Source organism: Ochlerotatus camptorhynchus, unplaced genomic scaffold, assembly GCF_037179485.1.
Source record: "Ochlerotatus camptorhynchus isolate MF236.1 unplaced genomic scaffold, CSIRO-AGI_Acam_v1.1 ptg000094l, whole genome shotgun sequence".
NCBI classification, from domain to species: Eukaryota; Metazoa; Arthropoda; class Insecta; order Diptera; family Culicidae; genus Ochlerotatus; species Ochlerotatus camptorhynchus.
In genome coordinates this window covers 2,122,746-2,366,538 of record NW_027040584.1, presented here as the reverse complement: position 1 = coordinate 2,366,538, position 243,793 = coordinate 2,122,746, and the positions used below count along the sequence as shown (strand labels likewise).

The window sequence follows — 243,793 nt, the reverse complement described above, 5'->3', positions numbered from 1 at the left end:
AAGATCCGGCAAGCGAAAAACTCCACACAAAACGCGTCGGCCATATCCTCCATCGCTGATTCCGGGAGGGGGTTAGGGTTAGGATCTTTCTTCTACTTCTAAGCTTGAGCAACTTGATTTCCAATCAATCCAATAATGGTTGCATGCATGCGTGCTGCTTCAGTTCAGTTTTGCGATTAAAATTAGTCGTTGTGTGTTTTCGTTTCATCAAATTCAAATATTTACAACTGGAACTACTGGTCAAACGGTTCGACGAAAAGGCCTTAAAACATTGTCCTTAATGCGAGAAACAACTTAACGCGGTTTTTCCTTATAATAAAATATTGCTTTTTAGGGTTAGATTAGTGTAATATGTGTTGTTTTCCCGGGGAGGTAAATATAAATAATGGATTTCCTGCTTCTAAAGGGGTAGTAAGGTAGTAAACAACAGTAAATAACAACTTGTATGAATAGGTATAACAAAACTTAACGATGCTTTGCTTGATGCGTGTTCTTCCTAGAGACGGCCATTTTGGAATGTTTAACTTTTAAATGTGAGCAAATTGGAAGTTCTTAAGATAAGTGTGTGCGTGTTGCGATTTTATTACTTGCGTAGTAGTTCTTCCAACTAAAACCGAAGATTGTTTTGTTTCTATCACAACTATTATAACTGTAGTCTTACGAAAACTAGTATTGCAAGTGTGTCTGTGTGGTTCATTCACTCCCAGGTTACATCCAGCAGCGGCAGCTTCCACAAGCAAAGGTGCTAAGCGATTTAATCTGAAAGAAAGCATGATGGCGATCGGCTGACTTTAGACAGGTTGAAATGAACATTTCAAAAGGTCCTATCTGCTTTGATCGATTCTCGAAAGAAAAAATCCACGAAGAGAGCCAATCAATGCAGATTGGACCTTCCGAAATGTTCATCCAGAAGTGTTGTAGTTTACCTTTCTTTATCCAGCGCACTCATACACACCCAATCACACAGGCTATCAAACTATAGGCTAATTCTCAGTGTTTCGAGGCGGCAGCCTTTCAACAGTTGTGACACTTGACCAGGCCCACCTCGTCGCAGTTCATGCACTTGAGGGCGATAAACTCGGCGGTGAAGTGGTTGCGGTGGATGGATTTCTTCGAGCCGCCGCAGGAAGGGCACGGCAGTAGCCGGTAGCCACCGCAGGTTTTGCACGTGAAGGACGATTCCAGGCACTGTAAATGAGAAAGAATGGAATTAGTTTGGGATGAAGGCTTTCGGTGATCAATCATGAAGATAGGATACTTTGTAGGGTTTCAGCATCTTCCGCAGCTCGCCGGTCTCGTTCAATCGCTCGATCCAATCGGCGTCCTGGAAATAAGGCGTTTTGTTTAGAAAAAAAATTGTAAATGAAATTCACGCATTTCACAGGAAGATTTTACTCAGTGTAGCAATCTCAATGACCTCCTTCCAATGTAAATAATAAAAAAAATCTATAATTGAATTCAATATTTTCGTTCAATCAAACCAACAAATCCACCGTCCGTTAACCATCGAGGACACTGGAAAAGCCTCGTTCAAATGGTCCCCGGATTGAACAGCCGCAATTACTTCAATTACAAATGCAATAGAAGTAAAACCAAAGCGCTATTGTTTGGGTCGTTTTTGCTCTGCTCTTAATTTCATTAATTACACGAACCGACGGCGGCGGCAAATGGCAATCATCTCGTATGCGTGTAATTTCAAAATAATTCCTCCGCGGCTTCGCTGACTTCGAACGGTTTGTAATAATTACCGACCGCGACCAAATCCGATTAAACTAAACAGAGACAAAAAATGAATGCAAAAAAAGCGATCACACGTCGCTTTAATTGACAGCTGGCGAGAGTGCTGCCACCTACCGTCTGGTAGATCGTTGAATTTAGCTAGAAATCTACATTACTTCACATCTGTAAGATCAGCTGTAACCACCCATTGCCACCGAAGAGGTGATCTCCTGGGATGGTAATTTGGAATGTAAATCGCTTTTTGCGTGTCTTTGCCCGCTCGAACCCGTCATGAATAAAACATTAGTGTTTACAAATTGAATCGTTTGAAACAAACATTTCACCTCTTTTTTTGCCGCTCATCAAGTTGGCAAGCAAGCACCTTCCGGCTACTACCATTGCCCGAACTAAGTAAGCGTAGTAGGCTTCCTCCGATCTAAGCAGGCTTACGAAAAGTGAAAATACCTTGTTGTTTTTTTTCTCAAAATGACAGCTAATGCTCGATTTGCGGTGGAAATTTGTTCGCTTATTGTGCATGCCGACGACTAGTCACGGGCGCTGGCTGGGTGACATTCGGGCCGGAAAGTTAATGACCAAAAGCAAATTGTCCAATTCGGGGAAAAGAGACAATATTGGTATTCCGTGCGCAGAAGTCGCGGGGCAATTTGTTTCGTAATAATTGCATACCTGCGGCAGGTTGGTTATGTTTGCTGTTGCTGTTGTTTTGGTCGTTTGGATGGAACGGCTAAAATTGGCCGGCACTCCAAACGTTTGTGCGAAGAATGAGCGAGATTGTTTGGGGTATTTTTGTCAGTTACTTGCAACCAAATGTGACCAATCACCGTAAATAACTTTACGAATCACTTTACCAGATTGACGCAGTGCAGCGCTCTAGCCAGTGCTTCACCACCGTATTTTAATAGCTCACTTGGTTGTTGATCTACACCAGTTGCTATGTTGTTCTACAGCCGACCGATCGCCTCCTCAACTTCTTGAAGATCAGGGGCCGGTAGCCCGTCGTCTTCTGCACGTGCTCCAAGGTCTGTTCCCGTGCCACCTTCGTTTTCTGTTGCATTACCGTTGAGGTGCTCGTCATAGTAATGTTTCCACCTCTCAATTTTATGGAGTGACCATTTTACGGATGTTGTTGATCTTCCGGACGACGGTCCCATGGCTATCTAGGTACATGTGTCACGACCACAAATTCATTCTTATATCACAGTTCCTAATGTATTTGGAAAAAACTGACCCATGGTCATTTGGGTCCATGTTTATGTCATGACCCCAAATTTTTCCTTATATCGCAGTTCCGTATGCTTTCGAAAAAACCGTAGAACTCTAGAATCAGTTTCGATGTTCTAGTTCTTGCGGAGGACGGTCCGATGGACTTCTAGGTACATGTTTATGTCACGACCGCAAATTAATTTATATATGACAGCTCCAAGTGTTTTCGAAAAAACCGTGGAACTCTAGGATCAGTTCTTTACATTGGCCACTTTTACTAATTTTTCGGATCTTCCGGAGGACGGTCCGATGACCATCTGGGTCCATATTTATGTCACGATCTCAAATTAATTCTATCATCTTAGTTATTAGTGTTTTTCAAAAACTGCGGAGTTCTAGGATCAATTCCATGGATTGATCACTTTTACGGATGTTCCGGATCTTCCGGAGAACGGTCTTATGGACATCCAGGTTCATGTTTATGTCACAACAACAAGTTCTTTCTATCATCACAGTTCCTAATGTTTAAAAAAACGCGGAGCTCTAGGGAAAATATCGGGGATTTACTACTTTTACGGATGTTCCGGATCTTCCGCTGTCCACTGTCAATGTCCATGACCCAAATTCATTCTTATATCACAGATCGTAATGTTAAAAAAATGCGGAGCTCTAGAATCAGTTTCATGGATTGTACACTTTTACGGATGTTACGGATCTTCCGGAGGACGGTCCCATTGCCATCCAGGTACATGTTTATGTCACGACCCCCATGTTTATGTCACGACCCCAATTTCTTCCGGTTTCAGAAAAAGTGTCAAATACTCTACAAAATGGGTATTTTCGGAAAGGGGACGACGCAAAGATGCCAACAATTTGAATATGACGCCAATTTGGAATTCAAGATGGCGGCTGGGCGGGTTTTAGAAAAAGTGTATGACACCCTACAATATGGGTATTTTCAGAACCGATACGACGCGTCATATTCGTCAATACCAATCAATATGGGTATTCTTGGAATTGGGGTGACGTCTAGAGGCCGAAAATCGATATCCGACACTATTTTGAAATCGAAGACGGTGGCTTCCGGTTGAAGAAAAATAAGGAAAAACTGTCAAATACCCATCAATATGGATATTTTTGGAATCGTAGTGATGTCAAGAGACCGGAAATTGATATCCGACGCCATTTTGAAATCCAAAATGACGGCTTCCGGTTTCATAAAAAGTAGGAAATACAGTCACCCATCAATATGGGTATTTTTGACGTAGGACTACGTCTGTGATTTCTATATGGGGGTAAACTTTGTGAAAACCGACAATGGAACATGTAACAAAATTATGAAAGATTTTGAACGTGAATAACTCAGCTGCCCCTGGGCCAATTTAAGTAATTTTATCACCAATCGATCAGAAATATTTCTACGCATAAGACTTTATCATTTTTCAAAATGTCACTATTGATAATTGAACGAATGTGCAACTGTTGCTATGATAGCTAAAATTATCACCGATTGCCTGCGAAAAGCGATTTCCCAAACACAGATTTCAAAGTTAAATTACAACCGGTCTCACCAAACGGTGTTTATTCAATCAACGCGTGGTGAGTGGTGGTGTTCTCCAGTACAGAACGAAAGGCTCCCCACAAGCAGCTAGCTATCAACCGCTGATCGGATTCAGTTCCAATCACCGTGTGTGGCGTTGAACATTGTTCTCCATTGTTCACAACGAAAGACTGCCTGCAAGCAACGAGCTGCAGCCTACATGAGCATCCATAGAATGAGGAAAAACCCGCACCGATATTGTTCAGAATCAGTAGCTCTTCGTGAGTCGCTGTGGGCCATCTATGCCTAGCGCGTCACCCTAATTCCAAACAACATACAGCTCACCAGCCTCATCTGTGTTTAACACCCTCATAGCTCAGCATTACTCAACCACCTTGTGATGGACCACCATAAATTTGTAAAAGAGTATTTTTTTGACATTTGTCAAGGTCATCAATCGGTCAGTTCCCATATCAAGATAGAGCTGGAATTAAGGCGTAACAGCTTTTGTACACAATGACTTATTTCGATGATGTCTTGAAAGTCAAGGCTCGCCCACACAAATCAACATCACCATAAGGTAGGGTAAGACTTCCCCTACCCGACGGTAATGTTGGTTTGCGTGGACGTGCCTTGAATTCCTAAAAATCATTGAGAGAAGTCATTGTTTACAAAAGCCTGTTACGGCAAATTCCAGCTCTTTCTAGATATGTTTCCATCTAACATAACATGTTCTTGAAAGCAACATTGGGGGGGGTGAAAATTAAAACACCAAAGTCGGTCGCGGCTTGAAAGTGGTCTGTTTTTGATCCAGAGATGATGGATTTTGATTTTTCATACGTCAATCGATAGGATTTTTTTCTACAAATCTGTTAAAATTAGGACTTTATCATTTTTCAAAATGCCACTATTGAAAATTGCATGAATGTGCAACTGTTGCTATGACAGTTAAAATTATCACGAGAATTATCACCAATTGTCTGCGAAAAGCAATTTCCCTAACACAGATTTCAAAGTTAAATTTCATCCGGTCTCACCATACGGTGTTTATTCAATCACCGCGTGGTGAGTGTTGGTGTTCTCCAGTACACAACGAAAGGCTGCCTGCAAGTAGCGAGCTGCAGCCCACATGAGCATCCACAGAAGGAGGAAGAAGCCGCACTGCTATTGATTGGAATCAGTAGCTCTTCGTGAGTCGCTGTGGACCATCTATGTCAAGCGTGTCATACTAAAGAGAACAAACAGAGATAACCCCGCTCAAATTCCTATTGCTACTCAAAAAGCAAGCTTCTGCTGCAGTTAGCAAATAAGATTTATTATATAAGAACTCGTAGTCCTACGTTCCCATTGCGTACAACCCCATAGGGCTGTCCGTTGTAGTTTTTAATCGGGTGACATCTGGTTTCTGGAAATCGATGCATGACGCCATATTGAAATCCAAAATGACGGCTTCCGGCTTTAGTGTCAAAAACCCTACAATATGGGTATTTTGGAAACGAGGACGACGCGTAGTTGCCGAAACTCAATATCCGACGCCATTTTAAATCCAATTTGGTGGCCATCGAGCTTAGAAAAAAATCACATACCCCACAATATGGGTATTTTCGGAACGAGGACGACGCGTAGTTGCCACAAATTGATGTCCGACGCCATGTTGAAATCATATATTGGACAATGCACAACTGACCGTTTGAATTACCATACACTGAGAAAGCCATAACAAATTAAGGTAGAAATTTTAATCTATTTCGTCCACACATAATTTACGATAACACCAACCGGTGGAAACTAACGATTTGAAATTAACTCACTACTTGACTAGCCGATTGGTCCCAAGCAAATCGATTAACGTATCCCATTCTAGTCTAAATTCTAGTACTACACTATGTTTGTTTTGGTTCGTTATGAAATTTTGACAGATAAAATGAGGGGTTCGTGGATTTTCCTATGTTTTGAGGGGTACATCGATTAGCTTGGGACCGAAGAGAGTACCAGAGCTGAGCCAAAAAGTTGAGCACGTTTCTTCGGGACTTTCTGGTCTTAGAGTTACCTCTATGATAACACCGTGCGCGAGACTCTTAATTGACTATCTATCCTGTAAGATCTGTAATGTCGTTTTCGTTTTTGCGGTGTAGCTACCACCGGTGCAACACTTTTGCACCGAAATCGTTCGTTTTTGGTTTTTGTGCTACACCGATGCAACACTTTTTCTGCACCACTCACGATGGTGTAGCACTCGAAAAATTCACGGTGTAGCTATATGTTTATCGCAGAACACAAATACATCCAAAAAACATGGATATCAAAACTCTCGTTTTCGTCGTGACGCAGCGATTACAGCTGATTACAGTTTTCAATTTTGCAGAAAAAAAAGAGGTTGGAATGGAAGAACTATTTCAATTGTTTGAATCCTCTTCATCGGATTCAGAGGATGAATATTTTATGATGTTTAATATTCTTAACAAAAGAAGAAAAACATTGCATCGAATGAAAGAATTTCAGGTGGGCGTAGTGGATCGTTATTTAGACGAAGAGGTAGGCATATTTTGCTTTTGAGAATAATCAGAATGATGGGTTAAAGGAAAATATACTTATGGTTTGTTGAGCTTGACGGTTTTATCCGTCTCCGACGCCAACCAAATTGAAAAAAAAAAACAGTCGTAAGTTCTGTGTTGGTGGCAACTGAAAGATGAACGGCGACAAGATCAGCATCGCCGAGCTGTGCAAAATCTCGACCACTGATACGGTGAGGTCACCGTCGGATGCCCGGTCCCCTATCTGACCTTGGTCCGCTCCCAGCTACCGGACAGTGTTTGTGTTACTAAAGGTGCCTTCACCGGTTAAACTTCGGCGGCTCTGCTTAAGGATCTGATCATGGAGTGTAAGTCGGATGAACTGATCACCGACAAAGTTGTGCAAGGTCTGGTCGAAGGCCTGAATATGATCGCTTGCATTGTTAAGACGCTGCAGGATCTGAAGTTGGTCAAACCGAAACCGTTTGCTTCCACCTACTGCTATTGTTGGGTTGGGTGGTAATCAGCTTAAAGCTAAAACAAATTTGTTTATTTAGGATAGGTTTTGCAACTAATTTCAGGTTTTTTACTCACAATTCAGTCTCCGTACTATTTATCTCATATATTTTACAACAGAGTTCTTTGTTAGTTTTAATTCCTAGCCTGTAAGTTCAACTAGTAAGTAATATATTTTAGTAATAGCAAAATACTGTTATAGTGCTGATTGTTGAAAAGTGATAAGCTATTGTTATTTTTCATCCCAGTTTCTCCCGTCATTCCGTTTGACGGTTCGCGCTTCCCAGATCAACCGCTGGGTGTAGTGAGTCGAGCGTTAGGTACCGTTTGCGGTATTCATTACGAGGGGCTGTTGCGGCGAACATTCTCTCCCCCGTGTCACCATAACTTCCGGTTGGGCGTCACCAGAACTTGTCACGTCCAGCACAGCCAATTTCGTAGCAGGTCTCTTTAATGTCCTTCCTGATGTCTGCACTTCCGCTCGACGAGTCACTCCATCCTTTCCCGGAATCGTTCGAATTACTCGTCCTCGTAACCACCGATTCCTAACGTTCTCGTCAGCCACGAGCACAAGATCTCCTTCCTTGATCGGTTGTACGTCCCGAAACCACTTTGTCCGTCGAATGATGGTTGGTAGGTATTCTATCATCCACCGACGCCAAAAGTTGTCCAAAGTGTGCTTCACCATGTTCCAACTATTCCTCAACGGCATTCCTGCATCCGTCGGGAACTTCTCCGGTTCTCGCACACCATTTGAGCTCAGGAGCAAAAAATGATTGGGAGTCAATGATTCATGGTCGGCAGTTTCTAGAGGAACGAATGTAAGTGGTCTGGAATTGACCATACTTTCGGCTTCTGCCAATACCGTAGCGAAAGACTCGTCATCCAGCTTGCGCACTACCGGAACCGATCCTAATGCTGATTTAACGGCGTGAACCATTCTTTCCCAACAGCCCCCCATGTGAGGGCACCACATACAGCGTTTCCTGGCTAATCGTATCTCCACTCGCAGCCGAGGCACATAAAACTTCTGACGCAGCTCGTTGACTATGGTTTCGTCATTTGCGTGACCATATTTCCGGTGATAGTAATCCAATAACAACGCCGTAATGCGATGGTTTCTAGGTAGGATGATGGGAAACTTCGTATCGTAAGATAGAACCTGTGCTTCTGCAGCCCGACTGCCTACTCGTAACACTCCGTACTCGTCAGCGAATGGACACAGCTTCACAAAATGGCTTGATGTTCCTAATTGCATTCCAAGTGTATAACTTCCTTCTCGATTCTTCTTAGAGATCGTTACTTCGTCCGGAAATGCCTCAGATTGCGCACTTGACCACAACGTTCTTTCTGCCTTCTGCAAATCCACACTGCTAATCCCAACAGTATCTGTTGATCTACTTTTGGCTAGATGCAGACTATCAACTAAATGGTGAACATATGCTGTAGAACTTCGAAAATCTATTAGGATCTATCACCGGTTGTCTGACCAGATGACTGCACACGAACGCCTCCCGCAATTCCTTGTCACTTTAATCTGTGCCTTCTTCTGGAACCTTCATCCATTCTGTTTCAACGTTGTATAGGATGTCAGGTCCCTGAAACCAGCGACTGTCAACATTGCAAGCGGGACCTTTTCCCCACTTGGTAGCCTCGTCAGCCACATTCACCTTAGTTGAAATCCACTGCCATTCGTCAACGCTCGACAGGTCCAGTATTTCGTTGACCCGGAAGGCAACGAACTGGCGATATCGTCGAACATCCGATTTGATCCACGAACAGACGGTTGACGAGTCCAAAAGCAAGTTTTCCGTATATTCAACGAATGATTCTGCTCAATAGTCCTCCGGAAGCGAGCTCCCAGTAAAGCTGCCATCAATTCCAGACGTGGTATCGAAAGTCCTCGAAGTGGTGCCACTTTCGTCTTCGACGACTTTAAAGCGACTCTGATCTGACCGTTGTCTATTATACGGAAGTATCCAACCGCTGCAAAGGCCTGTTCGCTAGCGTCCACAAACACGTGAAGTTCAAGAGATTTGAAGCTGTCTGGATTGTAGTTCGGAAAATAGCAACGAGGAATACGCAGTCCTTCAATCTTCTTGAGTACCGCTATCCAATCTATCCAGCGCGTGACGATCTCCATTGGAATCCTGTCGTCCCAATTTGTGTCCGTCCGCCATACCTCTTGAATTAGGATTTTTCCGTGGATTACAAATGATGCACAACTGGCCGTTTGAATTACCATACACTGAGAAAGCCATAACAAATTAAGGAAGAAATTTGAATCTATTTCGTCCACACATAATTTACGATAACACCGTGCGCGAGACTTTTCATTGAATATCTTTCCTGTAAGATCTGTAAGATATCGATTTTTGGCTTCGATGCGTCTTCTCCGTTGCGAAATTACCCGATGGCCGCTATCTTGGATTCCAAAATGGCATCGAATATCGATTTTCGGCATCTACGCGTCGTCTCCGTTGCGAAATTACCCGATGGCCACCATCTTGGATTCCAAAATGGCGCCGGATATCGATAGTCAGAATCTACGCGTCGTTCCCGTTGCAAAATTACCGGATGGCTTCCATATTTGATGCCAAAATGGCGTTGGATATCGATTTTCGGCATCTACGCGTTTTCTCCGTTGCGAAATTACCCGATGGCCGCCATTTTGAATTCCAAAATGGCGTCGGATATCGATTTTCGGCATCTACGCGTCGTTCACGTTGCGAAATTACCGGATGGCCGCCATATTTGATGGCAAAATTGCGTCGGATATTGATTTTCGGCATCTACGCGTCGTCCCCGTTGCGAAATTACTTGATTGCCGCCATCTTGAATTCCAAAATAGCGTCGGAGATTGATTTTCGGCATCTACGCGTCGTCCCCGTTGTGAAATTACCGGATGGCTTCCATATTTGATGCCAAAATGGCACCAGATCTTGATTTTCGGCATCTACGCGTCGTCTCCGTTGCGAAATTATCCGATGGCCGCCATCTGGAATTCCAAAATGGCGTCGGATATCGACTTTCGGCATCTACGCCTCTTCTCCGTTGCGAAATTACCCGATGGCCGCCATTTTAAATTCCAAAATAGCGTCGGATATTGATTTTCGGCATCTACGCGTCGTCCTCGTTGCAAAATTATTATCCATATTTGATGCCAAAATGGCAACGGATATTCATTTTCGGAATCTATGCGTCGTCTCCGTTGCGAAATTATCCAATGTCCGCCATCTGGGATTCCAAAATGGCGTCGGATATCGATTTTCGGCATCTACGCGTTTTCTCCGTAGCGAAATTACCCGATGGCCGCTATCTTGGATTCCAAAATGGCGTCGGATATTGATTTTCGGCATCTACGCGTCGTCCCCGTTGTGAAATTACCCGATGGCCGCCATATTTGATGCCAAAATGGCGCCGGATGTTGATTTTCGGCATCTACGCGTCGTCTCCGTTGCGAAATTATCCGATGGCCACCATCTTGGATTCCAAAATGGCGTCGGATATCGATTTTCGGCATCTACGCGTCTTCTCCGTTGCGAAATTACCCGATGGCCGCCATATTTGATGCCAAAATGGCGCCGGATGTTGATTTTCGGCATCTACGCGTCGTCTCCGTTGCGAAATTATCCGATGGCCGCCATCTGGGATTCCAAAATGGCGTCGGATATCGATTTTCGGCATCTACGCGTCTTCTCCGTTGCGAAATTACCCGATGGCCGCCATATTTGATGCCAAAAATGGCGTCGGATATTGATTTTCGGCATCTACGCGTCGTCCTCGTTGCAAAATTACTTGATGGCTGCCATCTTGGATTCCAAAATAGCGTCGGATATCGATTTTCGGCATCTACGCGTCGTCTCCGTTGCGAAATTATCCGATGGCCGCCATCTGGGATTCCAAAATGGCGTCGGATATCGATTTTCGGCATCTACGCGTCGTCCCCGTTGCGAAATTACCCGATGGCCGCCATATTTGATACCAAAATGCCGTCGGACATCGATTTTCGGCATCAAAGCGTCGCCCCTGTTCCGAAAATATCCATAGTGTAGGGTATTCGACACTTTTCTAATCCCAATGGGCACCATCTTGGATTCCAGAACATCCCTATTCTAAACATGAACTGTTCGGAGTCTATCCGGATAGGAAAATACTAGATATTATCCGTTTTAAAATTATCCGGGTAAGGATAGGGATAATATCCAAAGATAGATTGGATAACGGATAATGGATATATAGAGTTAATTTTGAAGCCCGGTCATTTGGTGTGGAACTGCTTCATTCCGAAACTCATATGAAAAATCAGTGAGTAACCAGATCAAAATATACCACGACAGCACTGAATACATTAATTGACACAGGACAGGTTTGGGTTCACGATAAAAGATCATCAAATGAAATGGAAGTTTCCTGCAAATCAATGCAAAAGTTATGTGAAATACTCTAAAGATCAATATTTACATAATTTATTGGGGAAAGTTTGGATTGATTTGGCTAAAATTGTGCTTCAAGCGCAGGGTGCCCGTTTTACCCCGTCTTCCCTTAGATCTAATTCAGTTTACTGGACAGTTTTAAAGAACAGAGGAAACAATCTGCATAAAGCTAGAATCGATCACATATCGATATAGGGAGGATTGACTGTATCTGAAATGAGCGTAATTTTGGGCACTGGAAAATTCAAGTGACATAAAGTGTTATGACCATTGCACAGTGGTCCAGAATGCAGATTTAGGCGGAATTATATGTTTTGAGCCTGAAATTGAAACTTTAGACTAAAAGTCTTTTCAATAAAGTTGTTCCTTATAGTTAGGCCCTCATTTTTAGACAATGAATTCTAGGGTGGTTCTTATTATCATTAAAATCATAAATCTTACTTTTTTGTTTGAATAAATTAAGGTATACATTTTTCGGCAAAGTTATAGCTGAGCTAATTTCAAGCAACTTTGTAGAAAACAACTTTTTTGTATCTCTTAAATTGGCCGATTTAGAGCTATTTTCTTGAATTGAGTAAGGGTGGCTCTAAAAGAACAGTTGTTTTGCTTTAGTTTTCTTATTTCGAATTTGGTGTGCCATTTAACCGAACCCACAATTTTCAGGCATACTACTTTTTTTGGAGGTCTGCCAAATCTCACATCTCAAGAATTCAACCAAGTCATCAGCGATGACTTGCCTGACCTCGCGGCCTTAGTTCAATTTCCCTTTGTTGATTCCCTGTCCCATTCTTACGAGTTGGTTAATTACACACCTTACAACATACGAAAACCCCATGCCACAGACCACCTGCGGATGCAAGATTGACTTCTCAACCGCGATGGATGTTGAGTGACTAATGTGCCCCAACAAGACACATGCAATCACGTCACCTCCTCCCGCCCGCCTCGAGATCTATCGGATGGGACCGGCACGATTAGTGAGCCGTTGCCGCATAAACGATGTATGTACACACAGAAGACATTAAACAACTGGTCGTCCTTCAAGAATTCTCGAGCCTAGCATTCTTACCCGCTTGGAAAGGGAATGTCACACATGTCACCTCGCCTCGGGCTATCCCCAATATCTCAACCAATCAATCGAAGATTCATCAAATCGTCGTTAGAGGGCAACGACTTGTTCCGACTCGACTCACCCCGTCACGACTCTGGTCATCATCGCAGCCGCCGGCCGGGTTCGTGTCTCTCACAGTCTCAAGGTGTGATACAATGCAACCGTTAATTGCATCAGAGCCTTAAGAAAAGTTTCTTCTCGCGAATAGGTGGACGGAGAAGCGGGAAGGGAGACCTACCAGCAGCAGCCGCAAGCCATTCAACCGAAAGACCTGAAGGCAATAATTTGATCTACCACAGCGGCGTACGGGCTCGCAACTAGAGCGTAGATAACGGATTGCGCGTCGCCACTGACTGCCGCCGTAGTAAAGCCCCTTATTCTTCTACTTCTTTTTTTGTTGGCGCATGCCTTTACAGGTGATTGTTGTTCCGATCTGCACGGTCGCTGAAATAACTGGACACGGACAGGGTTGCAGCGACGGCCAATTCGTCATAGATGCGCTCACGTTCGTCGAATGCGACAACAGAGCTGTTGGACAAGAAAGCGGTCTGTCAATTTTTTTTGTCGAGCCAAGTTGACAATGGAGTGTCCGGACGAGACTTTGAAAATGATTTATTTGGTTGGGTAAGAAGTTTTTGGACGTCAACCATCTTTTGTCTCTGTCAAATACTTGACGTCAATTTCAAACTCAATTGGCGAAGCTTGTATGTAATTTGTAATCAGCAAGACCGACTGATTCGACTTGATTTCCAAAGATGAAAAACGCTCCCATTTGGGAGTGGAAAACCAGTCCGCTGATAAATTTCCTTTCCCAGTTGGAAACAGTTGTATCGCAGTTAGATAAAAAGCAACGCAAGCCACCTTAGTGACAATTGAGATAATTCCGCTCGTTAAAAGATTTGCTTTAATGATTGTATATGTACTCAAGTGCGTAAACTGGTTGTGATTGGCAGCGGCACATGGCGAGCCTACCACACTTCAGATCGTATTATTTATGTTTTATTGGAGGTGAAATGAGCTATGCTACCGATTCAAGTCGTTGATCCTCGAACCAGTTATCGAAAGTGATAAGCAAAAGGGTATTATTGCACCGGTTTATAGAGCTAATTTCTCGCGTCACTTTTCAAATCGACCAATCGCACATTGATCGATTCCTTTCATCGGCTATCTTTCTCTGTCGTAAATAACTCGGCTACAAAAACGTTTCCCGTCGTCTTTGTCGAATCGACGTCTTTGTGTGTCGACAATATCCGGAAATCCGCCGGGATCCAAAGAGGAAAGCGATGAAAAGAATCTATCAATGTAGATTGGACCTATTGAAAAGTGACGCGATATTTCCTTTCGATAGTTTTTGTTTTGTTTTTTTTTTTTTTTTTTTATTACATTGAACTCAAGATCATTGAATCGAAAGTCGTATTTCACTGTGAGTCTGACAAGGTGTCTAATGTGGCAGCTACTGTAATAAATTATCATTATCATATTATATTTTATTTACGTAATCAAACTGGTCTTGAGTGGGCCGTTATAAATCCAAGTCTATCCGGCAGATTTTTAACGGGGAAAATGTAGGGGAAAGTGGGTATTATAGTGATGCAACATTTGAAATTTGCGCTCCCCAGCACTCACACAGGTTTATATCGGGTTCTGAGTGGAAGTCGCTCTGCTCCCACAGCTTGAGGAATGAAAGTTCTTAAAACAACTTGAAAATATGAGAAGCTTCATGGAACCAGAAATTCTCCAGAAATTCAAAACGGTTCCATTAGCTTCCAAAAAACAGAAGGAACTTTTAAGAAGTTCCCCGAATTTCAGGAATATGCAGAGAACTTAACGTAAGTCAAAACAAATTCAGAGATGTGGGGAGAATTGGAGAAAACCTGTTCCAAGTACCTCCGAAGAGCTAGATCTAGAGATCTTTCGTGAAGCGTAGCCGCTGGATAGTCCAGAAGTTTAAAATCTATAAGCGTGAGATTTCTGGAAATTCAGGACGAAAATACGTGTACATCTCAATGGTAATTTCAAGGAAGTATAGAGAGTTTCAAGGAACTTATGTTAAGGGTGTCCCACATCAAATTGCATCACGGAAAAAAACGCTGTAGAAAATTACCCATTGGGTATTTTCTATTGAAAATTTGGTTAGAAGTAGTTTAGAGTGTATTGTTTACACTGTATTTTTATCGCTGTCAGTTTTTTGGAAAGTTGGAAAAAATGGCGTCACTCGAAAAGCAACGTCGCGAACTGATTTTGCGCAAGCACCTGGAAAATCCTCAACTCTCTCATCGGGACATCGGAAAACAACTCGGAATCGGGCAGTCAACGGTGAGTCGTGTGATTAAACGTTACTACGAAACTCTGAGCATCGAATGCAAGGAGAAATGCGGTCAGAATGGATGTTCTATTAGTGATCAGGATCACAAGCGTGTCGTGAAAGCGTTTAAGCGGAATCCCAATGCTTCGGTCAGGGATGTGGCCAAAAAGTTGAATCTGTCCAAGTCTTTCGTTCAGAGAGGCAAGGACCGGTAGGGACTGCATACGTACAAAGTGCAGAAGGCTCCAAATCGTGACGAACGGCAAAATACGGTGGGAAAGTCACGGGAACGGAAACTGTACACCCAGATGCTGACGAAGCATGGATGATGAGACTTACATCAAGGCGGACTTCCGGCAGCTTCCGGGGCTACTGTTTTTCACCACCCAGCACAAGTTTGATGTTCCAGAGGAAGTAAGGAAGCAGAAACTTTCAAAGTTTGTCAAGAAATACATGATTTGGCGCCGTTTGTGACTACCGGGACTGTAAACGGGGAGATCTACCTCAAGGAGTGTCTAAACAAGCGTCTGCTTCCTCTGTTGAAGTACCCGAGGACCCTACGATCTTCTGGCCGGATCTAGCTTCGTGCCACTATTCAAATGTTGTCCTGGAGTGGTACGACGCCAACGGGGTCACTTTCGTACCCAAGGACATGAAGGTCCATCGAAAAATACTGGACTATTATGAAGCAGGCACTACGGAAGCATTCCAAGGAGGTCAAATTAGAGGAAGACATGAAGAAAAAGTGGGTTTCCGTACAAAAGAAACTGCAGCCAGATGTTGTACAGAACCTAATGAGTGGAGTTAAGCGTAAGGTGCGAGCGTGTACGTGTACCTGCGACTCGCGCTTCCGTTAAAAGCTCGGGATGGTGATAATGGTCCCACAGCCATCAAGACGCGGCTAGACTGGTCTGTCTATGGAGGACAGTGTACATTCAGAATACAGCTATCACCCCTGTGAGTCTGAGGGAGAAGAGGCTTTCGACGAAACCTTGAAGAAGTACTTTTCCTTTTAGGAGGCCGGAATGAAACCATTAAGTGCGGTACTCTCTGAAGAGGACAAACGATTTGCACGAATATTGGAAACTACTACCAAAGTCAGCGAGCGGTTTGAGTCGGGACTGCTGTGGAAATATGATAACTTCGAATTCCCAGACAGTTGCTCGATGGCAGTCAAACGACTCCAGTGCCTTGCAAGCAGAATGGCTAAGGATCCGGCGACAGATTGACGTGTATCAGCAGAAGGGATACACTCACAGAACGACAGTGGAGGAATTAACAGAAGCGGATCCTCGTCGTAGCCACCCCGAACAAGCCAGGAAAAGTCCATTTGCGAAGACGACTCCACTGTGCTTCGTAGTTGTTCGATTTCAGCAATATGCAGTGGCTGTAAGTGCATATGTGAAAGAGATATTCCATTAAGTCCGTACGAAAGGTGCGGATCGCTCTGCACAAAGTTTCGTGTTTCGTGAGAACCCTTCGGAAGAACCTTAAGCATTCCGCATGGACGTTGCTACATTTGGTGCGACGTGTTCTCCAGCCATCTCACAGTACGTCAAGAATGCCAACGCAAGATCGTTCGAGAAGGAATTGCCACGAGCTGTTGAGGGAATAGTTTTCAACCACTACGTTGTTCGAGCATGTTACGTTCATCGGGAGATACACGTTCCTGAATGTATTGTGGACATCGACGTCCACTGGTTAATCAACAACTGTCGTAATGTTCAACGTAACACTGAGATTCGGACGAAAAAAGAACTGCACATGGCCGAAAATTCTATTTTCCGGCTAGTTCAGTGGCAATCTTTTTCTGACGAGATTATCACACTGTCTACGAATTGTCTGCCCCTTCAGAGCAACAACGGCCGCTAGAAAATGCCAGTAATATCTACGAGGCCACCCCAATTATGAATATGGAGTTCTTCGCATGAACGGCAGAATCGCGGCAGCGAAATGTGTATCCCATCATCCTTCCGAGAAAGCATTGACTGGCAGCGCTTCTGGTGGATCACTACCATCGTCAACTCAAACATGGCAACAATGAGACCACAGTTAATGAGATTCGTCAACGTTTTCATGTTCCGAAGCTTCGTTCTTTCGTGAATTTCGTTACAGCCCGGTGCAATCTTTGCAAGATTCGGAAAGCTCGACCGAGCTCCGCAAGCCTCTAGATTATCATCATCAATTCGTTCATTTAGCTACGTAGTCAAGTAAAAAGGTGGATTGCGCTCTTCCTTGTATAACCGTCTACCTGGAAGTTGCGAGTAACCACCTACGAAGCGTGCGTTCGTCGATGCGTGTGCCGTAGAGAATTTCCCGTTGAAATTCGTAGCGATAACGGCACCAACTTTCAAGGTACAGAGCGGTTACCACGTGAGCAAATCAACAGCAATCTACGTTCTCTAGTTCAACAACATCTTGGCGATTCATTCTCCGGATGAACGGAGCCTGGGAGCGAATAGTAAGATCCGTAAAGACAGCAATGACCGCAGCCTAGACTCCGTAGAACAGGAAGCTATTACTCCCAACCGCTTCCTTCCAGGGAGCTCGTCCGGCGTTAAATAGCCAGTTGTGCAATACGAGGATGGCAGCACACTCTTGAAGCGATCGTGGGCGATGATCCGGCAACGACGGCTGGATTCATTTTGGGAGTACCTGCCAACGCTGACGAAAAGAACGAAATGGTTTGACGCGGTGAAGAACATTGAAGCGGGAGATTTAGTAATCATCGTAGATGAAACGGGTGGACACGCAGCCGCGTTCTGGAAGCTTCATCCGCGGCACATTATCATTACTTTTCCTCTTTTTCATCTCTCTCGTTCTTTCTTATAACCTCTGGTTGAATCCATCGAAACAGTATTGAAATGACTTGGTTTTGTTTATTTTTACAAGCTGATTTTGAACTAAACGGTTTACAAGTTTATTGCAGATTGTATAGTTTTTTTTGCTATCTATATCCATAGCTGCACTAACACTGAAAGCTTGAACTGCATTATCAATATCACTGCTCGTTCTTTCATATAAACAGAAATGATTCAGTTTCTATGTTTAGTCACTCAATATTCAACTTAAGTCTGTCAAGTATTCGACTTTTAGACTCCCTTCTCCTAATTCGACCTTTTCTCCATTCGACCTTTTTTTTCATTCGACCTTTTTTCCATTCGACATATGTCTATTCGACCTTTTGTCCATTCGACATTTTGTATCATCGACCTTTTGTCCTTTCAACAATTTGTCATTCGACGTTTTGTCATTCCACTTTTTGTCTTTCGACCTTTTGTCATACAATCGACGAATCTACACGCTAGTTGAAAACTACCGAAAAATGGGTAGAGTCTACTCAGTTCGGTCAAAACTCAACCGTCAGAATTCATAAGAACGGTAGCATTGGTGCGATGAGTGAGAGCGTGTTAGTGAACAAATCGCTGTCAAACTCATTTTGACAGATCTAATAATAATAATAAACAACTTTACACGGCAATGCACCCGCTAGTGTGCGTGCGTCAAACGTCAATAATCGCACCTCAAAGCCCTATGCAGCGTATTTTGCCATTAATCCGGACAAATTTCCCCAACGTCCGAATCCCGCCCTACTCACCCCCACATGCTGCCCGTCGACGAACACCTGCGGCACCTGGATCGCTTCGCTCTGCATCCGGTCCTTGATCTCCTGCTGGTAGTCGCTGCTCATGAACACGTCCCGCTCCTCAAACTTGACCAACAGCGTCCGCAGGATCTGCTTCACGTTGGCACACTTGGTGTACGTCTCCCGGACGATGCCCATGCTGGTCGTGTAGACCACCACCTTGCCGGCGTCCTTTTCCTTGTAGCTCTGCAAGTGGAGAAAGAGAGAGAGAGATAGATAATTTATGGTTAGTCGTGTGGTTGAAAGGCAGCTTTCTGAGATAACCGCCCATAGAGCGGTAATTACGGTTACACATTGTAACCCAGATTCGGTTTGAACGACGGCGACGACGTCGAGGTCTGACGTGACGTGACCGAAGCGAACGTGTGGATGCACTTTTTTTTTGTTCATTTCGGTGGTTATAATTGTGCATTTATGCATGTAAATTTGACTGATTATGGCACCTGTAAACCCGCGCACGCTGGAGGAGAGTGACGAAATATGTAAAGCAGCTCGCAGTTAAGGCCGACAGATGAGAATTACCTACTAAAATATGTGTGAACAAGCGTGCCGGCTAGCGGTGGTTGGAGGTATTGTTGTCATGTACTACGTTACTCGACTTGTAACGGTTCCACGGGATTGCTTAATTTCTTTTCTTCGCATTCGGGGTTTGTTTTATACGTGATGGTAATGACAATTAACCCTTCGCTCGACGTACATAGGTATTTTGCATTTTGCGTAATTCGTTGTCAGAATTTTGATCGCGTGAATTTCAAATTCATGTCGACAAGAAACGCGAGCCAAACATTTTCATTACGCAAAACAGAGCAAAAAGACACTTTCTCTGTTGCAAAATCCAGATCTCCGGGCAAAAACTGGAGTGAAATTTCGCCCCCAGAAACGCCTGCTTGGTTGCCATTTTTCTTTACCTTGCACTGCCAATTGCACCACGACGACGCGGACGACACCAGGAAATACGGTTGAAGAAAGTGAAGTTGGATTCCCGCTGCCGCCAGCACCCGCACCCTCGAGGCACTAGGTGCCGTGTTGACTGCAATTACACCGAGCTGGACGAGACCGAACGATAGTTGTTCGCTGAAAACAAACAAAAAATTGTGCCTACCAAAGGCGGGAAACTAGTAGCGTCGTCGTTCCACATGCACATGCACTACGAAACAAGAGTGATGCTTAGATAGTTTTTTTTTCCCTTGGTGGAACTACAAAGTACCCACTGTTCGACGTAGAAGCACACTTTCGTTCGGTTTCGAACAGTGTGTGAAGGAGCATCATTTTTTCTCTGGGTTTAGAATTGGATGATTGTGCTCAGCCCAGCTCAACCGTCAAATATGGGTTTGTTTTGAAAAAAAAAACGAGCAGCAACAAACAAGTGAATGGACGAAAGTCAATGAGGAGTCACATTTCATGGCATGGATGGGTTTTAACTCTCAAACGAATCATTATGCAAATCTGTGCTTTCGCTGATGGCTTAAAACAAGGTGATTTTACTTTCGTTTTTGACGTGTTTTTTTTTCGGATCATTAACGCTAAAGCTAGGTATCTGTCTATCTTTCAGTCTCTAAGCTAGGTGGCAAAATTTGAAATACAAACTGACGACACAAGAAAAGGAATATTTCAAATAAATCAAAGCTGTAAATCAAAAAAGTGGATATGCCCTTATAAACGGGTACCATACACAAACGATACCATACATGGTGTGACCATACCACATAGAGTTGGGATGATAGCCCTAATTGGTGGTTAGGTGCTTCTTATGGTTATAATTGATGCGGGTGAGCAACGATGCTGTCAATACTCAAAACAGCGTCAATCTATAAGTCACGGTCCAACGGGCTTGTAATCGTACCGTGGATCACCGGGAATCTGACCGTTTTTAATTTGAACCCCACTAATCTGGACGCCGTGCAAACTAAAAATGGCTCAAACATCATTCAGCATATGGAATAGAGGAAAGCGAAATGGAACATTGCGAAACGGATCGCAGAATCAAAACAAAACAGCGAATAAGGCTACCAGAAACATGCATTTCTGATGCTGATAGGGTTACTAGAAGTGAAAAAAATGAGCTCGATTCATATAAAGCGGCGTTCAGATTAGCGGGGGTCCACGGTACTTAATTAGATGGGGCTAGTTTGAAGGCTATACATATACCCAAGGAATCGATTGGAGATGATCCCTGTTGTGCAGATCTCAGGAACAGGATTATTAACTCAAATAGCTCCAATACATTTTAAAAATATCAGGGGAATAAAATGTCACCCATTTCAAACACTGCAGACTTCAAAAATTGGACAACTTAGCCCAACTCTCCCCAAATAGGTACATGATAGAAGTTAAGCATTTGAAAAGTTATTTTGCACCAGGGAAAAACTCCAACAAACCACCCATCTATTGTAATCGAATGTCACCAATTTCATACTGTGCAATGCTTAAAAAAATAGTCTATTTTGCCCGATTCTCCCCAAAATACATGATAGAACCTAAAAAAATAGTTGAAAACTTATTTGGGAAATAGCACCCATCTGTACCCGAATGTCACCCATTATACCTCAAAACCAGCGTTGCCAGATTGATCAAATGTTTAGAAAAACCGGTATTTATCGACATTTACAATTTTAATTAATTTAATATTGATGTCGATTTTGAAGGTGGAAATTCAAAATTTTGGCTAAGAATGGAAAACTTACTTTCCAGGAGATGTCCGAACAAATTTTTGCGAATTCTTTGTATTAGCTTCTGAAAAAAACATAGAGGGGAACTTCCAAGACAAATATTGAGAAACTTCTGGTAAAAAATTAACTATTCATTCGAAAAAAAAAAATCTCATAACACATGCAGAGGAAGACAGAATAGCTTCGGAAATCGGAAGCAAATTCCATGATTAGCCATTTCCAGGGGATGTCAGAAGAAGCTCGTAGAAACCTTCCTATCCAGCTTTCCATGCTCGGTAATGACGACCTGTTTGTATGAATAAATGTATCCTTCACTGTGTTTTTTGACACTATCTGGAGGTTCGGATTTTGACCCCTCCCTTTCCCTCTCCCAGGAACAGAAGAAAATGGAACAACATACGCCCTCCAGCTAGTGTCAAAAAGCACAGTGAAGGATATATTTATTCATAGAAACAGGCCGCCATTACCGAGCATGGAAAGCTGGATAGAAGTCGGAACAAAACCAACGGAGAATGACTTATAGAAAAACTTCCATAATTCGATAGATATATCCGGTACAAGTTTAATTCTAGATGGAGCTAGAATTGGGGCGTAACAGCTTTTGTAAACAATGACTTCTCTCGATGATTTCTCGGAAGTCATGGCTGGCCCTGGCAAATCGACATCGCCATCGAGTAGAGGAAGACTTTTCCTACCCGATGGAGATGTTGGTTTGTGTAGGTGTGCCTTGAATTTCGAGAAATCAACATGAGAAGTCATTGTTTACAAAGGCTGTTACGCCCTAATTCTAGCTCTATCTAGAATTGGACTTCGGATGACAGAGGGCTTACGGAACAGCCGTAAGAAACTTCAAGGAGATAGGGATATTAGCACAATATTCCCTGAAGTCTCTTACATACTCTAATGATCCAGCAGTTTCCCTGATATTCATAAAATATCCCTCAATACCTCGCAAGGTCCCTGAAGTTTTCGAAACATTCCTGAAATGCACTCCCATAATTTATCGGAACTCCTTGAAAGTTCTTGAAATTTTCCCGAAGATAATGGGACTGTTTATAAGTTCTCTAATTATTCTCGGAGTACTCGGAGCTTCAATGAAACTACGGGAAAATATTCAATCTACTTAGAAGGTCACTGGACTTTCTTGAAGATTTCGGAATTTCCCTAGCAGCACACTTACCGCAAAACGGTTCAGGCAACTTTTATATGACTTAATTGAGTCACGATCAAGTTGCTGCAACTTTCTACCACAGCTTTGTGCTGCTTGGGTGCTTAAGTTCTCTTACAATAATCTTGAAATTGATGGAACATCAGCATTGAAGTTCTGTCATCTTCCCGATATTTTTATTATTTTATAAAAGTTCTCGAAACTGTAGTTGAAAAGAACGGAGCTTCCTTAAATCGTTTTCTCAATTTTCTAATAACTCATGTAACTTAGTTTACATTTTCAAAATTGGCATAAACCTCGTAGAACTTTGCTGAAGTTTTCGAAAATTCCCTTTGCTTCTCGAAACTTCTTTAAAGTTTCAATAATATCCTGGAAATGAATTGATTTTGCACTGATGTTTTCCGAGTTTCCCTAAATTTCTATCAATTCTCCTGAAACAAATGAAACTGTCCTGAAAACCATAAAATTTCGCTGAATTTCATTGGACTTGTGATCAGCGTTGCCAGGTCATTTTCTGAAAAATCTGGACCAGTCTAAATATAAAATCTGGATAAATCTGGAATGCTCCAAAAATCCTGTTTTTAACATAATGCTACTGAAATCAAAGTGATGTGTCAATGTGTCTACCATAATGTTTATGCAAGCCATGTTTAAAAAAATATATAAAGCCAACTTGCTAGCATTGCTAAAATCATCCAAAAGTTAAGAAAAGTATCAGACTTCCAATTTCATTCTTGACATCACAACACTCGGTGGACCAGTAGGCAATTTTATTTTAAACTAAAATTCTCCTGGTTGAAGTGAGAATGAAAGCTTAACATCGTGGTACTCACACACAGTTTACCTAAACTACGAGTAACTCCACATGACCATTACAAATAACTTTATGCCAAAGAATAATATTATTACATAACTAAAATGAAAGTCTGAAAGCGTCATTTTTGAAGTCTAAGGATCTTGAAAGGATTCTTAATTCTGGAATTTATATTTTTCCTGGGATTATGATTTTTTTTGTTAGTCTGAATTTACTTGATTTACAGACTTACTTCATTTCAATTTTAATCATCCTTGAGTTTCATCATACTTTTATTCTGAATTCTTGAATCTTGATAATATCCAAACTTATAACATTCTAAGAGTGCTTAGCATTATCTTTTATAAATCGCTCTATGATTCCACAATTCCCTCAAACTGGTAATAATTTCCAAGAATTGGCATAAGTTTGTCTCACTTTTTCTCTATGAACTTCTCTTAGAATATTCTTAATAATTTCCTTGGTACGCTCTTCAGAATGACCGTCACATTCTTCTCAGACTTATCCTTTGAACTGCTTTGTTAGGAAGATCAGAATTGTTTTGAAATCACTTGATTATTTCCTAAGTACTCAAGTACTTTGCCAAAAAGGCCTTCAAAGTCTCCCATAAATTTCCAGATTTCTTAAAATTTGATAAAAATTAATCTCCATAGAAACACTGGACACAATTCCTTGAAATTTTCAAAAGACAATTTATACCGTCTTCACTTCAATCAAAGGTTGCACAGACTGCATACTTACACTTCACTGTAAACTATTTTCAGAATTACCTTAAAATTATGAAATCTACGACAATTCAGAATTCTAAAGTATTACAGACTGCTAAGGTAGCTCAATATTCACAGATACTTTAAAATTCTATTAATATTAATCTAATTAATTATCCTCAAAAGTATCACGAACATAGTTCAAAGTCCTGGTGATTGTCTAGATTCAAAAGCCTTTCCAAAGCTCAATTTATTGTTATCAATTCTGAACAGTTTTCGATTTCTCATAATTCTAAAATTAGGAAACCTCCTCCAAGATTTAAAAAAAAATATAGCCAAAATCTAAACAAAAACTCAAAATAAAATAAAACTGGCTCGACATTTTTAAAAATTTTAAGATTTTTGACAGTTAACAATGTTGTAAACATGTTGTAACAATTCCATGTATGATGTTGCAATACTGTCCAACGTTGATGGTTATTAAAGTAGTAAGTTTGACTATTTACTTTTTTGATTAGAGGGTTAGTTGCAATGATATTTATAAAGCAACACATTTTAAAAATCTGGGAAAATCTGGAACATATTTAAAAAATCTGGAAATAAACGTGACCTGTCTGTATATCTGGCAAGACGACTGAAAATCTGTAAAATCCAGATAAATCTGGAATACTGGCAACGCTGCTTGTGATGTTTCCAAACTAAGTCTGATGTTTACTAAAGTTCACTTGTGTTTTCTGAACTTTTCTGAAATTTCCAGATTCTTGAAATAGAAATTAACAGAAATTAAAGGGTGTCCCACATCAAATTGCATCACGGAAAAAAAACGCTGTAGAAAATTACCCATTGGGTCAGTTTTTCGAATGTTGGAAAGCCGAAAAGCAACGTTGCGAATTGATTTTGCGCAAGCACCTGGAAAATCCTCAACGCTCTCATCGGGACATCGGAAAAACAGCTCGGAATCGTGCAGTCAACGATGAGTCGTGTGATTAAACGTTACTACGAAACTCTGAGTATCGAACGGAAGGAGAAATGCGGTCAGAATGGATGTTCTATTAGTGACCAGGATCACAAGCGTGTCGTGAAAGCGGTTAAACGGAATCCCAATGCTTCGGTCAGGGATGTGGCCAAAAAGTTGAATCGGTCCAAGTCTTTTGTTCAGAGAGCCAAGGACCGGGAGGGATTGCATACGTACAAAGTGCAGAAGGCTCCAAATCGTGACGAACGGCAAAATACGGTGGAAAAGTCACGGGCCCGGAAACTGTAACCCAGATGCTGACGAAGCCTCATTGTCATGAGACTTACATCTAGGCGGACTTCCGGCAGCTTCCAGGGCTACTGTTCTTCACCTCCCAGCACAAGTTTGCTGTTCCGGAGAAAGTAAGGAAGCAGAAACTTTCAAAGTTTGCCAAGAAATACATGATTTGGCAAGCGATCTGCCCATGTGGCAAACGGAGTGCGGCGTTCGTAACTACCGGGACTGTAAACGGAGAGATGTACCTTCAAGGAGTGTCTACAGAAGCGTCTACTTCCTCTGTTGAAGTAACACGAGGCCCTTAGGATGTTCTGGCTGGATCTAGCTTCGTGCCACTATTCAAATGTTGTCCTGAAGTGATACAAAGCCAACGAGGTCACTTTCGTACCCAAGGACATGAAGGTCCATCGAAAAATACTGGGCTATTATGAAGCAGGCACTACGGAAGCATCCCAAGGAGGTCAAATCTGAGGAAGACATGAAGAAAAAGAGGGTTTCCGTACAGAAGAAGCTGCAGCCAAATGTTGTACAGAACCTAATGAGTGGAGTTAAGTGTAAGGTGCGAGCGTACGGTTATGGTATTGAAGTTGAATGAAATAAATATACCTAAAGCTTACTAATAGGTTAAATTTTTTGTCTGAAAGTTTGAAAAGGATCTGTCAACTACACAAAACGAAAATCAATTATTTTATTCATGTGTTTCACTTATAAAGTTTTTGCCAAAACATCAGCCTTATACATTCCATAAGACAAATCACATCGGTCCTATAAGAATGCATAAAAGGTATGTGTGGCCGCTTTTACATTTCATTTGACACATGATCTTCATTAGCTTTTTACAAGGCGTCTGCTTATTAGTTGACCTATACATTTTATGAATAATCAGCAATAGAAATTTGCCAAAAGATATAAGAAGATTTCTATCCATATACGTAATTTTCCACAGTGTTTTTTTCCGTGATGCTATTTGATGTGGGACACCCTTTACACACCACACCTATACACACAGCATGTAAAATTTAGGGAACTAAACAATGTGAATTCGAGCACTACCGAGTCCTGATTAGTTCAGTAAATCTACACAAGCCGACCTTGAGACTAAGTATAGTCGAAGACTACAAATCAAGAAGACTGGCAACTCTGCCAAAATTCAGGAGTCAGTAACGGTAACGCCTCTTCTGAGCAAAAGTGGAACCTGTGAATGATGGTGTGTGTTAATTCACGAGTGCATTCACACACATAGGTAGAAATAACTGTCAATTATTGGTTTTGTTATGATTGTCGTAAAAAGTGAAAAGTTTCTTTCTTTGACAACGAGTAAAATTCCAGCCGAAATTAAACCGATGCGTAACTAAATTTGTTTTTAAAATTAAAACTATGGCAATGATGCCATTCATAATGATGGTGGGACCTTCCTCGATCATTAATTTGCTATCTCAGAATTATCTTCTACTTTTCCTTAGCCCTTTAGTTATGCATTTATGGGCATTCGTATGGTGCATTAGTAAAATGCATGCCCGTTCCGCATGGCTTTGGCACCTGGCCACAGTGGAGGAAGTTAAGTTGTTACGCTCGGCAACTTGGCACAGTACTCGCTGACCATTTGAATGTCACTGGCCAATCCGACACTGTTATCATTCTCTGGAAGGGGTTGGTCGATTCCAAGAATTGTTAAAGCATACAGAGGATCACTATTCGGTGGTTTTATGTTCTGACAACATCTAAAATTGGAAATATATTATTTATCAACAGGTACCGTTTGGGATCCTTCAACCTTTCATTTTAATTTTCTCCAACATTAGATCCTGCTACGCCTCCCGTTGGATCGTGATGTAGGTACCGGATCTTTCTTCTTTTTGAATCCTTGAATTTTCAGCAGCTTCCGAATGATGGTAGTTCACTCAATGGTGGTGGAAGCTGCCAATGCCTTGTAATTGATTGCTTCCAACAGGAAAAATAAACAATATTTCGATTCACGTTAAAGTTATTTTCACTAGGTATCAATCCTAGTTTTTCGGTTTGGAGTTGGAAACCACCGGCTTGCTGGATACAAATTGCGTAGAGCAGAACAAACACAACAATGAGTACCGTGTTATGATTATTCGTTTCGGTGACATTAGGTCACATACACAGCCACCGTTTACGAGCAGTCTCACTAACACTTGTGCTTCTAAGTTCCACCTTTGATTGACAGAGGCGCTGTTATCAGTGACGTTTCACATGTGTATGGGAGAAGGGAACAGTTGCCAGTCTTCTTGATTTGTAGTCTTCGGTATAGTTCTCCAGGTCGAGCAAGCCATCAAAAGAGGTCGTTGGATGACCCACCCTCACTAGTAGGCCGTTGCTTAGTCCACCGAGGTGTTTGTCTGGTAACCCTTTAGGTACCCCACCCTAAACAGTAACAATTGTGCAACACTATGTATTCAGTTTAGCACGATCATGACTATCACTGCACACATTATTCAACTGCACTAATAGTTGCTGACAAGCAGGTTTTACTGAAACTCATACAAGTTATCTAAGCCAGAGACGTTGAATAGAGACACGCAAAGACTGAAGCAAGAATAACCAAACGAACCGTCAAACGCTGAACCAAACGAGCAAAGTAAATAAACATTACTGTTTGCTCAATTCACCAGAAAGGAGTATTGTTCTCAATGATGAAAAAAGTGTATAATTATTTTCACGAAATATTTGATATCTGTTATGCATTTATTTATAGTTGATTCAATTAAATACAAAATTTATTAGTGATTAAAAACTATTTCGAATCGGAACGTTTCATTTAGTTTTATGTTAATAAAAATGATTGAAACAGTAAAATATGACAAAATTTATACTGTCATGAAGCGACTGGCATACTTATTTGATCGAGCTTCCTACGGTGCATGGATTCTCAGCCTAAAGGTAACGAAACGCTTTATTCAGTTTCGGTCTAACGTTCAAATTTTCTTAACAGCATTGCGGCACAGTATGAAAGTCATTTGAAGCCACTCGAAGAAACATGGTTGCCAGTGACATTGCCAAAAGATCCCTCAAAAACCGTACTGCTGTTTTGGCGAAATTTTCTTTGCGCGTCTCTATCAACGTCTCTGATCTAAGCAACTCTTATTAGAGCATTCTAGTTCAGCATTTGCGCGACTTGGGTTACACATGCACAACTGTTGAATTCTTCATGAAATTCTGCGAATTTTGAGATGTCACACGAATTGGTTCTATGATAATTATAAATTGGTCACCTTTCCAAAGTTCCCGGAACCTGTTCCGAGTCTACCGGACTAATGTTGTCCCGGATCTGTCGACATAGCCTCTGAGTAATTCTTCATGAAATTCTGCAAATTTTGAGGAGCCACATGGCTTAGTTGTATAGCAGTGATAAATTTACATAGTTGAAGATGCTAATTTCAAATAACAGGCTGTAGTGGTAATTTTTATACGATAGATGGAGTAGATGAAAGCATAGAGTTGATAGTTCCGTTAGAGTACGGCAGTGTGAAGATTGTATATAGATATTAGAATAGCGAACTAGGACAACTTTTTTTAAGGAAGGTACAAATCGTTTTTTTTGCCAGTGGTGGCGGGGGGGGGGGGACACACCCCTCACCATCCCTCTCCAAAGGGGGAGTTTGGTAAAGAGAGATGAAAAAAACGATTTGTACCTTCCTTAAAGAAAAGTTGTCCTAGTTCGCTATTCTAATATCTATATACAATCTTCACACTGCCGTACTCTAACGGAACTATCAACTCTATGCTTTCATCTACTCTATCTATCGTATAAAAATTACCACTACAGTCTGTTATTTGAAATTAGCATCTTCAACTATGTAAATCGTTGACTTCACGTAGAAGTTATACTAAAAACATATAGTCAAAGTAGTGATACATTGTTCACATTTACGGTGCCTTCAGAACCAGTTCCGGGACCAGCAGATGGCCAATGTTGCTTTAGATAGTTGAAATATTCTCTGGTGGATTCTCTACGAAGTTTTGTTAATTTTGATGTTTTACACGACTTGGTCCTATGAAAATTATAAATTGTTCCCTTTTATAGGGTTTCCGGATCCTATTCCGAGACCACCAGATGACCAATGTTGCCCCGGGCATCTGATGACTATTTTATGAAATTATGCAAATTATGGTATTGCCATAATTGATTTTATGAAAATTATACAATATCCACCTTTTCGGGGTTCTCGGACCCTATTCTGATACCACCTGATGGTCAATGTTGCGCCGGACATGTTGACATAGCCTCTGAATAATTCTTCATGAAGTTCTGCAAATTCTGAGGGTCTCCATGCCTTGGTTCAATGAAAATGATAAACTGATCACATCGACGGTGCTTTCCGAACCTGTTCCGGGACAACCGCGTGGCAAATCAAGACCAACAATTGAAATGGCCTTAACTCCATTTTGTAAACAAACCTTGTAAGGCCATTTTCTCGCGAACCGAAACCTTCATTCGCAAACCTAAACCACAATCGGGTAGAGGAGAATTTCCCCTACCTGTTCATTATGTTGGTTTGCCTTTGCGGACCTCGGTTCGCGAGAAAATGGCCTTACAAGGTTTGTTTACAAAATAGAGTTAAGGCCATTTCAATTGTTGGTCTTGAAATGTCAAATTTGACAGTACACATAGCCTTTGATAAAATCTCCATTAAATTCGGCAAATTTTGAACTTTGGTCCGAATTGATTCTTTGAAAATTATAAACTGGTCACATTTTCGGTGCCTCCGGAACCTGTTCGGAGTTCACCGGATCCTTTTCCGTGGTCACCGGATAGCCTATGTTTCCCTGGACAGAACACATGGGTATTGAGTGGTGTGCATTCTGATTGCAAGTTATAACATATTCAGCCTTTCGAAATGCAATGATTGGAGGATGGTAAGATTGCACCCATTGCTTGGTCCTCCTTCACGGGTGGCACGTAGCCGTTCGCCTTCCTCCTGCAGTGAGGTCTCATATTCGGACACGTTACTTTGATCGGTAGCCACCAGCTGACTAGTATTTGATCTCTGCGATTAAGGAACTTTGCTGCTGCGAACCGAAGTACGCCCATGCAAACCAACAACACCATCGGGTAGGGTGAGTTCTCCCCTTCCCGATAGTGGTTTGGTTTGCGTGGTTGTTCTTCGGTTTGCGAGAAAAGGGCCTAACAAGTTGTTTATAAAAGTTGATAGAACCTTTTCTAAAGTTACGCGAGCATTGCATCATGTGTTCATTTTAAGTAAACACGGCACCGCTCAAAAGTCAAATTTTTTCGTGAGTTCATTCTGTGCATTGGTCAATAATTGACGGATTTTTTTTAACTTTTGGTTAAAATTTGACAGATGGAAAGTTATCGATTAACCCTGCTATCCGAGCGTGGGTATTTCTGACGGACAAGAAGTTAAATTTTGACAATCATCCGACAAATCCGAACCTAGAAAATAACTTTCGAAATGTCACTTTTTACCACGAGTTAAATTTAACTCCACAAATGGTTCACAGCCTAAATGCTGGTACCCCGGGCTGTGGTTGTATTTGCTCCAAATAATTCTCCCACCAAATGTACTTTTTGCATTAAGCAAACAACAGCGAAGGAGTCGTCATGGTGATCCGTCATTTTCAGCGTTTTGTTATGGTTGAGGATATGGTTGCCAGTAAGCATATTTTTTCGAATAAAATTTTGAAAACCCGGTAGACACGAAGAAATACCCCAACAAACAAATGTAGCTGCAGACTAGCTTGAACAGGCAAAAATTAGCTGTATAAGCCAATTTTTGGCTGTATAAGCTAATCTGCAGCTAAAAATGTTAGTTGGGACCCATAAACTAATGAGAGTACTCAATTCAGTTTCTTTACCATAAACATATTGGCAAATCAAAGTTGGCACTCGTAGAGAATAGAAGAACTATGAGAGTGATGATGGTTTCAAAATTTTACACGGTGAGGTATACGAATGCAATCGTAAAATGCTTTTATTTTGCAAATGGAGCATTTTATTTAAATATGGTTAATGCTACGTTAGTAGAAAACTTAAGGACTACTCAATAGACATATGATATAGAAAAAAAAAAATTTCTAGAATTTTAGGTGCATACATAGATTTCAGTTTTTCTACCACTGTAAATAGCAGCAACCAGATTAAAATAAGATGCTCCATTTGCAAAATAAAAGTATTTCAAGGTTGCACTCGTATACCTCCCCGTGGAAAATTTTGAAACCATCATCACTTTCATAGTTTTTCTATTCTCCACGACTGCCAACTTTGATTTGCCAATTACGAGGCGCAAAAACAGACACAAGGTGGCAGAGTGACTTACCCAGGCTTAGCCTTAATAAAAACCTTTTCTCTCGAGGTTCTAGAACAGTGGTTTTCAAACTTTTTTGTTCCATGCCCCCCTTTTAAAAAAAATCTTCCTCCAACAAAAAAGTAAGATAGTTAAATACAAGATAATTTCTCGATGAACATTTCGAAAGCTCTTTGATCGATTCTCTTCATCGACTTTCTCTTTAGATAGCCACTTCTATGCAAACAGATTTCGCGCTATTTTTACCACATAGTTTGATAAAGAAGGATCTACTCTAGCGTCTCAAAAACGTCCAATATAACAGGGAACTGAAATTGGAAGCTTACGCATTTTCTAGGGTTTATATGTTTGACAAAACACTCCGAAATGTACCGGAATTATGAAATCATTAGAAGTTATCAGGGTTACTTCCACTCACTTGCTATAAAAAAACATTTTTCAGAATTATTAAATCATTAGATGTTATAATGATAATAACTACTTATAAGTTACAAGAAGAGGTCGTGAAGTATGTGTTTGATACAAAAAATCTGTCAATATTGCTTTCAGTGCGCCACAATCAGCAATTTTACGATTCGTGAACGCTCACTCTGAGTGAACGCTCACGAATCATAAGATCGTTGATTGTGACGCTCTGAAAGTGAAATTGACAAGTTTTATGAGTCAAACACATACTTTACACCCTTTTCTAGTTACGTACAAGTACGATATATTATCTAACGATCTCAGAATTCTGAAAAACAATTTTTTATAGCAAGTGAGTGGAAGCAACCCTGGATGTTATAATGATATTTTGCACTTATAAGTTACAAGAACAGGTTGTGAAATATGCGTTTTGACAAGTAAAACCTGCCAACTTCGCTTTCAGGGTGACAAAATCAGCGATTTTATGATTTATGCACGTTCACTCTGAGTTTTGGTTCCGGATATTAACAGATAAGTAAAGGCACGTCATTTTCTGGGTCAAGGGCGCTGCAGACCTTTACTACGTCATGGAGCGTAAAAGCCAGGAAGAAGTAGATATGATATGACGTATATACATCTTAAGAACCTCAAATATCAAAGCGTCAGAAATGAAAAACCGATGACCTCCAAGAACTCATCTCCAATTTCGACAACTCTAGTGTTTATGTTTACATTCAGTGATTGAGCATCATATTGCAGTTTCAGTTTCGAGCGATCAATCGATCGGTCACCCGCCGTATGCTGCAATTTGCCTCGCCAATGGACCACCCAGCTTGCATCGAACCGGACCGGGGATGAGCAGATGTTTTAATTTGTCCAAGTGGTTTTTGTTGTTGGGACTGCCGGTGTGCCGAACGTGTGAAATCTATGTTAGTGGATCGAATGAATGTTTATGTTTGTTTGAACATGAAACCAAAACAGCGGAGTCCAAATTTGCGGTGAGGAAATTTTCCCCCGCAAAAGTGCGAATTGAGCAGCTGCTCGGCGATTTTTGGTCGGGTTGTTTGAGTGAGATCGAGCAATCGTGGATGCAGTGCGTATAGGTTTGGTAAATATGTCACAGACAGCTATACATAAGTGAGTATTATGCTTACTTTAAGACCATTGTTTCAGTCTTCCTTATTACCATAGGCCATTGCTCGAATTTTTCTTCGTACACGGCATCTTTTGCACAAGCCCTGTTCCCACTTGTTTGGCTGCCACATTCCATTTTCGCTTGAAATCCTTCAGGTCAATTGCAGCTCCACCCTTTTTCTTCAGTATGTGATTCACAATTGACCAGTATTCCTCAATTGGCCTTAGTTCCCGAGTATTGTACCATTTCGACATTTCGCTGCACCACTGTTTGGTGGAATTTGAATAGTAGCAGCTTGCCAAGTCCGCCCAGTATCCAGTATTTTACGATCGATTATGGCCTCCATAATTGGCTGAGTTTCTGGTAGGGAACATAAGATTTGAAGTTTGGGTTGTGTCGTTTGACGTGTAAACGATCAAATTTGAACATTTATACGTCAAAACGACACAACCCAAATGTCAAATCATATGTTCCCTACCAAAAACTCAACCAGATTGTGGCGGTCATGAGCACTCGTAAAATGCTGGATAGGCAGTCCACCTCATGCTGCTCCAGAAAAGGCAATAGTCTCTTCCGTAGGCTCTGCTCCCGGTAAATTTGCTGGTTCATGCTCCCAGAAGTAACGAACATTCGCTTTCCTGCCCTGAACTGCAGATTGCTTGCCAGACAAAGAATTTTTTGGGGAATTTTGGCTTCTTTTTAATTTTACATTCATCCGTATAAAATTCCTTTCCAGGAATTCGGATCGAAAACTGCCAGGAGCGGATAGACCGGGATTTTCGATTCGAGCGTGCAGGATAGAATCGCAACGTGCTTGCTCCGGTGAAGTCATGATGTAAACAAATGAACTTATATTGACAAAAAATGTCTACTTTGATTCTGTACACTCTTAGCTTGATGCAGTGAAAGTTTGAAAAATTTTAATCATAAATGCTTGCGTGTTCAGCCAGTGGGCAGTGTGATTGAACACTATTTTTAGCTTGTTTTTTTTTTTCAACGTTGAGTTCCCATTGCATTACTACCCATGACATCATCCGAAAGAGAGAGAGAGAGAGAGAGAGAGAGAGAGAGAGGAGAGAGAGGGGAGAGAGAGAGAAGAGAGAGAGAGAGAGAGAGAGAGAGAGAGAGAGAGAGAGAGAGCGAGAGAGAGGAGAGAGAGAGAGAGAGAGAGAGAGAGAGAGAGGGGGGGAGGGGGGGGGGGAGGGAGGAGAGAGAGGAGAGATAGAGAGAGAGAGAGGAGAGAGAGAGAGAGGAGAGAGAGAGAGAGAGAGAGAGAGAGAGAGAGAGAGAGAGAGAGAGAGAGAGAGAGAGAGAGAGAGAGAGAGAGAGAAGAAAAAACAATTCAGTGTCAACATTTCAAAGGGGCGTAATTGTATTAGTAAACATGACTTTAGCCGTCGATTACTCGTGAATTAAAACTTACTCATGAAGATTAATGACACCAACAGTAGATGAATGTTTACTTTGCCAGCTAGCATTGTTATTTTCAAGGGATCGACTTTTATTTGCGAGAAATCGATAGCTAAAGCCATTGTTTACAAAAGCAATTACGCCCCTTTGAAATGTGGGCACTGAATTTAACAGTAGTAGCAACGATAAACGATTACATAGACCTTTTTGACGTTGAATCGTCTTTCTCTTATCTAGCACATATGGATGAACGACCGGTTTGTTTTCCCACTAATCTGTTTCCCTCTTGCTCGCACTCGTTCGATTTAAATGGTGCAGTAGTGTGCGCCGATTAAACATCAAAAAGCTCTATACTCGGTCTATTTCAAATTGTCTCATGATTGATGAACGGTCCTTTTATTTGACATTGACGTTGGATGTCAAAATGACGTCGCATATTCACCTCGTGATGTCTAATATTTATTCTAAAGAGCCTGAATTTATAAAGAGACGACATCTTATCCATTTGACAGGTCTTCTGCTCCAGTGGAATGACTTTTCCTATGACTTTGACAGACAATCGATTGTTCCAATTTTGACATGTTGCCTCTTATAAATTTAGGCTCTTTAATTTATTCGATTAATGGATTAATTGATGAACGATCCGGATTCCTTTTGCAAACAAACATGTCTATCGCTGATTTCTCGCGAATAAAAAAACAATCTCGTGAACTAACTGTCCCAAATGATAGAGGAACCATTCATCTACCTGTTTGTGTTGTTGGTTTTTGAGATTGAGTTTTAATTCGCGAGAAATCGGGGAATTAAGTGTTTACTTACAAAATCAATTACACCCTAATCTCGAAGTTCTCCGGAATTATCAAATATTTTTAATCGGTTGAATCATGCCAAGTCAAGCTGAACAAAGCATTTGGTCCTAAGTAACATTGATCGACACTTTCATCGTCTTTCTCTTTTGTTAAAAACTTGACTACAGAACCATTTCGTGTCACGTTTGTCGTATTATAAGCTAGATTAAAGCTTCATTCATCGACCTGTGTGCTGAAAATAGCTGAGAATGTCTTAACATGGCCGTGAGGGTCCAAAGAGAAAGCCAACGAAGAGAATCTGTCAATGTTACTTAGGAAATAATGCATTGCAGCTTGAAGTAAGCATTAACTTCTCCAGAGGATCATCATCCATCGTTTCAAAGAAACTCTCATTGATAGAAAATTTATAGTACAGCGAATTGTTTTTGTGTTGATAAAAAAGCACAAAACGTCAACTCTATCGAGGGGGCTGCCCGCGAAAAAAGCACACACCAGACATAGAGGTGCGTGAATGAAAGGAACCGACCACAGGGACCGCGGAAAAATGTATTTTCTCCGACTGTTTGATCTTAGCATTCTTCTTTGGTAGGATCGGAGTTATCTCTGAATAATTTCTTTTTACCTTGCAATTAATGCTGAGTTGACACGTTGGAGATTACCATTTCAAGATTCCCCGTTAAATGTTATGCCAGTTGATAAATTGTTCAAAAATCTAGACGAACATGTGAAATGGGCCAATAAGTCACTTTAAACGTCGATTTCTTACTTCTTCTACCAGATGCTGCTGTTGGTTTGCCTGAATGATTGATTGACGATTAAAGTCATGGTTTACAGTAGGCTCATTGGCTCTTTTCCGAGGGGAGCGACACATCTAAATCTCAATTCTAGATGCTCAACAAATATCACACTAGCGAATCAATCTTAGAAAAAATAAATCCTTCATTTCTCGCATCTTCTTGCATCGCGCATCATCTTTTTGAGGATATCTTCTGAATCGCCATTAATCTTCTTTCTATCTACTTAGCGTGCGCGCAGCTAACCAAAGCATAACAAAAATTTAACTATGTACATCGTAGATAGAGTCGCCCCTTGCCCTTTTCACATGTTCATTAGTAATCTTCAATGTTTCTGTAAATTACATGGATAGCGTTAAAAGCAACACACTTAAGGGTCACACACAAATAGATTCGTTTGTCTACCGTTGACATAAACTTGACAGTTAGACAATAGATTTAGCTGTCACTTTGCCGCAACGCGATAGATTCGGATCTAATGTTGGTGGCCCTTTAAGGCTCAAACTCAATGTGGGCGGAAGTGGTACGGAAACGGAAAGTTTGGCAGCTGTCAAAAAGTGCATAACCGAACTCGTTTTGATTCTAACTAATTTTCAATCCGATAAGTGGGCGAGTAATTAGATCGGGCATTTCCGTTGCCGCTTTTGCTGTCATTGCGTTTTGTCTGTTTTGTGATCCATCTTTGACGTTAAATCAAGGAACGTAAACAAACATGTTAAGCTGGGTTTAGACTAGGCAAGTCAAATGATCAACTCAGTTGAATTCAATTGGCTTGAAAAGTTGAGCCTGGTTCAACTTTTTTTTTCAATTCAAGTGAGTTGATCAAGTCAGTTGAATGGCATGGTTTACACGTTCAATTCGCGTTCAAGTCAGTAGAATTCAACTGACTTGATCAATTGACTTGCCCTGTCTAAACCCAGCTTTATGTAAAATTAAGTTTTTCGAAACCGAAATAAACGAACTAGTCGAAAAGTGCATTTTATTGGATTGAGTTTCTCGGTTCATTCAACTGGTTGTTATGTCTTAAAAGCCGCTTGTATGTGCCGATCTCAGGCCTCCGAAATTTACCTCATTTTTTCGTAGTGTGATATTCAGGGTCAAAACAAAGAATTGAATCTTTTCATTCTTCCTTCATTGATGGACAATCAGCAACCAAAGTCATACAGTGACAACCATATGACTTATATAAAATGTAAATCGAAACTTTTCCCAAGAAACACTTTAAAGTGGAACCTACACGATTGCTTTTATTGACAATATTCGTATTGTCAATACATTCTATATTGACGTCAATATATCGATATTGACAATGTATTCACACCATCAATATTATTGTCAATAATTCCCCTTCGCTTCAAAATATTGATACGTGTGGGGTTTGCTTAAGGCCACACTCTCCATCCTCAAGTGCTGCCAGATAACAACAAAACATCTCGTTGTTGTTGTTGTTGCAGGTCTTTCCTCTCATCTTTCCCGAGCCCCATCATCATGGCGGCGGCCGGAATCGAAATTCCTCGATCCGGATCGAATAAATAGGTTAAATATTTACCATAGAAACGAAGGCGAGTCGCGGCCAACTTCAGCGGATCAAAAACAAAAGATGACGGCAACCGGCCGCCCCCCGGCCTTGAGAAAAAAAAAACAAATCAACTACAATTTGAAGGAATCAGAAAATGTGTGTGTGAGTGGGTGAGTGAGTGAGAGAGAGAGAGAGAGAGGGAGAGTAAAAAGTATGCTAATTACATCTCTCGTGCATCGCGCATTCGGCCGATCGGTCGGTCCGCGAGTAATGAAGTGAAATTAACAGCTTCGCCTTCGTCTTCGCGCGCAAAGAGCCGATCGGTCAGACCGAGATGAAAAGATGGGATAATTGCAATGATCGATGCTGATTGGGCAGTTGATTGATTAATGACGGTCATTTCTCATCATTTCTTTATCACCGAGCGAGCGGCGCGGTAGCATTTTGAAAATTTGCACGAACAGTGCGATTATCATCAGCAGTGATAAGCTAAAGTGAGTAACTGGGTTTTGATGGATGTGAGGTGATACATCACCCCTCGTTTGATAGTGGCGGTTATTACCCAATTTTCGTATGAGCTGTAAGCGCAGGTTTGGAATTTGCATATTTACAGTGGATTCCCGATAGTGCGGAACTGCTTGATTGGTGAACAAACCCATGGTTGCTTCCAATCGGATTATATCGTGCACAATTGTTCGGATTCACGGGAATTTACTGTACAGAAGTTCAAATCGGGTATTTCCTAACGCTTTTATTCGTTTGCAATGATGCACTTTTTCTCGACTCTTTTGGTTCATTTGCTGTTATGGGTATTTCGCAAACTGTGTCTCGCAATATGGCGGGTATTTTTCACGGCAAATGGAAAATTACCAAACGCATCACCCCTCGCATCTCCCGGCACCGCCGTCGTCGTCCGTCATAACGTTGACGAAACGTTATGTTGTTTGGATGTGAAGATTCAGAAAATAAGACGTGCGATTTTGCTGTAGAGCTCTGGATTTTTGCAAAGGTAGTATGCGATTTCCGAAGATACTTGTTGTTGATGTTGTTAAACTACAAGCGGAATTTTTCAGGCCTGCACGAGAAATTCAGGGATACGTGCAGAGGGTCTAGCAAAATTCAGAGCAGCTCCGGAATATGATTCACGGCTTTACGAGTACATTCAAACGATTTTAAGAAAATTCAAAGATTTGATATGATAAATCTGCATAAATGGAATAGAGCATGTCCAAAAAGATTTGGGGGCATGTTCAGATTCAGTGATGAGAATTGTCATTGTCATTGAAAGTTTTCACGCTATATTGACAAAATTATTTTTGACATTGTCACTGAAAGAATTTTCTCTCACATTCAGTTTCACATTATTGCTATCCAGGCAGTTACGGACGTAGATACTTTGACGGCTCCATGGCATTATTTTGCTCAAATCATTTAATTTCGTTACAAATTTAGGTAATGACAAAAACTGCACATGTTCATCACTGATTGACATGATTTCCCGTGAAGATCATTTTTAGCTCACGTGAGTGACGAATGCTGCTTTTTTCAATATCACCGTGTGTGGTCAAGAAATCATAACAAGACATAACGCTTGCGATGGCTACCGAGAAAAATCTCTTTGCAATATATGTAGCCCGCGCGCACCGGGTAAAGTGGACATGTAGCCATGGAACGAGCGGGAAGGAGACAACATCTATGTACAGCAATGAACAACCCGGAAGTAACCTGAATGGAAAGATAAGTAAGCACATAAGGGACAAGTTAATAGGAACTATCTAACTGTCTCTCAGGACTTCCATGCGGGGTTGTTTCCACTGATTTCGGTATAAAAAATGTGTTGCATTTTTATGAAACATTAGATGTTATAATGGGATGTAGGACAAAAGGTCGAAGTAACAAAAGGTCGAAGGGACAAAAGGTCGAAGGGACAGAAGGTCGAATGGAGAAAAGGTAGAATTGAACTAGAACAAAAGGTCGAATTGTCCATTGAATAGTCCAGTGAGTAGAAGAAACCCTGCTTCCAGCTAATATGTGGAACTTGCTTGGAGACTTGAGGATTTTCCGGGTAGAATTTGTATATAAACTCATGAAGATTAATTGTTGACAAATTCTAGTAGAATGTGTAGACAAATTCTGATAAATTTTTTAGACAAATTCTAATAGAATTTTTAAGACAAATTCTTATAGAATGTGTAGAAAAATTCTGGAAGAATTCGTAGGCAAATTTTAGTAGAATTTTCACAGAATTCTTGTAGATTTTGTAATCAAATTCTTGTAGATTTGATGAGAAATTTGTAAGCAAATCGTTATGAAATTTGTAAACAAATCCATTATGTAAGCATTTGTAAGCAAATCCATACACCTTCTACAATGTGTAGATAAATTCTAATCGAATTTGTAGAAGAATTTGAAGAAGAATTCATGTAATTTATAGACTAATTCTTACAGAATTTCTCAGAAAGTTTTTGTAGAATTTTTCAGCAAATTCTAGTAGAAGTTGTCAGAAAATTTAAGAAGATTTTATCAGTAAATTCTAGAAGAAATTGTCAACAAATTTTTGAACAATTTGTCAGCCATTTCTGTACAATTTGTAAGCAAAATTCTTGTAGAATTTTCCAACAAATTCTTGTAGAAATTGTGTGAAAATTCTTGTACAATGTGTCAAACAATTCTTGCCGACTTTTTTTAACAAATTATTGTAGAATTTGTTAGCAAATTTCAACCAATTATTATAGAATTTGTGAACAAATTCTTAAAGAATTTGCCAGAAAACCGTTGTAGAATTTGCCAGCAATTTTAAAAAAAATAAAGCATTTTCTTATATAATTTGTCAGCAAATTATTGTAGAATTTGTCATCAAATTTTTGTAGAATTTGTTATCAAATTCTTGTAGAATTTGTTCGAAAAATCTTGTAGAATTTGACAGGAAAAGCTTGTTGGATTTGTAAGAGAAGTATTGCAGAATTTGTATAGAAATTCTTGTTGAACTTGTCAGGTAATACCTTTTGAATTTGTAAGCAATTTATTTAAATTCTTGTAGAATATGACAGCAAATTCATGAACAAAATATAATCAAATTATTGTAGAATATGTAAGCAAATTCTCATAGAATTTGTCAGCAAATTCTTGAAGAATTTGTTACCAAGATTCTTGTAGAGTTTATAAATAAATTCGTGAAGAAATTGTCAGAAAACTATTATAAAATTTGTCAGCCATTGGTTGTAGAATTCGTCAGCAAATTGTTGTAGAATTTTTCAGCAAATTGTTGTGGAATTAGTTAGATTTTCTTTGAAGAATTTGTTAGCAAATTCTTGCAGCATTTGTTCGGAAAATCTTGTGGAATTTCAAAAGAAATTCTTGTTGAATATGTAGGGAAATTATTGTAGAACTAGTATGGAAATTCTTGTAAAATTGTTCAGCAAATAATACTAGAATCTTCAAGCAAATTCTTTTAGAATAGGTCAGAAATTTGATGTAGAATAGTTCTGAAAATTCTGGTACAATTTTTTAGGAAGATATCGTAGGACAGGAAATTCTTGATAAATTTGTCAGCAAATTCATCTTGGGGTTGTAAACAAATTCTTTTGAATTTTTAAGTAAATTATTGACGAATTTATATGCAAACCAATTCTGGTAGAATAAGTCAGCAAATTCTTTTAGAATGTGTACACAAATTCTTGTAGAATTTGTAAATCAATTTGTATAGAATTTGTAGATAATTTTTTGTAGAATTTGTAGATACTTTTTTTGTAGAATTTGTAGATAAGTTCTTGAAGAACTTGTTGATAAAATCTAGAATACGGAGTTAAATTATAACTGAATTTGTAAGCAACTTATTGTAGAGTTTATAAGCTAATTCACGTAGAATTTGTAAGCCAATTTTTGAAGAATTAGTAAGCAAATTGTTGTAGGTTTTGTCAGCAGATTGTTATCAAATTATTCAGATAATTGTTGAAGAATTGGTCAGCAAATTGATGTACAATTGCTCGTAGAATTTGCCAGATTTTTTTTGTAAAATTTGTTATCAAATTCTTGTACGGAAAATCTTGTAGAATTTGAAAGGTAATTCTGGTTGTATTTGTAAACAAATTATTGTAGAATTCGGAAGAAAACTCTTGTTGAATTTGTCAAATTCTTGCACGGAAAATCTTGTAGAATTAGAAAGGAAATTTTTGTTGTATTTGTAAACAAATTATAGTAGAATTCGGAAGAAAACTCTTGTTGAATTTGTCAGCAAATTATTCTAAAATTTGTAAGCGAATTTTTGTAGAATATGACAGTAAATTCTTGAAGAAAATATAATCAAATTCTTGTAGAATTTGTAAGCCAACTCTAGTAGAATTTATGAGCAAATTCGTATAGATTCTTATTCTTAAAGAAATTTTCAGCAAATTCTTAACGATTTTTTTTTAATAAGATTCTTGTAGAATTTGTAAACAAACTCGTGAAAAAAATGTCAGAAAATAACTATAGAGCTTGTCAGATATTGGTTGTAGAATTTTTCAGCAAATTGTTGTAGAATTTTTCAGAAAATTGTAGTAGAATTTGCCAGAAAATTGTTGCAGAATTTGTCAGCAAATTGTTGTGGAATGAGTCAGCAAATTTTTGAAGAATTTGTTAGCAAATTCTTGTAGCATTTGTTCGGAAAATTTTGTGGAATTTCTAAAGAAATTCTTGTTGAATATGTAGGGAAATTATTGTTGAACTTCTATGGAAATTCTTGTAAAATTTTTCAGCAAATAATTCAAGAATCGTCAAGCAAATTGTTTTAGAATACGTCAGAAATTTTTGGTTGAATCGTTCTGAAAACTCTGTTAGATTTTATATATATCCGGAGTGATTTGAGATTTGGGCGTAATTGCTTTTGTAAACAAACACGTCAATTACTGATTTCTCTTGAATAAAAGCTCAATCTCACAAACAAACTATACCAAATGATAGAGGAATCATTCCTCTACCTCATAGTGTTGTTACTTTTCGAGATTGAGCTTTTATTTGCGAGAAATCGGTGATTGACGTGTTTGTTTACAAATGCAATTACGCCCAAATCTCAAATCACTCCGGATATTATTTAGATATCGTAGAATATAACAGGAAATTCTTGATAAATTTGTCAGCAAATTCATCTTGGGGTTGTAAGCAATTTCTTTTGAATTTGTAAGTAAATTATGGAAGAATTTATGTGCACACCAATTCTTGTAGAATAAGCCAGCAAATTCTTCTATAATGTGTAGATGAATTTGAAGAAAAATTCATGTAGAATTTGTAGACAAATTCATGCAGAATTTGTCTGAATTTTTTATAGAATTTGCCACCAAATTTTTGAAAAATTTGTCAGCCATTTCTGTAGAATTTGTTAACAAGATTCTTGTAGAATTTGTAAACAAATTCTTGTAGAATTTGTAAGCGAATTCTTGTAGAAATCATATGAAAATTTTTGCACAATTTGTCAGACAATTCTTGTAGACTTCTTTTTAACAAGTTCTTGTACAATTTGTAAACAAATTTTTAAAGATTTTGTCAACCAATTATTATAGAATTTGTCAACAAATCGTTATAGAATTCGCCAGCAAAATGTTCTAGAATTTGTCAGAAAACTGTTGTAGAATTAGTAAGCATTTTTTTTTATTTTACAGCATATTCTTGTAGAATTTGTCAGCAAATTATTGTTGAATGTATTAGCAAATTTTTGTATAATTTGTTATCAAATTTTTGTAGAATTTGATATCAAATTCTTGTAGAATTTGTTCAAAAAATCTTGTAGAATTTGACAGGAATTATTTGTTGAATTTGTAAGAAAAATATTGCAGAGCTTGTAAAGAAATTCTTGCTGCACTTGCCAGCTAATACCTTTTGAACTTTTAAGCAAATCATTTAAGAATTGAATTGTTGGATATGACAGAAAATTCTTGAAGAAAATATTATCCAAATTCTATTTACTTTATATCTATTTATTCTATTCTATTTTTTCTATTTTTTTCTATGTTCGATAAATCCTAGAATATGGAGTTAAATTATAACAGAATTTGCAATCAAATTCACGTAAAATTTCTAAGCCAATCTTTGAAGAATCTGTAAAAAAAAACTTCTTGTAGCATTTTAAAACAAATTGTTTAAAAATTTGTCAGCAAATTCTTGTAAAATGTTTTATTAAATACTAGTAGCATTTGTTAAGAAAATCTTGTAAAGTTTGAAAGGACCTTTTTGTTTAGTTTATTAAGCAATTATTTAAGAATTGGTTTGCATGTTCTTGCAGATTTTTTCTGCAAATTCTTGTAGAATTTATAAGTAAATTTTGGTAGAATTTGTAAGGAGATGATTGCAGAATTTGTCAGAAAATTCTTCCAGAATTTGTCACATTTTTTTGTAGACTTTGTAAACAAACTAGTGTACAATTTGTCAAAAAATTATTATAGAATTTGCCACTAAATTCTCGGTAAATTTTCCAGAAAATCGGTGTAAATTTGTTAAAAAATTGTTGCAAAATTTGTCAGAAAATTATTGTAGAATTGGTCAGCAAAATCTCAATATCAGCAATCAGCAATAAGCCAATTTATGCAGAATTTGTCAGCAATTTCTTGTAGAATTTGCCAGCAATTATTTGTAGAATTTGTTTTCAAATTCTTGTAACATTTTTTATGAAAATCTTGTGAAATTTGAAAGAAAATTCTTGTTGAATTTTTAAGAAAATTGTTTAAGAATTTATAAGAAAATTCTTGTTGAACTTTTCAGCAAATTCTTCTTGAATTTTTAAGCATATTCGTTTAGAATTTGAAAGCAAATTCTTGTAGAATTTGTAAGCAAATTCTTGTAGAATTTGAAAGCAAATTCTTGTAGAATATGTGGATAAATTGTTTTGTTAAATTTGTAGAACAATTCATGTAAAAATTTTAGACAAATTCATGTCGAATTTGTCTACAAATTCATGTAGAATTTGTCAGCAAATTCATGTAGAATTTGTCAGCAAACTTTGTTAAAATTTATCAGATAATTGTTATAAAATTTTTCAGCAATTTCTGGTAGAATTTGTTAAAAAAAAATCGTGTAGAAAATGTCAGAAAGTTCCTGTAGAATTTGTCTGAAATTCGTTGTAGAATTTTACATCAGATTTTTATCGAATTATTCAGATAATTGTTGAAGAATTTTTCTGCAAATTTATGTCGAATTTGTCAGCAAATTCTTGCAGAATTTTTGAGATTTTTTTTTTTTAAATTTGTTATCAAATTCTTGTAGCATTTGCACGGAAAATCTTGTAAAATTTGAAAAGAAATTCTTGTTGTATTTGTAAGCAAACAATTGTAGAACTCGGGACAAAACTCTTGTAGAATTTTTAAGCAAATTCTTGTAGAATTTGTCAGAAAATTCTTATAGGATTGGTCGGAAAATTCTTGTAGAAAGATGTATTTGTGAGGAAAGCCTTCTTGAATTTGTAAGCAAATTCTTTTAGAATTTGTAAGCAAATACTTGAAGAATTTGTTATCAAATTTCTTGTAGAATATGTAAGCAAATTCTTGACGGATTTGTGTGCAAACAAATTCTTGTAGAATTTGTCAGAAAATTCTTTTAGAATGCATAGAAAAATTCTTGAAGAAATTTTATCTAAATTCTTATAGAATTTGTAGATAAATTCTTGTCGAATTTGTAGAAAAATTCTTGAAGAGTTTGAAGATAAATTCTAGAATATGTATACAAATTATAATTTGTAAGTAAATTCTTGTAGAATTTGTAATGAACTTCTTGTAGAATTTTTAATCCATTTTTTGTATTATTTGAAGGCAAAATTTGTCAGCAAATTCTTGTAGAATTTGTCAGCAAATTCATGAAGAATTTTTCTTTAAATTCTTGAAGAATTTGTCATCAAATTATTGAAGAATTTTTCGGCAAATTCTTGTAGAATTTGTCAGCAACTTCTCGTAGAATTCGTTATCAAATTCTTGCAGCATTTTTCGGAAAATTATTGAAGAATTTGTAAAGATGTTCTTATAGAAGTTTTTGGCAAATTATTCTAAACCTTGTCAGGAAGTTCTTGTAGAATGTGTCTTAAAATTCTTGTAGAATTTTAAATGAAATTCTCGTGGAATTTGTAAGCAAATTCTTGTAGAACTGGTAGGTAAATTATTGCAGAATTTGTTAGCATATTCTTGACGAACTTGTTAGGAAATTATTGTAGAACTTGTGAACAAATTCTTGAAGAATTTGTATTCAAACAAATTCTTGTACGATAGGGGAAATGGATTAAATAACGGCCTAAATGCTCCTCATTTGGGCCCATACATAAATTCAGCAATCGACTAAATTTTCAATAGCGACCAAAAATATCCATTAGTACCGTCCCAATGACGCGATCTGCTAAATAAAATTGATAAATAGCAGATTTTTAGCGATGGGCCATTTCCCCTATGTCAGCAAATTATTCTAGAAAGTGTAGGCAAATTTTTGTAGAATTTCTAGATAAATTATTAAAGAATTTGTAGATACATTCTTGTAGATTTTGAAGAATTTGTAGCTAAATTTTTGAAGAATTTGTAGCTAAATTCTTGTAAAATACATAGGTAAATTTTAGCAAAAGTTGTAAGCAAATTCTTGTATATAAGTAACTCCCACAGAAAGTTCATAAATCCTTTAGGCCAATTTCTGAAGACAAACTAAAAACGTTCCGAGACCTTCAAGACCATGATGCAAAGCAGTAACGCATATCTACAACGTTTTCAGGGTTAGGCGCCAAGCAATCGTGGAACACTAATAGGTTAATAAAGGAGACTTTTCGAAAAACTTGCACCAATGCAAACCCAAGATTTGTTCGAAGCAATCCACGATCTTTCCACTAAGCTTGCCTTACAAGTTCTCAGTCCGTTGAACTTATCCCACATGGCACCAGGTAGTTTACTTGACTTGTCCTAGACGACGTCTACAGGCTCTGAAGCGTATAGGTCAGTTTCTATGCAAGGTTTGAACCCATAAGGCCATCAGAAGTGACTCCCTAAGCTACATTACAGCCTGAATCTCAAAAAGTCGGAAGGCAAAAGGTCAAATTGAACTTAGAGGGACATAAGGTCGAATGAAAAAAAGCCGAAATGGACAAAAGTCAAGATGGACACAAGTTCCAATAAACCAACATTGACAAAATATTGTTCAGAAAATTTTCGCTCAGAGTTTAAAAGAACTTATAAAAAATATTTGCTAAGAGCTGCTCATGATGAAAGAAAGAACATATTCTAGAGAAAGGCAATTATTTGTCTCTTTACTTGCCGTGACACGCATAGTAAATATTTGTTATCTTAATTTTTCAAAGAACTGCTCAAGATATCTGCCAGTTGGCCCCAGTTTATCCATTTCGACATTTTGTACATTTCGAATATTTGTCCATGCGACCTTTTGTTAATTTCATCCTTGTGTAAATTCAACCTTTGGTCATCTAAGTTCAATTCTCCTTTTGTCCCTTCGCTATTTATTTTAATTTTTCGACCTTTTCTCCGTCCAACCCAGCGTTCGGAAAATCATTCTTAAATTTCATTCATTGAGTCTCCTTGCCGAATAAACTCCCGTGCAAATGCGGCAAACAAAATTCACGCTTGAGATTCTCATGCATATTCACGCACTCACACTCACAACGTCGAAAAATCATTTCAGCTTTGAACTCAGAAAAACCACTCAAACGTCAATTGATAGCATGTTTAAGCATGTTATGTTATTTTTGCAACTCCTGATACACAAACAATAGTAATAACAATAAATAGCGCCGACGTATAATGAAATGAAATTTTGAACCTGAAAACTCATCGGTGATTTTTGTGACGTTGAATTTGCGAAGGCAAAACTCATGCATGAGCTTCCGAACACTGATCTGACCTATCGGCCCCCTAAATACAATTCGACCTTTTGTCCCTTCGACCTTTTGTCCCTTCGACCTTTTGTCCCTTCGACCTTTTGTCCTTCAATCTTATGTCCGTCAACCTATCGACATGTCGATAACACTATAGGATGCTGCACGCTGACGTCCTGATGAACACCATGAACCCGAGTTCATCAGTTTGACATCTAGTGGTGGTTTGCTTACCTTTGCCAGTTAGTCATTTGAAGCGGATTTTTTTTTTTATTCCTTCGGTTTGTTTTTTCCGTCGCTCTTGTTTTCCGTGCTGAGCACCAATGCTACCGACGTACCAGGAAGGCAGCTCCCACACCTGGACCCTACCTATCGACCCATCAACTCATGAACCGGGGACCAACGGCTTTACTTCCCATCCGAAGGAAGGCGTGATCAGAGATGTTATGCCTCAGAACATCCCGGCGGCGCCGACTGGGATTGAACCCAAGCCTGCTGGGGTGAGAGGTAATCACGCTTACCACTACACCACCGGCGCCGTTATAAAAGCGGATTTTAAAATACAGAAAACGAAAAGATGTGTTTCCCAACCAATATTCTTTTAAAAAATCTTTCGCCCTAAAAAAAAATTAAAGAAAAATCAAAAGTCCATGCAAACCACCGCCAGATGTCAAAAAAGGTGAAGTAAATTCGACGATGCGGTTCCCTGTTCTGAATGTAAACTCGGCGATTGTTATCAAATAAAATACAACCAATGGTGGAGTGAAGCAATCCTACTTCCTTACCACTCGTGCCCAGATAAATAACGCTTTTCGCACTAAGCGATGTTCGGTAATCAAAGTCTTGCTGGTACGGATTGTATGTAAACAAACCGCTCTGAACCATCTCGAATCTTTAATATCAAAAAGCAAAAATCGCGAAATTGCCTTTCGCCATTTTCCATTGCAAATAAAACCTTTGATTACCAAAAATTCACACCCGTGACCGACACGTGCACTACCCCTCCACCTCATCTGACCCATATTTAACCTTTATTCAATAATTCCACGCTACCACGCTTTCCAATGGGCGAAACTTTTCCCCCCTTTAAATATCCAAATTAAAACGAGATAAATAAACAGTGGCTACGGCAGGCATCAACGTGCAACCGAAAAAGTCAAAAACCTTCTGCACCACATGCATGCATGGACACACACTCACACATGTACATTAGTCGAAAAAGCGCCACGCGCGAGCACGCGTCCGTGGAAAGTGACCACACCGACCTTCCGAACAACGACCACACCGCAGTCGTCGTCAGTGCGGTAGCTTTCTCCAGCCCGTCAAAGTTTGGGTTTTTGGCTAAAGAAAAGAAACGAAATCCAAACTCTTTGTACTTTTTCCTGATTGGAATTCATCAGCCGGCTAGATTTGGTGGGATGAATCTTCGCCATCATCATCCGAGCAGCACTGAGCAAGTTGGAGGCAGATCTGCGCGCACGGTCGTCACGGGCTTCGTGTCGGTCGGTCATGATTATAAAAACATAATTTAGACCTACGTCGGAAAGTGAAATGTTTGCTAAAATTATCATGCTTTTCATTTTCCGTTCATGGTTTTGTTTTTTGTAGCATATCTATCAGTTTTCGTTTTATGAAGGCTTTGTTTGTTACCTTGAACTTGCTCGATGGTCGAGGGGTCGTTAAATTTGTATGAAACTACAATGCTGCCCGCGTGAGATGGAAATGAAGCTTGATTGTGAGGCATTGATTGTGGAGCCATTCAGCTCCGTAGAGTTTTACCAAAGCCATGCATGAGCCGAATGAATGAATTAATTAGAAAAGGTAATATGCCTCAAAATGCCTGTGGATATTGAAGGAAGTTCCAATTAGTATAACGTCGAACATCATCCGAGCCAGTGCTGATAAAAATCATTTCTCCTTCACTCAAATTAGCTGAAAATCGAGACAACCTTGAAAGATAAACCAACTACCTGTATGAATTTGAATTTTCACATGACAACATTCTCTTGATCGAGGCAACCGTTGAATTTCGAACTCAACATTTGTTTTTGTTCATTCGTGGAAAGATGTTCATTATCGCCTGTGTTGTTGTCATTATTAATTTTCGTTCTCATCATGGTGGGAATGATTTTGAGCAGGGATGGCGATTTGAAGATGTCTTTATTTTTAAGAGATTTGAAATTCTGTGAAGACATTTTGAAGATATTTCACGATTTGTGAAGATGTTTAAAGACATGCTGCAACTGATGAAGACTCCCCAAATAACAATTTTGGTTTTATCATAATCTTGAAGACCATGATTTGATCTTGAAGAATGCTTTAAAGCCGTGATAAAACTTGCAATGTTACTGGGGTTCCGACGATTTTTTTTTTAGTTTTAAACAGACATTCTCTACGTCCATGTAGGGGAAATTGTTGGTCTAAATGCCCCTAATTTGGGCCCATACATAAATTCAGCAATCGACTAAATTTTCAATAGCGATCAAAAATATCCATAAGTACCGTCCCAATGACGCGTTCATCTAGATAAAATTGATAAATAGCTGATTTTTAGCGATGGGCCCAATCTTAGATCCATAGGCCAAAATTAGAGCCATTTCCCCTATCCGGTTCCAATTCGATCAGAGGTGCTGTTTGTTGAAAAAGGTCAAAGACGCCATTTTGAAAGTTTTACAAGATCCAAAATGGTAGAAATTTATCAAAAATGTGAATCATCACCAAATCGGAGAAGGTCGAGTTGCCGAAGTTCCATAAAAAAATCACGGAAATTCAGAAAACGACGGAAAGTTTCGAGATCTTTAGAGCAATTTTATTAATTTTAGGGCAACTCCAGGAACATTACCAGAAGTGTAGCGAGAACATCAGGGTAGTTCTAGAACATTGAAAAGCAGTCAAAGAATCGTAGCAACTTTAATGAAGTTCTAAGGAATGACAGGAGAAGGAGACTTTCTTGAACGGACTGCTATACAGTAAGGTTCTGTGAGCACTTTAGGGAAACTTCGAGAACTTCAAGGCGATTCCATCTGCTTCAGGGAAACTGCAGGAACTTTTGAAAAGTTTTTGAAACTTTAAGGTTATTCAGAGAAATTCAAGGAAGGCAAGAAAACTTCAGTTAAATCCAGAGAACTCCAAGAATCTGAGGTTAACTAGGTCTAGAGATCTGAAGGGCAGTCACAATAATTTCAGAATCGTTAAAAGATCTGTGAAGGATAGTGTCGATACATCCATGGCAGCACCATTTCGAAACACTTAAAACATTTTTAAACCATAACAGATGTCCAGAAGAAAATTTCAGGGAAGTTTCTAGATTTTTAGGACACTTCAATTAATTTCAGGACAGTACCAAGAACTGCAGGAAACTTGTGAGAACTTTAGGGTAGCTTCAAGAACAGTAGAGAAGATCAGTGATTCTCCGAGCAGTTTAATTAACTTCAATAAAATTGAAGGAACTTTCCAGAAGCTCCAAGAAACTCTGGGAGTTTACGAAAGCTTTAGCAATGTTCTGAGATCTTCAGGACAGTCCAGAGAATTACAAAGAAGTTAAATGATTCTTGCGCAGTTTCAGGGATGTTCCTAGTATTTTGAGGAAGATCAGAGAACATCCGAGCAATTCCATTAATTCCAGATTAAACCAAGATTGTTGCTAAAATTCAGAAGACTTCCAGATCAAATGTACTTTCAGGACATGATCGGAAGACTTCTATTCCAAAGCATGTTCAAAAAGCTTCTCGATATATTTAATCCGGAATATATTCAAACTAGACTGATGCCGCAGGGCTTCAAAGGACTTTATGTTCTTGCGTAGTATAGAGTTTTACTTAAAATCCAACCAAATGCCAGGTTGGGTTTAAAGTAAATTTTAATGCCTTCAAGGCTAGTATATGAGGGTTCCTTAGTCTAATCCAGAATACTTCTCAGACATATCCAGATAGATTCCTGCGGTCAAGTCCACAAGACTGCTTATATTACTTTACTGAACTGTTCATAGGGCGTTTTCAGATGTAGTTCTAGGTTCAAAGTTCAGAGAGATTTTTAAGTTGTTTATAAGACAAATGGTCGAAGGACATCAGTTCGAAGGTCGAAGGAAGGTTCCAGCAAGGTCGAAGGAAGGTTGAAGAAAGTCGAAAGAAAGTCGAAGGAAGGTCAAAGGAAGGTCGAAGTCCAGATAGATTCCTGCGGTCAAGTCCAAAATACTTCAAATACTGCTTATATGACTTCACTGTACTGTTCCTACGGCGTGTTTAGATGTAATTCTAGGTTCAAAGTTCAAAGAGCTTTTTAAGAAGGTTATTAGACAATTGTTCGAAGGACATAAGGTCGAAGGAAGGTCAAAAGAAGGTCGAAGGAAGGTCGAAGGAAGGTCGAAGGAAGGTCGAAGGAAGGTCGAAGGAAGGTCGAAGGATGGTCGAAGTCCAGATAGATATTTGCGATCAAGTCCAAAAGACTTCACTGTACTGTTCTTAGGGCGTGTTCATATGTAGATCTAGGTTCAAAGTTCAGATATCTTTTTAATGAGCTTATAAGACAAATGGTCGAATGACATCAGTTCGAAGGTCGAAGGAAGGTCAAATGAAGGTCGAAGAAAGGTCGAAGGAAAGTCGAAGGAAGGTCGAATGAAGGTCGAAGGTACGTCGAAGGAACGTCGAAGGAAGGTCGAAGGGAGGTCGAATTGACAAAAGGTTTAAATGGACAAAAGGTCGAATTGGTCAAAAGGTTGAAATGGGCAAAAGGTCTAAATGGACAAAAAATATTATTTATGGGTATGTTCAGCAGACATCATCGGCTTTCTGAGCAGAGACAGATGATTCCCATGTCAAATGAAATTCCAGAATTGGTAGGTAAATGGCATTATAGTGTGCTCAGAAGAGTTCTTGACCTTGGTCAGTCAGACTCTATTTAGAGCGCTTTCTGCACAAATCCTGACGACTTCAAGATCATTCTCAGCAGACATCCAAGGCTTCCTGAGTAGATACAGAAGATTTCCAAGTCAACCACTAAGGTCGAAAGTAAAAAGGTTGAAAGACAAAAGGTCGAAAGACAAAAGGTCGAAAGACAAAAGGTCGGAAGACAAAATGTCGAAAGACAAAATGTCGAAAGACAAAAGGTCGAAAGACAAAAGGTCGGAAGACAAAAGGTCGAAAGACAAAAGGTCGAAAGACAAAAGGTCGAAAGACAAAAGGTCGAAAGACAAAAGGTCGAAAGACAAAAGGTCGAAAGACAAAAGGTCGAAAGACAAAAGGTCGAAAGACAAAAGGTCGAAAGACAAAAGGTCGAAATACAAAAGGTCGAAAAACAAAAGGTCGAAAGACAAAAGGTCGAAAGACAAAAGGTCGAAAGACAAAAGGTCGAAAGACAAAAGGTCGAAAAACAAAAGGTCGAAAGACAAAAGGTCGAAAGACAAAAGGTCGAAAGACAAAAGGTCGAAAGACAAAAGGTCGAAAGACAAAAGGTCGAAAGACAAAAGGTCGAAAGACAAAAGATCGAAAGACAAAAGGTCGAAAGACAAAAGGTTCAAAGACAAAAGGTCGGAAGACAAAATGTCGAAAGACAAAAGGTCGATGGAAAATAGTTGAAAGGGACAAAATGCGAAAATGACAAAATATCGAAAGGGCTTGAAGAATTTCTTTCCAAATTCTTGTAGAATTTCATTCCATATTTTTGTAGAATTTTAGTGCAAATCTGGTAGAGTCTTTCGAAATTCGAATTGATTGAATTCGATTGAAATTCTTGTAGAGTTTCTTTTGAAATTCATGTAGAATTTCATTCGAAATTCCCTTAGATTTTCATTCAAAATTCTTGTAGAATTTCATTCGTTCGTCAAGTTTTATACGAGATTCTTGAAGAATTGCATTAGAAATTATGGAAAAAAAAATCATGAGGAATTCTAAAAGAATGCTGTTCGAATTCCGCGCAGAATTTAGTTCGAAATTGTCGTAGAGTTTCATTCGAAATTCTAGAAGAGTTTCATAAACTCTTGAAGAATTTCATTGAAAATGATAGTAGAATTTCATTCGTAATACTTGTAGAATTTCATTCGAAATTCTTGTAGCATTTCGTTAGAAATTCTTGTAGCATTTCATTTGAAATTCTCATAAAATTACAGTCGAATTTATTGTAAAATTTCATTCGAAAATATTGTAAAGTTTCATTCAAAATGCTTATAGAGTTTCAAAAAAATTCTTGTAGTATTGTAGTATTTCATTCGGAATTTTTGTTTAGTTTCATTCCAAATTGTTGTTGAATTCCATTCGGAATTCTGGTCAAATCCCATTCGAAATTCTTGTTAAAAAAATTTCGAAGCTATTGAAGAATTGTATTCAAAATTTTTGTAGGAATTCATTTGAAATTCTTAAAGAAATTGACTAGAAGTTCTTGTAGAATTGCATAACAAATTCAAGTAGAACTTCTTTCGAAATTATTGAAGAATTTCATTCGAAATTCTAGTCGAACTTCATTCGAAATTGTAGGAGAATTTCATAAATTCTTGAAGAATTTCATTCGAAGTTATAAAAGAATTTCGTGTAGAATTTCATTCGAATTTCTTGTAGAATTTAATTCAAAATACTTGTAGAAGTTCACTCGGAACTCTTGTAGTATTTCATTTGATATTCTTATAAGATTACAGTCAAAATTCCATGTGGAATTCGAATTGAATTCCATTCGAAATTCTTGTGGAATTTTATTGAAATTATTGAAGAATTTATAGGAGTAGGAATTCATTCGAAATTCTTAAAGTAATTGATTAGAAATTGTAGTAGAACTTCTTTCAATATTCGTGAAGAATTTCATTCGAAATTCTTGTCGAACTTCATCCCATATTTGTTTTTGATAGAATTTTATTCGAAATTTTTGAAAAATTCATTCGAAATTCTTGTAGATTTTCATCCGAAATTCTTATAGAATTTCATTTGAAATTCTTGTAAAATTTCATTCGAAATTATTACAGGACTTCAATCGAAATTCTTGTAGAATTTCATTCGAATTCTTAGTATTTCATTCGGAATTCTTGTGGTATTTCGTTCATAATTGTTGTTGAATTCCATTCAGAATTCTGGTCGAATTCGATTCGAAATTCTTGTAAAAAATTTGAAACTATTGAAGAATTTTATTCCAAATTTTTGTAGGAATTCCTTCGAAATTCTTAAAGAAAATGATTAGAAATTCTTGTAGAATTTCATTAAAAATTCTAGTAGAACTTCTTTAGAAATTCTTGAAGAATTTCATTCGAAATTCTAGTCGAACATCATTCGAAATTGTTGGAGAATTTCATAAATTCTTGAAGAATTTCATTCGAAATTATGAAATAATTTCGTGGTGAATTTCATTTGAATTTCTTGCAGAATTTGATTCAAAACACTTGTAGAAGATCACTCGGAATTCTTATAGCATTTCATTTGGAATTATAATAAGATTATAGTCGAAATTCTTGTAAAATTTCATTCGAAAATATTGTTGCATTTCATTCTAAATGCTTGTATATCATTCGAAATTCTTGTAGAATTTTATTCGAAATTCTTATAGAATTTCATTTGAAATTCTTGAAGAATTTTATTTGAAATTTTTATAGCCTTTCATTTGAAATTCTTGTAGAATTTCATTCGAAATAATTGTAGAATTTCATTCTAAATGCTTGTAGAATTTCATTCGAAATTCTTGTAGATTTTTTTTTAAATCCTTTTAAAATTTCATTCGAATTCTTAGAATTTTATCTGGAATTCTTGTAGAATTTAATCCAAAATTCTTGTCAAATTCCATTCGGATTTCTGATCGAATTCCATTCGAAATTCTTGTAGAATGTTTTCGACATTATTGAAGAATTTTATGCAAAATTTTGTAGGAATTCATTCTAAACTCTTAAAGAAATTGATTAGAAATTCTTGTAGCATTTCAGTAGAAATTCTAGTAGAACTTCTTTCATTCAAAATTCTAGTCGAATTTCATCCGAAATTGTTTTAAGTGGAATTTCATTCGGAATGGTTGAAAAATTTGTTCGAAATTCTTGTTAAATTTATTTGAAATTCTTGTAGAACTTCATTCGAAATTATTGTAGAATTTCATAAAAAATCTTGTAGGACTTCAATCGAAATTCTTGTAGAATTTCATTTGAATTCTTAATATTTCATGCGTAATTCTTGCAGTATTTCGTTCATAATTGTTGTTGAATTCTATTCGGAATTCTGGTCGAATTCCATTCGAAATTCTTGTAAAAAGTTTGAAACTATTGAAGAATTTTATTCCAAATTTTTGTAGGAATTCTTTCGAAATTCTTAAAGAAATTGATTAGAAATTCTGGTAGAATTTCATTAAAAATTCTAGTAGAACTTCTTAAGAAACTCTTGACGAATTTTATTCGAAATTCTAGTCGAACTTCATTCGAAATTGTAGAAGAATTTCATAAATTCTTGAAGAATTTCATTCGAAATTATAAAAGAATTTTGTGTAGAATTTCATTCGAATTCCTTGTACAATTTAATTAAAAATACTTGTAGAAGTTCATTTGGAACTCTTGTAGCATTTCATTTGATACTCTTATAAGATTACAGTTGAAATTATTGTAAAATTTCATTAGAAAATATTGTAGAATTTCATTCTAAATGCGTGTAGAATTTCATTCGAAATTCTTGTAGGTTTTTTTTTTTTAAATTCTTGTATTATTTCATTCGAAATTATTGTAGAATTTCATTCGAATTCTTAGAATTTCATTCGAATTCTTAGAATTTCATTCGAATTTTCAGAATTTCACCTGGAATTCTCGTAGAATTTAATCTAAAAATGCGGAATTCGGATCTTATTCCATTCGAAATTCTTGCAGATTTTTTTTAAAATTATTGAAGAATTTATAGGAGCAGGAATTCATTCGAAATTCTTAAAGTAATTGATTAGAAATTCTTGTAGAATTTCAGTAGAAATTCTAGTAGAACTTCTTTCAATATTCTTGAAGAATTTCATTCGAAATTCTAGTCGAACTTCATCCGAAATTTGTTTTTGGTAGAATTTCATTCTTCTTCTTCTTCCTCGCATTTCAAGCTTATTGCGTATCGCATATTAGCTTATTGCGTGCTCTCAACTTAGTGTTCTGGTTGCACATTCACAGTTATTAATTTAGAGCTTTCGATGCCTGTATCATTTTTGCATTAGTATAATTGTGTGGCAAATACAATCATACTCTATGCCCAGGGAAGTCGAGAAATTTTCCAACCCGAAAAATTCCGGGAATCGAACCCAACCACCTCCAGTATGGTCTTGCTTTGTAGCTTTGCCTTTACCGACTGAGCTAAGAGAATTTCGTGTAGAATTTCATTAGAAATTTCTTGTAAATTTTTGTTTTTCAAAATACATGTAAAAGTTCATTCGGAATTCTTGTAACATTTCATTTGAATTTCTCATAGAATTACAGTCGAAACTCTTGTAAAATTTCATGAGAAAATATTGTAAAATTTCATTATAAATGCTCGTAGAATCTCATTGAAAATTCTTGTAGAATTTTTCCGAAATTAGTGAAGAATTTTATGCAAATTTTTTGAAGGAATTCATTCGAAATTCTCGAAGAATTTTATTCGACATTCTTGTAAAAATTAATATAAATTTCTAGTAGGATTTCAATCGAAATTCTTGCCGAATTTAATTCAATTTATTTGTAGAAATTCAACTGAAATTTTTGTAGAATTTCATTTGAAATTCTTGTAGAATTTCATTTAAAATTCTTGTAGAGTTTTATTCAAAATTCTTGTAGAATATGATTAGAAATATTAGTAGAATTCCATCTAAAATTATTGTAAAATTTTAAATTGAATTTCCTGCAGAATTTCATTTCAATTTCTTATAGAGTTTCAGTCGAGATTTTTCAAGAATTTAATTAGAAAGTCTGACAAAATTTCACCTGAAATTCTTGTAATATGTCATTAAATTTTTTTGGAAAATTCAATAAGAAATTCTTGTACAATTTTATTTGAAATTCTAGAAGTATTTTATAAATTCTTCAAGAATTTCATTCGAACTTACAGTAGAATTTAATACGGAATAATTGAAGAATTTCATTCGAAATACTAATAGGATTTCATTTCAATTCTTGTAGAATTTCGTTCTGGTAGGTTTTCATTCGAAATTCTAGTATAATTTCATTCCAAATTCTAGTTGAGGTTCATTCGAAATGATCGTAGAATATCATTCGAAATTCTAGTAAAATTTCATTTGATATTTTTAAAAATTTCATTTGAAGTTCATGCAGTATTTATTTCGAAATTCGTGAAGAATTTATTTTGAAATTCATGTAGAATTTAATTCCACATTCCTGCAGAATTTAATTCGAAATTCCTGAAGCATTTAATTAGAAATTCCATTCGAATTTATTTTGAAATTCAAGTGGACTTTAATTTGAAACTCCTGTAGAATTTCATTTGAAATACTAGTAGAATTTCTTTCGAAATTATTGTCAAATTTCATTTGGAATTCTTGCTAAATTTCGTTTGAAATTCTTGTACAATTGGATTCAAACTTCTTGTAGAATTTCATTCAAAATTCCTGTAGAATTTCATTCAAAATTTCTGTTGATTTTTAATCAAAATTCCTGTAGATTATAATTTGAAACTCCTGTAGAATTTTATTCGAAATTTCTGTAGAACTTTATTCCTATTTCTTGTAGAATTTCTTTCGAAGTTCTTGTTGAATTTTATTCGAAATTCTTGTAGTATTTCAATCTAAATTATTGTACAGTTTCATTCGAAATTCTTGTACAATTGGAGTCAAACTTCTTGTAGAATTTCATTCGAAATTCCAGAAGAATTTATTTCGAAATCTTTGTTTAATTTTATGTAAAATTCTTGACGACTTTCATTCGAAATTCTTGTCGAATTTCAACCTTTTGTCCTTGCGATCTTTTGTCTTTCGACCTTTTTTCATAGCTTCGCCAGGTCCAAAATCCGAAACGTCTTTCATAAATCATCGTAGCGTTTTGATCCTACGTTTTTTTTTTATTTGTCGGCTCCGATTTTGATGAAAATTTGCACAGTTGTTCTTTTTTAGTAAAGATGCCAATTTGTGTTATCAGTTCTTCAAATTTAATCACGACTACTTTTCTAACAGGGCCTGTGTAAAATAGTACTAATGAGTTAAAAAATTTATATTGCTGAAACGCTTTGTTCGATTAATTTGGTGTCTTGAGCAAAGTTGTAGATATTATTTTGGCAATAATGTAAAAAATATACACTGTAAAAAAAAATCGTTTGTTTCAATGAAAAAAAATATATTTCTTATTAAAAAAAAATTAATTTCTCAAAAACTACATTTTTGAAAATTTTTGTTTTAAGCCTCATTGAAGCTCATAATATTTGCTACAAACTGGCAAAGTTTGGTGATGGTAAACTTTTTTAATAAGAAATATAATTTTTTTCATTGATACAAACGAAATTTTTATTTTTTACACAATTGCCAAAATAATATGTACAACTTTGCTCTAGACCTAAAATCAATCAAACAAAGCGTTTCGGCAATATATATTTTTAAACTCATTAGTACTATTTTTACACAGGCCCTTTTCAAAAAGTAGTCGTAAAAACTAAAAAACTGAGAGCACAAAATGGCGCCTTTACTAAAAAGGAACAACTGTGCAAAGTTTCAGCGTAATTGGAAGTGATCGGTCAGGATCGATTTGCGAACCTTCGTGGAATGCCTCGTTTTACTCCAGTATCCGAACAACTTAGTATTTTTAAAGTTTATGGAAATTTTGATAGCTGATAGCAGACAAGTTTAGCCGTACTCTACTTTTTTATAAAAGGGATCTAAATTATGTGTGCATTCCTTAAATGGGCTGCACATGCAAAAAGCAGTGAGTAACCAGCTTTATGACCTGGTTATTGAATAAAAAATGTCCTTTCATTTAGGTGTCCTCAACATATTATTTATTTCTCTATTGATTTGTCTACTTACCTGTTTCTGTATATTTGTCACATGTTTTCATAAATAAGTCTGAAGTCAGTCTGTATTCTTTTTTACTGATTTGTTGTATATTTTCTTTTTCAAAGTTTACCTGTTACTTTTTGTTCTAACCCTAAAATTCAGTTTTCATTTTTTTTGCCGACCTCTGACCTTCTGAAGAGTCATTACCTTGTCACATTATAACACACAACTGTCTCCAAAGCCGACAAAGGCCTCCCGACACACTACAAGAGCGTAATTCAACCTGTCAAAGTCAATTCCCTTACAAAGACGTACCGATGGTGCAATCAGACCTGACAGGCCAAAGAAACAGGGAGTAATTATGCATGATTCCAGCCAGTGGTTTTTCCCGCCACCACCGACCCTAAACGGATCAGTCTTGTACCGCAATCGTATCTGTGCAGCATGGCCTAAGCTAGCTTAATGCGAAAAACGGAAAAATCTGGCGCAAGACCAAACAGCCAAACAGAGAAAACACGCAAATTACATCACATTTCTGTGTTTCTTTCTTTTTCGTCTTAAAGCGACTCTAGCGGCTTTTCCGCTTGGTTATGTGCGCACACACGAGTTGCGTTTGTTGTGGGCTTGCATCAGACGTGGTTGCGAAATCTGATAAGATCGGAGATTCGTTCTGAGCTCGACGTTCGAACAGATAAATGTTGATGAATGTTCCGAAGAAAATCCACAATGGACTTTCTCCGCCTTAATTGAGAACTTAAACTTGGTGGCACCAACTGCACACGTCTGGGAAAATCGCTAGCATAACACTCGAAACAGGAGATGTGGCTCAATTGATGGGCGATCGGTTTCAGCTGGCTGTGGCGAAATCGATCTCTGATTTGCTGCTGGAGAGATTTAGCTCATTGTGGATGGCATACACACAAACCATCGAATTTGGCGAATTTCTTTAAGTGCTCTGGTTACCTCATTTAGGAGATTGAATCTCCATTTTGATGATCACTCCATCATCCAATCAAGAACACGCTGTTGCAAAACCAATTGGATGTAAGAGTCCGACTTTTGCATTGATTCCAATCAAAACCACAACTTTCATCTTTCATCTCAAACAAAACGCTTCCTGCTCCTAGGAAAGCCATGTGAAACGCTGCACGTTCATTTCCTGCAAATTCCCTTACGACATTGTTGCAAAACGCGTCATGAATCGTTTAATCACCCGACGCTGCTGTCACTGTCTATTTTTCTTCTCTGGCAAATCCACACTACCTAGTAGGAAAAGTTCAGCTCGGAGTGGAAATCCAGAAAAACTGGCCTCCTTTCAAAAGCGGAACCTTGAAACTGTCGCTCGCCGAGCAGCTCTCCGAACTGGAAGCACTACCCCCCCCCCCCCCCCCACCCTCGATGAAGCTGTTGTGCGGGAGCTTGCCGGGCGGTCGTCGTTGCCGGTTTGAAAATGACTTTCTACTGCTCCGTAATGGAGTGATTGGCTGGTGTGTAGATACATGCATGTAGCGTTGGAGTTAGCATTCGAGATGATGATGGTGATTGCTAGGGTCTCTACGAGTGGGGTAAAAAAACAGAACTAGTTTTGAGATGAGGCTACCGTCGCTATACTAGCCATTTCCCAGCAGCCGAGATGAGATTGCAGATAATTGTCTAAAGATGTTTTGCACTGCACTGCATTTCATGTTTCTAATGTGGTTTTGTACTTTCTGTGAAGCAGATTTTCCAACTAGGGGGAAAATGAAATCTTTGAACGGAGACTATCTTAATTGACAACTTGTGTGGTTGAATGTCATCGTTGATTACACGGGACAACAAGTTTTCGCCATTGTGTTTACAGAAAATAAACAACAAAGTGGAAATCTAAAGCCGAAAGGATGAAATAGAGTCTGCAGTATTCTATTTTTCCTTTGGCTTACTTGGCTCACTATATTGCATAAGAAACACTTGTTCCTGATCCCGTCATAGAAAAGGTTTGCCTTCCGATTGAGGAAATGGTCCGAAGCCGAAACATACGCAACTCGACTAAAAGTGCGTTTGATTGAAATTATTTTCCCGTTTATTTCAACTTATGCTTTTATTATCCGACAGGTTATTTCTCAATCACAGATTTCAGTAGTTAGCAGTGAAACAACCGGACGATACTTAAATTTATGCTTTTAGATTTTAAGTAAAAATACATTCTAAGCTCCACCCCATTCACAAAAACGGCGGGCGAGCGACGGCTACAGAAAGTTGAATGCTTCACTCTACAAATCACACGTTATGAGGGTGCAGTTTGGTTTACGCCGGGATCCGGAATCGTTTTGGGGTTTCGTAAACAGCAAGAAGAAAAGTTCATCAGTTCCGTCTAATGTGATCTATGATGGCAAAGAGTCCAATAGTGAAGAAGAAGCATGCAATTTCTTCGCGATGCATTTCGCATCCATCTTCGAACCAGTATCATCGTCCGACGTAGAGGCCAACCTAGAATTAGGCGATCTTGGATCGATCTTTTTAATCTGGATTTTTGATTTTTAGTATCGATTTTTTATATATTAAAAAAATCGTTAAAATCGATCTTTCTGTTCGATCTTTTCGATCTTCAAGGAAACAAATGAATGTCAAATCGAATTCTGTTCTCGCCAAACCATTTGGACAATTTAATGAACATAACCTAAAAATCTGCATCACCATAGTCGCTCCTAATGTTATATACAATAGGTGACAACAAATACGAGTAGTTCCATGTTACCAAGCTAATATTCCATGCAGAGCTGGTTAATATCACAATGTGACAATGAGAAAACAGGTCCTCTAACTATAACAAGACGAAACTACCTATCATTAACTTTCTTGTCATTTTCTAATGATCAAGCACTCATGAGAATAATTCTTATGCGGTTTTGGACATCAATATTTACAACTAATTTAGATGAATTTAAGCAACCAACCGTATGTAATCGGTAGAGTTAAAATATTATTAAGATTCCCTCGGTACAAGTAACATTAATAGCAATAAATGAGCTAGTAATTACGATGATCATAACACTGTCACGTTCTGTCATGACAAAAAAAAAATCGATGAGATTGTGAATAAAATCTTTATCATCGTTTCTCATTCGATGATAGTGACAGAAGTATCTCTGTAAATATCGCGTGTGATCTTTCATTAAAAATGACATCTGCCAGCCCAAACTCCATGATATGGGGTTATGATGACTGTCATCACATTTTTACATTTTTTACAATTGAAAGAATTTGTGGCATTGATTATAGCACATTGTTGATTCCTTGATTCCACATGATTTTTTTTTATCCTACCGTCTCTATTTTCCTAAATAAGTCCTTCTGATAAACCAGCAAATCTCTTGAACAACTTTTGCTTCTTATTGTTATTCTTTTTCTCCACATTTCAAGCTTATTGCGCGCTCTCAACTCAATGTTCTAGATCCACTTCCACAGTTATTAATTGGAAGTTTTCAATGCCTGTACCATTTTTGCAATTGTGTGGTAAGTACAAGTCGATAAATTTCCAACCCAAAAAATTCCTAGATCGGACCGGGAATCGAACCCAGCCACCTCAAACATGGTCTTGCTTTGTAGCTGCGCCCGAGGCTGCACCTTTACCGACTGAGCTACCTAACGAAGATCCAAAAAAAAAGATCGATCCTGCAAAGATCGATTATTTGGTATCGACTTAATCGATTCTAGTGCCGTAAATAAAATCGATCTGTCGAGATCAATCTTTTCCTGAAAATCGCCCTAACAACACTGTTTCAGTCACAGAGTCCGGTCGCTTCTCTTATCAATGTTCATCCTGTATTCGAGAGGAGCATCATCTGATTACAAAATAACCGTCCGATTGCAGCAGGCCAGTGACAAGGCCAATACCAACAGCAGCGTTTGACAGTATGCAGCATGTCCCGGGCTCAAATCATTTATTTTGCTGTGCTGGGCCCGCTGTCACGGTATAACATGTGGCCTACACGCCTGTCACTGGGCTGGATTGCAGCTATCATTCGAAAAAGCAATTTCGTTGTTTCGATTTGAATGGTCTGAGGTTTCATTCGAAGCGAGGATGATGGTTTGGTACAGTTTAGAATTGTGATTAAGATGTGTCACCCCCCTCGGTATTGGCGTCGAAATCGTCCATTTTCAATCTAGCTTTGTTTGTTTTTCAAAATGTCGTATCCGACATTTTTCAATAAATTTTAGCACGAAAACGTCACTTCAAATCAAAATGACGTCTGAGACTACTTTGTACGGAAAAGTATAGGGAAAAAATGCACGGTAAAATAAATGTAGAATTGTTTGATCAAAAATAAAAAAAGGTATGAAAACTTAAATTTAAAAAAAAATGTCCGTGTTCAATATTTCAGATTAAAAAAAAAAACTTTTTAAAAAACTGAAAACTTTTGAAATGTTGAAAACTTTAGACACTTAAAAATTTACAAAAATCGGATCCAATTTTCAAACTTATGTGCAATATTTTTCAAATATTTGGGCAGAAAACGACTTACCGGATTCGCTTTTGGGGCCCCTGGACCTATCCTCGTAGTCCCCTGAAGTTTCTTGAATTTTTCCTAAGTGTCACCTACGCTTTTTTTTTTTCGTTTTGCAAATGACAGATCCAGGGCCAGACAAAGTCATTTTCAAGTGAAATATGAAGCTGTCAATCTACACTTTCAACTGAAAATCAATGTCTTCCCTTCGAGCAGATCACCTTTCAACATCAACAATCCCATTTCGGTCTTATTTCATGCTGTTTGTATATACATCATTTGCGTTAATTTCGTTATTCGCCATCAAATCAACTAACCCTCCTGCTAAAGGTCCATTTAGACTATCTGATTTGTTGGTCTGATTCGAGCGGACTGCTCGATAATTTTGTCGGATTCAATGTTCGGATGCGTTCACACTTTTCCGACATGATGATTAAATTTGACGTTTGTTTTGTCGAACGAAAAAGGTTTGTGTTTAATTTTCATTCGACTCATTCAGCAAAATAGCGACAAGTGAGGAGAAAATATTGATTTTTTTCTAAAATTTACCGGATTTGAACTCCTCAAGAACGTTTGATTTGTGTTTTATTTTCCAGTGTAATTGGCCGAAAGATGCCGTAATGGCTTTGTTCGTGGTAAGGTCAATAAATATATGAATAAGCATGCCAGACAGCCTACTAAGATTTGTTTAGAGCTTCAGAGATGTTCGGAGATGTACTAAGAAATTTGTTGAGCTTCAGGGTAATTCTTAGATCTTGAGAGCAGAACTACAAAACTTCAGTAAATTTTACAGAAATTTAAAGAAATTCGCAGAACTTCAGACAAGTCCAAAAATTTACAGTACATGTAAAGATTTTCCCAGAAGTTTGGATATCTACTAAACAATTATTGAATATCATAAAAGTTCGTAGATATTCAAAACAAAGCTACAGAACTTTGAAAAAAATTACAGAACTTTTGCAAAAAAAATACAAGAATGGGCATAGATTTTCAGGTAAATTTAAAGGCCTCTAAGAAAGGGTGCAGATTTTCTGATACGTTTTTAAAATCTCAGAAATTTTAATGGATCTTCAGTGAAATTTACAGAAGTTCAGGGAAGTTCGGCGATTTTTAATAAAATATTTATACGATTTCAGGGAAACTTGTAAATCTTGAGAGGAATATTTAAAACTTCAACGAACCTCATATGTTTTTAGATAAATTTTGAGAACTTTAGGTAATTTTGAAGATCTTCAGAGAAATTTTCAGAACTTCAAAGTAGCCCGAGAGCCTACAGAGGAATTTACAAAACTTCAGAGAAGTTTTCAGATCTACTGAGAAATTTAATAAGCCTCAAGGTAATTCGTAGAACTTGAGAATAGAACTACGGAGCTTCAGACAACATCACTTTAAAGGTATTTGCAGAACTTCAAAAGAGTAGATATTAAATGAAATCTGCAGACCTGCAAGGAATTTTGCAGATCTTCAGAGACATTCAGTCGTTCACAGTTTCAGAAAAATTTGAGATGTTGAGAAAAATTCATAAAATTTCAGAAAAATACTTCAATTCCGAAAACAAATCTAAGTCATGCACAAAAGTCTCCAATTTAGAGAACTCAATGGAAGTTGGAAATAGATAGATCTACAGAACTTAAGAGAAGTCCGTAGATATTAAGAGAAGTCTGTAGAGCTTCAGGAAGTTCGTATATTTTTAGAAAAAATTGCATAACTTCAGCAACACTCACAAAACTTCGGCAAAGTGCGCCAATCTTTAGAAGTATTTACACAACTTCAGAGAAATTCGTAAATCTTCAGAGAAATTTTTAAAACTTCAGCGAAGTTCAAATATGTTTAGATAATTTCAGATAAATCTGCAGAACTTTATGGAAGTCCAAGAATCCACAAATAAATTTACAGAACTTAAGAGAAATTCGAAGATCTACTGAGAAATTTATTGGACTTCAGGGCAGTTCGTAGATCTTCAGAGCAGAAATACAGTACTTCAAAAAAATTTATAGAAACTTCAGAAAAGTTCAGAGGGTAGAAAATAAATCTGCTGAAAAATCTACTGAAAAATCTACCGATTTTTAAATAAATTTTTAGAATTTGATTGAGGTTCTTGGATTTTAAGAGAAATTTACAGAACTTCAGGGAAGTTCGCTGATCTTTAACGATATTTGCGCAACTTCTTAAAAATTAGTAGGTCTTCAGGGAACTTCCTTAATCTTCCGGGAAGCTCAAAAATTCCTAGATATTTTTTTTTCTTTAGGAAATTGTGTAGCTGTTCAGCGATATTTACAGATATAAATTGAATCATGAAAATCAAAAGATAAAATTACAGAACGTTCGAGAAGTTCGTAGATTATTATAAATTTAGTGAACATCAGAGATAATTAAGGATCTTAAATCTGCATAGATTCAGGAACTTTGTAAATTTTTAGAGTCAAATTGCAGAACAGAACTTCAAACAAATCTGCAGAACTACTTCAGGAAAGTTTGTTGATCTTCAAAGATATTTTACCAGAGAACAGAAACAAAATGTCAGGGACCTCCGAAGCTTTTCAGAGAAATATTCAGAATTGAGTACTTAACCGGAATGTTCAGAACTCAAGGAATCATATAGATCTATTGAGAACTTAAAGAGATTAACCAGCCTCTGGCTAAAAGTATCGCTAATAAAGATAACCTAACCTAACCTATCGAGAACTTTTCCCACTAGCTTCTGGAAAGTTGGTATCGACATACCGGCGAAGTTTTGAAATCCTTTTTCGCCTTCATATCACTGTTCTTGAAAAACAAGATGAGCCAGATCCCTGCCGGTGTTCTTCCAGAGCAACCATTTCCTACTCCACAAAGTTCACCTTCTCTTTCTCATTTTATTTAAAATAATAAAAGCAAATACGCCTGCCGAAGCTAGAGCAATTTTCCGATAATTAATTATGGAAGCAGTGTGAACACCAGCAAACAGGGGAGTTTGACAAAGTGTGTCGAAAGTAAAATCGAGCAAGTTTCTCATTATGGTGGCGGTCAAAATCAGACCAAGAAATCACATAGTCTAAACGGACCTTAAGCAGTTCGCGTTCTGATTCGAGCAGTTTGTTTTGACGTTTGGCACTTCACTCAGGTCGGTTCATTTCAGAAATCTAAGAGGAAGGAAGACAGGAGGGAACTTTTATGAACCAATTTTCTGTCAAACACGATTGGTCGGGCGAACCTACAGAAACGCGAGAATTTTTACAACAGGAAATCTATTCTGTTGTATTTTGACAGTCGACTGCGTCGCCCATAGTGAAATAGTTTATGCACGGCCTAGAGTCGGTGTATAATGAGTCACGCCAAGAGAAAAACAGTTGCACTCGCATCACGGTTTTCGAAAGATTCCTTTTCTTTTCACTTGGCAACAGAGGACTTCTGCATCAACTTCAAATGACTTCTAGCGAGGAAAAAAAAAGTAACGGCTGTAGTACATCATTAAATTTGTGATTTTGTCAATTTACCTTAACGAAAAATAGTAGAAATTCTCATAACTGACCATTACAAAACGTATCGCATGACAAATGTAATGCTCACTGCGTGTTTATGCTCATTTCTTCGATCATATTTTATATTTAATTGCAATACCTTTCGTGGACCTTTCATAGCATCGTAATGTTTGTTTACTTTGCACGATAGGTAGCCGGTTTGACAGTTCAATAGGTAGACTTGGCTTCACTCTTGGCGTAACTCATTATACACTGACTCTAGCACGGCCGTTTTCGCGAGCGAAGAAGAATACGTTCACAGACAAAAAGAAGCCAGTTGTCTCCTCTTGCTCTTAGATCAAAATGTAAACAATAATATAAAATGTTTTGTGCAGCTGTTGAGAGTAATATTTCGTCCCTCTACTAAAATTTGTGTATACCCGTTCAAACTGGATGCATCATTCGGTAAGTAATGGAATCTTTAATATGACTATATACTTTCCAGCTAACTTTTACCTAAACAACAGCATTCAACGCAAACAAAAACGATTGAAACATGACACGCGGAAGTTGGTTAAGGTGAGTTTAATTGACGCTTTCTAATTATTCTGTTAATTTTAGGATACATAAAGGACGGTTGGGTGATCAACTCTGCAAGACTGCAATAATGATCCGCAATCGACGGTAGTAAGATTTCGGTGCAAAATATTTCAAATGGAAGAAATTAATCACTTCATTCGAGCAGTTAAAATGACGTTTACTACCACTCGAGCTTTGAAATAAAACATTATTTTGAGATTTTTTCTTCTAGAACCACGAGAAGAGTAGCCAACATTTGTGCATTTTATAAAAAATAGAAATTAGTTGGTCCAGTTTTGTGAAATCGCTGGTGCTTTTGTAAACAATCACTCAAACCGCCGATTTCTCGCTAATAAAAGCTCACATATGCAAAGTAACGACACCTTCAGATCAATGTTTCCACTACATCGTTAATTTACAGGAGTGAGCTTTTATTTGCGAGAAATCGGAGGTTAAAGTAATTTCATTTTTCGCCCTAATGATTGGCACTGATTAGTTAATATTCCTAATAAAGATTATATAATTAAGTATGCTTATAGTTTCAAGACTCAATATGTAGTATTTACAGCTACTCTTGACTGTTATTCAATTAAAAGAAGGAAAGGGTGGAAGTAAAATTCCATGTGTTCGTTGTAAAATGCGCTTACTTTTGTAAATATAGTCTAAATTTAAGGTAATTTAATAAATAAGAAAACTTTTAGTAGATAAAACTGCTTTTGCTGAAAGTCCAAATTTATTTCAAAGAAGGATCAGTTCGACTAATTGTTAAATATAACTAAATAATTTGAGCAATTTCCTGTCTCGTTCTAACTCAAAATGTGTATTCTAAAGAAACAATAGATACTGATAAATGAATCACTGTAAAGTTGTAACATTACATCTAAGATTGTTTTTACTCTGTTAATATGCAGTTAAAAATAGGCGACAACAAACAATAATTCTACAATGGAAATTCACTCGTTATTATCGTCTTTCCTATCACACATCGTTGGCAGAATTTGGTCAAATAACTCCTTGTTGAGTTTAAATAGAAACAAATTTTGTCGAGTGTCCTCTCCAAGTGTTGATCGTGCGTTAGTAAGAACCAATGCCAATGCGCCGAAAGCGCGTTTAACTGATACTTGATTGGATGGTGTGGATAGTACGACGGAAGCTACCGCAGTGAGCTCAGGGTGTGTTCCTTTACGTTCCATCCAAAATCTCCACACATCGAAATTGATGCTTCGCCTTTGCTCAACTTCCACTGCCTTTAATTGCTGCATAAAACCAGACTCTTCGCCAGCAAATGGTTTATCGTGCATTTCGTTGTTGTCGGTGCCGGGTTTGAATAGTTACAAAAACTTGAGTAACGCTATAATGTGATATGAAGGGCTCGGTGGCTTTGGAATAACCGGTTTTGCTTACTGAGCAGAACATTATGAGTCTAATCTCAAGCCCATCCACATTCCAGATTCGTCAATCGTTTTATTTGTTAACATGACTACATGGTAATAACAGCAACTCGATGATTAAAAAGGACCTCGTCTGCCTAGTGGCAAACGTTTTTGCTTACTGAGCAGAAGACCGTGAGTTCAATCCCAAGCTCCTTCGCGTTATATGATTGTTAGGACATCAATTCAGCTTATCGTCTACCAAAACGAACCCTGCTGCAAACCCAACCCTATTACCCAAAATCCCAGTGATTCCTCGTGGAAGTGCAGAGGTGTTATCGTCTTACATCAAAGCGAGTGCCACGTCAACACATTCCTACCCCTTCCTTTCTTGACCTAAGCTCAGGCACGGCCGTTTGAGATCACCAGTTTTTACACATTGAGGATGATTGCTAGTCCCAAGCATCGTCTATTGGTTCTCTGTGTAATTACAGCTGGTCTGGCAATAACAGAGTAGCAACCGTGGGCAGTCAATCATGCTCATGCTCATGCTCATGCATAAAACCAGACTCTGCGCCAGCAAATGTGGTTACTGTAGAGTTTCCGAAGAGTTCTGTAATGAAGCTATCATTTTCGTCTTCCACAGCAAAAGGTGATGGTGGATCGCAAGATGTTTTTGATTTTGGTGTGCGAATATCGTTGATCCTGTTCCAGGTCTCAACGATGTAAGCCTGCAATTTGAATTGATAAATCATTGGAAGAGTTGGAGGCAGGAAGAGTTGTCCACAGATAGAGTGGTAGGTATATAGTGAGGCAGATATAGTAGGATGTGGTTAGAGTTGGAGATTGATAGAGTGGAGGTAAACAGTCTTCCCATAATGGTATAACTGTCCCATATAATTAGGAAGGAGACTGCCGGCACTGGCGCATCAAGTGGTAGTGGAAAAAATAGCCGACCCAGTTAAATCATAATTCCAATGTTTTTTGGTGGAATTTATTAAAAAAGATATGAGTAAGGCTTAAATAAGTAAGGTGGAAAGTGATTTGATGCAAAAGATTAGTGTTAGAAGTCTCAGAAAGGTCTAAAAGTGTGAAAAAGAGTTGGCGCAGATTGTGAAAATAAAAATAAAAATAAAAAGGAAAATGGCGAGAAGCAGAAAGAACCGGATGGCTGAACGACGGTGCAATACGAGAAAAAAAAACAAACGGTTGCGTCCTCTGCGTAAGATGGCCGAAAGACGAAAAAGAAGGAATGGATGGTTTGTCCTTCAAAAAAAGCTAAGTACAATAGTTTTGTGTTGCGTTAAATGTAGAGGGTGGGTTTACTCGGGAATGGGATGCAGATTTTCCGGAAAAGCTGCAGCAATGTGGGTGACGTTTCCTCAAATTTGGGTGGAATTTTGCTCATTTGTATGTGGATACACTTTTTGCGCTTTTTGAGTGAACTGATATGAGCACACTGATAAAATTTCAAAGATTATTTGTATGTGTCCCACACATGAATTTTTGAAATGTGATCAACGAATTATATCTATTTGTCAGACGCATACTTAATATGTGTACACATAAAATCCATGTGTAACCAAACATACTATTCTTTTGACTAATAAATTTATGTGTGCTTCTGGGTGGATTCTGTTTATGTGTGGTCACATAAAAAATCATGTGGAAATTCGTCAATAAAAATGTGTGGAATTGTATTAGTGTAGCATTTTTTGTCCGAGTATAGAATGGTATAGATAGGCGAGACAACAACCAATTGAAGCGTTTGTTGTAATGCCATCTAGTGTCAATTTAAAAAAAGTATAGATGTAATGATAGTACCCGACTAGAAAATGGTTCCCAGCGACCAGTTCACTTTTACTTACTTTTGATAGTTTGTCTCCTTTTCTCCTCTAATGTTGCCAAAAACAATGAAAATTAATGAGATAAGAATAAATTTGTTCGTTTGTGGTTGTGTATGAAAAAACTGATTAAGGTTGTGTTGGTTCTGCCATGGTTATTGTATTTGGTGGGCTTGTTCCAGTTATGTCGCTTTCGTTATTGCGGTGTAGCACCGGTGTAGTGTAAACAAGAATAAGCGCGAGTCTTTGACAGCTTAACATCATTAGTTTTAAAACAAAGGTGCATCCTATATCAACACCCTAAATTATTTCGGTGTACGGCAGTGTAGCACCGCAAAAACGAAAACGAAATAAATTTCGTATAATTTGAGTGCATCACATGAACATGAAATTAATTATAATTCAAATTGAAAAGACATAGAGGTTTTGGGCCTACGGGAGAAGAGGTAGTAAAATTATTTTCACTCCCGCGAGTTTTCCTCTCAATCAATAGAAGAAGAAAAAAAGATAAAACACAACATATTTCCTTCCTTTTAATTAGCTACGGGTGTGACAACGATGGCGAGTTCACTATGTAATATTTTCTTTTTATTTCAGCAACCTTATCTTCCAGCAGATGATCCGGACAGCAATTTCAACTTTAATAAAAAAAAAACTACATATGCCAGCAACACTGACTGGGTGTATCCTATGCCTTACCTTCCCTACTAACATAATTCCTAAATTCCCGAGACATTTATGAGGGGTCGTAGAGTTCTCTGCATCTCTCTTAAGTAAATGTTGGACTAACATACCTTTCCTATCCCTACCAGTTGTAAGGACGTGGCCAGGACAATCCTTAACTGTTGGAGTGGGATATGTCTTTATCTGGGAGATAGTAATTACTTCCTACTTACTATCTGTCCAGTAATAGATATCCGTCTTGCTCTTAATAGTTTTGAATTCGTACCACCTACGATATTGTGCAACTTGTTCGATGCTAATGCTAATGCTAACTGTCCCATATAATTAGGAAATCAAAGAAAGATGGGACTAATATGCGGTAATGTGCCGCTCAATAGATAGTAGATACAGTGTGATGTATATTTAGTGGGTGGAAAGTAGAGTTGGGGTTAGATAGAGTGTGGGATGAATTGCGTGGCAGGTGGATAGAGTGTAAAGTAGGTATTGTGCTAGGTAAACAGTCCAGGAAGTAGAGTGGGAGGTAGATAAAGAAATATGTAAGTGGGAGTGTGGGAGGTAGTTTCAATGGGGGAGTGAAAGAGAAAGAGAGAGAATTATTTACTTGAATCTCCTCCTTTTCCTGAATACTGTATAGCTTCGATCCTGCGTAATTCAGCCGTGGATCTAAATAGAGGGCCATTTTAAATGCCCTTGAAGTTTTTAAAATCTGCAAATGGTTATTCACCCTGGACACCAGCTGACCAGCAAAAGCATTCGGCTCGGTTTGTTTGACTTCCTGAGTGACAATAAGCCACTGCAAGTAAAAATCAGACAACGAGATATGCTCTGCCTGCATGTCTTTTGTTAGCATGTACAATGGGTGGAAGCTTGCTCGTACTATTCGGCGAATTCCCAGCTGTGTGAGAGATCTGTCAATAAAAAATTATTCAAAGGATTAAATGATCTCTTGAAACATAACTAATCCCTGAAATTGCTCAGCAAGGTGCTCGAAAAATAACCTTGCTCGAAAAACTTTGAAATCATCAAATAGATCCCTCCCCAACGTGTTTGTCCCCATACCGGCGAATAGCTGGTGCCATGTAACTAAAAAAAAAGTGGCATATTTCATCGACTTACATTTTTTAGCCACTTCGGTCAGTTTCCTTACTCCCTCGTCCTATTTGTTGACAACGTCCAAAATAGTCAATTGCAGTGTATATCGCACATCTAACAAGGTTCAGGTGTTCCTGCAACTGATCACTCAGGGCCGCTGTAAGTATTTCCTGATGTCTTCCAATCTCCTCATCGATTGGATCTTCGGTAGAATCGTAGACCGGGAGGCAGTTAGCTTCAAACTACTGCTTCAGTTGCCTCACTGCATCCAACATATTGGCACCGTTGTCACACGTGATTGAAAAAATTTGAGCGATTCAAAAAGCCTGCGGTTTGTCTCTCGTTGGCCCCTAGAGAAAACAAATAAGATATTTACCAGTTTGTAAAGTTATGGTATCGATTCTCAGTCTATGTTCTTATTTTGGGAGTATCACTAGAACATTTTTATTCTTGTAATACGCTGAACAGATGGCGGTAGTGTGTAAACGTCAAACTCAAGGGAAATGACTATGCGCGCCACAGGTGGCGGTACTACCAACTACGATGCTTCTAAATTGACCGTTAAATGCTTGTTCTATGAACAACTTGCGAGTGTTATGTCTGTTTGTCTGTGGATATATCGTCAATATCGATGTATTGACGTCAATATTGAATGGATTGACAATACGATGATTGTCAATGAAAGTAATCGTGTAGGGTCCGCGTTAGATGCTCCATGGTCAGCAATTATCGGGCAGCTGCTATTCTTGCAGCGGCTGCCAAAGTTATGGGAAAACCTTCCATGACGTCTTGACGGTTCACTGGGACGAAAAACTTTAACGGGAAATGAACACAAGCATCGAATCGCATTCTTGTCAATGGAGTACACTGAAGTCAATTACTTGGAGCCCCAGCAATGGTTTCAGGAACAGGAAAAGCTATTTTGGAAGTGATTATTCAACATTTGGACGCCAAATAAGAGCAAATGTTGAAGCCATGACTTTTAACACAACATCTGCCAACTCCAGTAATCCCTGCGCTTTGATCAGAGGGCGTATAGGGCATCGTTGAGCCAGGTTGGTCGTAGCACATTTCGAGTATGAGAGGGTGATTGCAGTTTGCTCAAAAGTGCCTTAGTAAAATGCAAGTACTTTCGATGATTACCCGTAGTTGCGATAGTGAAGATGTTAATGTCGGTAATGTCCAGACGTGTTTACCATACATAAACCATTTTATTTGATTTTGTGTGGGGATGGGTTTCGGGTGTGTACGGGCATATGGGTGATAATTTCATGTTGAGTGATGGGTGATAATTTCATGTTAAGTTGAAACATTGAGAATTGTATCGCTTATGTTTGAGAAGTACTTCGCTTAGCAACCGATTAACCATTTTGATGGCCCAAATTACCGTGCAGGTGCCGTGGGTTGGCAGGGTCCAATATGGGACAGCATGATGTTTTTAAAGTACTATCAGTTAAAACTGTATTTTTGAGCTTTATCTCTATATATTCTTTGGTGTTTCCTAGCAGGTAATCATGTTGGTGTTTGCTGATTCAAAGAGTAAATGGGATAAGCATTGAGCTGTCCAAAGTTGGGCGTTGTTGAACTTATGGTGCTTGCACAACATTTCATGTGAGTTCCAAAGTAACCTTATAAAGGGTGATACGGTCAAAATTTGGTCAAGGGAAAACGCGTGTAAATCGGTGAAATCGTTTATTTAAAAAATCAAATTAAATTTCTTTTTCAAGTTCAATTAGTATAAAATTCAGGAAAAATATTCAGTTAGGCTTCCGCTTTTCCAAATCCGAATTGCCGGGCCTTACGCTTGACCCCTGCCATCAGATTTTGTACAGCCACCTTGTTCACCTTCTTCGCCGCAGAAAGCCAGTTTGCCTTGAACTGCTGCTCGCCCTTAGCAGTTTTTTTGGTCTTCTTTAGGTTCCGCTTGACAATAGCCAAGTATTTCTCAATTGGGCGTAGCTCTGGCGTGTTGGGAGGGTTCTTGTCCTTGGGAACCACCTGCACGTTGTTGGCGGCTTACTACTCCATGGCCTTTTTACCGTAATGGCAAGATGCCAAATCCGGCCAAAACAGTACGGAACAACCGTGTTTCTTCAGGAAAGGCAGCAGACGTTTATTCAAACACTCTTTCACGTAAATTTCTTGGTTGACAGTCCCGGAAGCTATGAAAATGCTGCTTTTCAAGCCACAGGTACAGATGGCTTGCCAAACCAGATATTTCTTTGCGAACTTTGACAGTTTCATGTGCTTGAAAACATCTGCTACCTTTCCCCTTCCTTTTGCCGTATAAAACTCCTGTCCCGGAAGCTGCTTGTAGTCGGCTTTGACGTAGGTTTCGTCGTCCATTACCACGCAGTCAAACTTCGTCAGCATCGTCGTGTACAGCCTCCGGGATCGCGCTTTGGCCGTCGTATTTTGTTTATCATCGCGATTTGGAGTCACTACCTTCTTGTAAGTCGATAGTCCGGCTCGTTTTTTGGCTCGATGCACGGTTGTAGACGATACACCCAGCTTATTTGCGGCATCTCGGAGAGAGAGGTTAGGGTTTCGCTTGAAACTACCGGCAACTCTCTTTGTCGTCTCAGCGGCTTCCGGTTTTCGATTTCCCCCCGATCCAGACTTCCTGGCTGTCGACAAACGTTCCCCAAACACTTTAATTACATTTGTAACGGTTGATTTGGCAACTTTTAGCGATTTTGCCAACTTTGCGTGCGAGTAGCTCGGATTTTCGCGATGCGCGAGCAAAATTTTGATACGCTGCTCTTCTTGCTTGGACGGCATTTTGACAACTGAAGAGTGAATTTCAAAATCAAAATAGAAGCAACATTCTACACACACACCTTCAAAATGAGGGGTGTTCAGGTTTTTTAAATGCAAAATTGAAAGAAATACGTCAAGTTGATATTGACCAAATTTTGACCGTATCACCCTTTAATCATAATCATAACAATTGACTCGCATAAGTGATGATTCATTATATATAACATAAACATTTAAATACGTGTGCAAAAGGGAAGGGAAGATCCAACCCAATTGAAGCGATTTGGACGGGGAGAGTGGGAATGCCAACTCCCTGTTGATAACATTTCGTGGATAAAAGGCAGGCTCTTCTTCCCACTCATTGGGGCATCTTCCTGTTTGGGGGCTTGTCTTTTTGACCAATTGTGCGATCATGTTGCGGGAAGGAGATTTTTTACTGTCCCGTAGATGCGTATAGGCGATTTTGCCTATCGATCCACCCAATCCGTTTTTGGCCCCTCATACAGCGACATGTTGAGGACAATCAGAGGTTATTAAGCTTGATCAAGACAAACAGAGAAGAGAGCCCACTGCTATCGGACATAGTTTCCGTGCTGCAATGGGTGATAAACCACTATCATCTATCATCTATCATCATCACTAGAACATTTTTCTTCTTCATTAGAAGTCCCGTTATCATACGAATATTAGAAGCAAGTTGCTTCCCAAGTAACCAAAAGTTCCGCATTCAACACTTCCAAGTTCCATAAAGTTCAAATAAAGTTCCAACAGAACTTTCAAGTTCCATAAAGTTCAAATAAAGTTCCGACAGAACTTTCAAGTTCCATAAAGTTCAAATAAAGTTCCGACAGAACTTTCAAGTTCCATAAAGTTCAAATAAAGTTCCGACAGAACTTTCAAGTTCCATAAAGTTCAAATAAAGTTCCGACAGAACTTTCAAGTTCCATAAAGTTCAAATAAAGTTCCGACAGAACTTTCAAGTTCCATAAAGTTCAAATAAAGTTCCGACAGAACTTTCAAGTTCCATAAAGTTCAAATAAAGTTCCGACAGAACTTTCAAGCCACATGAAGCAATCCGCACAAATCTTTTTTTGTAACAAAATTTAATGTACGTAAATATGAAATAATCAGTGGCCCGAATAAATCATAATTCTTATATTTATGCAACATTCTATCCAAAAATAAAAAAAAATAAAAAGTAATTTCCTGGATTCGAACCCGTGTATTCGGCATGTGATCTACGATTGCTAACCACTGCGCCACAAGTGTGATGGAATACCATGTGGGCAAACACCAATTTAAATTCATCAAGGTGTTGTGTTTCGGCTCAGAAAACTCCAACAATAGGCGGTACAAAAGCTCACTTTAATATATTTCAGATGACGTAGTGGTTCGTACTGAGACTCTCACGCAGAAGGACTGGGTTTAATTCTTCAAACAGCTCTTCATTACTAATACTAATGCTGATAAATCAATACACATGCCTGCCTTTAGAAATAACTTTCATAAAAGTGCGAACTAAATATAGAATTGGTGTAGAGGACAAAAACCTTTTTTAATTTATTTTCTAAAAGTTCCGTTCAAGTTCCGCCAGAGGCTGCTTAGAATGCTCTTCAATTATGGTATCGGAACTTTCAAGTTCTTATAACGACTTAAAAATGAGGCTGCTTAGAATTCTATAGACCACCTTCAACCAAGGTGCTTAAGCCATAAATAGCCTTTTATCAGAACTTTTGGTTACTTGGGTTCCATCCAAGGTTTTGGTGATAAAACACAAATAAAGATAAGAATCCTTCACCATACATTACAAGTAGTGTGGTATTCATGAACGTCCGATGCTGTTGTGTTGCCAGGTTAAAGTCGTCGTGGATGCTGTCCACTGTTGCATCAGAAATGCTATGTCCATTGATTTGCTGCGTCAGGTGGTGTTGTCGTCGATATTCGGCAGTGTCCATAACGATACGGCCTTTTCTCATCTAACAAGTGACCGACAATGTGTTTTAGCACTATTTCTAGAGTGAAAAGCTTGATATTCGGCCCAAGTATTCGGCCTAATACTAAAGGGTGTCCACGATGAAATTGCCACACTATGAAATTGCTCTAACTTTTTAACCGTTGGGTAGAATTTATTGAAAATTTGGGTGGATTTAGTTCATAGTGCATTATTTACATCCTGCAAGTTTTAAAGTCCTGTGATCAAAACTCGCGGAAATGGAGTCGAAAGAACAGCTCGTGCGTGATAAAATCTTGCGCATTCATCACGAGAACAAGGATCTCTCGCATCGTTCCATCGCTAGAACGTTGGGAATCGCGAATTCCACGGTGTCGCGAGTGATTAAGCGGTTCGAGGAACGGTTGACCACCGATCGGAAGCCCAGAAGTGAAGGAAAAAGTATTCCGTACAACACCAAAAATCACAACCGCGTAGTTGGGGCCTTCAACCGAAATCCGAACGCCTCCGTTAGGGATGTGGCTAAGAAGCTGCACCTAAGCCGAAGTTTTGTCCAGAAGGCCAAAACTAAGGCTGGGCTTCGAACGTTCAAGGTACAAAAGGCCCCTAATCGCAACGAGAAGCAGAACAAGTCCGCCAAAACCCGTGCCAGGAAGTTGTACCTCAACATGCTGACGAAAGTTGAATGCTGCATCAAGGACGACGAAACATATGTGAAGGCCGACTTCAAACAGATCCCCGGCAACCTGTTTTTCACGGCCAAGGATAAGTTCAGCGTTCCGGAGCATGTCCGCACTCAGAAGATGTCCAAATTTGCGAAGAAATTCCTGGTTTGGCAAGCCATCTGCACGTGCGGGAAGCGGAGTGCACCTTTCGTGACCCAGGACACGATGAACGGACAGGTGTACATAAAAGAGTGCCTCCAGAAGCGGCTGCTTCCTCTCCTGAAGGCCCACAACGTCCCAACAATCTTCTGGCCGGATTTGGCCTCATGCCACTACTCCAAGGACGTGCTGAAGTGGTATGCGGACAATAAGGTCAATTTCGTGCCGAAAATGTTCAACCCTCCCAACACTCCGGAGCTCCGCCCCATCGAGAAGTACTGGGCGATTATGAAGCAGCACCTTCTTAAACGACCTAAGGTAGTGAAGACAGTCGAGGAACTGAAGAAAGTATGGGTTTACATGCAAAAAACGGTTGATTCACAGGTTGTGCAGAATCTTATGGCCGGGGTTAAGGCCAAGGTGCGGGCATTTGCGTATGGACTGTAAATAAAATACGAGTAAAATGGTAAAATGAAGTTTAATAGTAATTTCTCAATCCCTGAAAATTTGATGGCAATCGGATGAAAACTCGAATTTTGCGAATCAATTTTGTGTGTGGCAATTTCATCGTGGACACCCTTTATGGAGGCCGAATATTCGGTGCATCGCTAATTTTTACACTTTTGTCTTGATTGATGTCAGTTATTATTTAATTCAGTTCGCCATATATTTTTATTCATTTAATTCTTGCAAACGCTTTATTTTTTTACCATCATGATTTGCTTATTGTTTGATCATCCATTCCATCAAAAATTGGCATCCAGTTTTTTTTTTTTAAACAAGCTCATACCGATTAAAAACACCGTTGCCACGGTTCAAACGCCATGCTCGCGGTCGTTGTACCTGCTGCCTATCCCGCACCGTAACGAGATAAAGACACCAAATTGCAACCGATTAAAATTTTACCAAACTCATAACCGCTAATCACAGCACGGTTTTCTTTCAACAAGCTTGCCGACAGTGCGCGGTGCGCACGGGGCAAACGACTTCACTTCCACTTTCTAAGAGTCATTTTCAGTTAGTGTGTCTAGCGGATTTACACAATGTTGTTCCAAGGCAAAGCCAAGCCAAGCCAAGCCAAGCCAAACCAAAGCCGCGTACCCGTTTCTCCTTAATTTATGATGAGAATTTCAGCAACCCACAGCTAAGCGTCGCATTTTCTAGCATCGGCAAAATAAAAATTATTCGCGCTCCATAACTCACCCGACTAGGGAGCAGAGCAACCAGCTTGTAAAAGGAGTGCGCGTCTTCACAGACGAAGACGAACCATTTCACGCTTCGTGGCGCGGCAGCAACTTTGGTTCACACCATTAATTTTTTGTACCACCGCCACCGTCGTCGTTGTCGTAGACTTGCCCATTATTAATGTGTGGGCCGGTTGGACTTCGTCGGTGAATATGCATTAAACGCTTCGAAATGAGGGCTTTTTACTTTTAATTCAGCAATTTGATAATCATGTGTGGCATCACTTTCGATCGTTGCCCCGCGTTTTAGCAGTAAATAGTGCATCGTGAAAGCTCGCGATTAGCGGAGAATGAATACTAATTCCAACATTGTTGCAATGTGCCATGGGATTGGAGGGAGCAGTTTGATTGATTCATGAAAAACTAACTAACTTACAATTCTTTAAAAATTGAGGCGAAATTAAGAATGCTTTTGAAATGATTTCTGAAAAGTAGTTCGACAAATTAGGTTTGAAAAAAATGGCCATTTCACGGAAAGCTATGTTATGCATATTTTTTGGCAAAATGACCCACTTTATTTTTTTATATCTTTTCAGTACACCATTAAGATTTCCGCCCATTTCCCCAATGCATTCGAGTGGGCGAATGCCTACTGCTTTCGTCATCGAATCGATGCAAAGCGCTGGGAATCGCGCCGCGATCCGAAACATTGCTGCATTTTGCATTTCCATTTCGTTGAGTTACATTTCATTTAACGCGCATGGTTGGTAGACATTTTTCACTTTTTCTTTTTCAGCGCAAGCATATTTGTTTTCCTCCGGTGCGAACTAATCGGCTTAAGTAGAAGACTTGTTGTTTTATAACTGGTGTAAATTCGGTTCGTCGTATCGAACAAGTTTTCGATCATCAACGGAAAACGAAAGTGGTCAACTTTTCGTAAAACATGAGCTCTATTTTTACACGAACATCTTGATAAACTCTACAAGACACATATACGCAGGGTGGTAATGAATCAAGATAAACGTCGCTCCATCTCGGCCAGTGAACGCACCACCAAGTGCGTAGGCCTCCTCTTTCATGGAAGCCGGCACGGGGCACGGTGCGGAAGCGGTAATGTGATCAATCACACCTCACTGCCTTCCGCTTGCCGTTCGTTGGTTGTTGTCAGATTTCCAGCAGTGACAGTCAATGCTACAGGTGATAATGGGTTGGCATTTTCGCGGAATGTAGTGAGGCTACTGATAACCGAAATGGAATGTAGCCAAACTGTTGTAACATAACGCTGGACGTATGTCTATTGCGATTGATGGTGATTGATCAAATATGAGTTTTAAAGCATTTTCAAATTGTGATGGATGTTTCGGATGTTTATTTTGATTCGCTGAAAGTCGATGCTATCATGATTGGTTACAAGAATTTAAAAACGTTTTCATAATTTTTGGGCCACAAACTTTTAGAAAATAGCAGAAAAATCAAAGCAAGTTTATTTGTTTCACACGCTATTTTTAATCTATCCAAATTTGGGTAGAATCCACCCATATCGGTCAAAACTCAACCTACCCAAAAATGGGTAAACATGAATTTATCCAACCGAAACTGGGTAACGGTTACTCAGATGTTGACATTTGATAACAGTAAACTTTACCCATTATAATAGAAATTGGTTGATATGACCGATGCAGCAGCTCTATCAAACATAACTTCTCCCGACTAGCTCCTCTAGTCTGATTGTTGAGTTCGTATTGTCGGAAATATGTAGGGTTAACTACCCCATTTTCGGCCTATTAAGCACAACCCGCACTTAGTCGTTTTTAATCACCGCGCAGTTTAGCACCAAACGGAATGTTATTATTACTCATGGCTTCCAAATTTATTTACCTTTCCGTACGTACCGTAAGATTTGAAAAAAGAAAACAAATGTTGAGATATTGTCAAAAGTCTAACACTGCTTCTTGACGCCAAACTCGGCCAACGGATTCTAAACTCGGCCTAACGCATTGAAACGCCATTGAAACGCCAATGAATTCACTTCGGCCTATCGGATGGAATTGATTCAGTCGGAGGGCTTCTTTTGTTTTTGGGAATTATGGGTGCAAACCTTCATATCACGCGTTCTCATTGACTTCGTTCGTTAGCTTATTAACTAAAGTATCGTACCAAACGCATAATTGACTTGTTAACTCTGAAATCATGGATTTCTTTGAAGTTTTCTGCTCGATAGGCCCAAAATGGGCGATTAGGCCGAACTAGTTCTCTACCCTATATACAGAATTCGACATTGAAATACCTAGAAAACGATACCGTTACAAATGCTAACCATTTATTCACCCAGAAAAATGGATTTTTGTTTCAGGGCCTAATGTATTTTGATATTTGTTTAAATATATTATATCACTATTTCATCAAAACATAGTTTTTAATCAACACACAGATTATTGACTCTACAACTGGTTTGTTGATTCAAAAATATTTTCCTTTGAATTAACCGAATAATATATTTGAATCAATACCAAAAATATATAAGGCCCTGAGCCAAAAATATATCCATTTGAATTTAAAAATCATTTCTCCACGTGTTGAGATCTGATTTTAAATGAGAAGCGTCGCAGAATATTTCGATAACCTAGAATTTGGAGAATGTTCAAAGCCCAGAAACTAACAATATACTTACTAACTATAGCTGCTGGTAGCATTCACCATGAAAACAGTTCCATATCTGTAATTTTTTGAGCATCAGATTTATATATTTTGAGCATTAAAACTGTCACTGGCAGCGCAACAATCTCCCTTTTATACCAGCGCCATTTTTTACTTTGGGAAAATTTCGATTAGATCTATTTACCCAGAATCTGGGTAGATTCTACTCATCACAACAAAACTAGTTTACTCAGATTTTGGCAACTCTTTACTGGATACAAGAATGGGTGCCATCCACCCAGTCACTGGGTGGATTCAAAATAGCGTGGCAACCAACGGGGAAATTTATAGTAAACAGAACAGTGACATATAGTGGCTATTTCGCACCATTTTGTGAGACGATGGTTTAAATGAAACGCGCTGAGAGAATAAAAGTAAATCTGGTTACACGGCCAACTAAAGGGTGGAACGGTCAAATATTGGCCAATCATGATTAAGTGCACACTGATTATGTTATTGTATAAATGATCAAACTTTGCTTCTTTTTAAAGTTCAATGACTGCAAAAATACAGGATAATTATTTGATTAGGCTTCCGATTTTCTAAATGCGAACTGTCAGAGTTTACGTTTCACAGATTTTGTACTGCTGTTGTATCAATATTACTTGATGCTGAACGTCAATATGCTTTGAACTGTTTCTCATTTCCAACAGTTTTCTGAGTTTTCTAGAGGTTCCGCTTAACGATTGTCCAATGTTTTTAAATTGGGTGCAGCTCCGGCGAGTTTAAAGGGTTTTTGTCTTTGGGTACGACTTGCACGTTGTTGGTGGTAAACCGTTCCTGAGCCGTTTTCCCATAGTGACTGGAAGCGAGTTCTAGCCAAAACAGGTCAACACTTGGTCGACAATGCCAGTTGTCACGAAAATTTCGCATTTCAGCCCACAGGTGCAAATCTCAAGCCAAACCAAGTATTTTTTCGGGAACTTTGACAACTTTTTATGCTTAAATTTATCTTGAATCTTTCCTTTTCCGGTAGCCATGTAAACTCTTGACCTAGAAGCTGCTTGAAATCCACCTTGACGTATATTTCATTATAACGCAATCAAATTTCTGACGCAATCAATTTCGCTTATGCTCGAGCAAAATTATGATACGCTGTTCCTCTTGCTTCGACGCTATTTTGACAACTGAATGAAAAATGGCAAAAACGAAATAGAGGCAACATTCCATGCGCACAGACCTGCAAAATGAGGGGTGCTCAAGTTTTTTAAATGCACGATTAAAAAATAATTCGCCACATTTGGGTCGACCAATTTTTGACCGTTCCACCCTTTAAGTTATTTTGTCTGCAAGGTTTGGCAACCCCAGAGTGGCAAGTGAATTTCCATTTTGAAATTTCTGGTTTTTTCCTGGTTTTCCTGCTCAATGATTTAAAAATTTCCTGGTTTTAAAAACCATGTACTTAAAAAACAATTTTTAATAAAAAAAAAAAATAAGGTGAATCCTTGTACCATCATTCTTCGCGCAATGCGGAATTTCACAAACCAAAATAGGTATTAAGGTTCTTGTGAATGCCCGTGAAATCTGTATCTGATTGTTTGCTGTAAAGAAGCTAGTAGGTGAGCCGCGCTACTTCGTCGTATCATGGCGCCTATTTCCGTTCTATGTGCTATAATAGCAAAGCGTTTTCACTCATGTTTTTGCAAAAACATCTTTGCTTACAAGGTTAATTATGATTGACACTGAAACATTTGCGATAACCCGTAAAATGAGCAATTTTAGGGGTGTATGACGACGAAAAGCTGAGATACGACGGACTAGCGCGAAGCCCTATTTAATGTCTGAAATTTAGAGATCTATAAACCCCTAAATCTTGAGATTTCTGTTTTTAAAACTGCGATTTTTTTAACTTTATTATTGATATTTACAGCCAACGTTTATTTCAAGGTGAAATTGCGAAGTGTGATATGAATGAGGACTCTTTAAACAAACCTTTGCTTCTAACAATTTTACAGATTTCCAGTATTTTAAATTTTCCACAAATTGTCAACGATTAAGGATCTTACTTAGCGGAATTTTGATTACAACATGATTTCAAAATCATATGATTAAAAGATTTCATAAACAACGCTGGTTTAATAACTCTTATTATTGAAAAGACTGACTGCTGAAGTTCATAGAAACTCCCTAAAGTTCGTAGAACTTCCCTGAACCGTTAAGATCTTTCCTGAAGGGTGCATTGAAGTTTGTATTGCCTGAATTTCATGGGACTTCTCCGAAGTTCGAAGGACTTTTTTTTTAAGATCTTAGGACTTCCCTGAAGTTCGAAGTTTTTTTGAAATTCATAGGAATTCCTTAAATATCGTAGAAGTACCACGAAGTTCGTAGAAATTCTCAGAAGTTCGTAAGACTTCCTTCAAGAACTTTCTCGAAGATCTGAGGACTTCCCTGAAGTTTGAAGAGCTTCCCTGAAGTTCGTTAAATATCGAAGGGTTTTCCAAAAGTTTGTGGGTCTTTCCTTAATTTCTTGGGAACTCCCTGAAGTTTGGAGAGCTCCCATGAATTTCGTACGACTACCTGTAGTTCAATCGACTTCTCGGAAGTTCTAGGAACTTTTTTGAGCTTGGAGAACTATGTTAAGTTCAGAGGACTTCCCAAGAGTATTGAAGACTTCTCGGAAGCTCGGAAAAAAACAATGAGTGTCATAGGATTATCCTTAAGTTTAAAGCAATGCCTAAATGTCGTAGAAGTTACATTAAATCTGTAGAAAATTCTGTAAAATTCGTAGCTATTCCCCAAAGATTAAAGAACTTCCCTGAAGTTCGTTAGACTTCTCTGAAATTTGTAGAACTTCTCTGAAGGTTCGGAGAGATTTCCTGACCGTCGTAGGTCATCACAGTAGTTCACAGGATTTTCCTGAAACTTGTAAGCCTTTCCCGAATTTTGTAGAACTCGCAAGAAGTTCGAAGGCCTTATCTGAAGTTTTCGAAATAGAACTTTTTTATTGAACATGTTGAACAGGTACTGCAAAGTAGTTACGCGTCGGCACTGCTTAAGTCTGCTATAAATTAAGCACAAATCATACATGCAATTGATTCGAGAGAAAAAAATAAATTAATAATACAAAATATATTTACTAACTTCTCAGGGTAAATTTTGTTCATCAATCTTTAGTTGTGTGAAAGATTTAGCTTGTACAAAATGGTTAGTTTGGACCTGATTATAAAAAGGAACTTTGACATACATAAAATTTAAAACCTATTTAAATTATACAAACAAGATTATTTTCCTGGTTTTTTTCCCGGTTTTTACTGGTGAAAATTAATTCCCGACTTTTCCCGGTTTTCCTGGTTTTCTTGGTTCACTTGCCACCCTGCAACCCGCAATTTTGTTTTAACTTCGAGTGTATTTTAATTTGAGCGACTGTCATCTGCTTCGGATACGGATTCGGATTTTGACCGTATCGATAGTGATTATTTCAAAAACATCCGTTGAAATGCACGGACAGCATCGTCAGTGAAAAGTGGTCTCAATTCTGTCGGTTTTCTTCCTGTCAAGCATGACGGAAAACTCTTTTATAGCGTCATTAATCTACCATATTGATAATTAAATTATCGTTTAGATGAAAGTCGATTTTAAGGTGATACTCTAAGGAAGCCTTAGTGTGAAACTTCAAAGGCACAAATGTCAGCTTCCACAAAACATACAAATTTGAAATTGCTACTCTCTGTTTGTAGTAGCACAGCAAGCAAGGAGTAGCAACTTCAAATTTGTATGTTTTGTGGAAGCTGACATTTGTGCCTTTAAAGTTTCACGCTAAGGCTATCTTAGAGTATCACCTTAAACTAATTTATTGTACTTCAGCTATATTTCAATTCCGATTTAGATTTATTCGTGGCATCTGATAGCGGAAATCTATAAGCAGTTCCGGGTGCAGTTGGGTCGCCCTTAGCTCAGTGGGTAACGGTGCAGCTACCAAGCAACCAAGACCAGTCCAAGACCAAGGCCGCCTCGGCTGGGTTCGATTTACGCTCGGGTCTAGGAATCTTTCGGGTTGGAAAATTGATCGACTTCCCTGGGCATAGAGTTATGATTCCACTTGCCACACATTAATACTAATGGAAAAATGGTACAGACATCGAAAGCTCTCAATTGGGATCTTTAATTTTGAAAAATATATCGGTTTCTATACATCATCTGATGAGCACAACGATATTTTTTTCGATCCTATTCACTTCTATCTTGATTTTTAAATCAAGATTTAAAGCAAACTAATCACTTCATTGTTTGACACCAGTGTTCACTCGGCAGTCGACAAAAGCAGGCCACTCTCGATGTGTGCTACGCGATCGTCTGTTTTCTCGGCAGCAACCATTGTGTGGTCCTCCTCATTGTTCTTCATTAGCAGTTCTTTCGGTCGATGCGTCGTCGACTTTGGAAAGCAACCGTTTTGTGATGAGTGTGTGAGTGCTGACCACGTTTTGCGTCCATTGCTGCAATGGACGCGCTCTGACCCTCGTTGGCGTACAACAATTTGCCATACAATGAAACTACTAGAAGCGGCTCCAGTTCTGATGGAGAAGGCTTTTTGGATAGCGGAACATAAAGTGTTTATTGTGTTGTACCTTTTGACTATAGTTTTAAGATGTATTGTATAGTGACCAAGAATCCTCGGCTCTGTAAAGTTAATTCGGTTGAGCCTTTTCAAATAAATTAATAAACAAAAAAAAAATTGTTTGACACAAAACCAACAAATTGACAGCTCACTCTTATACAAAGTACTACCGAGGGGCGCTAAGAGGGTGATTTTTGCTTATGTAATTGCACTTATTTAAAACAGTTCCAGCAACAATCAATTCGAAACTAACGATTTTAAATTGGCTAGCCTATTGGTCCCAAGCAAATCGATCAATGGACCCCATTCTAGGCGAAATTCTAGTACTACACTATGTTTGTTTTGATTCACTTTGAAAGTTTGACAGATAAAATGAGGGATTCGGGTATTTTCCTATGTGTCGAGGGGTGCATCGATTAGCTTGGAACCGAAAATAGTACCAGGGCTGAGCCAAAAAGATGAGGTCGATTCTTCGGGACCATCTGGTCTTAGAGTTACCTCTATGGTTTCAGTGCTCCAAAATTGATTACGAATATCCAATTACCTTAAAACCCCTAAAGAACCCAATTAATAACACTAAGCTGAGAGCACGCAATAAGCTAATATGCGATAAGCAATAAGCTTGAAATGCGAAAAAGGAGAAGAAGGCTGCAGTTTCTGTTTTTCAAATTGTTGCGGATTTGAAGAGGGAACAGATTTATGATGATATAAAGATCGTGATATGCCTGTCTTGATTGATGATTTACACTACTGCGCAAACCTATGCATAATTATTTAAATATCAAAATCGAAATTTCAACCTCAATCTCAATACTTTCCACGCTTTTCCTCGTAAAGCGCTCGTGCTTATTTTCATTGCCTTTGGCATCAGTCTTCACGCGTCTCTTATTTAACATCGTCTCTGGTCCGCAATAGGCTCTTTTGATGCACCATCAACAGGGAGCTGCATCGTCAAGCTAACCCAAGGGGTAATCAACTCTGCACACTGTGCCGAAGCACATCGAAGCACACTGATCGGCACGTTAGGGAGCACGATGATAAGAATGACACAGAATACAATATCACTGCTTTGTGTTGAAATTTTGCCAAGCGTTGCTAAGGTTTACTACTTTGCTTACTTCAAAGTAAGGGGGAATTTTTGTCGATTTTCCAGCAAGATTATCCCAAATCATAATAAAAAAAATTACACAATTGACGAGACTCTCCGTGCCGTGGGGATGGACCTCTAACGAAAGTCTACAGGGTATTTGACGGATGTCCATAGTTTCGAAAGGATTTATGTTTTGGGGGAAACCCAAACAAATTAGTCAGAGTCAGAGCCACGTAGAATAAGTCTGCTTACCCCAGATGGTCGGACAGAATGCAAATTGTAAAGGTAAAGAGAATTGGAGAATCCAGTTCCAATTGCAGCATTGATGTATGGTGTCAACAAGAACTCGGTGCAGAACGGTCCTGACATTCTGTAGATGCGTCTGCAACCACAGCAGTTTCTCCCGGATAACCACTCGGTACTATTGATGGTCCACCAATCAGCCTCATTCTATGGACTGAACCATCTAGGAGTTTAGATTGACTGTGGAGGCTGGTTAGTGGATCCCGTATTAACAACATTGAGAAGGATTCCGCTTGCAGAATTGTAAAGTTAACCACACCGGATATAATGAAGCCAACCTGAACCGCGGTATTAATAAGCGCAATCGGAACCGCCAGTAGTTTAAGGTCTATAAATATGCAATGGATGCTGTTGGATATAAGTCGATGGAAGATATGGATGAACGGATTAAAAGTAAAAAGTTGAGAGTCATCAGAAAGATCAAGAAGAGCAGTTAGACGAATTCAGTACTCAACAGCGACTGCTGGCATTAGGAAGCTACTGAACGTCTATTGCTGCTTCTACTATCGCCGGTGAGAATTTTAGGTCGAATCCTTCCTGATTGCCTGAGTAGCATGATGGTAATGTTGAGGCACATCTTCCACTTTCCGGTTGAGTAATTATGAAATAGGATTCGGTGAAGAATGACACCCGGTACAGAACTTTCTTCCCATGGGTGGACAACTTCTGCCATCAGTCACCCTTCTCGTGGAGGGGCAAAACTTCGAGGTTGGCAACGGTCATCGTATACTGGCTAACAGTTCCAGCAGTGGCCGACAATCTAGCGCTTGTCAATATTCTCATTCGTTTGGCATCGTTGAACCAAGAGGAATGAATGTTCTGCAAAAAAAAATACTAACATGCGTGTTATTTGATGCTTGTTTTACTTATAAACAGGCCAGGCACACAAATAACAGGCAATATGCACACAAATAACTCGTTTAATCATCCGTGAGAACTTGACAAGGTAAACAAATAATCTCAAAAGTCATAACTGCAGGGTTGCCAAACTCATGGGTTACTGAGACTGACAGTGTGATTGCTACACTTTGGTACATTCGGCACAACACTGGACACAGCTTTTGGCACAGATAAGGGATCGTCCATTAATTATGTCACACTTTTAGGGGGAGGGGGGGGGGTTTGGAAACTGTGACGAGCCTTACAAAAAACAATTAAGGTCCATATAAAAAATGTGACATAGGGGGGAGGGGGGTTTGAAAATGGGCCAAATTTGCGTGACATAATTAATGGACCTTCCCTAAAATACTCAGCACAGATTGAGATGTGCAGCGTTGAGTACCCCTTGAGCTAACCGCATTTTTTTACATCTGGCAGTGGCTTGTTGACATGGACTTAGAAAAAATTGAATGTTTTTTTTTTTATATTTTTAAGTTTGAGATTTAAAAAAAAAACATAGTTGGACAACATATCTTTTAGTCCTTTTTATTTTAAAACTCAAATCCACTTGAATGAGCTAACAGGCAAAGTGACGTCAGCGTGCAATATGACATTGCTGATCCACAGAAAACTTCTCATTTGGGAGAGTAAAGAAGAAGAAGCAGAATAGCCAGTACCGCTGCTGTCATGTTTATGTTCTGCATGTTAAAGTTTTTTATTTGAAATCTTTTAACTTTAAATGTAAAATATAAATTTAGAAATTTTAAATGTTCAATTTTAAATTTCACATTTGAAATTTTAATTTTTAAATTATTAATGTTTAATATTAGACCTGTGTACCGGTCATACCATCGGCGACGGCGGCGTAGGAATCATTTATGCGCCGGCGGCGGCGGCGTTCTTACACTGCACAATACGTAAATATTAATTAAATCAATTTAAAATCATTGTCTAAAAATTAACATTTCAACGTATTTCGATATTAATATTGTTTTGCTTTATGTGCATACTTTGCAGTTATTGAATATGATATGCAACAAAGGTATCGGGAATCGAGGTAATTGCATTTTCATTAAAAAAAAAAATCGAACAAGCACAATCGTCATCGGCGTATGAAACATGGTTTCGGCGGCGCGCCGACTCAAAATTGTCGTCGGCGGCGGCGTATGAAAAAGCGCTGGCGGCGGCGCACAGGACTATTGAATATATAAATTAAACTTTTAATGTTAAATTAATGTTAATGAATGTAATATTTTTAACATTAAATGTTGTATGGCAAATGCTAAATATTGAATGTAATAATGAACACATACAGAAGTAATTTATAAAATTTTAACTACGAAATGTTTACTATGTTATGGCTCATGTTAATTTTTTCATACCAGAAATTAAATTTTAAACTCATGTTGTTGGCAACACGGGCCAGCACTTTCCCGCAGGGATCTTTGCGACCAAAGTGACATATTCCATTAATTCCTTGACAGACAACGACAATGACTAATGGTAACGATAGAACGAAACAAAAATAGACATGAAAGGAACACAAAACAGTACAAGTGAACCAGCTAGCACGTTAAAATCTTAAGGGCATATTAATTTTAGTGAAATTATACCTTTCTTTCGTTCTTTCCACATAATTCTACTACAAAGACCTACACGCATTTGTTACGATACGACGGAGAACATACACGTGGAAGACTTATATTGTAAATAAACACCCTTTTAAAAACATTTAAAACATGAACTATATGCTTAAAGCCATACTTCAACCACAATACAACGAGTTCGCTGTAGGAAAGTCCGAAAAATCTCCGCTCCCGTAACAAAACATTAAGAATATAAATTCTAACCTCACATCTGTCGTCAGTACGGATCTACATCCGTAGTCAAGTTGAGGCTCGACATGCAACGTTTAGCCGAAGAAAAGGAAGTACGGGCTAGAGTATTAGCGGAAAAGGAAAGGCAGAAAAGGGCGATGCGGCTGGAGAAAGAAAGGAGAGATAAAGCCATCACCGATTTGATGGTCTTGGAGAAGGAGTTCATCGATGAAAAGTACCAGCTGTTGCAAGCTCGCTTGGAGGAAGACGACGGAGGAAAAAGCGTTAGAAGCCATCACAGTGCCCGTCAGGGAGTTGACAAAGTTCGAGAGTGGATGAGCGCGCAGCCGGCAGTGACCCTGAGTTTCAATACAGGGGGAAACGTCCGCCCTGGGATCACATCTCTGGCAATCAGCGTGGTGCATCCACCATTAATACCCACGTTCCAAACAAGCAGCGGACGCCAACCAGCGACAACCTCTGGTGAAATTGTTTTGTTTTTTTCCGTCGATCTTGTTTTTCGTGCTGAGCACCAATGCTACCGACGTGCCAGGAAGGCAGCTCCCACACCTGGACCCTACCTATCGACCCATCAACTCATGAACCGGGGACCAACGGCTTTACTTCCCATCCGAAGGAAGGCGTGATCAGAGATGTTATGCCTCAGAACATCCCGGCGGCGCCGACTGGTATTGAACCCAGGCCTGCTGGGGTGAGAGGTAATCACGCTTACCACTACACCGCCGGCGCCGTTTGGTGAAAATTCGTATGGTACAAATTTTGCCCCTGCATTCAAGGACCTGATTTCGCCGGTGAGCATGTCGCAATCCGGTTAGCCAGTGTCAAGCTCCAATTTTATCGGTGTCGCAGCAACCCGCATCCCGGTTCAGCACCCACTCGGTCCAAATTCCCAACAGCTAGCAGCTCGTCATGTGGTGCCCAACGAGCTTCCATCGTTCTCCGGAAATTCAGCAGAATGGGCCCTTTTCTGTAGTAGTTTCCACACGTCCACACAGATGTGTGGGTATACTGATGCAGAAAACTTGATGCGGAGTTTGAAAGGAGACGCCAGAAAATCCGTTAGCTGTTTTTTATGCATCCAGCGATCGTCCAGATACTATCATCCAAACACTGCTGAACGAAGTACGAGCCACTCCTAAACCGAAGCCGGAGAAGCTGGAAACCCTGATCAATTTTGGACTGGCGGTGAGGAACCTTTGTGAACAGAGTTGGTTGGAAATGCTAACATGAAGCTTTTTAGTGTGATGATTTATTAGCTAGAGAATGATCTTTAGAAGAGTGTAGGTGGATAGTTCCGTTAGAGTACGGCAGTATGAAAATTGAATAGAAGTTGAAAATGAGCGAAGGGCCATTAAAGCGACAGTTTTCAAGATAGACGCACATTTTTGCCTAGCCCGTACGATGTACGCGGGGACTTGAAGTATGTCTCCAAGTCCACAGGCAAAAATGTGCGTCCCTCTTGTTGCTCATAAACTGACTGCGGCTGTGGAATAGTTCTAGCGACGTTTTCATCACTACCTAAAGCTCCACGTCGCGAGAGCATTTCCAGTCGATGGTGTGTTATAATGCAGTTCTTCTTTACCCAACTATTGAACACCTTGTGAGTACGGGGCAGGACATGCACTTGGCGAACCCAATTCTATCGCAGGAACTCGTGGAGAAGCTGCCCGCGAATATCAAACTAGATTGGGCCCTCCACAAGCAACGTGTACTGGTTGCGGCCTGTCTGGAGAAGCCTTTGCTGAAATCGCCAGAACTGTATTCTAAGGTCAAGCAGCAGATCGTGGCATATCAAGCGAAAGGCTACGCCCATATAGCAACGGACAGGGAGCTTGCGGAAACGAATCCGAAGCAAGTATGGTACTTGCCCTTAGAGGTCGTCGTTAACCCAAAGAAGTCGGGAAAGGTGCGTGTAATTTGAGATGCAGCTTCAAACCGCTTCACCGTTCAAACTGTGTCCCTTAATTCCGATCTTTTAAAAGGACCTAATGTACTCACTCCAATTCCGGCGGTACTCAGTCGATATCGGCAAAGACAGGTTGCCATCAGTAGAGATATACAGGAGGCGTTCGACCAGATCTTGATTCGACCGGAACATCGCCCTGCACAGTGCTTCCTGTGGCGAGACGATCCATCGCTACTTGTTATGGACGTAGCAACATTTGGCTCCTCTTGCTTTCCGTGTTCACTACAGTTTGTTAAAAATTTGAATGCGGATGAACTGGCACAGGAGTTCCCGAAGGCAGCTGAGGCGGTGAAGGAAAACCACTACGTCGACGATTATTTAGACAGCGTGGATACAGTCGACGAAGCGGTACAGCTGGTGGATGAAGTATTTAAGGACGATTCACGCTAAGGGAGGATTCGAGATTGGATGTCGAATTCGTCGGATGTCATCGTTAGAATCGGCGCATGCATCGAAGGAATAAGCAAACGTTTCGTGATGGATAAATGTAGCAGTACAGAGCGTGTATTAGGCATGGCGTGGCAATCGACGGAGGATGTCTTCTCGTTTTCAATCAAGTTGCGCGGAAACCTCCAGCCTTTGATGACTGGTGATACAATTCCGACGAAACGGGAAGCTCTGAGGCTTGCTATGAGCGTCTTCGACCAACTAGGGTTGCTGGCTGTGGTTCTCGTTCATGGAAAGGTGTTACTTCGAGATATATGAAGAGTCGGTGGCGATCGGGACGAATTCATCCCGGCAGACACGTTCGGTCGTTGGAAAACATGGATCCAGATTTTGCGGCAGCTCGATGAGGTGAAGATCCCCCGTTGCTATTTCCTTAGCTACGGGCCTCAGGCGTACGACTCTCTGGAGTTGCATATCGTTGTCGACGCAGGGAAGCAGCTTATGCAGCCTGTGCGTGTATTAGACCATGGGATCGTTCGCTGTTGCCAGGTTTCAGCTCAAAGCCGCTGTTATGGGAGCACGCCTGTTGAAAACCGTCATTTCTAACCATACACTGAACATTCACCGGAAAGTAATCTGGACCGATTCCACGACAGTTCTGTCTTGACTGGGATCCGATAAACGGCGCCGTACACAGGTTGTGGCATTTAGAGTCGACGAAACCCTGGAAACTACGGACATCAAGGACTGAAGATGGGTTCCGACGAAGTGTAACCTAAGAGGACCTAATATTGAAGCCAATAGCCGCTGGTTCAACGGGCCAGGTTTTTTCTATGAGAATGAAGACTACTGGCCCCAACGTGAGCTTGCGTTGGCTGATTCTCCGTTGGAGTTGCGGCCGACACAATTGCAGATCCATGTAGAAGTGGAACAAGTGATTGACTTCAAGCGTTTCTCATAATAGGAACGGTTATTACCCGCGTTATTTCGTGCGCCGATTTTACAAGAATTGCCTAAGTAAAACTCGGAATGAACCGGCTTGTTCTACATCAACGTTGTCAGTCAAAATTGGATTCCTTAGCGACAAAATTAAGGAATGACATTGATAATGACCATGCATCAGAACCGTAGTCTTAGCCACAACGAATAGAAGATTAGGAATCACATAGATAAGGACTAATTAGCTCATTTTTTTTCCTTGTTTCAAGATCATCCTCGGTGGACAAAGCCGAGTGTTGTCACTATCAACAAGGCATAACAAGTAACAAGGACTAAGATGTGTTCCTTTGATTACTGAAAAATCGTGTTCCCCTAGTTTGAAGTAGTCAGGACTAGGAATCGGTGGTAGATCCTACATCCCGTAACGTACCACGTGAAAGATGATCTACCCGTATATGGACCATAGCATGCAAATGGTATCAAAAACCATGTGTTTTTATATTTTAGAATGCGAAAAATCAAAATCTTGGTACATATCCCCCGCGCAAAAAAAAAAAAAAAGACCAGAGTATATTCTCTTCAATTGGATGAAAATAATCCGCAGTTCCTTTAATCGCACGCCAAGCAAAGAACTTTTTATCTGACGCTGCCCATGAACTTCAGCACTTGTGGCACGTATTGTACCAATCTACAGTGTCTTTCGAGTAGTGAATTAACACCAAATCGCACCGAAATAGTACTGAGCCATCATGTTGACGGATCATTGGCCGCAGACGCCAATTCAAACACTCCCGAACGTAGATTTCAGTGTTCATCGTCTCTTTCGTCACAACTTACCACACTCACTTACCGCTTGCCAAACCATGGATTTCTTACCAAATTTTTCGGTAAAAATTGACACATCGGCATCGTCAACTTCTTGACCATGACGTACTGTGTAGTATTGGTCTACCGGAAGCGTCTTGTAGTCAAATTTGACGTATGTTTCATCGTCCAATTATCCACACAGCAGGCTATCATATAGCTACCGAGCCCTCGGTTTGACGGATGCTACTTGTTTCTGATTCCGTTTCGGCTTCTTCTGCTTCTTGAACGTTTTCAGCCCGTTTCTTGCCTTGGCACGTTGGACGTTACTCTTCGATGTTCTCAGTTTTTTGGCCAAATCTCGAACAGAGGCACTTTTCTTATTGACGAAAGCTTGGTGATCTTCCGGTCCACTTTTCGGTCCATCGGTTCCGGTTTACGGTCAGATTTTGGTGTGTCCTCGAAGGTAACAGAACTTCCGGATGGCGAATTGGATGGCTCCGATACTTACTTCCTCCATTTTTGCCAACTTCCTTACTGATCGGTTGGGAATAGTGCACCATTTGTGCACGATCGGCATGATCTGTTTGCCTCGCATTTGGATGATTTTATAAAAAAAAACCATGCACTTTGCGCAAACAAACTTGTTGAGCAATAAGTAAACAACAACACACATCGATGAACAGCTGATAAACTTCATCGGGGTAGAAATCTTGCGTCACTTTTCAAATAGACCAATGTATCAAATGTAAACAAATCGAATTAAGTGATACAAACTATTGCTCTTCTATCATTGTATGTGATACAAAAACATCCATCCGAATTTACTTTCATTTATTTAAGATAGTAATAGGTCAAAAATTGTCCAATGTACAGTTTGAAATGATGGGTACATGATTTTACTTCGGTCATTCGGACTGCCTAACATGATTGGTGCTCATTTTCCAAAGGCGGGGCCAATCTAAAGTTAGGTATTCTACTCTGAAATCTGTGAAAGGGAATCTAGTATCATGTAGACAAAACGTCCAATGTAACACTCATTGATTATGTCAATGAGAAAAATCGTCCAATGTAACATGTCCGATGTACAACTTGACTAGTCAAAACGTCCTATGTGGTTTTTTTTATATTGTAGCATAAAATTCAAAGTAAAATTGTGATTTTACCGTTTCTAAGGAATTTTCAACGTTATTATCCACTGACTACATTACAAATGGTATTGCAAACTGTATTGTTTCTAAACAGTTAAAATAATAATCTGTCGAACTTCAACTTCGATTTTCTCAAAGTTGTGGATATGTTACATTGGTCTATTTGCAAAGTGACGCGAGAAATGGCAGCGAGTTCAAAGTGTGCTTATACTTTCTGAGACACCCTATAGTAAACTGGATGGACGTCCGAAAATTTCCTTATACATTTTGGTCACAGCTTTTATAAAGGAGCGCAAGTTGATTGATATTGTTGTGCCCAGTTAATATTAATTAAATAATCATCGGTTTTCGGAGCTGGTCACTCTTGGAGTATGACAGGCCTAAAACTACTACATGCTACATGGCAAAAACTTACGCGATTGAGCCTTCCAAATAAACAAACTAGATGCTACATAGCTACCTGCAATATTATGCAAGCTGTTGCCTGGCTGAAATTTAAAATTCCACTTTATTATACATAAAGCAATGTCAAAATTTAATTCAAATTAATCACCATATAGATTGCCGCCATCTGCCGCAAAATTCACTACCAAATTAATTATACCCTCGAATTTCCTAAGCATTGCTTCCAATTCGCAAGACGAAAAGTGTTTATTTTTTGCAACGAAAATTACTCTTTCTAAACGAAAACAAAACCTCAAAATGAGAAGGAAACGAAACTCACCGCCCTCCCATCTTCTCCTCAGCTTAATCGGTTCCCCTCGTTAAATTGTTTAATATAATTTCTCGAAAACGAAACCGATCGTAATAATTCGCGCAACCACCACCGGCAGACTCAACTTCAAAACAGGGGCAAAAATAATGCACAAATAAATTGCTACTTCTGGGGTTTCAATTCGAACTCGATCCAGCTCCAAAAGGGTTAGGTACTGACTGCAAACCTCCCCACAACCCACAACCACCCAGCCATTTAATTACCCACGTTTTGATTGGTTGATTTTCTGCTTCTCTTCGGTTTGGTTCAGTTACTTCCGCTTGCTCGCTCGTCGCTGGGGCCCTTATTACAATCATAACTGCTCGCTCACTCGCTCGCGCGGTCCGGTCGGTGACTTATGGTGAAAATTTTAATTCAAAATTAGAGAAATTCCGTGTCGTCACCTCTAGCCAATTGATCCGTCGAAGCCACTGCTCTCGGTATGGAAATTTTCAAGTCACCCGTCGTCGTCGTCGTCAGGAGCTGGAGGAGATCAAGAGAAAGTCCTCCCGTGGTCGCCGTCGTCGTCGTTGGAAGATTTATAGAGCACCACAACGCGCCTAACGGCACCTTGTGCGCATTGCAATTACCCACCTTGGCCTCTGCTGGTAGTTGCACCCAGCTGCTCGGACAAGTTGATTCGGAATTTCACTGCCAACTAAAATAAGAAGAGAGACTTACTCTCGATTGGATGTCCTACCGAGTCACCTTCAGCGCCCGGCAGGCAGGCCGATTGGGCCGGTCACGTTCCGCGCGCGCGTGTGTGTGTGTGAGTGTAGAAAACGAAGCAACTAGCCAAGATGCAATTGTCCGGTTCTCCGCGTGGTGGTGGGTAAAAGGGAAGAACCGGTAATTGCACCAGTTTCTTCCGAAGAGCGTGGCCACTGCGAACGAAGGCGCAACGAAGGCGAGCTAATATATAGGTCAGCCATGGTCGGATGGTCGGCGGTGTAAGGGAAGTGCTTGAGCATCTAAGCATTGATTATATGGATGGTCTTACAAGACTGTTGTTGCTTCGATCAGAACCGGAATTGGGTTCCGGAGCATTCCGTACGGGTTGTCGAGCCGGAATGGAAAGTTTTATAGAGGCAATGCGTTGGATGCGGTTTTTAAAAAGCATGCAAGAATGGTTTTATTTGAGCTTCCTAATTTATTGGATTTAATCTTTATGACTGGCTCAATATAATCGAAAGCACCAGGATATTTAAAAATTGGTCGTCCATTCAGACCGAATGCAATTTGAACGAAATTTTATGGAATGATAAACTTTCAATCATATTTCCCTAGGCTTCTTCACTGGGCATCGGACAAGATTTTTTCGAATAAATTAAATCAGAAATCCGTAGCATAGAAGTGAATTTGATTGGTGGTTTTAACAGCTGATTGACATTTAACAGTAGAAAAAAGCTACGCTCACAAGGCGTCGCAGAAAGAGATCCAAGACGCCGACCCTACGCGAATATGGTTTCTGCCGTTGGGGGTGGTAGTCAATCCTCGAAAACCTGGGAAAGTTCGAATGATTTGGGATGCAGCTGCAAAGGTAAACGGTGTATCCTTCAACGGAATGCTATTGAAGGGTCCGGTAGTGCTCTCTCGATTTCGACAACGGCAAGTAGCTGCCGTAGGGGACGTGCGGGAGATGTATCACCAATTTTTCATTCGGCGGGTGGACCGCATGGCTCAGTGCTTTCTATGGAGTCCTGATTCATCAACAGTGGCTACCTTTGGGCCGACGTGTTCACCTTGTCAAGCGCAATACATTAAGAAACTAAATGCGAAAGATTTTGAGTGGCTATAGTAGAGAACCATTATGTGGATGACTACTTGGATAGCCGGGACACCGAAGAGGAAATGACGAAGCTGGCTGTAGACATTCGTACCGTTCACGCCAAAGCCGGATTCGAAATCAGAAATTGGCTGTTGAACTCATCGAAGGTGCTGCAAGGTATCGGAGAGCAGAACGTCGTTCATCGTAAAGAATTCGACAACGATAAGGTTAATCAGGTTGAACGAGTTCTGGGAATGGAATGGCTACCAAATGAGGACGAATTCATCTTCAGCTTGTCGTTATCGGAGGATCTACGGCGTCTCGTGTCGGGAGATTCACCGCCAACGAAGAAGAAGATTCTGCGATTCATTATGAGCTTGTACGATCCCCTCGGTCTGATTTCTCACATTCTCATCCATTTAGCATTAGCATTAGCATTAGCATCGAACAAGTTGCACAATATCGTAGGTGGTACGAATTCAAAACTATTAAGAGCAAGACGGATATCTATTACTGGACAGATAGTAAGCAGGAAGTAATTACTATCTCCCAGATAAAGACATATCCCGCTCCAACAGTTAAGGATTGTCCTGGCCACGTCCTTACAACTGGTAGGGATAGGAAAGGTATGTTAGTCCAACATTTACTTAAGAGAGATGCAGAGAACTCTACGACCCCTCATAAATGTCTCGGGAATTTAGGAATTATGTTAGTAGGGAAGGTAAGCCAAAGGATACACCCAGTCAGTGTTGCTGGCATATGTAGTTTTTTTTATTAATGTTGAAATTGCTGTCCGGATCATCTGCTGAAAGATAAGGTTGCTGAAATAAAATGAAAATATAACATAGTGAACTCGCCATCGTTGTCACACCCGTAGCTAGTTAAAAGGAAGGAAATATGTTGTGTTTTATCTTTTTTTTTCTTCTATTGATTGAGAGGAAAACTCGCGGGAGTGAAAATAATTGTACTACCTCTTCTCCCGTAGGCCCAAAACCTCTATGTCTTTTCAATTTGAATTATAATCAATTAAAGTAAACTTAAGTTCATGTGATGTGTATGTGTGTGTGTATGTGTATTCAATCTAACCCCCACTGGCCAGCAGTGGTATTATGGAAGAAATTTGCTTACAACAATCCTTGATGTAATAATTTAAAGCAAGTTTAGTCCGGGAGTTAGAAAGCGATAGCTCTACTGCAGATCCAGCAACCCATTTCAGAATGCCTGGTAATTCACGTCCATTCCGAGGTTACTTTCACATACAATAAGCCCCGCGTGTAAACACTACCGTTATCATATGAATAATGGTACTGCAAACACACTTCCAGATTTCGAAATGTGATGTTTCGAAATCTGGCGCGTATTTAGTAATATATGGAAATATGCATTTATGATTGATTATAAATCAGATGGATCTCACCAAATTCTGCCTCCGAAAAAGGACCGGTTTGTTCACTCGCGGTAATCGAAAAAATCTTCCGCGTGGTTTTTACAACCCAACACGACATTTTGAATCACATTTGAAGTTTTCCATTTGCACCGAATTTTTGCTTGACACCTCATTCGCGTGCATCTTCCGGAAGGCAGAACGCCAGCACCAAGAAAAAAAAATACCCAGTGAAACTCTTCTTGGGAGGGAGGCAAAGCACCAAAAACAAGCGAAATGAAAAACCGACCGACGCGACACACAGCTATTCGAAACAAATTCTTGTTCCAGATTGTTCACGTTAATTACAATATCACTAAAAAAAACTTCTTAAGACGTGATAGATCTTAATTTACACTTATCCACACGAAAAAACTAATATTTGTTTGATTTGATACAATTAAAAAAATGCGAAAAACCTGATTTCTCACATTCTCATCCATGGGAAAATATTGATCCAAGATCTTTGGTGATGTGGAGTCCCTCCCCTTGGCTAGTTTTTGCACCTTGCTGTTGGTGGGCGGGCTTAATTTCATGCTTTATAGTGGAGTGTTGGAGACGGTAGGTTTATGGTCGGCGTTGCTGGCTCATGCCGCGATAGAATGGCGACATGGGCAGGCGATGGGGATTACTAAGCTTCCCCTCTCTGATAAACCGCTGCATGAGAGAACCAAAGATCTAGTCTAGCAGTGATAGTATCACACTTGTTACTCCTTTTATTGAGAGCCGCGTCGTAGTACGCTTACGTATAGGCACTGACGTTGGGTGTGATACTGGCGGGTTTTGCCGCAAATCACTCTTATTTTATTTATTTTTTACGCAGAGAGATTTATTTGGGTTTGCAAGGGAATTATACTATTGAAATATTTCAGAAAGTGCCCAACAGTGCTCCTTCTATTTGCGTGACAAGCTTTCATTGTTGTTTTCATTGAAGTATTACTCAGAAAACAATGTTAAACATCAGTTTTGTACATGGTATTGTAACTAATCTTATATGTGCTTCATTTTGATTTGGGATAAGTGTTTGAACTATGGCTCGGGATTTCCACTGTGGTGTGCTTCTATTGTAACATATCCATATGTATTTTTGTGGTGCCACATAGTGGAAACGTGAGAGCGTAGTTGGAACATTTACCCTATACAATATACAATTTAAAATTAGCTTGGAAACTAACTTCAAAGTGAAGCATTTTAGTCACTTGAAGGTGTCATCTGGGACGAACAAAGATATAAGATAAGATATGTAAAAGCCAGAAGTACTTGAAACACGTTAAATTGTAGTTTAAAAGCATGGGTTATGTAGGTAGATTAGAGATTTCAGTTATTTATTAAATAAACTTCAATTATAGAATTCAGAAAGTTAATTAACATAAGAGATAGGACGCGGGGGGTCCGCTTAGGGAGGCGACTAGCCTATGAAGTTGTATAATAAATCTTCCTATCTAGTGTATTTGTTAATTACAGACAATGTCAATAGCGAAAGTCATATCTTCAACCAGGCGCTTACGAACAAGTGAAGTTTTAGGAAAGATGTGTTAAATATGTTGATAGGTTTGAAATAAGAATTAGGATTGTTGTGCTTTAGTTTTCGGTATGGTATGATGTGTCAACAAAGCCCTTTTGAGCAAATTTTCAAACATCAAATTGATTGAGTGATTTATTGAAAGACATTGCGTTGCGAAAATTGACAAGTCATACATCTAACATAGTAGTAGTAGCAGTGTCGCATAATATTATCACAATTGCTGCAAATAGTGCTTGAGGGGCCAGCAGGGCTGAATACGGATCAAAACTAACATAACTACTAACACTTAAATGATCCCGGAACTAACACTTATCCATTGCACTTTTAGTTATTTATTAGTTTTATTTTTCTACTAAGTGATCTATGCTTCTTTCTATTGTTGGATCAAGTACAACTAATACTAATCTACCTTTATGTATGTTTTACTTCCTTTTAACCCATTATCTTTATGAATGGCGACTCATATGACGTGAGACACGTACAAGCTGGAACTCACAGAATTACTTCGAACAGGATATCAAAAAAATTCAGGGCCAATCCAAATGAGACCAGAAACCAACAAAGCATCGGTGAGTTATATATTCTGGGAGAGGTATTTGATAAATAATCAAAAAGTGGTAAGTTAAATTCAGAGCCAAGGATCATGAGAGGTAATTGTCAATAATTCATTAATTAGTAGAAATCTCGATAACTTTTCCAAGGGAGCGTATCGGCTTTTGTAGGCGGTGCGTTTGGTCGTCGATTTGGCGTAACTGGTGGCTCGCCCGCGCGTGCTGGCACTATCATCAGATAGGGGAAATTTTCCTCTACCTGCTGGTGGTGTTGATAAGCGTGTGCGAGATGCCGGTTGCGCCGGATCGACGATCGGATGCATTGTTTGCAGGAGCTGGTGCTTCCCTTTGAAAAAGTAATCGAGAAATAACCATATTATCCTGTAATTGATATTACTATTTTTATATATCAATGAAATTAGTCATGACAGAGTAACAGATGGGGAAGGACAATAGACACAAGTTGACACAATAAACAAGACAAGTGGGGGTTAATACTCAAGACAAAATGACAAAATAAGTGACGACAGAAGACAAGACTGGGACGAAAATCAACCTTTTAAAAAAACAAGAATGCGCAATTATATTATCAAAACTATTTGGATCAGCACAAAAACAACAGTGACCACACGGGCACCATAGCCTAGGAACGTGTGTGTGTTGATTTAAAATAGAGGCTCATAGAAGCAAAATTTATCAATAAAAGGGGTCCAGTGTAGAGTTTTAGCAAGTTGCTGCCACTGGATCACTACAAAAAAAAAAAAAAAAAAAAAAAAAAGATCTTTGGTGATGTGAAGTCGGATGGGACGAAGTGATTCCGGAGAAAGCTGGATCAGTTTTGCAAACAGTTTCAGCACCCTGGACCAAGTACGAGTACCTCGTTGCTATTTTCCTCTGTCCGCTTTGGCTTGCGTAGCTTACTTCCGCGTAATCGATCGCGGACAACCACCGTGTACGCTGGTTGCGTCAAAGAGGAAGATAGTACCTCCGAAGCCGCTATCGGTTCCGCGCTTAGAGCTGCAAGCAGCGTTGTTGGGTAGTCGACTGATGAAGTCGATTGTCGAGAATGATACCATAGAAATACAAAAAAGGTACATCTGGACAGATTCTGATACAGCGTTGTCGTGGATAAGATCAGACGCAGAGAAATCTTGGAGGACACAAACGTACAAGAATGGCGACACGTTCCGTCTAAATTCAACATAGCTGATGACGGAACGAAGTGGAAGGGAGTTCCCGATTTGCGTCCATCCAATCGGTGGTTTGTATGTTCAGACTTTCTATACGAACCAGAAGATCAGATAGTGGCCCCAGCAAAAGGTGAAGTTCATCGAGATTCATGAAGAATTGCGCGCAGTTCACATCCATACGGATATCGTTGATACCGGATTTATCGATTGCAGTCGGTTCTCGACATGTTGCGAGCTAATGTATATGTAAACCATTTTGTTAGAAAATGTCGTGGATTCGAATGTGCAGCAGAAGTTTCACAGGCAAACTTGGACCAGGAGGACTTCAGGAAAGCAGAGCAAACTCTACATGGCGTCTGGCGCAAGCGGAAGCGTTTACAGATGAGGTGACTACTTTGAGGAAAAATCCGGACAGGAATAGTGATACTTGGGCAAACGTCATGAAGACCAGTCCCATAAGGAATCTATATCCGTTTATCGACGATTGTGGTGTACTTTGGATCGGTGGTCGTATATGGTGATGCTACGTACGACGTAAAATATCCAGTGATCTTGCCTAAAAGTCATCGCATCACCGAGTTACTGATCGATCGGTATAACAGAATGTATGGTCATCAAAACGGAGAGCCCGTGGTCCGGCAGAAGTTTCACATCTCTAATCTGCGCACGGAAGTTCAGAAAATAGCACGGCGATGTCAATGGAATCTGTCGCCGCATCGTGCAAGCTCGCTCTACGGCCGTTCATCGCACGACGAGCAGCCCCACTTTGTATTTTCACTGACACCGGGACAAACTTCGTTGGAGTAGAACGAGAGATGACGAAACAGATGAGGGATATCAACCAGAAATTGTCAGAAAGTTTCACGAACGCTAACACCCAGTGGAGCTTCATCCCGTCTGCCGCCCCGCACATGGGTGGTGCTTGGGAGAGGATGGTGTGAATAAACTCCATCAACCATCCAAGGACATCGTCAGAGGAAGTGTTCCAAACCGTTCTGTGTGAGGCAGAGTCTATGGTCAACACGAGGCCGTTGACATAATTGCCGTTAAAGACGTCGGATCAGGAAGCACTTACGCCGAACCACTCACTTCTGCTTAATTCGGATGGAGCGAAGCAAACAGAGAAGGCACCAACGGACGAAGGCGAAGCGCTTCGGAGCGGATGGAAGCTGTGCCAATACATGCTCGATCAATTTTGGCGCAGATGGATCCGAGAGTATCTACCGACGATTACTCGAAGAACGAAGTGGTTTGAAGATACGAAACCCATTGCAGCAGGAGATGTCGTATTCTCGGTGGACGAAGGAGTGAGGAACCGTTGGATACGGTGGTCGTGCTGAGTACCAATGCTACCGACGCCAGGGAGGCAGCTCCCATACCTGAACCCTACCTATCGACCCATCAACTCATGAACCGGGGACCAACGGCTTTAATTCCCTTCCGAAGGAATGCATGATCAGAGATGTTATGCCTCAGAACATTCCGGCGGCGCCGACTGGGATTGAACCCAGGCCTGCTGGAGTGGCAGGTAATCACGCTTACCACTACACCACCGGCACCGCTAGGTGTACTCAATAGAATTCTATGAATTTGTGTTACTTGTGTACACTTATTGACAGTGGGATATGGATCAAACTGCAATCACTTCTTCTTCTTCTTTTTCTTCTTCTTCGAATTTCAAGCTTATTGCTTATCGCAAATTAGCTTATTGCGTGCTCTCAACTTAGTGTTCTAGGTGCACTTCCACAGTTCTTAATTTTGAACTTTCGATGCCTGTACCATTTTTGCCTAAGTATAATTGTGTGGCAAGTACAATCATACTCTATGACCAGGGAAGTCGAGAAGTTTTCCAAACCGAAAAATTCCTAGACCGGACCGATAATCGTACTCAGCCACCTCCAGCATGGTCTTGCTTTGTAGCTGCACCGTTACCGACTGAGCTAAGGGAGCTCGCCATAAAACTTAAAAATACTAACTTTTGAAATACTATGTTTTCCATTCATAAAATAGGTACATATAAATGAAACACTTTCACCAACTAGAGTTAGCCAGACCCTTAAAAGAACAATAGAATCCAGAAATAAGATGGTTGGTGGACATATTGAGTATATATGACCCAACAGAGAGAACATTAAGAGAGAGGCTCTCGAAGTTTCCCTCAAGTGCTCTAGATTTTCTTTAAGTTGTCAGAACTCGTCTAGAGTTTCCGCAATTTTTCAGTATGTTCATAAAGTAACCCTTTAGTTTCATAAATTTTCCTGAAGTTCTCGGAACTACCTTGAAGTTTACATAACATACATAAAGATCTCTCAACTTTCGAAAATTTCTCAAAACTTTGGAAGTTCTTGAAGGCAATTTCCTCGAAACCTTCTTGTCGATTTCCGAAGTAAATGGCTTGGACCGATTCAGGAACATCCTTTCATTTGGGTGAAGTGTAGAACTGCGGTCCTGGCAGAGTCTGATAATCGAGTTTCACGTATATCTCATCATCCATGATTATACAACCCAATTTTTCCCCAGCGTCTTCACAAATGCAATCTGCTTTTTGCTTCGTTTTGGTTGCTTCTGCTTCCGATGGAATTCCAACCCCAATCTTTTCTAGGCCCGCATGACTTTTGTTGCCGAAGTACCGATCTTCTACGCCACTGATGCTAGTGGATGCTGCTTAAAACGATCTCTTATGTTCCGGTCGATTGCAGGGTCAACTGGGCCAGATTTTCTTCCACGCCTCGAAGAATCTTCGAAAGTGCACGATTCTTCATACTTCCGGAATGCGGTTTGTTCTGCTCCAACGCTCACACCCTCGCCAGTTTTCTCAAGGAAAGTCCACTCTCGGTGCATCATTTGTGCACAATCCGTTTTCTTTGTACAGAAGTAAGGCCACGCATTTTCACATTTCCTCGCAAAATATACAAAAAACTGATAACACGTATTAGAGTAGAATGTAAACATCAGGATGCAGCCAGAATTTTGTGAAATATTTCACACGGTTTGAAATGACAGTTCATCGTTAGTGTGTTTATAATTATCGGAACGGTATTTATGATGTTCTCGGAACTTTCCTGGACTTCTCGCAATTCTTCTGAGGTGCTTCTGAAATGAATGGAAATTTTCGATAACTCTACAAACATCTCTAAAGTTCTCATGACTTCCATAAAGTTCCTGATTTTGTAATTTTCTAGATATTTTCCAGAAATTCTTGCAACTGTCCTGAAGTTTTCGGATCTTGCCATTACAGATCATTCACCTTCCGTAAGAGTCTGGATTTTTGTAGCTTCTTGAAAGTTTTCACAATTGTTCTGGAGTTTTCTGGACATTTCTGAAGTTTTCTTCACTTCCTTTTTCCAGGAATATCCCTGACGATCTCAGATTTTTTTTTACATTAGCTGCAGTTTTCCCGAAGCTAATGGAACCGGCACTGGAAGCCCGAAATATTTCCAGAAATTCTGGGAACTTTTCTTATGTTACCGCAGTCTATTCAGAAAACTTCCCAGAAATTCTCGCAACTTCAAAGCCTTGAAGTTCAAAACTTCTCTACAGTTTTTGAAACTTCTGTAAAGTTCCTGCAATTGCCCTAAAGTCAGTGGAACTGCCCTGAAGATCTCTTTTCTTCAAAGAATTTCTTTAAATTTTCCTTAAGCTCTCACTATTCTCCTGTTGGAATTATTTTGAAATTAATGGAACTGTTCAAAATATCTCTGTACTTTCCTGAAATTTTCAAAACTTCATGAAGGTTCCCGCTGTTTTTCTGGGATTAATTAAACTGTCCTAAGATTCTCGAACTTCAGCTGTTGTTTCGGCAATTTTTCTGATATTCATAAAATTGTTCTGAATTACTCAGAATTGCCCTGAAGTTAATCTAAACATCTTAAAACTTCTCTGAAGTTTTTGAAACTTCTGTAAAGTTGCTGCAATTTCCCTTAAGTCAATGGAACTGTCCTGATCTTATCATCATACAAGTTTCTGAATTTTTTTTAAGCTGTCATCATTTTCCTCCTGGAATTACTCTGAAATTAATGGAACTGTTCTAAATATCTCTGAATTCCTCCGAAAATTTCGGAACTTCTTGGAGGTTCCCGCTGTTTTTCCTGGAATTGATAAAACTGTTGTAAGGTTCTCGATAATAACCTGAAGTTCTCCGAATTTCCCAAAAGCTTCCGCAATTTTTCTGAAATTGATGGAACTGTTCGTAATTTATCAGAATTGCCCTGAAATTAATCTAAAGATCTTCAAACTTCTCTGAAGTTTATGAATCTTCGGTAAAGTTCCTGCAGTTTTCGTACAGTCAATGGAACTGCCGTGAATCTCATCTTCAAAGAAGTTCTTGAAATTTTCCTACAGCTCTCACTATTTCTGGAATTATCCTGAAATTAATGGAACTGTTCTAAATATCTCTGTACTTCTCCGAAAATTTCGGAACTGAATTTCGGGCTGAATTTCTCAGAACTGCCCTGAAGTTCATGTGTGTTTCCTAAAGACCTTAAAACTTACCCGAAGTTTTTGAAACTTCTTTAAAGTTGCTGCAATTTCCCTAAAGTCAAGGGAACTGTCCTGATCTTATCATCACACAAGTTCCTGAAATTTGTTTAAACTGTCATCATTTTCCTCCTGGAATTACCCTGAAATTAATGGAACTATTCTAAATATCTCTGAATTCCTCCGAAAATTTTGGAACTTTTTGGAGGTTTCCGCTGTTTTTTTGGAATTGATTAAACTGTTGTACGGTTCTCTTATTTTACCTGAAGTTCTCGGAATTTCCCCGAAGTTCCAGCGATTTTACTGATATTAATGGAACTGTTCTGAATTGCTCAGAATTACATTGAAATTCATGTATTTTTCTTAAAAAATTTAAGACTGCGGGCCAATTTTAAGATTTCGGAACTTTGTGAAAATTCTCGCTGTTTTCCTGAAATTAATTAAACTGACCTAAGGGTCTCGAACTTTAGCTGTAGTTCCGGCAATTTTTCTGATATTCAAGGACATGTTCTGAATTTATCAGAATTGCCCTGAAGTTAATCTAAAGATCTTAAAACTTCTCTGAAGTTATTGAAATTTCTGTAAAGTTCCTGCAATATTCCTAAAGTCTATAGAACTTTCCTGATCTTATCTTCACAGAAGTTCCTGACATATGTTTAAGCTCGCATCATTATCTTCCTGGAATTATCCTGAAATAATGGAACTGTTCTAAATATCTCTGTACTTCTGCCGAAAATTTCGGAACTTCTTGGAGGCTCCCGCTGTATTAATTTAACTGTTGTAAGGTTATCTACCCTAATAAAATTGTTATGGTTATTTTCCTTAACGACGTGTTCTGGGTATAATCCAAACCATTTGTGGAATAGTTCAATCATTTGGGTTATCATTCGTTTATGGTATATTTTTATTAGGGTAAGTTTACCTGAAGTTCTCAGAATATCACTGAAGCTCCAGCAGTTTTTCTGATATTAATGGAACTGTGCTGAACTTCTCAGAATTTCCCTGAAGTTCATGTATTTTTATAAGGGCCTAAGGTTCTCGGAATTTGCCTGAAGTTCCGGCAATTTTTCTGATATTCATGGCCCTGTTCTTAATTTCTCAGAATTTCCCTTTAGTTAATCTATAGAATTTAAAACTTCTCTGAAAGTTTTGGTAACTTCTGTAAAGTTCCTGAAATTTTTCTTAAGTCAATGAAACTGTCCTGATGTCATCATCACAGAAGTTCTTCAAATTTTCCTTAAGCTCTCCCTATTCTCCTCCTGGAGTCACTCTGCAATTAATGGAACTGTTCTAAATCTCATTTTACTTCCCCGAAAATTTCAGATCTTCACGAAAGCTCCCGCTGCTTTGTTGGACTTAATTAAACTGTCCTAAGGCTTGCGAAGTTTGCTTGAAGCTCTCGGAATTTCCTTGAAGTTCCGAACTGTTATAAATTTCTCAGAATTACTCTGAAGTTCATAATTTTTTTTCTCAAAGATCTTAAAACTTCTCTGACGTTTTGGTAACTTCTGTAAAGTTCGTGAAATTTTCCTAAAGTTAATGGAACTGCCCTGATCTTATCTCCATAGAAGTTCTTGAAATTTTCCTTAAGCTTTCACTATTCTCTTAAGTTCCCACAGTTTTTCTGAATTTCGTGGAACTGTTCTGAATTTCTCAGAATTTCCCTGAGTTAATCTAAAGATCTTAAAGTTCCTGCAATTTTGCTTCCGTCAATGGAATTGCCCTGAAATTAATGGAATTGTTCTAAATATCTCTTCACTTCCCCGAAAATTTCGGAACTTCGTGAAGGGTCCCACTGTTCTTTCTGGAATTAGTTAAACTGAGCTAAGATTTTCGGTGTTTACCTAAAGTTCTCGGAATTTCCCTTGAAGTTCCTGCAATTTTTCTGATATTCATGGAACTGTTCTGATTTTCTCAGAATTTCCTTGAAGTTAATCTAAAGAATTAAAAACAGCTGTAAAGTTTTAGAAACTTCTGTAAAGTTCCTGCAATTTTCCTAAAGTCAATGGAACTGCCCTGATCTTATCTTCACAGAAGTTCTTGAAATTTTCCGTAAGCTCTCACCATTCTTCACCTGGAATTTTCCTAAAATTAATGGAACTGTTCTAAATATATCTGTACTTCCTCGAAAATTTCGGAATTTCTTGAAGGACCCCGCTGTTTTTTTCTGGAATTAATCAAACTAAAGTTCCCACAACTGTTCTAATATTTATGGAACTGTTGTGAATTTCCCCGAATTGCCCTGAGGTTCATGTATTTTTCCTAAAGGTCTTTGGTAACTTCTATAAGTCTGGTAACTTCTGTAAACTTCTGTAAACTTCTTGAAATTTTCCACAAATCTATGGAACTACCGTGAGCTATCGGCACTTACCATACAATGTCATTGAACTTCCTCAGAGATCTGAAATTTTTTGAACTACTCTGCAGTTTTCTGAACAGCCTTGAAGGTATTGAAACTTTTCTAAAGCACTTAAAACTTCTTGAAGGTTTCCAATAATTCTCTTGACGTTAATTGAACTACCAGAATGTTCTATTTTTTTTTTGAAAGTCTCGGAACTAAAGTTCCTAATGGTTGTGGAACTGTCCGGAAGTTGTTAGAATTGCCGCGAAGTTCACGTTTCTTTCTTTAAGATATCCAAACTTCTTTGAAGCATTCTAGGCGTTATCTTCTTTTCCTGAAGTGCTCCGAAGTGTTTCAAAGTGTTCTGGGCATTTGTTAAGATCTTTAAACGTACCTGAAGCTTTCTGAACTTCCCTAAAGTTCTTGAATCTTCTGTGAAGTTCTTGCAATATACAGGAAGCTGCCCTGGAGTTGCTAGACCTGCCCTAAAGTTCACGTTACATTATTTAAGATATTCAAACTTCTTTGAAGCATTCTAGACTTTATCTTCTTTGTTCTTAGTACATTTGTAAACTTTCCACATTGTTTGTGATGCTCATGGAACTTCCCTGATGTACTCAGAAGTGTTTCAAAGTGCTCTGGGAATTTGTTAAGAACTTTAAACGTACTTGAAGCTTTCTGAACTTCCCTGAAGTTCTTGAAGCTTCTGTGATTTTCCCTCAATTTTCATGAAGCTAATGAAGCTAATGAAGCTGTCCTGGAGTTCTCTGATCGTGATCGAGATTTTACTGAAGTTATTAAATAGCCTAAAACTATATTGAAACTTCCCTTTCATCCATTATCATCAAACCTGGATGAAGATGGAATATTTATCATGCTGTTTTTTTGTTAATCCAATTCCCCCCATATAAGCGGAAGGGGAAGTGCAAACAAAACAGAGATTCAAAAAGTGATTCGTTTTTCTGCTCAACAAGCGATGTGTTGTGGAGGTATTCCAAGCGGGATGTCTAGGCACACACACACTATCGTAGCACACTGCCTATCTTAGCTGCAGACAGAAGATGCCTTCTACCGGTAGGTGCGCTAGTGTCCGCCAATGAAAAGTGGAGACACTTTCCAATGCGAAGTTCCACTTCTGTTCTGTGATGGGCGTCCAAAAATTTCCTTATGTATTTTCGAGCGCAGATCAAACCCAGTTTGTGGAGCTGATTACTCATGGAGTGACCATGAGTAACCACCCTGACGATGCCTGCCCAGAAGACTCTGCGTGGCGCAAGCAATCAAAATGTCCACTAATTTGAAACAGCAATTCGTTTACATTTCTATGATTTAGATGATTTCACAGCTGAACAACATACTGTTTATTTTACCCCCCCCCCCCTTCCCTTACATTAAGTGAATATTATTACCATCGTTTATCTTACACACATAAGTTTTGTAAGATTGTACTTACATAAACAAATTATTGGATGCGTCCATAGTGATTCCAGATCTGTTAATTACCTGCAAATAAACGAATAAAAAAGGAAAGGTTAGGTCACTTCTGATTGAAATTTTGTGAGTAAGTACAGCAATGTCCCGATTTTGTCAGCCCCCTTCTTTTCTAATGTTCTACGAATCCCATGCCCTTACGGTTATGTGTTTTGTGTTACAGTTATGTCCAAAAAATGGGGTCATTCCTGTATATCTTTTAAGCATGATAAAAATTAGCAAAATTTTGTTCTTATATAGCATAGAATATTACGTTAAATAATAGTGTTGCACTAACCTTTCCTTCTATCAAGCTTCAAATCCAAATAGCGTCATAGAAGAATGACAAAAGATCGAAGGCAGTGATGCAAAATATCATGACACTCACTCGACACTCGTCAACACATCAACCGACTATCACTGACAGAACGTTTTGTCACGCAGTGAGAGGTAGAGCCATGGCAAAGCACAACGAAAACAGTGAAGACTTCTGCAGTACGATGATGAGAAAACGTGCAACGGCAGAAGAAAATGAAAACAATGCCGACGCATTCCAAGTTCGCCTCGGCACGTGCGACTGTGTGAGTTACAAACAAAACTGGCAAAAGTAGACGGAAGCTATTGGGCTCACTCACCAACACACGCACGTAAGCAAGCAAAGCAGTAACTGCTTCAAAACGAGCACAGTCGTGATTGTCGGGAATGATCAGATCGGTGATGGATCACCACCGAAGACGACATTCAACAGTTGCTTTTTACTTCTTTCGTCAACTTGACTGCTTCGACAAGCACATTGATAGGAATGTACCAAGCGTTACTACCATCAGCTGTTTGACGATCGTGATTGTGATAGGTCGCAACTCTGATCAAAGGACAATAGGTCGAATACAAATAAAGAACCGTAGAAAGAACAACTTGTTCGTACAGTGCATATTGGGGAAAAACGGTAGCTCGTAATCGTAGTTAATTAGTTGGCGCTAGTTTGAAGGCCTATTCATGTGCAAACAAATACAGTGAAATTCAGACCCACAAATCTTCAGTTGCGAGACTCCGGTCGTCCATCGGAGATGTTCAGCCTAACTTTTCTGAGTCTGGTGCTCGCAACACTGCTCGTCCGCTATGGCAATACTCGCGTATTGGCATTTGGACAATCTATTCATCCCGAATCGGAAGCCGTCACTGCCCTCCAAGCGATTCGTCTTTCCCGGAATGGACGCTCCCATTAACGAGTTCGACTGCGATGGTAAGTCCTCGAAATACCCCGTTCGAACGAAGTAAGCAAAGCTTTCCTTGCAGCTTACTTCTCGTTGATTTGAAAGGAGGTGGATTTTGTTCGGAGTCTGCTGGACAAGTGTACCGATGCGCCAAGAATGTCCCGTTTCCCGTTCACGGCAAGGGCTACTGCTACCATGGTCTCCGCTTCGATGGCGTAGCTTGCCGTGAATACGGTAGTAAGCCTTACTGTGAACAATGTCCGGTGAGATACGACGGTGACGGACGGAATTGTTCCCGGAGGAATCATTGCTTGAAAGAACCAAAGAAGTTGGCTATCAAATGGTGGATTACTATCCGTACTATCAACGTGGGGACTGTCCTTGCGGATACGAGGGAAATGGATACATGTGGAAGCAAATGAACGATTCTGTAGTCGAAATTCATGTCGGGACAAGCCTTGTTCTGCGGGGGTTAGTTGTTCCAAGAACAATGCGGTGCCATTTTTTAGTTGTAGCGGATGTCCGGTGGGCTCGGCCGGTAACGGAGTGCTCTGTGGGAAGGATAGTGATGTGGATGGATATCCGGATGTGAGGATCCGCACTGCGCAAAGGACAATTGTTTGAGTTTGCCCAATTCGGGTCCATAAGACTTGAATGGGGACTGAGTTGGTAATGTTTGCGAATCAGATACGGACTTCGACGGAGTGGATTATAAGAACGATACCTCCGAATGTGGCGAATGTGAGGCAGCTAGATTCAGACGGAAACAAGACTGGCGATTGTTGCGATAGTTGTCCGATGAATTTCAATACGGATCAGCTGGATGCAGATGGGGATGGACTGGGAAATGTGTGCGACAGTGATCTGGACGGTGATGGGTTAGGCAATGATCGGGATAATTGCAAATGGATCTCCAATTTTGGACAAGAGGATCGGGATGAGGTGAATGACGTTTTCAAGACAGGTCTGGATACGGACGGAGATGGTATTCAGGATAATCGGGACAACTGCTGGAATGAGACCAATGCTAACCAGTTGGATTCGGACTGGGATGGAGTAAGGGATGCTTGCGACGGTGATAAGGATAACGATAGAGTTATCAATGAGGAAGGTAATTGTTTGTTGGTGTCCAGTTCGAACCAAGAAGATCTGAACAGTGAGTAATTAGTTTATTAAAATTCCAGAAAGTAGCAATTATAGATAGAGCTGGTATTAGCAACAATCAATACGAAACTAACGATTTCAAATTGGCTCACTACTTGACTAGTCTATTGGTCTCAAGCAAATCGACTAACGTACCGCATTCTAGTATAAATTCCAGTACTACACTATGTTTGTTTTGATTCGCTATGAAAGTTTTACAGATGAAATGAGGGGCTAGTGGATTTTCCTATGTTTCGAGGGGTGAATCGATTAGCTTGGGACCGAAAATAGTACCAAGGCTGAGCCAAAAAGTTGAGCTCGTTTCTTCGGGACCTTCTGGTCTTAGAGCTACCTCTATGATAAAACTTGTTGGTTTTACCCTACCCGATGGTGATTTTGGTTTGCGTTGACGAGTACTGACTTTCTAGAAATCATCGAAAGAAGTCTTTGCACAAGCTGTTACGCCCTAATTCCAGCTGTATCTAGAATTGTTGCTGTTTTAGTGAAAGGAGTCGGAGATGTTTGGGACGTAGACTTCAATGGGGATGAAATAGCGCAATGCACGTATGAAGTGCCCCGATTTCCGGATGTTTAAAACCATAGTTCTTGATCCTGTTGCTCAGAGCCAAGACGATCCGTATTGGGAAATTCCAAACCGAGGTGCGGAGATCTTCCAGAAGTTCAACACTGATCCCGGATTGGCAATCGGGTATGATCCTGTTGTAGTGTTTTCTCTCAATATGCTAATTTGATTGATCATTTCAGGCGCGATCGCTTGCAAGGCGTGGATTTCGAAGGAACATTCTGTATAGCCGATTACGGAGACGACTTATGACGTTGACCCTATGCTTGCGGATGAACAGCAATACACGCTTTTTCAGGCATTCTTCAATGTAAACATGGGATGTCATCGTCGAGGATGTGATGAATGGTTCCGTTTTCAGGCCACAACTGCAAATCGCATCCTAAATCATGGCCTTTTTCGCGAATTTGTCGGCAAACACGAACTTGAATCTTCCCGGCACAACCTCCAGTCGCGGTGTAAAACTTTTCACCGGGAAGTTGCTTAAAATCGAGTTTGACGTATGCTTCGTCATCGATCAAAGTGCAGCCCTTGTGTTTCGTTAAAACATGATCGTACAAGAGCCTTGCACCCTTTTTGGCCACGGAATTTTGCTTCATGTGCCGCTTTGTACGACTTGTATTCTTCCCTGGAAAGGATGTTCCGCACCGTTTGAAAGTTGGCGTTGTACCTTCTGGCCACATCTCGGATCGAAAGGCCGGGGTTGGCTTTAACCAGACCCCCTTCACTCTTTGGAATTTATAGAGACAGATAACAGCGCCAATAGGTTTGTGACGATACAACGTTGAACTGCAGCGTTGGAAGAAAACACGCACACCATCATACATGTACGAACCCACGCCACTGAGCGCAGGGTACAGCGCAAATCAAAACACGAAGCGGTGTCATCACTCAGCTTCGGCAGCTTCAGTTTGCGATTTTATAAACCGTCATTGAAAAATATCTTCGTTATAAAATAGAAAAGTAATCAATAATCCAACGTTATTTTTGAATATCTAATAGTATGCAGCGTTGGTCAAGGAAGACAACATACTTTATTACGTTTGTTTAGCAATGATTTCGAGACGTGTCGATTTTTTTTTTCCATTTATACTTTTATGCCTATAAAGATTATGTTGAGCAACTGCTTCATAAATCATAAGTTCTCGATTACTTTTTCGAAGGGACGTATCTGCATTTGCATCTTACTGGTACCGGTGGTGATATTGGAAACTCGTTCACTCGAAAGCAAAACATATTACAAGCCCATCATGATGTGAGCTTGGATTTGTGATTGTTTTCTCAGGCGTTTCTGATGCGTATAACGTAGTAATGATTGAAAATCTATGCAATCATAACGAAGTGAGAATCTTGCTATCGCAATATAATGATGATGACATCGATCATCCTCTTCCCTCGGCTGATCATCAAGGTCTGCGCTGGCATATGTCATACTGACACCTCCCATTTATTGAGCCCTGGTGGTGAAATTGGCAGTTTAAATGTGCACTCACTAGATGGCACTGCGATCACATAAGGGTGGTGTATCCATAGCCTTGTTCGAGGAATTGATTAGTGGGATATCTTGTTAATTAAATATCTTTGCTTTAACGCACCTCAACACCTTGCTGCACAGCTGACGATCCCTGGGTCCAGTTTTTCGTAGGTCCGCTGATTCTTTTCCTTACTCAGGGTTTCCTTGTAGGTTTTGAGCACTCGTTTTCGGCATCTTCAGCACTTTAACCAGCTTGGAACTGGACCACTCCGGATTTTCCAGAGGTGTTTGTGCAGAATATTTTTTCTTCTTTCGAGTTCCATTTGACGTTATTTCTGAACGCGATCGACTACTTTGATGAAACTTGCTACAATTGTTCTCTATAGAAGTGTAAACAAACCACTGTCAAAGATTTTCGATTCCCAACACTAGAGGCGTGCTAGCGGCGCGCGAGGGGCGTACCAATTTACCATTGGACCGGGGACGTACCTGCGAAATAGTCTGAGGCATGACGCCAGCGAGACCGGACAGACCAAGCTTTTGTGGCACCTTGGGTAACTGGTACATCTTATAGATGGAAGTTGCTCCAACGACCATCGATTGAACTGATTCGATTCCGACTGTACAGGTAGGCTCTACCTGGAGGCCGAGTCAGGCAACATATTTGATCGAACCAATCTGATGTATCGCTACAACGGTGAGCTTCTTCGACGGCTTCCTAACCTTACAAAGAATAATGCATTTCTTAAACTCTTTCAGAAAACATACCGCAGAATATTTTCGATGAAATCAAACTTCAGCTATCGGTCAAGCAACTCAAGAAGTTGGAATCGTTGAAATCGGAACCGTAGATTAGTTTTATTGAAAGTCAATTTATAATAGGGATGCTCACTATTTTTATTAAATCTTAAAAGTTGATCTACCTTTTTTTCGCGGTGTATATGTCAGTTTTATAAATGATTAGAAATGTAGTTAGAACGACTGTGGATGCAAATCGAAAAAGGTCGAGTCTTTCCGATTCATCATTTGGCGTGGAACTGCTCCATTCGATCTTTTGTCCCTTCGATCTTTTGTTTAGACCTTTTGTCCATTCGACCTTTTGTGCTACGACCTTGTGCCGTTTGACCTTTTATCCTACAACCGTCTGAAGCTAATGGATCTGCCTTTTAGTTGTCTGATCTACGCTGAAGCTGCCGTGATTTTTCTAAAGTTCTCGAAGCTGCTCTGAAGTATACGGAAATTTCCGGAACTTTTCGCACGTTCTTCTGATTTTCCGCGAATTTCCTGACGCTCTTGGAACTGGAACATTGCCGAAGTTCTCGATAATTTGCTGAGGTTCCCGGAACAACTTTAAAGTTCCTGCAATTTATTTGAAGTTAATGGAACTGCCCTGAGGTTATTTGATGCTCTATAATGCTCTTGGTTCTCTAACATAAATGAAAATGACTTGAAAATCTTAAAACATCCCTTTAGTTCTTTATTCGTCTATCAAATTCTCGATGTATTTCGGAAGTTTTCGGAAATTCTCTGGAGTTCTCTGAACATCCCTTAAATTCCCGCAACTTTTTAAAGGTTCTCGTAATTTTCCTGAAGTTCATAAAACTGTCCTATTCATCGGAACTCACCCTTTTTTTTCCTTGATTTTGTTTTCCGTACTGAGTACCAATGCTACCGACGCCAGGGAGGCAGCTCCTACACCTGGACGCTACCTATCGACCCATCAACTCATGGACCGGGGACTAACGGCTTTTCTTCCCTTCCGAAGGAAGGCATGATCAGTGATTTTATGCCTCCGAAAATCCCGGCGGCACTGGCTGGGATTGAACCCAGGCCTTTTGGGGTGAGAGGCAATCACGCTCACCACTACACCACCGGCGCCGCTAATGGAACTCACCATTACAGATCTTTAAATTTCCCCAACAGATTGGTCATTCCTTAAAATCTTGGAACTTCCCTGAAGATATCGGAACTGCCCTTAAGATCTGCATGCTTCTTGAAGCTTTTGGAACTTTTTATTAATATTCCCACAATGTTCGTCAATTTATCTGTGAAGTTTCCTGGACTTCCTTTAATTTCTCTAGATATACCCAAATCTATCAGAACTTCTTGAAAGTTCTTTCATGTTCTTTGAATTTAATGAAACCCCAAGTTCTCGGAACTTCCTGACTATCTTTCATGAAAACGATGATGGAACTTCTCTGAAATTCTCGGAATTTACTTGCCATTCTCGTAATTTCTATAAGAAGTTTTTGAATATTTCCTGAAGCTTTCGAAACTTTGCTTAAGTTCTCACAATTCTCCTGATGATGTTCTTCAAACTGCCTTGAGCTTAATGAAATTTCATTGAAGATCTTTTAAACTCCGTGAAGTCCTCTGGACTTCCATGAATTTCTTGGAACTTCGGTGATGTTTTCGAAATTTTTTCTGGAGTTCTCTAAACTTTCCTGAACTTCATTAAGCTTCGCTGAAATTTTCGAAACTTTTAGAAGGTTTCCACTACTGTTCTAAAATTAGTTGAACTGCCCTAAAGTTTTCAAAACGTTCGTGATAGTAACTCTGCTCTGAAGTTATCTCTCTTCCGTAACTTCCTTAAAAAATTGGAAAATTCCCTGAATTTTTGGCACCATCTGTATAGTATATTTTCAGAAGTTAATGGAACTTCCTTGAAAGTATTTGAAAATTTATTGATATCTATGGAAGCTATCGAACCATACCTTTAAAGAGCACTGAACTTCCTCACAGTTTTCCAAAGTTCTCCAAACTTCCTTGAAATTCTTGGAACTTTCATAAATTGTCAAAACCTCTTGAACGTTCTTGTAAATTCATAAAGTTCTCAAAGCCTTTCCGGAAGTGCTGGAAACTTGCTTAAAGTGCTCCAAAGTTCAAGTAACTTCCCTAAAGATCTATAAACTTCTTTGAAGTTTATAAAGAAATAGAGAAGGATTAGTAATTTACATCCCACTACCTTATTTGCTTATCCTTGACACTGAAGAACTGTGCACACTGTAGGCAAAATACGCGTATCTGTCAAGGATAAGCAAATAAGGTAGTGGAATTGAATGGAAAATTACTAATCCTTCTCTCTTTCTTGGAAGTGCTAAGAGTTCCGACATATTGACGTTTGAATCTATATTTACAGAAGCACATGCGTCCCATTGAAACTGTAATCGAGAATTCTCGATTACTTTTTCGAAGGAACGTATCAGCTTTTGTAACCAATGCATTAGATCGTCGATTTTGCGTAACTGGTCGTTTGCCCACGCATACTAACACCACTATCAGATAGGGGAAAATTTCCCCTTTCTGATGGTAGTGTTAGTATGCGTGACTGAGCTACCAGTTACGCCAAATCGACTATCAAATGCATTGTTTACAAAAGCAGATTCGTCCCTTTGAAACAGTAATCGAGAATTCAATAATCACATTTTTGACCATCCAATCAATCCGGTAAAGGTACTCGTACTCTCCACCATGTCTAACCATGGTCAACCGTTGCTTCAAAAAGATCAGGCACGAGAGTAGCAAAACTCGTCAACTAATTATGAAGCAACCGATAAGTTCCACAACATCCGCCCAACTTCCCACCATGTTGACACATATCCGTTCAAGAGAACAAGACTCTCAACAGTTTTCACAACCCGTCGTATCGCGCACGGCATAGGATGTAGAAAGAACTGGTTGCGATCAACTCGGTTGACACAGATTTTCCACATACTTTTTCCGCGACCGACACCAAAACACATCCAAACCGGCCCCTCTTATCCGTTAGACTACGACGACGACGACGACGATGACGACGACGACGACGAAGCTCTTGAAACCAGCCAAACATCGACTCAGTGTGCGATTAATTAGGCCGGTCGAATGGCCACCAAGTTGTTTGTCGATATTTTTTTTCGAGAAGAACTTGACGAAAGGCACTCAGCTTCAGCCACCGCTCGCCAGCCTAGCAAGCTTTGAGTTATGATGGGATGAACATGATGCATACATGTATGCTTGATATCTTCGTTCGCCAGCAAGACGAGAGTGATTAAGACTTTGAAGTGCACCCAACGTGCTCTCGTATTCGCTGCCTTCAGCGCTAGCGCGAGTAAAATAAGTAGTGTAGTGTTACATAAAAATCGAACCGTGTAAACACAGGTGCTCGGAAAGCAAACATACACAAATCATAAAACCGCGAACATCAAACAAGGCACGGTACACATCTCTCTCTCGGATTAGCATCTTTCGGCGCCTACCTATAGCATATATGGTTTTATGCTGCTGCGGAATCTGAATTTAATCGAGGGCATGAGCTCGTTTTCTTCTATACCTGTTTGTTGATATTTTTCAACGATTTCTCATCGGTCATAGTGACAGATGTCAATTTGACAGCTTCGAAATGCGTGCTGGTGTGAGTACGGTTGTCATATTATTTCAAGAGCAAATTTTCATTACGTCGAATGTAACAAAGGTAAACAAAGTCGAGCTATCAGTGTCAATCGATGCTCCTGCTATTACACTATATACTGTCCGAATATAGGATCACATCCCATTTTTAAATTTATTTACCAGTCGAATTGCTTTTTGACGTAATAACCTTCCGATCAAAATAGTTTTCGATTTTACTTAAGTCACCCGATTTCTATGGAGATGCCGTTTGCCTTAAGTAACAGCACTGAGAAACCCGTGAAAAGTGTAGTTTCGTCGTTTCGCTTTCTCATTATTAAAGTGAATAAATCGAACTGTTTTTTGCTAAGATGATTTCGGTGGTCCTAAAATGATGAATGGGCTGCACGTAAGGAGACGTAATTGATAATTCTCCCGAATATCCTGGTAAATACACTTTGACTTATGTAACAATAGGGGCCACCAAACGACGTATAATAACTTTTGACTCAAAAACCAGTATTTCTTAGCATGAAAGCTAGCGATTTGCCTTTGTATGATTAAAATCCGGCTAAATATGTTAAACATTGCTATCACTATGAGAATATATGTGTTTAATTGGAAATAGGAATAACTTTTCGGTCATCAAAACAAAACTTTATTTTTCTCGGATCGGTGCGAATGTTACTTACGACATAATGAAAATTTGCTCTTGATTTCATGGGATCAACAATAAAGTCTGGTCCACTTAGAATCTGAACACTTTATTTATTCCATAGTAGTGCCTCTAGTGGTCGGATTTCAAATGTTTTGACAGCGATTTGTTTTGAAAGTACACCTGTTTCAGTGGTGATAGTTTCGTCTTGATACGTGCAGTATGTAAAAAAATGTACTAGATGGAAGACGAGAAAAGAAAATTGATCTTGCACACCTTTTTATCGTCAAAAACAAACTTGAATTTCCATCACCCCGTGCTGTAGCCAGATAAAACTTTTGTCCGGGAACCTGCCTGAAATCCATCTTGACATAGGTTTCGTCGTCCATGAGAAGGCATCCTCTGTACTTCGTCGGAACCCGGTCGTACAACTTCCGGGCGCGTGTTATGGCCGCTAGATTCTGCTTCATCGCCCTGTTCGGTTGCTTAGAGGCACAGAATGAACGGTAACCTGCTCGCAGACGGATCCTCCGGACGGTACTACCATACAGGTAACTCTAAAACCAGAAGGTCCCGAAGAAATGTGCTCAACTTTTTGGCTGAACTCTGGTACTATCTTCGGTCCCAAGCTAATCAATGCACCCCTCGAAACATAGGAAGATCTGCGAACCCCTAATTTTATCTGTGTAAATTTCATAGCGAATCAAAACAAACATAGTGTAGTACTAGAATTTAGACTAGAATGGGGTATGCTTATAGATGTACTTGGGACCAATAGGCTAGTCAAGTAGTGAGCCAGTTTAAAATCGTTAGTTTCCACCGGTTGGAAATAAATACTCCGTTACAAACAAGGGGTAATCTACTCTGCAAACTGTGCCGAAACACAGCATGGCACACTATTCGGCTCTTTAGGACAAACGTTGACAAGAAGGATACAATCGACATAATATAAAACGGCATCACTGTCGAGAGTTGACGTCTTGCCAATCGTTGCTAAAGTTCATGGAATTCTGAGAAGCAAACTGGAACTGCTCTATAACTATGTCACAGCACACCAACGACAGTGACTAGCATTTTGAAAATTCTTTGCTGGTTTACAGCATTTCAGTTTTTTTTTAATGAACTTTGTGTTAGCTGATTTTCAGTAAAGCATTCCAAAATTTGGTGTGTTGGTCAAAACCAAAATCAGCAAAATTTAGCTGATTTTCAGCGATTTAAATTTAGGGTGTAGAAGAATTAATGCAACTCAGAAAAAGAAAAAAAAATCAGGCAAAGCAAAAACCAACGAACAATGTAAATTAAATCACAATCGCTTAACACTATCTGGCAGCAAAACCGTAAAGCGACCGATTAGCACTTGTTCGTTTTTCCCCAGCCTGTAAGCCTACCGCTACTGGTCAGTGCATTGATCGGCGCAGCACATGGAGGGAAATGCAAAGGAAAACGAAAACTCCGTCAAATCAAAACAATAACAACAACAACAACAACACCGACAAACCGCAAGCCGCGCATGTGTTGTTCAACGTTCGATACACTTGCTTGCACATTGTTTTGCTCGGCCCGTCGTCGCGTCACACGATCAAGCTGTAGGTTGCAAACGGCCGAGCTTTCGAACGAACCGCTAGATTGAACTTTTTGCCGATGGGTGGAAAAATTGGCACATGCGAATCAGTTCCAATTTTCAAATAACCGAGTTAGCCGCACTGGAAATTGAATTCCTTCCCTGCTAACTTGAGCTATCCGGGTCTTCTCCGGGCAGGTTCAATTTAGGAGCGCAAAAAAAAAATTGTTCAACCGCTTCGACCAGGTGATTACAGGCAGGGCGCGGACGGCGTTTTCCCGTTAGAAGAGCTATCTTCCTCAGGCCAGGCCTATCGCCTGCGGTGAGCGATTAATGAATGTAATGTTTTATCAATTAAAGTATTCATCTCCGGAAACGGGTGAAGTACTTTGCCTTGCCCGGATGGAAAAGAAAATAACGTAAATTTTACGCGATGATTTCGATATCTATGTCGATGTTTACGGCAATTTAGGTGCATTTGGTTAGTGTTAAGAACTTCGACAGTCCTTCTATTCCAACCAATGCATGAATTTGTAGATTTTTCTGGCAAGCACAATGACACTCTATGCTTAGGGAAGTCGAGAAAATTTCCTCGACCGAAACCAGGAATCGAACCCGCCACCTGGTAATACCGTGCCATTACTGACTAGGCTATCTGAGGACCCTTTTGGGCAAGTGCCTGTTTGTTTGATTCGGGTAAGAATACCGTACTTGGCGTGAAAGAGGCCTTAATCGTTTCATCTATCAGAGCGGCAATGATCATCAATCACGACCGTTCGTCGGTCGACGAAGGCGCGGCGCGATCCAGTAGAAGCGCAGAGTGCTGCGCGGGTTCAAAATTGATTGATTGTGATTGATGATAAGACTGAAAGGTGGTTCCGCATTTGGATACTGGGCTGGACAAGTTAATCTGGAGCGTCGTTTTAAACCAGTTTGAAATCATTTCTACGGTCTTAATTGCTGATATCTGTGATAGTAGACATCCAACAGTGATAACGTTAAAATGAAATTAGGAACTGTTATCATAAAACTTCTACGATATCTTTGATTGCTTAAACGAGGTGGGACGTAAGTTTACGATGTCAACACTTGCTCATTTAAAATAGGTATAATTGATATACCCGTTGATAGCTGCCATGTGGCGTGCATTTCTCCTCACTGAGGTATCGTTGTTATCAGACATTAGAGTGTTTCAAAATAGGTCAATCCTGGAATTTCAAACGCAACCCCCTAGAATAATAGTTGGGGAGGACAAAAACACCCTGCCAAAATTTGAAGTCATTTGATTCAAGGGAACCCCTCGCTCAATGGGGGAACGAGCCACTTTCGGATTTGCGGCTGTAGGTGGCGCTGTAGTTGGTCGATTTTCTTCGTATACAAAATGTAGGACATTTGGAGTATTGGAAACAACTTCACTCAAGACCGGATGTGAATCCGAGTTAACACCGAAAAGTTAATGGCGTTTCGAATGAACACCACCTGCCTTGCTTTTGGTGAGGGCCTATCGCGCTTTGTGCTCTGTTAGTTTCACGAACAGGCATAAGAATAGCAATGTTTACATGGGTATAATTTTTTTAATTTAACTTTGAAATTGACTGAAATTTCCACAATAAGTAGAAACACGTGCGAAATTATGGTCCACGGAAAATTGGAACAAGTTGGCCAAGTGATTATGATTTTATTCCGGGTACCAGTCGTCTAGCACAAGGTGATCATGGAAAGTCATAGCAACAGGCATCTATGGGAAGTGCTGATTAATATTTTGACAATAACAACCGTCAACCTGGTTCTAAATACTTATGATGGTAAGCTCCATCGAGGACAATATGCTAATCTAGAATTATTCTCGATTTTCCTATGCACCATGCCGTAGTATCGTCAATTTGAACTTTAATGCTCCAATTTCATAGAGAAAATCCGAGATTTTTGAAAAGTTGCTCTCACAAACACCTTGGTCTATTTTCCGTCGATCTTGGTTTCCGTACTGAGGACCGATGCAACCGACGCCAGGGAGGCAGCTCTCACACTTATCGACCCATCAACTCATGGACCGGGGACCAACGCACATTGGGACCATTCTGAAAAAAAGACGGTCAAAACCCTTTTCTCGCTGTTTTAGCTTTTAGGTTAGCTTCATGAAATGTAATTCTGCATCTTCTGAATTATCCATATCAATTTTTACCAAGCTAGTATTACACTTAGCAAACCTGTAATCACAAGATAATATGTTTATGTCTTGGGTAAAGTTGTAGAACAATGGATTTTATGAAACTTTGCTGAAGACACCAAGTTTCTTCGTCATAATTTTAGCGAAATATACATAAATGGATTTTTGCCAGGACTACCTTTGTTGCCGATGCACTCCTCTTTAGCTAAGTTTTCACTAGCTTTAAGCTGTATATATTTATTACTTTAAGTAGATTTTAATTAGGAATATTCAAAAGTTACAAATGATAAGTAAATGTATGCTAATTTCAAATAACAGACTAAAGTGGTCATTTTTATACGATAGATGAGGAGATGAAAGTATAGAGTTGATAGGTCCGTTAGAGTACTGCAGTGTGAAAATTGTATATAGAGTAGAAAGCGAGTACGAATCGGGTTGATCATCGCTCTCTACCAAACTCTCCAGTTGAAGAGGGAGGGTTCGTTTTGCTATCTTCAATGACTGACAGTTGCGCTATCGGCTGTAACGATGACAAGAGGTAGTAGGGCTGCCAGCATCCTCGCTCGTCCGTCTATTACGAGTTCAAGGGGACTGCTGATGGATCGTAGCAGTACCAAAATTCCCCGGTCAGGTTAACTCTGGTTCTCACCACTTGCCTCGACCTTACCATCCTCACCTACCTCGATGACGGCGAGCTTCACTGCTAGACGGCGGATGAACCCTGCTTCCGTACGAACCAAGTCCCGCCTGGTAGCCCCATTCTTTCCACGGATAACCTCGACGACCTGACCTCGTATCCATGTATGAAAACTCAAGTCGCCTACTTCAATTGGTTTGGTATCACGGAACCATTTGGTTCGCCTGGCGATTGTTGGAAGGTACTCGTGTAACCATCTCTTCCAAAATCCATCTAGAATGTGTTGTGCCAGATTCCAGCTGCTGCGTAGACAATCAGTGGCCTTCGTAGGTTTCTTAGGTGGTTGCTTAACACCATTCGAGCTACCCAAAGAAAATGGTTTGGTGTCAGCGCTTCTTGACCGGCGTTATCCAGCGAGATGTATGTCAAAGGTCTTGAGTTGATCATACTCTCGGTTGTCTCGAAGATTTCATCATCGGGTATTGATTCGATAGCGACCTTGACCGATCCCACTCCCCACCCGTGTGTGGGGCCGCTGGAGGATTGGAGAACGTTTCGGCACATTGCTGGATTTGGTCTTGTAGCCGAAGTTGGTTACCTTACCTTACCAATCAGGCTAAGACCTTGTTGTCCTCTACTGTCCGAAGAAGTCGTCTCCACCCTACTCGATCCATGGCCACACTTCGTCAGCCGCGTAGTCTGTGAAGGGTCCGCAGATCGTCTTCTACTTGGTCGATCCACCTTGCCCACTGCGCGCCTCTTCTTCTTGTTCCTGTTGGGTCGCTGTCGAGAACCATTTTCACTGGGTCGTCTTACGACATGCCCAGCCCGCCGTAGTCGCCCAATTTTTGCAATATGGACGATGGATGGTTCTCCCAGCAGCTGGTGCAATTCGTGGTTCATTCGCCTCCTCCACGTTCCGTCATCCATCTGCACTCCACCGTAGATGGTACGCAACACCTTCCGATCGAAGACACCAAGGGCGCGTTGGTCCTCCACGAGCATAGTCCAGGTCTCGTGGCCGTAGAAAACCACCGGTCTAATAAGCGTCTTGTAGATAGTCAACCACGTGGGGCGGCGAATTTATTTCGACCGGAGCGTCCTCCGGAGTGCAAAGTAGGCACGATTCCCTGCCATAATGCGTCTTTGAATTTCTCTGCTGGTATCATTTTCGGCGGTCACCAGTGAGCCCAAATACATGAGCTCATCGATCACCTCGATTTCGTCACCGTCAATCTGAACTCGGGGGGTGGGAGGCTAACATTGTCTTCCCAAGAACCTCTTCCTTTCATGTATTTTGTCTTCGATGCGTTGAAGACAAGTCCAATCCACCTAGCTTCAGCCTTCAGTCTGATGTACGTTTCCGCCATCGTCTCAAAGTTCCGTGCCGTGATGTCGATGTCATCGGAGAAGCCAAGAAGCTGGATTGACTTTCTGAAGATCGTGCCACTCGTGTCTATCCCAGCTCTTCTGATCACACCTTCTAGCGCGATGTTGAATAGCAGACACGAAAGTCCATCACCTTACTGTAATCCCCTTCGAGATTCAAAGGGACTCGAGAGTGACGGAAGTTGGTGCCGTTACGGAGTATATTTCGAATGGGGCACCTCTTCTGGTGATGAATCTACGGATGCACATCTTGCAGGGAAACTTCTAAGTGTATAGCTGGAGTTGTCAGGCACGTGAATAAGGCGACCCACGTCTTAACTTGTTTGCGGCCGACTTTGACTGTCACTGGACCGAATTAGTCCAGCCCGGTGTATGTGAACGGGCGAGGAAATGCTTCCAGCCTAGCCCGCGGTAGTGGGCCCATCTTCGGCAATCCCAGCGATGCGTTGTAAACCTTGCACATCTGACATGTAGCGGCAACATTCAGCAACGTCTCCTGGATACGGTGGAAACATCGACGGTGGTAGAAATCTACGAAAAGAAAGGTTACTGGATGGTTCGGAGCTAGTATAACGGGATACTTAGCTTCAATCGGCAGGTTGGGGGCACCTCCGATACGACCATCCATTCGCACCAATCCCTTTACATCGATAAAAACTGACAGGATCGATACCGACACCGCCCCCGAAGGCTTTGAAGAATGTCAGCTAGCACCTCAGAATACGTCTCCAGCTGGACCATCTTCCACAGCTTAACTTCCGCTTTGCGCAGTAGTTCGGATTCTATCGGTGTTTCAAACGCCGTATCTTCGCTCCTCACTCCTCCGAATTTGAGAACGTTTCCATCTCGAGAAATGTTTCACATCGATCCAAAGCTGTCTGTTTACCCGTCGGTTAACGAGTACCATTCGTAATTCTTCTAGATCTGTTCCTCTCCAATTTTGCTCTGACCAAAACTCTTTGCTATGGGGTGCACATGGGGAACTGTGGACCTCGATACCATGGATGATCAGGATCAAAGCACGGCCCGTTGCTCCTCTTTGTTGCCTTGTCCGCTACGTTCTGTATCGTTGGTAACTTCTTCCATTCGCTTGGGTTGGTCTATGTCAAAATCTGTCCGATTCTGCAAGAAACGTACGGTCGATATCTACGGGAATCGGAATTGATCCAGTGAAGGACCGTTGATGAATGGGAAGCTGATGGTTCTCCTAGATGAACTGTGCCAACCGGGTTCCCAGGATGGTAGCTTGCAATTCAAGTCTTGGGAATGATAATGTTTTGCTTTGAACGACCTTGGTTTTCGCTCCTAGCGGTGCACAATGCGGTTGACTGGCGTTGATAAAGGGAATGTAAACTACGCAGGCGTATGCAGGGATGCTTCCATCGACAAACGTATGAAGTTCTGGAACAGTGTCTCTAAAATACGACCTTGGAATACGGACATCGTTCAGCTTTGGCAACCACCGCTTTTAATCTCCGAAAGTCACGACATCTATCACGTCATCCCAGTCCCAGTTGGCTTGCCGCAAGTCTTGAATGATGATTTTCCCTTGGATCACGTCCGTGGCAAGAAATCTGACTGGGTCGTACAGACTCATAACCGTTCTCAAGATTTTGCGCTTCGTGGGACGAACTGAACCCTCTAACAAACTATCTGCTGTTGCCAGAGAACGTCAGCACGTCTGATTGTGGCAACCAACGGATACCCAGGACTGATTCAGCAACGTTTGACTCCTCCAAACTCTCCTTCGCGGTATTTCGCTCCCCCAGTCCTTCAAGTACTTATCGGAAATTTATCATAAAGTTTCGTAATAGTCGTATCGGACATCCTAGGTCAAACAAATGACCTCCTCCACAGTATCTCTGCTATCCAAAAAATCGTCCACATTGTGGAAATTATTGATTGCTTCGGGAATTCTAGTTCATGCTCTTTCGCATTAAGAGATTGAATGCACTGAGCTGTGCATGGAGAACAGGCAGCTCCAAAAATTCCCACATTCATTACATAGATGACTGGTTCTTCGGAGGGGTCTCTTCGGCACAGAAACATCTGTGACTTCTAGTCTCTCTTCACGATCTTGTAGTGATGATACATTTCCCTTCCCAAGTAACAATTTAGGTTTTATGAGGGTTCTGTAGACCATTACTTAGACTTGTAGAATGCTATAAAACCGCAATAATGTTGCATGGGTTATATCCCCAGTAACCGCGACATGTCGCTGTCAGAATCGATAGTGCACACTCGTTAGTGATGTCAGCAAATTGGGATTAACTTGACTGGAGCGGCAGCGTCCCAAATTAACCGCAGCTTCTGTGGTGTCTTGGGGTTGATTACCACCATAGTCACTCTTGATCTTCGGAGCACAGATCGTCCTCCGTTGCAATACGGGCGTATCCCTTTTCCAAATACGCGTCCACCTTTTGAGTCTTCCGTTCCAAACTCTTCAGCCTACTTGAAGGCGTAGGATAGCTGTTTGGGAAATGAACTTCATCACACCTCCAAAGCAGGCCACTTTCGAATCCACCTGGTACCCGTCGAGTTGTTGATTCGAGAATTCTCCAAGCTCAGTAGTCAATGGTTCACCAAGTCGTGCCACTGCCGATCTTCAGTCAGACGGCTGACGTGGAAAACTCCTCGGAAATCGTCTGATTTGGATGACACTCCTCCTAATCTTGTCTTGGTGGCAATTGGTTGACCCCGTTGTCGTGAACTGGTCGAGGTTTCAAGCCTCTTCCATTGTTCACTGTCAAAGGCGACGCCAGCCAAACTCTTCCGCGATCCACACCAGCGACTGTCCGCTTTAAAAATCGTTAACAGAAAATAGCGAGCTAGTCTGAACGAGCTCGATTGACTAGTTCCCACATCGTGTCGCACTCTTCCAACCCAAAGGCTTATTACAATTCTTCATTTCATCTCCCTCACTTCGCATCTTGTGCATTCGTCGTTTCGAAGCCGAGCTTCGATTGCCACTACACAGGCACGGATCATATTCGTGTATTCGGAGCTTTTTGGAGCTCAAGTTCAATCCAATCTCGGTGCGTATCTGTCAATAAGCTGTTCGTGTACGTCGACGCTCAGTGCTGCCAAATTCAATTTGCTGACTTCACTGATAAATTGAACTATTCCCATTTTGCTTGAAATTTAATCAATTTGACATTAAACTCAGTTTAATCATATCGAATGATTAAAAATTAATCGTCTCTTTATAAAATATAAGCATCTGATATTAATCCCAGTTTACTCATGGTTGATTAGATTGTAGATTTTTTTTTTTTTTAATAAATTTTAATCATTTTTGATTCTATGTTAATAATTTTTGATTGAATTTTAATCTTTCTGTACTGAAAAAGACTAAAATTTAATACTGGAAAGATTATTTCGATTTTAATCATGCATGACTACTGCCGAAGTAATCATGGCTCGGACTCAATAAGGTGAAGCGGGCATCTGCATACTTTTAAGCTTTTTTGATTTAATTTATCTTTGAGTGTTCACACCCGTGATCTCTCGTGAATCTTTAGCGGAGTGGACAAGTAGAGATTTTCCAGGTCGATCAGTAGTTGCGGACGAATTTAATAGTACCCAATCCTATGAGGTACGAAAAACTATTGATTAACTCACCCGGGTTGATCGACTAAACAGGAAGTTAAAGTTTTCGACGGTGCGTGCGTTGCCTAAATTGAAACGTCGTTTCTCTCTCTCTTTCCGGAAATCTCCAGCTTTACCACGCAAGAATGTTCCTCTACCCGGGACGCATTTTCGGTCCAGCGAAGATTCAATGGATCTGGCGAACCCTTGAGACCCAGTTTGTCAGCCAAACTCTTCTCAATCATCGTAACCTCGGAAGTTTCATCAAGTAAAGGAAATGTTTTAATGAAACCCGATGCACCGTGAACCGGAACAGGGTGAATGCGATTATTACGGTCTGACTGACGGAGTGGAAGTTTTGTGGGCTAGCTGTTGATTTAGACTGTGAATGGGGAAGAGTGGAGCAAGGGATGGTGACGCAATCTTGGGTCGTCGCCGACAGGGATGAGGAAGGTGATTCCTCATACAGGATCTGCACAAATTGTGCTGCCGCACCATCTTCCAACGTTCTTCGGAATTCAGTGCTTTGAACTTACCACAACTTTCCACTCCATGGTCTTCATCTGACGCACGAGAATCGAATCGAGCCTCGAAATACAAGCCTTTCTTCACTTCATCTTCGCCAATGTGACTGGTCGATACGTTGTCGCTTCGATATCCGCCATAAACTGGCCAAAGGAGTCCAGGCCAACCCTCGATACAGCGTCCTTGAAGTTCACCTACTTGAACTTGAGCTCCCATGGAAGCTTCCCAACAAGTTCATGCAGCAACGATAGATTTGACAGATGTGCATAGAGGTTCACTGCTTCTAGGTGTTCTGCACCGCCATCCCATGAGCGATCAGTGGGTGACGGTGTATTTCGGATCTTGGCCAACATTTCCGGTCTGCCAAAGAGCATTCTCAGAGTATCGATCACACGTGGGGCTACAGCAGGAAGCAGTAGCCAACTCCATTCTGCTTCTAGTGCATCGCCTTTCAAGCACCTAAACGCTAAAACATCGGGAAAGGTGAGAAAAGGGTTTTGACAGGTCCGTGTAATTGACAGCTCCTCGCGAATCCCACGTGTCCAGAAAATCGTTAGGTGTAGCGGTAGGGAAATCACCAGAAATCGTTTGGCCATGAGAAAAATTGGTGAAGATTGTTGGTGAAGATATTGTTGTTCTTGTGCTTTTGTTTACTCATTCCGGTAGTTCTTCTTGCGATTTCCTCGGTCGGTAGATGTTTTGAGAGGTTTTATAACGCTGCTGTTGGAACAAATTGAGCCATTTGGGTCAAAATTTGAATTTATTCCAGTATATAACATAAAATCGAAGAACTCATATCAAGAAGACTGGCAACTTTGCCAGAATCCAAGCGACAGATACAATAGCGCTGCGCTTGAGTGAAGGTGGAAGTAACGCATAGAAAAATGAGCAAATACACAAACCTTTCTTCTGAGGATGTAATCTTTGCTATCAAATTCGTTCGAAGCATTTACCTTTGAGCGGCAGATGACGCGATTGTACCTGGTCTCATTGTGTTCGTATGAGAAAATGGAAGAGTTGCCAGTCTTCTTGATTTGTTGTTTTCGATAAAATGCATTTGCAAATGCCACAATATTCAAAACCTAAATACGACAGGGCATCGTTCGCTGGCTGTTGCCGTGGCTATTGTGGGTTTCCCAGGTACTCGGTTCAAGTTTCAGTTGGCTGAGGTGGCTCATCTTTTCCGCCCATGTGATGTTTGTTGTACCCATTGTGGACATTAGTACATCCTTTTCCTTAAACCTGTTGAGGACGCCTTGTCTTGCCTCAAAAGTTATCCTTCTTAAAGTACTGATCTTCACAACATAAAGGGCACCACGGAGCATTAGACGCACACTCACACACAAGATACCATTGGTGCAGTGGCGTCGCGTAACCTCAATTTTTACCTGTGTACCAACTTTCAAAACCAGATTTATTGCCATATTCATACTCGAATCGGTTGAAAAATACTCTTAATCTTCTAGGTGTCCAGGTAGATTGAGGTTATGGCGATGCCACTGCATTGGTGGTCAGTACTCTTACTACCAAATATCAGGCAACTAGGAATAGAAAAAAAGGAATACCGACTTAAACTCCAACCGCAAACAACGGTCACTTCAACACATTTGAGGTCATTCATGATTTGTCCGGGGTTGAGATTTAGGCTCGTGACCTTTAGCGTGAGAGGCATGTGCTAACCAATACGCTGGGACCGTCCGCCTTAAAACTATATAGGAATACTCTTGGTTTAGTTTGTCGGATCGGGAGGCGGATTTGGAAAAGGTTTCTACTAGCCAGCTTGCAAATCTTTTGTAATTAAACTATCCAAATGTGTGCTCGTCATTAAAACTAAATGAGAGCTGAAAATAACACGTCGGAGCAACCAAAAGCTTTCAGCTGACCTTTCAATTGTTTGCGGAGGTGCGTCTGGAGAGTTTCCCTTTCTGTACCTATTCGCTCATTATTCCAGGCTATTTCCATTTACCTCGATCCAAATATCATGAAACTCTAAACCATGGGCAACATTTTCTAATTAAGCAAAAAACTAGACCTCCATTTCGGAGGCCTTGTAATTTTTTCGTAACCCATTATAAACCACTTATCAATCCATATTCCAATCATTCTGCTCCAAAACATCCGACTCCGATTGACCGTCGAGCCTTCTCCTATCCAATTTTCGCCTAATTATTCCCTAATCAAGCTACCTCACTCACGAGGAACTCCCCGAGAGAGCGAGAGGTAAGAGAAGAAAAACAAAACAAACGAAAGCATCCCCTGCTGCAATCGACCTCCAAAAGCGCGATCGATCCTAAAGATTCAGATCCAACATTGCACCCACCGCACCGAAACCGAGCAAACAGAGCGCGTTGGATCCGATCTCCGAAAAGCGAAGAATACCTACTACGATGCTGATGATACACATTGCCAAAAAATTGTATACACCTTCGAAAATTTTTCACTGACCTACAAAGATAGACTCGCTTGATGCCAGTGAATGTGAGCAAAAAAAAACGATTGAAAAAACACGATGGGTGGTTGGAAAGAAACAGTTGATTTTCTGTTTTCTTCTTACACAGCGCGCTGCCGCCGAATCTCCCGAGATAGAGAGGTCTTTCTGATTCAATGACTTTTTGGGGTGTTGTGGTGTATCAGCCTAATAATGTGCCTTCTTCCACTAGCTACCAGCCTCGGTTGAAGCAAATCGATTTCATGATACAGTGTGTGTGTGTGTGCGTTGGTGAGAGGCGAAAAGTGCCTCTAAGTTGGTAAATTGGGTGAAAATGGGATCGATGCTGCTGCTGCTGCAGCACTGAAGGTTGTTTGATAGATTTTTTTCTTTTGGTTCAAGAGGGATAGAAAATTGCGCGTTACTAAAGTGAAAATTGGGAACCACGTGTGATCGCCCGGAAGGAGGCAATGGAAGTGTGGTACTTTTTGCAGGTCTTTCGATTCGATTAGCAGAGGGAGAAAGTTCATCAAGTTTATTTAGTGGAAGACTCGTAGATAGAAGGGGAAATCCGAATCGGATTGGTGTGAAAATGTTGATATTCGTCTGCATGTTTATTTATTTCGGTTGTGAAAGATTGGCATTTGTAACAGCCACTAGGTAGTTTGCGATTATTTGGGTTTGAAGAATCATTAGAATCATTTTTTTTAGGTGGTTTAGATGATTTCAAAGATAATTTGATCAGAGTTGGGATGAATTAATATCAACATGAAACTTTAATGAGATAATTTACTAGCTAGAGATAGTGCTGAAGAGCATAGATTGATAGTTCCGTTAGAGTTCGGTGTGAAAATTGAACAGAAGTGTGAATCACTTTTTTGCCTAGCTTACTTGTTGGATGACGGGTTTGATGTATTATATTCCTCAAATCCACAGGCAAATTCTTTCGGCAACGTGGGGCTTTAGGTAGTGATGAACGTCGCTAGAACTATTCCACAGCCGCTGACAGTACATGAGCAAGTCAAATGCGCACTCTTTTGCCTGTGGATTTGAGAGAATACCACAAAACCTCTCACCCATCAAGTGAGCTAGGCAAAAAAGTATGCATTTGATTAGTATTGTCGCATCGATGGCCCTTCGCTCAACTTCCACTTCTGTTCAATTTTCACACTGCCGTACTCTAACGGAACTATCAATCTATCCTCTTCAGAACATTCTCTAGCAAAAAAAGCTTCATGTTGAAATTAGTATATCATTTCCTCCGAACTCTGAAAATCGTATTGTTCACGTATGAAGTAACAAACACTTTGATTGAAGATTGTTAGCATATGGTGTCACAGTCTACGTACGAAGCAAAGAAAGGGATGGCACTGTTACCGTTCATCTACTAACATCAAAGTCGAAGGTCGCTCCTCTAAAGGTACAGTCCTTGCCACGCTTCGAGTTGTTGTGACGCACTCTTAGCAGCACAGCTTTGGGAGACGGTATTAGGTGCCACGAAGACGGAGGCTGAATTACACTTCTGGACGGACTCGACATGCGTGCTGCAATGGATCAAATCACCTCCAGCCACATGGACTTCTTTCGTGGCAAATAGGGTTTCCAAAATCCAAACTTTGACGGAAGGCTGTAACTGGGGTCACGTGTCGGGGAAAACTAACCCTGCAGATTTAATCTCTCGTGGCATTCTTCCACACGAAATACTGAACAACGAATTCTGGTGGAGTGGGCCAAGCTGGTTAAAAAATCCAAAGGAATAATATCCCCTAGAAATGCGGAAGACAGCTGTTCCAAGTACGGCAGAGAAGACTTCTTTTGTTCTCAAGTTTTCGGATTATTACAAGCTTCTACGATTTGATAACTTCAAGGAAGATCTGAGAACTGCAGAGAAGTTCAGAGAAATATCTGCAGGCTTCATTGAATTTCAGAGAATTTCTACAAACTTCAGAGAATTTGTGCGATCTTCTGCAAATTTCACGGAATTTCTAAGAACTTCGGAGAAGTTTTGCGAACTGCAGAGAAGTTCTGTGAAATATAGGGATCTTCTGAAAACTTCTGGTAATTTCTGCAAAATGTAAAGAATTGAACGGGATTTTGAACGCAAACGCGAAGAGAATTTCTGAGATCTTCAAGGAATTTCTTCAAACTTCAGAGAACCTCTATGAACTTCAGCGATGATCTGCATACCTCCAGTTTGCAAACTTCAGTGAACTTTTGCGAACGTCAAAGAACTTGTGCAAATTTCAGGGAATTCTGTGCACTTACGAACTTTGAGGAAATGCTGCAAACAAAAGATGTCTGCAAACTTCAGAGATGTTTTGCAAACATCCGGGAATATCTGCGAACTTGAAATTCCTGCAGACTTCAAGGAAGTTCTTCAAACAACAGAGAATTTCTGCGAATTTGAGATATGTTCTGCAAACATGAAGGAAACTTCTGGGAATTTCTGAAATTTCGGGCAATTCTGAGAACTACAGGGAAGTCTGCGAACTGCAGAGAAGTTCTGTGCAATATAAGGATCTTCTGAAAACTTCAGGTAATGTCTGCAAAAATTAAAGAATTTTTGCGAACTTCAGGGAACTGAACGCAAACTTTAGGGAACTCCTAAGAATTTCAGGAAATTTTTGAGATCTTCAAGGATTTTCTGCAAATTTTAGAGGACTTCTCTGAACTTAAGAGATGATCTACAAACCTAAAGTTTGCAAACTTCAGTGAACTTTTGCGAACGTCAAAGAACTTTTGCAAATTTCAGGGAATTCTGCGATCTTACGAACTTCGAGGAATTGCTGCAAACAGCGGATTTCTGCAAACTTCATAGATGTTCTGCAAACATCCGGGAATATCTGCGAACTTCGGAGAATCTCTGCAGGCTTCATAGAATTTCTGCAAACTACAGAGAATTTGTGAATTTGAGAGATGTTTTGCAAACATGAAGGAAACTTCTGAGAATTTCTGAAATTTCAGGCAATTTCTCCAAATTTCAGGGGTGTTTTGCAAACTGCATAGAAGTTCTCAGAAATATAGGTCTTCTGAAAACTTCAGAAAATGTCTGCAAAAATTAAAGAATTTCTGCGAACTTCAGGGAACTGAACGCAAACTTTAGGGAATTCCTGAGAATTTCAGGGAATTTTTGAGATCTTCAAGGAATTTCTTCAAACTTCAGAGAACTTCTGTGAACCTCAGAGATGATCTACAAACCTACAGTTTGCAAACTTCAGTGAACTTTTGCGAACGTCAAAGAACTTCTGCAAATTTCAGGGAATTCTGCAAACTTACGAACTTCGAGGAATTGCTGCAAACAGCAGATTTCTGTAAACTTCAGAGATGTTCTGCAAACATCCGGGAATATCTGCGAACTTCAGGAAATTTCCGCAGGTTTCAAGGAAGTTCTTCAAACAACAGAGAATTTCTGCGAACTTGAGATATGTTCTGCAAACATAAAGGAAACTTCTGTGAATTTCTGAAATTTCGGGCAATTTTTGCAAATTTCAGGGAGATTCTGAGAACTTCAGGAATGTTTTGCAAACTGTATAGAAGTTCTCATAAATATAGGTCTTCTGAAAACTTCAGGAAATGTCTGCAAAAATTAAAGAATTTCTGCGAACTTCAGGGAACTGAACGCGAACTTTAGGGAATTTCTAAGAATTTCAGGGAATTTTTGAGATCTTCAAGGATTTTCTGCAAATTTCAGAGAACCTCTGTGAACTTCAGTGATGATCTGCAAACCTCCAGTTTGCAAACTTCAGTGAACTTTTGCGAACGTCAAAGAACTTCTGCAAATTTCAGCGAATTCTGTGAACCTACGAACTTCGAGGAATTGCTGCAAACAGCAGATTTCTGCAAACTTCAGAGATGTTCTGCAAACATCCGGGAATATCTGTGAACTTCTGGGAATTTCCGCAGGCTTCATAGAACTTCTGCAAGCTACAGAGAATTTGTGAATTTGAAAGATGTTTTGCAAACTTGCAGGAAACTTCTGGGAATTTCTGAAATTTCAGGCAATTTCTGCAAATTTCAGGGAAATTCTGAGAACTTCAGGACTGTTTTGCAAACTGAATAGAAGTTCTTAGAAATATAGGTCTTCTGAAAACTTAAAGAAATGTCTTCAAAAATTAAAGAATTTCTGCGAACTTCAGAGAACTAAACGCGAACTTCAGAGAATTCCTGAGAATTTTACGAAATTTTAGAGATCTTCAAGGAATTTCTGGAAAATTTCAGAGAACTTCTGTGAACTTCAGAGATGATCTACAAGCCTCTAATCTGCAAACTTCAGCGAACTTTTGCGAACGTCAAAGAACTACTGCAAATTTCAGGGAATGCTGGGAACTCCACAAAATTTCTGTGACTTTAAGGAAGTTCTGAAAACTTACGAATTTCGAGAAATTGCTGCAAACAGCAAAATTTATGTGATGTACTGCAAACTTCCGGGAATATCTGCGAACGTCGGGAAATTTCTGTAGGCTGCAAAGAATTTCCGCAAACTACAGAGAATTTTTGCGATTTTGAGAGATGTTCTACAAACTTGAAGGAAAGTTCTGGGAACTTCTGCAAATTTCAGTGAATTTCAGAAAACTTCAGGGAAGTTCTGTGAACTGCAGAGAAATTCTGAGGAATATGGGGATCTTCTGAAAACTTCAGGGAATTTTTGACATCTTCAAGGATTTTCTGCAAATATCAGAAAAGTTCTGTGAACATCAGAGATGATCTACAAACTTCAGCGAACTTTTGCGAACGGCAAAGAATTTCTGCATTTCAGGGAATTCTGTGAACTCCACAAATTTTTTGTGAACTTCAAGGAAGTTCTGAAAACTTACGAATTTCGACCTTCAGAAATGTTCTACAAACTTCGGGAATTTCAGCAGGCCTCAAAAAATTCTGCAAACTAAAGAGAATTTCTGCGAATTTTAGAGATGTTCTGCAAACTTGAAGGAAAGTTCTGGGAATTTCTGCAAATATCAGTGAATTTCAGAGAACTTCAGGGAAGTTCTGCGAACTGCAGAGAAGTTCAGAGAAATATAGGGATCTTCGGAAAACTTCAGGAAATTAAATTAAATAATTTCTAGGAACTCAAAAGAACTTGAACGCAAACCTCAGAGAATTTCTGTGAACTTCAGGGAATTTCTGAGATCTTCAATGACTTTCTGAAATCTTCTTGGGGATCTTCTGGAAACTTCAGGAAATTTAGGCAAACATTAAAGAATTTCTGCGAATTTCAGGGAACATGAAAGCAAACTTTGGATAATTTTTGAGAACTTCATGGAATATCTGAGATCTTCAAGGAATTTATGCAAACTTTAGAGAACTTCAGAGATGATCAGCAAACCTCCGCTCTGTGAATTTCGGTAAACTTTTGCGAAAGTTTAGAATTTCTGCAAATTTTAGGGAATTTCTGTGAACTTCAGCAAATTTCTGAGAACTTCAGGGAAGTTTGGCAAACTTACGAATTTCAAGAAATTGCTGCAAACATCCTCTCTGCAAACTTCAGCGAACATTTGCGAACCCGACCGATTTGCGAATAACCTTGTTGAGTTGATCAACAGCTGAATAAGCATTTTTTTAGCTGAAGAAGCTTGTTTTTGTCTGAATAAGCTCTTATTTAACATTCAATGTTTGTTGGGAAAATTCCTGCAAATTTCAGAGAATTTCTGTGAACTTCACCAAATTTCCGTAAACTTCACTTATGCACTCACTGCTGCAAACAGAAAATTTTTGCAAACTTCAGGTAATATCTGCAAACTTTGGGGAATTTCTGCAGGCTGCATAGAATAGCTATGAACTTCCGGTAATTTCTGCAATATTCAGAGAATTTCTGCAAATTATGAGGTGTTCTGTAAGCTTCCGGGAATTTCTGCAAATTTCAGAGACTTTCTTCAAATTTCAGTAAATTTATCCAAACGGTTAGTTATGCATTGCTGTGACCGTTTGGATTACCCTAGACTGCGAAAACCATAAAAATGATATCGCTCTACATGCCAGTCAAACAACCTAATACATTCCTGCTAACTTCAAAGAATTCCTGAGAGCTTAAAAAAAAATATGTGTAGTACAGAGAAGTTCTGCGATGTTCAGAGAAGTTCTACGAAATTTAGGAAATTTCTGCGAACTTCAGAGAATTCTTCAAACATTGCAGAATTTCTGCGAGATTCAGGGAACTTGAGGCTATTTTGCAAACTTCAGGGAATCTTTGCGAACTTTAGGGATTTTCTGCAAACTTCTGAGAATTTATGTGATGTTCAGATATTCAAGACCAGCAATTGAAAAGGTCTCAACTTCATTTTGTAAACAAACGTTATAGGGCCATTTTCTCGCGATCCGAAACCTGCATTCGCAAACCTAACACACAATCGGGTAGAGGAGAATATCCCCTACCAGTTCATTTTGTTGGTTTGCGTTGGCGGACTTTGGTTCGCGTTCTTTCGACCGAAGACCAACGAGCACAGGATCTTCTGAGGCAGCTAACGTCTTACGATGGTGAGCGGTATACAACAGGGCTTCTATGGCGTCACAACGTTCGCCATCCAGACAACTACGCTATGGCACTTCGAAGGCATCAATCCTTGCAACACCGGCTCACCAAAGACCCAGAACTGGCCGAAAAACTGAATCGAATGATGGAGGATTACGTTTCGAAAGGTTATGTCAGGCAGCTCTCAGAGAGTGAACTCAGTATGCGGTACCCCAGAGTGTGGTATCTTCCGGTATTTCCGGTGATGAACCCGAATAAGCCAGGAAAGGTGAGACTTGTCTGGGACTGCGCAGCATGCTCCTTCAGTATTTCGCTGAATTCCGCCCTACTTAAGGGCCCTGATCAACTCTGCTCACCTACTGTTCATCCTGTTGCAGTTTCGAGAGAATCCAGTAGGTCTTACCGGAGACTAAAAAAAAAAACCTAACCGCCAGAAATCAGCACGGAGAAGGTTCTGGGCATGTGGTGGTGCACCGCATCTGACACCTTCACCTACAAGGTCGGGTGGAACCGCTACGATCGCGCCCTGCTGCTGGGTCAAATTCGCCAAACTAAACGAGTTGTTCTACGGGTGCTAATGTCGATGTTCGACCCTCTCGGGCTGACAAGAAGTATGGCGCTCAGGGGTGCAGTGGGATGAAGAAATAACTGACGATGCGTTTACGAAGTGGCAACAGTGGTTGAAGGTATTGCCTCAGGTCGAGCAAGTCAGAGTTTCCCGTTGCTACTGATCGCTATCCTACGACTCAGCTGAGGAAGTAGAGCTCCACGTATTTGTTGATGCTAGCGAAAACGGTATCGCTGCTGTCGCATTTTTGCGATTCGTCAAAAACAGCTCCGTCGAATGCTCAATAGTCGCCGCGAAGACCAGGGTAGCACCTCTAAAATTTGTATCGATTCCACGTTTAGAATAACAGGCTGCAGTCGTTGGCGCCAGGCTGTCGAGGACGATAACGGATGCCCTGTCCATCGACGTAGCCAGGATGTACTACTAGACAGACTCTCGGGACGTACTGTGTTGGCTAAACTCAGACCATCGACGGTACACACAATACGTAGCGTTCCGTGTAAGTGAGATTTTGGATCTTAAAGAGGCAAACGAGTGGCGCTGGGTGCCATCTAAGATGAACGTTGCAGATGACGGTACCTAATGGCGCTCCAAACCCGGTCTTACACTCGAAAGCAGATGGTTTGTAGGCCCAGACTTCCTACAGCGGCTGGAAGCGGATTGGTCTCCACAGCTAACGAAGAGCAGAGCAACAGAAGAAGAACTTCGTCCTAACCTGATGGCGTGTCACACTTCATGTGAACCTACAATAGATACCAAAAACTTCTCTAGCTGGAAGCGTCTACTTAACGTTGCTGTCCTCGTCCTCCGCTTTCCTGTCAACTGCCGCAAAAAACTCTGCAACGAAACAACTGTCACTGGACAACCAACTACAGAAGAACTGATATCAGCTGAAGCCTTTCTTCTACGATCTGCTCAACGCGAGGGTTATCAGGAAGAGTCCGCATATCTAAATAAAGCACAGAAAAACTGCGTCAGATCGAGCACAGTGCCAAAGCAGAGTAGCCTGTTCCAGCTAATGCCTTGGTTAGATAGCAGAGGTATCATGCGGATGCGAACAAGAATTGGAGCCTGTCACTACGCAACAGAAGACGCAAAGAAACCAATAATTCTTCCACGTGATCACCCCACTACCAACCTACTGATTGCACACTACCATCAACAATTCCATCACCAAAATCATGAGTCAGTAATCAATGAAGTTCGGCAAAGGTTCAACATTCCGCGCATCCGTGCTGCATACGCCAAAGTTAGGAAGAACTGCCAACGATGCAAAAACGATCACGCTTCACCGAAACCGCCGATCATGGCTGATCTTCCACCAGCGCGTCTAGCCGTGTTCTCGCCACCTTTCACGCATACAGGCCTTGACTTTTTTGGACCGATTGAGGTCTCCGTCGGAAGGCGCATCGAAAAACGTTGGGGAATGCTCGCTACGTGCCTAACTATTCGTGCAATCCATATTGAGGTGATACACTCACTGAGCAGTGATTCCTGCATAATGGCGATTCGCAATTTCATCGCCCGCCGAGGTACGCCCAGAAGGATCTACTCCGATAGAGGCACGAACTTCATAGGGGCGTCACGTCAACTGGAAGAGGCCGCCACAGTGGTGAACGTGGACGAAGTGATGAAGGAGTTCGTTACTGCCGAAACAACGTGGTCATTCAACCCACCGCTCGCTCCACACATGGGTGGCAGTTGGGAGCGGTTGATAGGTAGTGTGAAGCGGAACCTTCAGAAGATCAACCCCCCACGAAATCCAACCGATGAAGTTCTACGGAATCTGTTGGTTGAGGTCGAAAACATAATCAACTCCAGACCACTAACTCACGTCCCAGTTGATGACGACAGTGCCCCCGCTCTAACACCGAACCATTTACTTCTTGGCTCTTCAAATGGAATCAAACCGTTTTCCACCATCGACGATAGCAACGCTGCTCTCCGGCAGAATATCTTGGCGTCGCAAGTACTGGCCAATCAGTTCTGGCGGCGTTGGTTAAGCGATTACATGCCAGAAATCACCAAGCGATCCAAATGGTTCAACCGAACCGACCCAATAACGGTTGGCGACGTCGTTGTGGTTGCCGACCCTAAGCTACCTCGGAACTGCTGGCCCAAGGGAAAGGTCATCGAAACTCATCCAGGGAAGGACGGTGAAGTCCGCTCTGCCACCGTAAGGACCGCCACCGGCGTCTACGTTCGAGCGGCCACGAAATTGGCAGTTCTAGACGTTGGGCGCGATGGAGCTAAGCCAGCCTGAACGCTGGCGTACCTGGGGGGAGTGTTGGCTGTCTCAGCGGACAGCACGCGCCCTTTTTAAATGCACAGCCCTGCCCCCACCGTGCCGGCGGCACTGATGCAAGGTGGCAAATTTCAGCGAAAGTCTGTGAACTTGAGGCAATATCTGCGAACTTCAGAGAATTTCTATGTACTTCAAGGAATTTCTGGGAAACTTCTATAAGATATTTCAGGATTTTGAACATACCTGCTTTGAAGAATCGTATTCAAGATTTTAATCTTAATCATGATTTTGGAACGAGAAGTAGACGGTGGACGGTGCTCGTGAAGTGAAAGTCCTTTGAGTTGTCTATAGAAACGTGATCAGGATCATCTTTGGTTGTTATATGAAGTAGGCCTATGGCTGAGAAGAAAAAGCTGGGACAATTCTATGGACATACAAGATATCCAGATAGTTAAAAGTTGGAGGCCCCTGCCAGAAAGGTACATGAGCGTGTAGCGTTAATACTGGAGTCCAGCTAGATGGTTAGACCAATTAGATCAAGATCTGTAGGACACTCGGAAGCTGGAAATAAGCAGCACCCAACCGAGTTAATTTACGTAGATCGATTCAAACCTTAGAGTAATGGGATGTTCTTTGAAGATTGCTTGGTTTCAGAGAATGTTACTTTCGTCAAATGGGCATTTAAATGGCCTCCCTATGCCTCTTAAGTTCTTAATATTTACTCAATATTTTTAATTTATAAAAAAATATCATCTGATTTTAGTGAACAGAAAAAGCTTCATGTAATTCAATCAACTCGAACGAACCAATCCCCGACCTACGATGCTCACTTAGCAAAAGTTCCCATCAAACCCAAAACATCTTCAGTTCGACAACCACTTTAGATCCCGCAGAGAAAAAACCCTACTTTTCAGAAAATAGATCACCTTTCATCTTCATTTACCTCTCCGACTAATAACACAGTCATAACAACAACCCGCTCGCTCTGTGCAATTCTAAATTACAACCTACCACACAATTCCCACTCGTTCAGCCGCCTTCCGAGAGCATCTCTCTCACCTACCCATTACGCATACATAAACATAAGAAAAAGCGCTTTTTTCTTCTTCCGCCTCCGAACCATCTCACCCATTTTCCACGCTCGGGAGCTCGTCGGGAGCTCGAAACATCATCAATGGAAGAACGCTAGTAGCGGAAAAGAGCAACAACACTTCTAAACCAGTTAGGGCGTTATTAACTACCTACCTACCTACCCTGGCATAACACACTTTGAAAACGAAACCAAGATTTGGAGCAAACGGGACTCGCACGTGACTGTTCTGGTCTGGCTCATGAGGCGAAGCGGAATTTAAAAAGCTGGACGTTTTTGCTCGCTTTCATGTAGTGCGATTTAATCGAACTGGAAAAATACCGGTACGGCACCATTTAACCCATCACATCACGCTTTCAAACGATGGGTCAAAGTTTTTGTTTTTCGGTCGAAGAAGGCAATAAAGAAGTCTGACGGCTAGATGTGTGAGGCAAGGTGCAGCACGGTCCGATAGCCGAGCGCGCGTGATGAAATCTAGGTTATGTTATGGCTCGCTCTGCTGTCACCCGTTGGTTACAGCTCAAATGCGTCTCGTGGTTTCGGAGATTTAGCACATGGTTTTGTGGATCAGCTGACGATTGATGCTGAATCTCTAATTGGCCGCTGGCTGGGCACCGTTAATTGCCGTCTTTGGGGTCTAAAACACAATACGAACGGTATGGCGAAAGTGCGCTCGGTTGACGAGGTCAACCGTTGGGTTGGTTGCCGGTAAATAAATGATAAGCCTGTGTTGGCCGTCGAAGCTGTCGCACGTAAGATTTGCCTAAGTTCCGATAAATAGATCATCCAATGAACAGTTATTTGCCCAATGCCTTAAATCAGCTTCAATTCAGCACTGCTAAAAATTGTACTATTTTGGCGTTATCATTTTGGATTCAGGTTTTCAATTTTTAAAGTTCAAAGATGATTTTACCATCCCAAGTAACCATTTGGGTTTTACTAAGGTTCGGTAGAACATGATTTAGACTTGCAGAATGCTTACTGATGAAACATGCAACGTTACATGAACTTTTAAACGTTTTAACATAATTCGTAAGGTTTCGTCATTGTGGACAGTAAATTTAGCGTTTCTCAGTGCAATTGGATATTGTAAAGCTAAATTGGAGTTTTAAGATGGTCTTGACATATTGAACGCCAATTTGGCGTTTTAAAGACAGTTTTTAATTAAATCTTCAGATTGTCAATTATTTAATATTTTGCATCAGTTATCGCGGTTAGGAATGACAGGAAACGAAGAATTCATAAAGATGATAAAACTGATCATCTTTTTTCAGATACGGGATAAATATTCCCGAGCTATACAAAACTTTGCAAGTGATTACTACTTCAGTAGCCTCACTTTTTACCTGTTCATCAACTTTGGAAACGTTATTTAGGGTCATGTTTACATTCAAATCAGTTTCAAAAGGCATACGGTCTTCTAGTGTCACTAAAGGGCCACACTTATTAGATCCGTTTGCGTTGCGTTGACGTTAATGTGACAGTTAGACAAAAGATGTAGCTGTCATTTTACCGCAAAGCGTCCGATCCGGATCTTATGTGCGTGGGCCTTAATAGGTATCCATGCAATCCAATATTGTATTGTTTGTTTACGTTTTGAAAGTTTGTTTAACAGGTAGATTGAGGTTAGGGTGACGCCACTTGTCTACTTACGACACAGCCCGTTAGCAATTTTCAATGGACGTTGTAATAAACCTAGCACGCAATGTATTGATGCACATCTGGGACACGAATAAAGCTGATGCGAAAAATGGACAGATCTTGCCAAATCTAAAGATTCAACCGAGCGTAAAAATCCATTAGATCGATATTGCACTTACTTTGGGTGTCCTAACCATGAGCAAAATTTTAAATCTTTACATCACTAGTTTGGACTCTTACGGTTTCAAATCGGGTCCGCTTTATCATCCAAAAAACCAAACTCATTTAGTTTGCTAGAAGTTCATTTGAAATCCAGTTTCACCGTTGCTGGTTTGCCATGATTGAGGGGTTCCTCCTCCCAGAGTTATCTAAACACCATGGTCTTCCTACTTTCGTCCATCGACCATAGTCTTACCATCTTAAGCGTTGGACAGACATCGCTAGGAGTTAAATTAGATGACTTTCCAGACAAGGGCATGGTATTTTCATAATTAATGCAGAATAATTGCAGAGCAAGTGTAGAGACCTTTCAAAACTAAGGCTTTTTAAGGCTTTCAACGTAAGTAACACATGAAGAAGACATTCAGAGCAAGTCCGTCAGTCCGCATCGTGCTCTCTTGCCGTGCGGATCTATTTGCTTTTTGCTTAAGGAAGTGTTACTACTACCTAAAGCTACAACAAATTTAAACAGCACTTTTCAGTGCTCAACCTGTAAAAAAATGTCTACCTTGTTCAACTCTTATTCCTCTACGATCCTTGTTTGGACCCTACCCGAGGTAATCCTTCTTGGATATCGATTGGGAAAATTCCTCTTCGATCCTTCAGATTCTTATAGTAATCTGCTTGGAAGTCGATTTGGATAAAAAATTACTGCCGCCATGGCGCCTAAACGCAAAAGAAAGGGGCAAACTCTTGACCCCCCTTCTGATGAAATTAATTTGAGTAATCAATTTGATTTGCTTACGGATGATGAGAATGATCCATCATCCAAGAAAAATTCTAGTAAACTTTCCCGGCTTAATGCCAAGAAGGAAAAGATTCCCCCTATTGTGATAACCACTTCCAATTTCCATACTCTTCGCATGGAACTTTTGAACTTCGTGAAAGTTAAGTTTTAACTACGAATTGGACGTCGGGGTGAATGCCGTGTATTGGCTGAAACCTTGAACGGCTTTAAATGTCTTCTCAAGTATCTTACAAAACTGAACGTGTGTTCAAGGTTGTCATGAAAGGACTGCCCAGTGGTGAATCCCTGGATCAGATCAAAGATGAACTGGCAAAATTACTTGGAGTTGTGCCACTCCAAGTAATCAAAATGAAAATGAAATCCCGTCCTGGCGATTCGCGCAACGGAATTTCTAATGATTTTTATTTAGTTCACTTCAAGTCTAGTGAACTAAACAACCTTAAGGCCTTAGAAAAAGCTAGCCTTATGCTCCATGTCCGAGTGAAGTGGGAACACTTCAGGAAGACTGGAGGAAATTTCCAAAACCTCACTCAGTGCCGTAAGTACCAGGGATGGGGTCACGGAACTAAAAATTGCTACATGCCAGCTAAATGCCTGAATTTTTGTGATTCCTCTCACGCAAAGGACGACTGTCCTGTGAAAGAAGATCCTAAGAAATTTAAATGTTCAAATTGTGGTGAAAACCACAAATCCAATTTTTGGTAATGTAAGACTCGCAAAGCGATCCTACAATCTCGTTCTAACCGACAGGTAGGAAACGCTCCACGTTTCCGACCAGGTACAAATTCCTCTGCTGTTAACAACGGTCAGCGAGGAACAAATTCTACATTCGTACCCGTAGGTACAAATATCGCCCCTGCTTCAAATGTTTCATCTGTACCTACTCCCCTCGCTGCTAACAATGTTCAGCGAGTTAATGGAACTACCTATGCTGCTATTGCAGCGGGTAGAAATCAAAATACTAACCAACGTTCTAACGGAAATTTTGACAATTTTGACTTAGGAAACATTACTTCTCCTAAAATGGATTTTTTACAGAATTCATTAATTGACATGATTTCTGATATGCTTAAATCTAACTCCATGTTTGATGCTATTCAAACTGGAGTAAAATTTGCTAATAATATTGTCATGACTTTAAAATTCAGTAATGGATTTCAAAGCATTAAATATTGTAAATTGGAATGCTCGATCTCTTAAAGATAATGAAGACGAGTTATTTAACTTTTTGAGAGTTCATGACGTGCATATTGCCGTTATAACTGAAACGTTCCTTAAACCTGACCATAAGGTTAAGAAGGACTCAAATTATTTAATTTATAGAAATGATCGTCTTGATGGACCCTGTGGTGGCGTTGCCATCATTGTTCATAGACGAATCAAACATAAAATTCTTTCTTCATTTGAAACCAAAGTTTTTGAAAATTTGGACAACTTACGTTTATAGCTGCCTATTTACCATTCCAATGCGTAGGCCAGCAAAAGAATTTTCTCAAGGGTGACCTTCAGAAACTTACCCGTCATAGGTCTAAATTCTTTATTATTGGTGATTTTAATGCAAAACACCGCTCATGGAATAATGCTCAAAGCAATTCCAATGGTAATATTCTGTTTGATGATTGTTCTGCAGGTTATTACACTATTCAATATCCAAACAGTCCAACATGCTTTTCTTCTGCAAGAAATCCCTCAACTATTGATTTGGTCTCAACTGATTCATGTCAACTTTGTAGCCAATTGGTTACCCATGCTGACTTCGGTTCTGATCACCTTCCAGTAACTTTTGAAATATCCCAAGAAATAATTTGTAATCCCAACAGCTCTATTTTCAATTACCATAGAGCTGATTGGGAGCAATATCGAACATTTATGGAATATAACTTCGATCCAAACATTCCTTTGCAAACCAAAGATGAAATTAATTATGCTCTTGAATCTCTGACTACTTCTTTAGTTGAAGCAAGAGCTGCCTCAGTACCAAAATGTGAGGTTAAATTCGATTCAATTATAATAGACGACGATCTTCAGCTCTTGATCCGTCTTAAAAATGTCCGTAGGAGACAATATCAAAGAACACGCGATCCTGCCATGAAAGTTATCTGGCGGGATTTACAAAAACAAATTAAAAAGCGATTCTCTGCCCTGAGGAACAAAACTTTTGAAAATAATATTTCTAAATTAGACCCAAGTTCCAAACCCTTTTGGAAACTCACAAAAATTTTGAAAAAAACCTCAAAAGCCTATTCCAGCGCTTAAAGAAGGTGGTAAAATTTTGATCACAAATTTGGAAAAAGCTCAGAATCTTGCTAAGCAATTCGAGAGTTCCCATAATTTCAGTTTGGGTCTTACTAGTCCTATTGAGAATCAGTTTGCTCGAGATTATCTGAATATTTTCTCTCGGGAACTGATTTGGACGAAGTAAGGTCTATAACTAAAAAATTTCAAAATATGAAAGCTCCAGGTGATGATGGAATTTTCTATATCCTCATCAAAAAACTCCCAGAGAGTACCTTGTCTTTCTTGGTAAAATTATTTAACAGATGTTTCCATTTGGCATACTTTCCTGATAAATGGAAAAATGCAGGGCTGTTACAAGATTTTTTTTAAATTTGATCCGCGAAATCCGCGATTTCTCAAAAGAAATCCGCGACTTCAAATGCTAATCCGCGACAAAAAAAAACTGTTTTCATTGCCTAAAAATAGCATTTGTGTACTACTACATGGCATTTCAAGCTTATTGCTTCATATTAGATTTTTGCCTGCGCTCAACTTAGTGTTCTTTGAACTACTTTCACATTTTAATCGTGAACTTTCTATGCCCGTACCATCATATGCCAAAGAAAGTAGACACATTTTGCAACCCGAAAAACTAATAGACCGGACGGGAATCGAACTCAGTCACCTCCAGCATGAACTTGTTTTGTAGCTGCGCCTTTACCGACTGTGCTTAAGGAGTATCGTGTGTAACCTTTGAAAAAAAAAAATTACAATGCATCATCTTCAGTTGTTTATGTATAGAATAAATTCTGAGTAATTCGTGAACATAATAAAACACCCTTACATTATGAGATTCTATGTATACCGGAAATTATAGGTTTTCCAAATCGTCCAGGACATCAGTTGATTTGTTCTACCAGATCAACCAAGACTGCAATAATGTCTGTAGTATCGAAAAATGTCCAATCAGATTCAAAGTGTCTATGTAGATCATGCATGATCTATTTCCGAGTAATCCAGATGTTCAAGGTGCTTCAAATCGTCCTGGAGTTCAGATAATTTGATCTACTAGATCAACCGAGATTGAGACAATGTCTTTAGTATCGAAATATTTCCAGACAGATGCACAGTGTCTATGTGGATCATGCATGAAATATTTTCATGTATACCAGATGTTTTAAGTTCCCAAATTGTTCTGGAGTTCAGATGATTTATTCTACTAGATCAACCATGACTGGGATAAAGTCTGTAGTATCGAAATATGCCCAAACAGATTCATAGTGTCTATATGGATAATGTCTAATTATGTCCACGTATTCCAGATGCTCTAGGTTCTCCAAATCGTCCTGCAGTTCAGGTGACTTGTTCCACTAGATCAACAAAGACTAGGATAATATCTGTAGTATCGAAATATCGATTTGGAAATCCTAGAACATTTGGCATACACAGAAATAGGTTGGCATGATCCAAATAGACACTGCAATTTTGTTTGGGCATATTTCGATACTACAGATATTTAATTAGTCTTGGGTGATCTAGTAGAAAAATAATATGATCTCCAGAATGATTTCAGAACTTATAACATCCCGCATACGTAGCAATAGGTCGGGTACAATCCACATAGACACTTTGAATCTCTTTGGAGTCTTGGTTGATATAGTAGAACAAATCAACTGAACTCCAGGACGACTTGGAGAACCTAGAATATCCGGTATACATGACAATTACTCGCATATATACGATTCTTTTATGATGTGACAACGAAAAATGCTAAGTTCATATTGGGAAAAAAGGAAAATGTCTCACATTGGACAGACCTCATTGAATTTCCATGTAAATCCGGTGTGACTTATGGAATTGAGATTATTTCTCGATTATTTGCAGGGTGTTTGGATTGAACCGGTTAAAAATTGAGAGCCACATGAACAACAAAATTGATGACAGCAAAATAATCCAGGACGGAAAGGTTCCATTGAATTCCACAATTTTTGTGACAGCACATCAGTCCCTTCACGATTTTCGCGACATCATTTAATGTTTCCGCGATTTTCGCGACTGAAAGTTCAAATCCGCGAAAATCGCGAAATCCGCGAAATTCGTGAAATCCGCGCCTGTTGTAACAGCCCTGAAAATGCAAAAGTTGTTCCAATTTTGAAGCCGGATAAAAATCCAGCTGAAGCTTCTAGCTACCGCCCAATAAGTTTGCTTTCTTCAATAAGTAAACTTTTTGAAAAGATAATTTTGAATAGAATGATGCTTCACATCAATACTAACTCAATTTTTGCAGATGAGCAGTTTGGATTTCGCCATGGGCATTCAACTACTCATCAACTCTTAAGAGTTACCAATTTAATTCGTTCAAACAAATCTGAAGGCCACTCAACTGGAGTTGCTCTTCTAGACATAGAAAAAGCATTCGACAGTGTTTGGCATGAAGGTTTGATTGCTAAATTGAAAAAGTTTAATTTTCCATTTTATATTATGAAATTAGTTCAAAATTATTTAACTGACAGAACTCTGCAGGTAAATTATCAAAATTCCAAATCTAATCGACTACCTGTTAGAGCAGGAGTTCCTCAGGGTAGCATTCTTGGGCCTATATTGTATAACATTTTCACTTCGGACCTCGGCCTCAGGGTTGCCACAAATCTTTGTTCGCTGATGACACAGGCATTTCCGCTAAAGGAAGAAGCCTTCGTGTTATTTGCAGCAGACTGCAGAAAAGTTTAGATATTTTCTCTTCTTATTTACAAAAATGGAAGATTTCTCCCAACGCTTCCAAAACTCAACTTATAATATTTCCACGTAAGCCTAGAGCTTCGTTTCTGAAACCTAGTAGTAGTCACATAGTCACTATGAACGGAGTTCCAATTTCCTGGTCAAACCAAGTGAAATATCTTGGATTAATACTTGACCAAAAATTAACTTTTAAAGATCACATTGCCATTCAAGCCAAATGTAACAAATATTTTTTAAATGTTTGTATCCTCTTATAAACAGGAAATCCAAACTTTGTCTGACGAATAAACTTCTAATATTTAAACAAGTTTTTAGCCCGGCCATGCTTACGCTGTGCCAATATGGTCTTGTTGTTGCACTACCAGGAAAAAAGCACTTCAAAGGATTCAGAACTATGTTCTGAAGATGATTTTGAAGTTGCCTCCCTGGTACAGTACTACCGAAGTACATAGAATTTCGAATATTGAGACTTTAGAACAAATGTCCAACAAAATAATTGATAATTTCAGGCAAAAATCGTTGCAATCCTCAATTGCAACGCTTAATTCTCTTTATACTTAGATAAGATTTAGTTTTAGTTTTTAGTTTTAAGATATCAATTGTTATACTGGCATGCAGGTTTAAAAAAACCTGTTTAAAATACTGAATTGCCAAGACAGGAACAATGTAAAAATACTTAGATATATATCATAACAATTAAGGCTGGTAAGTTACTGTAGTAACTGGAGCACCTAGGTTAAAATGAAATGTAATTTATTTTGAATTTGATCAACTCTTTAGAAAAAAAAGAGCAAGTCCAACCCCTTCGGAACACAAGTTTAGAGAACATCCAGAGGAAGCCCTGACGACACAAATGCAGTAGAAGACAAGTCTGTAGGAATTTCAGAATATGTTCGAGGTTTGTGGTTGTTCAAAACATGTCCACCCGTCCAGTGGACCTTCAGAACAAGCAAAACACAACAAACAATTGACCGCTTCCACGGTTTACATATACCAGGCTAGCTACTGCGCTTCTGTCATTTTGTGTGTGACGGCATCAGAATCGATGAAATAAACAATCAAGCTTTCACATTACATGCAATGGAAAATGCAACAACAATTAAATCGCCGGTTTAAAAGGCAATCGGAGTTGCCTCTTGCCCTCGAATGTGGCGTCTGTGGTGATTATTTACTGGCTTTCCACCCCTTTTCCCACCTCGTAGGATCTCATGGGATACCGCAAGAAAACCTCTCCAAAGGGACCGGCTATGATTCTCAAGCTTGTGTTGGATGTTCGATGTCAGGGAAAGGTAGCAGAGGTTTTCTCAGCTTTCATTAAAGCGATATATTCCAACCGATTCCTTTCGTGACCAGCATTCTATGCATGGCACTGTATACTACGTGGAAAGCACGATGATACTCATGAGAAGTTGAGAATAATTCCATCCCGAAAGTTTTTCTCGACCAGACCGGGAATCGAACTCACCGATTCCAGATGGTAATACAGTGTCTTTACTTGCTAGGCCCCGATTTCACCTTCTTCTTCTTTTTCATCGAATTTCAAGCTTATTGCATATCGCCAGTGGCGTCGCATAACCTCACTTTTTACCTGTGCACCAACTTTCAAAAACAGATTTAATGCCATATTCATACTGGAATCGGTTGAAAAACACACTTACTCTTCTAGTTAACTCGATATCTATCAATTGCAGACAATATTTTGATAATTGTTTGTGTTTTGAGAGTTGGTGCACAGGTAGATTGAGGTTAAGGAAACGCCACTGAATACGACAAACACAACAAGGAACGGTTATGTGCTCAAGGTATTGACGAAAGAGAAAGTCGACGAATGAGAATCGATCAATGTTACTTAGGACCTAATGCAATGTTCAGCTTGAAATGTCTTCACATAATTTGAAATGTCTTGAAATCTGACATCCCTGGGTAAAGTATCCTCTCATCGTAGATAGCATTTTTGCTAAATTAACGAAGGAAGCTTTTGTTTACATTTGCGAGTTTTGTTCTTTTTTTTTTCAAGCACTACTCAGAAATCATCAAAAATGTTCAACATGGCCTACTGTGACAGGTACTGTTATTCAGTGTGATTGCTATGCTACCCGAATGAAACCTCAGCCATTCAAAATGAAACATCGAAATCGCTTTTTCGAATGATAAATAGCTGCAACCGGATGACGGTTGTTTTGAAATCAGATGATTTTCTCGACTACAGGATGACAATTGCTATGAGAAGGGATAGGGCCTTCAGTTGAAATGCGTAATGTTCTCTGCAAAATGTTTGTCATACTGAATGGAAATGCATATGGTATTGGTTAAGCCCCATAACGCAAATCATTCAAAACGATGATGTAAATAATTCTATCGAACGTTATTTGCTGATCTAAGCTGACAAACTTGGTGGAAGCATAACCATCGCTATCAGAGCTGTTACCAACATAGGTAAAGCGTGAAAACCAATGTTTGGCTAATACTGGCATTCTCTGCTTGAACGTCAAGCAGCTTAGTTCGGTTTGAGCTCGCTCTCGTGAGTTGTTCGGAAAGTTCGCGCTCTTTCTTTCGTGGTTTGTCGTGCGTGTGTGTGTGCCCCGAAATGGGGAAGCATCGCTCGCGAAGCCCGGTGAAGGACCAGGACGCCGGTGAAGGAAGCTCCGGTGTGTCCACATCGAACAGGTTTGCTGTTCTTCCCATCGATGAGCATACCCAGCCAGCTGCAAAAGGAAAGCGCAGCAAGAAGAGGAAGAAGAATCGGAGCCAGTCCGATAGCACGATTTCTCGCGGCGATGCTACTGCGACAAACAGTAGTGATGTCGGAGATTTCGGTGACGTTGCCGACACAAGCACGGCAAAAGTAAAGCTACCTCCGTTGGTAGTAAAAAATACCTATCTTAACGATCTCATCGCAGATCTGGCTTCGCTGGGCGTTAAAGCCGAATTCATGTTGTGCAGAGTCGGCACCAAGGTTATGCTCCGCATGAAAGCGGAGTATGACTTGGTCGTTGCCCACCTGAGGACTACCAAGGTGGAATTTTTCACCCACGACATTCCCGGCGAGAAACCATTCAAGGTCGTCATCAGGGGTCTACCGAATTTTGACCCGAAGCTGATTGAAGCGGAAATCAAGAACCGCTACAAGCTGGCCCCAACTGCCGTCTTCCGGATGACAAGGAGGGACGAGAACGTCAAAAGGTATCCAGATTGTCTTTTCCTGGTGCATTTCCAGAAGGGAACGGTGACGCTCAATGCGTTGAAGGCTATCCGCTCCATCAATTCCATCATTGTCCGATGGGAGCCATACCGTGGCGGCCGTCACGACGTCACCCAGTGTCAACGTTGCCTGAATTTCGGGCACGGCACCCGAAACTGCTTCGTCAAGCCGCGCTGTGGCAAATGCGCCCAAAACCATATCTCCTCCGAGTGTGTTGTCGACGAGTCGGAAGCGGCCAAATGCGCCAACTGTAATGGCGCTCATCAAGGGTCCGACAAACAGTGCCCCAAACGCGAAGATTTCAAACGGATCCGAAAGCAGGCGTCCACAAGAAATCAACCAGGACGAAAGAAGGACAATACGCCGGCATTCAGACTGGAGGATTTCCCGCCTCTTCCTGCTACGCAACACGGTCAAGCAAATCCACGGGTGCAATCCGGCCCCCGCCAAGAAACGTCTGGTGCCTCAGCTGGACAAAGCTCTCCATTCCCCCCTGGATTCTGGAGACAACCACCAGCACAAAACACCAATCCCGATCTCTTCTCTGCGGATGAGCTGATGAAGATTTTCGTCGACATGACCAGCGCTCTTCGCCAGTGCCGCAGCAAGCCCGAACAGATTCAAGTGCTCGGTAAGTTTATTATTCAGTATGGTATCTAAACCGATAACTGTCGCCACATGGAACGCATGCCCTGTAAGAGCAAAAAGACTTCCTCCGCAAGCATAGTATCGACGTGGGCCTCCTAACAGAGACCCATCTTAAATCCGGTGACAGCTTTTCGTTGCCTGATCACCACATTATCCGGCTTGATCGTATTGACTCCAGGGGGGGTGGTGTTGCGATCATCATCAAGAAAGGAATCAAGTTCTGCACGCTGCCGCATATTCGCACTTCTATCATCGAGGCCCTTAGTGTCGAGGTGGAATCACCAACCGGAAACGTCCGGTTCGTCGCCGTATACTGCCCTCGTCAGTGTGCTGCCAGTAATGGATTAGGCATCCAATTCAAGCATGATCTGACCACCATCACTCACACGAGCTCACGATTCGTCATTGGGGGCGATTTAAATGCCCGCCACGAAGCATGGCGGAACTATCAGCGGAATCAGAACGGACGTCTGCTCTTCGACCACTCGCAGCATGGGCTGTATACAGTGAAATTCCCTGATGAACCGACATTCATCTCACCAGCGGGAAACCCTTCCACGTTGGACTTTTTTCTATCGAACATTGGACTATCCAAACCGATGGCGATCAACGATCTCAGTTCCGACCATCAACCGGTGGTGGCTGAACTGGGCTGCAACGTGGCTCCTGCTTCAAGCCTGCGCAAGGACTACCATCGCGTAAACTGGGCCCAGTTTGGACGCGTGGTAGACAGGCACATCATCGACAACCCGTCGCTTGACACCGTGGAGGACATCGACCGAGCGTTGGAGGGACTCCACCAAGCCATAACCGTGGCTGACGAGGCGTGCGTCCGACGAGTTCCTGTGAGGGGTAAGTTTATTGCCATTGATTCCCACACCCAATTACTGATTCGCTTGAGAAATGTGCGTAGACGCCAGTTTCAGAGGACTGGAGATCTAGCGAGGAAACGTGAAATGGCCGATCTGAACAGGCAGATTGCTTCCAGAATGGACTCACTTCGAAATGAAAGTTTCGGGCGTGTTGTCCAGAATCTGGATGACCGCTCCCGTCCATTCTAGAAGGTAGCCAAGGTGCTGAAATCTCATCCCAAACCAGTTCCACCTCTCAGAGTCGAAAATGATGACGATCGGCTTTTAATCACCCCACAGGAGAAAGCAAATGCGATCGGCGAGCATGTCGCTTCATCGCATTTGCTTGGCTCGACTATCCAAAGTCCGCTCGAAGATCAGGTTGCGCAATGCGTTCAAAACCTAGATGCCTCCCCTTGTGTCGTGCCTCCGGTGGATATGATTACAGTACAACAAATTTGCTCAGCGCTGAAATGCACCAAGAACATGAAGGCCCCCGGGTTTGACGGCATATTCAACTTGATCTTGAAGAGACTCAGCATGAAAGTGCAGTCTCTTCTAACCGCTATCTTCAACAGATGTTTGGAACTGCACTACTTTCCAAACATCTGGAAAGTAGCAAAAATCATACCAATCCGCAAACCCGGTAAGGATCCAACATTGTCTTCAAGCTACAGACCAATCAGCCTCCTTTCAGCGCTGAGCAAATTGTTCGAGAAACTCATTCTCAATCGTTTGCTCAAGTTTGTGGAGGAAAGCAACATTCTCCTTCCGGAACAGTTTGGATTCAGAAAGGGGCACTCTACCAATCATCAGCTAGTACGGGTGATGAATAACATCCGAAGTAACAAAGCTGTATCCAAGTCCACAGCCATGGCCTTGTTAGACGTTGAAAAGGCGTTTGACAATGTTTGGCATGACGGACTTGTGTACAAGCTTTGTAACTTCAACTTCCCATTACATCTGGCTAAAATCACCCGAAACTACCTTCAGCAAAGGTCGTTTAAGGTATCGTTGAATGGTTGTCTTTCAGACACGTTTTCCATCCCAGCAGGAGTCCCGCAAGGCAGTCTGCTAGGCCCCTTGCTTTACAGCATTTACACTTCCGACATTCCTCCCCTCGGTGACGGTTGCGTGTTTTTCCTGTTCGCAGATGATACCGCAATAGCCGTCAAAGGAAGGATGCCTCGCGAAATAACGAACAAACTTCAACGATGCCTTAACGCCTTTGCTGATTATGCCACCATGTGGAAAATCAAAATCAATGCCTCCAAAACACAAGCGATCATGTTCCTCCATCGGCAATCGCCCAAACTGAAACCGGCTCCATCTTGTACTGTAATCATGGATGGCACAAGGGTTGAGGTGTCCGCCGAAGTAACCTATCTCGGGATGTTGTTCGATGAAAAGCTCCTCTTCCGTACGCATGTAGAGAAAACTGTAGCCAAGTGTTCCGCCTTGGTTAGGTGTCTGTATCCGCTGATTTGCAGCAGATCCCACCTCTCAAGGGTGAACAAACTGGCCGTCTACAAACAAATCATAGCACCTGCGATCCTCTACGCAGCTCCGGTGTGGGAATCATGTGCACAGACTCACAGGAACAAAATTCAGGTCGCACAAAATAGAGTGCTGAGGATGGTTCTTGATCGTCCTTTCGACACTAGAATAACAAATTTACACGAAGAGGCAGGAATTGCCAAAATAGATTCAAGAATTAACGAAATTAAGACTAAATTTGCAGAAAAATGTAATTTATCAGAACATGCTTTGATAAGCAATTTGTATATAGTAGGTTAGGTGCATATAGTAGTTGTAGGTTAGTTGTAGTTGTAAATAGTAGTTATAAGTAGTCTCCATTTTCCAATTCAAATCAAACCAATCCCACCAAGGTGGTCATACTTTAAAATAGGCCTGATAGGACTAGTAACTGTAAATAATAATTAAAATCTCAAATGAACTAAAGTTGAAAAGACGCATCTGTGTCACTTGAAAAAATTCATTAATGTAAACCACACAAACACAAGAAATAAAGATCATTTTAAGTCAAGTTTGGCTAATTCTTTGGTGCAAGCAATGGAAATATTTACCTTATTTGACAAGGTAATCATGACATTTGATTATTGAAAACAATTTGAATGAAGAAACGAGACCTACTGCTGTCATGATTACCTGAGATTTGTCGAATAATGTAAATATTTACACCGATTGCATCGAAGAATTCGTGGTGGAGGAAGTTTTCTCTACACAGCTAAAAAAAAGTAGTGTAAATTTCCGTTACTATGATGCACATAAATGGAGCGTCATAAATCATACAAATTTACATTATAAATCGTGTAAATTTATGAGACATGTCATGCAATATTCCATATATTGTATGCAAATTTTCAACTTTGTTTGCAACATTGCTTGCAAGCTGCTAGTTTACGTGAAAAGGAAGTTTACATGCATGAATGTTTGCATGCATGGATGTTTACATCACCAGTAAAATTCAGATTTTTTTAGTGTGTACCATCGAAGATTTTTTGTATCCATAATTGGAATTGCTGATTATGGCTATTCAGTATTGAAATTTAGATAATCAAATCATAAATCTTAAAGCTCTTGCATGTCACACTATTCTTAAATGTTTGTCTTCTGAGAGCCGTATGTTTTATAGCCAATTTTTAAACGAAAATCATCCTGTATTTGGATGTTCATCATCTGACGATGAATTCAACCATAAGAAAATCATCCGAAATTCGAATGCATATTGTTAAAGGGCTCGAGCAATGCAATAATCATTCGAAGTATTGCGGATGTTTTGGATCAGTGTAGGCTTCATGCCACTAGCGTGCACAGGAATCTTGTTAAGGAGGGGCAATTTTTTTCTATGCTGCATTTAATCAGGGGATGGGGAGTACTCCAAAGTACGTGGTAGATGGTGCTGTCCTCCTCCTACTTTTTCCCTACTGTTCAATTTAGCTAATTTTATTTATTTTTTGCTATAGTGGTGGTTCATATTCTTTACATTACATTGTGCAACGACGTAATCATGTCATTTTGAATACGGCTACTTGTATACTGGTAATTTTTTGCACCATCCGTCAAGTGTTTTTCCAGCACAGGATCGTAGTTAGCCACCAACTGGGTGGAAGACTTTCCGCTCCTTCCGAATGTCCACGAAGTGGTCGGCTACCTTTGCAAAGTATGCGCACAATATCGATGAAATGTTCCATTATATAGCGATTTTGTAGCCGCTTTGCCTTACTAGTAGCAATCATAGCTGTTTCTTCGTGGTCCAGTTCTTCGTCGATAGCCTTTCTGGCTTTGAAATTCTTCCACGCTTACATACTACCGACATCGGTATCACTGCGATTGTGTTTGCCCAGCAACTCGGTCGATTGTTTTAAACTACTCGACAATTCTATTATTTGAAACTGCCAAAAATAAAACTGCAACACGATCAGCGCAACGCACAGTTCTAAAAGATGTTTGTTATCATCATGTTCCATAAACTTTACTGTTCTCTATGAAGTGCTCCGTTTTTTGTTTGTGAAGCTCTTCGAAACATCTTTAAACACATCCAAAGAAATTTGGAACAGAGTTCCATTCGTGTTTCAAACTCGCTCAGAAATAAAACAGAATAGTCGAGCAGTTGCAAATCTGGTGCAAAATAGTGCTTGAATAATGAAACTGCAACTCAGCATTGCGAGAGGTGCGTTTCTGTTCTAGTTTCAAATTGAAACAGTCCTTTTGTTGGACCTCCTTGTCTTCTACTAAGAGAAAGAGGAGACAACTGGCTTTTTACTCTTTTATCTATATCTCTATCTCTATCTATCTATATCTCTATCTCTATCTTGCGCACTTCAAATCGGCCAATCACGAGCTGGTTCGCGTTTGACAGAAAAGTGGTTCGTTTTCGCCCCCGTATTGTCTTCCCTTCCTCTTAGGTCTTCTATGCAACTTATTTCAGTAACTATCAAGTACAGCAGAGCACATCCACGGTTTACATATACCAGGCTAGCTACCGCGCTTCTGTCATTTTGTGTGTGACGGCATCAGAATCAGTGAAATAAACAAACAAGCTTTCACATTACATGCAATGGAAAATGCAACAACAATGAAATCGCCGGTTTAAAAAGCAATCGGATTGTTGCCTATTGTCCTCGAATGTGGCGTCCGTGTTGATGATTTTCTGACTTTCCACCCCTTTTCCCACCACGTAGAATCTCATGGGGTACCGTAAGAAAATCCCTCGGAAGGGACCGGCTATGATGCTCAAGCTCGTATTGGATGTTCGATGTCAGGGAAAGGGAGCTGCTGCCGGGACAGGAAGCTATCAGGATCTTCTACAACATCAAATACAATTTCTTAGAGCTGCTGGAGTTCCGGATTTGCCACCATGTGCCAAAACCCGGATGAATTCAAATCCCGTCTGGTAATGTTCCCTTCTGCACTATTTACTTTAACGATTCTGATGACGTCATTTCGACCCACTTCGGTTGATGTTTACTCTCTATAATGAGCTATCCTGGTATATGTAAGCCGTGATCGCTTCATGGCTATTATATTCATATCTTGCATTCTATTCGATAGCTATGAACTCAACGCCGTCACCCATCCCATGTTTCGTATCAGCCCTATCGCCGGTGTTCGTCATAAACCGCCGCTAAAAAAAAGCACCCTCCTTATCAGACCCCTCGGAAAGCTTCCGCATTATCCCACAATCGCATTTTTAGTTATTTCGATAGCTGCCAAATCACGAAAAAAAAATCACCACTCACCTTAATATTTGCGTGCTGCATCTGCAGGAACGTAGCAATCCCGTTGCGGACCCGGTTCTTCACACCCCGGACCGTTCCCTTGTTGCTCCGGATGGTCGACGTTCCGCTGGTCAAATCCTTGAAGCCGGCAAAACTCTCGTCATCGTCGATCACCGACGAGGAGCAACTGTTGAGATTCATCAACCCATTGCTTCCCTGGTGATCCTGCTGCTGCTGCTGCGTGGGCTGCGACTGCAAATTTGAATGTTCATTGATGTGAAACTTGTAAAACTTGTCATTTTCGAAACTGAATGATTTGTTCTTCTCCGAGAGCGAGCAAACACTGTCCCCATTGGTGACAACACTGTTGAGGCTATTGATTTTCTCCATCAGGATTGAGCGGGTCGTTGTCAAGACAACGGTTTCGTCACGTGGTGGCGACGGGGGTGGGGAATAGGACGGAACTTCACGCGCGGCGCAACCGGAGGACGAACGTTCGCGGATGTCCTTGAGGAGCGAGTGCGGAAGGATCGAGACTATTTTGTGCTTCTTGGCGGTAATGAGTTCCGGACACTCGGGGATATTTTCACGGTCACTGTCACTGGTTGGGGACACGGCGGCGGCGGACGATGGTTCCGGAGTTTGCGGACTGGTCGGGGCCTCCGAGATGCTGTCGGTTGGCTCCAGGGTTTGGTTCCCGACGACGACGACGTTGCCACACAGTTGCGAGAAGTTGAGCGAGTCGCAGCTCAGACTGGACTCGGATTCGTCACTATCGCTGATGGTGTAGCTGCTGCTGCGATATCCCGGCTGATTAAGCTTATCGGACGGCGTGGGGCTTATCATCATGAGCGTCGCGTGCTGTGCGGCCGGGTGCTTGCAAGGGGATGGGGATTTTGGGGACATTTTTTTCGGGAGCGGAGGAGGAGTGACTTCGATATCGCTGCATGTGCCACTGTCCAGGGTGTCACTCGGGGAGCACTGACCCGAGGACATCATGTAGTACAGGTAGGTGGCATTGTTGACATCCACCAGGTCGGCTTTGCCGTTGGTGGGCGTCGCCGAAGGGCTGGACTGCTTCTGAACCATTTCCACCGACGGGGTAGGACTCGGCGATTTACTGCCCTGTTCCGGAGGTCCGAATGAAACGATTGACACTTTCGATTTGCACTGATTACCGTTCACAATGGTTGCACTGCTGTTCGTAACACTGATCACGGCTGGAGTCCCGTTCTGAACCACGCTGCGACTAGAACTGTCGTCCTCTTTCTGAACGATTTGAATCCGAACAACGTGCGACTCCTGATCGGTTACCACGGGCGACGGCGGCGGCGACGACGACGGCGATGGTTTCTCCTGGACGGTTTCCAGTAGACTACTGCTGCTGCTACCAAGGGCAACGGCACCAACTCCAACGGCAGCAGATGATCTGTTGTGTGGATCGTCACTCCGGCTCGTTTCGGCTCTTTCTTCTTTCTCCGACTCTGCTGGTTGTAAGACAACTTTTTCCGAGCCTTCCTCGACGGCGGTACCGGGGGTGGAGACGTCGGGGACGGAGACGGAGAGCAACAACTCCACGGCAGAGGGGAGACTGTTACTGTTAGCACCGTCCACCTCGTCCTCTCGCGATTGCTGCCTCTGCAAGGCAGCGAGGCTCGAATCGAGGCTGGTATAAACCGTTGTTTCGGCGCTTATCTGTATGGACGTTAGCTTGTGCTGCTGCTGCTGTTGCAGCAGTGGTTGTAGCGAGGCCGTTGAATCCATTTTTCTGCAATTTCCTCTCTCTCTCAATCCTTCTCTCAAAAAAACAAAACGAGATGTTTCACAACATACACCGAGCCCCCTTTCTCTCCGCAGCGGGGTCTTTTTTCTTGGAATGGAAAATCTCGAACTCTCTCTGGCTCGCTCGCTCGCCAAACGCGAAACTAGGCCTACAACGGGTTTATTTAAGTATTTACACTTCCAGCGTGCAACCAAGTTTCAGTTTTTCCAGTGCAACAAAGTTTTGTAGCGTCGCAAGCAATCAACTGATGATCACCTGGCTGAAGCAGTATTATTGTTTACGTTTTTTTTTCTTTTTCTGTTGCAGCGCTGTTTGTAGTAGACGAAGCAAATTTATGCTGATTTGATTTTCTTATTTCCTCCTATGCTGTTGGCTGTTTTGTTATTCCGAGTCCGATTTGGCGGTGGCGGCGTTGAAATCCGTTTCTTTCATCACACACAACCACACCACACTGTTGTTTTCTTTTTCTTCTTATTTTTTGTATCGTTTGCTTTTCGTTACTTTTCCTTATTCAAATGTGTAAAACTTGCTTGCTTGCTGTTGTTGTTGTTGGTGTTGTTGTTTGGCTGCTACAGCTAAGCATTTTAATTCATTTATTCACCTACACGGGCACGATCGACTTGCTTTTCGTTGTTGGCAGTGCGGAAACTCTTGAGAACGATTGAACGACCTCCAGACAATGATCGTTGATGCCCGTCCGAACTGGGGGACTCACTTAGGTTTTTCGTTAACGGTTTTCACTTTCAATCTTTGTAATTAATCTTCTTATGTTTTGGAGTTGCGTTTTTCACCTATGCGCACTTGAACAGGTCGATATTTTTTGGGTTTCGTTTTGCTTCACTGCTTTGTTGTTGCTGTTGTTACAGTAGTTCGTCTGGATTGCTGATGCACTTAATCTGGTTGTTGAGGGAAACGGGGGACGTTGGTTTAGAATGCAAGGTGTTTGACTCGGATGGGATTTTAGGTATCAAACTCAAGTTCACTTAGGATGAATCTTCACCGAATCGTTTTTAGGTTGAAGGTTATTATATAGTAGCTCAAACGCCACTAAAGCGCCACCCATATTATATCCGATTGCGCTGCGTTGACGTAAATTTTACAGTTAGACAATAGATTTAGCTGTCACTTTGCCGCAACGCGTCAATGCCGGATCTAATATGAGTGGGCCTTAAGGCAAAACAATTTCTTCACTGCACACGGTGTAAATATTTACGATTTTTTGACAAATCTCAGGTAACCATGACACATCCTGACGCAGTAGGTTTCTTTTTTTTTTCATTCGCGTTGTTTTCAAAGCTCAAAATGTCATTATTACCTGAGATTTGGCAATCATGTAACCTAATAGTCGCTATATTCATAGTCTGGCGGATAGAATTTCGATCTATCAAAAAGTGGAACCAATTCAATATATTTTAGACCAACAATGGAAAAGGTACTATCAACATTTATAAACAAACGTAAATTATTCTTTCCACGCCAATCGAACGCAAACTACCGGCATCACCGGATAAGGGAAACTTTCCACAACCCAAAGATGATATTAGTTTGCGTAGGCGAGCTTTGAGTCACGAGAAAATGGTTTCCGACGTTTTGTTCGCAATAGCTGATGTGCTCTTTTCTGTTGTTAGTCGTGATTTGCTCAATTGGTTCCGCTATTTGACAGCTCAATTGGTTCCCGAGATTCTATCCGCCAGACTATGAATATAGCGACTATAATGTAACCTTGTCAATAGAGTTAAGGCAGCGGTTCTCAAACTTTTGTCATTTGCAACCTTCATTGAGCAATTTGATAAGCTATAAAATGCCGAAAAAATGCTTACAATCTGCATGATTTACTTATACCCCGTTCACATTACAGCCTATATCACGTAATATAGGCTATCTTGCAATGAGCACTCATACATAGGATTTCCAGTGAAAACTAGATGTATGAGTGCTCATTGCAAGACAGCGTATATCACGTGATATACGCTGTAATGTGAACGGGGTATTAAACCCGAAAACAGAATGGTAATACAATAGTTGAAAAACTCCCTCATAGCCCAGAAATACCAAACGGGATTATTTTGATTGCAATTTTGAGTTTGGGCGACTAATTTTCGTATGGTTTTGTAGGTAAGTATTAACAATTATTTATATTAGAATCAGAATAATTTTCAGAATAATATTTGATGTACTGGAAGACATCATATTCGAGAGTCGTCTCAGTTAGAGATCTTCAAACTAGCTAATCGTCATGGGGCCTCCCTTAGCTCAGTTTAGAGATGAACTAGCCTAAGGCTAAAAATCTCTTTAATAAAGAATATAAAAAACCTTAGCTCAGTCGGTAAAGGCGCAGCTACAAAGTAAGATCATGCTGGAGGTGGCTGGGTTCGGTTCCCGGTCCGGTCTAGGAATTTTTCGGGTTGGAAAACTTTTCGACTTCCCTGGGCATAGAGTATGATTGGACTTGCCACACAATTATACTAATGCAACAATGGTACAGACATCGGAAGCGCTCAACTAATAACTATGGAAGTACACCTAGAACACTAAGTTGAGAGCACGCAATAAGCTAATATGCCATAAGCAATAAGCTTGAAATTCTATGAAGAAGAAAAATCGTCATGAAGTCATGCGGTTATTTGAATAATCTCTGATTCAGTTGACATAGTGAAGAAATATATGAGGGATTATCTGATTTAATAGGTGATCAGTAGAAGGTCTTCTGAATAATTAATCACTCTGAATCCGTGTAAAAATATCCAAGGGGCTTTGAAATTCTCCGAAGTTTAGAAGACGATCACCTCTGAATTTGTATTAACTTCAAAACGTTTGGGAACTCTTTGAAGAAGTACTATGAACCGTGGGAAAATATCGAGAGCTTCGGAGAAGAGTTATGAATATCAGGAAATCTGCGGGAGCTTAAGGAAAGTTCCGTTAATTTTAAGGAAGTACAGAGTACTCTAGTTTATTGAGAATTTAAAATTAACTTCTGGGGAGTAAAGATATCTTTAGAGCAGTCCTGACTATCGAGAAAGTTTAAAGATCTTCAAGAGAATATTCAGACAACTTCGTACATTTCAGGAATGAAAACTACATCGAAGATCTAGGGAGGTTTTTAGGAGAACTTCAAAATAGTTCTGACGAGAACTTCAGAGTAGTTCTGAGGAGAAATTCAAATTAGTTCTGACGAGAACTTCAGAGTGGTTCGGAGGAGAATTTTAGAGTAGTTCTGAGGAAAAGTTTAATGTAATTCTGATGAGAGTTTCAGAGTAGATCTGAAGAGAAGTTCAAAGTAATTTGGAGGAGAACTTCGGAGTAATTCTGTGGAGAGCTTTAGAGTAGTTTTGAGGAGATGTTCAGAGTAATTCTGAGTAGAACTTCAGAGTACTTCTAAGGAGAAGTTCAAAGTAGTTCTGAGGAGAACTTCAAAAAAGTTCTGAGGAGAACCTCAATGTTGTTCTGAGGAGAAGTTCAAAGTAATTATGAGGAGAGCTTCAAAGTAGTTCAGAGTACTTTTGAGGAGAACTTCAGAGTAGTTCGAAGGAGAAATTCAGAGTAGCTCTGAGGAGAAGTTTGAAGTAATTCTGAGGAGAGCTTCAGAGTAGATCTGAATAGAAGTTCAAAGTAATTCAGAGTAGATCTGAATAGAAGTTCAAAGTAATTCTGAGGAGAACTTCAGAGTAATTTTGAGGAGAACTTCAGAGTATCTCTGATGAGAGTCTCAGAGTAATTCTGAGGAGAAGTTTAGAGTAATTCTGAGTAGAACTTCAGAATAGTTCTGAGGAGAAACTCAAAGTAGTTCTGAGGAGAACTTCAGAGTAGTTGTGACGAGAACTTCAAAGTACTTCTGAGGAGAGCTTCAGAGTAGATCTGAAGCGGAGTTCAAAGTAATTCTGAGGAGAACTTTAGAGTAATTCTGAGAAGAATTTCAAAGTATTTCTGTTGACAGTTTCTAAGTAAGTCTGAGGAGAACTTCAGAGTAGTTCTGAGGAGAACTTCAGAGTAGTTCTGTGGATTATTTCAGAGTTATTTTGAGGAGAAGTTCAAAGTAATTCTGATGAGAGCTTCAGAGTAGTTCTGAGGAGAAGTTCAGAGTAATTTTGAGTAGAACTTCAGAGTACTTCTGAGGAGAATTTCAAAGTAGTTCTGAGGAGAACTTCAGAGTAGTTCTGAGGAGAACTTCAAAGTAGTTCTGAGGAGAACTTCAGAGTAGTTCTGAGGAGAAGTTCAGAGTAATTTTGAGTAGAACTTCAGAGTAATTCTGAGGAGAATTTCAGAGTATTTCTGTTGAGGGTTTCAGAGTAAATCTGATGAGAGCTTCAGAGTAGTTCTGAGGAGATCTTCAGAGTAGTCCTGAAGATAGTTTCAGAGTAGTTCTGATGAGAACTCCAGAGTAATTCTGGAGGAGAAATTCAAAGTAGTTCTGAGGAGAGCTTCAAAGTAGTTCTGGGGAGAAGTTCATAGTAATTTTGAGTAGAACTTCAGAGTAGTTCTGAGGAGAAGCTCAAAGCAGTACTGATGAGAACTTCAAAGTACATCTGAGAAGAACTTCAGAGTAGTTCTGAGGGGAAGTTTAAAGCAATTCTGAGGAGAGCTTCAGAGTAAATCTGAAGAGAAGTTCAAAGTAATTCTGAGAACTTCAGAGTAACTCTGAGGAGAATTTCAGAGTGATTCTGTTGGGAGTTTAAGAGTAAGTCTGATTAGAGCTTCTTAGTAGTTCTGATGAGAACTACAAAGTAGCTCTGAGGTGAAGTTCAGAGTAGTTCCGAGGAGAAGTTTAAAGTAATTCTGAGGAGAGCTTTAGAGTAGATCTGAAGAGAAGTTCAAAGTAATTATGAGGAGAATTTCAGAGTAATTCTGAGGAGAAGTTCAAAGTAGTTCTGAGGAGAACTTCAGAGTAATTCTGAGGAGAATTTCAGAGTATTTCTGTTGAGGGTTTCAGAGTAAATCTGATGAGAGCTTCAGAGTAGTTCTGAGGAGATCTTCAGAGTAGTCCTTAAGATAGTTTCAGAGTAGTTCTGACGAGAACTCCAGAGTAATTCTGAGGAGAAGTTCAAAGTAGTTCTGAGGAGAAGTTCAGAGTAATTTTGAGTAGAACTTCAGAGTACTTCTGAGGAGAAGTTCAAACTAGTTCTGAGGAGAACTTCAGAGTAGTTCTGAGGAGAACTTCAAAGTAGTTCTGAGGAGAACTTCAGAGTAGTTCTGATGAGAAGTTCAAAGTAATTCTGAAGAGAACTTCAGAGTGATTCTGAGAAGAATTTCAGAGTATTTCTGTTGACAGTTTCAGAGTAAGTATTAGGAGAACTTCAGAGTAGTTCTGAAGAGAACTTCGGAGTAGTTCTGAGGAGAACTTCAGAGTAGTTCTGTGAATTGATTCAGAGAAGTTCTAACGAGAACTTCAGAGTAATTCTGATGAGAAGTTCAAAGTAATTCTGAGGCGAGCTTCAGAGTAGTTCAGAGGAGAGCTTTAGAGTAGTTCTGAAGAGAAGTTCAGAGTAGTTCTGAGGAGAACTTCAGAGTAATTCTGAGGAGAATTCTGAGAATTCAGAGTATTTCTGTTGAGGGTTTCAGAGTAATTCTGAGGAGAAGTTCAAAGTAATTCTGACGAGAGCTTCAGAGTAGTTCCATAGAGGTAACCTAAGACTAGAATTTCCTGAAGAAACGTGCTCAACTTTTTGGCTCAGCTCTGGTACTATCTTCGGTCCCAAGCTTATCGATTCACCCCTCGAAACATAGAAAAATCCAATAACCCCTCATTTTATCTGTCGAACTTTCATTGCGAATCAAAACAAACATTGTGTAGTACTAGAATTTTGACCAGAATGGGATAAGTTAATCGATTTGCTTGGGACCAATAGGCTAGTCAAGTAATGAGCCAATTTAAAATTGTGAGTTTAGTATTGCTTGTTGGTAGTTCTGAGGAGAAGTTCAGAGTAATTTTGAGAAGAACTTCAGAGTACTTCTGAGGAGTAGCTCAAAGTAGTTCTGAGGAGAACTTCAGAGTAGTTCTGAGGCGAACTTCAAAATAGTTCTGATGAGAACTTCAGAGTAGTTCTGAGGAGAACTTCAAAGTAATTCTGATGAGAACTTCAGAGTTATTCTGAGAAGAATTTCAGAGTATTTCGAATGACAGTTTCAGAGTAAGTCTTAGGAGAACTTCAGAGTAGTTCTGAGGAGAAGTTCGGAGTAGTTCTGTGAATTGATTCAGAGTAGTTCTGAGGAGAAGTTCAAAGTAATTCTGAGGAGAGCTTCAGAGTAGTTCTGAGGAGAAGTTCAGAGTAATTCTGAGTAGAACTTCAGAATAGTTCTGAGGAGAAGTTCTGAGTAGTTCTGAGGAGAAGTTCAAAGTAATTCTGAGGAGAGCTTCAAAGAAGTTCAGAGTAGTTCTGAGTATAACTTCAGAGTACTTCTGAGGAGAAGTTCAAAGTAGTTCTGAGGAGAACTTCAGAGTAATTATGAGGAGAACTTCAGAGTAGTTCTGAGGTTAAGCTCAGTTGTTGACAGTTTCAGAGTAAGTCTGAGGAGAACTTCAAAGTAGTTCTGCGGAAAAGTTCAAAGTAATTCTGAAGAGAAATTCAGAGTAATTCTGATGAGAACTTCAGATTATTTCTGTTGACAGTTTCAGAGTAAGTCTGAGGAGAACTTCAGAGTAGTTCTGAGGAGAAGTTCAAAGTAATTCTGAGGAGAGCTTCAGAGTAGTTCAGAGTAATTCGGACTAGAATTTCAGAGTACTTCTGAGGAGAAGTTCAAAGTAGTTCTGAGGAGAACTTCAGAGTAATTTTGAGAAGAATTTCAGAGTATTTCCGTTGACAGTTTCAGAGTAAGTCTGAGGAGAACTTTAGAGTTGTACTGAGGAGAACTTTAGAGTAGTTCTGTAGATTGTTTCAGAGTAGTTCTGACGAGAACTTCAGAGTAATTCTGAGGAGAAATTCAAAGTAATTTTGAGGAGAAGTTCAGAGTAATTCTTAGTAGAACTTCAGAGTTGTTCTGAGGAGAAGCTCAAAGTAGTTCTGAGAAGAACTTCAGAGTAGTTCTGAGGAGAAGTTCAAAGTAATTTTGAGAGGAGCTGCAGAGTACTTCTGAAGAGAACTTCAAAGTAGATCTGAGGAGAACTCTAAAGTAGTTCTTAGGGGAACTTCAGTGTAATTGTTTGGGTATTTTCTAACCATTTTTAACCTTCTGATTTTTCATTCATTGCTCTATGATTTTTTTGAAAACATAAATTAAATTTGGTTAAAAATTGCGATCACACGATCAAAAACGACTACGTTAAGCTCGTCTGCAATCAGCTCGCTAGCTAACTTACAAACACTTTCCTAAACTTTTTGGAATTTCCTTGAAGTTCACTATATTTCACTGAACATCTCAGATTTTTTGAAAAGTTTCAGCAATCCTCCAGAAGTGCTCTTATTTAAAATTTAATTATAAAATCACACCTGAACTTCTAGCCATTTTTTTTAAAGAGTTCATTCACAGAAAAACAGACACAACACTCGGAAGTTGTTTATCGAACACGCATTTAACGATCAATTTAAAAGAGTTATAGTTGGTAGTACCACCACCTGTGGCGCGCATATTCAATTCCCTTGCGTTTGACATTTACACACTACCGCCATCTGTTATCTGTTCTCTGTTCACAGTATACTCAACAGATGGCAGTAGTGTTTTAGTGACGATGTTTTATAGTGAGAAATATCCCATGAGTTATGTCTGTTTGTCTGTGGTTAGATTTTCAACATGGAACTTCTCTCATCATTGTTAAACTTCTCTGTACTATTATGAAGTTTTAGGTGCTTACCTTGAAATTTCTGGAAATTCTTTCAAGATTCGACAATTTTCCACGAGTTTTCTAAATCTCCCTGAAAGTACCGGGGTTTTCCATAAATTCCTCACAACCTCTGGAAAGTTACTCTGATTTTCTAAAAGTTTATGGAAATACTATGAAGTTCTCTGATCTACCCCAAAGTACACGGACCATCCTTGAAGTTGAATCTCTAAGCTTCTTTTTCCCACAATTTGTTTGAAGTTCTAGAAACAGCTATGAATTTCAAGGAACTTCCCCTTTGATGTTTTCGCAATTTCTTAGTGTGCATAACTTCTTGAAGCTTCAGATTTTTCTTGAAGCTTTTTTTTTAAATTCCCTGCCTCTCTGAAGTTTTTGCAATTAACTAGGAGTTAGTGCAACTGCCTTGAGGGTGCCTGAAGTTCTCGGAGCTTTCTTGCGATTCTTGCTTTTCTCCTGACGTTCTTGGTACTTTAACGAAACTGTCCTTCAGATGCAAAACTTCCCTCAAGTTCTCAAAACTTCTCTCGAGTTCTCTGGGCCTCAACGAAAATTCCTTTACTTCATAAAGGTTCTTTGAGAATCACTGAAGTTATGGAACTGTCCATAGTTTATGGGAAATTAACCTTACAGATCTTTAAATTTCACCGAATGTCTGGACTTTCCTCATGTGCTTAGAGTTTCCTTGAAGCAATTAAAACAACCCTAAAGATCTGTGAGATTCCCTTACGTAACTATTTTTTTTAAAGTTCACACAATTTCCCTCAGATTCTTTGAAGTTTTCTGAAGTTCTGGTCTCAAGACTCCTTAAAAGTTCCCCCAGTTTTCCTACAGCTGATTGAACCGCTCTTAACTTCTCATAGCTTTCCTGAAGTTTACAATGTTTTAGAGAAGTTCATGGAACTTCCATAATATGCCCACTATTTGTTCGTGAAACTGCCCTGAACTGTTGGAATTTTCTGTCATTCCTCGGAACGAAAGTTCCTGCAATTTTCCTGAAGTAGGACAACGCTGAAGTTCACGCAGTTCTCCTGGTGACGTTCCTGGAATGGCCCATGTGAAAATCCGCCGATATTGATATTGAATATTATTATCCATTTCATAGCCCTGATATAAGCTGAACGGGCATTTGTTTAAAGCACTGAAGAACTCTTAACCTCTTTAAAGTTCTTTGGACTAAATTTATCGGAAGTTCGATGAAGTTCTCTGAGCTTCTCAGAAGTTCTCTAGACTTCCTTGAACTTTTCAGTATTTCTTGACGGTCCACCCTATTGTCCTGAAATTAATGGAAATACCCTAAGGTTCCCGAAATTCACTCGAAATTCTCGGATCATCCCTGAACTTACCTAGAGCTCTTTATGCATTTCTGAGGCTTTGGCAACTTCTGTAAAGTTCTTGCATTTTTTCTGATGTTAATGGAACTGCTCTGAAGCTCTTTGATCTTGGTTGAACATCACGACATTTTTCAGAAATCCATGGAACAGCCCTAACGATCTGTGAGATTCCCTGAAGCAACTAAAACTTCTTTCAAGTTCCAACAATTTCTCTCAAGTTTTTTGGACTTCTCTGAGGTTCTCTGGATATCTCTGAATATATCAAGACTTCTTGAAGGTTCCCACAGTTGTTCTAGGGCAAATTGAACCGCTCTTAAGTTCTCATAGCTTTCCTGAAGTTCACATTGTTTTCCAGAAGTTCATGAAAGTCCCATAAGATGCCCACTGTTAGTTCGTGAAACTGCCCTGAACTGTTGGATTTTGCTTTCATTTGTCGGAACGAAAGTTCCTGCAATTGTATGACAACGCTGAAGTTCACGCAGTTCTCCTGATGATGTTCCTGAAATCACTCTGATATAAACTGAACGGATATTTTTTAATGCACTGAAGAACTCTAAACTTTCCTCAAATACTCTGGACTGAACTTATAGGAAGTTCTAAAAAACTTACGTCATTTTAATGAAGTTCCCTGAGCTTCTCAGAAGTTCTCTGGATTTCCCTGAACATTTTAGTATTTCTTGAAGGTCCACATTATTGTCCTGAAATTAATGGCAATGTCCTAAGGTTCCCAAAATTTACTCGAAGTTCTCGGATCATCCCTGCAGCGCCTGCAATTTTACTATTATTTTTGGTAACTTACGTAGATGCATTTCTGAGGCTTTGGCAACTTCTGTAAAGTTCTTAAAATTTTCCTGAAGTGAATGGGACTGCCCTAAAGATCTGTGAGATTCCCTGAAGTAACTGAAACTTTTTTAAAGTTACCACAATTCCCTTTAAGCTCTCTGGACTTCTCTGAAGTTCTCTAGATATCCCTGAAGATCTCAAGACTTCTTGAAAGTTCGTGAAACTTCCCAGAACTGTTGGAATCTTCTTTCATTCCTCGAAACGAAAGTTCCTGAAATTTTTCTCGAGTAGGACAGCGCTGAAGTTCACACAGTTCTCCAGAACGTGTACCTGGAATTGCCCTGATATAAACTAAACGGGAATTTTTTTCAAATGAACCTGATAAAGGGCGAACGTAGATTAATGAACAACTCCAAACTGATCCGGACAATGACTGCTCGAGCTGGTCACAGTTTTCCGACTAAACCAAGGAGCAGGGGTGCACAGATTTGACTGCTATGAGTGTACTACTTCCCCTGGATAATTGATTGGAAGATTCATTGCGATCACAGCGGAATAATTGGTCGAAAGATCACAGTTTGATATTTCCGGTCGGAGCAAGGTTTCTGTTAAGACCAATCGCCCCCAATCTCCCAGAATTTGTCAGATTATTTGTTCAAGATTTAAGTTTGATCAGGTATTATTCTGAAGATCTTCAACTGCCCAACAATTAAACTCACATTTCTCAGTTATCCAGTTATTCTCTTAAGCACCAGGTTGCCCAGAAATTATTCCAAAGCCAGATGATCATACATCTACGACATTTTGTTCAAGCCATCACATTTCAGGTTGCTCAGAAATTATTCAAAATACCTCCAGGTCATCAGAGATATCCAAAAAGTCTTCAATACAGTTATCAGTTTGATTGGAAATGATTCTGAAGGTCCTCAACTGCCCAACAAGTCTAATCACATCTTCCAAATATTTTTTTCAAATACTAGATTCCTCAGAAATGATTCCAAAGCCAGGGGATCATAGAACTCAAAATTTTCCCGGGATATTTGTTTGAGACTTTAGCTTGATCAGGCATCATTCTGCAGATGATCAACAGTACAACGATTCACAAGAAGATCTTCAATTGCACAACAATTCAAATCACTTCTCCAAGACAATCTCAAAGATTCCAGGTTGCTCAAGAATTTTGTTTTAGATTTCAATAAGATCAAGCATCATTCTGAAGATCTTCAACTGCTCATTAATTCATTCCATCTCCCAGATATTCTCTCAAATACCAGGTTGTTGGGATTTTTTCTAAGATCTGTGATTCGAGATTTACAAAAAGTTCGTAGGATATTTGATCAAGACTTCAGCTTGATCAGGTATCATTCTGAAGATCTTTATCTGCCCAACAAATCACATCTCTAAGACATTCTCTCAAATGGCAACAACAAATATTTGTTCAAGACTTCAGCTTGATCAGGCATCATACTGAAGTTCTTCAATTGCCCAACAATTCAACTTAATTCTCCCAGGTATTTTGCAAGATATTTTGTTGCTCAGAAATTATTAAAAATTCCTCAACGTAATCATATTGATCTCCAAAATGTCCTCAAAATATTTGTTCAAGATTTAAGCTAGAAGAGGCATCATTCTGAAGATCTTGACCTGTCCAGCATTTCAAATCACATCTCTTAGATATTCTCTCAAATAGCAAGTTGCTCGGAAATTATTTCAAAGACCTCCAAGTGGTTAGAGATTTCCAAAAAGTTCTCAAATATATGTTCAACACTTCAGTTTGATCAGGTATCATACTGAAGATCTTCAACTGCCCAAAAATTCAACTGATATTTCCCAGATATTTTCTCAAATACTTAATTGCTCTAATTATCAAAAATTATTTAAAAGCCAGGTGATACTAGATCTCCAAAAAATTCTCAGTATATTTGTTCAAGCCTTCAGCTTGATCAGCCATCATTCTGAAGATCTTCAACAGCACTTCAATTCAAATCACATCTCACAGATATTCTCTCAAATACTAGATTGCTCAGAAGTTATTGCAAAGACCCCCAGGTGATCAAAGAAAATTCCATTGCCACTTTTTCAAGATACCAGGTTGCTTAGAAATTTTTGAAAAGCCTCAAGGTGATCATAGATCTCCAAAAAATCCTCAAAATATTTGTTTTTGACTTTAGCTTGACCAGCCACTATTTTAAAGATCTTCTACTGCCCAGCAATTCAAATAACATCTACAAGTTATGCATAATGTTCTAGAAATCAGTCTGAAGATCTTCAACTGCCCAATACTTCAAATCACATCTCCCAGACATTCTCTCAAATACTAGATTACTCAAAAATTATTTCAAACCCATGTGATCATAGAACTAAAAAAAATAATTTCAGGGGGTTTGTTCAAGACTTCAGCATGATAATTCAATGATTTTGAAGATCTTCAACTGCCCAACATTTCAAATCTCATCTCTCAGATATTCTATCAAATAGCAGGTTGCTCAGAAATATTCCACATACCTCCAGGTGATTAGACATCTCCAAAAATCTTCAAATATTTGTTCAAGAATTCAGCTTGATCAGGTATCATTCTGAAGATCTTCAATTGCCGAACAATCCAACTAAAATCTCTCAGGTATTTTGCAAGGTACTTTGTTGCTCTGAAATTATTCAAACGACCTCCACGTGATCATTGATCTCCATAAAATCCTCAAGATATTTGTTTTAGACTTCAGCTTGATCAGGTATCATTCTGAGATTTCCAACTGCCCAGCATTTCACGTCGCATCTCTTAGATATTCTCTCAAATAGCAGTTTGCTCGGAAATTATTGCAAAGACCTCCAAGTGATTAGAGATTTTCCCAAAGATATTTTCAACACTTCAGTTTGATCTGGTATCATACTGACGATCTTCAACTGGCCACAAATTGAACTGACACCTCTCAGGTATTTTCAATACACCAGATTGCTCAGAAATTATTCATGTATCATTTTGAAGATCTTCGACTGCCTAACAATTCAAATCACGTCTCCCAGTTATTCTCTCAAATGTCAAATTGCTCAGAAATTAATCCACATCTCCAAAAAAAAAGTCAAAGCATCTGATCAAGACTTCAGCTTCAGCATTTGAAGATCTTCAGCTGCCTAGCGTATGAAATCACATTTTAGATATTCTCACAAATAGCGGAATGCTTGGAAATTATTTTAAAGACCTCCTAGTGATCAGAGATTTCCAAAAAGTTCTCATGATAGTTTTTCATGACTTCAGCTTTTTTTTCCTTGATTTGTTTTCCGTCGATCTTGTTTTCCGTGCTGAGTACCAGAGACGCCAGGGAGGCCAGGGAGACTGCTCTCACACCTGGACCCTACCTACCCAACAAGCTATTTTTTAGCTGAAGAAGCATATTTTTTCCTGAATAAGCTCTTATTACGCTTCCAATGTTTGTTGGGTATCGACCCATCAACTCATGAACCGGGGACCAACGGCCTTACTTCCCTTCCGTGATCAGAGATGTTATGCCTCAGAACATCCGGGCGGTGCCGACTGGGATTGAACCGAGGCCTGCTGGGATGAGAGAAGACTTCAACTTGATCATGTATGATTTTGAAAAGCTTCAGCTGCCCAGCATTTTAAATAACTATCTTTCAGATATTATTTCAAATAGCTGGTTGCTCATCTCCAGGTGATCACACATCTCCAAAAGTCCTCAAATATATGTTAAAGACTTCAGTTTGATCGAGTATCATTTTAAAGATCTTCATCTGCCCAACCATACAAATCACATCTCTCAGATATTCTCTCAAATCGTAGGTTGGTAGGATCAGAAATCTATAAAAAGTTCTCAAAATATTTGTTGAAAACTTCAGGTTATTCAGGAATCATTCAAAGGACCTCCGGGTGATCATAGATCTCAAATTTAAAAAAAAATCAACACATTTGTTTTAAACTTCAGCTTAACCAGGCATCAAGTTGCAGATCATCAACTGCTCATCAATTAAAATCACATCTCCCAGAACGGCGCCGGTGGTGTAGTGGTAAGCGTGATTACCTCTCACCCCAGCAGGCCTGGGTTCAATCCCAGTCGGCGCCACCGGGATGTTCTGAGGCATAACATCTCTGATCACGCCTTCCTTCGGATGGGAAGTAAAGCCGTTGGTCCCCGGTTCATGAGTTGATGGGTCGATAGGTAGGGTCCAGGTGTGTGAGCTGCCTTCCTTGCACGTCGGTAGCATTGGTGCTCAGCACGGAAAACAAGATCGACGGAAAAAACAAACCAAAGATATTTTCTCAAGACACCAGGTTGCTCAGAAATTATGAAAAAGACCTTCAAGTGATCATAGGTCTCCGAAGTATCCTCAAGACATTTGATTTAGACTTCAGCTTGATACATTCTGAATCATTGTGAAGATCTTCAACTGCCCAAACATTCAAATCTCATCTCCAAGATATCCTCAAAGATTGCAGGATGCTCAGGAATTATTTAAAATAACACCAAATGATAAGAGATCACCTTGAAAACTTCAGGATATTTTTCAAGATTTCAAATTGAACGGGTAGGGAAATGGATGAAATGTCGGCCTAAATGCCCCTAATTTGGGCCCTTACATAAATTCAGCAATCGATTAAATTTTCAATAGCGACCAAAAATATCCCATTAGTACGCGTCCCAATGACGCGTTCATCTAGATAAAATTTAAAAACAGCAGCTTTTTAACGATGGGCCCAATCTTAGATCCATAGGCCAACATTAGAGCCATTTCCCCTATCATTCTAAAAATATTCAAGTATTCCAAAATCCATATCGTCTATCTCAGATTTTCTCTCATATGGAACACGGCAGTTTAGAAATTATTCCAAAGACCATGAGGTGATCAGAGATGTGCATGCAATGAGTCACCTGCTATGGTCCCTCAAAGCTCAGGATGGTATGGTCACCTCATGATGCCATCGTCATATTACCTCTCAAGATCACTGTTTTAATCTCCACCAAGCACAAATTAACTCAACATGTTTAAAATGGTTGTTGTATTAACTCTGTGCTTCTTGTTTCCACTTACTCCAATCCAATACAACAGAACAAAAAATATGGCTCAGAATGAACGTAACATTTTTGCCGGATAATCGAGTCCAACCTGTATTATCAGAAATTTAGGGGCGTCAATCCCAAATACTCCAAGGAACAAAGGAGGCCCTCACGCGCCTCTGGTACTCTTTGTCTAGAGAAGTCGGGAAATGTTCCAAACGGAAATGCTATTAGGACCGGACCGGGAATCGAACCCCCCCGCCTCCGACTTGGTGAAATGAGCCTTAGGCTATCTGAGGCCCACCAACTTCAGGGCCTAACAATTATCAGATGTTGTAATGACTGAGTTCTTCTTGCACTTTCCACAGCATGTCGAGTCACGTCACACCCTTTCGCCATTACATACTCCACCCAGCTTCCGGGGATCGTACAACATCCATCAGCTAATTACACCTTTCAGATTCAAATCACATGAACAACCCCAACTCCACTTCCAGATCAAAGGTCAAGTCACACCTTGCGTTCTAAACCACCTCGGTTGCCATAGCAAATCTGACCCACTGCACCCGAAAAAAAAAATACACACACACACTTCACTCGACACTTCAAAAAGAGCTTGATTTACTATGATCCATTCTCTTCCACTTCAAACGGAACGCAAATCGCAGCTCACAACGGGCACTGGAGGCTACCAATCCGAGTTCTTGAACTCACCCACTTTCGAACGGTTCCACACATGCGGTAGCTCGAACGAACGGAACTCCGCGCCACAATATGCGTAACCTCCTTTCGCCGAAAACCAAAAAAAAAAAATGGACTGACTTGGAATTGGAACCATACGAAACACGAAGCAGCTCAAGTTCACCTCTCCGCAAGAGCTCTTTCGTCAGAATCCTTGATCTTTTCTAATTCACTTTTTTTTTCTAACCGACCGACGCCGCAACGTGAGGTACTTGACCAATTACGCAATTACATTTGCGACCTGTTCGATGCTGCGATAAAAAATTTGCTCACTTTTTGTTTCTTATCAAATGGGCACCGTTCAGCGATGGTGACCTTCATCCGAGTACAGAGCTCACGCGAACTGCAAACCGCGTTATGCCTCCGGAAAAAAGTTGGCTCGTTCGATTTTTTATTTTCACCAATAATTTTACGGAATTTTTACACTCACACACACACACACATCCACCCTCACTACTGCTCCTTCCTGGTCAAGCGCGTCAAACCAGAGAGGAGATCAAGTCAAGGCTTTCTATATCAGAAACACCACCTTCTTTTGCTTCACCTTCTTCCGTTCGTTCCTGGCTGTTACTGTCAGCGAGCGCACTACCAACTTCGATGACGATGATGATATTTAATGACGGCGACGGACGTCTCGCACCGTTGGCCGTAATTTCACCTTGCGCCTGACCGAAATTTCGCACCCAACAAAGATTGTGCTTTCCCAAACGACTGTTGTTGATTTGGGATTGATCCTCATAGTCACCGTGAGTCACTGTCACCGTGAATCACTGTCACTGAATTTGAATCTGAAACAAACGTATTCCTTTTCCTCGTCGGAACTAGCAATCTTCTTCAATTTTCACCTGTTTCACCAAACTCCGTTGCACCAGATCTCATCGGTACAAGACCGGCAACGACGACGACCGAGAATTATGCTAACCGATAACAACACCAGATACCGGGAACAGGTTACCAAGTCACGAACCAACGCGCGAGATCGGCTGTAGTTCCTATAAACCGGAATCGCGAGTGCACGGGTATCTTCCTCTGCCACCTGCTTCTTGCAGACACGGCGGACAACGACGACGACGACGACCACGATTGCGAGAGCGAACAACACGATTGCGACTGCCTACCCTACTGACTCTGTGACTGGCAAAGGAACCGGCGGCGGTGAGGCTCGGCTCTCACTCAGCTAAAAGAGCGCCTACGTGGGGTTTTGGGTGGTGGTGAGTGACTCGAAGAAAATTTCCAACTTGATTGTTGTCTTTGCAGCGCAGCAGCCCAGCGAAAGAGTGGTCTTCTTACATATGTTGCGAAGCGGAGAGAGGAGTTGGAGAGAAAACACCTCTTGGGGAGCTCACGCGTTGGGTGATGCAAGGTTTGTTGGAGTGATGGTGTGCTGACAAACGAATTAATCGATTGGGAAGGAAGTTTTGAGTGCGGTTTAAATCTAGTAGATTTTAAGGGCACCTCCCAATCACCATATGTATGACTATTGTCCGGTCACCATATTTAATAAATTAGTAAAGGGGCGGCATTTTCATGGATTGCCAAGGGTACAGAAAACTCTCACCGTCACTGTTCAAGTGGTCATATCAACTATTTTAAATGTGTTGTTGAGCAAGTTTGTGGTTGATATTGAGAATAATGCTAATATTTAGAGGTAAATGTTAACTATTTTTTGAAAATGATTTTGGTAAATTTTTATTTCTAGATTCTTATAATAAGACCTCATCTAACTACTCAGCTAATTTAATAAAGAGAATTGGTTGTAGGAAAAATTATTTAGGACTTTAAGTTTTATGAATAGTGAAATGTGAATGGAAGATTAATTAATCTTACTGTTAAAACTTTGGAAAATCCCGGCGCTATCAGAACTTCAGAAACGTAGAAAACCGTTCGTCATTCTTGAGACTACTCAAAGCGTGTAAAATCTCCAGAGAATCTTGCACCAGAGCTCCAGAAACCCCAGTGAGGCAAAGAGAGTTGAGTTTGAATTAATAATTAGTATTTGATACCACACTCTGTCTATATTAAAATCTGGAACGCGCAAAAATTGTTCAACTTAAAATAGGTGTATTTCTGTTAAAAATGCATAAAATACCTGAAATGTTGCATTTGGAAGTTGAGTGTATATACAATGGTTGCTATGATGAGTTTTCACCATTTGCTCTTCAGTTTTCAAAATGACGTCCAAGCAAAAGGAGCAGCGTGTCAAAATTTTGCTCGCGCTGCAAAAGAATCCGACGTTCTCACACGCCAAGTTGGCAAAATGGCTGGATGTGGCCAAATCGACCGTGACTAACGTTTTAAAAGTGTTCGGAGAGCGTCTGTCGACCGCCAGGAAGCGTGGAAGTGGCGGCAATCGTAATCCGGACGTGGCAGCGACGACGAAGAAGGTGGCGGTGAAATATGGGCGGAATCCTAACCTCTCCATCCGGGACGTCGCTGGCCAAGAAACGAGCCGGGTTATCGACGTTTAAGAAGGTGAAGGTGGCGAACCGAGATTACAAACAAAACACGTCGGCAAAGCAGCGGTCCCGAAAGCTGTATACGAATCTGCTCACAAAGTTCCACTGTGTCGTCATGGACGACGAAGCTTATGCGAAGGTGGATTTCAAGCATCTTCCGGAACAGGAGTTTTATACCGCATCAGGAAAAGGGAAGGTGGCTGAAATTTTCAAAACCATCAAACTATTGAAGTTCCCGAAAAATATCTCGTCTGGCACGCCATATGCACGTGTGGTCTAAAAAGCGGCATTTTTATTACTACGGGAACCATAAATCAAGAGATCTACGTTCAGGAGTGCCTGGAAAAGCGGGTGCTACCATTCCTAAAGCAACTGCTGTTCCGGCCGGACTTGGCGAACTGCCGCTATGGAAAAAAGGCAATCAGGTGGTACGATGCGAACAACGTGGTTGGGGTACCCAAAGACCACAACCCTCCCAACAGGCCAGAACTCCGTCCTATCGAACGGTATTGAGCCTTGGTCAATCGGAATCTAAAAAAAAAACTAATAAATCCATGGAAAACGAGCAGCAGTTTAAATCTAACTGGCGTTCGGCGTCGAATAAGGCCGATGAGACCACTGTGCAAAATTTAATGGAAGGGGTTAAGCGGAAGGCACGGCAGTTCGGATTTGCCAAAACAAAAGAATAAACGGACGTTTTTTCCTTAAATATATGAAAAGAAAAATAAGAAGATTTTTGTGATATGAACTTTGACTGAAAGAAACGATTTTTTTGTCGAACAATTTTTGCGCGTTCCAGTCTTTACCCACAACTTCTGAAACAGCATGTACCAGTGCTGAGATTTGTCATTGTCATTGACAGACTTTTGCGCGATATTGACAAAATTGTTTTTCACATAGTCAATGATAGACTTGATCTTCAAAAAAATCTTTGTCAAAATCTCATTCATTTTTTCGTCAATGACAAAGATTCACCTGGTAACAGAAAGTGTAATTTCTCGCGTTCTGTAACACATTATTGTTATCCAAGCGGTTCAGGACGTAGATGCTTATTCACTTTAATGGCTCCATGTAATTGTTTTGCTCAAGCCATTTAATTTCATTTCAAATTTAGCTAATAAACAAATCAGCACATGTTCGTCACTGACAAAAATGGTACTGGCAATTGACATGGTTTGCCTTGACGATGACTGTTAGCTCAAACGAGTGACCAAAGCAGAATTTTGAGTATCACCGTGTATTGTCAAAATTTTGCAGCACTGGCATGTACTCCAAGAATTTGAGACATCTAAGACTACAATAATTTCCGAATTCCTTCCAAGTATTCCAAAAGTACCCTGATCTTAAAGTTTTTTTTTTGCATCTAAAGCTCCTTAGGTTCCGAAACATTCAGGAATTTTCAATGTTTATGACGTTCTGGATCTTCCTAGAGATTCTAGTAGCCTAAGGCTCAAAATCTCTTTATTAAAGAAAAAAAAAATAGATTGATTTGATACGAATGTAGAATTAATAGAAGTTCCAGATCAACATTAAATGAGGTCATGGCCGCCCATTTTGACGTAGACTACGACTTACGGGAAGGTACAGGGGGTAAATCAAAAATCTTAGTTGCGAGCGTCACAAAAAAGGTGTTAGGTTTTTTTTAATTCTTTGTTTGAGAGATTTTTAGCCATAGGCTAGTTCATCTTTTAAAAGTGTTAGGTTTTGAACGCTTATAACTTTGTTATTTACAGATGAAATTAAAATCAAAATACACCAATCGATAGGAAATAACTCCACAAATCTGCTGAAATGCTTTCAAAACTTTCCATAAAACAATGTTGAAAAATGTACATACAAAGAGCTATAATTTGATCACTGTATTCATGATTAAAAAAATATGTTTTCCCTAACCCAGTCGTCATAATCGAGACGGCGTAGTGAGTGGATCGGCGGTAAAAGGTGGAATGCTTCCCTCTCAGTCGTCGTGCAGAAAAACTTCCTCGCAGCGGAAGGCATAATAAATGGATGACCATGACAACCAGCGGTGGAGTGGAAGGATACTCAGTAGACTGATGCAAATTTTGACATTTTCGCTCCACAGTGCTCAAACGGTTCCAAATCGGGTCCTGATAAGTCTCCCAATATTTGAACTCCTTTGATAAGAAACTGACTTGGCACAAACCATTTGAAGTTTATATGGAAATTAGTATGGGAAATCCAAACTTTTTGTTCATTGTCTTCTTACTTTTTTCCATATTGCACTGTTCAAAAATTTAAAAGCTATACTTATGGAAAATTTTTTCAGCTACAACTTAGCAGAATATAGTTTTTGAGCCAAACGTCAAATAAAATTGTTATTAATTGTTTAAGAGATTGATAATCTTATAGCATGATCAAGCAGCTGTTTTGTGAGCAACACTGTTTCTTGCAGTGTGACATAGTAGCCATGATTTTTGTACTGTATTCTAAGCGCCAGAAACACCAATGTTGCCTGCTGAACAGTTGATTGAGCATAATCATAAGATATTAGTGGCTTGAATTATTGATAACTTTTGATGCTTACAATATATTGAAAAGTGGTTTTGGACAACGTTGTAGCTGAGAAAATTTGCTGCGAGCTCAGTTATCATTTTTTAAAGCAGAGAGATATAGTAAATTGTTAGATGGATACGAACAAAACATTTAGTTTTCCCATAGTAATTTCCATATAAACTTCAAATGGTTTGTGCCAAGTCAGTTTCTTATCGAATGAGTTCAAATTTTGGGAGGCTAGTCAGAACCCGATTTTGAACCGTAAGAGCACTGTGGAGCGAAAAAGTCAAAATTTACATCAGTCTAATACTCACCTCTGCAACGAGCTGGTTTTGCATTAGGCTAAATTAGCATCTAACCGATCATCTAATTTTCTATATACCATCGGTTTCATGCGTTTCATGCAGCAATGTCACAAGTGGAAATTTTGCATTTTTGAGATTTTGATGGCAAATGACGGCAAATAGTGTAAGGTGCCATCCCACTAAAAATCATTTTGAAATTCGTGGAAAATCGAAAGGTATAGGTAAATATGCATTTGCTATTTCCTAAAAAAAACAAAACAAAAATAGACACATTTTTAGTTATGTAATGTTGTTGTCCTTTAGAATGTTGACTCAACTCAACTCACAACTCAAAAGTTTAGCATGACAAATGGACACACCTCAAATAAAAAGCAATATAAATCGTTGGACTACTTATTTCATGATCGAATATTTGATAGAATGAATGAAACACACTTCCCATAGTTCAATGGAAATGAAAAAAAAATAAAGGGTTGTGTCCTAGACACGACCGCAGTATGACGTAGAACCACGCAACATTGATTTTTGTCATACATTTTTTTTAAAATTATACTTATTATTATGAATGGGGCGGGGCAGAACGTATCTTTTGTGCAAAATATGGAGAAAAGGATGGACTCTGGATGTTAATCTAATTGCATATATAGAGGTACCAGATATGTTTTTCAGTCAGTCGTTGGTAATTTACCAACATAATATCAACGGATGTATGTCTCCTCTTAAGCAATTGTTTTGAAAATTTTGGATTTTGTTGCTACTTATAATTGAAGTTTGCTTAAAATGTATTTCCCCGAAAAAAAAAGTGATCGTCAAATCCATGTCTTTTTTGAGCTGACGTTATAGACGGTGGGAGGGGTATTTTACATATACAAGTCTCATTCCTCATTATGTGACAGGTGATCACGCCGTGATCAACCTTTAGCCGCTGTCTTGGTCCTGCTGGCTGCAGGACCTTGTGCCATGCCGTCCGAAGCGGTAATGAGCAGAGGCAGGAAAGCAGCACTGTTTTATATCTTTTCAAGTTCAAGCAGAATGATGTGCAACCAAGTGGTATTCGTTTATGATGACTGGGTTTGGGGAAAACGTTTATGTTTTGATTTGTACCCCAGTATAGTCGACAAAGACGTAGTTCTACGTCAAAAAATTAATGAAAGTGAAACTTAGCACAGAAATGTAGGAGGTTTTATGCACCCTGAAAGTTTGGGATTGAAAAATCTTCGTTGATTGAAATAAAGCATTGATTGAAATAAAGCGTTGATTGTAAAAATTCACAGATCTTCAGTTGTGCCAGTATTGCACGAGTCCGACAATATATCTCGATCTCTCATTTGTGGAGAGTCGATCGGATGATAAAGGGTAGGTGTGGGATAAGCAGGGTGACCAGTGAACAGGGAAATTTAGAAAAACCCGTGAATTTAGATGACAAATTTATTTTTCAGCAAAAAATAAAAGATTTTGGGCCTTTGATATTTTTGAAGATTCTTGAACCATACCAGATTTTTGTATCGAAGGAATTTTGAGAGGATTTTAGATTTTATAATGAATGTCAGGGAGAACGCCAAGGTATTTCAGAGAAAGTCTTTTGTGTGGGTTCAGATTCAGAATACAATTTTTAAGAAGAGCTGTGGAAAATTCCAAGTCGATTGTGAAGATCCCAGTATCCGAGAAAAATACTAAGGGAATCGAATTTTTAAGGGTACGATTCCAAAGGAATTCTGAGAATAATTTTGGAATTCCAAGTACATCACGAAACGAATTTCTAGAGAATAGGACTTTAGGGAAATTTCTAAGCAAAAGTTTAAATTAATTTAGAGATAATGCTGAACAAAATTTCAAGACAATTCTGAAGTGAATTATTTGAAAATTCTGAAGAGAATTCTAAATTGAATTATGAAAGGAAGCTTCGAAGAAAAGCTACGTAATTTAAACGCCATTTTTGGATTGATCTGAAGAGAACGAACAGAAGATTTAACGCTATCTGCGTTGTTTGATTTTTTCTCCCGGTCCAGAAATTTGTGGCATCGTGAGTGATAATTTAAATTTTAGTTTATTTACGCGGAGATGATGTTGGTTCACTCGTAACTATTTTTGAAAAAAAATTTCGAACGAAAGTGTACCATAAGTGCTTCTGAACGTGTTTCGCAGTTGGGTGTGGTGAAATTCGTGCATTCCCGTTTGATTTTGGAGATGCGTATCACAAAATTGCCCACCGATTCCTTTTTTTGCCGTTCGACGACGACGGGTGTGCTTTCGCAAGAGTGACGTTTATTGGATCCGTTTCTTTGCACGGGTGTTTTTTTTTTTTTTTTGTATCTAGCGTAAGTGTTTGTGCGATTTGCATTGAGTGTCGGAGATTGTGAGTTAGCTGTAGGATGTCTCGCTGGATATGCCCAAGTCTGGACGGGCGGTAGCTGGTGGCCGTGAACGGTTCCTGGGGAAAGCACTAGATGCGAACCTCCTCCCAGATCACCATGGCAATACAGGAAGTATCACAACAAAGGTAATTCCTATTAGATATTTTGCAAACAGTGACAGATAGCGGACATGAAGAACCAGTGGAGGTTCCGGGCAAAGGTGTTTATCCTAGACAAATGGTAAGTTACAAATTCTCTGTTGTCGTTGTCGTAGGCGCCGTCGTAGTCGCTGTCGTAATCGCCGTCGTAGTCGTAGGTAGTACCGTTCGTATATTTAAAATTAAACATCAACCGCTGAAAATATGAATTATCGCGTATTTCTGTTGTTCATTACATTACAAGTGAAATTCGAGAACGTAATTTTATTTGAATAGCTTGTTTAACCAGGTCTTAAACAATCGTCACGTCGGTCATAGCTTGTTATGATTGTCTGAACCATGCGTAAAGAGAAAATCGAAACATTGAACGTCGCGTGAAAGTGGATCTTAAAGATTCAATTAACTTTGATGCATTTTTTAAAAATTCAAAAGCAGTTTTTTTCGACGCATTATTTTAGATTACAAAAAGCTCGCGTCATTTTGTGTAAAATATCAAAAGGAATCGAGTAGTGCTAGCTTTTTGCAATCTGAAATAATGCGTCGGAAAAAAATGCTTTTGAAATTTTCCAAAAAGCATCAAAGTAAATTGAACCTTAATGAAGGCCTAAGTACTCTTTCGTAGCTTTTAGTTTTAGGATTTCAAAGATCGTCGGCTGCAGTGGCTTGCTTACTGAGGAGAAAAACGTGGTCCCAGATCCTTTCATATTAAAAATATTAAAATATCGTTTGTTTATCGTGTATTTTGTTAAACTTTTCGTTGTCGTCGGTCCCGGGTTTGAATAGTTATAAAAACTTGAGTAACGCTATAATGTGATATGAGAGGCTCGGTGGCCTTATAGCAACCGTTTTTGCTTTCTGAGCAGAACATCATGAGTCTAATCTCAAGCCCATCCACATTCAAGATCCGTCAATGATTAAAAAGGAGCTCGTCTACTTAGTGGCAAACGTTTTTGCTTACTGAGCAGAAGACCGTGGGTTCAATCCCAAGCTCCTTCGCGTTATACGATCGTTAGGACATCAATTCAGCTTATCGTTTACCAAAACATCCCTGTGATTCCTCGTGGAAGTGCAGAGGACTCCTCGGCTTCCATCAAAGCGAGTGTCACGTCAACACATTCCTACCCATTCCTTTCTTGACCTGCGTTCCGGCGCGGCTGGCGCTGGTATTGCCTAATTCGAGATCACCAGTTTTTACACATTGAGGATGATTGCTAGTCCCAAGCATCGTCTATTGGTTCTCTGTGTAATTACAGCTGGTCTGGCAATAACAGAGTAGCAACCGTGGGCGGTCAATCATGCTCATGCTCATGCTCCATTTCTGACAACGCGTTATCGTTCGGCTCGTTGATCGCTTGTCATTTTGTCATTTGAAGATATTTTTGATTCCTTGATGATGATGCATGATAATTTTTCAAATTCAAATTGGTGAACAAAGGGGTACTTAAATCACCCAATATGATTGTTATACCCCTTCTTCCCCTACTTCGCTGACGTAAAAGCCAACGTTTTGTTTAATATTGAAAGTACCGTCTTCTGATAAGGAAAATACAACTGCCTATCAGGCTTGCTTAAACTCATTTGCAATAAAAAAATATTTTTGGAATTTTGAAAACATTAAATGTTAAAATGACATGTTGTACATTTGAGATACAAGCAGAGGTTGAAAGGCAAGTGTTTGACACATAAAACCCTGTCAAATTCGCTTGCAGATAGTCACGTTATCTGACGACCAATGATCTAAGGTACCTTAACAAATACATCCGCCACGTCAAACTCGCAGGAAAATATTCAAATCTATGTCAGTTTCCGGTAGATCATAATTATGGCTCTGTGGAAGGTCCAGAACATTCTTAAAAGTGAAACTGTTCCTAGAGTTCCGTGTTTTTTGCTAAACTACTTATATACATCATATCAGAATTAATTGACGCTGGTGACAGCCACAGCTGAGCCAAAAAGTTGAGCACGTTATTTTGGGACCTTCTAGTCTTAGAGTTACCTCTATGCTAGAACTCCGTATTTTGTTTGATGCTATTCATAGACATCTTAAAGGACTTAATTTGGGTTTGTGACCAGAAAATTACCACTGGGGACCACGGGATGGTCCACCGGAAGATCCCGAACATCCGTAAATTAGTCAATTCATGAAACTGATCATACACACTTAGATTTTTGCCAAGATTGGCACCACCGAGCAGACTCGGCATTTATTTTTACTGAGATCTCAGCAAAATTTATGTTTGTTAGCCGAGACCTCTGCAAAATTCCCGTTTGTTAACTGAATCTCGGCAAATTTTTCACTGAGATACAGCTAAATAGATTGCCAGCTGCTCGGTGGAGCCCATCTCGGCAAACAAAATCTAAGTGTGTAGAGCTCTGGGATCAGTTTCATGAATTGACCAGTTTTACGGATGTTCCAGTTCATTATTATAAGACATCTATGAGTGGTTTCGAAAAATCCACGGAGCGCTAGGATCAGTTTCATGAATTGACAACTTTTACGGATGTTGCGGATCTTCTGCTGGTTCATTACGTGTTACCCAGGGTCACATTTCAGTCACAACTCCAAATTAATTCTTATAAGACGGCTATGAGTGATTGCGAAAAAACCGCGGAGCTCTAGGATCAGTGTCATGAATTGACCATTTATACGGATGTTTCGGATCTTCCGGAAGATCATCACGTGTTAAACAGGGTCACGGGATGGTCCATCGAAAGATCCCGAACATCCGTAAAGTGGTCGTGATTTTTCGAAACCTCTTAATGACGTCGTATCAGAATGAATTGGCAGTTGTGATCGAAATATGAATGCACGGGACAACAGGATAGTACTCCGAAAGATCCGGAACATCCGTAAAAGAGGTAAATTCATTAAACTGATCATCGATTTTTTGGGATCAGTTTTCTAAATTGACCACTTTAAGAAATGTTCCGGATCTTCCAGTGGAACATCCCGTAGTCCTCAGTGGCAATTTTCAGTGGCCGATCACAACTCCCATTCATTCTGATAAGATGTCTATGAGCGATTTCTAAAAAACACGGAGCTCTAGGATCAGTTTCATGAATTGACCAGTTTTACGGATGTTCCAGATCTTCCGGTGGACCATCTACGTGGTGCCCAGTATCCATATTCGGGTCACAACGTGAAGCGCTAGGATCAGTTTCATGAATTAACAACTTTTACGGATGTTCCGGATCTTCTGGTTGTCGATTACGTGGTACCCTGGGTCCATATTTGGGTCACAACTCTGAAGTTATGCTGATAAGACCTTTATGAGTGGTTCGTAAAAAAAAAACATGGAGCGCTGGGATCAGTTTTGTGAATTGACCACTTTTACGGATGTTTCAGATCTTTTGGAAGATCATTACGCGTTACTCAGGGTCACATTCCAGTCACAACTTCAAATTAATTCTTACAAGACGGATATGAGTGGTTTCGAAAAAAAAAACCGCGGAGCTCTATGATCAGTTTCATGAACTGACCACTTAAACGGATGTTCCAGGCCTTCCGGAGAACCAGACTTTTCAGAAGACATCACGAAGTTATTTCTTCAAATTACCCTACAGTAAGAGTTTGTCCAACCGGTGGAAGCTAACGATTTTAAATTGGCTCACTACTTGACTAGCCTATTGGTCCCAAGTACATCTATAAGCGTACCCCATTCTAGTCGAAATTCTAGTACTACACTTTATTTGTTTTGATTCGAATGAATGTTTGACATATAAAATGAGGGGTTCGTGGATTTTCCTATGTTTCGAGGGGTGCATCGATTAGCTTGGGATCGAAGATAGTACCAGAGCTGAGCCAAAAAGTTGAGCACTTTTCTTCGGGATCTTCTGGTCTTAGAGTTACCTCTATGGTTTGTCCCCAATTAGCTCTAGTCCAATATGGTACGTGTATTTGTTAATGCCGGATCGACTGTATTATTGGAATCGTACTATAAGAATCTTTACTGTACATGCGTTTACTGGTTGAAAGTTTAAAAAAAACAGCTTTCAAGTCGAACACTTTGACATCTGATTTTGTGGTTGAAAATAACAAACAAATCGATTTTTCACGGCTACACTTGCAAGGTAGTATTAGCAACAATCAATACGAAACTAACGATTTTAAATTGGCTCATCACTTTAGTAGCCTATTGGTCCCAAGCAAACGATTAACGTACCCTATTCTAGTTGAAATTCTATTACTACACTATGTTTGTTTTGATTCGCTATGAAAGTTTGACAGATAACATCAGGGGTGTGTGGATTCATGCAGAACATGCAGGGGTGAGTGAAATAGCTTGGGACCGTTGTTCTGGTACTGAGTGAGCCAAAAATAATAATGATTTTCTTCGGGACCCAGTGGTCTTAGAGTTACCTCTATGGTATTAGCATAGAGGTAACTCCATGCACTTAAAATTTCGATGTGGTAGCGAGAATAAGGATCTCACTGCGAACCACCTTAAAATCGTTAGTTTCAACCGGTTGGTATTACTGAGATCTTTCAACGAGAAGTAAATGAACATTTCTAGATAGGGCTGGAATTAGGGCGTAACAGCCTTTGTAAACAATGACTTCTCTCGTTGATTTCTCGGAATTCAAGGCACGTCTACACAAACCGATATATCCATCGGGTAGGATATGTCGATTTGCCAGGGAGAGCCATGCCTTCCGAGAAATCACCGAGAGAAGTTATTGTTTACAAAAGCTGTTACGCCCTAATTTCTGCTCTATCTAGATTTGCTCGAGAAATAATCTCTGTTGATTATAATCCATGGGACTTCTGGGAAAAGTCAATAAGGCAACTTCATAGATTTTATGAAGTAAGTTCGTACAACTTCTGGAGGAATCATACACACTAACTTTAGATTACTGGAGTCAGTAAAATATTACTGGGTTTTTGAATTGCGGATCGCCCAGTAATCATCACAGAAATAATTTGCATTACCGAACTGTCCGTAAAGTCAATCTGTCAGAAATAACTGTTCATTCAGTAATTGGTTTGAGTTGCGTATACTGGAAAACCCAGTATTTTGTTTTGTTTATTTTGCTGCAATTTAACTGACAAGACAGTTATTTGGTTCATTATTGTACCGTGTTACCCAGTTATATTAAAAGTTGTGAATATGCAGTGATAAAATCACGAATCCTGGTGCAATTCACCGTTTATAATATGCCAATTAATATGACGACTTAATCCCTTGACGTACCCCGGGACAGCGCATCGACAGTGAAAGCAAATAATGCAAACATCAATTTTATTAATCAAAATTTGTTGGAGATCAAGGAACTGCAAAAAGAGTAAATAATAATTGTTGGTACTAACGAAATAGCTCTTCAATTTCGCTGTCGAGCTTTCTCAGTTCCGTCATGATATAATTAATTAATTAATTTCTCTTTATTAGGGAGGCTTTCAGCCATGGGCTGGTTCGCCTCCACACATGATATAATTCAAATTTTAACAAAACTGCGCGATTAAAGACTTGCTCCCGGATTTGACTGAACCTAAAATGGCGGCAGGAATAAAATTGACAGGTTAGAGTGTTACAATTCGTTGTCGGTAAAACAAGGAGGCTATTTTGCTGACCAGTCGTTAAAAAATAAAAACTACTTTGTGCACAGTAATTAGTTTTACTGACTTTTCGTGAAATCACGAAGATTTGGAAATTAACGACTTTCTCAGTAAATAAATATTCTGTGTACAGTATTTTGCATCAAACGATACCGAAGTTCAGTTTGTGTTTTACAGAACGTCGGTTATTCACCTGATTTAAACTAAATTTTCAGTAAATCTTTTGTTTTACGGTGTAAGCCCAGTACAAAAAAATACTAACTAAATGCTGGATTAGTGTGTAGGACTTTTAGAGTAAGTATAGAACTTCTAAAGGCTACTCACAGGACTTCTGTGGACATTTCATTGATCTCCTGTGGGAAATTCATAGCAGAAAAGTTCCATGAAACTTCCAACAATTGTTTACTGACCAACTTTGTGCCAGTATTCGGACATTTTGACTCAAGCTTAATTTTTTTTTAGATGGCTTATTCAGGGATGGAAAATCATTTACAATCTATTACTTTTTTCATCAACAGAATTTCGTGAAATAAAGCAAAAAACTTTTGTAGGCTTTGATATTAGCTACATCTTTTGTCAACAACTCAAATCTGTATCTCTTATACATAATAAACCAGATCAATCAGAACCCACCCTTGATTTTCAGTGAATGTAAATTGCATTCAGTGAAAAACAATAACATGTTCTGCCAGCTCTAGTTTGTCATGCATAAGAGATTCAGATTTTAGTTATTGACAAAAGTTGTAGCTTATGTCAAAAGCTACAAAAGCTTTTTACACTATTTCACGAAATTCTATTGATGAAAAAAGTTATAGACAAATGAATGCAAATGAATGCACGAAATGAATGTAAATGATTTTCCATCCCTGGGCGTATTTGATATTTTTCAATATGGACACATTTGGCTCTTCAAAACGTAGAACATATATTTTTAGTATACTTTTTTTAAGTATCAATATATTATTTCGAAATAATAATGCTCCGCAAGTCACCTCGAACCTGGTTGATCCATCTTGTCCCAACACCAAAGTGTCGCAACTTTAGGTTTCCACCGACTTGTCATGTAACATTCTAATGACACCTTAGCTAGTTTCGAATGTCTATCTAGAAAGTCTTTAATTTCCGTCAAAAACGTTTGGAACCTTCATCGTGATCTTCTAGAAACATCTTCGGGGACGTCTGAAATCTTCATTGTGAACGTCTGGGACCTCGGTCTAGAACGTCTGGAATTTAAGTCCAATTAGGAAAGTTCCGAATCTAGGGAACGTCTGAAATCTCCGTCGGAAATATCTGGTATCTCCTTAGAATACCGCTTCTGTAAATTTCCACCCGGAACGTCTGAAATTGGACACTTCGGGAATCCCCATCGGAATATCGGAATCGTCCGGAACCCACACCAGCCCAGATTATGCACTTTGAGCTAACGAAGAACTTTTTGCAGAACTTGACAGTGGTCTGTTTCGTCGGAGTGCAGTTTCAAACCCCTTCGGATACGGTGGTGTTTAAAGTTTGCTCTCTGTTTTGTTCGTGCATTCGTTTTCATAGTTTTCGGCTGCATTTGCCTGAGCAGCGCTGGCACTCTGCCTCCCGGATGGTTATAAGTGTGTGATTGGTGGTTTTCTCGCTTTCCGAGAAGTTTTAGAATCGAGAAAGACAATATGATTCATTGTGTTTGCAAGCATCAGAAGATTTGGTGCTCTCTCCGTTGTTTGATTTTTTTCTCCCAGAGCAGAAATTTGTGGCATCGCAAGTGATAATTTTAATTTCAGTTTATGATGTTGGTTCGTTCGCAACTATTTTTGAAAAAAAAAATAAGTGTTTTCGATCGAAATTCCGTATCACAAAATTGCCCACCGATTCCTTCTGTTTTTTGCCGTGCGACGACGACGGGTGTGTTTTCGCGAGAGTGACGTTTATTGGATCCGTTTCTTTGAACTGCTGTGTTTTTTGTAATCAGCGGTTGTAAGTGTGCCTGCGAATTGCACTGCCTCCTGGGAGGCCTGTTCACCGTGCTCGGATGTCACGCTTTCATCGTGTAGTTCTATCGAGAGTCTTTCAGAGACGATAGTTTTTGTTTAACTGCAGAAGGATATAAATCGTCCTCTTACGTATGATAGAATCAAGTATGAACGCTAATTAATTTATTTCATAAATGACAACAATACACAGGTGTGAATGATAAGAAGATGCTTCGGCATCCAGACAGGTTGTTCCTCCGCTGAACTATTTTGCGTGTTACTGGAGCTTTGAGAGTGTGCGCGCGCGTGTGTGTGTGTGTGGGTGTTGGGTGATGGCGAACTTTTGCGTGTTGCAGTGTTTAGTGCGGGTGTTGCGGTCCGTTTTTTTTGGCGATTCGATGCTGGAGGGTAGTGAACATATGTATTATATGGCTTGGTACGTGGTACATCTTTACTACGATGAAAGTGATTCGTATAATTCTTTCTTTCTTTTCCGGCTGAATACTTTCAGCCCATCGATAGTGGAGTAGCGTAGCACATTATAAAGATTCCCTATTTTCAGCTTTTCTACAGGTTGTAGTTGTTGTTTGAACCATTTAGTTTATCATTTTAATTTATCTGTATAACAAATATTCACAAGCATTCTTCCAGGTTAATTCAAGAATAGTTTGATGATGATAAATCTTCCTAATATTCACATTACAGTTATGACCCGATCCTGTCAGCTTCTCCGCGCATCAGGCTGTTATTTTTCAGTAACTACGCATAATTGTGATTTCATATCTTCATCCTTCAAAATCGATGTTTAATATTGGTCATATTGGCAACACTGTCCAACATCGTTGTTTTTTCGCGCTATTTATTATCGGACGCGCTCGTTAGTGCAATATTTGGTCAAAGCCAGCTAGGTGGCATCCCTATCTTGCTTGCCTTGCCTTGAAAAGAGCTAACATCGCTGCGGACCCGCGAATTGCGGGCCCCACTGACAGCTCACAATTTGTAAACAAATAGAAGATTCAAGCCAGAATTTCAAAAAAGGCGTAACTGATATTATGGATATTCTTAATATTTTTGCTTACATTTTGTGAAAAATAAACTTAGGACTCATAAAATATTATTTTCTGATTTTCTACCACGAAGTCAACCATTTATATGGCATAAAAGGGAAAATAATTTCATTTGATAAAAATAAGACAATTCAGTCACGCCATTTTTGCAGTTCACACTGGAATTGTGACGTTTCAGATGTTGGTTTCAATAACATGGCGGCATGCCACCCAGCTGGTCAAAGCATATCGGAATCTAGTGTTGTTTACCTAGTTGTGCCACAGTGTTTTATGCAATTGTGTTTTTGTGAAATACGCATTGTTTTATCGTAATCGCTCATACCTACTTTTTTTTATCTAGTTCGTTTATTTGTAAGGCTCAATCGCGTTAGCTTTACGGAGCCGATAATTCATTGTTCTTTGTTTGTAACAAAATTCACTTAATTCTATGTCTAGTAGGAGTAGTGAGGATACTCACGGCTTACTCGAGGTTAGAGGGGTACATTGTCGAAGGATAGGAAAAGGGGAGGAGCTTGGGAGTAGGGTATCGTTGCCTCATCAGAGCGTTGTCGCCAGTATGAACGGTAGTGTGGTTCTAGATTCGTCTTGAGTTCGACCGGCTAGCTCATACCTACTTACTCGCTGTCTCTCTTCCGAAGCGCCATCTACCAGTAAACTTTGGAAGCTAGCACATCTCAGTAACCTGAACGTTGCATACATCTAGGCACTTTCATTCTTACTTGGATCATCGTAATATTGCGCTGCATTAAACAACGGGAAGAGATTTCTCATCGTCATGAGCGCTTGTAATACTTCCCAACAAACAATTTTAGCTGCAGCTTAGCTTATACAGGCAAAAATTAGCTGCATAAGGCAAATTTTGACTGTATAAGCTAATCTGCAGCTAAAATTGTTTGTTGGGTTGTTCGGAGCCTATTAACCACTTTATTCGAGCACTTAAAATGACGTTTACTACCACTCGAACTTTGAAATAGAACATTATTTTGAGATTTTTTCTTCTAGAACCTCGAGAAAAGTAGCCAACATTTGTGCGTTTCATAAAAAAATAGATATTATTTGGTCCAGTTTTGTGAAATCGCTGGTAGAAAGTCACGCCAAAACTGCTTGACAAAGTGGTCAATTGACGGCAATAACAAATACGTTCTCTGCAGTGGAGTCTGCAACAGACTGTTCCACTTCAATTGTGCTGGGCTTAACGTTACCAACTTCAAGGCATGGTCATCCAATGTCGGTCTACTGTGGTTTTGCGATGCTTGCAGAGTTAACATTAACCCAACAATCGTTGGTCGTAAATCGCACATACTCAGAGCACTGCGTGATCTCTCAATACGAGTAGACTCTATTGACCTTCGTATTGGACAGTATGATGAAAATTTGAAGACCATGAACAGCTTGCTATCATTTCCACACCTGAGAAGGGAATCGAATGTCGATTTGAGATTACATCAGCATCCAGCTGGTGCTCCCACTGATTTTCACCACAGCATAGATCGGTTAAATCTGAATAGTTCGTTGCATTCTAGCCTAGGGCATATTTTCGGTGAACATGACGAACCCATAACTTCAGAAACCACCGCTGCTTCTGTTGTAAGGCGTTCTGCTGCTCTAACCACCACCACGACCGCCATTCCAACTGCTATCCTTGCCACAACTGTCACTAGATCGAATGAGAATGCCACTTCCGTTGCTACCACTAACAGCTCTACTGGTACATGCACCGTCGCCTCTACAATAACCATGAACACCGCTGCCAAGAACTGCACAACTGTCGCATCAATCACCGCACCTGGAACTGGAACCACGGTTACCTCAACAGCTATCTTGACAAATAACCGAGGGCCTCACGGACAATCTAACCGTTTAAGGGTTGTTATGAGAAACGAACGTCGAAGGCAGCAAAGCAATACCGACACAACCGAAGTGTTGAAACCATTCTACATTACCCCTTTCCACGTCGAGAAGACTGAAGAAGATGTCCTGGAATACCTCCGCGAAACCTTCAACATCGAAAATTCTACGGTGCGCTGTGTGAAGCTGGTACCTAGAGGCAAACAAGTCAACGAGCTAACCTTTGTCTCCTTCAAAGTATCCGTTTCACCCGACTTGGAAACCACTGTAGGGGATTCATTCTACTGGCCTGATGGAGTAAATGTACGTGAATTTGAATCAAAAAACGACGCGGCTCCAATCAACCTACCACCACCAATACTTCCACAATAAGTTTATCGATACACTCTACATCAACTACTCGCTACTCTACGCAACTTTCATCTACTCTGGGACGCAACGGTGTTCGCCCTATGGAAGCCACCGATCCTCTCACCACAGTCGTGCCTTTCCTGCCATCGTCCATCAGTCGTCCCGGCCCTGTGTGTGAGTTTGGAAACGTGGTCTTCCAAACTAATACCGCAGGCAAGTACGATTCATTCTTGTTCAGCCCAACTCCTGATTCGTTGCTTGGTTTCAGTACTACACCGTTTAGCCGTCATTATTCAAGACCTTCAACTCAGCATTTTTCAACTCTGGGACGCAACGATACTGGCTACATGGAAGCCTCTAATCCCCCTACCACAGTCGAGCTTTTCCCGTCATCGGCCAACAGTCGTCCTGGCCCTGTGTGTGGGGTCAGAGAAGGGGTCTTCCAACCCACTATCTTTGGCAAGTACGTTTCTGTTTTAAGCAGTTCAACTTCTGATCAATCTACTGGTTTTAGCGTTGCAATCAACTGTCCCTCTTCAAACGTCAGCGAGTTTAACTATCCAAACAGCACGGTAGTGACCAGCAGCAATAATGATGCAGCTCATTCAGGACACAACTTTCTATCCGTCTACTACCAGAACGTCAGAGGTCTGCGCACTAAAACGACAGAATTGAAGTTAAGGCTATCGAGCTGCGACTACGATATAATTGTTTTTTACCGAAACATGGCTCCGGTCTGATATAAGCGATACGGAACTCACTTCCGACTACTCTATATTTCGGTGTGATCGAAGTGAAACTACTAGTATTTAATTCTTCGAGGGGTGGTGGAGTTTTCGTAGCTGTTAAAAATAATTTGCACTGTACTGCGGTGTCTTTGGACGATTGTAGACAGCTTGAACAAATTGTTGTACGAGTAACACTTCCTCACCATTCGCTGTTGATCATTGGCATCTATCTTCCCCCGAATTCCGACGCAAGTTTATATTCGGCTCACGCTACGGCTGTCCAGAACTTATCGGATCGTTCGTCGGACAATGACAGTATTCTACTCTTCGGGGACTACAATCTTCCTCATCTGCAATGGTGCTTCGATGAGGACGTTAATGGGTTTATACCTTCGAACGCTTTCAGTGAACAAGAACTCAATCTCACCGAATCCATCTCTGCGTGCGGGCTGGTTCAAGTGAATTCTTATACGAACCCGAACGGTAGACTACTAGATCTAGCATTCACGAATTCTCCAGATGTCATTGAACCGTTTATTTTACTAGTGGATGTGCACAGCGTCATCATAAACCACCAAATCGACGCGGATTCGGATGCAATTGACCCAGATTTCAGGCAATGCAACTTTGATTCACTTAATGCCGCGTTTTCGTCGATCTACTGGTAGCTTCTTCTACATTAACACACTGTTGATGCAAACGTTATCTTGTTTTATGACAAGCTGTATGAGATTATTCACTCAATTGTTCCTCGTCGCCGTCGTATTTCAAGTTGCGTCAACAGGAAGCCTTGGTGGACGGCTGAATTGCGAAATCAGCGTAATAGACTGAGGAAAGCACGTAAACGATATTTCACTGATAAATCGAACGAGAACAGAGATTTCCTTCATCTAATTGAATCATCCTATAATGAACTTCTCTCTTCAAGCTACCAAGTATACATGCGCAAACTTGAATCCAACCTAAAACTAAATCCGTCGATGTTCTGGAGGTATGTTTAAAAGCAAAAGGCTAGCAATCGTGTACCGAATAACGTTATCTACGGTGATTCCATGGCCAGCACACCTGAAGATGCTGCCAATCTTCGAATTTTTTTCAAAGTGTGTTCTGTTCAACGTCTCCTGGACCTCGCCCGGATTGTTTCCAACACGTGCCATCTTATGGTATCCACCTTCCAATCTTCAGTTTTTCTTGTGACGAAGTGTTAAGTACGTTGGCTAAATTAGGTGCTTCGAAAGGAGCGGGAGTCGATGGTCTGCCACCGATATTAGTGAAAAACTGCGCTGCATCTCTGGTTGAACCATTGACGTTACTGTTTAACTGTTCGTTAGAACAAAAGACGTTCCCAAGTTTATGGAAAACCGCGTCAATGATTCCTGTACACAAATCTGGCAGTATAAACAATGTGGTAAACTATCGAGGGATTTCAATTCTCTGCTGTTTGGGAAAGGTTCTCGAATCACTAGTGCATAAGGTCGTGCTGAATGCAGCGAAACCGATTATCTCTGAGTATCAGCACGGATTCATACCACACCGGTCTTCTACAACCAACGTACTGTTCCGTGAGATAGAACGTCGCAACCAGGTGGACTCTATTTACATCGACTTTTCGAAAGCGTTCGACACCGTCCCGCATGCCTATGCCACAGAAAAACTGAAACGCATGGGATTTCCGGATTGTATTGCGGACTGGATAAGGTAATATCTAACGGGTCGAAAGGCATTTGTGCAAGTGAACTCATCTCGTTCCAATACGTTCGACATACCATCTGGCGTACCACAGGGTAGCGTGTTAGGACCTTTGCTCTTTGTCCTCTTTATTAACGACCTGTGCCTTCGAATATCCTCTGGAAAGCTCCTTTATGCTGATGACCTCAAAATTTTCAGAATTATCGCGTCTGTACTCGATTGTATTGTACTGCAGGCTGACATCGACGTAGTGTCAATCTGGTGCAAAGAGAATGGTATGAGCGTGAACATCAATAAATGCAAAACGATCACATTTAGTCGCTGTTTGTCAACGCACACTCACCAATATCGAAATGACACTACTCCGCTAGAACGTGCGCAATTTATTCGCGACTTGGGAGTTATAATTGACTCTAAACTTAGATTCAGCGAACATGTCTCCACCATGACAGCAAAAGCTTTCTCCGTACTCGGGTTTATTAGTCGTAATGCTTCTCAACTAACCGATGTGTACGCATTAAAATCACTCTTTTGTGCTTTAGTGAGCAGCATTCTGGAATACGCAGCCCCGGTTTGGGCACCATATCACACGTCTCAGGTGATCCGCATTGAACGTATACAACAAATGTTCATACGATTTGCACTCCGGAACCTACCGTGGAATGATCCCGTGAATCTTCCTGATTACCAACAAAGGTGCCGTTTAATCAACTTAGAGTTGCTATCAGTGAGACGGCTGAGATTACAACAATTGGTTGTATTCGACATCCTGATGAACAACACCGACTGTCCAGATCTTCTACAGGAAGTTGTGCTTAACGCACCTCAGCGCCAATTATGAAACTCTGCCCTTATTGTCATTCCCAGTCACAGGACTAGTTATGGGTTAAATAGTCCGCTAAGTTCTTGTCTTAGAGCTTTTAATGCTGTTTGTGATGACTTCGATTTTAATTTAACTAGGCTCTGTTTTAAAAATAGGTTAAGAATAAATGTGATAGGTTAAGATTAGTCTGTGCGAAACCGTCGAAGACTGAATAAATAAATAAAAAAGATACACATACTTTGCTAGCAGAAAAATGGGGTGATTGCTGTATAATTAATCTCTTTTTTCAGTCTTCCTTCAGACTCGATCTATTGATTTAAATTATTTAAGTTTTCTTCCAGCTCTTCGAAAACGAGACATCATTAGATTTATACTGTAATGATTCACTCTTACAGCTTTCACCCTGGTTTTGTCTGTTGATTTGATTTGTTTGAATTGGTTTTCAGCTCTTTGGTGTTGACAGTCACGGGCGCTCAATTTTGCTCATGCTCATGCTCTAAGTTTATTTTCAGCTTTTCAATGATGGAACGTCTTCAGATTTATATTATAATGATCCACCATTTTGTTTAGGCTTCGGGCAAATCCAAGTATAATGCATGATAACACTGATTCATTCAAAACCATGGTCGCATCACTTATAAAAATGAATCCTGATCCAACGAACCCAACTTACTAACAAAATCTCCTTTCCTGTGTCTTTTGTTGGGGTGCAGAGGTAAACACGGCCCACAAACAACAAAGGTCGCTCTTATATTCCTTCCCTACTCCCACCTGATTGCAAGGACGGGGCCGGCGCCGTTATTGATCTACAAAATAAGGAGTCACTGAAACTTGAACAATGAGAATGGACGGTCACTCCCAGCCCCATTCAGTTGATTCATTGTAGAATTTCACTGATTCTGAGCAATCACGGATTAGCAACCATTGTTATGTGCAGTCAGTCTAAGCTAAGCTAACTTGACATTGGTCTGTTTCGTCCTAAAAAGCGTACGGTTTCGGTCTTACAGCGTCAAGGTTGTTGTCAATCAAGGTAGATGCTATTTTAACGATGATCGGAGTAAATATATTTAGTACCCTAGTAAAAATATTTAACTTTTATAAAAAGTGATTTCCCCCTTGGGTTCCAATGCCCAGTCTGTAACCAAATAAATGCCATCTAGCCACAACTCTCAGAAAGTCGATGGATTCCTCCCCGGATTTCAATGAGTTCCTCCCCGGAATTCAAGAATGCCTCTCTGGAATTCGTTGAACTCCGAAATTCGAAGAATTCCTCTCCGGAAATCGTTGAATACCAGAATCAGTTGGATTCCTCCCCGAAATTCATTGAATTCTTCACCACAATTCGATGAATTCCTCATCAGAATTCCTCTCCGGAATTGGCTGAATTCATCCTAAGAATTAACTGAATTCCTCCAAGGAATTCGAAGAATTCCTTATTGGTATATATTTAATACTCTAGGATAATTAATAAAATTTTTAAATAATTTCAAAGTGATTTCCCCCTTGGCTTCCGATGCCCACACACTTAAACAAATTGATTTAAATTTAGGTGCTCTGAGACTGACATATACGAGCGTCAATTTTGACATGAAATTGAGTCATAATAGACGTGAAATCCAGCTCAATAAAACGTACTTTCGAGCTTTTCATTCTCGGAGCCCATAATTTTACATGACATGTTTGTTTACGTCTCATCCTTTATGTCAAAGATGGATTCCGTCACGTGTAAGATTAGGTATTTCTAATAGCGAATTCGTTTATTATGCAGTTCCAACCTGGATCAGGTATCAAGATTGGGCCTGCTTGTTTTCTGACAAACGTCAGTTCGATCGTTTGTTTTTAAAATCCAGCTCAGGTTGAGGTTCGCACTGACAAAAAGTTTCGGTTTTTATTGTCAATGACACTTGGCTGGCTGGGTCTTCTGTTGACTTACGAATCTAGGATTATTACCTTCCAATGACAAATTTACTCTCTCATAACTCCAATAATTATCAAGTTGATAACACCAACCCACAATCCAATCAACACTCTTTCGTCACTCTTTCCACTCACGGCTCCCACGGAACTGCTGGCTCCTTTGTGCAATCGTGAGTGGATCGGTAACTCACCTCATTCACATATCAATGCATCTTTCGCCATTCGTAAACATACTGCCTGCTGCATTGTCTACCTACTAAAATGCTCGCAAAGAGTTTCGGCTGTTGATTGTTGTTTGAAAAGAAGCCACTCAACAATCACTTCCACTCTCCAACTCTCCGCAATTCCATTCCCCACACCCACCAGCCTCCTGGCCTGGCCCCCTTTGGCAACAACACAACAATATCATTTCCTATAAGTAAGACTCTCCGTCCGCTCGTCATTGTCTGTCTTGCCTAAGGAGCGAAGTCGTCATTCGGCAAAGAAAAAAAAACTTTCCCTCGCATCGACGGATTGGATCGTTCCGGAGGGAGCTGGTTGCCACCACCCTCGCTCGTTCGCCCGCTCAAGCGCAACTCGTTGTCTTGCTATTGATGTTCGAAACGTGATGGCCTTGCCTTTTCGGGTGGCCTTTCGCGTCGTCGTCCGTCCGCCACGCCGCCCTCGTGACATTTCACACCTCGTCTCTTCGGGTATTCGGGTTGGTACTCACCCGTTTCTTTCACCACAGTCGAGGTGACTAATCCGATAAAATTTCGTAAATCGATCGTGATCATTTGTTACATTTGAAGATGTGATCTCTACTGCGATAGGCTGAGATTCGGTTGTGTTTTTTTTTTCTGTTTCTGTTTTCGTCGGGTTCGTTGTCCGATCAGTCGTCAAAGTCTTTTCTCATTTCATCGCTAGTAGGGTTTTACCGAACGGCGAACTTACAACGTAAAAGTTGATCCGAAAAATGCGATAAAATGTTGCCACGGTAAATAAAAATATGTCGAATCGCACAGCCTGCTCCTCGCACTCGACACTCGACGCTTGAGTATGTTACGTGCGGACGCACACCGAGGAAAAAAAGTAGGCTCTTGTCAAAAATCGAGAAGAAAAAATGGCGGAAAGATGATGATCAAGAGCTCTTAAAATTAATGTGATTTACCTTTTTGCTCGACGGACCGTGGCTTTATTTTTTACGAGGGGGTGGACAGGTAAGAAATTCCTTAAGAAGAGATATGGCACACACACACACAATCGTTCAAGACGCAGGTGAAAGATGTTGCCGATTTTTTTCGCAGGTTTTTATTGTTTTGTCGCGTGAAATGGTATGCGGAACTTGACGATGACGCCAACGACGGGTTTGCTGAATTCATTATGAACTGAGCCGTGGTCGATGATGATGGCGGTCATCGAACGCAGTCATCTTTGGTTTCACTTCTGTTTATATTTTTTTTTCTGGAATGCGTAAATAGCGCCCCTTGTTGATTATCCTCAACAGAGGGTTTTTGCTGATGATGGTGATTTACTTGATTGAGGTTGGATTTCTCTTTTCGGTTGACAGTTTAACACCAATGATGGCAATGATTCAAATTTGGACAGATTTTATTGATATACAGTAAGGAAAAGTTGAGAGAAGCCACTTTGATGAATGATAAATTCACACGGGTTGAAATTGCGCAGCAATTTTCTGAATTACAAATAAACTGTGCGTTTTCGGTTACACAGTGTGGATTAAATTGTTGGAATGTTGAATAATTGCATGAACATTATTGAAATTCTACTTACCTTTGAGTTTTTGATTCATTCTCAACAACAACCCTGAATCCTCTAAGAAATTCGATGAATTCTGAGAATGAATCCTGAGAAGAATCCAGTGAATTCCTGAGAAGAATCCAGTGAATTCCTGAGAGGAATTCATGGATTACCTGAGAGGAATTCATGGAATTCTTGAGAAGAATTCAGCGGATACATGAGAGGAACTCTTCGAATTCCTGAAAGAAAATCATCGAATTTTTGAGAGGAGTTTATTGAAATTCTGAGAGAAATTCAGCGATTTCCTGAGATAAATTCACCGAATTCATGAGAGGAATTCAGCGCATTACTGTGAAAAATTCATGGAATTCCTGAGAGAATTTCAGTGAATTTCTGAGAGGAATTCAAGAAAATCCTTAGAGGAGTTTAAGAAATTCCTGAGACGAATTCAGCGAGTTTTTAGAGGAATTCAGGGAATTCCTTAGAAGAAGTCAGCTATAGTAATTTCTGAGAGGAACTTAGCGAATTCCTGAGAGGAATTCATCGAATTTCTGAGAGGAATTTAGCCAATTCCTGAGAGGAATTCAGCGTAATCCTGAAAGTGGAATTCAGCGAAGGCCTGAGAGTAATTCAGCGAATTCCTAAGACGAATTCAGCCAATTCATGGGAGGAATTCAGCAAATTGCTGAGAGGAATTCAGCCAATTCCTGAAAGGAATTCAGTGAATTCCTAAGAGGAATTTAGCGAATTCCTGAGAGGAATTTAGCGAATTCCTGAGAGGAATTCAACGGATTCCGGGAGGAATTCAATTAATTTCGGAGAGGAATTCAGTGAATTCCTGAGAGGAATTCAGCAAATTGCTTAGAGGAATTCAGCGAATTCTTGAGAAGAGTTTCAAGAAGAGATTCAGCTAACTCCTATGAGGAATACAGTGAATATATAGGAGGAATTCAGTGAATTCTTAGGAGGATCTCAGCGGACTCCTAGAAAGATTTCAGCAAATTCCATTGAATAATTCAGCGAATTCCAAGGAATAATTCTGCGAATTCCTTGGAAGAATTCCGCGATTTCCAAGGATGAATAAAGTGAATTACTAGGAGGGATTCAGCAAATTTCGTCCGGATTTCAGAGAATTCCTAGGAGAATTTCAAACAATTCTGAATATTAATTCAGCGAATAGCTAGGAAGAATTTCTGCAAATTCCTGGAGGAATTCAATCTATTCTGGAGAGGAATTTAGACAATACTGTAGAAGAATTCAGCCAACTCCTGAATTCAACGAGCTCCGGTAGAGATGAACTAGCCTAAGGCTAAAAAATCTCTTAAATAAAGAATTAAAAAAAAAAAAAGAACGAGCTCCGGAGAGCAAGTAAACGATTAACGGAGAGGAGTTCAACTTATTCCAGAAAGGAATTCAACTTATTCCAGAGAGGAATTCATTGAATTCCGGAGAGGAATTCAACGAGCTCCGGAGAGGAATGTAACGAATTCCCGAGAGAAATTAAACGAATTCCGTGGAGAGGAATTCGACGAATTCCTGGGAGGAATTCAATTAATTTCGAAGAGGAAAATAACGAATTTGTGAGAGGAATTCAGTGAATTCCGGGATAGGAATTCAAAGAATTCCGGAGACGACTTAAACAATTTCCGAAGATGCATTCAACGATTTCCGAAGAGGAATTTAACGAATTCCAGAATGGAATTTAAAGAATCCCTGTGAAGAATTCCTCTCAGGAATTCGATGAATTGCACTCAGGAATTCGATGAATTGCACTCAGGAATTCGATGAATTCCTCTCAGAAATTCGATTAATTCCTCTCAGAAATTCGATGAATTCCTCTCGGGAATTCGATGAATTCCTCTCGGGAATTCGATGAATTCCTCTCGGGAATTCGATGAATTCCTCTCGGGAATTCGATGAATTCCTCTCAGGAATTCGATAAATTCCTCTCAGGAATTCGATGAATTCCTCTCAGGAATTCGATGAATTCCTCTCAGGAATTCGATGAATTCCTTTCAGGAATTCGATGAACTCCTTTCAGGAATTCGATGAACTCCTTTCAGGAATTCGATGAACTCCTCTCAGGAATTCGATGAACTCCTTTCAGGAATTCGATAAAGTCCTTTCAGGAATTCGATGAATTCCTTTCAAGAATTCGATGAACTCCTTTCAGGAATTCGATGAATTCCTTTCAGGAATTCGATGAATTTCTTTCAGGAATTCGATGAATTTTTCGCAGGAATTCAATGAATTCCTCTCAGGAATTCGATTAATTCCTCTCAGGAATTCGATGAATTCCTCTCAGGAATTCTATGAGTTCCTTTTAGGAATTTGATAAATTCCTCTCAGGGATTCAATGAATTCCTCTCAGGAATTCGATGAATTTCTCTCAGGAATTCGATGAATTTTTCTCCGAAATTCGATGAATTTATCTCAGGAATTCGATGAATTCCTCGCAGGGATTCGATGAATTTCTCTCAGGAATTCGATGAATTCTTCTAAGAAATTCAATGAATTTCTCTCAGCAATTCGATGAATTCCTCTCAGGGATTCGATGAATTCCTCTCAGGAATTCGATGAATTCCTCTAAGGAATTCGATGAATTTCTCTCAGGAATTCGATGAATTCCTCTCAGAAATTCGATGAATTCCTCTCAGGAATTCGATGAATTCCTCTCAGGAATTCTATGAGTTCCTTTTAGAAATTCGATGAATTACTCTCAGGGATTCGATGAATTCCTCTCAGGAATTCGATGAATTCCTCTAAGGAATTCGATGAATTTCTCTCAGGAATTCGATGAATTTTTCTCAAAAATTCGATGAATTTATCTCAGGAATTCGATGAATTCCTCTCAGAGATTCGATGAATTTCTCTCAGGAATTCGACGAATTCTTCTCAGAAATTCAATGAATTTATCTCAGCAATTCGATGAATTCCTCTCAGGGATTCGATGAATTCTTCTCAGAAATTCAATGAATTTCTCTCAGCAATTCGATGAATTCCTCTCAGGGATTCGATGAATTCCTCTCAGGAATTCGATGAATTCCTCTAAGGAATTCGATGAATTTCTCTCAGGAATTCGATGAATTCCTCTCAGAAATTCGATAAATTCCTCTCAAGAATTCGATGAATTCCTCGCAGGAATTCGATGAATTCCTCTCAGGAATTCGATGAATTCCTCTCAGGAATTCGATGAATTCCTCTCAGCAATTCGCTGAATTCCTCTCAAAAAATCGTTAAATTTATCTCAGGAATTCGATGAATTCCTCTCAGGAATTCTATGTGTTCCTTTTCGGAATTCGATGAATTCCTCTCACGAATTCTATGAGTGCCTTTTCGGAATTCGATGAAGTCCTCCCAGGAATTCGATGAATTTTTTTCAGAAATTCGATGAATTTATCTCAGGAATTCGATGAATTCCTCTCAGGGATTCGATGAATTTCTCTCAGGAATTCGATGAATTCCACTAAGGAATTCGATGAATTCCTCTCAGGAATTCGATGAATTCCACTAAGGAATTCGATGAATTCCTCTCAGGAATTCGTTGAATTCCTTTCAGAGAATTCGTTAAATTCCTTTCAGAGAATTCGCTGAATTTTTCTCAGGAAATCGTTGATGAATTCCTCCCAAGAATTCGCTGAATTCCTCTTAGGATTTCGCTGTCCCAGGTATTCGCTAAATTTCTTTTAGGAATGAGCTAAATTTCTCTTAGGAATGAGCTAAATTCCTCTTAGGAATTCACTGAATTCGTCCTAGAAATGCTCTGAATTTCTCTAAGGAATTCGCATATTTCCACTCAGGAATTCGCTTATTTCCTCTCAAGAGTTTACTAAATTTCTTTCAGGAATTCGTTGATTAACCTCTCTGAAATTCACTGAATTTATCTCTGAAATTCACTGAATTTATCTCAGGAATTCTATGAATTCCTCTCAGGAATTCGATGAATTCCTCTCAGTAATTCGATGAATTCCTCTCAGAAATTCGACGAATTTCTCTCAGGAATTCGATGAATTCCTCTCAGGAATTCGATGAATTCCTCTCAGGAATTCGATGAATTCCTCTCAAGAATTCGATGAATTCCTCTCAGGAATTCGATGAATTCCTCTCAGGAATTCGATGAATTCCTCTCAGGAATTCGATGAATTCCTCTCAGGAATTCGATGAATTCCTCTCAGGAATTCGATGAATTCCTCTCAGGAATTCGATGAATTCCTCTCAGGAATTCGATGAATTCCTCTCAGGAATTCGATGAATTCCTCTCAGGAATTCGATGAATTCCTCTCAGGAATTCGATGAATTCCTCTCAGGAATTCGATGAATTCCTCTCAGGAATTCGATGAATTCCTCTGAGGAATTCGATGAATTCCTCTGAGGAAATCGATGAATTATTCTCAGGAATACAATGAATTCCTCTCAGGAATTCGATGAATTCCTCTCCGGAATTCAATGAATTCCTCTCAGGAATTCGATGAATTCCTCTCAAAAATTCGTCAAATTCATCTCAGGAATGCATTGAATTGCAGAAAATCAATGAATTCTTCTCAGAAAATCAATTAATTTCTCTCAAGAATTCATTGAATTCTTCCTAGGAATTCGTTGAATTCCTCTCAGGAATTCGTTGAATTACTTTCAGCGAATTCGCTGAATTCCTCTCAGGAAATCGTTGATGAATTCCTCCCAAGAATTCGCTGAATTCCTCTTAGGATTTCGCTGTCTTAGGTATTCGCTAAATTCCTTTTAGGAATTCGCCGAATTCCTCTTAGGAATTCACTGAATTCCTCCTAGAAATGCTCTGAATTTCTCTAAGGAATTCGCATATTTCCACTCAGGAAGTCGCTTATTGTCTCTCAAGAGTTTACTGAATTTCTTTCAGGAATTCGTTGATTAACCTCTCTGAAATTCACTGAATTTCTCTCAGGATATCGGTGATTTCCTTTTGGGAATTCATGGAATTCCTCTCAGGAATACGCGGAAGTTCTCTCAGCAATTCGCTCTAAGGAATTCGAAGGAATTCTTCTCATGAATTCGCTGAATTCCTCTCAGGAAATTCGCTGAAATCCTCTCACGAATTCGCGGACTTCCTCTCAGGAATGCACGGAATTCCTCTCAAGTATTAATTTGATTCCTCACAAAAATTCCTTGAATTTGTCTCAGGAATTCGTTGAAATTTTCTAAAGATTTACTGAATTCCTATAAGGAATTTTCTTAATTATTTCTTGGAATTTGACTTATTCCACCCAAGAATTCAATGAATCTTATGATTTCGCTAAATTTCTCTTAGGTATTCGCTGAATTTTTCTCATGAATTCGTTGAATTCCTCTCAGGAATTCGTCGAATTTTCTTAGGAATACGCTGAATACCTCTTAGGAATTCGACGAATTCCTCTCAGGAATTCGGTGAATCTCTCAAATATGTTCAAAGTCTTCGATCTTAAAAATTTATCAGAGCCTATAGATCTTCACATTGTTTTAAGAGTCACAATCTTGGATTTCAAAATTGCATTCTTCAAATTAGGAAATAGTTTGGTTCCCTTAGAATGAGTTTGTTAAAATTATTCAAAGATACAGAGTAATGAAAATTGTTCCCAAACAGAGGAAATGGCCTTAATGTTGGTCTATGGATCTAAGATTGGGCCCATCGCTAAAAATCTGCTATTTTTCAATTTTATCTAGATGAACGCTTCATTGGGACGGTACTAATGGATATTTTGATCGCTATTGAAAATTTATTCGATTACTGAATTTATGCATGGGTCCAAATTAGGGGCATTTAGGCCGAAATTACATGCATTTACCCCACTTAGTTTTTTTTTATTGTGCGATTTTGGTATTTTTTTTTTCAACGATCCTGAATCTTTTCCTTTCAATTGCAAGATTTTAAAAGGTATTTCGTGAATTCAGACTGAGGTCATGGATCATTTTCGAAGTTTCAGAGTGTTGGAAATTGTTCCGATGAATTCTCTAAGTTCCATCCATCACTTTTTGAAATTCGGCCTAATGACCCATTCGGCCTAATGGCCGTACACCGTCATGTACGTATAGTTATGTATAGTAAATGGATAACTCATCCCAATTCCCATTCATTTGGCGCTATGTGCAATTTTGATACTAGCAGAGGTGAAATGTACGGTCGCCTAAGCTCAATAAGGCAAAGCGATGCAAAATTGATTGATTGATTTCTTTATTATAGAGACTTTCAGCCGTTGGCTGGTTGGATGCAAAATGTTGGAGCTTAACAGAAATACGTTTTGGTTAAGACTTTCAGTCTCTGATGCTTGCAAACGCGTTTTAAGTCAGCATCCAACTTCCAACATGCGACCAACTTTTTACTTGCTAACCTGGCTTTGACTTTATCGTTATGAGAGCTCCTAGAAAAATCCGGCTGTCAATTACAAGCTCTAAATTTTGATCTGAAGCAAGAGTGCATCACCCATTAGTGTCATTTCAATCAATTATACAGCAATTTTTCAAATCAACTTCATCGTCTCAAGCCAACCGCATTAGTCATCAATTCGAACCCATCATTCGGAAATGCCAAATCATTGCGTGGAGGAAATTTGGCAATTCGCAATTTGACTCCAAAACTACTCTGCACTGACCTTTATACTCCACGAAGGCACCCCACGCAAACTTCATCCATCGGCTCATTTGTTCAATTCAAGAAGACGCATCCAATTTAACGCAGTTTTGCAGTCGAAAAGCATTAACTGGCAAAGAACGAATCTAGGTATGACCTAGCAAGAGGGAAAAAAAATCGTGCAATACAGCAACCCCGTCGACTCATCTTTTCAATCGTTTCGCATCTTAGATGAGCCTCGAATTTGAACGATCAGCAGCAACATGATCGCAGCAGTTACAAATCCGAAATGTCATAATTATCATCTTCCAGCAAATCAACATCAACATCGGACTCGCAAAGAGCAGCAGCAGCAGCTTGCTACTGCTACTCTGCTATTGAGCTTGCTCGAGGTGTACCATTACCTGCGGCTGCCAACTTGTCCTGTACAGACGGAGCAAGATGTGATGAAGACGAGATCTGCTGTGATGCGATACGATCCAATTTGGGATGATGGGGACATGTACAGGGGGGAAGGTTAGTTGATCAAACATTACACCGCATGACTCGAAGAAGAAGTTTTGCAAAAAATGCCATGAATGAGCAGCTTCGGACTACCTTCATCGGTGGCAAGTAGGTATGCATGGCCACGCGCGGTGAGGACGGGACGGGAACCTGTTTTCGTTGCTGTGACGGTTGGAAGCGGAATCATCGCCAAGAATGTGCGCACCAGCCGGTGTGATCTTGAATGAATGAATCCCAGCTCTAATGGCTTTTCATCTGTCTTCCTTGGGCTGTGGAGATGATCCAGCTGAAGGGTCACAGATCCTATGCGGTGGGTAGGGTTTAGCAACAATCGCATTAGCAATGACCGTGTGAACTTTGCTTAGGCAAAGTCGCGAGGGGCCCGTTTGTGTGGACAATGATCGTTGGTGTAGGTACTTAGAAATTAAGTTGGTACAAAGCTGTGAGGCAACACGCCGTGGAGCACAACAACAGAAGGTCTAATTGTTGTAAATCGTGGGATTTTCTGGTCGGGTGCGAGGCGATTGAGCACTCTATTAAGAGCTTCGTTTGGGGACTAAAGTGTTTTCGATTCGCGCTCTCGCGGTGTGATTTGTTTCGAAAGTGTGACATTCATTTCGTTAGTTGCAACTGGTTTTGGGGGGCTAGCGGTAATCTCGTTGTAGCTCAAGTGCGGCAAGTGGCTGCGTGCGGCTCAGTTCGTGATTTTCGGTAATTATCACCTTACTACTTAGCCCTGGGTTGTTGGATCGTTGTTTTATGATGCCGAAAAACGTGGTTGGTTGGATGGTTTTCTCTTCGGAGGAGGAGACACGCAGTGGATCAAGGTTATCAAGGCAAAATAAATAGCTCTGAACGGCAAAAATGAGGCTGTTTTTTTTTTGGCGTAAGGGTCTTAATGTTTAAAAACGTTGAGGAAAATAAAGCAGTTAAAGCACGTACTTATTTTTAGATCTTGTTCGAGTAATTATAGGTCATGGGCTGAGTGTTGAAGCATTTGACCCTTGACTTAATGATCTATATCTTACGAAATAGAAATGTACTAGTCGAGAAGTTCCGTTACGATAAAGTTATTGGAATGTAGAGAATTTTTCCCTTTTTCCAAATCTCCGAAACTTATGTTTTTTCAATGTTATTCAATAAATAGTAAGGATTTTGGGCCGCAATTCAGAATCTTGATTTTCCAAGCACTGAGTTTAAAGAAATATTTTAAAAATTCCACTGTCTTCCATGTGTTCCAAATTCTCTAAATTTTAAGAGGTGATACAAACACGTTTCTAAATGACTATCCAGCCCAAAAAAAAACACTAACTGGGCATAGAAATATCGATCTAGGTTGTGCCAAGAAATTTAGAGAAAATGCAAAATATTCAGAGAATTTTCAAAAACCTTCAGGCAAGTTCCAAGGACTTCGGAATAGTTCTGAGAACGTCAGGGCAATTCCATAAACTTCAAGAAAATTTCAAAAACTTAACCTGGTGACGGTATTCAAAAAAGGGCTGCAATCTCGCCCTCAGGGTCTTTTTAGACCCAAGATTGTTATTGTTATAAAATGATAATTTTTACTTAGACTCTCAATCTACCTGCAGGAGTGGCAAGATGCATGCTCCATTTTTCCAGTTCAAAAGTCTGGATGCCATTTGGTCATTACGGCCACACGGAACCGGCTACAGTCCGGATTAATCCGGCTGATTGGAAATTGGCTAATCTGAGATGAAACATCGCTAAAAGTAAACATTAAAGTTTACCGTTGAACCGTTGAACTATGGCTAGACCAATATCACAGAACAGAAGGGGAAGTGCAAACAAATCGGTGAATCAAATAGTGGTACAGTCAGGAATCCTTATTGCCGGATTCCTTTTTGCCGGGCTATCCGCGAATAAGGATACCCACAGCTTATGGGATTTTCACTAATAGGGGCTGTGGTGGATTATCTCATTTGTTTCAATATATATAGCTATACTGTCTTCGACAAATATGTTGTACTGGGATAGACCAACAAGTCTGTGTCATTGGATTCAGGTTTAATGGGGAACTACGCCGCTAGAGGCGCTTCACTTTTATGTTACTTATGACGGGCGTTATAATATATGGATCTTAGGTCCAACATAGAATATTTCGTGAACCTGGACATATAGAAAGTTACTGTCTTGAGCAAAGTTGTTCAAGTGACCAAGTCCTTTCGAATGGTAGCCATATCAGTTCAGAACTCTCTCACTACGCAGCGCTAGTGTGCATGTGAACTTCCTATATAAACTGTATCTCGAGAACCTGGCCATATAGAAGGTTACTGTCTTCAGCTTAGTTGTTCAGGTGACCAAGTCCTTTCGGATGGTGGTCATATTATTTAAGAAATCTCTCACTACGTGGCGGTAGTGTGCACATGAACTTCCTTAATATGGTATTTCTGGACAGCTTGTCCATAAAAGATGTTGATGTGCAATGCGAGGACACGAAACGGAATAGGGATGACGTGTAGAGAGGCTGTAAATCAATTTCGGACGCCATTTTAAAATCCAATATGGCGGTCATCGATTCAAAAAAAAACTGTCAAATACCCTACAATATGGATATTTCCGGAAAGGGTACGACGTGTAGAGTCCGGAAATCGATGCCAGACGTAATTTTGAAATCCAATATGGCGGCCTTCTGTTCAAGAAAAACTATCAAATACCCTACAATATGGGTATTTTCGGAAAGGGAATGACGTGTAGAGGCTGGAAATCGATGCAAAAATTATCCCCCCCCCCCCCTAACGTGACGTTTTTCCTATACCTAATGCATTGCTTGTCACAAAATCTTAGACCCCCTCCCGCTTAGAGCGTGGCATAATATATGCATCAACCCCAATATGGGTATTTTTGGAACGGGAACGACGTGTAGAGGGCGGAAATCGATTCCAGGATACATTTTAGAATCCATGATGGTGGCGATCAGTTCAAGAAAAACTGTCAAATACCCTACAATATAGGTATTTCCGGAAAGGGGACGACATGTAGAGGCCGGGAATGGATGCCAGATGCCATTTTGAAATCCAAGATGGAGGCCACCGGTTTAAGAAAAACTGTCAAATACCCTACAAAATGGGTATTTCGGAGAGAGGATGACGTGTAGAGGCTGGATATCAATTCAAGTCCCCATTTTGGAATCAAAGCTGGCGGGCATAGGTTCAATAAAAACTGTCGAATTACAAAATATGGGTATTTATTTTAAATATGGAATGACGTGTAGATATCAAATATCGATGCCAGACGCCATTTTTAAATTTAAGATGGCGGCCTTTGCTTTAACGTTAACTATTAATGGGGATGACGTGTATAGGCCCAACATCGATGTCTGGCACCATATTGGGATCCAAAATGGTGGCAATTGGCTTTCGAAGGATCTATGGATAGCCTCGTATCAGTTCAGCACAGTTAACGTGGACCTTGTACACCCCGATACTCCACTTGGAAGATGAATTTTGTCTAATTAATGTTTTAGGATATTTTGAAGCTCAAAATCTTACCTCGTATTAATTTTCGTGAATAATGCTTACCAATCATATTGCGTATAATTTGTATAATGTGTATAACGTATCATTGAGCAATATGGCAACGTTTCGACTCCCCTTAGCAAATCTTGAATTTTTGCACTCTGTTCGACAATACTGTCCAATGTGCAGAAGCTTTCGAACTCGGAGAGTTGATTTATTTTTAACTCGATTTCTGCCGTGGTGAGATGAAAATATAATCCATATTAATTGTAGATGTGTCCACTTCGCTAACAATTTCATCTGCTGTAGTCGGTTCATCTCTTATGATTTCGTTGATTTCACCGTGTTTCTTATCCCCGGTGCACCAAACTTTCCGTGAATTTGTTGAATTACGTGCTTTGTTTTATGTCCTTTAGAAGCACATCCAAGCAGTCAAAACAATTCTTGATGCTGAACTACTTTCATTTATCCGCTAGTGAAAGGCCTTCATTCTCGGCTGTTTTCAGAATAAAACTGTAGCTTCCTTTTACATATTTCAGCTTGAAATTTGTAATGATGCCTTGATCAAGGGGTTGAATCAAAGACGTGATCTTTGGTGGCATGTATAGAAGCATTATGTTGGGATTGCTTATGGTGGGTGGATGCAACGGAGCGTTATCAAGGAGCAACAAAGCCTTGAAGTTAATGTTCTTAGCAGGGCAAAACTCCTCCAACTGTGATAAGAAGCAGTCGTTTATCCAGTCCTCAAATAATTCTCGGGTCATCCAACCTTTCTTGTTGTCACGATAATGGCCAAGGAGATTTACTTCCTTTAAATTTCGCTTTAAAGAAAAATATGATTGAGAACCCTTGTTTGTCCCCTTTTGGTACCGGCATTGTTTTCAGATGCTCTGAGATATAAGGTCTTTGAAGCTTTTTTAGTAAAACAGTTTTGTTTCATCGCAGTTAAACACTTGGTTAAGGCAATACTGAACACTTTCAATTTCTTTTTTACCAACGATCAAATGGCATCGATTTCCAGCCTCTACACGTCATTCCTTTTCCGAAAATACTCATATTGTAGGGTATTTGACAGTTTTTCTTAAACCGATGGCCGCCATCTTGGATTTCAAAATTTCAAAATGGTGTCAGGCATCGATTTCCAGCTAATATGAACACCATACAAAAGGACATTATCACCTGAACAACTTTGCTGAAGACAGTAACCTTCTATATGGCCAGGATTTTGAGATACAGCTTATATAGGAAGCTCATGTGCACTCTAGCGCTGCGTAGTGAGATAGTTCTGAACACCATCCGAAAGGACTTGGTCACTTGAACAACTTTGCTGAAGACAGTAACTTTCTATATGGCCAGGTTCACGAAATATTCTATGTTGGACCTAAGATCCATATATTATTTCGCCCGCCATAAGTAACATAAAAGTGAAGCGCCTCTAGCGGCGTAGCTCCCAATTAAACCTGAATCCTTGGTCTATCCCAGTACAACATATTTGTCGAAGACAGTATAGCTATATATATTGAAACAAATGAGATAATCCACCACAGCCCCTATTAGTGAAAATCCCATAAGCTGTGGGTATCCTTATTCGCGGTTCCTTATTCACGCCCCCGTTACCCCGGCAATAAGGATTCCTGACTGTACGTGTTTCTACTTAACAAGCGATGCATTGTGATAGCGCTCCACACGGGCTTTCTATGTGCACTCACACTATCATAGCATGTTGCCTTTCTTAACGGCAGGCAGAAGATGCCTTCAACAGTTAGGAGCGCTAGTGTTCGCCAATGAAAAGTGGAGCCACTTTCTGATCCGAAGTTCCCCTTCTGTTCTGTGCCAATATGGTACTGCCGAGCATTATTTGACCGTATGAGGGCCATAAACTGGTCCTGCGAAGATCCGAAACATCCGTAGTGGGACTCGGAGTGGCAGGACCAAACTCCGCAACAAGTCAAAGTCTACCAGAGAAGTGTTCCGTTTTTTCCGCAGAAGCCGCTGCTATTCTTGATGCAGCCATCACTCCTGCAGATCAACCGATCCTTGTGCTAACGGACTCCCACAGCGTCATCCAGGCGCTGAAAGCCGAAGACCCGAGCCACCCCTGGATACAAGCCATTGCACGATATGCCCCACCCTCAACCGTTTTTACGTGGATTCCCGGGCAAATGAGGCTGCGGACAGGCTGGCGGGATCCGGTCCATCTGGTCCACGCTTCACCAGGAACGTACCATAGGACGTCAAGCGTTGGATCGCGAATATTATCATGGAAGCCTGGCAGGAGGAATGGTTTCAGTCGCGGACCACTTTCCTGAGAAAGATCGAAGAAACCGTACGAACCTGGCTAGACAGCCACAAGTACAAGGACCAACGGATCTTTTCAAGACTCCGGACCGGCCATGCGAGAATTTCCCACAATTTTGGTGGGACACCCTTCCACAAGGTTTGTCCAATCTGCAGCATCCCTGCCTCGGTATAACACGTGCTGTGTGTCTGCCCAGAGTTTCAGAAGCTACGCGAACAACACCGACTTCCAGAGAACATCAGGGAGCTACTTGGCAACGACCACCTGTACAACCAAATCTAGCACTCTCGTCGTTGGCTCCGCTGTCCGTGTTCTTTCACCTTCCTACTTTCCTGCCGCCGGGGTATCTCTGCCGGACTGGGGCACTGTCTCTTACGGTGGAGTTCTACCTTGTTCGCGCATCCATTCCTCACCACAGTCCCGATGTAACTCCCATTTTACATTAAGTTTTTTTAAATGTTGTCTCAGAGCCAGTTTTACGTTACGTTAATGTTAGACTGAAACGTTTCCTTAGAGGCAGGCCCTAATCCTGACCTTCTACTATTAAATGTGATGAACTAGCCTACGGCTAAAAATCACAAAAATAAAGAAAAAAAAAACATCCGTAGAGGTGGTCCAATTATAAACCTAATTCTAATGCTCCACGATTTTTTTCAATAGTTCACTACTGTGTTTCAATAGTGCAACCAATGTCCTTTACATGACTTGTCGAACAAATATTAACATATTATATTCAGAATGGTGCTCAGCTTTAAAATACCAGGAAATTTCGTTGGAATTCTTCTCGTAATTACCATTTCTTTCTCGTTGGAATTCACTTGACACTCTTCAAAGAATTTCTTTGGAATCCTGCTTTAATACGCTCCTTGAAACACTTATAAGACTTTTGTTTGAATCCTTCTTTAATTTCTTTTGCGATTATTTTGAAAATTAGATTCCTTTAAGATCTTTCCAAACAAATTTTTGCTCTCAAATAGCACATGATTGGTAGCACACGTACGTGTGAGAAAATTCACGAAAAAAACTACGGCAACCGGTGAAATATCTTCTACTTCTCTCATATTCTATGGAATTCTTTAGTTTATTTTGAAGTTGCCTAAGAATTTCTTTTAAATTCTCAATTTTTGTTAAACTATTCTCAGTGATATTTTTGATATTGTTCGCGGAATTCCCATAAAGTTCTTTTTTAAACGTCTTTCAGTATTTCTTTGAAATTATCCTTCAGATTGCCCTTTTAAATTCTGCCTATTATTATCACAATTTACTTGGCATACTCCTAAAAACTCACCTAATATTCTCCTCACTCCCTTGCAAATCTCCTCAGAACCATATCGAAGTTTAATTCAGAAGTTTATTTCTTCTTCTCAGAAATCCATGAAGTTCTTAAAACTTAATTTCAAAATAAACATGGAGTTCTGCTTGGAACTATCTTTGATGATTTTTAAGAACCCTCCTCAATATATCTTTAGAAGGAACACTTCAATTCCATCAAAATTACTCAAAAAGTCCCTAAAATCTCCTAAAAAATAACATTGGGAATTTTTCACAATCCCTCATTTTGAGTATTTTTCTCAGTTCCAAATTGATAAAAAAAAATCCAATTCTGCTTTTTGACGTAGGACTACGTCTTTCGGGAAGGATGCCAATCAAGGAAAATGCAACGAAAATTGGTCAGACTTTAAATGCTGATAATTTAGCCAATAATCAATGGATTTTGATTATTTGTATGTCGATCGCTTCGGCAGTTTTATAAGATTTGTGTAGCAGGTCACACATTATAAATGTTAAATATTTAAATAGTTAAAAATTAAGAAATATGGAAACCTTCAAATAATACAGTCATCGGAAAGTTGGTCCTTAACAACTGTGGTGGTGCACATCAAGGTTCCGAAAGACAGTGCTCATAACGCGAGGACTTTAAACGCATCCGAAAGCAGGCGGCAAGCAACAATCAACCAGGTCGCAAGAAGGACACATCCCCAGGGGGGGTGGTGCTGCGGTCGTTGTCAAAAAAGCGATAAAATACCGCAGTCTGTCCCATATACCAACCTCTATCATCGAGGCCCTTGATGTGAAGGTGGAATCGTCAACTGGATACGTCCAGTTTATCGCCGTCTTCTGCCCTCGACAGTGTGCCGCCAGCAGTTGACTAGCGGCTAAATTCAAGAAGGACATGTCCACCATCACCCGTACCGGTTCCTGATTCGTAGTTGGAGGAGACATAAACGCTCGCCATGAGGCCTGGTCTGCTGTTCAACCATTCGCAGCATGGGCTGTACTCCGTTTGGTTTTCCAATGAGCCAACATTCATCTCACCGGCGGGCAACCCATCGACGCTAGACCTGTTCGTGACAAATACCGGCTTGTCCAAGCCGGTAGCCATGAACGAACTCAGCCCCGACCACCAACCGGTGGTGGCTGAACTGGGCTACACCGTGGACCCTGCTCCAAGCCTGAACAAGGACTATTCCCACACCCAATTCTTGATTCGCCTGAGAAATGTTCGTAGACGCCAGTTCCAAAGAACCGGAGATCTAGCGAGGAAACGTGAAATTTCCGATCTGAACAAGGAGATTCACTCCGGAACGAAAGTTTCGCTCGTCCAGAATCTGCCAAATCGCACTTGCTTGGCTCCAACATCCAAAGTCCGCTCGAAGTTTAGGTTGCGCAATGCGTACTCAACCTTGATTCCTCCCCTTGTGCCATTCCTCCGGACGATAGAATCACAGTGGAACAGATTTGCTCAGCGCTGAAATGCACCAAAAATATAAAGGCCCCCGGGTTCGACGGAATATTCAACCTAGTGTTGAAAACTCTCAGCATGAAGGTGCACTCTCTGCTGGCTGCTGTCTTCAACAGATGCTTGGAACTGCACTACGTTCCAAGTATCCAAAAAAACGAAAATCATACCTATCCGCAAACCCGGGAAGGACCCAACGCTAGCTTTCAGCGCTGAGAAAATTGTTCGAGAAACTTATTCTCAATCGTTTGCTCAAGCTTGTCGAGGAACACAACGTTCTCCTACCGGAACAGTTCGGGTTCAGGAAGGGGCACTCCACAAATCATCAGCTAGTACGGGTGATGAATAACATCCGAAGTAACAAGGCTGAATCCAAGTCCAAAGCCATGGCATTGTTAGACGTTGAGAAAGAGTTCGACAATGTCTGGCACAATGGGCTTGTATACAAACCACCGCGATGATTTATTGTGGTAGTTTACATGTATTGGTCAAACCGACAATATTTCTAAAAAAAAAAACTGTATCATCTCCAACACACAATCAGCACTTTAGGAGACAATAAGCGCAGTTGTTGGTTTGATTGTACGAAGATGTATTTGTATATTATACGAATTAGGCGTAATATTGACATTGCGCCAGATGACAGGAAAAACGAATGTTTCATACCATTTATGAAAGATGTGTTGTATGTACGATATTCATTTTTACGAAACGGTTTTCAGAGAAATAAAGAAAATACATTTTCAGTGTAGGATGAATCCAAAGATGCCTACGAGCAGTTCCACACAGATTCGCAAATCGTTTCGGATCGACCTTTTACGATTATGATGAAACTTTGCACAGTTGTTTGTTATTGCCCAACATGCTATTTTGCATATCAAGAGCAAATTTTCATTATGTCGTAAGTAACATTTGCACCGATCCGAGAAAAATAAAGTTTTGTTTTGATGACCGAAAAGTTATTCCTATTTCCAATTAAACACATATAATCTCATAGTGATAGCAATGTTTAATATATTTAGCCGGGTTTTAATCATACAAAGGCAAATCGCTAGCTTTCATGCTAAGAAATACTGGTTTTTGAGTCAAAAGTTATTATACGTCGTTTGGTGGCCCCTATTGTTACTTAAGTCAAAGTGTATTTACCAGGATATTCGGGAGAATTATCAATTACGTCTCCTTACGTGCAGCCCATTCATCATTTTAGGACCACCGAAATCATCTTAGCAACAAACAGTTCGATTTATTCACTTTAATAATGAGAAAGCGAAACGACGAAAGTACACTTTTCACGGGTTTCTCAGTGCTGTTACTTAAGGCAAACGGCATCTCCATAGAAATCGGGTGACTTAAGTAACATCGAAAACTATTTTGATCGGAAGGTGATTACGTCAAAAAGCAATTCGACTGGTAAATAAATTTAAAAATGGGATGTGATCCTATATTCGTACAGTATTATAGCATAGAGGTAACTCTAAGACTAGAAGGTCCCGAAATAACGTGCTCAACTTTTTGGCTCAGCTCTAGTACTATCTTCGGTCCCAAGCTAATCGATTCACCCCTCGAAACATAGGAAAAACCAATAACCCCTCATTTTATCTGTCAAACTTTCATAGCGAATCAAAACAAACATTGCGTAGTACTAGAATTTCGACTAGAATGGAGTACGTTAATCAGTTGCTTGGGACCAATAGGCTAGTCAAGTAGTGAGCCAATTTAAAATCGTTAGTTTCGTATTGATTGTTGATTATAGTGTAATAGCAGGAGCATCGATTGACACTGATAGCTCGACTTTGTTTACCTTTGTTACATTCGACGTAATGAAAATTTGCTCTTGATATATGGTTCCCTAGTTTTGCACACGACTAACACTTGAAAAAGGCTTATGCAAAAATGATACGCATCAATAGAAAAATATATATCCCGTGAACGAATTGTTTGATCATGAGATGGTGTCTTAGAAGTAGTTGCGGACGAGTATTGTGCCTTCTAAGAAAAAATATACACAGTAAAAAATTAAAAATTTTGTTACAAAAAATCAAAATTATCAAAACTAATTAAAATTACTCCAATTGCATATTTTTTTTAATTATTTTTTTTTATATTTATTTTGTATTTTAGATAAAGTAATACCTATTGACACTGTGTATTTGCTGGGCAAATCATAATTAAAAAAGTTATGAATTATTGAAACAATAAGTATTTTCCAAAATACTACCAATAGTTATCGAATATCTTTGAAATAGTGTTAATATTAAAACACATTAAATTTACAACATAAAAGCTCATAATGCTTAAATTGCTCAAAGTTGTGATTTTCGAGATACTCGTAGGTTAAAATTCACTTATCGCATAATTTGGGCAATTTTCGCTTTTTTGAGATATTATTCGTGAGTGTTCAATATTGAAAATATTTTTAACAAAAAGCCCAATTAATTTCCTTAAACGTTGCTGTTCACATTTTTTTTTTTATCATACGCATGAGTTAATATATAATTACAGGTGAACTTCGATATAACATACCCTCGATATAGCGTCACTCGATATAAGATACATTTTACTTCGATATAAGATACACCTTTCAAAATTATTTGTTTATTTCTCTTTATCATCAGAATAAGTGTTTCAAGCACAAACGAACAGACGACTAACTGGCGAAGAAATCCATTAAAATAATGTGGTTCACTGTAATAGAATTTTCTTGGAAGCTTGTGCCATCATTCACCAGATGGGTTAATTTTTTTGTTTTGATTTGAACAAAGTTGATTTTGTGTACAATAATTCTTTGACAGTGTGCAAAGTGTGTATCATTTTGTCATTTTTTTTATGCATTTCAGTTTTGAGTAGAGTGAAAGAGATAGAACCAAAACATTCTAATACATTTGGTGATAATGCTAGTACAATCCAGTAGTACTGTTGCTTATTGTCAGTCACCAAATTTTCGAGCCGCTCCGTCTGTCACTTCGTTTGTGGTTTCAAGATTCAAGAACAATAGATTATAAGTCCAAATTGACCGTCCAGAGATGTCGCATAAGGGGGGGGGGGGGGGCAGCATCCCAGGTGCAGGTATTCAAAGTCTGCACGGGCTGTGCACTAATTGCGTGAGACATTTTAGTGATTTTTCAGCTCCAACTTATTTAAAATTAATGCACACCCATAACCAAACTATGAGAGTTTATAGAATGGAACACTGTCAAATGTCTATTGACTGAATGTGTATTCCATCGAAGTAGCGACAAATTAAAGCAACTTAGAGATATTAGCGACCAAGCAGAGAATATCAGCAGAGCCTCTGTGATATTCATGCAAGTGATATTTAGTTTGACACTGGCAAACTGATTTTCACTTCAAGAGACTCAAACACTGGTTTATAGGGGACGGAATGAGGTATTTAGCTTTCCACACTCGGTAATGGCGGCCTTCGTGTGCATGAAAAGGGCCCTTCATTATTGGTTTTTGACAGCTGCTGGATGTAATACACTCAGAGATGCCAGATTTTTTTTTCAGAAGTCTGCGAAAAATTTCTCTGAATTTCAGAAATGTCTGTGAAGTTCAGAAATGTATAAAATTAGCAGCAGTTTTGCGTGTGACGGGGGGTGGTGGTGGTCATGAAAAAGATGCGAAATTTTAAATATCAGCAAAAGTCATGTTCGAGCAAAAACGACCTGCTTTTAATGAATTGAACCTAATTGGAGTTAGGAATGCATCAATTTACGCTGCATACGTTAAAAGTTATTAATAAAAAGATAACAAAAACTTAAAATTTTCCCTTGATTACAAAAGTCTGTAAATATCTGTAAAAAAAACTAAAAAGCCTGCAAATTTCTGTAACGAAAAAAAAAGTCTGTGAAAAAAATAAAAGTCTGTGAATTCACAGACATGTCTGTAAATCTGGCATCTCTGAATACGCTGGTGAAATGCAGGCATGTCTAAACGCAACACTACACTGCGTACTGCCTTTTTTACACACCACCAAGAGCATTGAGTTGTACGCTCCGTACCAGTGCTCGATAGAAAACACCAAACGCAGCGAACAAGGCACCGGTACCGGTGCCTTGTTCGCTGCGTTTGGTGTTTTCTATCGAGCACTGGTACGGAGCGTAAAACCCAATGCTCTTGGTGGTGTGTTTGTAGGCAAAACTGCCACCCGTGCTATTGGGTTCAGTGTTTTTACCATGGCTGGTGAAATGTGGTTCTTTTCCATCTGTTCCACTGAGATGCGAACGCGAAGAGGGGAGAAAAGCTTTTCAACCAGCAGCTGTCAAAAATTGTAAAGATTGGAAACGAATTTTATATGCAGTCTGTCAACATTATCATCATCAAGCAGTGGCGACATTTGCGCTGAGCTTTTACGGCAATCTCCCAATGAAGTAATGTCATTCTCATGTTGACTACATTTCTCATGGTGACATAGGAAAGGTGGGAGCATGTAGGAAAACAAGAGTTTTCGTGTTTTGATGTCCCTCAATTGAGTTTTTAAATCGAACACATTATCTGTTCATTTAAATAAAATGTGTATGAGCTTTTACTCACGAGAAATTAGCAGTTGAAGTTGACACTGATTTTAAAACATAGTCAGATTAGCGTACAATATTCCCACCTCTACTAAGTTTTATATACACCTTGTATGAAAGCTTCTGTCAAACACTGTTATTGGTCTACACTGAACGAAAACATCCGCAATACTTCGAATGATTATTGCAATGGTCGAGCACTTTAGCAATATGCTTTCCAATTTTGGATGATTGCCTTATGGTTGAATTTGTCATCAGCTGACGAGCATCCATATGACTGTCCTCTAAATAAAGGATGATAATTATTTGAAAATTGGCTGTACAACATACAGTACTTAGAGGATATCAGTTTAATAATAGGATGCCTTGCAAATGCTTAAAATTGGGTTGATAGTTCGCTTGTTTATATTTCCATATTGAATAGCCAGGAACAGCCATTCCATCATGGATACAAAAATCTTTTGTTGGTAGAGGAAACTTCCTCCACCACGAAATAGACAATCTTCGGTTGTTTTGGAGGATTTGCGTTATGGGGCTGAATCAGTACAATATGCATTTAAATTTGGGATGACAATCATTCTACAGAGAGCATTACGTATTTCAACTAAGGTCCATTCGCTTCTCGTATCAATGTTTATCCTGTATTCGAGAGGAGCATCATCTGATTACAAAACAATCGTCGTCCGGTTGCAGCTATCATTCGAAAAAGCAATTTTGATGTTTCGATTCGAATGGCCTGAGGTTTCATTCGAACAGAGCATGATGTTTTGGTACAGTGTAAGAGATGAAGAGACAATACGGAGGCGAAAACGAACCACTTTTCTGTCGATTTGAAGTGCGTAAGATAGAGATACAGATAGATATAGATAGAGATAGAGATTGAAATAAAAGAGTAAGAAGGCAATTGTCTCCTCTTCCTCTTAGTTATTGATATAGGACCAGTGGCTTAGACACATTCATTCAAAGTTTAAATCAGATCGAAACAAATTCACAAAAATGGCTCCGAAAATTCCCAAAGAATTATTATCTTGTAAGAAAACAAGGAAACGTTCCGTTGTTGTTTTAACCGACAAAGTAAAAATAATTCAGGATGCAGAACAAGTGATGTCCATACAATTAATAATGGCATCATTCGTGCGAAGGAGAAAATAATGTCGAATAATGCGGAAGTTCAAGGAAATATTGGTAAGTGCATTCATGTCAAACTCTAAACAATTTCTCATGTGTCAATCGGTTCACAGCTAATCGAAAGCGTTTCAAGAAGCCTCGATATCCACCGGTAGACGAGGCGTCATACGTTTGGTTCCTGCAAAAAACGGCAGCTAATGATGGCACAGATGATTGGTGAAGGTGAATATGGTAGCCGTGTGTATGTTGACAAACTTATCGAAAGGCATGATATTCGCCTTCTTAAGATAATTGGGGAAAAACTGTTCAGCAACCTTGCGGTTATCGACCAATATGTTGTAGATTTCTCGCAAGAAATGCGTTGTAGTAACTTGCAACCATATCCAATTTTCAACGCTGATGAAAGTGGCTTATATTTCAAAGCAATCTCATCGACAACATACGTCGACCGGAATTCTGCCAGTGCTCCTGGTAGAAAAGTCAATAAGGAGCGCATAACTTTTATGCCCTGTTCAAATATGGACGGTTCTTTGAAGCTTCCACTCATTTTAATTGGAAAATACAAAAATCCTCGACTACTGAAGAACCTAAAGGATCTTCCTATCTACAACAGGGCATCCAAAAATGTGTGGATGACGAGGGAGTTGTTCAAAAATTGGTTTTTTGAGCAATTCGTCCCGCTAGTTACTGGTTTTTTAAAAAGGACTAGGCCATCCTGTGAAAGCTGTTCTCGTATTGGATTACTGTTCGGCTCATTATAGTACAGAGGAATTGCGAACAGATGACGGAGCCATATTTTGCAAATTTTTGCCAACCAATACCACCGCTGTAATCCAACCGATGGATCAGCATGTTGTAATACCTCATCCCTCTCTCAGCTCTACGAGATGCGTGGTAAGCTGCCGTGATGTGGTCGATGATCCCGAGAATGTTCTGCTCCAGGACCTATACGAGCAAGGGGTCAAAGACGTTCGCCGAATCACGCGCAGGGCTAACGGCGGTAGGGTGAACACGCCGACCCTCATACTCACATGTGAGGGCACGTGCTTCCCCGAATACGTCGATTTTGGATTTCTTCGCTGTCGTACCCGTCCTTACTACCCGTCGCCCATGCAGTGCTTCAACTGCTGGGCTTTCGGTCACACGAGGATGCGCTGCAGAGCAGCCAAGCCAATATGTGGGAAGTGTTCCGGCGATCATCCGATCGCTGAGGACAGATCGTGCGACAACCCAAAGTTTTGTCCCCGCTGCAAAACCGATGAGCATTCCATATCAGAACGAACATGCCCAAGCTACCGTAGGGAAAACGACATCCCAAAACTCAAGGTAGACAGGGACCTGTCATACCCTGAGGCAAGGAAATTGTATGACCAGAGCCACGGGGCCACCTCCTTTTCGGGTGTTGCCTCTGCCAGCCTGGAAGGAACCCTTGCTGAGATGAGCAGGAAAATAGAAGACCTCGCCAATGCGGTTCGCGACAGGGACATGGAGATAGCCCAGCTCAAGGTGGCGCTCGCTATGAGAAGCTCCGGGAACTCCAACAACACACTAGACACCCCAACTGCAAACCCATCAATGGAAAACTTCTTCGCCATGATGCAGCAGCAAATGCTGCAGATGAACGTGAACTTTCAGCAGTCCATTAAGGCCCTTGTGGCTACACAAATCACTACGCAATCAAAACTCCAGGAGATCTAAACGTCCGGTCGTTCCCTTCCAGTGCCGGCTCCTCAGAGACCGCTACCTCCAAGACCGAAGGCCGCTCCGTTACTATCGATGCTGGCCAGCAAAAAGAACATCAACGCAACTGCTACGAATCTCTACACCAAAACTAACGGAGGAAAGGGAACTGTAACCACCGTATCAAAACCGCCGAACCGAGAACACCCAGAAATCCCCAAGTTTTTAATTCGGAAATAGTGGTTGATGTTACTAGCGACATCTCCATATCACCGGAGAATGCCAGTGACAAAACAATCACTCCCGACCTCAGCCCGAACCATAATGCCAGAGTAGATACGCCTCTACCAATCACCAATACACCAAAGTCCTCTAAACGGCCGAACCATGTACTCAGCCCCTCGAAACGGCCACCCCGCATAGCCCAGCTTCCCAAGATATTGAAACCTCTTCGGCTATCCCCGCAGCCGCCTGATTCCGTTTGAACGGAAGTTACTGCTTCCATTCAACGGCCATCGACCACCGCCTGACACTTGATTTCTCTAATGGCCACTCCAACACCTACACCACTGCAAGATACTAACCACCACAAAACAGGTTTGACTTCTGTCCCGGGCAGCCGAGGCACCGTCGAACTGGAAGCAAAAACTCCACCAGAATCCTCGGACACCCCTCCGCACCCGGACATATCGAACGAAGATCACTGTGCCTCGAGTACACGGGGCACCTGCAGTGCGGACGTTACTTCTACACCGGAACTGCTGGACAACCCCCGTGGATCGTCGACGAAAAACCCAAAGAAAAACCCAGTGATAATCCCCGGCAGCTGGGGTCCCGTCGGTGCGGACGCCCTTCCCACACCGGAACTGACGGTAACCCCCGGCACCAGGGTTTACCTGGAAGAGGGACGGACAAGGGTGGAAACACCTATTCCCCTATGGATATGGAAAACGAGCCAATGAAGATTCACCTAAATATCGGGACGGACAAGGGATGCCATACCCATTCCCCGAAGGACTTCGAGGGATTCAAGCCGCCAAACAACATGTCGAACACAAATAGCATTGCACTTGCGCAACCTGTTTGCATTTTGCCTTGGATGGGTGGAACACCTCCACCTGTCCCTGGTGGGGCAACGTCTCATCCAACACCGAATTCGGACAACTTACCGAGGCCAACCAGCATCGTCCACACGCAAAACACCATCTTTGATCACGCCGCCGTTGGGACATCCCTGCCCTGGGTGGGCGGAACCCCTCCGCCTGCCCCTGGTGGGGCTCTGTCTTATTCTGGACACAGCGAACTGTCAAGCAGCAACTCTAGTCAGACGCAAGCCTCCCACTTGTTTGATATCAGCGAGTTGGAAGACTTGAGCTGTCTCTCCGAGGACGTTACGACCAGCAGACACCCCGTTCCTGCTCTGCCAGTACCCATCAACTTTATCCTCCAGTGGAACGGAGGCTACTAACCCGGTACCGTGCACTGCATATTCAATGCAGAAAAGAAGTGAGAAGTGCGAAGCTAAACAGTTGGTCTGGTTTCCTTGAAAGCATCAACGCCTCCCAGTCCTCTGCCGATCTCTGGAGCAGGGTTAATGCTCTTAGCGGTAAACGGCACTCGACGCCATTACATGTACAAGCTAACGGAGTTACCATCTCCGAACCGGCAGCCGTCGCCGAAGAACTCGGAGGGTATTTCGCCGAAATTTCGGCCATCTCCGGTTACGATAGCCACTTTCAGCGGTTGGCAAAGCTCGCTCAGTCTCAGTCGCTGAGTTCAGCATCCCGCCTGACACGGACAACCTCGAGATCGACGAGCCTTTCTCCTGGGAGGAACTCCAGCACGCACTAAGCCGCAGCAACGGCAAATCTGCGGGACCTGACGATCTCGAGTATCCACTTTTAAAAAAGCTGCCTCTTGAGGGCAAGTGTTGCATGCTTGAGATGTTCAACCAACTCTGGGTCTCTGATACCTACCCGACGCTGTGGAAGGAGAGTCTCGTCGTGCCCATTCCGAAGGCAAACGAAAAAGACAGCGGCACATCTAAGTTCCGACCGATCGCTCTCACATCCTGCATGACCAAGGTATTCGAACGGATGGTGAACCGTCGACTCAAGATGTTCCTTGAGACCAACAGCTTGCTCGACCACCGACAACATGCCTTTCGACAAGGTTTCGGTACGTCCACGTACTTTGCCACTCTGGGGGACGTGCTCAAGGAAGCTTACGACCAGGAACACCACGTTGAAATCATCTCTTTGGACATCTCCAAAGCTTTCAACCGGACGTGGACGCCAGCCGTCCTGAAAAAACTAACAAACTAGGGCTTGAAGGGGCATATGATGTATTTCATACGAAACTTCTTGACCGACCGGTCATTTCGTGTATTGGTGGGGAACACGCGGTCGAAAATTTTCAGCGAGGAGACTGGAGTCCCTCAAGGCTCCGTTATCGCAGTCACGTTGTTTCTGGTGGCAATGAACGGGGTATTTGACCGGCTACTTGGGCGCATTTATATATTTGTTTACGCTGATGATGTGCTGATTGTGGCCTCCGGTCCCACACAGATCCGAACCCTACGGCAAGCGCAAGCGGCAGTCTCTGCCGTCGTCAAATGGACCGACTCGATGGGTTTCCAGCTATCCGCCAGGAAGAGCATCCGATGCCACGTATGTCCGTCTCAGCACCGAGTCAATAGCACCCCAATTAAGATCCACGAGCAAGCCATTCCAAACAGGAAAACAGTTCGCGTCCTCGGCGTACTGATCGACCGAATGCTCTCCTTCGACCAGCATTTCCAACAGGTCAAAAAGGACTGCCGCAGTAGACTCAACCTCATTAAAACGATCTCACGGCCTCACCGATCCAACAACCGCGATGTTCGGTTCCGGGTGGCGCGAGCCATCATCGACAGTAGGTTGCTTTACGGGACGGAAATTACTTGCATCGCTTCCGAAAAGCTGATTAGAACCCTAGCACCAGTCTACAACAGCTACATCCGCATCATATCTGGTCTCCTGCCATCCACTCCAGCAGACGCCGCATGCATCGAAGCGGGTCTTCTTCCTTTCCGGTTCTGCTTAAACGCAAATATTGCCACAAAAGCCGCCGCCTTTTCCGCCAAGACTTCCGGAAACAATAGGATCTTTCTCCTCGACGAGAGGAACAGAGTCCTCCGCACGGCCGCCGACATCGACCTCCCCCCAGTGGCCAAAGTCCATTGGCATGGAGAGAAAAGTTGGCACTCTTCACGAATCCAATTGGACAATCGGATCAAGAACCGCTTCAAAGCAGGGGATGCATCCATCATTTTGCGCAGATCGGTCGCCGAGTTACTTGGGTCCAACTATGCCGACCACGTAAATCGGTACACCGACGGCTCCCGATCGATAAACGGAGTAGGTATCGGGATTTTTGGAGACGGTATTGCTGAAAGCAGCAGTCTTCCTCCATAATGCTCGGTTTTCTCGGCCGAGGCTGCAGCGATCTTCCGTGCCGCTACGACGCCAGCCAACAAACCGATACTTATATTAACCGACTCACACATCGTCGTTCAAGTGATCACCTCGGAAGCACCAAAACACCCATGGATCCAGGCGATTATCAAGTACGCCCCACCGAACACCGTGTACACATGGATTCCCGAACACTGCGGAGTGCCAGGTAACGAGTCTGCTGATCACCTTGCCGGAGCCGGGACATCGGGTCCCAGACTCACCAACAAGGTACCCCTACAGGACGTCAGACGGTGGATCATGCGGACCATTCGAGCGGCATGGGAAGCTGAGTGGTTCCGCAACAGAACTGCCTTCATCCGCAAAGTAAAAGGGTCAACTGAACCATGGAGAGAACTGGACAACCTGAGGGATCAACGCGTGATTTCGCGGCTTCGAACCGGACACACTAAACTCTAATATAACTATGGTGGCCTGCCGTTCCGCAGAAGCTGCATCATCTGTGGGGTACCCTGCACCGTCCTGTGCAACTGCCCGGAATTCCAAAATCTTCGGGAGTCACTCTGCCTAACTTCCAGCATCAGCGATCTGCTCGGGAATGATACTTCGGCCTCGGCAGCACTAGTAACCTTCTTAAAAGAAGCCAAAATCTACCACTCGGTATAGCAGGAATTTCTTTCGGCCGTCGGGACATCTCAGCTGGATGGATTTCCCCCTATTGGACCCATGCCAGCTGAGCTCTGTTTTGTTTGGATTAATCGTTTGTAGCTTGTCTTAAATCATTTTGTTTTCTGTTGTTCTTCTGTTTCATTATTTTATATATTGTTATTTTTTCATATAAGTTGAAGAGCCAGCAACCAAAGTTATTAACTAAATGTTAATATACCATGTATATAGAGGTTACTCACTCTGAGCCCTCTCCTTTCTTCGGAGATGAACTAGCCATAGGCTAAAAATCTCCTTAATAAAGAACTAAAAAAAAATCAATAGGACCATCATTTGTTATTTAAAACTCTTATTCCACTGGTAAATTCCATCTAAGAATAAATTTACATGCATCTGTGTGCATCTTGTATGATTCATAGTTATGTTTAAAAAAATTCTCCTTACTCCTCCAACAATTGCTAAAGAAGCCTCTTTTGATTTTTATTTTTTATTTTTTACTTTACCCCTAATCACCGCTTACATAATATTTCATTAACGGCGCCGGTGGTGTAGTGATAAGTGATTACCTTTCACCCCAGCAGGCCTGGGATGGGAAGTAAAGCCGTTGGTCCCCAGTTCATGAGTTGATGGGTCGATAGGTAGGGTCCAGGTGTGGGAGCTGCCTTCCTGGCACGTCGGTAGCATTGGTGCTCAGCACGGAAAACAAGATCGACGGAAAAAACAAACCAAAAGAAAAAAAAAATAATTCATGAATATCTCAATTTCGCGTTGCTATCAACGGTAATTACCGATTCATTAATTAAATCACGCATTATTAGGAATAATTGTATTGTGAACTGAAAAAACGAAGCTGTTGTTCCTACAGGAGACTCTACTGCAGCTTATCTCCGACGGGGTTTCGTTTTGTTCAAGAAAAATATGAATTTTTTTAAGAAAGGCTGTTTTGCACTTCTAGGTGAAGAATATTACCAAAATATGCGTGTTTATTCCACTTCTCGCGCGAGTCGAGATGACCATTCTAGTTTCCTTCTCGCGTGACAATTCTCACTCTATTCCGAATGTCGACTCGCACGACGCGAGTTGTTCATTTTGCATCGAGAGGAAGGATGAATCGACAGCGAAGTGCTGTTCATTTATAGAAACGTCAAACTGAAAAAGTTCATCGCTCAAGCTATGATAAGGGCGTATGCAGTATTTTCTAACAAAACAGTAATTTGATTTTGGAATAAATATCAGTTTTTTTCAATAAATAAAATCATAGATACGGATAAAAACAATAGAGCATACGTTTTTCTATCATTTGGGAATTATAACTTAAGGTTCTAAGTAACTTTCTTTGCCATTTCGATAGCACGACCGGTTATGTAATTTGGTCCTTGTTTGAGAGAGGTGGAGGTTTGTTGTTGTTAATTCAAGGATCCGTTTTTTTTTGTGAATCTACCAATCGTGGTCAAACCCGGTGTTTCGTGGATTTTTTTTTTCTAATAGTTGTGAGTTTTCTGTTTTTTGGTTTTCACAATGAGTAGTTATGAGTTTTGGTTTAGTGATGAGGAGGATGAAATCGAGGATTTACATTTTGAAATGGTGCGAATTGAGCGTAGCAGATTGAGGGATTTGAGTAATCCCTTGGATATGCCATCAAATTTGTGAGTACTTGCTGAAATCTATAGATATCTTAATGCTTAAAACTATTTTCGATTATAGATTTTTAAATTACTTTCGTGTATCGAAAGAGCTTTTCAGCTGTTTATTGAATATTGTGGATGGCAAATTAGGAGGAACCAAATCTTCATCTGTGCAGCCGATCTTAAAGCTCTCAGCTGCGTTGAGATTCTTCGCTGAAGGGAGCTATCAGAAAGGTGTTGGCAACGATTTCTTTGCTGGAATGGCACAACCCACACTATCGAAGGCATTATCCGCTGTTATCGATGTGTTCGAAGCAGAAATTTGTCCAGCAGCAATAAAATTCCCTGTTTCAGAAGTCGAAAAGCGTGAAATCAAGCACAGCTTTTACGAAAAATCTGGATTTCCCAGCGTAATAGGTTGCGTGGATGGTACGCATGTCAGGATTGTTAAGCCTGTTGGTGATATTCAGCACCTATATTACAACAGAAAAGGCTTTCATAGTTTGAACGTTATGCTTGTATGAATGTTTAATTGCTGAAAAAACTTGAACTACTAATGTATCATGATTTCAGGTCTGCGATCATAAACAGATGATCCGTTACGTGGATGCAAACAGTCCCGGTGCCAATCACGACTCGTTTATTTGGAATAATAATCCATTAGATTTTGAGTTGAGTCAGCAATACCAGAATGGAGAAAGAAATACTTGGCTTTTGGGTAAGCTTCGGTAATTGTGTGTGTCAAGCTAAATAAAACTAAACTTGGCTTTTTGTATTTGGTTTCAGGAGATGCAGGATACCCTTTAAAACCTTATTTGATTACACCATTCCGTAGTTCTGGCGATGCAAGGCAGACTAAATTCAACGAAATTCACTCTAAAACAAGGATGCTAATTGAGAGAACTATAGGAGTAATGAAGAATGTGTTTAGGTGCATCTTAGGAGCTCGTCAGCTGCACTACAAACCAGAAAAAGCTGCAAAAATTGTTAATGTATGCTGTGCTTTGCACAATTTGAGAAAACAATTTAATCTTCCCGATGATAACTTTGACGAGTTGATTGATATTCATCAAATTGAAGATAATGCACATGATGATGAAAATGATGCATCAGCAAACGAAATAAGACAGCAAATAATGTACTCTATCGCTTGAATACTACATGAAGGAAATATAAATGTTGAAAAATAGTTAGTATAAAAGCCCACATTTTTGGAATCATAAACAAGAAAGAAGACAATATGGACTTCAAAAATACTCCAGGTTAATTTAAGGAGTTTCATCTGAGATTTTTTTTATTTTTCGTGTCATTCACAGGCATCCTTGGGTTCATCCTTACCCCGCTCAGGCATCATGAGATATCGTTGCTGAGACGGATATCGTTGGTTTCTGCGGCTTGATTCCCTGCATCAGTCAGGGAATTCACCCACGCTAACTTATCCCGTCTACAGCAACGGTTAGCTTCCCTTTCGAGAGTCGAATACCGTTGAACGGTCTCGATCTTGACTTCTCGGCTCCTATTCCGCTGTCTCGCGGATTTTCAATCTTCGTCCCTTGACCTTCCTCCAGGTTTTATCAATGTTTTTTTTATGATCGTGATTTTTAGCCGGAGGCTAGTTCATTAATAGGTTTTATCAATGATTAACTTTTTCATCTAAGTTTGCAGCTCATCCATAATATTTTCGCTTGTTTTCATAATGGCATTCTTGATGGCCGTCCATTGTTCTTCTACGCCACCACCATCTGAAATATTCACCGACGATCTCTTCCCAGCGGGAATTTAAGTCAGCGTATTTTAAATCGCAGCCAAAGTCTCCCCTCTTGCCGTTGAACCCACGCAATGCGTAGGCGAATCTCCCGAGCAAAGTAAAACAACAACGTGATGTCATCTAGAAAACAAGTTTTGTTATTCCAGATATCATTTTGTTTTCAGTTGTTATCGTATAACTAATATTGTTATCACCCTTGAATAATTTTGTTATCAGTTGATATCATGAAAAAATATGAATTGATGTAAGGTTAGTTCAAAACTTTAAATATTATGCGTATAGTAAGAAAAAAAAATACTGCCAGTCACATTTCAGTTATCAGCGTAAGGCTTTCATACCAAATAGGGGAAATGCAGGTAATGTCGGCCTAAGTGTCCCTAATTTGGGCCCATACATAAATTCAGCAATCGACTAAATTTTTAATAGCAACCAAAAATATCCATTAGTAACGTCCCAATAACGCGTTCATCTAGATAAAATTAATAAATAGCAGATTTTTAGCGACGGGCCCAATCTTAGATCCATAGGCCAACATTAGAGACATTTCCCCTATATAAAATAACTTGAAATTTGTTGAACAAAAAATGCATAGATCACAGGATATGTTATCAAGATGTTTTCAATGATAACTAAATCAGTCATATTTGTGATATCGAAGGAGTATTATTTTGTTACAATTTGTGTTATGTTGACTGTTTATTCGACCACAATAATAACATTTACAGGATCCGGAGATAAAACAAGATCAGAAAAAATCGGATTATTCGTACAAAACAGCATATCTCCTAAACCATATTTGAGTCGCCAAACGAAAGGTATTTGAATCCTATAATAATTTGAAGCGTTAAGCTGTTTTGTTTTTAATTCAAAACAATCAGTAGATGAATATACGCGTATTTTTCAGCACAATTACACCAACCGATGGAAACTAACGATTTTAAATTGGCTCACTACTTGACTAGCCTATTGGTCTCAAGCAAATCGATTAACGTACTACATTATGTTTATTTTGATTCGCTATGAAAGTTTGACAGATAAAATGAGGGGTTCGTGGATCAATCAAGTTTTTGGCTCAGCTCTGGTACTTTTTTTTTCTTTATTAGAGTGACTTTCAGCCACTGGCTGGTTCGTCACTTCGCTCTGGTACTTAGTATATAGTATAGTATATATTAGTAGTATAGAATTGATAGTTCCTTTAGAATACGGCAGTGTGAAAATTGCATATAAATAGTAGATAGCGAGCTAGGACAACTTTTAAGGAAGGTACAAATCGGATTTTTCATCTCTCTTTACCAAACTCCCCTTTGAAGAGGGATGGTGAGGGGTGTGTCCCTCCTCTGCCACCACTGGCACAAAGAGATGAACGCCGACCGCTCAAGTACCAACGATGTGTTTGAAACAGTTTTACCGATTTTTAACGCACTTCAGTTGTTATTTGAAGGAAGGCATCCAGTCGTAGGTTTGGAAATTAGCATCTTCAACTAGACAAACTTAAGTTCAACGCAATGTCATCAAAAAAATTGCTAAAGATATGGAATTCTATGTCATCTGAAAAATGATTTGACCATTAGTAGTAAAATATGAAAATCTCTTAAATAAAGAAACAAAAAAGTAGTAAAATACAGATATACAAATCAATCATCTCCCCTAATCTCGAGGGGGACGACTCTATCTACAATGCAATAAAGATTGTGTTTTGCTGTGGCTAGCTGCGCGCACACTGAGTAGATAGAAAGAAGATTGATGACGATTCTGAAGATTTCTTACAAAAAGATGATGAGCGATGCAAGTTGATGCGACAAATGAAAGAAGATTTTTCGAAGATTGATTCGCTAGTGTGAGATTTTTTGAGCATCTAAACTTGAGATTTAGATGTGTCGCCCCCTCGGAGATTACAGCGTTTGCAGAATAAAATAATGCGGTTGTAATATGATTCACTTTCTCAACTTTGATGCTGGGCGCTTTGCAATGGTTATCGGTGAAGCAAAGAATTGTGTACATGACAATGGTGTTCATTTTGAAACCCCACAATATCAATGTCACTCCGTCGTTTCTGATGTCGATCCCCATATCATCCTCACCCCCACCGACGTCGACAGAAAAACAGATCATCCTCCAACACCAAACGTAGAAAGAAGCCGGTATGAGGCCAGTGTCAGAAACGATAAAACGACGCTAATATAACCGGTTTTACTGTACTGGAACCCACGGACACCCACCCCGACGGCCGCTGGGATCTCGGACTCGGATCCAAACACCCACAGACACACAGATTGTGAGGTCATGTTTCTAAATGGCATATCTCCTCAACCACTGAGCTGAAGACTCAGAGACTCATGTCCACCGAATAACGAAACGAAGCAAGTTAATCGGAATTTGACCAAATAAACAAGACGGAAATATTGCTCAAAAAACCTTCTTTCTCTAAAAGCGGACTAGTTATTTAAGCAAGTAGGTTGTTCAAATTATTTATTTATTTTTATTTAAAAAGTGGGTTTGTTTCGATATTGAGTCATATTTCTATTCCTGACACTCTTTGTATTTCAAAATTTCAAGTTTTTCCTTTTTGTACTTCAACAATTCAATTTTGAACTCCAATTCTGCTTGTCTATCTTTTGTTTTTTGTAGCATATATTCACGTCGTTGTTTCGCTTCTTCCTCTCGTAGTTTAAAGACTTTTCGGGAGTACCGTGCGCATTCTCCGGTATTCTCGACGATCTTTTTTAAATATTCCGTTTGTTGTTCCAGCAAGTTATACCGCAAATCCTTGCTATCCGGATGCCGTCGTTTGCGTTGCGCGGTACGAGAGCTGCTGTTGTTATTGTTGTTCTCAATATCTTCTACTACCTCGTCAACTGGGTCATCTACTTCAGTCGGGTTGGCGTAAGCTTCCATTGTACTGGAGAGAAGTGGCGGTCCCGGTGACGACAGAATATTACGTGGTTGACTGGGACCCGGTTCAGGACTTAGTGGTGATGTAACAGTCACAGGCAGACCAAATCTAGAACCTATAAATGAATGTATTGTACATATCCAAACTAATTTAGATTGCATATACATACCGGAATTATTTACCGTTTTGTCCAGGGACAGCAGTTTAACAACTGCATCCTCAGTTGGTGATAACACCTTCATTGTGTTCGGCCCACCACCGGTAGCTATAGTCTCGCGATTGTTGTACGATAACTTTTGTTTGATTGTGTTTTTATAATCTGTCCAAACCTGCAAAGACAGAAAACATACTAAAAAATGAATAATACAGAAAGATTAAAAGCAAGTTTTGCGAGGTTAAAGCACCGACAAACCGACATGAATGATCATAGCAAAAACTCCGTGTTCGTGGGAAATATTTAGCTAAGCAATGAACCCGCTCGGATCACTGCACATTTAAATCGGCCGTTTACGATTTTCGGGCATAAGTCAGAATTAAGTGTCATATCGGTTTGTCGGTGGCCAAAGGACACGAAACCCACATTCCCATTTATAAGTAAACCCTGACGGTGAAGTCTAGGTTATCAAGTGGAAAAGTAACAGCGTATGGGATTCGGAGTGCACGCAGCAGAAGGCAAACACATGCGGGTATTCTAAACAGAATATCCCTAATAAAAAATAACCATAAACGAACGATAACCCAAATCATTGAACTATTCCACAAATTGTTTGGATGATACCCACAACACGTCGTTAAGCAATACAATTTTTATTAGGGATGCTTTGTACGCCTTTTTGATAGAAACTAAGCGATCGATTCAACCTCTGGTGGTGAATATAAGAACGTCAAAAAGAGTGTTGTGAGCAGAATTGAATTTCCATATGAGTTTTCCTCCGTAACATGTTCAGGCCGTATCTCCGGAACCTGTGTACCAATTCCGGAAATATTCAATAGCGTTAAAATAATTTTATAGATCCTTTAAAACAATAACATGGATAAAAAAATTGTTAAAGCAAATGAGTGTGTTTGTCTCCATTTAAAACCATTTATTAATTTTATCGATGAATGATAATCTGACATAAACACTCAAGCATATTGCTTAATTAAAACTAAAAACCTGAATTTATCCACATATGGTGAGATTTGAACCTTACGAAGTAATACGACAAGTGGTATCGGGGGAAAAGGGCAAGGTGTCCAAGGAGGTTTTAGTGCGGTAAGAATCCCACACACAGTGTCACCGTGACCGTGCGCCCGGTCGTCAAGTGGTGGCATAGTGGCATTTTGAAAGGTTTCTTCCTTGCCAAAAAAACACACACACACATGTTCCGATCTCGTCGAGCTGAGTAGAATGGTATGTCACTTGGCCCTGTGGGCCTCGGATCAAAAGTCGGGTTTTTAAGCGATTTGTAGCGAAGGGTAAACATAACTTTAATTCAAATGGAATCAGTTATTTTTAACACTTTTTTTGTGCTAAGAATATGCGCTTGTAATGTGTTTTGCTGCATCGAAAATACGTGACCAATCCGCTCCTCGGGGGTACCTTATACCAGCTTACATTTGAGAAACAGAGAGCAGAAAATTCCTCATGCACATAACGGTAAAATGTTTTCTATTAAAACGGCATGAACATAAATTTAATAACTTACCTTTTGCCAGCCCTTTACATCCCGAGTCGGGGGACCTAGACTGTTAAGTCTACCTGAAAAATCCGTCCAGAGTGCGTGGTACTTTTGCCGGTCCATTGCATCTGCCTCGCAAAATTTTTGCCCTCTGGGTGTGCTTCCATCCGATCAACCAGGAAAGCAAACTGCTTTTGGTTTGTCACACGGATTCTGCAATAATATAATTATATGATAAAAAAGTATTTTCAAAAGCATACAAAATAAAACTTACCGCTTCACTTCCATTTTCTCGATTTTCAAACCTTCTCGATTGCTTCTGACGTATCGACAACACTCGCATGAAAACGTCATTCCGATCCGAGTTTTGTCGATATACATCGACTATGGAAATACACCGAAAGTTCATCGGAGTTCATTCGTATCGACAGTTGTCACTCTATTCGAGAACGGGAATTGGGTGACATAAACGAGTCGACTCGGTACGCGTCACGCGAGAAGCGGAATAAACACAATGGTATATTTTCTTATAATTTATCAAAATAATGCAAAATGAAATGTGTTTCCTAATTTAAAAATCATGCTTCGATATAAGATACAATTCGATATAACATACATTCGTGAAATCAAAATGTATGTTATATCGAAGTTTACCTGCTAATTATTGTAATTGTAATTGTAATTGTAATTGTAATTGTAATTAGCTAAACTAGTTAGCCGTATATGGGGCCAAACAGAAAAAGGCACTTTTTCCATACCGTCTCTTACTCATGATTAATTATATCTTAACTCATGCGTATGATTGAAAAACTGTGAACAGCAAAGTTTAAGGAAATTAATTGGTTGAAAAAAGATCGATGAAAAAAAGGTCGAAGGACAAAAGGTCTTAGCGGGAAATAGGAAGATGAACTTAGAGGGACAAAAGGTCCAATTGACAGAAGGTCGAATTGAACTTAGTGGAACAAAAGATCGAAGGGACAATAGGACAAATTGAACTTTGGTTGGCGTTTGGTTGAATTGAAATTAGAGGGATAAAAGGTCGAATTGATCATAGACGGACAAAAGAACGACTGGACAAAATAATTAAAATAATAATAAAAAATCGGATTGGACATCAGTTCTAATAACCAACATCAAAATTGTTAAAAAAAATAAATAGAAAATATTCGCTAATATTTTAAAAGAACTTAAATAAAAATTTAGCACTGAGAAGAGCTGTTTAAATTTGTTTTAGCATTAGATAGCAGTAACACTTCCTTCAGCAAAAGGCAAAATAGATACGCACGGCAAGAGAGCCACAATGCACGAACATTCATTTGATTTATTAATCTACGTTACTTATGCTACACTTCAATCCAAAAAATCCCTCCTGGACGGTTTTGTTATACGCGTAAACCACTGTTACCAGTTTTAAAAAAAAACCCGTTTGTTTTTGTTCGGCCATTGATTGTTTGCCGCAAACTCCAATTCCCCATAATTCATCCATTTGAGCCGAATATTCCACCTTCCGCACAGCCGTTATCAGATCAACTACTAATTTTTCCCCATTCGATTTGATCAAGTTTTCCCTCCCATTATACGGTGTTTTCTGTGTGTTTCATTAAATTAAGGCCAATTTTTGGGTGCAGCGCCAGTAGAGAGGGAAAATTAATGTGAAAAAGTCCGAAATCCGATTGTTTTTTTTTTTCCTCTTTAAATCAAAGCAACGACGCAGCCCGGACCAGACAAATCAACTCCGATCCGGAGCGCTAGAAAAAGAAAAAAAAAGTAATTTGTTTGATAAATAAGGCGCAAAATTAATTTATTAAATGATGTTTACTTCCTTCTTCGCGCTGCTTTCCTTCTCTCGCTTGCCGACTTTTCACCTGTTTTCCATGTCTGTTATTATCTCTGTTTTTGTTTGGGTGGTGTTTCCACCCATCGGGGCGTGCGTTTTTGCGGAATTTTCGGGTGAAATGCAAAGCACAGACAGCGGAGGCAGCCGGAGAGGGACGAGTGCGAGGGACGGGTTGTAAACAAAACCGAAAGCAATTTTTCACATGATTTGGTGGAGGATCTTCGCAATTACAAATGTAACAGCTACCGTAGCGATAAGAGCCTAGGCTGGGGTGGTTTCGTGTTTTCGTGAGTTGGCTTTGGAACATTAATTTGCAGCTCGTAATCGACCGGTGCAAATTGATGCTGCCTGTGCACGCGAGCCAAGTTGGAAGCTGCCTCTGCGAGGGCACTCGAATCCGGAGCAGCAGAGCAGGTGGGAATTTTTCGGAATTTCGAATGCTCATTTCCTGGTGGTAAGATTAGCCAGAAAATGATGGGTGTTGAGGAAGAAAGTGCTGAGTGCTAGGAAATGTTCAATTAGGGTTAGGAGGTGATATTTTGATGGTTTCGTTCGGGTTTTGTTTTGCTCGTAGCGATTCTGATGTTGAGCATTGTTTTTCTTCGACAGCTGACTTCAGGAAACATTTTCCCGTACAACGAAAGCCACAGACACGTGGTCCATGTCCGGCACGAGACGGTACATGACTTTCCCCACGTGTTGAAGACAGACCGGCCCCTTTCCTGGCGCACATCAACAAGCTTCGCTGTTGTTGATGTTGTTTTTTTTTCTTCTCTATATTGTTTCATGTCAATTATAATAAGCTACCGACATTACACAGAAATCGTCGGCACGAGGTGAGCAGCAAATGGGCCAAGCAACCCAACCGCCAATTGGTCACCGTCGGAGGCCACACACGTGCTCGTGATGTGTGGTCGTAACAGGCGCTGGGATTACTTCACGCAAATCGATACCTAACTATTTGCAGCGTGGTTTAGTTGGGGGTTTTCCGTAATTTTTGTGCTCTGTAGGTTTGATCATAATTTGTTGTTGTAATTATATTAATTCATGTTCATCTGGTTGGCTACTATTAAGCCATGGTAAAATTCGATTGCAAATTTTAATAGAAAGCATTTGTTTAAGATTCGGTACAACTGGATTGTATTTTTATTCACTTCGACAGGCATATTGGAATGGAGTTTTAAAACTTAAATCTTCGTCACACAGCATTGCGGAATCAGCTCCTCTTTAGGTAACTGAGCCAGAAATTGTTTGCACAGTGATTTCTTAGTACACTTTTCTCTTGTACTCATGAGCATGCGTTGTGGTGTTGTTTCAGAAATGCAATCGAAGTGTGCCGTGGCCGGTATTAGACGCGTGACGCGTTTGTTTGCGGTCGCTGGAGTTGTCGGCGCTGCGTCTTCCAGACTGTGTACTGGCGAACTGAAGCCATTGTGATCGTTGCCTGCGAAAAGCGATTTCCCTAACATAGATATCAAAGTTGAATTCCATCCGGTATCACCAAACAGTGTTTATTCAATCATCGCGTGGTGAATGATGGTGTTCTTCAGTACACAACGAAAGGCTCCCCGAAAGCAGCTAGATCTCAAAGTTGGCCTTAACCGCTGATCGAATTCAGTTCTAATCACCGTGTGTGGTGGTGTCCGGTCGTCGACATCATCAGAAGCAGCAGCAGCAGTGCTTTCGGCGCGTGGCCTTGAATATTGTTCTCCAGAACACAACGAAAGGCTGCCTGCAAACAGCGATCGGTAGCCCACATGAGCATCCATAGATGAAGGAAGAAGCCGCACCGCTATTGATCGGAATTAGTAGCTTTTCGTAAGTCGCTGTGGGCCATCTATGTCAAGTGCGTCATACTAAAGAGTATGAACAGAACCCTGCTCAAATTCCTATTCCTACACAAGAGCATTTCTAGCTCAAATCGTTAAAAAAAATGTCAATTTTGTCTCGACCCCTTCTAATTTGAATGAAACATTGCTCACGTGTTCGCTGCTACTAATGGTTGCATTTTTCATTTAAATATGATTTTTTCCTCCGGAGTAACTTTTGAAAAGGGCGTATAAAAAAATGGATTATTTTTTTTTTTAAAAATCATAACTTGAAAATTATTGATCTGATCAAAATGGCATATGAGAAAAAGTTTTAGGTAGTTAAATTATCTTTGCGGAAAAAAATACACTGAAAGAAAAACTTAGTAAATTAGTATTTAAAAAACGTAAAACGATGATTATCTCAAAACACCCCCCCTTCGATCTTCATAATTTTTTTTTTCAAGAAAATTGATGGAATACCCTTAAATTTCGTGAAAAGTGTATGCTGGTAGCTTCCTTGAAAAGAAATCTATAATTTTTTAAATTTTTGTTGATTTTTACAAGTTGATGAAAATGCATATTTTTTTGAAAAATAATAATTTATTTGGACTCTACGCATAATTTACAATAACTTTGCATATAAAAACTTTTTTCTTAAGTCCAGCCGTTATCAAGTTAATGCGAATTAAAAAAATATAATTATAACAATTTTCAACATTTTAGGCCATTTTCAAATGTTTGTCGAGATGTCTAGCAACGAAATTTTATTTCATGATTGTATATTAAAAAACAAACAATTCATTCTCAGATATGGTAGCTGTCAGACTTACCCGTTTCTATCTAGAGACAGAGGAAGAGAAGCACGTTGATGTGGTCAAATGAAAGTTTTGTTGAGATAAAAAACAGTATATATTTATTATTTTATTTTACAACTCATATTATTTGAATACATTGAATAATTTGGGTGTATCATTTGAATTAGAGAATATTTTTACTGCAATTTGGTTGTTTGAAACTGGAATATAGCAATGATATTTTCGAGTTCCAGGAATTGGTTTCACTTTCATAAAAATTGGATCAAATTCCGTGTCAGCCTTTTTGTATTCTTCCGTAGAAACATAACAAAATGACATTTTTGTTTGAAGATCT

General features: G+C 40.2%; 2 protein-coding genes, 1 long non-coding RNA gene and 3 pseudogenes across 3 annotated transcripts; 2 read left to right on the top strand and 4 right to left on the bottom strand.

Annotated features, from left to right (window-relative positions):
- Positions 1-219: 219 nt before the first annotated feature.
- On the bottom strand, positions 220-163,049 carry LOC135698754 (glutaredoxin domain-containing cysteine-rich protein CG12206-like). The gene is made up of 5 exons (XM_065218881.1): positions 161,152-163,049; positions 18,963-19,196; positions 1,259-1,324; positions 927-1,188; positions 220-759 (listed from the first exon to the last, which is right to left on the bottom strand). Exons 1-4 carry the CDS (start codon positions 162,892-162,894, stop codon positions 1,015-1,017), a joined length of 2,217 nt encoding a protein of 738 aa, XP_065074953.1. The 5' UTR covers positions 162,895-163,049; the 3' UTR covers positions 220-759; positions 927-1,014.
- Positions 69,160-73,501, bottom strand: LOC135698785 (uncharacterized; annotated as a pseudogene).
- LOC135698784 (cartilage oligomeric matrix protein-like) lies at positions 99,130-115,214 on the top strand (annotated as a pseudogene).
- Positions 163,050-163,633: 584 nt separating the features above from the next.
- On the bottom strand, positions 163,634-179,570 carry LOC135698778 (uncharacterized). Its single transcript, XR_010517503.1, has 2 exons — positions 179,394-179,570; positions 163,634-163,809 (listed from the first exon to the last, which is right to left on the bottom strand). It is a non-coding gene; the product is annotated as an uncharacterized LOC135698778 (long non-coding RNA).
- A 52,997-nt stretch (positions 179,571-232,567) lies between these two features.
- LOC135698690 (putative nuclease HARBI1) lies at positions 232,568-233,919 on the top strand. The gene is made up of 4 exons (XM_065218769.1): positions 232,568-232,695; positions 232,754-233,192; positions 233,248-233,392; positions 233,461-233,919. The coding sequence occupies exons 1-4, from the start codon at positions 232,568-232,570 to the stop codon at positions 233,826-233,828; spliced, it is 1,080 nt and encodes a 359-aa protein (XP_065074841.1). The 3' UTR covers positions 233,829-233,919.
- A 3,043-nt stretch (positions 233,920-236,962) lies between these two features.
- Positions 236,963-239,284, bottom strand: LOC135698689 (uncharacterized; annotated as a pseudogene).
- Positions 239,285-243,793: the final 4,509 nt, after the last annotated feature.

What these genes read in the sequence shown, in the direction of transcription:
- LOC135698754 (XM_065218881.1), bottom strand. Translation starts at nt 162,894, where the DNA reads ATGGATTCAACGGCCTCGCTACAACCACTGCTGCAACAGCAGCAGCAG. An exon ending in TCGACGGGCAGCATGTGGGG is followed by an intron (nt 1,325 to 18,962) that starts GTGAGTAGGGCG and finishes CCTTATTTCCAG; the next exon opens with GACGCCGATTGGATCGAGCG. An exon ending in AGATGCTGAAACCCTACAAA is followed by an intron (nt 1,189 to 1,258) that starts GTATCCTATCTT and finishes TCTCATTTACAG; the next exon opens with TGCCTGGAATCGTCCTTCAC.
- LOC135698690 (XM_065218769.1), top strand. Translation starts at nt 232,568, where the DNA reads ATGAGTAGTTATGAGTTTTGGTTTAGTGATGAGGAGGATGAAATCGAG. An exon ending in TTGGATATGCCATCAAATTT is followed by an intron (nt 232,696 to 232,753) that starts GTGAGTACTTGC and finishes TTTCGATTATAG; the next exon opens with ATTTTTAAATTACTTTCGTG. An exon ending in ATAGTTTGAACGTTATGCTT is followed by an intron (nt 233,193 to 233,247) that starts GTATGAATGTTT and finishes TCATGATTTCAG; the next exon opens with GTCTGCGATCATAAACAGAT.